The 288358-nt window shown below is 44.7% G+C and overlaps 1 protein-coding gene across 1 annotated transcript; it reads left to right on the forward strand.

The window, feature by feature from the left end:
* Positions 1-77900: 77900 nt before the first annotated feature.
* ADAMTS8 (ADAM metallopeptidase with thrombospondin type 1 motif 8) lies at positions 77901-237759 on the forward strand. Its single transcript, XM_069224463.1, has 9 exons — positions 77901-79321; positions 169228-169467; positions 171019-171151; positions 174282-174449; positions 176726-177024; positions 222682-222865; positions 229439-229611; positions 230528-230703; positions 234748-237759. Exons 1-9 carry the CDS (start codon positions 78563-78565, stop codon positions 235481-235483), a joined length of 2868 nt encoding a protein of 955 aa, XP_069080564.1. The 5' UTR covers positions 77901-78562; the 3' UTR covers positions 235484-237759.
* The last annotated feature ends 50599 nt before the right edge of the window (positions 237760-288358 follow it).

Genomic DNA, 288358 nt, shown 5'->3' on the forward strand with positions numbered 1-288358 from the left:
GGAGCTGTGCCCCCCCGCGCCCTGGGGACCACCACCTCCCCAGGGCATTGAATATGATGTAAGCGGGGAGACCGTGGTCCACTGACACCCTGGGAACCACCAACCTCCGGATAAAAAAGGAAACAAAAGAAAGGGGGGCCATTTTGGACCCCCTTAGCACCCGGGGCCACCACCTCCCCGGGCAATGTCCACGTTGGAGCTTGGAACCATAGATGGCCATGGGGACCGCCACGCCCCAGCGCCGGCTTCAGCTATGTCCCGGGTTGCCCACCCCCGGGATATAGATGCTAGCTGTGGCTTGGCCACAACGACACAGAAGTAGAAGAATAGTTAAACTTCTGTCTTCTGCCATCTCCTCAGTAACACGAGGATTCCGCGTACCGGTGCAGCCGGGGAAGGATGACTAATCAGATCGAGTGTGACACACATTTACTGAGTAAGTAGTGCAGATGGAACCTTTAATATAGGGATCCGATTTATCCCCAAATGATGTAAAGCTTCTATTGCTTTATAGGTATCTGCAGAACAGGACTGTTACGATTCAAAAACACGCTTTTTAAGCGAGATGGGATATAGATAAGTATCCCTGGTCTTTGGGGTGAGTACAGTATGAGATAAAAAAACCACCTCGTATACATCGGTATTGGTTTTACATATATGATATTAATAAATCCGCCAGTGGCCATGCACAATAGAGGGTGCACATACAATTTTTAGAACGTTGTGGGAACACATAGTTCTTTTTCAATCACCAATGAATTAAATGTCATAGAGCATTCATTTTTAGATAGTTGCACTGGTTAAGATTTTGTTTTTGTGCACTTGGTGACCATTTCGAGGTGAACTGTGCTTTTAGGTTCTGGACTAGGTATTTTTGAGTAATACTATTGTTTGTATTTTTTAGGTTTGGCTCTCTCCATTAGTCCTGAAGCGGCCCATATGTGAAAGGGGCCGAAACACGTCGACTGTTTATACACCGAGAGGTTGCAATGAAAATTGAATTTACCCTTTAAGGATTCTGCAGCACAGTTCTCTTTCTCTCCCTTTAAATAGGGATATAAGCAAATATGATTTAGGACTGGGACTAATTAGACAACCATCTCTGATATGCAGATTCTCGGTTTAGTTATAATTGAGTACCGCATGGTTCTATGAGTAAAGGAGAGGAATGTTGGACCATTCATTTATGAGGATTGTTGGACCGCTAATTCATGTGTAATGATGAACATGTTATGTTTGTATTGTTTAATGTTGATATAAATGTGTGAACCTCTTTGTTGTTAACAAATTGATTGTCTTAACTGTTGGGAATGACAAAAATGATTGAATTATTAGCAATTAAATTGCATCACCAATGATAGATTTATGGTCTCATTGAATGTGAATTAGATATATACATTTTTTCCTACTAATTGACCGTTGTTGTTGATAATGGTTTGTCTTTACCCAGGTCTAGTAGGGTGAATGGGTAGACCCCTCTTTTTCTAGTATCAAAGGGCCATGCACAGCATCGGGTTAGGTGGTTAGGGAGGTTGGTCGCAGGGGCTGGCTGCAGGCCAGCCTTTGCGGGCAACCCCTAATGCGCACAGGAGAAGTTCGTGCACAGTGCAAGGTTGGGTGTTTATAGGGGGTTGGCCTCAGTGCCTGGCCACCCTAAAGTAGCTATAACTTGAGCCTTCACCATGCACAGCTAATTAATTTACATATATCATTGATGACATATTCTATGCCATCTTTCATATACTCACTGCAACATTTGCAATAAAATTATTCATGAAACAACTGTGCATGGCGAGGTCGTCAGATACAGTTACCGTAGGGGGCAAGTTTTAATCAATTGAAAAAACTCTAACTATAACTGCTGAATTTCTGTGGTTTTGTGCCAGTAAATTCAGAAAACTAAATATCACATTCCTATAACCTTTGTTTTTTCGGTGAATATATAATATATATATACGTATATATATATATGTGTGTGTTTTCTGAGTAATTTAGTTATGTCTTGGACTCATCATTCTGTTAGGCTATGTGGATGTTTTTATGCCTCCTAAGACCTGCATAACGTTGTACTGTCCTGTTGATCATGACATGGACTGGATTTCACGTCATGCAGTGGTATTCCCAATGATCTTTATCCTGCATTTGGCACTGCTTGCTTTTGTTATGTTTTGTGAGAAACTCAATAAAACAAAGTTTACAAAAATATTATTCATATCTACTGCAAAAGACGTAATCATAGCACCCAACATGTCTAACATAATTTGCCCAAATCCACACTTTGCTCTCTTAAAACCTATGCCATCATTCATCTTATGTATATGGTGAACCCTTTGGAATAACAACTTCTCACCCGATTAAGAGGCAGCATACAAAAATCAAATTTACCACACACAAAATAAATTCCGCTAAATATTGATTCTTCTCCAGTGAAAAATTCTCAATTGACAACATAACTCCTTTTATGCTCAATCCAACAAACTCCATTGATCTAGTTCCCTTAGACTCTTGTCCCCACTATAAACATCTCTCCTCACCTTTTATCCTCCATTCTTAATCTAGGATACACATTTAAATGTTTTAATTTCTCTTCAACTTCAATTTGTTCTCTAATCTCACTCCACTTTTTTTCCAGTCTTTAAAAATTTCCACTCTCCAGTCATTACACTCCCTCACAAACTCTTGCTCTTCTTCACTCAAATTGCATACATGCCCATTTTTAGGTGTCATCTTTCAAATAATGTGTGCAGTCTTAAAATATTTAGAATAAATCATATGAATCACAGAATGTTCCGCAACAGTAAGTTCTTTGAGCAAAGAGTTGGTATCTGACGTACATGGTAACAAAAACTCTTGCTTATGAAAATTACTACAAAAAACATTGCATGAAAGCTGCATGACAATAGTAGCTGAAAAGAAGAATGAAACGGGTGCCACAAAGGGGAGTAGCAACAATACCTCCATTGGCCTGCTATTATTGGTTCTATAAAGTGGAATTCGTTATCCTGCTGTGTGGGCACACAGGAAAACCACACGAGCCACAAGCCTTTTTTCCAAGGGAGGGGGAGCAACAACACCTCCTTCTGCCTCCTGGCATTTTGGCTACGAAGTGCTAGTCTTTGTCCCTCTGCATAGATACAAAGGCCACAACAAGGACCACAAGCCTGATCTCCAAGGAGGAAGGAGCAACAACAACCCATCGGCCCCACTGGCTTTGATGCTACGAAATGCAAGACTTTGTCCTGCTGCACGGGTCACACCAGGGCAAAGTAAAAGCCAATGGCAGGCCTGTCTGTGCCCATCAGCGACAGGGAGAGGCAGGGCACCCCCACCCTCATGGCACTTATTTTCGAGAGGTGATCCTACAACTTGCAGGTTTTTATATCTGGGTTAATTTTAGCCTATAGACAGCGGTGGCCTATTATTTTACCTTTTGACTTTTGGATATGACTTGTTGGGCAATTGTCTTTGCTGTGTATTCTAATGCCATATTGTCTAAGCTAGTGTCTTGTGTTTAATCCATCCACCATGGGTAAAAGGAAAGCAGAAGGACACCCTCAGGGTAGAAATAGACCAAATAGAGCAGCTGCACATGCCGCCAAAAATGGCATCATACAAGAAATCAATGTACTAAGTGGGGAAGTTGAAACAAGAGCAAAACATGTGTCAGAAATTTATTTTATTCATTCCAGGTTTGCTTGGATGGTATTTTGCCAATCTAAAGCTGTAATACTGTGCCTGGAATGGTAAAGGGCTCTTGTCACTTTTCAGCTTGGCATTGATGTGACTAGCAAAGCCTGTGCTTAAAGACTTAGCTATAAAAATGGCAAAAGACTTTGAGGGTCATTCTGACCCTGGCGGCCGGTGGCCGCCAGGGCCACCGACCACGGGAGCACCGCCGACAGGCTGGCGGTGCTCCAATGAGCATTCTGACCGCGGCGGTTCAGCCGCGGTCAGAAGCGGAAAGTCAGCGGTCTCCCGCTGACTTTCCGCTGCTCATATGAATCCTCCATGGCTGCGGAGCGCGCTCCGCAGCCATGAGGATTCTGACCCCCCCTACCGCCATCCTGTTCATGGCGGGAAAGCCGCCATGAACAGGATGGCGGTAGGGGGGGTCGCGGGGCCCCTGGGGGCCCCTGCCGTGCCCATGCCAATGGCATGGGCACGGCAGGGGCCCCCGTAAGAGGGCCCCAAAATGTATTTCACTGTCTGCCTTGCAGACAGTGAAATACGCGACGGGTGCAGTAGCACCCGTCGCACCTTCCCACTCCGCCGGCTCGATTACGAGCCGGCATCCTCGTGGGAAGGTCGTTTTCCCGTGGGCTGGCGGGCGGTTTTACTGGAACCGCCCGCCAGCCCAGGGGAAAACTCGTAATACCCGCCGCGGTCTTTTGACCGCGGCGCGGTAATTTGGAGGGCGGGATCCTGGCGGGCGGCCTCCGCCGCCCGCCAGGGTCATAATGAGGCCCTTTGTCACTTTCTAGCTCAGAGTGGATAGCACTACTTTAATCCTATGACTAAGGCCCTCATTATGACATTGGCAGTAAATCCCACTTACTGCCAAGCCGACTGCCGCCAACATACCCCCGCCGCGGTGGATATCCGTCAACCATATTATGACAAACACATACCAATCCGTCACTATTCCACCACACACACAAGTCCACCAGCCCAAAAGTCAGTGATAAACTGGCGGTATCAAAAGCCACACCGTTACACCAACAGAACTATGCCCACAACATTATGCCCCACGAATCACTGCGGCGGACATTCAATGGAGGTAAATCATTGGCTGTACATACCGCCGCGCTCAAAATACACACACTCAAGCAAAACAACACCACATTGGACAATTCAAACTACACACGCCTGACACCTATACACACACCACACCCCCACACCCACACAACTATAAAACACACACCCACATTACCCACAACCCTTTACGACTACTAACCATTGCCAACAGAGAAAGAGACAGCAAGAGCACCCACACAACCAAAGCCACATACCACCATCACCTATACACCACCCACGCACCTCACAATACACACCCCAACACATCACCCTACACACCCTCACCCATACCACTCACACCATACTCATGGCACCACAACAACAGCCCAGGCTCTCGGAGGAGGAGCTAAGGGTCATGGTGGACGAAATCACCTGCAGAGAGCCACAGCTGTTTGGATCACAGGTGCAGCAGATACCCATTGCTAGGAAGATGGAGCTATGGCAGAGGATCGTGGACAGGATCAACGCCGTGGGACAGCACCCCAGAACAAGGGATGACATCAGGAAAAGGTGGAACGACCTACAGGGGGAAGGTACATTCCATTGTAACAAGACACCAGCGAGCTGTACAGAGGACTGGCGGTGGACCCACCCTCCTCCCACACAACTAACAACATGGGAGGAGCAAGTCTTGGCAATCATGCATCCTGAGGGCCTGGCAGGAGTAGCAGGAGGACTGGACTCTGGTAAGTCAACTTTCTATTACTACCACCCCCCTACCTGCATGCCACACATACTGCACCCTTACCCTCACCCTTACTCCCATCACTCCACCCCCCCACACAGCCCACCATCAGAACCCACTCATCCCAATACCAAGCCCTGCATGCAACACCAATACATGGACACACCTCACAGACCTGCATGGACACCTATCACCACAGCATGCACACTAGAGAGAATCACCTAGCCAACCACATAACAACTCACCCAAGGTAAAGCTGCCAGGGCAAATCCAACCAAAGGGGCCAACACACCCATGCACAATATGTCACACAGAAATAATAACAATTCATTTACATCCCCACAGGTAACCCGGCCAAATGTCACTGGCGAAGAGGTGCCAGCAACATCCAGTCCCCCCACAGAAGAGGCCCACAGTGATGACAGCAGCTCTGGTCGCCTGGATCTGGATGTCCAACCTGGCCCATCTGGGACCTCTGGACAGTCGGTTACCCAGGCACACTCTCACACCACCACAGACCCTCCCCCCTCAGGAAACACCACCACAGCACCCACCCAGTGGGCCCTACCTCTGTCCCCAGGACACGTAAACCAGCAGTGTGTCCACCACTACAGGGACCCCAGGCCACCCCACAAACACAGGACAGTCAGGGACCTGGGGTCAGTGGGGACACGGTTCAGGGGACAGAGGCACAGGGCAACAGGGAAGGTGGGAGGACAGCTGTGGGACAGGGGAAGGACAGGCCCAGGGAACCGACCCTCCAGGAGTCACTCACTGTGATCCTGGGAGCATACCAACATTCCCAGGATACGCTGGGCAAGATTCTGGACAGGTTGCAGGAGAACATGCAGCTGCAGGAGGGACAGTACCTGGGAATCAGGGAGGACTTAAAGGACATCAACACCATCCTGGTCTCCATTGCAGGATTGCTGGCAGACATGGCCAACAGTATGAGGGAGGCAGTGGCACACCACTGGGCCCCTGACGCTAGACAACCACTGAACAGCCCTCCACCTCCGCTGCCACTAGTGGACAGGAGGCCCCACCACAGCACCAACATGCCACCAGCACCCCTCCCCCTGCAGAAGGAGAACCACCCCGCAAACGTTCCCTGCAATCTAAGCAGGAGCCAGAGACTATTGCCAAGACCCCCGCCAGGAAATGAAACTCTCCTGATTGTCACCCTTGTGTCCCACTCTTTCCCCCTGTCCTCTTGAACTGCCATTGCTCCCCTTTCTATGCCCCCTTGGACAATGCACCTGTGATACAAATAGACTGGACTCTAACCTGGACTTTCCTCTATTATCACCCCAGCCCATTTCACTGCCCCCTCATCTTCAGAGCACTGCAATAAACACACTTTGATAAAATACAATTATGGTGTATGTCAAATGTTTTTAAAATGTATTCGTTTAACCAGGTTAAAACATTGCAATTTAACTGTACAGTAATGTTTACATTGAAAATACCTATAGTTGGCTGCACTGAACACACCAGGAGCAATAGTTGGGCACCAACATCTGCAAAAAGAGATGCCAAAGGGTACAGTGATTGGGCATAGAATTGGCAATACACAGCCTGACAGTGACAATGTCACACATCAAACTATCAATGAAATGTGTACTAACACTGTCTTACCTGTGTCTCATTGGAAGTATTGATGAATAATTGCACTTCTGTTGTCCTCATCCTCATCCTTTGCCTCCTCATCTTCACTGTCCACAGGATCCACTGCTGCCACACAGCCATCTCCAGCCTCCTCCGCCTGCAGAAAAGGCACCTGGCGACGCAAGGCAAGGTTGTGCAACATACAGCATGCCACGATGATCTGGCAGACCTTCTTGGGTGAGTAGCACAGAGATCCACCTGTTAGATGGAGGCAACGAAACCTGGCCTTCAGGAGGCCGAATGTCCTCTCTATAATCCTTCTTGTCCGCCAATGTGCCTCATTGAAATGTTCCTCTGCCCTTGTCCTGGCATTCCTCACAGCCATGAGAGGTTGGGGTAACCAGAGTCACCTGCAAATATTGAAGGACAACTGTTAGCCACACACTCACCCTTAGGGCCCACACCATACCCATACACCAACATCCACTGGGTGGGAACCAGAGCTCACCTATTAGCTACATCCTGTGCCTCTAGAGTTGGGCCATCACATTTGGGATGCTGCTATTCCTCAGGAGAAAGGCATCATGCACAGACCCAGAATACTTTGCATTGACGTGGGAGATGTACTGGTTCTCCAGGCACACCATCTGGACATTCATGGAGTGCAAACTCTTTTGATTTCTGAAGACCTGTTCATTTCGGGGGGGGAGCCCATGCAATATGTGTTCCATCTATTGCCCCAATGATGTTGGGGATATGTCCCATTGCATCAAAGTCAGCTTTCACTGTGGCCAAATCCTCCACTTGGGGGAAAACTATGTAGCTGCACATGTGTTTAATCAGGGCAGACAACACTCTGGTCAGCACTATTGAGAACATTGGCTGTGACATTCCTGCTGCCAAGCTCACTGTCACTTGGAAAGAGCCACTTGCCAGGAAATGAAGCACTGATAGGACTTGCACAAGAGGGGGGATCCTGGTGAGGTGACGGATAGCAGATAATATGTCAGGCTCCAATTGGGCACACAGCTCTGTGATTGTGGCCCTGTCAAGTCTATAGGTGAGGATAATGTGCCTGTCCACCATTGTTGCCAAGTCCACCAGGGGTCTGTACACGGGGGATGTCTCCATCTCCTATTCATCTGAAGCGGTTGCAATCTATGGGGCAAAAGAGTGAGCAGCTGGTCATTATCTCTACATTCCAAACACTACAGTTCAATGCATATTGTGATTGTAGCATTATTTTGTTGCAGATATCCAAATAGTGCATTTGTTTACTGTGACGCAGTTAGGATCCATGGCCTGCACCCCCCTCCTGAAATGGCGTCCACCTGTTCTGTATGGAGGGACAGGTGGAAATGAAGTAATTCCCTGACGTTGTGTGCCGTTGCGGGAGGCGGTCGAAAACCGCAGTGAAACTCCTCATTGGTTATCATTGGGCCCTATGGGGCCCAGTGGCCAATGGTGATATACGCCGGCGGTGAAGGTACGCACCACCACAGATGTGACCGCCATTTTCTAGCTGTGCACTCACTTGCTACCTGACCTTCAACAGGAGAGGACCTACACTGCAAGTGCTGCTGTGACCTGTGTCTGGAACCGACCATGGCTCTTGTTACTGGGGAAAGGGCCCCTGCCTTCACCTCGATTGAGTTGGAGCGACTGGTGGATGGGGTCCTCCCCCAGTACCAACTGCTGTATGGGCCTCCAGACCAACAGCTGAGTATACCGTGGGTACAATGCATGGGGCGTGAGTGCATGGACTGCTGTGCGTGAAGGTCTCTTGTAGGGGGGTTGGTTCGGTGGTTGGGCCCCGGGCAGCAAAGAGCATGTATGGTGGGCCATGTCTGTGCTAATGGGGATGGGAAGGGGCATGGTGGGCCATGAGTGTAACAGGCAGGACGGTCGGACAAATACCTTTCCCTGTGTCTATTTACCTGCAGGTCAGCACCCATTAAAAGAAGGGTATATGGCGTGTCATCGGCAAGGATGTGCGGACCCTGGAGGTCTACAGCAGGCGGAGCACCTACTGTCAGAAACAGTGGGAGGATCTGAGACGCTGGGCATGGAAGATGGCGGAAGCCCAGCTGGGGATGGCCTCCGAACAAGGAAGGGGTGCCTGTCGAACCCTGACCCCCCTGATGGCCCGCATACTGGGGGTGGCCTATCCGAAGCTAGATGGACACTTGGGGGCATCACAGCAGCCACAAGGGGGTGAGTACAGTGCCCTAATTTACAATTTACGCCCGGTGGGGTGGTATCCGGGGAGGAGTGGTATCCGGGGTGGGGTGAGCCCTGTGGGTGCCCCTAGGCCAGGCTTGGCATTGCAGAGTAGGTCCCATGTTGTGTAGGATTCTGATGTGAAAGTCCTCCAACCAAGGTAGTAGGCATCCACTACTGGGGAGGCGTCTGTGGGTCTCAGGTATGCTGCAATTTGCGGTAGATGTCCCTATCCATGGGCTGGTGACTAGCATTGTGACTAGTAGTGCATTGCCTAATGCGTAGGGCTGTTCCCTGTGTGTGAGTGTGTCGTGTACGCCAACGGTGGTGTTGGTGTCGCCACTGACCAAGTGTATCCTTTGTCTCTCACCCCCTATTTTGTTTTGTCACCCTGTCCTTATGTGCATTAGCATAATCTGGCAGAGGAGTAGAGGTACCGGCGACGGAGGGAGCTGCATCCCACAGGACCCAGGAGGCCGAATCCACAGATGGTGATGGCACCAGTGGGACAGAGGGTGAGGGGAGCACAACGGCGGAGACTGGAGGGGACAGTTCGAACACGGATTCCACCTCCGATAGAAGCTCCCTGGTGGTGGCAGACACGTCTGTGCACACCCTAGCTACAGGTACAGCCACCATCCCCTGTACCAGCACCGTCCTTCCAGCAGCACCTGAGCGAGTTTCCCGTGCCCGCTCACCCAGGAGGCTGGGCATCTCCTTTGCCCCAGGCACATCAGGCCCTGCCCAAGTTATCCCTGCTGCCCTGAGTGAGGACGCTATTGACCTCCTAAGATCCATCTCTGTTGGGCAGTCAACCATTGTGAATGCCATCCAGGGGCTGGCAGCCCAAATGCAACAGTCCCATGCATTTCTGGAGGGCATTCACAATGGCATGGTGGCCCAACAGAGATCAATCCAGGCTCGGGCCTCCTCTCTGATGGCAGCCACTGTCCCTGTTTCCACCCTCCAACTTCCTCCGCCCAATCCCATTCCCCTCAACCCCAACCTATCCCAAGCACACAGCAGGCACCCAGGACAACACACAAAAGTGGACATGGCAAACACAATAACCACACTTCATCCCACAGGCACACACACAAACAACATCCAGAATCAGACATACCAACATCTACTGTCTCCACTATGTCCCCCTCCTTTTCATCCTCCACCTCTCTCCCAGTTGCATCTACACTCACACCTGCATGCACCACATCCTCATCCATTACCACCATCACCAACACACCTATTAGTACACACCCCTCACTGGCAGTCACCACTCCCACATCCATGCACACGTCCCCTGTGTCCTCTCCCACTGTGTCTGTGCCCCCCTCACAAAGTACACAAATGCAAGGACTCAGACACCCAACAGCCATCCACCTCACAACAGCATCCAGCCCATGCACCTGCACCCAAACACAGCAGACTGACACCTCCTACCACCACTCCCTCTTCCTCCACTCCCAAACCATCTCCCTCTTCCCGCCCCAATGTCCCTAAAAAGCTTTTCCTCACCAACATTGTCCTCTTCTCTAGCCCCCCGTCCCTCACGTCAGGCCAGGGTGGTCAAAACCCAGACAAGCACCTCAGCCACCCAGTCCACGGGTACAGTAGTGTCCCCAGCTACTCCAGGTGGGAAAGGATCCTGGCCACCAGCCAGCCAGTCGGAAAGGGTGCCTGCCCCGAGTGCGTCAAGGAAGAGCAAGGAGTCAGCCCCAGCTGCAGGCAGTAGGGACAAGGAGCCTGATGCTGGGACTCAGTCGGAGCCCCCACCACCAACCATGGTGGTGAAGCTGTCCGAGGCTGCAGGGGATATGCTGGAGCCTCCCCCCACCATTGCCAGCACCGCCTCCAGCAGCAGCACCCCCAGTGGGCCCATGTCCGAGGCTGCAGGGGATGGGCTCGAGCCTCCCTCCACCACTGCCAGCACTGCCACCAGCACTGCCACCAGCACCGCCACCAGCAGCAGCAGCAACAGTGGGCAGCCGTCCGAGTCTGCAGGGGTTGGGCTGGAGCCTCCCCCCACCACTGCCAGCTCCACCACCAGCACTGCCACCAGCAGCCTCAGTGGGCAGCCATCTGAGGCTGCAGGGGATGGGCTGGACCCTCCCCCCACCACTGCCAGCTCCACCAGCAGCGCACCACTGCCACCACTCAGCAGCCGTCACCGCTGGCAGACAGTATGTAGTCCTGCGTCCATGGGCTGTTGTGCGGCCTGGCCCCTGCAAATCCTGTGGATATGACACTCAGGTGAGAGACTGTGACCTTGCACTCCCCAAGATCTGCATCACAGGGCACGATGACCCCTCCAGAACCAGTGGAGAAGCCATCCACTCACCCCATCCTCCCCACGATGAAGCTCACTGGGCACAACGCCCCCTCCAGAACAAGTGGAGAAGCCATCCACTCACCCCATCCTCCCTAGGAAGAAGCTCACAGGGCACAATGCCCCCTGCAGAACCAGTGGAGAAGCCATCCACTCACCCCATCCTCCCAAGGATGAAGCTCACAGGGCACAATGCCCCCTCCAGAACCAGTGGGCAAGTCACCCACTTGAGAGACTGTGGCCTTGCACTCCCTGGGACAAAGCACAGGACATGTTGCCCCCTCCAGAGGATGTGGGCAAGTCACCCACTTGAGAGACTGTGGCCTTGCACTCCCCTGGACCAAGCACAGGGCATGTTGCCCCCTACATTGCCAGTGGGCAAGTCACCCACTTGAGAGACTGTGGCCTTGCACTCCCCAGGACACAGCTATGGGCATGTTGCCCCCTCCAGATCATGCAGGCAAGTCACCCACTTGAAAGACTGTGGCCTTGCACTCCCCAGGACAGAGTGATGGGCATGTTGCCCCCTCCAGGACCTGTGGCGTTGTACCATTTTCTGGCTATAGTGCCCCACCATTCTCCGCCCCCCTGAGGTGCCTGGCTACTTTCGACCTGATTCCCCTGCAGTGGTCTCTCCAAGTTGTTGCAGGAGGGAGGTGGGGCCTTGGACTTTGTGGTGTGGCCCTGTGGCCCATGAACATTGAGGAATGGGCAGTGTCCCTGAATTTGTAAATACGTATATACGTTTTTATTTGGATGCACGTATTCCTACTATATTTATCTTATTACACTCACTTTAATCTATTGTTGTTGTCTTTGCATTATTCCTGAGCGGTACGGGGTGAATATGTAATGTTAGTTCATCTGCTTGTGTGTATGGTGTTGGGGGTGGGGGTGTCACTCTCCTTTTCCTCCCCCCTCCCCTGTGTGCTAGGCAGCAGTACTCACTGTGGTCGTCTTCACCAGCATTAGTGTTCGTAGTGGAGCAGAACGTAGAAAAGCATGGGGAACACATGTAACTCGGGCTCCATGGTGGCCTGGTTCTTCCTTGAGTCTCCAATGGTGAGTTGTTTCCCTTCTGTGCAGTGTTTACTCCAGGCTTTTGATGTTGTTGGTATCGCCCCAGAAAAGGTGGCGGATTGGTGTGTCATTATACAGTGGGTTGAACATTGTCTTCCACCTAGCTGTAGGTGGTTACTGCTATGGGGTCTGTTGATTTCGCCCTGGCGGTCGGTGTGTTAAAGTGGCTGTATGTCTGAGCGGTTTCCCCTGTGGTCATAATTTCATATTTATTACTGCCGGCATGTTGGTGGTGGTATTACCGCCACTATATCACCGACCGCCAGGGTTGTAATGAGGGCCTAAATACTTTGCTAGAAAAACAGATATTTCAGGTGAGCAGATTTAGAGTGTGGCTGATGCTGCAGGGTGCGCTATGAAAGAGCTGCTCTCTATTTAAACTTGGGATGTATCCAGAGGTGGTTGCTTCCTTTTTGATAGATAGATAGATAGATAGATAGATAGATAGATAGATAGATAGATAGATAGATAGATAGATAGATAGATAGATAGATAGAGGTGACGCCTCAATAAATAATTATGCCCCTACAGTGGCAATAAATACAGTACATCTGGATATGTGGTTTATGCCATGGTGTGTTTTTTAAATAGGTTATAGTTAAAAAAGAGATATTTAACAAAACACATTAAAAGTGGTTAAATATGTGAAAGAGATAAAACTAAATTGAATTTCTCTTGTCATTTTTTGGTAACATTTTTTGTTGAGCACTGCCTACTCCAATAAAATGGTTTCTTGGCACTGAGAGAAGCCAGATTATCTGTGTATGCCATGTCAAACTGATTGGCAAAACATCCGTCCATGCCTGATAGAATGTGAGTTTTCAAACAAGATTTGGACTTTGCTAGAGCTTCTGGATGTTTTAATTGCTGAAAGAGCACATCCACCTCATCTAGATGTCTTGACTTTTGGGAGCTGAAGACTGCTTTGGCTAAATAAGTACAGAGACCTTGATGGAAGATAACTTAAATAAGTTCTGGACAAAGTTACAGTCATATTTAGGCGAAGCTCTTTAACCCCTTCGCTGCCAGGCCTTTTCCCCCTCAGGGGCCAGGCCTTCTTTTGGCTGTTTACGGCAGGGCACGCTTAGACCCTCATACCTTTTTATTCCACATAAGCTACCCACGCCAAATTCGCGTCCTTTTTTCCCAACATCCTAGGGATTCTAGAGGTACCCAGACTTTGTGGGTTCCCCTGAGGGAGACCAAGAAATTAGCAAAATATAGTGAAAATGTTTTTTATTTTATTTTTTTAATGGAAAAAAGGGCTGCAGAAGAAGGCTTGTGTTTTTTTTTCCTGAAATTGGCATCAACAAAGGGTTTGCAGTGCTACAATCACCAGCTTCCCAGCTTTCAGGAACAGGCAGACTTGAATCAGAAAACCCAATTTTTCAACACAATTTTGGCGTTTTTCTAGGACATACCCCATTCTTGCAATTGGTTGTGCTTTCAGCCTCCTTGCACAGAAATGGGTGTGAAACCAATGCTGGGTCCCAGAAACCTAAACATTTCTGGAAAGTAGACAAAATTTAGAATTCAGCAATGGGTAATTTGTGTAGATCTTACAAGGGTTTCCTACAGAAAATAAGATGTGAAATAAAAAAATATTGAAATTGAGGTGAAAAAAACAGCCATTTTTCTCTACGTATTACTCTGTAACTTTTTCCTGGAATGTCAGATTTTTTAAAGCAATATACCGTTACGTCTGCTGGACTTTGCTGGTTGTGAGGATATATAGGGCTTGTAGGTTCATCGAGAACCCTAGGTACCCAGAGCCAATAAATGAGCTGCACCTTGCACTGGGTTTTCATTCTATACCGGGTATACAGCAATTCATTTACTGAAATATAAAGAGTCAAAAATAGGTATCAAGAAAACCTTTGTATTTCCAAAATGGGCACTGGATGAGGTGTTGAGGAGCAGTGGTTATTTGCACATCTCTGAATTCTGGGGTGCCCAAACTAGCATATGAATTACAGGGCATTACTCAAATAGACGTCTTTTTTACACAGTTTTATATTTGGAAGGAAAAAATGTAGAGAAAGCCAAGGGGCAATAAAACTTGTTTTGGTATTCTATGTTTCCCCAAGTCTCCCGATAAAAATGGTACCTCACTTGTGTGGGTAGGCCTAGTGCCCGCGGCAGGAAATGCTCCAAAACACAAAGTGGACACATCACATTTTCTCATAGAAAACAGGGGTGTTTTTTGCAAAGTGCCTCCCTGTGGATTTTGGCCTCTAGCTCAGCTGCTACCTAGTGAAACCTACCAAACCTGTGCATTTTTTAAAACTATAGACTTAGGGAATCCAAGATGGGGTGACTTGTGGGGCTCTTACCAGGTTCTGTTACCAAGAATCCTTTGCAAACCTCAAAATTTGGCCAAAAAAACCCTTTTTCCTCACATTTCGGTGACAGAAAGCTCTGGAATCTGAGAAGAGCCACAAATTTCCTTCCACCCAGCATTCCCCCAAGTCTCCCGATAAAAATTGTGCCTCACTTGTGTGGGTAGGCCTAGCGCCTGTGCCAGGAATTGCCCCAAAACACAATGTGGACACATCACATTTTCCCAAAGAAAACAAAAGTTTTTTGCAAAGTGCCAAGCTGTGGATTTTGGCCTCTAGCTCAGCCGGCACCTAGGGAAATCTACAAAACCTGCACATTTATGAAAACTAGACATCTAGGGGAATCCAAGATCGGGTGACTTGTGGGGCTCTCACCAGGTTCTGTTACGCAGAATCCTTTGCAAACCTCAAAATGTTGCTAAAAAAACACTTTTTTCTCCCATTTCGGTGACAGAAAGTTCTGGAATCTGAGAGGAGCCACAAATTTCCTTCCACCCAGCATTCCCCTATGTCTCCCGATAAAAATGGTACCTCACTTGTGTAGGTAGGCCTAGTGCCCGTGACAGGAAATGCCCCTAAACACAACGTGGACTCATCACATTTTCCCAAAGAAAACAGAGCTGTTTTTTGTAAAGTGCCTAGCTGTGGATTTTGGCCTCTAGCTCAGCCGGCACCTAGGGAAACCTACCAAAGCTGTGCATTTTTTAAAACTAGACACCTAGAGGAATCCAAGACGGGGTGACTTGTGGGGCTCTCACCAGGTTTTGTTACCCAGAATCCTTTAAAAACCTCAAAATGTGGCTAAAAAACCCTTTTTCCTCACATTTCGATGACAGAAAGTTCTGGAATCTGTGAGGAGCCTCAAATTTCCTTCCACCCAGCATTCCCCCAAGTCTCCCGATAAAAATGGTACCTCACTTGTGTGGGTGGGCCAAGTGTGTGTGACAGGGAAGAGCCAAAAACACGTCGCAATTGAGGGGGAACTAAAGTGGGTCCAAAAGGGCAGTTTGAAAGAAAACATTTTTAGGCTGACGAGAGCAGCAGAAATTTTATCGGTATAGATGAGACAATGCTGGGTGGCAGGAATTTTGTGGATTTCTCCAGATTCCGGAAGGTTCCATCACAAAAATGTGAGAAAAATGTGTGCTTTCCAGCAAAGTTGCAGGTTTGCTGGGCATTGTGGGTTAAGGAAATGGAGCGGGGTGCATGTGAAGCACACCACCCTGGAATCAACTAGATGTTTAGTTTTCAGATGTGTCTAGGTCTTGTGGATTTTTCTACATGGCAGCTTCCCAAAGTAAAAAAAAAAGTGCAGCCCTCACCATTCCAAGTGGGATGATTTTGAGAGTTACCAAGCTCTCATTGCCAAAATGTAAAACAAAAAACAAAAATAATCAAATGTCCTCTTGCTTGCCATGAGATAAGATGTTTTAGTGTGCGGGGGAGAGCTGAATGACTGTTAGCCCCTTCAGTTTGGTTGGGGGCATAACCAGGCCCATACTGGTTGGGCGCCGCCACCCCACTATTTTCTTCTATTGTTTTTATTCCCTTGTGTCTAATGGATTTCTGCCCCTCCTGGGGGCAGATCGGCCTAATAATATTAGGGCGATCTGCCCCAGGGGGGCAGAAATAGCCAAGAAATAAATTGTCCCCCAAGGAGCGGCCCTTGCCCAAGGGGCCGCTCCCCTTATTTCAAATAACAAAAAAAAAAAATCCCTGGTGTCTGGTGGCATTTCTGCTGCCCGGTCGCATCCCTGTTGTCTAGTGGTTTCTGCCATCGCAAGGCCGATCTGCGCCCAGGGGGGGCAGAAATGGCCTAATAATAATTTGCCCCCCGGGAGCGACCCTTGCCCGAGGGGTCGCTCCTCAAACATAAAAAAACCAAAAAAACAATAAATACAATTTTCCCTGGTGTCTAGTGGATTTCTGCCCCCGGGGGGGCAGAAATGGCCTAAAAGTCATTTGCTTACCTGGGGAGTGGCCCTTGCCCAAAGGGCCACTCCTCTTATGCGCAAGTAAAAAAAAAAATCCCTGGTGCCCTGGGGGCAAATCACAAGGCCGATCTGCACCCGCGGGGCAGAAATGACCTAATAATAATTTACCCCCCCAAGAACGACCCTTGCCCAAGGGGTCACTCCCCAAGCATTAAAAAAAAAGAAAAAATAAATAAATAAAATTTTCCCTGGTGTCTAATGGATTTCTGACCGTCCTGGGGGCAGTTCGGCCTAATAATATTAGGGGGGCAGAAATAGCCAAGAAATAAATTGCCCCCCAAGGAGCGGCTCTTGCCCAAGGGGCCGCTCCCCTTATTTCAAATAACAAAAAAAAAATCCCTAGTGTCTAGTGGCATTTCTGCTGCCCGATCGCTCGTGATCGGGCAGCAGAAATGCTCAGAGAGACATGAAAGGAGAGGAAAGGCCTTTCCTCTCCTTTCATGCCTCTCCGCCCCTCCATGTGATCGGAGGAGAAATGCTTTTGCTTTCATTATAGCAGAAGCTTGATTTTTCATTGAAAGCGTGCAGTTGCCGTCCCAACCTCTGAAGCAGGAGGGTTAATGGAGTATCTGAGGTGCCTCTCCTGAAGGTCTCAACAGTTAACCGGGCTGAAATCAGACATAAAAGACCCAGGTTTCACTGATTGGGATTTTGATATCATTGGCATTTTTCATTTGCATTTGTTTTCAAAACCGGTATTTAACTAAACCAAGGACTGAAAGAGTGCAGCGTCCTAAAAGCTGATGGTGACTTATAGATTTATGCTATGGTAGTGAAAATAAATGTGACCCAATAACATGTCATTTGGAACAGCTATACTAAATTCACATTCACATGTTTATTACTGCAGTGCACAGCTCAAATTCCATCTTGTTACCACAGCAAAACTGATAAAAGAAAAACACTGTTACTGCCTCACAGATTGCATTTAGAATAATGTTGCACAGGAAGCATCTCTGCTGATAGGCAAGCAGTCTCATGAATGTGCTCTTATTCAGTCCCATCCATCTTAATCTTGGTTAAATAATTTAGGTCTAGATATAGAGTTTGGTTAGGTATTCATAATAAGCCAAACAGGATATCCATCACACTTGTGACAAAGTACCCATCTACCAAATTGTGTCAGGCTCTTATTTTAAAATCAATACATAAGAAACATTTACATTGTATCAAAAATATGTTCAGAAGCTCAGATAGCAATATGCTATTTATTAACATTGTTGAGAGAGGGGAGAGAACATAATCCACGGAAGGCATCACTTTTCATGAGTCATTGCCCCTCCTCCCACTCAATGACTGTAATAAATAGAATATTACACTACATGTATCAACATACATAACATATATATAGGTGTGTGCATTTTGCAGGGTCTTGTATACAATGTGTATTGTTAATTTGTGATATGCTGCACTCAAGTGATTTGTGTTGTGGGTCATGGGATAACGTGCTGAGAAAATGTTTCCAACTTTTAGCAATACGTTTTTTTATATACTGCATTTGGTTAGTGTGGTTTTGTAGTATGTGTGTGGACTGCTATAGTACCTGGGGTGGTGGGTGGTTAGGCATGTTCCTTAGCATCACTAGATGCCATGTGTGTTAGTAGTAATCAGGGATACCTCTCCTCATTACTAAAAAAGTGACAGTTGTCGTGCCCCGGAAATGATGTCACATCTGTTACCAGGACTTCTGGTGACCCCTGGGAACCCACCCCGGACCTGACGTAGGTGTAGGTGAGTCAGGTGTATTGTGACGTGGTGTGATGACGTGTTAGTCACGTGCCCTGTTGCTGTCCCTAGTGTTTAGGTGTATGTGTTGTGTAAAATGGCAGCCGGGCAGGTGTGTGCCGTGTTTCTGCATGTAAGAGGAGAAGTCTGGGCATGTTCATGCTGTTAGGCTGGTTGGGCTGCAGTGTGGCTCCTCAGAGGGAGGTGCAGGGAAACTACAGAGCCCCCCACACACCCTCCCCAAGCCTTGCATAGCCTAGAGGGAATGTACGATGGTTGCCTTTTTTGAAAAAAATAATCTTGAAGCCGACAAGCAGAGAAAGGGCCAAGGATGATGTATATGAACATAGAGCATGACCTTTAAAAACACAAGTCATAGTTACCTAAGGAGGGTAGCTGTGTGTAAGGGGAAGATAAGTGAGGCCTTGCAGGCCATGTTCAGGCCATTACGTAGTTTCTAGAGGAGCTGGTGCCCACCACCCCTATTATCTTATCAGGCCTTCTTGTTGGTGCTTACGTAAAGTAATGAACTTTCAACCTATGTTTTTTGCAAGTCAGAGTGACCCGTACATGCTTAGCAGATGTCCACGTAGAAAGAGGAAGCCCCCAGGTGAAGTATTATGACATTCTAACATAACCATAAAACATCATATATTTCAGAGCCCACCCCTTCACAATGACTATGCATATTGGACTGGCGTAGGAAGTATAAAAGTCCCCTATAGGTATCATACACACAGGCATCTCACAAGACTGATTTTTCTGACCGGCGAATTGAAGCTTGTGGAAAGCAGGGCTATCCAAGACCATTTAGGAGAAAAATATGAAGGGCAGATCGCAAACTGGTAATGAAAACTGTTAGAAATGGGGTCTTTGGTTGGCAGTCAGGTTACCCCCTGTTCAAGCAAGGACCCTCACTCTAGTCACGGTAAAGGAGAATCACCCTCAGTTAACACCCGGTCACCCCCTTGGTAGCTTGGCACAAGCAGGCAGCCTTAACTTCAGAGTCTAGGTGTAAAGTATTTGTACCAACACACACACAGTAACTCAGTGAAAACACTACAAAATGACATGACACAGGTTTAGAAAAATAGGTAATATTTATCTAAACAAAACAAGACCAAAATGACAAAAATCTACCATACACAAGTCAAGTTATGAATTAAAAAGCAAAAAGAGTCTTAAATCCTTAGTAAGCAGTGCTAACACTGTTAGCATGAAAAAGTAGCTGGGTTGCGTCAAAATAACACTGCACAGGTGAGTGTGCGTCAGAAAAGGCCAGCGATGTGTCCATTTCTCACTCGTAAGTGAGACCATGCATCGTTCCTCCTCCGGTCAAGTTGGCGTGTGTCGTTTTACCTCTCCGCAGGAGAGCGATGCGCCAATCCAGACAGGCACCTCAGGTCTGGGCAGCGAGGTTTGCGTCAAAAATCCGGTTGCACGGTATCAGGAAAATGCTCTATGTGAGGTTGTGACATTAACAGCCTCCGTCAGCGGGTGTTCTGCGTCGTTTCTCCAGCCGCGATGCAGGTGGAGAATAGATTTCAGCCGAGAAGCTGTCGGCGCGGCGTTTCTCAGCTGCGTCTCAGAAGGTGCATCGAACAGTTCCCCGCACGGCGGTCTGTGCGTGGATTTTCAGTCTTGGTCTGCCAGCTTCACCTTTGAAGGCCCCAGGAACTGGTTAGGGCACCACTTGGCAGGGCAGGAGTCTCATCAGAGAGTTCAGGTGTTGGCAGGGGAAGTCTTTGATGGCCCTGAGACTTCAACAACAGGAGGCAAGCTCAGGACAAGCCCTTGGAGATTTCTTCACAAGCAGGAATGCACAATAATGTCCAGTCTTTGTCCCCTTTCACAGGCAGAAGCAGCAACTGCAGGATAGCTCCACAAAGCACAGTCACAGGCAGGGCAGCACTTCACCTCAGCTCTTCAGCTCTTCTCCTTGGCAGAGGATCCTCTTGATTTCCAGAAGCGATTTAATTTTCAGGGGTTTGGGTGCTCTTCTTATACCCATTTTGATCTTTAAAGTAGGCCTACTTCAAAGGAAAGTCTCTCTTGCTTGTGAGATCCTGCCCTGCCAGGCTACGTCCCAGACACACACCAGGGGGTTGAAGACTGCATTGTGTGAGGGCAGGCACAGCCCTTTCAGGTGTAAGTGACCACTCCTCCCCTCTCTCCAAGCACAGATGGCTCATCAGGATGTGCAGGCTACACCCCAGCTCCCTTAGTGTCACTGTCTAGAAAGAGGTGTAAACAACCCAACTGTCAAACTGACCCAGACAGGGAATCCACAAATAGGCAGAGTCGCAGAATGGTTTAAGCAAGAAAATGCCTACTTTCTCAAAACCAACATCACTAAAAGATGTATTTTTAAATTGTGAGTTCCGAGACCTCAAACTCCACATGTCTATCTGCTTCCAAAGGGAATCTACGCTTTAATCATATTTAGAGGCAGCCCCCATGTTAACTTATGAGAGAGATATGCCTTGCAACATAGAAAAGCGAATTTGGCAGTATTTCACTGTCAGGATATATAAAACACATTAGTATATATCCTACCTTAAACATACATTGCACCCTGCCCATGGGCCTACCTAGGGCCTACCTTAGGGGTATCTTAGATGTAGAAAAAGGGAAGGTTTAGGCCTGGCAAGTGGGTATGCTTGCCAAGTTGAACTGGCAGTTTAAAACTGCACACACAGACACTGTAGTGGGAGGCCTTAGACATGATTACAGGGCTACTAATGTGGGTGGCACAACCAGTGCTGAAGGCTCAATAGTAGCATTTGATTTACAGGCCATGGGCACCTCTAGTGCACTTTACTAGGGACTTACTAGTAAATCAAATATGCCAATCATGGATAAACCAATCAACAATCCAATTTACACAGAGAGCATATGCCCTTTAGCACTGCTTAGCAGTGGTAAAGTGCTCAGAGTTCAAAAGCCAACAACAACAGGTCAGAAAGAATAGGGGGCTGGAGGCAAAAAGATTGAAAATGACCCTGCGAAAGGAAAAAAAGTCCAACTCAAACCAGCTTCTACTGAAGGTAAACACCTATGACCTGTTTGTATATTTTTTATAATGTGATTCCAACTTGCTCTTGTCTCTATTTCCCTAAGACACACAGAGCATTTGTGCTGTGTACTTGGAATACTACTGTTTAAAGCCATGATTTCTTTTAGTTTATTATTTATTATATTATATTTATGTGGTACGCCAAATGTGTTTTAATTATTATAAAATGGGCTAGGAGTGCCCCTTATGAACCCTTGCACCCTCTGCAGCCCAAGGGGCTAGGCTCACGGAGGGTGGGCACACAGTACTATTTGTATGCACTTCAAGTGGTCATTATCTTAAAGCTTGTGGGACGTAGCTGTGGCTAGCATTTTGAGTGCTTTGGGGGACTCCCCAACTCCCAGCACGCCAAGGGACAAGGTCAGCCTATGGGGTGGTGCGAGGGGGTTAATCCAGGAAGCCTACTATTTAAAACACATGGTGAAAAGTTCCTTGTGCATGCAGCCTTTTGGAAAGAATAAAAATTGTCAAGATACCTCTTATAATTAATCTGCCTACTGAAGAACTGTAGTTTTGACTCTCCATAAAGTAGCGCAGAGGTTTAATAAGCGTGTTGCAAAGAACAGAACTATGGGGGTCATTACGACCCTTGCGGCCGGCGGAACACTGGCGGTAATACCACCAACAGGCTGGTGGTATTCTGCCAGTGTATTATGACCGTGACGCATTAGCCACGGCCATACCACTGGCAAATCCACTATACCGCCAGGCTTCCGCCAGGCGGTCATAATCCCCAGGACAGCGCTGCCCTGGGGATTATGAGTCCCCAACCGCCAGCCTGTCCATGGCGGTAAACACCGCCATGGACAGGCTGGCAATAAGGGGAACACGGGTTGCCCCTAGGGGCCCATGCACTGCCCATGCACTTGGCATGGGCAGTGCAGGGGCCCTCAGACACAGCCCCATTGCGCGAAATGCGCCAGTGTATTATGACTGTGACGCATTAGCCACCGCCATACCACCGGCCCCTCCACTATACCGCCAGGCTTCCGCCAGGCAGTCATAATCCCCAGGGCAGCGCTGCCCTGGGGATTATGGGTCCCCAACCACCACCCTGTCCATGGCGGTAAACACCGCCATGGACAGGCTAGCAATAAGGGGGACTCGGGGGGCCCCCAGACACAGCCCCGTCGCGCAAAATGCACGACGGGTGCTGTTGCACCCGCTGCACATCAACATTGTCGCTGGCTCTATTATGAGCCGGCTTCAATGTTGATGTGACCTTTCCGCTGGGCCAGTGGACGGAAACGCTGTTTCTGTCCGCTGGCCCAGCGGAAATGTCAAAATAGGGTGCCACCAATACCGCCAGCACTAGCGGTATTGTGGCGCCCGCGGCTTCGGCTGTCTTTTTTCAAGACCGCAGAAGTCGTAATGAGGGCCTATATGTGGACAGGTGTCCGGATAGGTAAATCCAGCATTTATAAACGCTTTTAAAGTGATATTAATGTATGTGAAAGAAGGACTGTGGCGAGTTGTGGTGGGTACAATGTTTTTATTGGTGGGTAGGGGGTGCCAAAAAAGCTGTTGCATGAGTCCTCAGGCTATGAGCCCTGGCCCCCCCTGAGAACACACATGTAAAGTATTGTGATGGCTGGTGGCACCAGTGCTTAATTTGTGTTTGTTGTTTTCAGTGCTGAGCACCTGCACGTATTTTTTTTGTTTTGAGGGTTAATGCTTATTCTTTTGCCTCAACCATTTGCTGTGCGCAAAAGACACATTAGGGGAAAGATGATGGTAGAGAAAAATGAAAAAAGCTCCACAATGGGAGAAAATAGCAAGCTGCAGAGTGAGTTGAAGGGTCACGGAGTGACTCTAAATGCAATAAAGAAACCCGAGATGGCTTCAGGAGTATGATACATCTGTATTCTGTGTTACCACATTTAAGTGAGGCAGCCGCAAGTTTAAGAGGGGGGCTTTGGGCACCAACACGTTTTTATTTATAAATTAAACACTGGGCGGTGAGCACATGAGCTCATCACCCTTCGTTATTAACTAACGATACCAGCTCTCAGGGGCCGAAGGCTGTGAGCCTTTGTCCTCCTGAGAGCAGGTATTGTTAGTTAATGGCGGGGGTCGCAGAGCATGTGTGGCTCTGCAGCCCCTGTTATTAATCTATCAAGCCGGCTCTCAGGGACCGTGCGGCCTCTGATAGCCGGTCTGCTAAATTAATAACAAGAGTCACAAAGCACTTTGCGGCTCGGTGACCTCTGTTATCAACATAACAAACCTGTTCACAGAGGCAGCGTGGCCTCTGAGAAAAAATCTGTTATGTTAATGACAGGGGTCACCTCGCCGCAACGCGCTCAGCGATCTCTGCCATTAACATAAAAGACCTGCTCTCAGAGGCCATAGGCTCATGCCGTGCAGCCTCTAAGAGCAAGTCTGTTAAATTAATGGCAGAGATCGTTGAGCATTTTGCAGCTCGGCGATCTCTGCCAATAACCTATCAGGCCTACTTTCAGGAACCGTGGTGTGGCGTGAGCCTGTGGCTTCTGACAGACGGTCTGTCACGTTAGAGGCAGGGGCCCTTGCACCACGCGTTAGACACCCTCTAGCCCTCCCCTTGGGGCTAGAGGGTGTCAAGCCCAAGGTGCGAGGGCCCCTGCCACCATGTGGTGGAGGACTTGCATGGCGGGAGACAGAGGCCTGAGGGCCCTACCCTTGCACGCTTGGGCCCTCAGGCCCTACATTATACTAAACTGTTGGGGCCCTTGAGCCCCAAGCATGAGGCTCAGGTCCCAGGGGCCCACGTGGCAGCATTTTATTTTTTTGTTAAAAAAAATTAATTAATTAAAATAAATAAATACGTAAAATAAAATTAAATAAAATAAAATAACCACAAAAAAAACAATCACTTGGGGGCAGAGGACACAGAGCATACTGTGTGTGTCCTCTGCCCGCACACTGTGTGTGTCCTCTGCCCTGTAGCCTCCCCAGCCCAACAGCACAACTTCTCAATGGTGGGGTTTCTGAGCAACAGGCTAGAGCTCCAAAAAAAACCTTATCCACTCACCTTAGGTTAGGGTCCTGTTGTCCTGGGGAGGTGATGAGAAAGACTCAGGGGCCCCCCATGCTGCCTCCACAGCCTGCAATTTTCAAAAAGACTATCTCTGTTGTGGCGGATCGTGCTCTGCCTGTCTGCTCCACCCTCTAGGATGGGGCTTAGAATGAGCTTCACCCCCCACACATGGTTCAGAGCATTGGAGAGCTAAGGTGAAAACACAGAAATGGATCCTAGGATCAGGCTGCCATTCTATCGTACATGTATATAGATAATGAACTCTGATGATTTAAATTGTTTTGTGTTTCATATTTTTAACAATTACTGGAATTATTTGACATTAGAAGGACTAGAGGCGGTATTGTAATATGAGTAAAATAAGACTGCGGAGCCCGTGGAACTATATAAATATTGCTTTATGGGCAGAATCCTAGATATTATATTGCGCAGCAGCGCCACCCTGTGTACTTTTTTAAATAGTGTATGGTTTTTGAGAAATGTGAACAAGAGGCTTTGTGTATTGTACCTTCAGAACAATGTAAGGGGATGATAGCGTACTTATTAGCTAGCAACCTTAGTGAGCTTGCTTAATTGTGTATGTCATTATTCGAGTAAATGCTTTTACAGGCTTATAGTATATTTATAAATGTGTCATGACGGCACCATAAAAATGAATGGCGGTATAAAATCAAGTGTGTCTCTTTTTGTACGTAGGATCCCCTAGAGCAAGCGTCGACACGTGAGGAAATGGATGTCTTGCAGCAAGGGACGACTACCTATAGTTTTATAGTTAAAGAACTGTGTCAACGACTTACTCTTATTACCTATTTTGCTTTATTTCTAACAATGTTTTCTGACACTTTTCTTTCTTTATACAGGATATGATGCTGAAGTACAGATGGCTGTCAAAGCTCAACAGCGGATCCTAAAGGCTCAACATGTAAAATCTTCAGTGCAACAAGATAGCTCTTACAGGTAAATAAAATTATCCAATGCCTCAGAGAAAGCTAATAGTCACAGGTTTATATTGTAAGTGTGACTTTTTTTTCCCTCTTCTGTACAGAACCCCTTGAGGCGCGCACGAGCGGTGCATCATCAGCGCAAAATGTAGAAGACAGCGTTAGAAAGGCAGGCAGGAAAAGGAAGTCTACAGCTCCTAAACATGGAACACCTATAGAGAAAGGCCCCAACCGCAGGAGCACATCAGGTTTGTTTTGAAAATGTAGAGCCTAAAGAATCCTAGCCTCTCTCTCTCTCTCTCTCTCTAACTAGTTTTTTTTCTCCCTCTAGGATATTGCGGTCCCAGCATTACCCAAATTTATTTTACTTTTTTATCTTTCACATCATAGAACCGTCACAAGAGATCTCAGAAGGTGTCCTCCGTAAGACCAAGCGGTCTGCGTCGCCTTTAAAGGACATCACAGGAGTCTTACAAAACACAAAGTCAACAACAGCCGCGGAGATCGGCGCAGGGTGTCAGGATGAACATCTACCAGGGTCTACAAATAATCGTCAGGGCAGACATTAGGGGACCTGTGGTCCTATTTACGTGGTGGAACACCATGGAATAAGCCCACAGGTGTCCGCCCCAGGGACACCCACACCAGAGGGACAGTGGAGGATGGGGGACCCCATCCCAGGTAAGTAGAGGTAAGTATTTTATTTTATTTTTTAAAGTGCCATAGGGGCCCCTGAAATGGGCCCCAATACATGGCACAGGGTGCAAAATGCCCATGCCCAGGGGACCCTGGTCCCCTGTGCTGGCAATTGGGGTGGTGGGCATGGTTCCTGTCTTTTCTAACAAAGGAGTCATGTGGTATGGATGGTTTTGCATCACAAAAGGATTCTAGACAGATTAGAGTCATTTTGGGCCTTATTTATACTTTTTGATGCAAAACTGCACTTACACAGTTTTGCACCAGAAAGTTTTGCACCAGCTTGCACCATTTTTTAGCACCAGCTGGGCACCATATTTATGGAATGGTGCAAGCCGGTGCACAGGGTAGGCTAGTGTAAAAAAAAAGGATGTTAGGCAGGTTAGAGTCAAAATAAATGACTCTAACCAGATTAGCGTAATTTTTTGATGCTAAGGGGCATATTTATACTCTGTTTGCACTGTATTAGCATCACTTTTTTTTATTCTAATTTGGTGCAAAACTAACTCCATATTTATACTTTGGTGCTAGACCCGTTTAGGGCCAAATTTATGGAGTTATAGTCATTTTTTGGAAGTGGAAACCTACCTTGCCTTAATGAGATGCAAGGTAGCCGTTCCAGTGCAAAAAATTACTCTATGGCCTTAACGCCATATTTATACTGCCATGCAAAAATAGTGCAAGGGAGGGAGGAGGGGTCAAAAAATGGGGCAAAGCTTGCTTTGCCCCATTTTTTTAAAGCCTGGGTCAGGGCAGGCGTGAGGGGACCTGTGGGCCTATTTCTATGGTGGAACACCATGGAATAAGCCCACAGGTGCCTTCCTCAGTCCCCAGGGGCACCCCCACCCACACCAGAGGGATTGCGGAGGATGGGGGACCCCATCCCAGGTAAGTACAGGTAAGATTGCATTTTATTTTTGAAAGTGCCATATGGGGCCCTGAAATGGGCCCCTATACATGGCACAGGGTGCAATGGCCATGCCCAGGGGACCCTTGTCCTCTATGCTGCCCATTGGGGTGGTGGGCGTGACTCCTACCTTTTCTAAAGCAGGAGTCATGTGGCATGGTAGATTTAGCACCATAAAATGACGCTAATCTGGTTAGAGTCATTTTTTTTTACTCTAACCTGCCTAAAGTCATTTGTTGGTGCTAAACCCTCTTCTTCTATACTGCCAGCCCCACCCAACTAAAGTCTTTTTTTTTTTACTCTAGCCTACCCTTTGCACCGCCTTGCACCATTCCATAAATATGGTGCCCGGCTGGTGCACAGAAATTGTGCAAGCCTGTGCTAAACTTTTTGGTGCAAAACTGAGTTAGTGCAGTTTTGCAGCAAAAAGTATAAATAAGAGCCAATATTTTGTAAGTTTGCGCCACTTTTGCATCAAAAAATGACGTTAATGCGGCGCAAAAAAAGTATAAATCAGGGCCTTGGTGCTAGACGGGTCTAGCACCAAAGTATAAATATGGAGTTAGTTTTGCACCGAATTAGAGTAAAAAAAAAAATGACACTAATTCGGTGCAAACAGAGTATAAATATGCTGCAAAGTATAAATATGCCCCTAAATTTGGCGTTAAGGCCATAGAGTCATTTTTTGCACGGGAACGCCTACCTTGCATCTCATTAAGGCAAGGTAGGTCTCCACTTCCAGAAAATGACTTTAACTCCATAAATTTGGTGCTAGACGGGTCTAGCACCAAAGTATAAATATGGAGTTAGTTTTGCACTGAATTAGAGTAAAAAAAAAATGACGCTAATTCGGAGCAAACAGAGTATAAATATGCCCCTTTGTCTTTTACTCTAACCTGCCTAACGTCATTTTTTGGTGCAAAACCCCCTTCCATACCTCCAGCCTCACCCAACTAACGTCATTTTTATTTACACTAGCCTACCCTTTGCACTGGCTTGCACCATTCCATAAATATGGTGCACGGCTGCTGCAAAGAAATGGTGCAAGCTGAAACTAAACTTTTTGGTACAAAACTGCGTTAGTGCAGTTTTGCACCAAAAAGTATAAATCAGGGCCTAGGGGGCATATTTATACTCTGTTTGCGACGAATGTACATCAAAAATTTTGACGCATATTCGGCGCAAACTCTGCCCCATATTTATACTTACACGCCCGACCCCACGGACGTCAAAATCCCACCATCTGCTAATTTTTTGGAAGGGGGAACCTGCCTTGCATTAATTATATGCAAGGCAGGTGTTCCCTTCCAAAAAATGACTTTAAGGCCTGTGTGCCTTATTTATACTCTGGCGTCATTTTGACGCACAAGAGGGGGCGGGCCTTAAAAAACGGCGCCCAGCCTGATGGGCGCTGTTTTTTAATGCCTGGGTCAGGGCAAGCGTTAAGGGACCTGTGGGCTCAGAAGGAGCCCAGAGGTGCCTTCCCATGCCCCCAGGGACACCCCCTGCCACCCTTGCCCACCCCAGGAGGACACACAAGGATGGAGGGACCCATCCCAGGGAAGGAAAGGTAAGTTCTGGTAAGTATATTTTTTTATTTTTTTTAAGTGGCATAGGGGGGCCTGATTTGGGTCCTCCTACATGCCACTATGCCTAATGACCATGCCCAGGGAACAGAAGTCCCCTCGGCATGGCCATTGGGCAAGGGGGCATGACTCCTGTCCTTGCTATGACAGGAGTCATGTCAATGGAGGTTGGGCGTCAAAACAAATGCTGCAAGACCGGTATGAGGCCTGATTTTTGCCTCAGACCTGACTTGCACCATTTTTTGACGCACAACCCCCATTTTCCCATATGGCGGCGCTGCCTGGTGTGGGTCATTATTTTTTACACGTACCAGTCCGCAGTGCCGGCTAACGTCATTCCATAAATAAGGCGCCTGCATGGTGCGTTGAAATGGCGTTAGCCGTCGGTAAAAGTTTTTACGCACAACTGCGTCGGCGCAGTTGTGCGTCAAAAAGTATAAATATGGCCCTAAGGGGCATATTTATACTCCGTCTACACCGAATGTGCGTAAAAAATGATGACGCACAATCAGCACAAACGTTGCCCCATATTTAAACTTTGACGCCCGAGCCCGTGGACGACAAAAGTCCGCTGTGTGCGTCATTTTCTGGATGCGGCAACCCGCCTTGCGTTAATGATCTGGAAAGTAGGCGTCCCCGTCCCAAAAATGACTTAAACGGCCGTGCATTGTATTTATGCTTTCGGGCAAAAATGACGCACGGCCGGGAGGCGGACCCGGAAAATGTCGCACAGCCCGATTTGCATCAAAATTTAACGTCTGGGTCAGGGCAGGCGTTAAAATGGGGCAAACACACCTGTATTTAATCAGAACACACAGAAGCAACAGCAGAGCAGCAAAAGGGAGACATGGAGGTGATTCTTATCCAGCGTGCACAAGGACACAGAACCCAGCAGCTACAACAGCAGCTACCACAACACCAGCCGTGACCCCAAATGCAGCGCAGAAGGCAGGAGAGGATATTCCGCCCCAGAACAACCCTTCATGGCCTCAGGGAACACAACATCATCCAGAGGTATAGGTTGAACTGGCAAGCCATTCAGCAGCTGCTGCGAAACATTGAGCCGCAGTTGGCACCCATTTTGCTGACACCCCGCACCATCCAAACAGAAACCAAGCTGCTTGCCGTACTTCACATGCTGGCAAGTGGCTCTTTTCAAACAACTGGTGCCCTGGTTGCCAGAATATCACAACCATCATTCTCTGCATTTTTGCCCAAAGTACTGGATGCCATCATTGGACTTACATCCCGCCACATGTGCTTCCCTAACACACTGCAGAAGCAGCAGGAAACAAAACAGGGGTTCTACCTCATTAGTGGCTTCCCACACGTCCTTGGTGCAATTGACTGCCAACATGTACGCCTTGTGCCACCTGCTGCAACTGAACACCTCTACCGCAACAGGAAGCACACACACTCTATCAATGTGCAGGCCATAGTCGATCACCAAGGATTGATCACCAATATCATGGCTAAATATCCTGGGAGTTTCCATGACTCCTTCATCTTCCTTCACTGTACCATCAATTAACTCTTCCAGGATGGACGGTATGGCAATGGACTACTTGTTGGTAAGTACAAAAACCTACTTATATACACACTGCACAGCAACCCTCTAGGACACACAACACATTCACCATAACAGCAACATGTGAACAGGAACACACTGAGGTCGTGACATCGCTAGCCATGTTTCTTAGGTCACCATTGAACCAGTCACACATCGGAAATTAGTGTACAGTCTAATGAATAGATGTCAAAGATCACAACGTGTGGAGTGCGTTGTCTAGATGTCACCTTGCAAATTGTAAGTGTCCCAATGACGTTTACTTTAATCCATTGCATAAGTCTAAAGGTATGGGATGTCCAGGGTACATTAATATGAACGTGTTAACAACACTGTCAATCTTAACCTGTGTATGGAATTATCATCTCACCCCCAGTGAAGACACACGGACACCTGTATCACAAGTCACAATGTTAGGGAGGGCACACTGTACTGCAAATCCCAAAACATCCTGCTGACAACCGGTTAGCAGCCAAACACTCGTTCAGTCAAGGAAACAACACAATGCAGATGGTACATCCTACAAGCTTAGGATGCGACACAATAACACAAAAGAGTCACAGACAACACAAGACAACTACTGCCATGAAAGGTGATTTCAATGGGGCTAGCTACATCAACATGATCCCCTTAATTTTCTCTTGCAGCTGATCAGGGGTATGGCATCCAGCCATGGATAATGACACCTATTGGCAACCCGAGTACTGCAGCAGAGCGTGCCTACAATGACGCACATAGGAGGACACGCACCATAGTCGAGAGGACCTTCAGCATCCTCAAGTCAAGGTTCCGGTGCCTCGACATCACTGGTGGTAGCCTCGTATATTCCCCAGAGATGGTCTGTAAGATCATCCTAACATGTGCTATTCTGCACAACATTTGCATCAAAAGGAACATTCCCCTCCTGGAACCAGAGTCACACATGCCTGAAGAGGAGGAAGAGGAGGATGGTGGCCTGCAACATGAGGGGGAACTACAGAACACGGCCGCTGGTATACGCAGGCGGCAACATATCATGAACAATTTTTTTAAAATATAATCACCACTTTAATGAACTAATTTAAATAAACACCTATAATAATCACCATATCATGGTCTGGCTAATAATTTTTGCACACCTTCATCTCTATCAGAATAAGCGGGTTGCCTCATGGAGCATTGCTGATATACCGATTAGGACACTGAAAATCCCAGAGCTAATGTGATGCGTAACATACAATGGTCACATACACACACACTGTAAATTACATATATCATGTACATTTCTCCTTTGAAGGCCAATAGCAGAGGACCACACCTATTTTACACATACATATTGAAATCAAGGTCCAACGCAGCATATGGCACACAACTAAGACACCATCACTCAATAAGGGGAAAACAAGCCTCATACATGAGGCAGTTGATGTGCTTTTGCATCAGTAACAGGAATGTCTGACCAGACCCTTGACAGCAATAAGTCCAACTACATCCAATATTTTCAAGGACTATCTGTGACCAGAGTTCCATAGAAGCAGTACATAGACATCACAAGTGCCACACATATGAGCAGCATTGCGCACATGACATTCCATGTACATGTCAGCCCATTTCCTAACTCCTAACACACCCGTGCACCTGGTCACAACCCACCTGGCTGAAGAGGTCCCTGGAATACTAAGATGTGTACCCTGATATTCCCTCCTCTACACACACAGCCTGTCAATAGCAATCCAGTGTGCTACACCCTTTCCTATGGTATGCCATTGTCATAGAACATCTGACTGCATGGACGTCGGGTCAATTAATACACTGGCTTCTAGTTTCCAAGCCCTGTTAGCACCTGTAGATTGCTTCCCGTGTGAAAATATCTGTTGGCCATTAGAATGCAAATCTCACCTACAGGACTTGTGAGAAAAAGATGCAGCCCACACATGTGATCACCTCCATGCACCCCACCCATTACAACAAGCACTGCCCCTGCTGATGTCTGGAACAGCATAGGAGTTGGCATTTTGTCAAATACACCGTTAAGCATTGATACTAATTAAGTCGTGTAACACAGCCCTTGGGTTCATTTGTCACCTTCAAAAACACAGGACATACACAGTTAGACATGTCAACTGTCTAGTTCATCCTACAAACAGTCTTAGTCAGACCACTGATTATGTAACTTGTCAAATTGCTGGATCCTGATTGACCCTGCATCCTGTCAACCTGACTGGCACCTGTCTATGCGTCACACTAAAGTATCCCTGTGTCTACATATGTACCACACTTGCGTTAGCAAACCTCTCATCCATTAGGGGGTATTTGGGCATGTGCTACTTCAGTGCATGCTATGTCATATGTGGTGTCTACGTTACCCTAAATCTTGGAAGTCCACATTACGGATGTTGCTACATGTATGACTAACACATGAGGAAGCATTATTCTGTCCAACACAGCATGATGGTGTATGGTTTCTCACTTCATCAGATATGTCCCTCAGGATGGGCAGAGTATGATGCAATCATGGGCACTGTGCAGATTTATCTGACTACATAATTTCAGGACAGTTGTATTGACAAGCTACGTAATTTGACAGGAGTCATATTTACAGTTATCTACTGCACAGTTGATATGTCACTTTACCCAGAGACAGATTTGTTGTGTAAGTGCTATTTATTGAAAAGTGCTGTAGTGCTATCTGTACATTGTCCATGATTGTGACATCTTACATTGTGATCCTACACAAGGGGTTAAGGAAATGCTTTTGACATGCTGGGGTGATGTTTCAGACAGTGCAGAGGGACAGGATTTGCCAATGAGTAGGAGAGAGACAATCACTGGGCAGGCTGACAAGTTATACAGTGGTAGGTAGAACAGTCATTAAGTAGAGTTGTTTCAAGACTGGCATGTTACTAAGCGCTGGACCTTGGTAATAGTTGGCCATGTGGCAGGGACTAGTGCTTCCTGGTACTTTTCCGTGTGAAGGTGATCTGTTCCATGTCTTCTTCTTCTGATGTGTGTGTTGTCTCCTCTGTCCTTGGTGGTGATGGTTGTGAAGGGGCAACACACACCTCAGTGTTAGAAGATGTGGAGTCAGACATCTCGGTCGCTGCTACCTGTGAAGGTCTTAAGGGCAGTACTGCAGCAAGGAGGGTCTGCTGGTTCTTGAGAATAGCAGCCACATCACAATGGTAGGCAGCCAGGTTGGCCCTGAGGGGTTCAATGTTGCATTTGTGCACGCGTTGACAGGATTGCTGTTGTAGGTGTTGGGTCAACTGTATTACAGCTGGGCTGATTTCCTTCTGGGTTTTTTGCTGTTCCTGCAAGATAGATGTTAGGACTTGCATAGCTGCTGCCTGATCTGCAGATGATATCATGCACAAACGCACCCCCTCAAGGCTGGCTGCCATAGTTTGCATCCCCACCCGCACCTCCTTGGCCAGCTCCCGCTGTACCCCTACTATAGTTCTCTCAAAGCTGGTGCCTGTGTCGTCTGAGTCCTCAGCTGTATTGGAGCTGGCAGGTCTTACAATTGGGGTGGTGGGTGGATCCTCTGCAATGGCTGCTTGTTCTGTGCTCCTCCTTGTGAATGAAGGTGGGGTCTGGAGGGTTTCAAGGACCTTTTGGATAGTCTCCTGGGGAATGTTTATCAGCTCGTCATCCATGTCATTAGGGTAATCTGGGACAGGCATATCCGCAGGAGATCCATCTTCCTCTGCAATGAAACAGGGTACAATTAGTGTTTCTGTGTTGTGGCATGAGTGATGTGACATGCCTGCCTTGTGATGAATTCACATTGTGATCTTGTTTCGTGTTTATTGCTCCAGTCTTTCAGATGGGCATTCTCCCAGGCCTATGGCCCACCTGCATGTCACATGTATATTATTTAGTTATTAGACTTGTCGGCATCATCTCTTCTAGGTGTTGGTTTTGGCCAAATAGTGATTTGCCACCTTCTTCTCCTACTCAACCCTCCGTCTACATCCATTCTCATGGTGAGACCTTTCACTGGCTGTGGGTGTTCTGATGGCACTGGCAGCACACTTGACAACCTGGACCTGCCCCTGTCTCTGATCTTTCACATCCACTTAAATGTATTTGACATGTAGCATATCCTATGCATAGCAATGTTATGACACGTTATGGATGTTGGCATTGGTAATGTGTACAGCTGATGTTGGGAATGTGTGGTACATTGGATTGCCCTGATAATCATAGCAGTGTCCTATTTCCTCCTCTGACTGTGCAGGTGTATTTCGGTGACCAATTACATGTGTCCTCCCCCTCAATGCTGTTGTCTGAGCTGTATGACATGTGGGATGTTACATTGTGACCCAGGCACAGGATGGACCCTGACATATGCAGCATAGGTTTGTCCATAGTGCAGTGTAGCTCCTATTGTTGTTGACATTGGCTGATGTTTGCAACAACTATGGGCATTGACATTTGAAAGTACTGGGGCCTTTGACTTTTTTAAGGGGATTGTTGAAGTTGTCATCCTCAACCCTCTAATTTAGGTGTGTATGATCCATGGGGAGGTTACTGCCATTGGCTACTTGAGCTGCACACAGAGCAGAGGTGGTAGTGGCAACTGTTGTCTCAGTTACATTCCAGTTGTCAGTATGGCTAGAAGTTGTTAAGAGGGCCCTAGTTAAAGTGCGGGGTATGGCGGCTGACGTGTGCCGGGATTTCAGTTTAACGTTGTGCCCTTCCCTCCTTGCGTGGCTTTCCCTTTGCTCCATCGTTGGTATGGCAGCATGCCCCCATGGGACTGTTGTTGGTGTAGTGTAATGGTGTGCCCCAGCTTCTGTCTGTGCAGGCCATGCCCCCATGCCGTGCCCCTTTACTCATGCCACTCCATGTATATGATGACTTACGTGCAATGTGTAGTAGGTATTCCCCCCCAGTTGCAGTTGACATTAGTGCATTTCAATTCCCAATGCGACTTACCCTGCATGTGTGTTGTCTCCTGGTAGTCTGCGCTGTCCTGTCCTTGAATCCCTGTGACGATCTCCTCAGGAATGACGGCCGCGACCATCTCCTCCATGTGGTCCAGGGCCTCCTGGTGTGCTGGACTCCTACCTCCAGTCTGCAGTGCTGCCTTCCTGTTCCTGGCCATCTTTTCCTTGGTCTTGCACTTGCAGTCATGCCAGCGTTTCTTGCACTCGATGACTGTTCTGCGTACTTCTGCCACACTGTTGATCTTGTCAACAATTTGTTGCCATATTGCCTCTCTCCTAGTGATTGGCAACTTTGAGGTGACAAACAGTTGGTGCTGGTGTTCCGTCACCTCTTTAACCAGAATTTCCTGCTCCTCTGCCCTGAAGCAACACTTTCTTTTCTTCTTAAAAGTATCCTGGTTCTTGTGTGGGTCCTCCTGGCTGGTTCCTGGTCTGTTGTCATCTTCCTGGGGTCTGTAGTGGCATCTGGGATCCATTTTGGCTCTCCTCTGGTGAAATGGCAGTGTTCGCAGGGATTTTTGACGCTATTGCGTCAAAAAACTGCGCATATCCGGTTTGTGGGGTCGTAAATCAACCAACAGTCATTTCCGCCACATTAACATCGTTTTGCTTTACGACTTGACGCTGCGGTGTGTGTCAAAATAAATGACTCCCACCTGTGGTTTGTGCCGCCGTGCGTCAAAGTATAAATTTGACGACCGCACGGCGCACCAAAATGGCGTTAGCCAGCGGTAATATTTTTGACGCAAAACTGCGCCGGCGCACCCTCAAAAAGTATAAATATGGGCCTAAGTGTTTTAAGGCTGAAAGGGGTAATGTAGAGACGGTTCCCAATGGACTGGTCCCAAAAACTCCTATAACTATTTTGGACTCTAGGGAGCATATTTATACTCTGTTTGCACCAAAATAGCGTAATTTTTTTTTACTCTAATTCGGTGCAAAATTAATCCATATTTATGCTTTAGTGCTAGACCTGTCTAGCGCCAAATTTATGGAGTTAAAGTCAGTTTTTGGAAGTGGAGACCTACATTGCCTGAATGAGATGCAAGGTAGGCGTTCCCGTGCAAAAAATGACTCTATGGTCTTAACGCCATATTTAGGGGCATATTTATACTCCGTTTGCACCGAATTAGCGTCATTTTTTTACTCTAGTTCGGTGCAAAACTAACTCCATATTTATACTTTGGTGCTAGACCCCTCTAGCACCAAGGCCCTGACTTATACTTTTTTTGCACCACATTAATGCCATTTTTTGACGCACAAGTGGCGCAAACTTACAAAATATTGGCCCTTATTTATACTTTTTGCTGCAAAACTGCACTAACTCAGTTTTGCACCAAAAAGTTTAGCACCGGCTTGCACCATTTCTATGCACCAGCCGGGTACCATATTTATGGAATGGTGCAAGAAGGTGCAAAGGGTAGGCTAGAGTACAAAATAAATGACTTTAGTCAGGTGGGGCTGGCGGTATAGAAGAAGAGGGTTTAGCACCAAAAAATGACTTTAGGCAGGTTAGAGTAAACATAAATTACTCTAACCAGATTAGCGTCATTTTATGGTGCTAAACCTACCATGCCATATGACTTCTGCCTTAGAAAAGGCAGGAGTCATGCCCACTACCCAATGACCAGCAGAGAGGACAAGGGTTTCCTGGGCATGGCCATTGCACCCTGTGCCATGTATGGGGGCCCATTTCACGGTCCCAATGGCACTTTCAAAAATAAAATGCAATCTTACCTGTACTTACCTGGGATGGAGTCCCCCATCCTCCGCAGTCCCTCTGGTGTGGGTGGGAGTGCCCCTGGCTCTTTCGGAGGGCACCTGTGGGCTTATTCCATGGTGTTCCACCATGGAAATAGGCCCACAGGTCCCCTAACGCCTGCCCTGACCCAGGCTTTAAAAAATGGGACAAAGCAAGCTTTGCACCATTTTTTGACCCCTCCTCCCTCCCTTGCACCATTTTTGCATGGGAGTATAAATATGGCGTTAAGGCCATAGAGTCATTTTTTGCACGAGAACGCCTACCTTGCATCTCATTAATGCAAGGTAGGTTTCCACTTCCAGAAAATGACTTTAACTCCATAAATTTGGAGCTAGACGGGTCTAGCACCAAAGCATAAATATGGAGTTAGTTTTGCACCAAATTAGAGTTAAAAAAATGAAGCTAATTCAGTTCAAACAGAGTATAAATATGCCTCTTAGTGTCAAGAAAAGACGCTAATCTGGTTAAAGTCATTTATTTTGACTCTAACCTGCCTAGCGTCATTTTTTTTACCATAGCCTACCCTTTGCACCATTCCATAAATATGGTGCCCAGCTGGTGCTAAAAAATGGTGCAAGCCGGTGCAAAACGTTTTGGTGAAAAACTGCATTAGTGCAATTTTGCACCAAAAAGTATAAATAAGGCCCTAGGTTTGAAAATGATCACCCTGTAGAGGACCCTTATGCCTCCTGCATAGGGCTTCTCAGGGCACTGGCTGGTGGGCATGAGGGTTCTGAAACAATAGCAGCCACTGAGCGCAACGGGGCTTCTAGCATTGACCCTGAGGCCCAGCCTTCTTCAGGTCAATAATCACCCGATCCTAGCCCCTGTGCGTTCCACACGTCTGCAGGGCTAAGCTATTACAATCACCATTTAAGTACCCCATATCTAATATCCCCAATCACACCTCCAGGAGCGTACAATCCCACCAGTACCCCAGCCAGTGTACATGTCCCCAGTCTTCTCCCTGTTCAACATACCCTGATAATAGTATGGGCGGTAGCCGGTCACAGAATCTAAGTTCTGAAACCCTGTCTAGCGAGGAATAGTCCTCCGAAACACCTGGGTGTTTGCATTGGGGCCCTGCTTTTTTGACCCGTCCTGGTCCGTCCATTCAGAAAGCGGGTATTGCTGTTAACAAATAAACTGCAGATGGTATGGCTCAGGGAAATATAAACCAGTCAACTAACGCCTCAAGTAATGACCCAGAACATGGTGCTTTGGAACGCACTAGAGTCCTGGACAGATTTATAAAAGAAATATACCAATCTGTTAGAAATTTAAAATTCAGACTGCGCCTGAAGACTTTAAAACTTGGGAAGGGGGGTTGTGATACTGCATCCTCCAGAGCCGGTCTGAGGGCTTTAACCCTGAGATTGGCTTTGTGTAGGAGGGAGGTGGTCCAATCGTGTGAATCAGCCGCTGCAGACGTAAGTAATATACAGGCGTGACTAGGCGTGCGGAGTCGCCTAAGGAGCGTTAGAACTGTATTTATTAATACTAGTGTCCATAGGTCTAAATATAAAAAGAAGACCCTGAATATACTCACTAAAGCTCTACAGTTTTTACGAGCGCTCAAAATAGAAAAAAGCAAAAGCCACACAATAACTGGATAAAACCCCAAAAATCAACACCTGTAACATATAAAACAACCCCTGCTAGAGCTCAAAACATAAATTTAGGAGAAAACATCACAAACATAAGAGTTTTTCTGACCTCAGGGGATAGAGTCCAGAGCATGGTTACCCCGGAACAACCTGCAAGACCCCAGCCCGTAGTCGGTGGAGTGGCAAGGACACAGCTTGTAAATATATTGACTATTGTTCATATAGGCTGCAGTTGGTTACCTAAAAACAGCTGAGCTTGTAAGAAACAGAAGTGGGCTAGTAGCGCTTGAAACTGTAAGCTCTAAGAAGGAAATTAAAGAAAGCCAGACTAAGGCCCTGATTTATACTTTTTGATGCGCAGGTTTGCGTCAAAAAATTTAACGCCAGTTACCGCCATTCCTAGATGCCAGCCAGGTGTCATATTTCAGGAATGGCGCTAGCCGGCACTAAGGCCTGGTTAGCGTCAAAATAAATTATGCTAACCGGGTAGGGGAGGCGTAGGGAAGAATGGTGGTTGTGCATCAAAAAATGGGGCAAGTCAGGTTACCTTCAAAAATATTGACTCTAACCTGACTAGCATAATTTTTTGATGCACAACCCCCATGGGCATGACTCCTGTCGTAGCATAGACAGAAGTCATGTCCCCTTGCCCAATGGCCATACCCAGGGGACTGTGGGGCTCATTCTGAGCCCGGCGGGCGGCGGGCGCCGCCCGCCTGGAGGGAGCCGCCAAATGACCGCACCGCGGTCATAAGACCGCGGCGGCCATTCAGACATTTCCTCTGGGCCGGCGGGCGCTCTCCAAAAGAGCGCCCGCCGGCCCAGAGGAAATGCCCCTGCAACGAGGACGCCGGCTCAGAATTGAGCCGGCGTAGTTGCAGGGGTGCGACGGGTGCAGTTTGCACCCGTCGCGTATTTCAGTGTCTGCATTGCCTCTTACGGGGGCCCCTGCAGTGCCCATGCCATTGGCATGGGCACTGCAGGGGCGCCCAGGGGCCCCGCGGCACCCCCTACCGCCATCCTGTTCCTGGCGGGAGACCCGCGGCTGCGGAGCGCGCTCCACAGCCATGGAGGATTCCCCCGAGCAGCGGGAAGTCGGCGGGAGACCGCCGACTTTCCGCTTCTGACCGCGGCTGAACCGCCGCGGTCAGAATGCTCGTGGGAGCACCGCCAGCCTGTTGGCGGTGCTCCCGTGGTCGGTGGCCCTGGCGGCCACCGGCCGCCAGGGTCAGAATGACCCCCTGTGTCCCCTGGGCATGGCCATTGGGCACAGTGACATGTAGGGGGGCCCAAGTTAGGCCCCCCTATGGCACTTAAAATTAAGAAAAACTTACCTGGACTTACCTTGGAAAGGTCCCCCCATCCATGGGGGTCCTCCAAGGATGGGAGAGGGTGGCAGGGGGTGTCCCTGGGTATAGGGAAGGGAACCTGCAGACTGCTCCCATGGTCTCCGAGCATGGAAGTGAGCCCACAGGTCCCCTAACGCCAGCCCTGTCCCAGGTGTTAAATAATGGCGCTAATCAGGCTTAGCGACATTATTTAAGGCCCTCCTCCTCCCGTGCATCTCATTGAAGCAAGGTAGGTTTAAACTGTAAAAAAATGATGCAAACTCCATAACTTTGATGCTAGACAGGTCTAGCACCAAAGTATAAATATGGAGTTAAGTGTGCGCCAGATTTGTGTAAAACAATTACGCAATCCAGTGCAAACAGAGTACAAATATGCCCCTAAGTGTTACAAGGAGGTAAACAATACGGCAGCACTGAGCTTTAGTCAGCTATCAGTGAATGATACATCTGTGAGCCCCCCCCCATCTTGCGACGATCCTTAACCTGAGGATTCAGAACAGGTGTTTTTGGAAAGTTCTAGAAGGTACAGTCGCACTGTAGAGAGGTTTACCACTACAGAGCATAATGAGGAATTCCGTTTTGTTACCCTGGATTGTACAAATTCCTCTGATCGCTGCATTATAGCTATCCATCAAGCCGTACAAATGCTCATAGAAAGGCTGTTACAAGATGTAGGTCCTAACGATTTCTTTCAACTAAGCTTCCAGGGGCACGGCATTGATTGTCCCTTTTTCACCCGTCGAACACCCCACAACGAGTTTGACTTTGTAGAATTTCTAGAAAACCTCTCTAGCCTGCTACAGACTAAGGCTGAAATAGTTGTATATGGCAACTTCAGAGTCATCTTCCTCGTTGCCAGTGGTCGCGAGGTGGTGTTTCCAGACCTTTCAAGAGCATCTTGTATAGAAAGAGCATTGGAACAAAAAAAAGATGGTTGCTCAACTTTAACACAGGGGCATCCAATACATGTCTGGCTGCTAGCATAGCGGGGCTACTGATGGATCGCTCTACACCCGATGCTCAATTCTGTCTAGAGCTGCTGAAGCCCATAGGGCGCTTGAAATAGCGCACAACCGGATGGTTGGTTTTGGGGACATAGGTCTTTTTGAGGACTACTTTGCCATTACGGTGAAAGTTCTTTAGCACAACGATTCCTGGAAGTACTTCACGACCAGGAAGCGGATGAAAAACAAGACCGTGTATGTTCTCCATCATGAAAATCACTTTTACATTATTTTTAACCTGGGGGTTTTCTAGGAGCCAAGTACGTAAGCACCCATTGCAACCATATCTACAACACACAGACAGCTCACCAATGTGAAATACACTGTAAAATGTGCCAGAGAGATTGAGTATTGTGTATTGAGATTGCAGGCAGAAGGTACGGTGCCAAACGTGTAATATGTTTTGTCGCTAGCAAAACTGCTTGAGCACACATAACAGACTTGTTCGCTGGGCCCCTAAAGTAGACTGCAGGAGATGTGGGCGCTACGTCGTTTATGTGCATACATGCTCCCAGATGTAAGGTACATTGACGCACGGGGACAGAACACAAGTGTTACATGGTTAAAGGGTTCCCACAGACTAAAACCGAAGACTACATAGTGTTCGATATGGAGTGTACACAGGAGACAGGTGTACATCAACCTAATTATATTTATGCTCATCATCTAACTTCCGATGATAGCTGGGAGTTTGAAATGCATTTGTGCGTGAACGATTTCCTCGCCACTTTCATGCAACCGAAATTCTACGGGCACACTATGCTGGCTCATAAATCAAAAGCATACGACTCCTTCTTTATGTTGCAGACCATGATTGGTGCAAAGATGGCTGTAGAACTCATCACCCAGGGTTCCAAACTGATCTTGTTAAAGGTGATGCCTTTTCAAATAAGGTTCATCAATACCCTAAATTTTCTACCCATGAAATTGAGCAAATTACCAAAAGCCTTTGGTTTCCCAGGGTGCAAAGGTTATTTCCCCTACCTTTCAACACCTGGGCAATCAGAATTATGAAGGGGCCATGCCACCAGCCGACAGCTACAGTGTTGAGTATATGATGCCGACTGAGAAAGAGAGCTTTCTACAGTGGTACGATGAATACTGTGAAAATCACTTTCATTTTCAAACAGAGTTGTAAGCGTACTGTTAGGCGGATGTAATGATATTACGAAAAGCCTGCAACCTTTTCAGAGACATGGTGATGGAAATGACCAAAACGGTTAAGGTTTTGAAGCGTAATAACGGAACGATGAAAAAGACTGTACACTACATAGACCCTTTCCAAAATATCACGTTGGCTTCCATGTGTATGTCTATCTACAAACACATGTTTCTGAAGCCCTGCACCATAGCTCTAGTACTATCCAACCTCTATAACAGCAAACAGAAGTGCTATTCTACCCCCTCCATCCAATGGCTCATGTACGTCTCTGACAAGGAAAACATCTTCATTCAACACGCATTACAAGGCGTTGAATACCGAGTAGGGCCTTAAAATCTAGACGGCTACTCTATAATTAACGGTGTGCCTACAGCTTTCGAGTACAACAGTTGTTTTTACCACGATTTTCCCCGCTGTTTCAAGGCCCACGGGTTTAACAGGCTGTTGGGCACCAAGTTTGAACACTTGCACCGCCGTACTCTGATGAAAGCTGAATATGTTAAAAGCTCTGCCTTTGTTCTGAGAACCCTATGGAAACAGGAGTGGTTAGACATGTTAGCTACGAATGCGGAACTCGCGTCATTTATTAAGAGGCAACAATTACCCAATCCTTTGGAACCCCGCAACACCTTTTTTGGCGGTCGTACAAATGCTATACAATTATACAGAGCTGCGGGTGAGGGTGAAAAAATACACTGTTATGAGCTTGTACCCGTTTGTGAACAAACAGAAGTTATACCCTATAGGCCACCCCACCATCATCTATAGGGACTTTCAGCCCCTAGGTGAATATTTTGGGCTCGTTAAGTGCCATATCTACCCACCACAGCAGCTTTACTTTCCGGTGCTACCATACAGAGTCGACGGCAAGCTCATGCTCCCGTTGTGTTGAAAGTAAAGAGACTAGCGAGTGTAGACACACCAACGAGCAGAGGATGCTCATCTGAACCTGGTGTAATATCGAGGTACAAACGGCCCTTGAGAAAGGCCACAGACTGAGTAAAATCGTTGAGGTCTGGCACTTTGAAAGAAGATCAACAGATCTCTTTTCTAAGCATATCAACTTGTTTCTCAGAGACAAACAGGAGGCTTCCGGCTTTCCTGAATGGTGTGTCGATGCAGCCTCTAAGCAAAAGTACATCAACGATTACCATGCTCACAAGGGCATAATATTAAGACCCGAGTTCATTGCAGTCAACCCCGCCAGGTGCCAGCTAGCCAATCTGTTCCTCAACTCCTTGTGGGGAAAATTTGCCCGACGTACAAACCTACCAAACACTACCGTAAAGACAGATCCTGATGAGTTGTTTAAGTACCTTTTTTCACCTAGTTATGACGTGTCCAGCTGCAAATTTATCGATGATGAAACCGCTGTTCTCTGCTGGAAATATACGCTAAAGAGTACCCCACATTATGTAACACTGTAAATATTTTCATAGCCTCTTTCACAACAGCTTATGCCATTTAGAGCTTTACAGGGTATTGGATAAACTTCAGGAGCGCTGCCTGTATCATGATACCAATTCAGTTATATTTGTGAGTAAGGATGGTGGTGAAGACCCGCCTCTAGGTGATTATCGAGGAGATTTGACCTGCGAATTAGATAAGGACGACTACATAGTATAATTTACCTCCTCTGGACCTAAAACCTATTCCTACAAAACAGCAAACAACGTTGTGTGTTTGAAAGTGAAAGGTATCACTTCAAAATGTTAATAACACAGTTACTGTTATTAAAGTTGCATTAGAATACCTAATCCCCACAACTATGGACACAAGATTGCAACACCCATTCTCCTGTGTTTTAGCAGGCCCCTCAAATTGCGGTAAAAGTTATTTTATAAAGAAGTTGTTAGAAAATGCCCCGGGGTTTTATTCCACACACCAAACAATATTGTATGGCTTTATTCATGCTGGTAAGATCTTTTTACAGAACTATCCGTAATGTTCACCCACATTAAATTTATAGAAGTCATACCCAACACTCTCAGTGACGATGCCTTGTTACCTAAACACCTAATAAACATGGTGATTGTAGATGATCTTATGTGCAAGGGCGGGGACCATGCCAAAATAGAAAAAGCTTTTACCCAATATTCACACCATTGAAATCTAAGCATATGTTACATTGTGCAGAACTTGTTTTACAAGGGTAAGAGCAGTCGTTCTATCGCTCTAAAGGCCTCATACCTTGTCCTATTTTTAAAAAAACTGTGACAAACAGCAGATATCTATCATCGCTAAACAGAGGTACCCCGGAAACACCCAGTTTTAATTGGAAGTCTTTAACGACGCTACCACTAAACCTCACGGCTACCTGCTGGTAGACTTGAAACTCAACACTCTAGAAAACTACAGACTGTGTGCTGATATTTTCCCATCTGACCTCCCCATCGCTTACATACCTAAAACCACACCTAAATTGGTAAAAAGAATTGTTAAAAAGACTTTTGCAACATTTACACTCCAAGCCTTATAATATAAGGTGGTGACCATCTCCGCGCATCTATGCCGCAATTTAACCCTCCTAAAAATGCTGGTCACAGCTAACACCCAACAAAGAAAGGCCATCCTTTGCACGGCTTCGGACGACTTAGGGGCTGCTATTTTAGAAATAGCCCTAAACACCTTAAAAGGCAATGTCCCTACATCAGAGGGTCAGCTCCGTATGCTGAAGAAGAGGTGTAACCTTATCAAAAAATTTGTAATAAAACGACTTCTGTTGTATCAAAGAAAAAACTTGTAAAACAGTTGGGCGCTTTGAAGGAGCACTTCTGGGCATAGCGATTCCTTTAATTACAAACCTCCTAGCCTTGAACTAATGGATTACGCCCAAAAGATGTGCTTGGTACCGCTCCAACAGATGGAACAGTTGGGCCCTTCTACGAACGATGCTTGGGATATACGAAAAAATTAAACACTATGCCTAGATGCCAAATTAAAAACATTTTAAACCGTACTGATTTAAAACTTTACGACAAAGCCGATCTTTACTCCAGAGTTCTTCAAAACTTTCTACATTATTACAAGCAGTGCCAGTCAGAAAAAAACACACTGACTCTATATACCCCTGACTCTGATCTGTCACCACCATCCCTCGCCCTGCCTCAGGTTCAACAGCCCCTACATCCGGCGGCCCCATCACCACCGCCCTCAGACGTCTTTGTTGAAGAACTTTAAAAAAATGTAAATCTGCGGTACAGAGGTGCTGCGCAAATGTTACTAAGTAAAATGGCTGCTTATAAAGATCTAAACTTGTGGAATGATCGGGGTGAATTCCTCCATAAAGGACAGCTGATTGTTGGGTCTCATATGTTTGACCTTGTCAAAGGTTTCACACACCCCAGAACACTATCACTCCAGAAAGTGCCTAGAAGCTGGGACAGTTTCTACAGGCTGCTGCAGAACTCAACGTTACTTCAACAATCACTAGTAATGCTTAACGCAGACAGCTGTTTGAAAGTTTGAAAGATCCTGCTTACAGCCCTCCAAGTACTCCAGCACCTGTTTTTTTTAAATCCAGACCTACAGCGCCCGCAGCCCCGCTTATCCCCCGGTTGTCCCCCTCATGGAGCACATCGCCTCTGCCTTTGGAGCCTAAAAAGCCATCGTCCAAAAGGAACACTTGGTTGAAAGTTTGATACTTCTACTTTTTGAACCTATCTACATGTTTTAAACTCTCTGTGTGTATAGTTTTACACTGATTAATGTATTTATTGGTTTCTTTCATCATTTATTTTCTTTAGTATGTTTGGTTGATTAATGCTTGTACTAAAATAAACTGTACTTGGACTGTATTAAACTGTAATAAACACTTTTTAACCGTATCACCACTATCCTGTCATCTTTTTTAATGTGTGGTCCCCGTCGTAATAATAAAATGTATAGTCTGATTTCAAGTTTACATTCTTTTATTGAAGACAATTATAGTTGCATGTATATAAGCATTACACAGCCTTACACTTTTGACACACATCATATTCTGTTTTAACAATGATGGCCAAAGACCACACATTTTCTTTTACATACTTCAAAACCATATGTTCGTCATTTACTAGATCGTACAAATATAGATTTAGAAAATTTCTAAACATCACACCCTCAGACATTTTACTAATAAAAATATATACAGTGTATCCCATATGTAACTGATAAAGAACAATGCACCCGCATCTTGTTATACTCGTCCCTACCAGCAGCTTTTTTAATGTACTTGAATATGGGTTTTGTACAGATGGTATGCTCGGGGAACGCCGCTGAACTGTCAAACACTGTAACATTGTCAATATCCAAAAACATTCCCACCCAGTGTGTTCCACCCTTGTAATGCGGGTCTGTGTTAAAGAGTAGCAATCGTGGTCTTTCTACACCAGCTTCCTGGGATAGACCGTCGCTCGGAAAAACATCTAAAAAGTATTTCCTTGCGTAGTTATGCCTCCTTAAGAACTCACATATCTGCACAGTGTCCATTCTACAATAATTTAAAGATAGGCAAACATGATTTGGCGGGCGTGGTTGACCTGGATGACGCTGTCGAACACCACAAATACAATCATGTTCACATTGGTAGCCAAGAGTTGACTAAAACGTATTTCAGCTTTTAGATTTCTGTTTTTTATCAGATTATAATGATTACCATCTTCCATGTCGGCCATCAGATCGAAAGCAAACAGCGTGTAGCCATGACCATATCCTTCTCTTGATACGACGACTCTCGAGTCCCTCAGATGCTTCCCTGTTATCGACACCAGTCCAAGATATTCCCTGATAAAATTTTATGTTCCAAACTGGATGTGTACGGCTCTGCCGGAATCACCGTCGCCTCATGTACCAGTGCCGCGTAGTTGATGTCGTAATGTTTGAAATTGAAAGGGCTTGAGGTATACTTACCACTAAAAGCTGTATTGTCCACAAACCCTATAATAATAAGTTTCGGTAACTGTCCAAGAAATACATTTTGCTGCTGTGTTAATCTGGTACCTGTTGGAATGCTATATATCTTCAGGGCTACTCTTTCCACTGCGTAATTGACATTCAATAGTTGTAAGGCCTCGCGTGAGCGAGTCTGACGCTTGGTGACATTTTCACTCTCTTTACAAACAAAGTGGCGGACAGTATAACTAGTTTATACTGTTCCGTAGCCCCACTGAGTCCTTGTTGCAGTTTGGTTTGGGCTTAAGATTGATACCATTGACGAGTAGTTTATCCTGGTAGAAAAGGTCCGAGTGTATGTGACCTAGGAAGTTGAACTGCCTACTGCCGGCGGCGAAGCTCACTCTTTTTACAAAACCCTAATTGCGGCCGTCCAGAGCAGTAGTTTCAAAATGACCGTAAGTATCTTTGTAGAAGAGCCCTGCTGAAAGCTGTGTGTCCAGGGCATCGCTGCTGTAATTAAGAATGCTCTCAATGTATGCCCTATACGCGTACATGTTATCACTTTGCGTTATAAGGCGATCACCGAGTGTAATGTCCACCTGATTAAACATGGTTGCTACAGGGTAAGCGATCGTTGCCACTCTAGCGGCGTTCGCTATATTGGAACCATCAGCTTTTACAATTTTACATATGAGGTGCAACAGCATGTTGGTAAGATCCAAATACATATCCGTGGACACTGACACATAAAACTCTATTGGCGCCAAAGGTGTTAAAGCAGTTAGCGGCTCCATGAAAAAACAGTTTTCGATGCTAGTCTGCGTCGGTTTTAGAGAAAAGAGGTCTAACTCTGATTTAGCGCATTCACCCAATGCGCAATGTACAAAGGCCATGTTTACAGATTGCTTTTTAAAAAATATTTACGTTAGCGACACTTCTTTTCTTCTTCGAAGCTCTCTTCTGACTTACGGATCTTCGTTTGTGAGCGCTTTTTGAAGATCGCCGGTCTTTTTTTATAGGGGGCCGGCGACCCCTGCGCTTTGAAACACTGTGCTTCCTTTTAACAGGTGTGCAAGACTTGTACACCAGCCCTGCTCCTTCTTGAGGTTGCTTATTCATACATTAACCAACCGTAGATGTCACGGAACCCACCACATCCTGCACAATGTTCATGGCAGCCGCTTTAACGTTCAGTTTTGCAATTTCATAGCCTGTTCTCAAGAACGGCATAGCTCTTCTAAACAAACTATGGAAGAAACCCCCATCCCTGCCCCATACATAACCCAGGGACCCTTGAAAGTATGGCGGAAGGGCTTCATATCTAGTCTGGTTTCTATAATAATCCCTATACATAGAGGGATCGCCGTATGTTTTCATAATCACTGTGATGACTTGTTAATAGCCGCGCTTGTGTTGCGGTATTAAATGAAGCTTAACAATAACTTTCCCTATTTAAAGGACACCGGCTCAGCCTGGTCATCGTAGATCATGATCGTAATTGTGTCAAAATGTTTTTTACAAATTGATACTTAGCCTGGTTTGTTGTGTTGTATATTAGCCATTGTGTTATTTTCACCCTTTACCTGGACCCATCTCAGCAACATTGAATAACTATCCCCTATCCTCTGCGACTCTACGATATCGCTATACACGTAGAGTGTATAGATGCTGCCATTAATATCGGGGCATAACTGGTCCAGTTCTACATGACTTCTGATATGCTGCACTGTTCCTAAAACCCTTTTTAATTTACCCGAACAGTTAAACTCTGCATCGCGATTTGGAGCTTCAAAAAACACCTTCCGTCTAACGTTATCTAACACTAAATGCATATTCACACACAACTCAATGTTGGCTATGGTTTTGTTGATGGCTCCGACCACCGAGGCCACAGATGGGTAATATCCATGAGGAAACTCGGTTTGGATGGTCATAGCATCCTGAGCATTTAAATACGGTGCTGTACATTGTAAACATATTCCATGTTCTGAGGTATTGGATTTCTGTTAGGGCTACCTCCCAATCCCCCTTTATGTCTACTGGTTTAGCCAATTTCACTGTATAATTAGAAATTCTATTGTCAAGGAACATGTTCTTTGAGGCATTGAATGACAGAATAATATAAAATGGCACTGTCTCCATCTTCGCGTCTACAATGATCCTCCCATCGTACTCACACAACCTGCAGGAACTGGCCGGTACCCAACTGTTACATTTCTCGGGCCACCCCCACCATTTGACAAAAACCTGTTGGTTAGCTTTGCTACCTTTCCTTTTCAGAATCTTTTCAACCCTGTGCACCCTCTGCGGATCATTAGGTATCTTCTGTAGCTTCTCCTCGTAAAAGACACCCAACACCTTTTCCCCATCATAGTCCTTTAGACTGTAAATATATACATCCTCTTTAAGCTCCACACTTTCCACTATGAATATCTTGTCACTAAAAGTCAGTTGGTAGCCCTTCGTAAAGACCCCTTTCAGTTTTGAAACCATAACCTTCTTTCAAAACAGGCTTCTTTACATCTACAGCGATCCGACTCCCATGCACAGTTCCCCACACCTTTAACGAATTATCAGCCATTACATCTACGGGGCCATTTTGATGGTTCTGTGGTAAGTGGCTTTATAAACATTCATAAAAGCCTGTAGAACATCCACATACCGGTAGGCGTATAAGCCGTGAAATATCTCCACATCTTAGACTTTAGGGTACTGTTAAAACGCTCTATTACAGATGCTTTTACCTCCGAGTGCGTTACAAAATGTTTAACATTATGCTGCTTTAACAATTTCGGAAACGTTTGTTTAAAAATTATTTTCCTGCGTCTATTTGTAGTTTATGAGGGGTTTGCCCTTCCTGAACATCGTTTTAAAGACTTCGGTTGCACCGGAACCACTTTTATCGCTTAGCCCTTCTGCATAGGTCTACTTGAACAATACATCCATAACCGTTAATATGTATCGAACACCGTTATTATGCTTTGCTAAATCTTGAAGACTGATTACAACCACCTGCCATTGATAATCTATTTGCGCATTAACAATGGTAGGTCTTCTCTTAAAACGGTTCATGGTGGGTTTATGGAGAGAATACGCCTCTTCCCCAGATAACCATGTCTTCACCAGTGCTCTGTTTACATGTTCATTTTCAACTAGATCCCTTTTAAATAGTGCTTCGGTGCCCTTGAAGCTAATAACCCTACGCGTATCATAATAAAGCTTCCTTAATCCAACACTTGACATGTTGTCATCTGTTAGAAACCATGAAATGAAAGACACCGGTTTTGTGTAATTCTGCTTTATTAAACATAAAAAACATTAACACTGAATAAAACGATATACATTAAATTTCTAGATACAGATCTTGTGGTGGGGTATTGTTGGACATTAGGCTGTCTTTTGACTACGTGTACATACTACTACACTCACTACATACGTTACTCGGTGCCATGCTGCTAATCAACCTCAGCGTCACTAGTTTTGCTATTTTTATAGATATACACTCGATAGCTCTAGACACGACTTCCCTCTCACCCCTCCTATAACTTTGTACACACAGAATAGTGACAGCTTTCATAAGTTCGTACAGTTCAATGCCCAACAATGCTAAACCCTTCTTTGTGAAATAATCATCTGTCAGAATCTCCAAGGCTGTGCATAATGCCATCGTCGGCAAAAGTCTTAACTCATGTGTATGCCTTTTGAACACGCTCCAATATTTCTCAGCTGTGGGAATCCACGCGTTGATACACCATTCGGTTATACATTCAAACTGTCGCACATCATCGTGGAGTGCGGCTCAGAAATGTTCAAATAATGCAGAGTTACAGGGTGCATTTCAGCTATTCTTTCTTTAATGAGCACATATACCATTCTGACAATGCATATGTATCCAGGGTGTAACTCATAGATGTTAGACCTGACAGCCTTAGGGTAGTCACCCCTAACTTTTTGCCTGCCTCCCTCCACTTTTTGGACACTGTTTTTGCTGGTTTATAGACTCTGCGCACTTTACCACTGCTAACCAGTGCTAAAGTGCATATGCTCTCTCCCTTAAAACATGGTAACCTTGAATCATACCTGATTGGACTATTAATTTACTTATAAGTCCCTAGTAAGGTGCACTTTATGTGCATAGGGCTGGTAAATTAAATGCTACTAGTGGGCCTGCAGCACTGGTTGTGCCACCCACTTAAGTAGCCCATTTCCCTTGTCTCAGGCCTGCCATTGCAAGGCCTGTGTGTGCAGTTTCACTGCCACCTCGACTTGGCATTTAAAAGTACTTGCCAAGCCTAGAACTCCCCTTTTTCTACATATAAGTCACCCTTAATGTGTGCCCTAGGTAACCCCTAGAGCAGGGTGCTGTGTAGGTAAAAGGCAGGACATGTACCTGTCTAGTTATATGTCCTGGTAGTGTAAAACTCCTAAATTCGTTTTCACACTACTGTGAGGCCTGCTCCCTTCATAGGCTAACATTGGGGCTGCCCTCATACACTGTTGAAGTGGCAGCTGCTGATCTGAAAGGAGCAGGAAGGTCATATTTAGTATGGCCAGAATGGTAATACAAAGTCCTACTGACTGGTGAAGTCGGATTTAATATTACTATTCTAGAAATGCCACTTTTAGAAAGTGAGCATTTCTTTGCACTTAAATCCTTCTATGCCTTACAATCCACGTCTGGCTGGGCTTGGTTGACAGCTCCTTGTGCATTCACTCAGACACACCCCAAACACAGGGTACTCAGCCTCACTTGCATACATCTGCATTTTGAATGGGTCTTCCTGGGCTGGGAGGGTGGAGGGCCTGCTCTCACACAAAGGACTGCCACACCCCCTACTGGGACCCTGGCAGACAGGATTGAACTGAAAGGGGACCTGGTGCACTTCTTAGCCACTCTTTGAAGTCTCCCCCACTTCAAAGGCACATTTGGGTATAAAACAGGGCCTCTGCCCTACCTCATCAGACACTTGCTGGAGAAGAAACCTGAACCAGAAACTACATCCTGCCAAGAAGAACTGCCTGGCTGCTCAAAGGACTCACCTGTCTGCTTTCTACAAAGGACTGCTGCCTTGCTGTTGCCCTGCTGCCTTGCTGAACTCTTGTCTGGCTGTGAAAGTGCTCTCCAAGGGCTTGGATAGAGCTTGCCTCCTGTTCCCTGAAGTCTCAGGACCAAAAAGACTTCTCTCTTTGACTTGGACGCTCCGTGCGCCGAAAATTTCGACGCACAGCTTGTTTCGCGGCGAGAAAAACGCCGCACACCGACGCTGATCGACGCGATGCTCTTGGGACGATCGAAGATCCGACGCACGGCCTCGCAAGGATAACGCCGCCCGACCTCTAGAGGAGAAATCGACGCAACACCTGCCGTAAGATCGTAATTTCAACGCGCAGCCCCGCAGATCGAAGTCTAGAGGAGAAATCGACGCGACGTCTGCCGTGGGATCGTAAATTCGACGCGCAGCCCTGCAGATCGACGCGCAGCCGGAGAACAAGCAGGAAAATCCACGCACAGACCCGGGACATCTGGTAATCCCCGCGATCCACAGAAAGAGACTGTCCACGCGCCGGAAAACGACGCCCGACTTCGCCGCGTGGAAAATAACGACGCAAGTCCGTGTGTGCTGAGGAGAAATCGACGCACACACCCTTTTTCCACGCACCTCTTCTCTTGTGGCCCTCTGAGGAGATTTTTCCACTCCCAACCAGGTACTTGTGCTTGAAAGAGACTTCGTTTATATTCTAAAGACTTAAGACACTTTATATCACTTTCCTGTGATAGTTCTACAATTTTCATTGCAACTTTATTCTTTTTGACCTACAATTATCCTGATAAATATTCTATATTTTTCTAAACACTGTGTGGTGTATTTTTGTGGTGCTATATGGTGGTATTGTATGATTTATTGCACAAATACTTTACACATTGCCTTCTAAGTTAAGCCTGACTGCTCGTGCCAAGCTACCAGAGGGTGGGCACAGGATAATCTTGGATTGTGTGTGACTTACCCTGACTAGAGTGAGGGCATTTGCTTGGACAGGGGGTAACCTGACTGCCAACCAAAAACCCAATTTCTAACATTGGTGATCAGCGGTGAGGATAGGACTTGTATTTGTGCAGTGACATACAGTAGCTAAGTATTTCACTACCTACCCACAGTTGAAGGTCAACTTGGTTTTTATCTCTTTTTGAAAATCCGTTTTTTCCTGACAATTTTCAAAAACTAAATCCTCACTCAACATGTCTCTGACTGGGTCTCAGACAGGGGACTTTGACCTAGTCCAGTTGGATACATACACGGTCAAACAACTAAGAGGATTCTGCAGGGCATTAAGGGTACCCACCCAAGGGGCCTCCAGAAAGGAGGACTTTCAAGTGGCGCTGAGGGCCTGGGCAGAAGCCCATTTAGAGGATGATGAGGAAGAGGAGCCAGAAAATGGCCCCTCAGAAGGATTTTCACTATCTGTGGATGGTGTTACCACTGCAATTGTGCACCCTTCCAGACCAGGGAGCAGTGTCTCCATGCAAAGCCTGACCGCAGAGGAAAGGAGAGAGGAAAGGGAGTTCCAATTGCAAATGGCAAAACTGAAAATTGAGGCTCAACAGGAAGAGAGGATGTGAGAAGGTAGCCTCTTTCTAGCCTTGTTACCCCCACTTTTGGCCTGTTTGTGAGTGTATGTCAGGGTGTTTGTCACTGTTTTCACTGTCTCACTGGGATCCTGATAGCCAGGCCTCAGTGCTCATAGTGAAAACACTATGTTTTCAGTATGTTTGTTATGTGTCACTGGGATCCTGCTTGTCAGGACCCCAGTGCTCATAGGTTTGTGGCCTATATGTATGTGTCACTGGGACCCTGTCACACAGGGCCCCAGTGCTCATAGGCGTGCATGTATATGTTCCCTGTGTGGTGCCTAACTGTCTCACTGAGGCTCTGCTAACCAGAACCTCAGTGGTTATGCTCTCTCATTACTTTCAAATTGTCACTAACAGGCTAGTGACCAATTTTACCAATTTACATTGGCTTACTGGAACACCCTTATAATTCCCTAGTATATGGTACTGAGGTACCCAGGGTATTGGGGTTCCAGGAGACCCCTATGGGCTGCAGCATTTCTTTTGCCACCCATAGGGAGCTCTGACAATTCTTACACAGGCCTGCCACTGCAGCCTGAGTGAAATAACGTCCACGTTATTTCACAGCCATTTTACACTGCACTTAAGTAACTTATAAGTCACCTATATGTCTAACCTTTACCTGGTAAAGGTTAGGTGCAAAGTTACTTAGTGTGAGGGCACCCTGGCACTAGCCAAGGTGCCCCCACATGGTTCAGAGCCAATTCACTGAACTTTGTGAGTGCGGGGACACCATTACACGCGTGCACTACATATAGGTCACTACCTATATGTAGCTTCACCATGGTAACTCCGAATATGGCCATGTAACATGTCTATGATCATGGAATTGCCCCCTCTATGCCATCCTGGCATTGTTGGTACAATTCCATGATCCCAGTGGTCTGTAGCACAGACCCTGGTACTGCCAGACTGCCCTTCCTGGGGTTTCTCTGCAGCTGCTGCTGCTGCCAACCCCTCAGACAGGCAGCTGCCCTCCTGGGGTCCAGCCAGGCCTGGCCCAGGATGGCAGAACAAAGAACTTCCTCTGAGAGAGGGTGTGACACCCTCTCCCTTTGGAAAATGGTGTGAAGGCAGGGGAGGAGTAGCCTCCCCCAGCCTCTGGAAATGCTTTGTTGGGCACAGATGTGCCCAATTCTGCATAAGCCAGTCTACACCGGTTCAGGGACCCCTTAGCCCCTGCTCTGGCGTGAAACTGGACAAAGGAAAGGGGAGTGACCACTCCCCTGACCTGCACCTCCCCTGGGAGGTGTCCAGAGCTCCTCCAGTGTGCTCCAGACCTCTGCCATCTTGGAAACAGAGGTGCTGCTGGCACACTGGACTGCTCTGAGTGGCCAGTGCCACCAGGTGACGTCAGAGACTCCTGCTGATAGGCTCCTTCAGGTGTTAGTAGCCTTTCCTCTCTCCTAGGTAGCCAAACCCTCTTTTCTGGCTATTTAGGGTCTCTGTCTCTGGGGAAACTTTAGATAACGAATGCATGAGCTCAGCCGAGTTCCTCTGCATCTCCCTCTTCACCTTCTGATAAGGAATCGACCGCTGACCGCGCTGGAAGCCTGCAAACCTGCAACATAGTAGCAAAGACGACTACTGCAACTCTGTAACGCTGATCCTGCCGCCTTCTCGACTGTTTTCCTGCTTGTGCATGCTGTGGGGGTAGCCTGCCTCCTCTCTGCACCAGAAGCTCCGAAGAAATCTCCCGTGGGTCGACGGAATCTTCCCCCTGTAACCGCAGGCACCAAAAAGCTGCATCTCCGGTCCCTTGGGTCTCCTCTCAGCACGACGAGCGAGGTCCCTCGAATCCAGCGACACCGTCCAAGTGACCCCTACAGTCCAGTGACTCTTCAGCCCAAGTTTGGTGGAGGTAAGTCCTTGCCTCACCTCGCTGGGCTGCATTGCTGGGAACCGCGACTTTGCAAGCTTCTCCGGCCCCTGTGCACTTCCGGCGGAAATCCTCTGTGCACAGCCAAGCCTGGGTCCACGGCACTCTAACCTGCATTGCACGACTTTCTAAGTTGGTCTCCGGCGACGTGGGACTCCTTTGTGCAACTTCGGCGAGCACCGTTTCACGCATCCTCGTAGTGCCTGTTTCTGGCACTTCTCCGGGTGCTACCTGCTTCAGTGAGAGCTCTTTGTCTTGCTCGACGTCCCTTCTCTCTGCAGGTCCAATTTGCGACCTCCTGGTCCCTCCTGGGCCCCAGCAGCGTCCAAAAACGCCAAACGCACGATTTGCGTGTAGCAAGGCTTGTTGGCGTCCATCCGGCGGGAAAACACTTCTGCACGACTCTCCAAGGCGTGGGGGATCCATCCTCCAAAGGGGAAGTCTCTAGCCCTTGTCGTTCCTGCAGTATTCACAGTTCTTCAGCCTAGTAAGAGCTTCTTTGCACCAACCGCTGGCATTTCTTGGGCATCTGCCCATCTCCGAGCTGCTTGTGACTTTTGGACTTGGTCCCCTTGTTCCACAGGTACCTTCAGACAGGAATCCATCGTTGTTGCATTGCTGATTTGTGTTTTCCTTGCATTCTCCCTCTAACACGACTATTTTGTCCTTAGGGGAACTTTGGTGCACTTTGCACTCACTTTTCAGGGTCTTGGGGTGGGTTATTTTGCTAACTCTCACTATTTTCTAATAGTCCCAGCGACCCTCTACAAGGTCACATAGGTTTGGGGTCCATTCGTGGTTCGCATTCCACTTCTGGAGTATATGGTTTGTGTTGCCCCTATCCCTATGTTTCCCCATTGCATCCTATTGTAACTATACATTGTTTGCACTGTTTTCTAAGACTATACTGCATATTTTTGCTATTGTGTATATATATCTTGTGTATATTTCCTATCCTCTCACTGAGGGTACACTCTAAGATACTTTGGCATATTGTCATAAAAATAAAGTACCTTTATTTTTAGTATAACTGTGTATTGTGTTTTCTTATGATATTGTGCATATGACACTAAGTGGTACTGTAGTAGCTTCACACGTCTCCTAGTTCAGCCTGAGCTGCTCTGCTAAGCTACCATTATCTATCAGCCTAAGCTGCTAGACACCCTATACACTAATAAGGGATAACTGGGCCTGGTGCAAGGTGCAAGTACCCCTTGGTACTCACTACAAGCCAGTCCAGCCTCCTACATTGGTTGTGCAGCGGTGGGATAAGTGCTTTGAGACTACTTACCACTCTTGTCATTGTACTTTTCATAAGAGAAAAATATACAAAACAAGGTCAGTGTATATACACATAGCCAAAAAGATTTGCATTTCCTCTTTTCACTCTTTTCTAAGTGCTGAAAAGTACTTCTAAACTTTCAAAAAGTTCTTAAAAGTTTAAAAAGTTTTTTTCTGTCTTTCCAAAAAAGTTCTGAAAACTTTTTTCTCTTTGTCCATCACTTTAACTCTCTCTAAAAATGTCTGGCACAGGAAAAAATGTTGAACTGTCCAAACTTGCATATGATCACCTTAGCTGGAAAGGAGCAAGGAGTCTCTGCATAGAGAGAGGTTTGAGTGTAGGGAAGAATCCTTCCTTAGAACTGTTAATTAATATGCTTAGAGTACAGGATAAGGCCATAAGTGCCCAATCTGTAGAAAAAGTAGCTAATGGTTCTCAATCTGATCCAGGGACTCCCCCAGGAAAAGGTTCAGGAAAGAAACTTCTCAGCCTGCCCATTACTAGACAGTCTAGCATAGTTGGTACAGAGGTTGAATCACATCATACTGATGATGTGCTCTCACATTATGCTGGTAGCCAAGCTGTTAGGGTGCCCTTGATAAGGGACAGGTCTCCTTCTGTTCATTCCCATCATACCTCTGTATCTAGAAATGTCCCTCCCACCCACCCTGATGACAGATTGTTAGAAAGGGAGCTCAATAGATTGAGAGTGGAACAAACCAGACTGAAGCTCAAGAAGCAACAGCTGGATTTGGATAGACAGTCTTTAGAAATAGAGAGGGAAAGACAGAAGTTGGGTTTAGATACCCATGGTGGCAGCAGCAGTATTCCCCATAGTCATCCTGCAAAAGAGCATGATTCCAGGAATCTGCATAAGATAGTTCCCCCTTACAAGGAGGGGGATGACATTAACAAGTGGTTTGCTGCACTTGAGAGGGCCTGTGCTGTACAGGATGTCCCTCAAAAGCAGTGGGCTGCTATCCTATGGCTATCATTTACTGGAAAAGGTAGGGATAGGCTCCTTACTGTAAAAGAAAATGATGCTAACAATTTCCAAGTTCTTAAGAATGCACTCCTGGATGGTTATGGCTTAACCACTGAACAGTACAGGATAAAGTTCAGAGATACCAAAAAGGAGTCTTCACAAGACTGGGTTGATTTCATTGACCAGGCAGTGAAGGCCTTGGAGGGGTGGTTACATGGCAGTAAAGTTACTGATTATGACAGCCTGTATAACACAATCCTGAGAGAGCATATACTTAATAATTGTGTGTCTGATTTGTTGCACCAGTACCTGGTAGACTCTGATCTGACCTCTCCCCAAGAATTGGGAAAGAAGGCAGACAAATGGGTCAGAACAAGGGTGAACAGAAAAGTTCATACAGGTGGTGACAAAGATGGCAATAAGAAGAAAGATGGTGAAAAATCTCAAGATAAGCATGGGGATAAGGGTAAAACCAAAGATCCCACTTCAAATCTTAAACACTCTTCAGAGGGTGGGGATAAAACAAATTCTTCCTCTTCTTCCCAACCTGCACACATTAAAAAGCCTTGGTGCTTTGTGTGTAAAAATAGAGGCCATAGGCCAGGGGATAAGTCCTGTCCAGGTAAACCCCCTGAGCCTACCACCACTAATACATCAAGCTCTAGTGCCCCTAGCAGTAGTGGTACTAGTGGTGGGACTGCTGGCAACAGTCAAGCAAAGGGTGTAGTTGGGTTCACTTATGGGTCCATAGTGGAAACTGATGTAATCAGTCCCAAGACAGTTTCTGTCACACCTAGTGGCACTGGCCTTGCCACACTGGCTGCTTGTCCCCTTACAATGGATAAGTACAGGCAGACAGTTGCAATAAATGGTGTTGAGGCCTTGGCCTACAGGGACACAGGTGCCAGTTTCACTTTGGTGACTGAAAACCTAGTGCCTCCTGAACAACACATCATTGGACAACAGTATAAGATTATTGATGTCCATAACTTCACTAAGTTTCTTCCCTTAGCTATAATTCAGTTTAGTTGGGGTGGAGTTACTGGCCCTAAGCAGGTGGTGGTATCACCTAGCTTACCTGTAGACTGTCTCTTAGGTAATGACCTAGAGGCCTCAGGTTGGGCTGATGTAGAGTTTTATGCCCATGCAGCCATGCTGGGCATCCCTGAGGAATTGTTCCCTCTCATTTCTACTGAAATGAAAAAGCAAAGGAGAGAAGGCCTGAAAACTCAGGATCCCTCTCCATCAACAGGTAAAAAGGGTATCACAGTATCCCCTAACCACCCTACCATTCAGGATACCATTCCTGTGGTGGGAGAAACCTCTCCTGGGGTGGCACCTGTTCCAAGGGAATCATCAGCTGGCATAGCTGGACTCCCTGAGGTAGAAGTACCTCTCTGTGGGATAACTAACATTGGTGACAAAAAGAGCACCATTTTAGTTAACATGGAGCATCCCTCCAACCCTCCCAGAGAAACTTTAGTGCAGAAACCCTGTACTGCCTCACAACACTTAGGACAGCATCCCTGCCCTAGTGTGGAGCTCATAGGACAGCATCCCTGCCCTGCTCCAACTCAAGAGAAACAGCATCCCTGTTCCCTCTTCCAGCCAAATGGACAAAGTTTTTGCCCAGCTATGGCTTTACTGAGACAGCATCCCTGTCTGGCATTTCCATCATTACAAATAGGTTCAGTGGATAATTCCCACTGCTCTAAACTAAAACTTACTGATAGAAACTCTGAAAATACATCTTCACATTGTTGGTTAGCTAAAAAACTTCAAACAGGGTGGTTTACATCCCCACAGGGAAGTAACCATATAGTGGATGATAAAGGGAGTAACCAGTCTATTGCAGAGCTACTCTCTACTTATCACCACTTAGACAATAAAGTCTCAACTGGCCAAGGTTAGCCTTATTGTCCTTCGTTTGGGGGGGGGTTGTGTGAGAAGGTAGCCTCTTTCTAGCCTTGTTACCCCCACTTTTGGCCTGTTTGTGAGTGTATGTCAGGGTGTTTGTCACTGTTTTCACTGTCTCACTGGGATCCTGATAGCCAGGCCTCAGTGCTCATAGTGAAAACACTATGTTTTCAGTATGTTTGTTATGTGTCACTGGGATCCTGCTTGTCAGGACCCCAGTGCTCATAGGTTTGTGGCCTATATGTATGTGTCACTGGGACCCTGTCACACAGGGCCCCAGTGCTCATAGGCGTGCATGTATATGTTCCCTGTGTGGTGCCTAACTGTCTCACTGAGGCTCTGCTAACCAGAACCTCAGTGGTTATGCTCTCTCATTACTTTCAAATTGTCACTAACAGGCTAGTGACCAATTTTACCAATTTACATTGGCTTACTGGAACACCCTTATAATTCCCTAGTATATGGTACTGAGGTACCCAGGGTATTGGGGTTCCAGGAGACCCCTATGGGCTGCAGCATTTCTTTTGCCACCCATAGGGAGCTCTGACAATTCTTACACAGGCCTGCCACTGCAGCCTGAGTGAAATAACGTCCACGTTATTTCACAGCCATTTTACACTGCACTTAAGTAACTTATAAGTCACCTATATGTCTAACCTTTACCTGGTAAAGGTTAGGTGCAAAGTTACTTAGTGTGAGGGCACCCTGGCACTAGCCAAGGTGCCCCCACATGGTTCAGAGCCAATTCACTGAACTTTGTGAGTGCGGGGACACCATTACACGCGTGCACTACATATAGGTCACTACCTATATGTAGCTTCACCATGGTAACTCCGAATATGGCCATGTAACATGTCTATGATCATGGAATTGCCCCCTCTATGCCATCCTGGCATTGTTGGTACAATTCCATGATCCCAGTGGTCTGTAGCACAGACCCTGGTACTGCCAGACTGCCCTTCCTGGGGTTTCTCTGCAGCTGCTGCTGCTGCCAACCCCTCAGACAGGCAGCTGCCCTCCTGGGGTCCAGCCAGGCCTGGCCCAGGATGGCAGAACAAAGAACTTCCTCTGAGAGAGGGTGTGACACCCTCTCCCTTTGGAAAATGGTGTGAAGGCAGGGGAGGAGTAGCCTCCCCCAGCCTCTGGAAATGCTTTGTTGGGCACAGATGTGCCCAATTCTGCATAAGCCAGTCTACACCGGTTCAGGGACCCCTTAGCCCCTGCTCTGGCGCGAAACTGGACAAAGGAAAGGGGAGTGACCACTCCCCTGACCTGCACCTCCCCTGGGAGGTGTCCAGAGCTCCTCCAGTGTGCTCCAGACCTCTGCCATCTTGGAAACAGAGGTGCTGCTGGCACACTGGACTGCTCTGAGTGGCCAGTGCCACCAGGTGACGTCAGAGACTCCTGCTGATAGGCTCCTTCAGGTGTTAGTAGCCTTTCCTCTCTCCTAGGTAGCCAAACCCTCTTTTCTGGCTATTTAGGGTCTCTGTCTCTGGGGAAACTTTAGATAACGAATGCATGAGCTCAGCCGAGTTCCTCTGCATCTCCCTCTTCACCTTCTGATAAGGAATCGACCGCTGACCGCGCTGGAAGCCTGCAAACCTGCAACATAGTAGCAAAGACGACTACTGCAACTCTGTAACGCTGATCCTGCCGCCTTCTCGACTGTTTTCCTGCTTGTGCATGCTGTGGGGGTAGCCTGCCTCCTCTCTGCACCAGAAGCTCCGAAGAAATCTCCCGTGGGTCGACGGAATCTTCCCCCTGCAACCGCAGGCACCAAAAAGCTGCATCTCCGGTCCCTTGGGTCTCCTCTCAGCACGACGAGCGAGGTCCCTCGAATCCAGCGACACCGTCCAAGTGACCCCTACAGTCCAGTGACTCTTCAGCCCAAGTTTGGTGGAGGTAAGTCCTTGCCTCACCTCGCTGGGCTGCATTGCTGGGAACCGCGACTTTGCAAGCTTCTCCGGCCCCTGTGCACTTCCGGCGGAAATCCTCTGTGCACAGCCAAGCCTGGGTCCACGGCACTCTAACCTGCATTGCACGACTTTCTAAGTTGGTCTCCGGCGACGTGGGACTCCTTTGTGCAACTTCGGCGAGCACCGTTTCACGCATCCTCGTAGTGCCTGTTTCTGGCACTTCTCCGGGTGCTACCTGCTTCAGTGAGGGCTCTTTGTCTTGCTCGACGTCCCCTCTCTCTGCAGGTCCAATTTGCGACCTCCTGGTCCCTCCTGGGCCCCAGCAGCGTCCAAAAACGCCAAACGCACGATTTGCGTGTAGCAAGGCTTGTTGGCGTCCATCCGGCGGGAAAACACTTCTGCACGACTCTCCAAGGCGTGGGGGATCCATCCTCCAAAGGGGAAGTCTCTAGCCCTTGTCGTTCCTGCAGTATTCACAGTTCTTCAGCCTAGTAAGAGCTTCTTTGCACCAACCGCTGGCATTTCTTGGGCATCTGCCCATCTCCGAGCTGCTTGTGACTTTTGGACTTGGTCCCCTTGTTCCACAGGTACCTTCAGACAGGAATCCATCGTTGTTGCATTGCTGATTTGTGTTTTCCTTGCATTCTCCCTCTAACACGACTATTTTGTCCTTAGGGGAACTTTGGTGCACTTTGCACTCACTTTTCAGGGTCTTGGGGTGGGTTATTTTGCTAACTCTCACTATTTTCTAATAGTCCCAGCGACCCTCTACAAGGTCACATAGGTTTGGGGTCCATTCGTGGTTCGCATTCCACTTCTGGAGTATATGGTTTGTGTTGCCCCTATCCCTATGTTTCCCCATTGCATCCTATTGTAACTATACATTGTTTGCACTGTTTTCTAAGACTATACTGCATATTTTTGCTATTGTGTATATATATCTTGTGTATATTTCCTATCCTCTCACTGAGGGTACACTCTAAGATACTTTGGCATATTGTCATAAAAATAAAGTACCTTTATTTTTAGTATAACTGTGTATTGTGTTTTCTTATGATATTGTGCATATGACACTAAGTGGTACTGTAGTAGCTTCACACGTCTCCTAGTTCAGCCTGAGCTGCTCTGCTAAGCTACCATTATCTATCAGCCTAAGCTGCTAGACACCCTATACACTAATAAGGGATAACTGGGCCTGGTGCAAGGTGCAAGTACCCGTTGGTACTCACTACAAGCCAGTCCAGCCTCCTACAGAGGAGGGCAGAGAGAGAAGCCAAACAAGCTGAGGCTGAAAGAGCAGCCAAACAAATTGAAGCTGAAAGAACAGCCAAACAAGCGGAAGCTGAAAGAGCAGCCAAACAAGTGGAAGCTGAAAGAGCTTTGGCTGAAAAGAAACTATTGTTGGCTCATGGACTGAGTCTCAAGGAGCTGGAGATCAAGGCAAGACAGTCTGAATCCAGCAATAATGGTGGCAGCATACAGACAGGACCTGCTGGAGAAAAGAAGGTTCGTATACCCAAAAATGTGGTGCCCAGTTTTGTGGTGGGAGATGACATAGATAAATGGTTAGCTGCTTATGAAGTTGCACTAAGGGCTCATGAGGTTCCTGAAGGGCAATGGGGGGTAGCTATGTGGGGTTATGTGCCGCCATTGGGGAGGGACACACTTCTCACATTGGATCCACCGGATCAAAACACATACCCACTTCAGAAAGCCACTTTACTTGCCAAGTTTGGGCTGACCCCTGAGGGATACCGTCAGAGGTTCAGGGACAGCACCAAACAAACCACACAAACATGGGTAGATTTCTTTGATTTCTCTAGTAAGGCACTGAATGGATGGGTGCGGGGCCACAAAGTAGCAGATTATAAGGGTTTATATGACTTGATTCTGAGAGAGCATATGCTTAATGTTACTTATACAGATTTGCGCCAGCACCTAGTGGATAGTAAGCTGACTGATCCCAGGAAGCTTGCTGAGGAGGCGGACCTCTGGGTTAGCACCAGAGTGTCCAAAAAGGTACCTGGGGGGGACTCCCACAAAGGTGGTCAGGGTTCCCAACAGAAGAAAGAGGGGGGAGATAAACTTACAGATAAGGAACTCTCTAAAGGCCCCCAAAAGAATTCCCAGGGAGGGGGTGGCAACCCTTCCTTTTCCAAATTTGGGAAAAAGCCAGGGACATTTGACAAGTCAGGGAAATCTAGCCCCAAATGCATGGAGTGTTACCAGTATGGTCACTACAAAGGCGATCCACAGTGCCCCAAGAGGGCACCGTCCACTACGGGACAGGCACCTGGGTTGACTAGTGTAGCACTCGGGGAGGAGATGGACCCAACTAGCTTTGGGGAGCAGGTAGAGATTTCCCTAGTGTCCCTGGGAGAAGGAGAAATGGCACCCAAGGCCCACATGCCCAGAAATACTTCTAAGTACCGGCAGTGGGTCACCATTGATGGGCAGAAGGTGGAGGCTCTGCGTGACACAGGAGCCAGTATGACTACTATCAAGAGTCAGCTGGTGTCAACAGAGCAGATAGTACCTAATACATTCCACCAGGTCAGAGTCGCTGACAATCGCGAGAGTCACCTACCGGTGGCTCTGGTTCCCTTTGAGTGGGGGGGATCTCTGGTACTCTGAAAGTAGCTGTGAGTCCTGCCATGCCTGTAGATTGTCTGTTAGGCAATCACCTTGAGCACACTGCTTGGAAAGAAGTGGAGCTCAGGTCTCACCTGGAGATGTTAGGGTTACCTGAGTGGGTCTGCATGACCACACGGTCCATGGCTGACCGAGAGGGAAGTCAAGGGCATCTGGAGCCTGGAACGATGGCCCAGAGAGCTGCCAGGAGGAGGGACCAGGGGTGCGGGAAACCAGCCCCAGCAGTTCCCACAGTGGCTGACGGGGCTCCTGAGGAGGAGGCTCCCGAGCCAACTGGGGAAGACATTGCCGCCCTAGGTGACTTACCTGAGGTTGCTGGCTGGCAAGTTGAGGGTGGACCCACCAGGGAGGAATTCTGCAAGGCGCAGAAAGAATGTCCCACTCTAGAAGGTTTGAGGAAACAAGCCTCAAACCAGGCAGCAGGCGACGCCTCTGGCGATCACCACCTATATTGGGAGAATGATCTCCTCTACAGTGAGCCTAAGGTTCCGGGCTTTGGGGCAGCACGTACGCTGGTGGTCCCCCAATGTTACCGAACCTTCCTACTGGGTCTGGCTCACGACATTCCCCTGGCAGGACATTTGGGGCAGGGCAAGACCTTTAACAGGCTTGTCACCCACTTTTATTGGCCCAAAATGAGGACACACTCAGACAAGTTCTGCAGATCCTGTCCTACCTGCCAGGCCAGTGGTAAAGCAGGAAAAAGGGTTAAAACCCCCCTGATTCCACTCCCTGTCGTTGGCACCCCCTTTGAAAGGGTGGGCATCGACATCGTTGGCCCCTTGGACCCCAAAACTGCCTTAGGCAACAGGTTCATCCTGGTTTTGGTGGGCCATGCCACCCGTTACCCAGAGGCAATCCCTCTGAGGACAGTAACTGCACAGGTGGTGGCCAGGACCCTGATGGGGATATTTACCCGTGTGGGATTCCCCAAGGAAATAGTGTCTGACAGAGGCACTAACTTCATGTCTGCCTACATGAAGTCTCTGTGGGATACGTGTGGTGTAACTTACAAGTTCACCACACCCTATCACCCCCAGTCGAATGGTCTTGTGGAGAGATTCAACAAGACCCTGAAAGGCATGATTGGTGGCCTCCCTGAGGCCATGAGGCGTAAGTGGGACGTCCTCTTACCATGCCTTCTCTTTGCTTACAGAGAGGTCCCCCAGAGAGGGGTAGGGTTCAGTCCCTTTGAACTTCTCTACGGGTACCCTGTCAGGGGACCCTTAAGCATTGTCCAGGAGGGATTGGAGAAAGCTCCAAAGACACCCCCTCAGGATGTGGTCAGCTATATGTTGGCCCTCCGCAACCAGATGACCCGCTTCTGGAAAGAGGCCCAAGATAACCTTGAGGCCAGTCAAGAGGTGATGAAACAATGGTATGACCAGAAGGCCACCCTGGTAGAGTTTCAACCGGGAGACAAAGTGTGGGTAATGGAGCCAGTAGAGCCCAGAGCTCTCCAGGACCGCTGGTCTGGCCCATTTGAAATAAAGGAGCGGAAAGGGGAGGCCACTTACCTAGTGGACCTCAAAACCCCTAGGAATCCCCTAAGGGTGCTCCATGTGAACCGACTAAAAGCTCATTTTGAGAGTTCGGAGATCAACATGCTTCTGGCCACAGATGAAGGAACGGAAGAGGAGAGTGAACCTCTCCCTGACCTCCTCTCTGCCCAAGAAGGTGATGGGTCAGTAAGTGGGGTCATTCTGTCTGACTCCCTGACTCTAAATCAGAAAGGAGACTGCTATGAGCTGTTGGAGCAGTTCTCCCCCCTGTTCTCCCTTACTCCTGGACTGACCCACCTCTGTGTTCATGATATTGACACTGGTGACAGTCTCCCTGTGAAAAACAAAATTTACAGGTTGTCGGATAAGGTGAAGGCCAGCATCAAGGAAGAGGTCTCTAAGATGTTGACTTTAGGGGTTATTGAGAAATCCAGTAGTCCCTGGGCCAGCCCAGTGGTGTTGGTCCCTAAGGCTACTGCCCCAGGTGCGAAGCCAGAACTCCGGTTCTGTGTGGACTACCGGGGTCTCAACTCAGTCACACGGACTGATGCTCACCCCATCCCCCGAGCTGATGAGCTTGTGGACAGGCTAGGCGCTGCCAAGTTCCTGAGTACGTTTGATCTTACTTCAGGGTACTGGCAGATCGCCCTAAGTGAGGGGGCCAAGGAAAGATCCGCATTTTCAACCCCGGATGGCCATTACCAGTTCCGGGTGATGCCGTTTGGATTGAAAAATGCCCCCGCTACCTTCCAACGGTTGGTTAACGGGGTCCTAGCTGGCAAGGATGCCTTCTGTGCAGCCTACCTGGATGACATAGCTGTCTACAGTTCCAGCTGGGAGGAACACCTGCTTCACCTCAAGGAGGTGCTTCAGGCCCTGCAGCAGGCAGGCCTAACCATCAAGGCCAGTAAGTGCCAGATTGGGCAGGGTTCCGTGGTGTACTTGGGACACCTAGTGGGTGGTGGCAAGGTGCAGCCACTCCAGGCCAAGATTGAAACTATCAAGGCCTGGCAACCACCCCGAACGCAGACTGAGGTGAGAGCCTTTCTAGGCCTCACAGGATACTACCGCCGATTTGTCAAGGGCTATGGTACCATTGTCACACCCTTGACAGAACTCACTTCCAAGAAACAACCTAGGTTGGTGAATTGGACAGAGGCTTGTCAGAAAGCCTTTGACGCCCTGAAGGAAGCCATGTGCACGGCCCCCGTACTCATGGCCCCTGACTACTCCCAGGAATTTATCGTGCAGACAGACGCTTCAGAGCATGGCATAGGGGCAGTCCTAGCACAGCTAAATGAGGAGGGCAGAGATCAACCGGTAGTCTTTATTAGCAGAAGGCTATTACCACGGGAACAGAGGTGGAGTGCTATTGAACGAGAAGCTTTTGCTGTGGTCTGGGCACTGAAGAAGCTAAGACCCTACCTGTTTGGGACTCACTTCCGGGTTCAGACAGACCACAGGCCCCTCAGATGGCTCATGCAGATGAGGGGTGAGAATCCAAAACTCTTGAGGTGGGCCATTTCCCTACAGGGGATGGACTTTACGGTGGAACATCGCCCAGGGGTTGACCACGCCAATGCTGATGGTCTCTCCAGGTACTTCCGCCTTAGCGATGAGAGCTCCCAGGAGGTCGGGTAGCTCTCCCCACTTTCAGCTGGGGGGGACACATGTTAGACCTGACAGCCTTAGGGTAGTCACCCCTAACTTTTTGCCTGCCTCCCTCCACTTTTTGGACACTGTTTTTGCTGGTTTATAGACTCTGCGCACTTTACCACTGCTAACCAGTGCTAAAGTGCATATGCTCTCTCCCTTAAAACATGGTAACCTTGAATCATACCTGATTGGACTATTAATTTACTTATAAGTCCCTAGTAAGGTGCACTTTATGTGCATAGGGCTGGTAAATTAAATGCTACTAGTGGGCCTGCAGCACTGGTTGTGCCACCCACTTAAGTAGCCCCTTTCCCTTGTCTCAGGCCTGCCATTGCAAGGCATGTGTGTGCAGTTTCACTGCCACCTCGACTTGGCATTTAAAAGTACTTGCCAAGCCTAGAACTCCCCTTTTTCTACATATAAGTCACCCTTAATGTGTGCCCTAGGTAATCCCTAGAGCAGGGTGCTGTGTAGGTAAAAGGCAGGACATGTACCTGTCTAGTTATATGTCCTGGTAGTGTAAAACTCCTAAATTCGTTTTCACACTACTGTGAGGCCTGCTCCCTTCATAGGCTAACATTGGGGCTGCCCTCATACACTGTTGAAGTGGCAGCTGCTGATCTGAAAGGAGCAGGAAGGTCATATTTAGTATGGCCAGAATGGTAATACAAAGTCCTACTGACTGGTGAAGTCGGATTTAATATTACTATTCTAGAAATGCCACTTTTAGAAAGTGAGCATTTCTTTGCACTTAAATCCTTCTGTGCCTTACAATCTACGTCTGGCTGGGCTTGGTTGACAGCTCCTTGTGCATTCACTCAGACATACCCCAAACACAGGGTACTCAGCCTCACTTGCATACATCTGCATTTTGAATGGGTCTTCCTGGGCTGGGAGGGTGGAGGGCCTGCTCTCACACAAAGGACTGCCACACCCCCTACTGGGACCCTGGCAGACAGGATTGAACTGAAAGGGGACCTGGTGCACTTCTTAGCCACTCTTTGAAGTCTCCCCCACTTCAAAGGCACATTTGGGTATAAAACAGGGCCTCTGCCCTACCTCATCAGACACTTGCTGGAGAAGAAACCTGAACCAGAAACTACATCCTGCCAAGAAGAACTGCCTGGCTGCTCAAAGGACTCACCTGTCTGCTTTCTACAAAGGACTGCTGCCTTGCTGTTGCCCTGCTGCCTTGCTGAACTCTTGTCTGGAACTCAGTGCTCTCCAAGGGCTTGGATAGAGCTTGCCTCCTGTTCCCTGAAGTCTCAGGACCAAAAAGACTTCTCTCTTTGACTTGGACGCTCCGTGCGCCGAAAATTTCGACGCACAGCTTGTTTCGCGGCGAGAAAAACGCCGCACACCGACGCTGATCGACGCGACGCTCTTGGGACGATCGAAGATCCGACGCACGGCCTCGCAAGGATAACGCCGCCCGACCTCTAGAGGAGAAATCGACGCGACGCCTGCCGTGAGATCGTAATTTCAACGCGCAGCCCCGCAGATCGAAGTCTAGAGGAGAAATCGACGCGACGCCTGCCGTGAGATCGTAAATTCGACGCGCAGCCCCGCAGATCGACGCGCAGCCGGAGAACAAGCAGGAAAATCCACGCACAGACCCGGGACATCTGGTAATCCCCGCGATCCACAGAAAGAGACTGTCCACGCGCCGGAAAACGACGCCCGACTTCGCCGCGTGGAAAATAACGACGCAAGTCCGTGTGTGCTGAGGAGAAATCGACGCACACACCCTTTTTCCACGCACCTCTTCTCTTGTGGCCCTCTGAGGAGATTTTTCCACTCCCAACCAGGTACTTGTGCTTGAAAGAGACTTTGTTTATATTCTAAAGACTTAAGACACTTTATATCACTTTCCTGTGATAGTTCTACAATTTTCCATTGCAACTTTATTCTTTTTGACCTACAATTATCCTGATAAATATTCTATATTTTTCTAAACACTGTGTGGTGTATTTTTGTGGTGCTATATGGTGGTATTGTATGATTTATTGCACAAATACTTTACACATTGCCTTCTAAGTTAAGCCTGACTGCTCGTGCCAAGCTACCAGAGGGTGGGCACAGGATAATCTTGGATTGTGTGTGACTTACCCTGACTAGAGTGAGGGCTTTTGCTTGGACAGGGGGTAACCTGACTGCCAACCAAAAACCCCATTTCTAACAATAGATATCTTGCACCTCGACATTCTGATACACGTCCTAAAAGTGAGTAAGTATGTACGTTAAATAACAGCGTGTTGACCTTCTACCCAGGACTCTACATTTTTTTAAACAGTCTTCACAGGACTAATGGACCTGTTCTTCTGTTTTTAAAATAAACATCACACAAATGTCTTCCTATAACTCTTTCTATCATCTTTCTATCAAAATATGTACACAACTCCTGCATACGCTCGAGTTTTGAACATGGTTCATTTGAGTATTGGATCTCTTTGAGCGCTGCTGCTACGATCTTAACCATATTGTGGTGTACATTTTTCTTTTTCTCGGACATCCTATACACAACTCTTAACATTTTAAATGCCTTGTACAGGTCTAGCCTGCTACATATATGTTGAATTTTTCTTGGTGTGTACGAGTCATATAGACACTCGTGAGCCTCTTTAGGAGACTGGCCTGGTTTGTAGTGGGTACCACAGGTACTTACACCTTATACCAGGTCCAGTTATCCCTTATTAGTGAAAGGTAGTCAGTGTCTAGAAGCCAGGCTGACTAAATGTAGCTGTAGGCAGAGCAGCCAAGGCTGAAATAGGAGACATGCAAAACTCTTGCAATACTACTGTAGACACACAGTACTCACACACATAAAATACAATACTCAGTGTTACAGACTGCAAGACACCAACAATGGATTCCTGGACCTGAAGACCTGTGGAAGAAGGGGACCAAGGCTTAAAAAGCACTGAAGAGTCCAGGGAGAACAGGAGCCCCTGCTAACCGGATGCAGGTGCAAATGAAGAACCACTGGTGAGAAGACAAAGTCAGTATTGCACCAAAGAAGATAGATGCGGGTTCCTGGTTGGTGCAGAAGATGTCCTATGCCGATGGATGAATGCAGTCTGGTTTACGTCGCTGTATTCCACCAACAAGCCTTGGCAAATGCAAAACTCATGTTTCATGAAAATGGCACTGCCCGGGCCCAGGAAGGACCAGGTCAACTCTACCCAGGACGGGGAGCAGAAGGGGCTCTCAGCAACTCAGAGAGCCCTCAGAAGACCAGACAGCATGCACAGGAGTCCCACAGCATGGGGACAAAGAAGTTGCAAATGGCAGTCATCGCAGCACTACACAAAGGGATCCCACGCCGCCGGAGAACAACTCAGGGAGCTGAGCATCACAGGATAGAGTGCTGGGGACTTGAGCTAGGCTGTGCACAAAGGAATTCTTGGAAAAGTGCACAGAAGCCCTAGGAGCTGCAAAAAAAACAGTGAACTGGGTACTGTCTGAAGGGGGAGGCAAGCTGTTACCTCCACCAAATTTGGACAGCTGGACCTTTGGACAGTTAGGGTCACTTTAGTCTACCACCTGTGTTCCAGGATCCATGCTCATCATTAGGCGAGGGAACTCAAAGTACTGGTTCTTGCTGCAGAGGGCTGCCTCCTGAAGCAGGGAAATGACTCAGTCACTCCACAGGAGATTCCTTCAGTGCTTCTGGTGCAGAATGAAGACAGGCAGTCCCCGGAGGGTGCACAACCCAGAAACTGTTGCAGTTGCTGGCAGGAGCTGAAGTTACAAGGTCGCAGAGGTCGTCTTTGCTTCTTTGTTGCAGTTTTGTAGAGTTCCTGGAGGAGTAAGCGGTTGATCGGTCTGTAGAAGATGAAGTAAAGGATGCAGAGGATTCCTGCTGAAGTCTTACCATCTGAATCTGATGAAACACCCAGAGGAGAGACCCTAAAAAGCACTCAGATAGGGATTGGCTACCTAACCAGGTATGGACCTATAAGGAAGGGTTTCTGACCTCACCTGCTGGCACTGGCCTCTCAGATGCTCCCAGAGTTTCCTGAACATCCTGAAAACAAGATGGCAGAACCCACGAACACTCTGAAGGAGCTCTGGGCACCACCCCTGGGGTGTTGATGGACAGGGGAGTGGTCACCCCCCCTTTCTTTTGTCCAGTTTCGTGCCAAAGCAGGGACTGTGGGTCACTGAACGGGTGTAGATTGGATTATGCAAGGGGGGCACCATCTGTGTCCTTCAAAGCATTTCCAGAGGCTCTGGGAAGATAACCCTCCCATACCTATTTCCAAAGGGAAAGGGTGTAACACCCCTCTCCTAAAGGAAATGCATTGTTCTGCTTTCCTGGGATTGAGCTGCTCAAGCCCCAGGAGTGCAGAAGCTTGTCTGTGAGGTGGCAGCAGCTGGGGCTGCAGTGAAAATTACAGAAGGCTGGTATGGCAGTACTAGGTGGCAATGGTGGAGCCCCCAGAGTGCATGGGATTGTGCAACCAAAACTGGAATCAGTATTGGGGTACACTTCCCAGTTGTTAGACACCTCACATGGCCATATTCGAAGTTACCACTGTGAAGCTATATACAGGTATTTATAGTGCACACTTATAATGACGTCCCCACACTCACAAAGTCTGGGAAAATGAGCCTGGACGACTTGGGACACCTCTGCTAGTGCAGGGTGCCCTCACACACAGGTACTATGCACCTAGCCTTCAGGGTCTGAAGGTTATACATATGGGTGACTTATCAGTGACCTGGTGCAGTAAAAATGGCTGTGAAATAGTGCTTACACTATTTCACTCAGGCTGCAATGGCAGTCCTGAAGAAGTGTTTGTATGAGCTCCTTATGGGTGGCAAAAGAAATGCTGCAGCCCATAAGGATCTCCTGGAACCCCAACGCCCTGGGTACGTAGGTACCATATACTAGGGACTTATAAGGGGGTACAATATGCCAATTTGGATTGGAATACTATGCTACTATTATGTAAGTACAAATTTGGAACCAGAGAGAGCATAAGTTCTGATTAGCAGGACTCCAATGACACAGTCAAGCATACTGACTAAAACAGTGAAACATATCGACATGTAGGGCACAAACTATAAGCACTGGGGTCCTGACTTGCAGGATCCCAGTGACACAGTCAAAACACACTGACAAACAGGCCAAAAATGGGGTTAACCATGCTAGAAAGAGGCTACTTTCTCACAGCCTCCTGTTGCTGTTCGTTAATTTTATGTCAATAACAAGGATTATAATAGTCATGTTTCACACATGTGTTCACAACAGTCACTGCAAAACCTTTAACAGGCCATACTGCATCTTGCTGGACGCCCTTATTTCCCTTTTTAAAAACTGCTGCCATTAAAGGGACAAACACAATTCTTCTGCGTCTCTTTGTTCTGGCTTGTGGAACTTTCAGACTGTTTTGAACACCATAAGCAGTAAAAATATACATCGTTAACTTTTGATGATGACCCTTCTCCAGCTGGGCTTTTTGTTGATGTTTTCTATGGCTCAATCAGAAACAAAAACATATTATTAGTTAAAGGTAACAAAATATACACATATATGTGTTAAGTGTCTATATCATACTTTTTACTAACATCTTCATTTTCTTGACACTCGGCTGCGCCTCTGAAATCTTGAGAATCGCACAGATCCATTGATGCGTAACCGTTGTCAGTTTTTAGACATGTTGCTGCACGATAACTGCGTCCGTTGCCTTTTCCTCCAGAAACCCCATATCTTCTTAGACAGGGGTGTTGGGAGGCGCTATAGATTCTTCTACATCGTCAACATCGGTGAAAATGTTTCTAACATTTAACTCTTCACTCTATGCATTGCCGCCACTGCTACTGCACTTAATAGGGGATATCAGCTGTGGTAAATCCTTGAGGCTGAGCTTTTCAAGCCTATGGCAAAGATCTGCTTGAAAGCCCGTAACATCGCACACCCTTAACTTTAGGAGTACCCTGCAAAGCGTTCTCATCCAATACCGACGGTTTTAGGGTTCAATAATATTTGTCAATAGTGTTCAAGTCACCCTCTGAGGCCGCCTTTTTGATGAGGGGGTTGTATCTCTTCATAATGACAGAATAATCTCTTCTAGCTTGATGCTCCGGGTTTAGCGCAGGTCGCTTAGACGGCCTCCTATATGCATTCTAAGGGTCAGAAAGGGCGTATTACTCTCCAACGTGACGCATGATCTCCAAAGGGACTCTTATTCATTGGGGGAATGTTGCATAAACCTACCCCCCGTATTATGACCAGCCACATGCCTAACACGTGTTCAGGCTATGTCACAATCACACTACCCCTCCTACACCTACGTCAGTTCCAGGTTTGCTATGCAAGGCTCTGAGGAGGGTGGGTCTACGCTCTGTGGATCTACCGCACCTCCCTCTGAGGAGCCACACTGCAGCCCAACCAGCCTGGGGAGATGAACATGCCCAGGCTTGTCCTCTTAGGCACAGAAACACGGCGTACACCTGCACGGCCGCCATTTTACACAACACATACACCTAAACACTAGGGACGGCAATAGGGCACGTGACTAACATATCATCACACCATGTCACAACACACGTGACTCACCTACACCTACGTCAGTTCCGGGTCAGGCTCCCAGGGGTTAACGGAAGGCCCAGTAACGGATGTGACATAATTTCCAGGGCGGGACAACTGTCACTTTTTGAATGATGAGGAAAGGTATCCCTGATTACTACTTGTGTTGTATAAGGTAAGAACTGCCGCACCCATAAGTGTGCAAAACGTGGCTGCTTGGTGTATTTTTTAGATTAAGTAAATTCTACAAAACAAAGAAATGTTCACCCCCTTCATTTCAGGTGGAGTAAGTCAGCATTCCACTTACCACCACTGATGCACATTTTTTTTATAAAAGGGTGAATGGCGGGTAAGTTAATGACCACTAATTAGAATAACAAAGTATAAGCCAGAAGTTCTAAGCCATTTAGCAGTCACAAAACCTGCAATTTGATAAACCACAGAGTTTGTAACCTCTAAATGGCTTTTTTGAATATATTAAACCCATTTTGTGATTCAGAAACAGGTTATGGTATCACAAAATGCATTTAGAAGGACATAACAAATTGATATTGGAAAGGGGTTTGGTCAGGCCATTCCTTGCAAATAGGAATTTGTTATGGTATGGTACAAAATACTGGTGCAAACACTGAAATTGTACTGACTCCCTACATATGATGGTGAGGCAATTAAAAGAGAAATGGGGCCGGTTGGGATCACCTCACCTCTCTAAAAGTAAATGAAAATGGTTGGAGGGTAGGCAATTGACCAGGGGACTAGACAGAGGTGAAATTTAAAATATGCAAGTGAAAGTTTCATAATTTTGGGAATTTCACACTAAGCTTGTTACATAAAATTCACGAAATTACTCCATTATGCCATGTTGCGTAATTACGTCACAGCTGGCAGCAAGTGTATAGCTCAGGAGCAATTTGAAAGACCAGAAAGCGAGAGCTGTTTTTTCTGGTAATTATGCTTTTGGAGATTTTTGGGGGTGAAATGCGCCCTTGAATCCATTTTGGACAAAAGAAAACTTGTTGCACCTATGTAGAGTGCTAAGTGCCAGATTTGCATTTCACATAATTATGTTTAATTTTACAGAATTTGCCCTAATTTTTGCTTAATTAAATGAATTTAACACACCCCTTCAAGTGACCACTGTCTACACTCAAAGCAATGTTTAAGAAGCTTAAAACGTTTCTTTTAAGTGCAGCCCCATTTCCTTTATAAAAAATGGTCGGAACTTTAAAAAAAATGAAACATTTATCACAGACATTGTGCTCTGTTTGTTCCAGTAGACTACCATCCCTTTCTTAGCCATTAATGGTAGTGAGTATCAAATTGAGACCGACGTCATGAAAATTGATGAGGCAAGTCAGATTGCGACTCGCTATGAGCCAGGATTTATGAATCAATCTATGAGAACACGTGCTATTTAGTCAAATTAAGCACAGGTTGAAAAAGTACTAGTCGCAGTTTGCAACCAGTATTTTGCGATCACTGTTTATAAAGTGTTCGAACCAGAATTTCCACCAAACAGCGAGCACTAGACACTGCTTCTGAGTGACACTTCCCAAGACACTCGACAAGCAACTACACACAGCACACAACAAACCACCTCGTTCCAGATGCTGGTCTGCGTGGAACCCCTGGGACCTGCCGAAATGCCCTTGAAAACTGTATATTGCTATGAGACCGCAGCAAAGGGAGATCCAGGTTATACTGGTACAAGTATCATAACCTAGAAGAAAAACATATAAATGTATTAATGCGTCTGCTCCAAAGCGTTGTGTTTAATCCGAGGGTCTCAGATTCTAATAACAGGGACGCAGCCTTTCATTCTCTGATGTCGTTACAAAGAGCACCAGATCTTTGAAGCTAAAGTAGTTTTATTGCAAACTTGTTCAAGCACAAAGGTTTCAAAACGAGTACTTCCCACAGCATAAGAAAACCAAGTGTTATTAGTACCCATAATGTCCTTGGATTACATAAAAGAATATTGGAGGTCTTAAATACATTATCAATGGAAAAAATCGTATCAAATCGAATATAGCTTGTAATGTACATTTGTCTACATATAATCAGTGTTAATTAATAAAACATGAAGAATGTAGCAGCTACATTGCTAATCTGAAACCAGAACTATCACCTAGTCCTGTCTTCCCTTGTGCCAACTGGTGTGATCCTGTGCAGACCCTTCCTTATGTTACTCACTGCATCATTCCCTCATGGGCCAGACGCTTGGATGCCTCACAAAGAGTCTCAGAGCACCGACATTAAGGGCCATATGTACGAACACATTTTCCCATTGACACAGAATGGGGAAAACCCTTTGCTACATCTGGCCCAAAGTGCTTTAGAGAAACACTTAGGGCCAGATGTAGCAAAGGTTTTTACCCATTCTGTGTCTATGGGAAAAAGTGTTCGTACATATGGCCATTAGTGTGTAGCTGTTCTTGCGCAATCCCGGGGACGGACAGTCCCTCTCTAGCACGAGAAGGGGGATCCAGAGTTCGTGGACCCTGGCCGTGTTTGACACATTCCGTCGGGTTCATATCTTTCACTAAGGCAACACGTAATCCTGCCCGAAACGTGCGCAGGATCTTAAACTCGCTTCTGAGAGAGGCAAAAGGGAGAACAGAGCAGCTCGCCAAGTCTGCACGAAAAAATATGTGTGGCTCTTGCTTGGATGTGCTATGGAGGAAAGGGCTTTTAAATGGATGTTTTTTACATTTCAGACTGACATCTGAAGATGGATGCGGAGCTGGGAGTACAGCCCTCCGAGTAATCACTCGTCAACAATTTATCATTTCCCCCTTGCCAAAAAAGAAAGAGCTACTTGCCTATTAACACTTCGGTGGTAGATAATAGAAGCCACAGGGTGCACCGGGGGCTGTGGGAAATGTGGGCTCGGTTACAGACGCCTTGGATCCCGTCCAGACCACAGGCTGCTGCTGTGCAATCGTTATGTTGTGTTATCGTAGAGAATACTGTGTCATTTTCAGCAAAATTGTGTTATAGTGTGGCATGGCATGTTATCTTACACTTTTTTATGATATGTATCGGTGCGTTATGATTTACTAGATTGCTACATTGCGTTATGTTATGTGGTATTCCTGAAGCGCCAAGACCTGGCTTCCTGGCGCTACTGCATTCCTAAATGACGCTATGAACTCACTTGGTCACGTACGCTTGTGAGTAGGTATTTCCAAACTATGTTAGGGTGGGTGGTTGCGTTGTTTAGAGAAATGGCGAACCGTGGGCCTGGCTCCTGAGGCTTGCGTCGGTTAAGCCAAGTTATCTAGTAGCAGAGGTCGGGAGGGGCATATGCGCGTGCTGCCCGTTGAATCCAATGGACAGAAGGGGTTATTAAGTGAAAATGGAGTGAGCACATATTTAATAAGGAGTCTGTTTACAGGTCCCGAAGCATGAGTTGCATCGCCAAACTATAGACTGTCGAGTGGGGTGAAGCAAGTCAGCCTAACCCGAGCTCATTTTGGGTGTGAGACCTGCGAGGGGGCGAAGGGGTTAATATTAAAAGGGAGGGAGTGAAAAAGGAGAATAGGGAACAAAACTTGGAGTTGACAACTTAAAAGGAGGGTCTTTGATCCCATGCAGTCTCATTGGCTTTAAACATTTCCTCCGAAACGTTTTTTTTTTTTTTTTTTTTTTTTTTTCTCTCGCTCTTTTCCCTTCCTTACCTCCCACCCAGCCAGCCTCCTCCCGGGAGCCGAGGAGGGAGGGGAGCGAGGGGGCCCTGGGAGCCGCGCAGAGAATAGCGATCAAAAATAAACCTCTTATGTGAAAGGGAAAGAGGGGGGAAGAACCTGTGTATATATACGGAGGCCGGCAGTGTGCGGGGACCGGGCACAGGCGAGGGGCAGGGCCGGGAGGCAGGCAAGGCACCCACGACGACGGGCTCACTCGGCTCCAGTTATAATAGTTTACTTTTTAATATAATTTATTAACGGGCTTTCCCGCTTCTTTTTCCTGATCCCGCTTTTGCTTGGATTTTGGAAACGCGCAGCCTCTGGAGACAAACAACGTGTTTTTTGAGAGGCAAAGAGGGGCCGGTGTTTGTCCCACTTTTAATATATTAATGTATTTATGGAGAAAACGGTCGGGTTAAGCGTACGACGTTCGTCTTTGAGCAAGCTCTATGTATTCACAACTTGGGCTGGAATAAATCAGCCTGCACCGTAGTTTTCTGTCCGTCCTATCACTTTCGACATCTAGTTCAAAGGTGGCTATATATGTATCTGTATTAGTATTTGTTTATTATTTGGCACGACCACACTTTGCGCACTGTCCCCTCACCGTTCTACAGTGTGGTGAGGTAGGCGAGGGTGTTTGCACTTTTTCCGGCGGCGCAGCTATGGCACCCTGTGCCCCTCTGCACCGGTCCCTGGCGCGCGGCTGCTGCTCGGTGTTGGCTTTTTTGCTGCTTCTGGCGGCCGGCGCTCAGGCAGTGCCCCCTGGGCACCGGAAGGTGGAAGGTACAGCCCGGGGCGCCCCCAAGCAGCAGCAGGACACGGTACACATAAGGGTGCAGGGGGGGCCGGGGCAGGTGTCCGTCCACCTCTCGGCCTTCGGGAGGGTCTTCGGGCTGCACCTGGTACCTGATGCCAGCTTCTTGTCCCCGGGTCTGCGGGTCGAGCACCTGCGGCACGGGAGGGGGAGTGGCATGGCTGGCGGTGGTGAGGTCGGCGGGGGGCTCAGGGGGTGCTTCTATTCGGGCTCAGTCAACGGGCGCAGAGGGTCACTGGCAGCGGTCAGCCTGTGCCAAGGTGTCCGCGGCTCCTTCATCGTGGACGGTGAAGAGTATCTCATCCAACCTGCTGCCCATAGGGGAGGCAGTCTGACAGGGGGGCGGCGGGGGAGGCGCCCTGGGCAGGGAGAGAGCGCGCGAGTGCCAGGGAGAATGGGGAGCCACCTGACGCCTCACCTTATCCGGCGGCGAGGGCGCCCCGGCCCTGGGGGGCACACAGACTCAGAGAGCGGCAGCGCCCCGGATGAGGACTGGACTCACCCAGAGCCGGCCCGCCGTCGGAGGTTCGTGTCCGAAGCCCGCTTCGTGGAGACCCTGCTGGTGGCCGACGCCTCCATGGCCCGCTTCTACGGGGAGGAGCTGCAGGTAAGGAGACCCTTCTGGCGTCTGGGGTGAAGAGTCTTAAGGAGCGCGAGTTCATGTTTTTATACACATATGTTGTGCAAACAGTGGGTACAAGCTGAAACCAAAAGTATACAGGTTAGTGTCTGTCTCTATGCTAGGGGTGTCCAATAAAGACCCAGGAACTTCGGATCTAGGCCAGAATTTCAGGAAAAGCAGTTACAATAAATGTGTAATCTAAATTGAAAATAGTGTCGTATTTACATAATCCACAGTACTGCTCAATGCAATGTATTGGTCTGCTGCTTCCCTGCAGGGCACCCAGCCTCTTAAAGCACAGCTCTCATTGTGCCTGTAACGAGCGCGGCATGTTAAAATAGGTTCTCTGTCCACTCTCTCATAAGGACAAATATAATTCAGGCTTGTTGGTAACCCTGCATCGAGGCTGACATTATTTGATAAACTCGGTGTGCCTCGAAGAAAAAAGAGTAGGCGCCCGTATGCTGAATTGTCGGGAGCCTGTAATCCTGATTCCAGTCGGTTCGTTTGTAGGTGTTTTTTTTGCAGGCAAGGATGTAAAGGCACAGGGAGTTAAGGAAGTTTGCCGAGGATCACACCTGCTGGTTGAAGGGTGTAGGCGAGTCAGAACTCAGATCGCCCGTGATTCTGTTTCCAGCATTTACGCCTTTCTTCTAGTGAGCTGCAGTTTAGAAGTGCATGTCAGTGCAGCTCATCGACCCGTTCTCACCAGTGCTGTCACGAAAGATGCAAAACTAGGAGGCACAGAAGTCATTCATCGGCCATGGAAGCCACTGATTGCGGAAGATCTCATCCCTTTCCATGCCCAGTAATGAAAGACTCACAAGGATGCAGGAACTTCCGCTATAACAAACCTCTTTTGATCGCCGTGTGCCCGGCCCTCCCCATTCCGCCCCCTGGGAAGCCCAGGAGAAGATGCTATCTTCCAGTTATGCCGCTTACTTCCAGTGTGGCACGCTGTCCCTTTGGAACGCCGTTCCCCTGATGCCACATGAACACATGCCCAGCTCCAGCCCCGCATGCCCCCTACGCACTCTCGTCTCTGTGGAATCTGCCCTGCTCCAACCCTGCTTTGGTCGAACGGCTTTTACACAGCAAACTAGCCTGTGTAGTTTCCGACCACCCACAGCGGACTGAGTAAAACACCGGCATTCCACAGTTTAGGGCATAGATTTTAGGCGTCTCGAAGAGACTGGGCACGGGTTTTTATTTGGTGTACACTGGGGTATAGATGCGATTTAGTGGTTAAATCGTTGATTGTAGAACTCGACGATGGGAGGTGTAATCCTGGATTCAAATAATGTGATTATGGGAAATGCACCCCTCTTCAAAAAAAGCCCAGACCCTTGCTGTGCCAGTTTGGGGGCGCTCGATGATACCTGCACATCATGACAACCACTTTGACTTCTAGGGGGTCAGTGAGCCGCCGACTTTGTACAGCACACTTTACCGATACAAGAGGTCTCAAGGCGCTGCTTATTCCCCAGCTTTCCCCAGTCCTTTTAGGATGTGATTCCTGTTACTGGATGTATTTACTACTGTTTCACATTACATGGGTGTGGTGGGCCTTTGGACGGTCACAGCTGTGCATCCGTTTCAGACTCCGCATCAAGTTTCTCAGGATGGGGAGGAGGGTATAGAAAAGGGTGCTATTATGGGGCAGAAAACTGGCTATAGCCTGCAGAAAGGCGGGTGCATCCCAGTGGGGTCAACTCAGCCTTTCATGGTTTCAATGTCGATAAGAAATAATACCACTGAGGTTACTATTACAGACACCTTCTGTGGATAGCAAGGCAGAGCTTGAAAACTGTGTCAGAGAGCGCGATATAAATGAATTTATTATTTATCTATCAACCAGTCTACCAGCGGTACGTAGTGTTTAACGAACTGCCAATAAAAAGATGTAAAATAATGCTGGATAAGGAGTAAGGGTTTGAATGATATATATATATATATATATATATATATATATATATATATATATATATATATATATATATAAACAACCTATTTTAAATGTATCTTGAAGCAACATCTTGTGCTCCCGCTATATTGTGCTATCGTAGCCCAGTGTAACGCTGATAAATTCAGAGAATGGAAGGATTGGGAAAGATGGGAGACTGAATTACCCTCACTCGGCACTAAACACGATCTGCGGGTCACAGCAGGTATCACCCGTGAGCCTTGAAGTTATGCGTTCATAACCATTAAGCATATAACTTTTAACTGCCACATACGGGAGGAATAAACAGCTCGGTGACTCATTATGAGTCATATATAGTGCACGCTCGCTGAATGATTTGACTCTTACCGCTTTAATGATTATTCCACTCGCCAGGTAGACTTTTTATCCACTTAATTTGTTTAAAAGGGAGTTGAGTAGAAAGCGCCTAGACCACTGCAGGGTGTTATGTTCATGTGAGAGGATAGGGGGGCTCGTGGGTAGAGTCCAGTCGGAAGCGAGGTTTTGACAGAATGTTGTGACATCATTCACCCCATGCCCCACTTCAAGGCGCGTTAAGTGATCAGTTGGAAGATGCCTGAACCTAATTCCTGGCTGAAGAATGAAAGGCAGAACCAGCCCTGCCAGGACTCAGATCCTTGATTTATAACACACAGCTCTCTACAGTGGGCTCTGAGCTCACTGACCACCCAGCAGACAAGGCTTGTGTTTTTCCATGCTGTACCAACCCATGCACTTTTGTTTCAAATGTTGGTATTTGCAGGGCTTAGTTAGTGCTGGTGGTTGCAGGTGATTTGCAGCAATACGAGTTTGGGACAGATGCTCAGCTTTCATCATCAGGGTTTCAGGCACAGGGAGACTACAGGACAGAGAGGAGGAGAAGGAAAATAAGGATAAGAGAACAGTGCCTAGAAGGGCAGCAGTGCCGGAGAAGCGTGAGATAAATATAGTGGAGGGTGACGGTAAAAAGAGGCCCGAAATGCAATCAGGACTTCACTTTCAGTTCCCCTGGTAATCGGTAGCACCATCGATGGGCTCCGAATTACATTTCTGGCCACTGCATTTCCTCTTTTGTTCCGAATTCTGCACTACGTGTATATTTATCACTGGCAGCGCTGCATGCGTTGAAGCTGGCTTCGGAGCACGTGTGCAAGAAGAAGCAAGGACGCAGCGGAGGAGGCCTCAGAACGAGTTAGGAGGACGAGGAGAGAGTTTTGGGCCGTCGATGGATTTTCATCGAGATTTCAAACGTATCCCAAGATTTGGCGCGTGGAGAGAAACGCCTTACTGTTTGTGGGGGTCCCCTGTTCCAGGAGGGCACTGCTGTCTGTGTGGGTCCCCTGTACAGAGCCTTCGCTTCATTGACTGGACTCAAACTCCCTAATTCTTTTACATCGCACATAGTCTAGCTACAAAGCGCCCCGAAGTGACAGAAAGGATGCTACCATTTTTTTTGTTTAAAGAAGTATTGGCGGCTAGGCACTTTCAATGTTGTTATCTCCATCCTACGAATTAGGTGGATATGTATTGGCTTTTGTGTAACAGATGCCATAATGTGCCAGCTCAGTCCTGCTAAGCGTGCCGACATCGAAGGATGAGAGGCTGAGCAGTCTCCATCCACGGTATATACCTGCTACCTGCAGGATGCGCTTCAGTCGTGGTGTCACTTGCTCGGCCCGATGCTTTCTCCCCTGACTGAGCTTCCTTAGCAGTTCAGTTTCATTCCGAGTTGGGCATGTCAGTAGCGGCAAACTGCAAAAATGAGAGCTTAAACCCAAATAGAAACCATGCACTGATATTTCTGTAGCCTGAATTGCCAGCAGGGTGATTTCTATTTCAATCGGGTCTCAGAATCTCGACTATCAGCTCCCGCTAAGTCACCGGGGACGCTATCTTTCATAATCGAGCGTTTAGTCCACAATATAGTGCATTCTGGGCGTTGTAGTTTTATTTAAACTAAAATTAGCCGCTCGGTCTAAATACCGCGCGACAATGGGATGTACAAGGAAATGTAGGGAAAGAACCATGATGTCTCTGCGACACGGAGGATTCTCTTAACCGACCCTCAGGTCAAAAATGGATGTAAACAGTGTAAATACAGTTCAGGGTCAAGGAGGAGTTTCAACCCTAGTGTATCCTTTTACTGTGCATTATAACCCGTTCACTTGATTCAGTCGAGTTAAAAGAAGGCTACAATTCACAGACTGCAGTGGTTTGTAAAATGAAAACTTAAAACTGGAACAGATCCCATCTAACCGCATTAATCTCAAGTGATTTGCAAGCATAACTGGCCAATAATCCCCACGAAAACAACCTGCAGTACATTCCATTTGTATGTGCATAGCGCTATCCTCACCCTGTCAGGGTCCAAAGCACTTTCGGGTGGCGGAGTAAGAAGTTAATCTTGTTCTTGTTTATGTTTCGTAGAGTGGATTTTTACTGTGTGTAACCTGCTATGATTAATTCTTGAAAAGGATATTACTGAATAGGGAATCAAGTTCCAGTAAGATGTATTATTTATAAATTTATCTTGTGTGTGCCTTGACAGTCTTGAGTGGCACTAACTACATTCATCCAGGCCATTGCTGACACTGGTTCCAGTCCTTGACTTTTGTGTGATAGACTAATACATTCTGGGGCAGATTTTAGATAAGTGCAGCACTTTCCTTGCTCCTCTTAGCGCACCGCTACCGCTTCCATGTGTGCGTACGGCGTACTATGGCGCAGGGTAGGGGGCAATAGCGTCAACATTTTTTATGCTATTGATGTACTGTTTAGGTTTAGCACCAACATTTTGGTTCTAACCCTGAACAGTATTTAGGGGGCCAATGTGTCCCCTTTAATGCCTGCTCTGAGCAGGCATTGAAAGTGCTGAAAAAAATGACTCAAAGAAATCTCTTAGATTTCTTCGCACCATTTTTCCAGCTCCACTAACGGGGGAATGCCCCCTTTGCAAACATAATGCCTGGCGCAGGCATAATGTAGCGCAAAGGGTTAAAAAGTGGCGCAATGCATGAATTGCGCCACTTTGTAAATATGGCGCAGGGAAAAGGCCATTTTAGCATCGGCTTAGATTAAAAAGCACCAGACACTAGTGGATAAATTGGTGCACTCTGAGCAAATTACTGATTCAGAATCTAAACACACCTTCAAAGGGAGATATCCGGGACTAAGGCTCTGGTATCACCGTCTTTGCTGGGGTGAAAAACATAAGAAAGAATTTCTACCTATTGCTGCAGTGATATTTTGAATACATTTGCCAGATGACATCATACAATCAGGGACATTCACTCCAGATCTTTGCTAAAGGGTCGAGTCGAACGCTGGCCACAATTCTGTCCCAGTCCTCCAGAGTGCATCAGGGTAAACGTAGTTAAAGGCCGCCCATAATTTTTAATTTTTCTTGTGGTTGCTAGCTCTTGACACCAGTATTCCGTTGTTCTGAAATCTTTAGAAGGGCAAAGAAGTCTTTGTGGTGACTATTCCCTACTGCTTGGCACCTATGGATAAGTGTCAATCAGTACCCAGGTGCAGACTTCTGGCTCCAACCTTTCCTTCAACAATCAGGGCCAGGTTTAGTGTTGGTGGCACCTAGTGCATCACTCTTTTTTTATGTCCCCTTCCCCCAAGACCTCCTTCTCCGCGATTGCCTCACTACCACTTGGCAAAAGTGCCCCTCATCTCTCCATACCGTTCCCTCCCATACATTTAATTTGTTTTAAATCTCTGGTAAAGACTGGCTTTACTAATCCACCCTGCTCCCTACATAAAATACAGATCTGTTCCTTGCAGCAAGCATTTCAACCCTCTGCGCTACTTTGTGGTGAGTCAAAATTGCCACTGGACAAAACGCCATCTCTTTCTCCAGCCGCAACCATAATCACAAGAGTTATCTTGACATTTTATTTTTGCTTGAAAGCTGGAAACACAATGAATTCTGCTGCAGGTGCTTTTAATTCGTAGGTTAATGCTAAATACTGCCCCCCACTGAGATCTCTATCCCCCCCCCCAGGTGAGCGCCCAGTGCACTGCCCTTAAGCTGGCTGTGTTAAGAATCCAGTGCATTCCTAGAGTTGTCACCCACGATCATCTCAATTAGACCAGCCTTTTAAAAGAGGCTGCCCTAGTATGGTGGCCTTGATGGCATGGCCTCATCTAGTAATCTTGATTTTCAAGGGTTGCATGTTGACTAGCACATTCTGTACTCCTAAAGTAGATGCATGACGGCCAGATGGTATCCTACAAAGTGAGCAGTTATTTTAAGCTGAACCTTTGAGAAGATCTCATATCTGCGGCTCAGCACGAACGTGTCTGTGGTGAAACTTCTAGCTTCACCGCTGTAGGTACGCAATGTTGTCCAGAGCTGTGTTGTGAGGCCACAGTGGCCATTCCATGCAGGGGCGTAGGAGACAATAAATTTCCTAGGGAGGACAGGGACAGTCTTGGGGACTTTTCAATCGACCCTATACAAATCGCTTCTTGTTTACGAACTGCAGGCTCTGATAAATTTACACAATCATATATATTGGAAGTGAAATAGAGAGAAAGGAACGCATGTTGTCACAGTCTGAAAGTATCTTTTATTGTTATTTACATTCACAAAGTAATTAGCTCAAATGTGAAAATAACATGTTCATTAACCTTTCATCTTTGTGAACCAAGCAAATAAAGGTAGGAGGGTAAATAGGAGGAACATACCTTTTGCGCCCACACCCATCATGCCCCTCGCTTCATGCCAATTGGAACCGCACTGAAGATATCAAAAGCAATTAGGTACAACAGATGTAAACTGTGCTCAGAAACCATAGTTCTAATAACACTTCTACTCCTGTGTCTGATCTTGGGCAGCACAGCTCCACATCAGTCATAACTGGAAGTATTTCAACTGTAGAAGCTCTTGGAGTTACATGCTACATAAACATAGATCCTTTAATCCCTGTATAAACTGCAGTCACTAATTTCTTTACAATCGGCTATTTGTGATGCACCAAGTCAAAGAGTATAAAGAAAAGACATTCACTGATTATAAAGAAAAGACATCAGAAAATAACTATGATAAGGTTATTGCATTCGAGTTCTGACATTACAATGCCTTCTGCCAGAGCCAGCAGCCAATGTGAAAGGCAGATCAAGTCAAATACCATAATTAACGCAGCTGTTTAAAGCAACAAATGGAACGCTGCTTTTCCTTCTTCTGCTCTATTTTAATAGCTTGCAATGACACACGCTATGCACTAAGGTTTTAAGTGGTTGGTGGGAAAGCTGGTGGTGTGACCATGTATTATATGGTGTAAAATACCCCCTGCGTACATAAGGCTATTGCAAGTCACCTCAAAGTTCATATCTTATAAACAAGCATTGGCAAAGCCAATATGTCTCACATATGCAAGATCTATTACCTTTGCCAATGTGTTTTAGCCATGCTGTACACTAGTAAGACTACTATTCAGCATGACTAAAAGTTAATGGTGTGAAGGAGAATGATGTGTCATTGACTGCTGTGGCGTACTGTCATGCAGTAAGTAGAGTATCAAAGAACGGAGAAGTAAACTAACTCTAAAGGAACAGTGGTCACTTGAGTAAAATGCAACACCACTCCAACAAACAATGATATTAAATAAGTATCCAAATGAAGGTTTTGTGCATTTATTCAATAAAAATATAAAAGATTAAATGTAGTGGGAAAACATCAACAGGGGAAATCGAGAAAGACTTTGGTATTCGGGCATTACACAAGTTATCTGGATGACCGAATGTCACCAATTGCAAGAAAAATGTAGAAAGTAGCCAGTATAGCACAGTGGTTAGCATCTACAATAATGATTTACAAGCTTTTATACACAGACTTTTACATGAATTACTCAAATAGTGAATCAAGAAGTCATTAGCTCATAGTACCAATGCTTATGCCAACTTATATACAATATCAAAATTCAAGTCAAGGTACTTTGGCCGACGATGTTTGATCCCCTAGACAAGTATCAGGATCATCTTAAGCATTAGTTAAGCTTGAGATAAAAGGGTTGCCAAGTGCTTGTAACCAAAAAGGCCAAGATAAATCTGACTCACGTCTCACATGCGTGAGAAGGAAATCAATGGAGATCTGAATCTCTAATCAACAACCTATGCCATAAAGTAGTAGTAGAGTTAAGTTGTGTCAGAGCATAGTAGAGTGTCGTAGTGTGGAGTGGCAGAGTGTCATACAGTGGAAAGGCATTAAGAAGTGTGAAGTGGCATAGAATGAAGTAAAGTAACGTGAAATGGCCTAGAGTGAGTTGGCTAGAGTGTTGTTGAGCAGTACATTGTTGCATAGTGGAGTTGCATAGAGGGTTGTGCGGTGGAGTACACTATCGTGAATTGAAGTGGCATAGAGTGGGGTGGAGTGGCATAGAGTAGAGTAAAGTGGGATGGAGTGGCGTATAGGGAGTTGTGTAGAGAGTTACAGATTGGAGAAAGTGTTAGTTTAATGGAATAGAGTGTCAGAGTCTAATATCATGGAGTGTAATGTCAGAGTGAAGTGTCAGAGAGGAGTTGAGTGGTGTACATGGAAGCGGCACAGAGTACAGTGGTGCAAAGGAAATTGATGTAGAGTGAAGAGTTGTAGAGTGCATTGGTTTTGAGTAAAGTGGTGTAGAATGCACTGGTTTAGGGTAGAGTGCAGTAGCGTAGAGTGGTGAAGAGTAGGGGGCACAGAGTGGAGAGGCACAGCATAGATTGCAGTGGTGCAGAGTGCAGTGTGCTGTGTCAGAGTGATGTGGTGCATGGTAGAGTGGAGTGGTGCAAGGTAGAGTAGACTGGTGTAGAGTGCAGTGGTGGAGTGCAGTGATGCAGAGTAGAGTGGAGTAGAGTGTAGTGACATAGAGAACAGTGGTGTAGAGTGCAGTAGAGTGGCATAAAGTTGAGCTGTGCAGAGTAGAGTGCTGTGGTGCGGAGCACACAGGAGTATAGTTCAGTGGCAGAATGCAGTGTTGCAGAGTACAGTGTCATAAAAGGCAGTGGTGTAAGTAGAGTGGCATAGAATGCATTGGTGTGAAGTGCAGTGATGTAGAGTGATGCAAAGTAGAGAAGAGTGGTGTAGAGTACAATGGTGCAGAGTAGAGTAGAGTGGCATAGAGTAGATTGCTGCAGAGTGAAGTATAGTGGTGAAGAGTAGAGTGTTGCAAAGCAGAGCATTGTGGTGTAGAGTGCAGTAGCATAGAGTGGTGCAAAGCAGACTGGAGTAGCGCAGGGTACATTGGCGTGGTGCAGGGTAGATTGGACTAGCATGACATAGAGTGAAGTTGCGTAGATTGCAGTGGCATAGAGTAGATGGTTTCAAAGTAGAGTGAAGTGCCCTAGAGTGGAGTAGTGTATAGTAAATTAGAGTGCAGTGGTGCAGAAAAAGAGTGCAGTGGGGCAGAGTACAGTGCAGTGTCGAGTGGTGTGTTCAGTGGCAGAGTGCAATGTTGCAGATTAGAGGGTTGTAGAGTACAGTGGTGTATTGGAGAGTGGCGTAGAGTGCATTGACAGAGTGTTGTGGTGCAGAGTAGATTGGCATAGAGTGCATTGGTTTTGAGTAAAGTGGTTAAGAGTGCACTGGCATAGAGGGCAGGGGTATAGTGTACATTGGTTGGAGTAGAATAGCATAGATGGCAGTGGAGTAGTGTAAAGTGCTGCAGAGTAGAGTGGAGTGGTACAGCATAGATTGCAGTGGCGTAGTGTAGCACAGAGTGGACAAAAGTGGTGTAGGGTGCAGTGGCATAGGGTAGATTGTTTCAGAGAAGCGTTTAGAAAAGATAGAGAAAAGATAAATATACTTCAATATGCATAAGTATCTAACAATAACAACAACATAAATAATAATGCTAGGCATAACGGTCCATAATGAAATATGGCTTCTCCCTGTTATCCATGCTGTATTTAAGCCCTTCATTACTTGGATAAAAAAAAACATTAAGCGTGAATATCAGAAAAAGATACCCTTCTAATAAATTGAAAAGGTAAAATCTGGGCTCAATCTCGACTTCCCTGTTTCACCAACTGGTTTGATCTTAGACAAATACAAATATTGTGTTTCACAGAGTCTCTTTTCTAGTCTGCAGGCATCAGGGTGAGTGGGACTCTGTTTCCTCTTTAGATCTTCCTCATTGTCTTGCAGCTCCTCTTGAAGGCGTCCTGCAGTGCTCCTCTTCAAGGCGGCAGGTGATGCAGACAGCAATCATCAAAAACTCTTTTCTCCTCCTTGCTCCCTTTGTTTTCATGTGCGCCCTTAATGCCCACAGCTCTAAACAGGACAACCAAACAGGCAGAGGGAATAGGGGACCTCCTGAGACATCTTCATTCTGTTACCATCAGATTGTAGGCAGGTCAGTGCAGAGCTATTATAAGTAGCGCATTTGCGCCCCAATGGCCCTTTGAATAATAGAAGTGAGAGGGGAAATTATTTTGTCCCCTTGTCCCCCCACCCTCGTCCCCCATACCCCCCAACCCCCAAAATCTGGGGGTGATACATCCCCCGCCTCCCCCACACTTCCTACACCCATGATTCCAAGCCATTGTTTCATGAAGACCGCTAGCCATGTGAGATATTTGTATATTGCTAGGGTATATGTAATATATCTGGTGGATATCCTAACTACTTGGTGTGGGTCCAGCCCTACTGGACTTATATTGGAAACCAATGGTCTGTGCCCACCTCTCGCCCTCGTTTGAAGGGCAACAATTTAAGATTTACTGTAAGCATTGCACGTACTGGCTTTGCTGCAATATAGTATAAAGATTCGAAGCTGTGTGTGATCGTGTCCTTCGATAAGGCCATTTTTTGCCCGGAGGCTGTTAACAGCTCCACTCGTATAGTCATCGCAGGACTGCAAAAGGCTTGGGGCAAACACAAAGTTCCTGGCCCCTTCAGTGGCCCCAGCCAAAGCTATAGTGCATCTTCTCCTAAGATGGCGCTGTAGCCGTTCTAAGTGCTCGCGCTCCATGCCACCATTTTGTACTATAGTCAGTGCTTTAAATGGACGGGCACTGTCCGGAACTGAGTACCTGAATTTCTTTTGTTTGAAAGGGAGAGAACCTGAACTTCTCAGCACTTGTGCGATACTTTGAATGGGACAGTACCGGCACTTCTCAGGACCAAACAGGTACTCAAGATGGTATCTGCACTTCTATATTTCCATTTAAAGCCCTGTCTTTAGTACGACTGTGCTGTGGAAGCCGTCGATGAGTATGTGTCCTTGTGCTCTGTCCACTCCCAATCTGTTACTGGTGACTGAAAGTAACTGCTGGAGCTCTTTGCTAATGTGATCCCTCAGAGATATTTCACCCTATGTCCTGTCCTACCTCTGCTAGTCACTGAGAGCCGCTGGGTCACCTCTGAGCATGCGCTCCTTCAGAAGGCTGTAAGCAGTACCTTCTCAAGACTACTCACTGAGCCTCACTTCTGCACTAGGAGACCATGCGCCATCCCCCCACCAGAGAGTCACTCCGTGCTCTACTGTGACTCCCAAATGGATGTCACTGTCTCATCTTTGCCCATATGGCGCCTCACAAAGGTGTCCCCGGTGCCACACTCTTAACTGTTCACTAGACATCACTGCATCACCCCCTGTCCACGTGTTTCATAGCCAGGTGTCACCGATGTCACGCTGCTACCAGTCACAAGGTGTAACTACTTTAGCTCAGTTTATGTCCTCACTCACTTACTGAGTGTCACTGCTGCAGGAGTGGCAATGTGCACCTCACTCCACCGTAGTGTCACCGAATGACATACTATACTAATGCTACTCACACAGTGTCACTGATCAACCTCTGTCCGCATGTTTCCTCCCTGAGGTGCCACCTGGTTTAATACTTGTAATGCTCACTGCATGTTGGTTCTGTACCAGTGATGCCACGAGTGCCATACTGCAACCAGCCCTAAGGTGTAGCTGTTGCACTATGCGCTGTAATGTCATTTACTGCCCTAGTGCCCTTATTCACTGGGTGCTTCTGCTACACTAGGCCCCAGGTGTTACATCCTAAGAAATGCACACATGCCATGCTGCAACTGTTTACCAGGTGCCAAAGACACACCAGTGACGCTCCCCCCCAAGGTCACGGTGCAGTTATTTTGAGTGCCACTGCTGTACCTGTGCCCAGGCCACTGACACGTTTATATTTTAGCTTGTGATAAAAGGTCGCATATTTTGCTTTATCAACACAAAAGGTAAGGGTCATTAATTGAAGCAGTTTATGGATTAGGATGAGATTAGAGGGAATGGTGAAAATGAGTTAAAGTTTAAAGGAAGTGTATTAAATGTCAGCCCGTGGTGGGCAAGCCAGGGGATTCCTGGTGGAGTTCGGATTGGCTCAAAGAGCAAATAAGCAAGCGGAGCCACACACGATCATCTCTTTGTTTAAGTGACAGAAACAACACAGATTCTGCTAAATAGCATTTCATTTTGCAGCCTCCTCCTCTCCAGTCTCTACTTGTTTCATTTCATCATTTCTGTTTCTGAATCCCTCACTTTCCCGTTTTGTGTCACTTTCCTACACTAAGAGCAGGTATGCCCCCTTAAACAAACTCGCCTTTTTTCAAAACCGCCCTCTGTCCAAAGTGCTGATGAGCATAGTTAGCTCAATGCGGTGCGACTTGTGCACCCGCACCTGGCGTTGGCCTGGCGGGAGGTGGAGCTCTGGGTTTATAAATAATTTATGGGCTTAAAAGTACCCAGAACAGAGTTCCTTTGTGTCCAACAGTTTTCGAGGCAGCAATAAAAAATGCCATGATAACTCTGGTGGTTAATGTTCCTGCTGGAGAGAGATCGGAGTTTTGTTCACTGGCAGTTGTGACTCATTGCAAAGTCGTACAGAGGGTTAATATGCCTGATGCAAAGAATGTGTACAGTGCAGTTCACAGAACAGTATTTTATGTTGTTAGCTCAGTGGATTACTCATTTTGTCACAGAGACCCTTTAGTTACTTGTCATTCATAAGTTCCAATCCCAATATAGCACAGTGACCTATGAAGTGTCATTAAAACTCTGCACTTTACCATGAATCTTTTCTGTCTTGCTTTTCGCTATTCCTGCTCACTGTTTAAAACGCAGGATAGGCTATAATTACTAATCTGATCAGTTGATATTTTAGTGGATCATAAGTGATACCACTTTCGAGGCACATTGTATTATTTATTTCTGGTTTTTCATATGTGATATGCAATAAATTGTTGCCGTCATAAGTTGATATTTTAGTAGATTGTATTTTAAATCACTTTTAAGATGAACATTATTATGTTTTTCCTTTTTAATTTTTAACTTTGTGTAGTGATAGTAATGTATATTTTGCCTAATCTGCATAATATCAAATAAAAGAAGAAACTTGAAACTGCATGAATCTGTACCACCTTGCCTGCACCCGATATATTATTCAAGTGTAGGGAAAGGTCCCCCACCTGCGCTACAGTTGCCAGCAGTACCTTCACCAACTATTGGTACCAGCAGAATACTGATTCTGGTGAAACTAGAGTTTGCACCTAGAAAGGGATCACAGGTTGTGCAGGAAAAACACATTGGGTAATATTTCCTATTCATACTTCGCCAGAAAAATCTGTTGAAATGCTCAAAAGACAAGCTGGCTGTAGATATACCTATTAAATGGCAACTGCTTTATGCCCCCTGAGCGTTGGATTGTCCAAGAAATAATTTAGAGGGCATTGATTCTGTCTAACAGCTGTTCACAGATCAATATGATGTTCCACCTATATTGCCACCATGAAAGGCAAACATATATATCACAAAATCAGCGTATATTTGGTAAAGACTTGCATGGGAGGTTGCATCCACCTCACACTCTCCACAACACCTACATTAATGCAGTTGACACCCCATGCAGCACGTCTATCTTGCTTCCAAATCTCATGCATGCCTACTTTTCTCCAACACAGGACAACCTGCAACCAACACATTTTGAATTATGCACCCGAAGACAAGGACACTGACAGGTGGGGGACCGTATCGATACCTCCAACCAAATAGCCAAATAGTTCACTCTTGTTCCCATCTATGATCCTCTCCTTCTAGGAGTGTACTTAATGTTTACAGTAAACAAAGCAGACTAAAACCTTCCTGCGATAGAGAATATAGCAATTCTCTGGCCGTATTTATTCACAACCACATAAACACGACATAAAAACATCATCATCATATTTACTGCATTTTCTTTCATCCTTAAATTTCAATATTTATTAACAATATGCATCTCAAGTCATAGTTTAGGTTCTTTAAAAGGAGTCATGGTTGTCCACCCACTAGGGACCTGTGGCATCAACTGTAGACTGGGGGCTGTGTTCCCCCCAAAACCAATTACGCTTCACAAGGCGAGACTCACCTGCCCTCTCAAGATAGAGGGGGCGTGGGCCAGCATGAAAACTGTCCCCAATCCAACCATGCCAGAGCCAACCCTAAGCAAAGGATACCCTCTGGCACCCGATGGGGATGGTCCTGGGCAACCGGGCCATACCTTGGTCCGCTGGCACAGTCTCTATCCCCCCAAATTTAACAATTCCAGGGCAATGAATGGAGTACCGTGGGGGGAGCTATGGACATTCGCGGTAGTAGTCATCCCGAGCCCCTTCCCTACACCCACAGCACCTCCACCCTGGTTTGAGCCAAAAAGCTTCTGATACCGTCTTGAGTTCGCCTGCACTAGTATTCTTGATGCCAAGGTTATCCACCTGCTTTATGCCCAAACATGACTCCTTCCCTCCTAAGGTCTTCCTACACCTGCTATTCTTTGGGGATGGCTGGGCGGGAAAGAATTCCTCCAGTCCTCTAGAGGTGTGCACCGATCGTCAGGGGCAGACAGGGTCAAGTAAACAACCTGACCATCGAGGGACTTGAGTCCCCTTTTAAGCCAATTCTGGTTGCCCCTGCCAGTCACCTAGAAGCCCCCACCACACCCCCTTCAACCAATCAGCTCACCTCTCGGGGTGAGTGCGATTTTCACATTTTTTGCGGCGGCCACCGCTAGGCCACTGCCCGGAACCGGCCCGATTCGGCCTGCACCTGTCCTGAGGGCGCGTTAAGCCTTGGTGCGCACCCCCAGATCAGAAGTCAGAGTGCTCCGCACCAGGACTACAAACTGCTACATAAATAAGATCCACAGAGTAGCTACTTACTCAACAATTTAAAATACGCTTTGCGCCCAGTGGCATAATAAAATTTGAGGGGGCCCCCATGCAAAGTAAATAGAGGGGGCCCTCCTTCCCAGCCCACCATCTACCACTTTTGCTGAGGGGTCCCCCTGATGCTTGTGGGCCCCCGCACTGCAGGGGCAGCGGGGGCTTATGTTACACCACTTACGCCTCACAGGGAGTATGGCAACTGCTATGTCAATACCAGTGCCATATACAAGCCCTCTGTATTCTTCTGTGTTGGCTTCTATTCTGTTGCTATTTATATTGCTTTTCTGCCCTCTCGGCCTAGTTTTATAACTATTCCTAATAATAATGTAAAAATCCTAGACACCATAATCCTGTCTAGGTTTCCCCCTTACAAAGCACCCTACAGAGCTTCCAGCTCACACTGTGCTACCTTGTGTCTTGCAATGTTCGCTCTCTTGACAAGGTCTCTGGTGAAGACCCCCTATCACACAGTTTACGACAGTAAGAGCTGGAAACCCCTGCACAGACTGTGGGGCATATTTATAAGAGGCTTGTGCTGCTTGAACGTAAAAAAAATTGAACCTCCGACAGCCCAAGCCTCTAAACCATATCTATGAGACCACGGAAAGTCTCTTTGCGTGTCTTTCACGACCTCATAGACATGGAGTAAAACAAAGCAGTGGATTCGCTTTGGCATTGCAGTGGGTTTTTTCATGCAGCACTAATGGATTTTGATGCTGCCTGAGATTTACTTAATCACATAAACCTGGGTCAGTCCCAAAACCTTATACCTCCCAGAACAGACACACCAAGGAGAAACATTTTCATCTCTCCTAGTTTTTTCCTAGAAGGAGGAAAACGCCTCTCTGGATTGTTTGTGTGCAAAAATGTGCCCCTTTCTGCACATAAACAATCCTGCATGCAACGCAGGCACCCCTGCACCATGATGCAAGGGTGCCTGTGTCAGCTCTAGCCTTCACAAATACAGTACATTCCTGCCGTTTCACATTGGCCGAGGACAGCGAAGCAGGAAGACTTGCGGCGCTTCCCTAAGGCAGTTCCCCCTAAACATGGGCCTGTTCATGCATGGAGGCTCTGCGCTGCACGTCGGGAGCTTTGGGACCTCCCTGGGAGAGGGTAGGAGGGTCTGGTCAAGCTGTCCCGGACCTTACGTCCCACCTAATCACTTTGCACGAATGGCAATGATGGACTCGGAGCACCCCCGCCTCCCCATAACTCCACCATCAGGCCCCAAGCCCTCCTCCTCTTCTCACATGGTGAATCCATCTTCAAGGTTGGATTGTCAGACCGTAATCCAGAAATGTAGCCGACGGGTTGCAGTGAAGCGGGCCAGGAGTACAGCTCAACTTCCGCAACGCCCGAGGTTGTTAAAAGAAGGTAAAGGACGGGAACGCGGTGTCCCCGATGACACCGAGTCATCTGGAAAGCGCATCACGCTACAGCAGGGGGTAACAGGAAGGGGTGTAAAACGACCGAGGCTTTAATTCTTTTTCTGAATGGAGAAGCATTGGCTCCGGGCTCTGCTGGGAGAACTTTCAGACACGCGCACATATACAGTGGGCGGTGGATCGCAGTACACAGCACAAATGTATAGGGGTGTACAGTGCTTGAAATGGAAAAACAAAAGTGCAGGTACGCTGCGCTAGAGTACCTGCTTATTTCTGAGAAGTGCCGGTAGTCTCCAATTAAAAGTATCACGGTTTTCTTGCGAAGTGCAGGTACTCGCCCTCTTGAAATAAAAAAGTGCCGGTACTCCGTACCGGACAGTACCTACCCGTGTAAAGCACTGGGGGTGTACCTATCAATGGGGACTGACGCACTTCTCTGAAGGGTATTTAGTAAATAATGGATTGTCGGAAAAGGTGATAGGTGTTAATATTACCGACCTAATAGCACTAAATTCATCACCCAGGGGTCGAGTTAACACCCCCGCGATCAGGACCCACAACTTGCAGGTAACACAACATCTCTGAAGTGGGTGCATTGTTCTGCTCAACTATCTTCCTGGTGACAATTTATCATGCTACAGGCCAATCAATACAGGCTCCTTCGATTTGGGTTCATTTTTTAAATTTCCAGTGCTGTTTGCATTTGAGTCTTTTTTTTAAAGTGCTTTTAAGGTACCTTTCCATCATAAAATGCAGGATTGTGATCCTCTGGGCACGAACGTGGTCAGTTACCTCGGCGGTGTGAGGGAAACGATCTCACGTTCATCGCACCTTCATCTCCATCTCACTCTCTGCCTCCGCTCACATCTTCTCTTCATATGAACTTTCCACTTAGGTCACTCCTTTTACCTCACCGTTCACCCTCTTCCCGCGGCCCTCGCTTCTGCTCACTCGCCGCTTCCCTCTTTTCCTCTCACTTCCCTCTCTTGTTCTCCCTCCTTACTCCTTTCCCTCCTCACGCTCTCTGCTCCCCTTTTCATCTCTCGCTCCTGTCACTCTGCCTCCCCATCACCTCCCTCCTCGTCGGCTTCTCTCCCTCGCTCACTTCTCCTTGCCTGTCCTTTCATCCCTCTTCCCCAGCTTTCGACTTATTTCTCATGCAGTTTCCACTTTCTTCTGTCTGCGAGTGGCACCTCCTTGGGTTGTCTCTGCTGCAGCTCACCCCTGCTGCTCTTTCCCATCACAGCGCATCCCCGGCGACGCCATCAGAAGCCTGAGCCCAGACCCGCCATTGAAACCTTCCATCACCTTGATACCCAAGGCACAAAAGAAGGTCCTGACTCCACTGGGACGTGATTGGTGGATGCCCACTCTCTCATCAGATACCAGTTACAAGCCACACACATTGTTGGCCTGCAGCCAACAAGCCTTCAGCAGCCTGGCTGTGAAATGGAAGCATGGCTCCCAGGCCAGCCCGTCTTCCCCCGTGTGACATGTCCTCCGCCTCCCATCACCTAATACGTCGTGTCCCTCCCCGGATTGTCAGGCAGTGCTCAAACAAGCAATGTTTAACGAGCAAACAACGAGGGCTATGGGAATGGAGGTCAGAGATGGCGTCACGTGTAGCCTCCGCGCACCCTTTCCCCGCTTCCTCCTCCTCAGCTTCTAAATGGGCATTTCTGGGCTTGATTTTCTCCCAAGAGTGCCGGCTCCCTTCGGTTTGTGTGCGATATCCGTTTGCTTTTTTAAAACACCCATGTCAAGATTTACAGACAAAATCCAGGGTTTTTTACTTCACATTCCACCAAATACTTTGTAATTGTATTGTATTATGTGTCTTTTTGTATAGGATAATGTATCCTGTTATATATGGGATAAAGTACCCCCTGCCATTTATTATAAACATATTGCAAGTCATCCAGCAGTTATGTGATAGTATAGTAACCGATGCCAAGTCCTTTAAGAAGATTATGGCACTACGAGGTTGCTTGCATTATTCTTATGTTGTACAGCAGGGGGTACTTTGTTCCCTATATAATACATGGATTTCTGTAATCCGTGTTAAACGGCAGATACTAATTTCTTTATAAATCAATTATACAGAAAAGACGTCAGAACTTGACTATTATAAAGATGATATACTTGAGTTCTGACATCACAATGCCTGCTGCCAGCAGCTGGGGTGAAAGGCTGGCCAGGTCACAGAGCATAATTAAACCAGCTGTTTAAAGAAACAAACAGAACACTGCTTTTCTTTCTTCTGCTCTATTTTAATAGCTTGCCACAAACGGAGAAAATGTATTTATTTTTTGCACTCCTTAGATAGAGAAAAGCTAGAATCTTTCTGCATGTTTCTACATGTTCCAAACTACTAGATCTTTTTTTAGCTGACTTGTATTGAACTGTTTCTAATATCTGTTTGTAACAAAGATCTAATAGGTTTTTGATGTGTTTAATTTTGTATTAGAGATTTTATTTTTAATCTTCACGTTGGCTGTTTCATACGTAAGAGCTATGCACCAAGAGTTTAAGTGGTTTGTGGGAAACGTGATGGTGTGACAATGTATTTAGTGGGATCAAGTACCCCCTGGTGTACACAATAAGGATATTGCAAGCCACCTCAAAATTCCATAATCTTATAAAGGAACTCTGCTTTTGTTCCTCTATATGGTTTTGGAATTCCCTGGTGACTTTCATTATCCCTGTAATGTTCGGCAGGGGGTACTTTATCCCCCATAAAACATGCTCACACCATAATCCTTCCCACAAACCATTTAAATAATTGGTGTGGTGCTCTTTTGTATGAAAGAGTTAGGGTATTTATAAACATGAAGAATACAATTAGAATCTTAAGCACACTATTAAACATAAAAAGTTACATTTTTGTTGCAAAAAGATAATAAAATCCTTTTAGCACAAGTCAGATTTTAAAACAAAAGTTGTAGCTCAGAATAGTAGAACCATGAATAGTTCTTCTGTGTTTTCCTATAACTACCCAAAGCTTAGAAAAACTATATGTTGTCATAAATATTTCCATTATACTAGTCACGGTTCTCAAAAAATAAACCAACAGAAGAAAAAGCCTTTTTAAAAAAAAAAAAAAAATTAGGTGCAGCTTTAATTATGCTCTGCACCCAGTCGTTCCCCTCTGCTGCTTGTTCTGGCAGCAGGCACTGTGATGTCAGAACTCAACTTTAATAAGTTAATACAGTTGAGTAGCTGTGTCATTTCTTTATTACAGGTGACTAAGGACACCCCCAAATCCCCTGTAATAAGGACATTAGAAACAAGCTTTTACACATGGATTGCAGGCTCCCATGTATTAAATAAATATAAAGATGCAGTCCAAGTCTGAAAAATGCCAGCTCCTTTCTGTGGCACCTCCTGTTAAGCAGGCAAGTAACAAGGCAGTAAGATGTTCCACTTACACCTTAAAGGCTCAGAGTGGCCCATGATCATACCTTGCAGGGTCTTGTTAATCCTTTCAACAAGCCCACTGGTCTGTGGATGTTATGATGTATGTAGAGAACTTGTAGGTAAATCCACACTCATCCCACATGGGCTTCATGTTGATTGACGTGAAATTGGTCCTTCCAGTAGACACTATCTCCTTGGGAAAACCTACTCTGGTAGGTATTCCCATCAGTGCCCTGGCCAACACAGGTGCAGTCACAATCCTCTGGGGTATGGCCTCAGGGTACTGGGTTACATGGTTCACCAACATCAGGCTGTACCTGTTCTCTAGGGCTGTCTTAGGGTGAGGGGAGCAGCAATGTCCAACTCTCCTCTCTCAAAGGGAGCTCCCACAATAAGGAAATCCTGGAGGGGAACCCTATGCTTCCCTCCTGACTTTCTACTCACTGGACAAGTTATACATGACTGGCAGAATGCATTTACATTGAGCCTCCTCTGGGGTCAATGGAAGTGGGCAACTAGGTGGTCAAGTATTTTTGACCTGCTAAGGAACATCATAAGGCAGCTCCAGTCAGAAGATAGCACCCGAGGGACTACCAACACTCTGGTTGACCCATGCTCATGTATCTTAGGCTCACAATGAAAGAGTCCATTCTCCCAGTAAAAGATGTGGTTACAAGAGGTCTGTATCCTTCTGGGCCTCAACCTGTCACTGAAGATCCTCAATAATAGAGCATTCTCTCTTCACCTTGCAGAACTCTGCCTGAAACGGTACTCCTGCAGCTTGCCAGTAGGCAAGCTCAAGCAGGTCTCCCAGGCTAGATGTCTCCTCCCCTTTAGGTACCGGATCGTCCCTGTGCACATGCTGTTTCAGATAGCATAACTCACCGATTGTAATGCAGACTGGGCATTACCTGAAACAGGCACACTCTTCAGTAGCAACTGTCTCATTTAGCAATATTTATATTCTGATGAAATTGAAGTGGAGTCCACAAAGATGGCCTGGCATCGTCTCACTCTCTAAAGGAAGTCAACCTGTGTCTTCCAGAAAGAAACTTCATTAGTGCTGTTCATGCTCTTGCACTCTTGTATATGCATGATGGTAACACCCTACTCCATGGCTTTCCAGATTTCAGACTGGCAACTCTTGATGGCATCCTACATGCTGCAGCATGTCTCATACAGGGCCAGAAGAAATATGATCATATTACTTTCATCCTGGTAGAACTTCATTATGTCCACTTGTAGCCCACAAACCATCTGCATCATTTACAAAGCCATCACAATCAGTACCCTTGCCTGTTCCTCACTTATCTTGCAGACAAGCTTGCTATATTTGATGGTTCACGGCACAACCGGAGTTAGGACACCACCCGACTGCAGACTAACTATAAAATATAAAATACAGAATAACAGGCCTTTTCTATTTATGCACCCAGAATCTGAAACAACATTTCTGTATCCATCAGAACTGCCCCAACACTGCTCCAGTTTAGGAAAGACCTGAAGACTCACGACTTTAAAGAACACTATATCACAATACATTAGCCTTCCACAACTCAGCTTCATCTCCTATTACTCGTTGGGTTTAAGCTTGCTTTTGACCATGTACAGCACTCCTCTGCCTTTTAGCTAGGTTCACGCTATAGACATACCATATACATACATTCAGGACGGCTTAGGTTTTCTTCTTTTCCACCAGCGTGTTCACCAGTGAATATTGGTGAGGTGTAAAAAATGTGCTGCAGTTGAATCACTCATTACCAAAATTCTGTACTGTTCAGACTTCACACATGTAGGTCCAGAAGTGGTTTAATTACAGCAACCCTAGCATGGCACATCTCTCTAGTTCCACTGTTCTACACCAACTGCCTGTAAGTCACTAGCCATGCAGTGGCATTCTGCACCAACTGGAGCTTTATGAAAGATTACTTTGGTAATTCAAGGTAATTGAAGATACTAGACTAAAGCTGTGACTAAAGAGATATGATTCACTGGTGTAATATAGGAGATATGTTGCAAACATTTAATTTGCCAAAGACAAGAGCTGCCTACATTGGGTGCTTGAAATTCCCAAAAAAGGTCATAATCATGCCAAGATTACAGACAGCTTTGCTGAAAGAGTGGGGAGGCATAAATTCTGCCCAACTAAGCCGGTTCCTATTTCCAATTTTTGATGGGTTATATTTAAAAATGTTTAAATCCATCCTCTGACATACAATGACATCCAGTGTTTAAAACCTCAGTCTGCCCACCCAGGGTGATGTGATGGATCATGAAGTTGTTTAGGGAGATGTTAATTTAAACAGTAGCTGGGTATCATCAGCATCCATGCAGAACTGTATTCCCTTCTCATGTAGAGAGGAGGCTCATGGTAGCATAAAGATTAAAACAAAAGTTGTGGTAAGTGTACCAATCCCTGATGGGCAATGAATTTGACCTGTCTGGACACCATCTTGAAGGATGGAAGGAAAGGTCTCAGAGCGGTCAGTAAGGATCCTTACCTTTTTTTTTATTTAAAGCCACCTCTCAGTGTGCATGACTGCTATTCACTCTGTTTGCCTTTGATTGTGTCAAAGTAGTGCTCAACATTAGCACAACCACCTATAGATCACTTTAGACAAAACTACATACAAACAAACAACACAACTGGGGCATGTCTTACAACAGGTTGTCAACATATTTGCAAGTGTGCTTACCACTAAATAACAACACACCGACCTCACATTAGACATAACACCTTACCAACACATCTAACACTGTACAGCTCAACCATCTAAGTGCATATCAGAGTGCCGGCAACATCATTCATGTATTCCATCTCCTTTCACCATCATATGAAAGTACACATCTGAACAGTACTCATAATAACCACCCAACACATTCTACACAAGCCTACAGATGTGTATCAATGTTCTGCGGTATTACCCAATACCACCTGTTATTTCGCATACAAATGCAAAACTGCTAAGAAATACACAATGCAAGTAACCCAGTTAGCACTGACACACACCATGAGAAGACCTCTGGAAACACCCAACAAACTTATAGCACACCAATTCATTGAGAAAATGACATTTCCACACCATACAAGCACCTGACTCAAGTCTGCGATGGAATCCACAAAACCAGGGAGAGAATTTAGTGAATAAGTAAGAAATACACTGTTCCAATGAGGCTGCCAAACTAGGAGACCAGTAGTCTCAGGAGCAAGAGCCCTCAAGCATCACAATGGATGACTAGCATCATCATCGGGAATTGCTCCTCACCAGGCCGGCACTGCAATGCCTGGCGGGCACCCTGGTAGGGGGGCTCTGAACCGTACTACTCTGATAGTGACTGGTAGGTTCAACTATACAGACCAAGATGCTTATAATTCAGCACCAGTACACAAAAGAGAGGGAAAAAAGATTAAAATTGGTTATTCATCACACAAGCACCATCATGATTTTAATCATTTAAACGGGGATGAAGACCAAGGTTAAAAACAAAAATGGAAAGTCACAAATTGAGATGTAATGCTCAATAACTTTAACAAATGAATGAATTTCAGAGGACTCTAGATATTATAGGACCTCTGGGCTTGAGTCGATATGTTTCGCGTCTAGCGGTCCAATCAGATCCATTGACGCTTCATCAGGACCAAAAATAAACAAAAAATTTTAAGTCACCTCTTCATCAAAAAAGAAAACCTCAAATTACGGTAAATAACACCGGTCACTTACATTAAAGTAAACTGGTTAGAACAGGTCACCCTAGAAGACAGAAGCATAAAAAACATACCAACAGTGCCCAAAGTGTAAATTATAAAGGTAGTTAAATACATCAAAAAGTAGTTAAATACATAAATCAGTGATAGGTCATAGAAAAGAATGAGACAAATCATGCTTACCATCCCCAAGTAGAGAACGGGTTCCTTGAGAAGCACGTTTCAAGGACTCAAAATGACACTGTGCACGATAAATAATGACAAGATCAGTCTCTTATGTAACATTATATATATGAGACAAAGAGGAGTATGTCCTTTGACATATGGGGTTTATTGGAACAATTTATAAAAAATTCCGGTAGTAAGGGGGAATATAGATATGGTTTAAAATTATTATACCCAATGTTGTGCTTTCCTTATCAAGGACAAAGATTTTATGCTAAGAATAGCATGGGAACAGAATGCAACCCATCGAGTTACGGGTCAAAAGGGTACAATTAATCCCTTTTGAAAAACGGGAGTGACCACCTGTAGTCCTCGCACCAAAAACCAAAATGTATAATTACAGAGCCAAGTCATACTCACGTATTAGTCACTGGTCCATTGTGGAGGACCTACTCTCTGAAACGAGCGTCCCGAGCCAACGGGGTCGGGCGCCGTCAGAGTTTTTAAATAGACGCCGCGAAACTGGAAGAAACTGGCTCTCCAGATTCGCGCGCATCTGTAGATGTAAAAATAAACGAAGGACTACAGAGTAGCCCTTCAGTGTAGGAAGAGAGGAAGGACTACCTTCCTATTCAGCCAGGTAGCATGGTCATAGAAAAAGGCCTGAAACCATATTGCTGGTAACAAGGTAAACAGGACAAAACAATTTAGCAAAAAAAACGTGATATCGATCCTCAAAAAAGGAGGAAAGGAGACAATTTGTAATCTGTTTGTCTCCAAGTAGAAATACCATAGTGTGGTAAAAAATGTATGGACTTCCAAGGTGAAGTAAAGAATACTCAGGCCAAAGTAACTTCACAAAAATAATAATATGGGCCAGAGGATAAATTTACATGTGTTTTCTGGTATGGTAAAAATTACTCAGAAAAAAATATATACATGGAACAATCTCGCATGAATTGTAAATAGCAGGTGAGTAGATTAAAGAGTGGATCCTCCGCTTTAAGATGAAAGGGAAATCCAGGGGATGTCATAGTTCAACCCCCGTAAGTTGGTCCCCAATTTAAACACCCATCTTTGTTCATTCCTGAACAGTGCCCCAGGGTCATCGGGTCGAATTATTGGTGCTTCTATTACCACCCACCAAAGATCATTAGGGGAGTGTGAGGCCTCAAGAAAATGTGCACTAAGTTTAGTTATGATCTTGTTACATCTGATGTTGCTTCTATGTTTGTTAATGCGTGTCTTAACGGGTCTGGATGTCATACCAATGTAACGTAAATCACAAGGACATGATATCATGTAAATACAATTCCTAGTGTTACAATTGGTATGTTTTTTAAGACGCCAGGTACCCACAGGATCTAGATTCAGTGTCGTGAGGTGCCTAGTAAGACAACACACGTTACAATTACCACAAGGATGGTGACCTTCCACTGGGGGGAGACCCCATAGAGTCTTTTGAGTGGAAGATTCATATGAGATTCGTGGACGTGTGTGGACAACTATGTCTTTGATGTTCGCAGTACGTTTGAAAGCAAAAAGAGGCCTGGGTATATCACAGCCACCGCTAGTAAGGATGGACCACCTTTTACTAATCAGTTTCTTAAATGAATTAGATAGAGGAGTGTACGTGGACATGCATGTCAATCTAGACTGGGGCCCCTTTTCCATAGTGGTCAACAAAGCTTCCCTGTTATTGTTCCTGGCTCTCTTCCGTGCTTGATTCACAATTCTTGGGGGGTAATGCCGGTCAAAGAGTTTAGTTTGAAGTGAGTCAGCCTGATGTTCAAATTCTCTGTGTGAGCTACAGTTACGTCTCAAGTGTAAAAACTGGCCAAAGGGTAAATTATCCCGCAGAGATTTCGGATGGTGACTCTCATAAAGCAGAAGCGAATTACGATCTGTGGGTTTGTGGTAGACACTGGTAAGCAATTTGCCAATGTTGATAGTAATCATCAGATCTAAAAAGGGTAGCTGTGAATCAGATACAATTTCAAAAAGGGGTCAAGGGTGTTAATCCATGCTGTGAAATCATCAGCCAGAGTCAAAGGGCCTTGCCATATGATCAAAATATCGTCTATGTAACGTCGCCATAATTTGATATACTCATGGTACGGATTGATTGGCGGTAAGATATGTTTTTTTTCAAAGTCATACATATAGAAGCAGGCCAGACTTGGAGCAAAAGTACTGCCCATTGATGTTCCTCGAATCTGATGATAAAATTGATCCTCAAAGAGGAAGAAGTTTTCTGTCAAAGCCAGCCTAGCACATTGTATAATGAAAGAAACTGGGGAAGACAGAGGAGCTGATACTTCTTGAAAAGCAGTCTCAATCACTTGTAGAGTCGCTTCCTGAGGAATGTTAGTATATAGTGCCTCCACATCCAAAGTGATTATACCCTGTACGATACCAGAGTCATTAATGGCTTCGATTAGATTCAAGATGTCTTTAGTGTCTTTCAGATAGGTGGAGGAACACCTCACTAAAGGCTGTAAAAAATGGTCGCAGAAAATTTATAATGGTTCCAATAGAGTACCCAGACCAGATACAATAGGACGACCGGGAGGAGGTCTCCTTCCTTTGTGAATTTTGGGTAAACAATAAAAATATGGAACGCGGGGATGGGATGTATCCAAAAATTCCGCCTCCTTGGGTGAGATCCACAAGTTGTTCCTAGCTTCTTCAATGAGGTATCTAATCTGCGTTTGTATTCTTCCAGTGGGATCACACATGATTTTAGCATAATAGGTGGAATCACTCAAAAGACGTAAACATTCACATCTATAGTCAGTGGAATTCATAATCACAATTGCTCCGCCCTTATCAGCCTGTTTAATAGTTATGTCAGGATCAGAAGCTAAAGATAGTAGGGCTCTCTTCTCTCTAGTGGGTGTGTTGATGTACGTCTGTTTAGGATGCAATTTGTTTAAATCAGCTAACACTGCTATTTCAAAGGTCAGTACTTCACTTGGTATGGTTACCGGTGGTGGAACGAAAACTGAAGATTTTTTTAAACCTGAATCAGACGTGTAGGGTTCCGAGGATCTATCCTTAAAGAAGAAATGTAAGCGGATTTTATGTAAACATTTGGCAAGTTCAATGTGCAAGCGGAAGGAATCTTCCTTGGGGGTAGGGACAAACCCTAAATCCCTGTTAAGCACATTGGTTTCTTCTTCCGTGAGTTGTCTAGTCAATAGATTAACAACTAAGATCTCGTCAGAGGGTTTTTATCTGACTCCTGGTAACCATCTGGGGTTCTTCTCTGGACCACTGAACATGTCTGCCTCTTCCTCTCCTTCTGCCTCTGCCCCGGCCTAAAAAAGGAGCAAATGGCATCATTGGACGTGGTTGAAAGAAACAATAAGGTGATTGCCAGGGCATTGGTTGGTGTATAGGATATGGAGGGTAGTTATAAAAAGGTTTAGATGGATTATCGTCTGTGCTCCACCCATCAGACGATGATACACTGCTGTAATTACGTTTTTTTTTTTAAGATGTGGTGGACTCATCTGATGAGCGGGAGTGATTATCCACGTCATAATCCTCTTTTACATAGAGATAGACTTTCTCCCGGCTGAACTTGACAATATCTTTCTGAAGTTTGGTAATCTTCTGTTGAGTCAAAAACTCCTTAGTCTCATTCAGCTCTGCAGTGATTTCAGAAAGACGGCTTTTGAAAGCTGTCAAGGTAACCGTGGTTTTTAAAGTGTTTTCTATGGCGTTGATCTGAATGGTGATGGTGTCAGCCAAACGCTTGGAAGTGTTGATGATTAACACCAGCCAATCTCTGGTGCACTTCCAAGCTATCTGGGCCCAGTCCTTTCTGAAGGCTAAGTCCTGTAAAAATATACATGGTATATTGGACACAAGAAGACCATTAGGAGCAATGTTTGCACGAAGATATTCAGTCATAATCGTGCCGTGCATAACAGTTTTTATAAGTTCTCATTTCAAGGTAGATAGTTTATCCCACTCGGTCTTGAGACTACCTGAGGGGGCAGACCCATCTCTGTTTAAGATGGAAGGTGTCTGTAAGATAGCTGATACCATCTCGTCATAACTCAGACCCTGAAAATCGTCCATTGCAAGGGTCTCAGCCAATACTTAGGGAAAACTTTAAAGGTTAGGAAAAAAGGTCCCACAGCAAACCTGCTGTACATAAGACTAAGTCAAAAAGGGGGGAGGGACCGGGAGATTATATGGTCCAGTGTACAGTCTCCCAATAATTATGAATAAGTAAGAAATACACTGTTCCAATGAGGACCAGTGACTAATACGTGAGTATGACTTGGCTCTGTAATTATACATTTTGTTTTTTGGTGCGAGGACTACAGGTGGTCACTCCCGTTTTTCAAAAGGGATTAATTGTACCCTTTTGACCCGTAACTCAATGGGTTGCATTCTGTTCCCATGCTATTCTTAGCATAAAATCTTTGTCCTTGATATGGATAGCACAACATTGGGTATAATAATTTTAAACCATATCTATATTCCCCCTTACTACCGGATTTTTTTATAAATTGTTCCAATAAACCCCATATGTCAAAGGACATACTCCTCCTTTTCTCATATATATATAATGTGACATAAGAGACTGATCATGTCATTATTTATTGTGCACAGTGTCATTTTGAGTCCTTGAAACGTGCTTCTCAAGGAACCCGTTCTCTACTTGGGGATGGTAAGCATGATTTGTCTCATTCTTTTCTATGACCTATCACTGATTTATTTATTTAACTACTTTTTGATGTATTTAACTACCTTTATAATTTACACTTTGGGCACTGTTGGTATGTTTTTAATGCTTCTGTCTTCTAGGGTGACCTGTTCTAACCAGTTTACTTTAATGTAAGTGACCGATGTTATTTACCCTAATGTGAGGTTTTCTTTTTCGATGAAGAAGTGACTTAAAATTTTTTGTTTATTTTTGGTCCTAATGAAGCGTCAATGGATCCGGTTGGGCCGCTAGATGTGAAACATGTCGACCTAAGCCCAGAGGTCCTATAATATCTAGAGTCCTCTGAAATTCATTCATTTTTTAAAGTTATTGAGCATTACATCTCAATTTGTGACTTTCCATTTTTGTTTTTAACCTTGGTCTTCATCCCCGTTTAACTGATTAAAATCATGATGGTGCTTGTGTTATGAATAACCAATTTTAATCTTTTTTCCCTCTCTTTTGTGTACTGGTGCTGAATTATAAGCATCTTGGTCTGTATAGTTGAACCTACCAGTCACTATCAGAGTAGTACGGTTCAGAGCCCCCCTACCGGGGTGCCCGCCAGGCATTTCAGTGCCAGCCTGGTGAGGAGCAATTCCCGATGATAATGCTAGTCATCCATTGTGATGCTTGAGGGCTCTTGCTCCTGAGACTACTGGTCTCCTAGTTTGGCAACCTCATTGGAACAGTGTATTTCTTACTTATTCATAATTATTGGGAGACTGTACACTGGGCCATATAATCTCCCGGTCCCTCCCCCCTTTTTGACTTAGAGAATTTAGTGAACCTGATCGGCTCTCCCAGGCCATACCAATGGCAGAATGCATGCCTTATTAATATATTCAAAGGGTAAGAAAATATATCTCTTGTAAGGACCAGCTTGAGTACTCTGCTGGACCCATCTCTAAATCCTTGTAGACTGAGCACATCAGTTCTGCAGGACCCTACTTTTCAGGCACCAGGAATTTTATCCAGGTTGCTTCTGTGAGGCTGTTCCTCTCTCAGCTGCTAGCTTCTCTCAGGGGCAGGCCATTCGAACAAATCACTCTTGTGTTCTGAGTTGTTCTCTGGCTTCTCACAAGCAATTCACACTTTTACTGTATCTTTTTCTAATCCATGAAGGTTCAAACACTAAGGTATTGCAGCAAAAATCATATTTCATGGTCTTGCACCCACCCCTTGTACATATGTACACTAGTACACTATCTTAACCCCCTTTGCTTCCGAAAACCCCAAATTAGTTCTTAACTGTTCACATAGAGTTTGGGCCACCCTTCTTACTGACAACTTTCTGAGTTGAAAGCTCTTATAAAATAGTTTGTTAAAAAAATTCCTGCTAAACCCAACAGTGAATGCACCATACTTGCCTTTTCAAGGGCCTTCTACAGTGACTCTTTCTGGTCCTTGCGACTGGATGGCTTATTGTTTCGATTGTTTCTTCACCTCTCCTATTACGTGTGTTCAAACCCACCATCCCTCAACTCACTCCTACCCCACTTGGTGGATGTCCTTTCATTTGTTATTTTCTTCAACTTTGCTACTATCTACTGTTGCTGCCCTGTGATTGCACATTCGCCCACTCCCACCCATCCATCCACCCATCAATTGACTGATTCTTAAATTCTCTAGAGTCTGTCTCATCCATCCATCCACCCACCACGAGACCACCCAATCCAATATATCCACCCATCCACCTCATACCATTCATGTCTTCCCTTCTTCTCAACCCACCCATTTCACCTTCCTCGTCCTACCATTCATTAGGGAGTTATATTTGTGCATTCTTGGTTCACTGCGTGTGGAGAGCCCGTAATCGTCCTCGTTAGGGGCCGCCATATAAATGCTTAACTAAACAGATAAGCTAATTACACATCACTGTTATTTGCCATTATGCTTTTCCAGAGCTTCGCTCTTACACTTTTTACTTGAGATTGTCACTCATCATATATTATCTAAGATTACGGTGATGAACGGGTGACTCAGGACTGACACGCGTTGCTTCTTGTCCTCACCCTCGGGGCTCTAAACACTGGACCACATGTGCTACTGGATGTATTGATGGACTGAAGCCACAGAGTTTAGCGAGTTGGCACTAAGAAGTACGCTGTGTGTGGGGGTTGGACGATGTCCCAGCGAGGTGCTCTGAGCACTGCGCGCCTTTCCTTTTGATGCTGTTCTCCAGAAAAATACCTGTCAAGAGGTCAGATACAGAAAAGAAGTGACAAGAGTTCGCATGTAATTGCTGAAAGGCAAGCGAGAACAGCTTCCGGCTCCCGTTCAGAGCAGCTGGAGAGCATCAAGGGACAGACCGACTCCGTGTGCAGAGGGCCCGGCCGTGAACTCTGTCTGAATGCCGCAGCAGCCGGGGAGCCACATCAGCCAGCTCTTGCGAAAGGGAAATGTCAGCGCAGTCCTCGGTCAGTTCAGCTGGAGGGCTGCATAGCTGGCCGGTGATATCAGAGGGGCCATCTGGCTGGGTCCACGGTTCTCTGGGGACCAGCAGGTCTTGCCTCGTTGATACAGAGGGATTACAGTTCTTGGGTCCATTCTGCTCACAGCCCTGGCAGGCGCTCTTTGGACTCACAGGTCCACACCCTAGTCGATGCTGGCTGCAACGGGGAATTATTGGGAGTGGGATGTGGTGGTGTGTGTGTGTGTCTGCGTGTGTAGTAAGGGACGGAGAGACTGCCAGCTGCTGCTGCCTTCTCTTCTGTTCTAGTAACGCTAGCCATCCTCCACTGCGCCACTAACGTGCTCTGAACGTGGTCCAGCACCCTGGTCTTATGTCGGCAATAGCGCCTCACCACACAGACAGCCTAGCATCCTAGGGTCAGGCTCAGAGTGCGGACGGTGCTATCCTGGCACCTGCTTCCAAGACACATTAGGGAGGCACCTCCCTCGAACACGACACCATCTTCCAGCCACAAGCCCCCTGCCCCTGACCCTTACAGTAATGGGGGAATGTGGAAGGGGAGGCCTCTCGCTCCTCTCCCTGGGTCCCCAACACTCGCTTTCGGGCTTATGTCCCAAAATCGACACGTGCGCTGCCTTCCTTAAATTAGCTCTAATTCTTCCCACATTACACAGTTTCACGTGAGTACTAATGTACCAAGTACCAAATCTTGTGATTTAAAACAAGAAATTATAAGGCACCGAGCCCTCAGGGCTGTCAAAACTTCAACATCTCCTCTGAGGTCTTCTTCCTCCGGTTGTAGGCGGGTTAGGGATCTGGGACTGAGATCTGAGGGCTCAGCGTCAGTGTGAGTGTTCTCTGGCTTCTGAACAGGAGGGGAAACAAAAGGAAGATTACTGAGACCACCAGTAATAGGGAACAGAGCACAACAAGCCAGGACACAACACTGTCAGTGTTTTTTTTTGTTTTCTACAGAGTTAAGTAAGGAATGACCATTTGTATTTTGTATTCATATTGAGTGGAGAATGTAAATACCCGTAGGCTGCTGAGTTAGACATCCCACCAGTTGTTAGTAATACCACAAACAAATGTACTCATTTGTGGCCTTAAACAGTCACTTCCTGAGCTGGTCCTGCAAGCATTCAAAACTGTGATCTGCTGTTTACACGCTGATCCAGATATGGTCAGCTCTTTTACTGGAATTAGACTTTGCAGCCGAGTAGCACATTCCACTGCTTCCCACTCACCTGTCGTTCACTTACCACATGCAGGTAAAGTACATCTGGCTGGCAGCAAATGAATAATTCGAGCTATCGTAATATAATCAAATCATGTGACCTGCAAGGAGGACTGACATGTATATACACCCCCTCCCCCTCTTTCTGTACAGCTTCTGCACTAAAATTCTTACCTTTCTCTGTTTGGGAAGTTAAACCTGCATGCTGCACACAGTTACTCGATGCATGGCATACTGCATTGCCACGTGAACAGTCTGTTGCCCTCAGTGAGCGCACACACACACCTCTGAAGCAAGCGGCTTAGGCCTGCAGGGAGTTGTACACGTCTGTGGGTCACTAACATCTAGGTTACACACAGACCTCTGTGACAGATGCTCACAACTCTTGCCACTTTTTCTGGGATTTAGTCCAGAGCCTGCAGAATGCACAGCTATTTGCAACATTAGTTCTGCTAACTGAGCTTTTACCAATTTATTTTAGACTGTCAGTACTGTGTGCAGTTTAAAGAAGTGCATTGCACGCTGAATCATGCCATGTTAGTTTTATATGTTTCCTGAAAGTTTTCATTGTGTGATTTCCGGTCATTTCGGTCATGGGTGACTGGTTTCCATAGAAAATGTTTCAAAGTAGAAGCCTTTTCTGCTCAAACCAGTGCCTCCTATGACATTTTAGGTGTGGCCTAGAGACAACTTTAACTGTCTGCCGAGCATCTTGATTTACAGAAAAAAACATACACATAAATAGACGCATATTGCAGGGGCTTTTGATCAACCCAGGTGAGAGTGACAGCTTTTTCCCGGTCACATGTGAAGTGCACTTCAGTGCCAGAGATGGTGCGCTTGGGGTGCTGGGCCTCTCCTTTATTTTTAAACATTTCATATTTTCGTAAATTTTTGCCAATATAGTTTTGCATACGTTTAGAAAAAAATAAAGAATAGCATGCTTGACAAGAGTAAACATATTGGCTTTCCCATTGATTGCCTACAGGAGGTATTCCCTCAGGTGAAACAAACCATATTTTGCATAAGTTTCCTAAAATGTTGCAAGGTTTTGCACAACATAAGCAGTTTTGCACACTCCCACTGCATTGCACTGTGCCAACTATTCATGTTTCTGTAGTGGGATATTTCTGCATGTTGCATGGCAGAACGTATTTGTATTATGAGAGGTTACTGGACATCACTGTGAGAGCTCTCTGCATGTCTAAGTTTTAGAATAGCAGTACACATTTCAAACAAGCTCTGCATATGTCTCAGTACTAGGGTATTAGTGTAGGGGTTCGGTTTGAATAAAGGGCCATTGTGTGCATTCTGAAAGTTTCTCAAATCCGAGGTTTCAGTGCATCATGCAAGCCAAAACAGCAATGGCTGAGAGCTGCATTTAGGTTCTAAACAATGATGTTACAAAAAAGTGTTTACTTTTATGTATAGCACCCTTCACATTCATATACCACTACTTTTTTGGCCCTGATTCCTTACACCTTGAAACTTGCCCCACCATTCTCTTTATTTGGGAAATGTGAGACTGAGGCCATATTAGCCACCCTAGATGATAGGTCCAGAGCTACTAACTTTGAAAATAGTTTTGCTGTGTGAGAGGTGGGGGGACAGGTCCTTGAAGGAGTGGGCTCTAGAGTGAGGGCCAGGGATTTGAGCTCATCACCACCTGGCCAACTATTAAGTAGGCCAAGGACAGGTGGTAGAGCCCCGGCAAGGAGACCCTCCCCCCTCTCCCTCAAAAACAAATTACAAAAGCTTCTGTGGCTGCTGCCAATGTTATGGGGACATTGGGAAATCCTTGATGGACATTGGCCATGCAGAGTCTACACACACCACATGGAAGCCCGCTCTGCAAGGATTTCCATCTCACCTTGCGCACACCGTGTGTTACTGGCTGTTCACTGTCAGACAATCGTAAGGCTGGCAATATTATTTGGCACACAGTGGCGCCCTGCGAGTTGACAGGTCTTTAAGACCTTGCTCAGAAGCTGCTAGAAGTCTTTTTGGATTAGCATATCATAAACCTTTGGCTGGATATTTTGTGCCAATGCAACCCAGGTTCAGCAACATCTCGCACTGCACATGTGCGCATCTGACTTCGAATCTTTTCACCAAAATCCGAACCAGTAAAGGAAGTAATATCAAATGTCCCTTGATCTCCTGCCCTGAAAGCGTAAACTGCATCAGATGACATTTGACGCAATGATATTCTGCTGTACATCTTCATATAACAATCAGATTACTACAGTATAAACGATGCAAGGCATCAATAAATCTTCACCTAAACCCAAAGCAGCAGCATTTTAATGAGTGGGACTGATTAACAACAATTAAGTTGTGCTTCTTACCCAAATTTATCAGATGGGTTAAAACACTGCGTTGCAGAGAAGCAACAGATAACTCTATACAGTGCCCATTGTGCAACTGTAATATGCACCTCTTGATCTGGACTGACGGATATTTTGACTTCTTGACTAACAATGTAACACTATTGCTAGACCAGGTGTGTTTTTTTATGCAACTTTTCCTCACTTGGAGCAATAGCAGGGATCCAATCATGTAGTGAACCCAATCACACCAGACATACAAGTCCTTTACTGGTTCAGTGTGGATCAGAGAGTACCACTGAACAATGGCGACTACAGCCAGGAATGGTCAGAGGGCGTGCAAGGCGGGGGATAATAATAATAAAGAAAAAACCCACATACCTGCCACTGCTTGTCACTGCCTCAGTGTTCCCCGCCACCTTGATTCTTCTTCTGTTGCTCCCCTCTCCACTCAAACCAGACGCTTTTCTCATGCTGTTACCCAGAATGAGCAAATTGCCAGGATTGGCCTGAGCGGGCTGAAATGCTGCTCAGTTTGGGGGTGGGGACCTGCACTTGGTCTCCACCTGGCTGTGAAACACAGCTTGGTGGAGAGTTCTAAGTGCGCATGTCAGTTTGGCCAAACTGACATGCGCACTTAGAGTGCACATGTGACGCAGATGATGCTGCCCCCTCCCACCCTACAGTCCGAGGAAAAATAATTTGATTATAATTTTATTTTTCGCTGTCTTTCAGCAGTAGGGCAACGCTCCTTTGCCACAGCGGAGGGGCCGTCCCTGCCACTGAGCAGTAGTGCAACTACAGCTGCAAACGTTTTGCCAAGAAACAAAGCTTAAGTTGTCTGACACAGATGTATTTGGCTTTTTCAGTTTCATGAACCGGTGAAAAATCTAGCAAAAAGTAAGTTTTGCTGAGAAAGGCCTAGCAAAATCCGAATTTCGTGGAAAATGATGAAAAACTCCCATCTAAAAACTCATTTATAGGAAATTTCACCAGCAGATGATGTTTGTGAAACTTGCAAATTCTGTAATTTTGTGCAAAAGTTCGCCAGCAAAATTTTGCTTTTCCACATCACTAATCAAAACTGTTAGCTGCTCTTATAAACAAAACAACAGCAAGCAAATGCAACCTGAAGGCACGGTCTTTTTGGACAAAGATGTAAAGCCCAGGGCCGTAGTTTGTTGATATATACACCGCAAAAACATATTTTACAGAAACATAGACTCCGAAGCATAGACTACCAAAACCTTGACCTTTCGCAACAACCTCACTCCAAACATTTTCACTTGCATCTAAATTACCTCCTAATGTTGCTAGGCCTCGAGTTAGTATAGTAAATAAACTCAGTTCTTAAATATGAGAACAGGGAATATGGCTGAATGTACCAACAAATACTGTTCTTCAGAGAGAAGCTGGTGAACTTTGAAAGTGAAGGGGCGTAAATAACTATCCTGGCTTGGCTTCTAACTTTCTTTTTTTTTTTTTTTAGAAAATTGGTGTTAAAAGTGTGCTTTTTACAGCCCCCTTCTCCGGTAAAAACATTGTTTGCTTTTCCTTTAACATACGTTATTGCAAATGTTAAAAAAAAGTGTTTCGCACTCTCCTCTACCAACAAGCTCCCATTAGATCAGTCATTCAAAACGCCTGGCCACATTGCTAACATTCACATTTGTATACTTGCGTTTCACTCTGACACCCATGTATTTATACAAACGTTCACTCCACACATTTAGAACACAGACTACTTACCTCTCACGATGTGCAGGCAGTGATTTTGGAATCGCAGTTTATGTCTCAAGGATGTCTCGAGCGGCTTCCAGCTGAAGGTCTAGCGCTGGCCAAGGGGCCACACAGCGCTAGGCCTCACCTAGCTAGCTACCATTACAAATAAGACCAGGACTGGGTAGGGGGGTTGTGAGATAGGAGCGGATAAGGGTACCAAAGGGAACTGTTACGGGCTGAAGGGGGCAAAGCAGTGCTTAACTTGTGCTTGTTCTTTCCGGTGCGGAGCACCGGCACTTATTTCTGAGGGCCGGCACTTAGTTTTCTGTCTCATGCATTTACTGCCAGCGAAAGACACGTGGGAAGGATGGAGAAAGAGAAAAACGAAAAAGCGTCAGAAAGGGTAAAAGCAGGAAGCTGCAAGAGTGATCTGAAGGGACAGGGATTGGCTGTAAATGGACTGAAGAGGGCCGAGATGGCTTTAGTATTATGCTGCCTCAGTATTATGTGCTCTCATATTTAATTGCAGCAACAGTGGGTTTAAGAGGAGAGCTTTGAGCACCGCACCTTTTTATTTACAAATTAAGCACTGGGCATAAGGAGCTGATGGACCGGCCTGAGAGAGAAGACGGAGGGCTGCAGAGGACAGAGAGCCCAGGCTTGAGCAACGTTACGAAGGGACATGTGAAATACTTTGGACCATCAAAATCCTGTTTTCTATTTTCACAGGCCGACAGTATTAAGGGTCAGCCAGTCAGAAGAGGAGGCGGGATTCTGGAAGGATATTCTTGTAACAGGTCCGATCAGCCGATTTCTCCATCAAAGCCCTGGAAAAACTACTGCTTCAGGCAGCGCCTGGTTGCCCTCACCTCTGCCTCACTGACGCACACTCCGCATGCAGGATTTGGGCGATACTGAAGTCCTCCATCCCGCATGCGCAGCATGTTTGTACTCTGCCGTGCTGCTCTGCCAATTCCAGGATGGGAAGTTTGTGACACACACCAGTCATTCAATCTCCTTCTCCTTCCCCTAAGACTAGTGAGGCTCCGCCCACAACGCTCTCATGCCGAAACAGCCCCTGGTCTCAGTACTTCAAGACCAGTGAGGTATGATGCCTTTGAGGCTGGATGAATTATGGAAGCTCTATCCCTATTCTGTAAGATAAAACTGAGGTGCATTGTGTGAACTCTGTTGACGTCCCAGTCTCAGCGGATCTGTGCTTGTTGCATGACAGAGCAGAGGTGGATTATTAATGTCTTTCTACTGGAATGTCAGTGCAGGATGAAAGTCAAACTAAAGGGATAGCCCAAGATGTATTTGGGTGTCTCCGTAGCTGAAGACAGGGTTGTGGTGCTGGTCAGTGTAGACTCTGCACCCTGGCTGGCCTGATCACATTGAGGGTAAACAATGGAAGGACGCAGATAAGATATCACTGACACCTTCATCAAACGAGGAAGCTGAGAGGTCAGTGGTCATGTGATGTCATTCAATGTTAGACCATCGTCAATCTAGTAAATGTTATTCAAACATTAAATATACTAAAAAGTGATTCCTACTGTAGTTTGCTGTTTTGTAGAACCAGAAACACCTGCTGTTTAACTAGGAGAATATTTCACCAGGGGTGGTCGAGATGCAGTTTACGGTTAATGAGAAGATGAATGAAGCTGGGCTGAATCGCTGGGTAAATGGATAGGGTCATTTTTTGGTGAGGTTGGTAGTTGCACACTATCACAAACTTATTCAGGGATGTAGTATAAATATTTGTGCTACTTCCTGTTAGGATTGTGTCGAGCACACTATTTTATAATGGGCACACCAAATAATTGAAACTCTAGATGCCTAACAGTGCACACGTAACTGAATATACACTCACCATGAGACGACTGTTCCTGCACCAGTAAACTTTCTTTCAAACCAAAGATGATCCACTGAGCATCGTAAGAGGCCCCACCCCGCATACAGAAGGCCCCCAAAGCATAAAGCAAAGAGATGACACCCTGGTTGAGCGAGCCAAAGGCAACAACATACTTTGCCTGTGTAAAGAAGCGGCCCTTGTTCTGAGCACTACACTATATGCACACAATGTTCCAGCTAAACTAAAGTTGCTAAGTATGACAACTTTCAATAGGAAGCCATTCTATGGAACACATGTGTTGAGGCCCTGTTACATCCTTCTGTGATGTCCATGATTTAGCAGTGGTGGTCCTCCACTTCTCCTGGATACTTATAGACCAGGGGAGAAGCGAGGGAAGGTAGCTTGTGCTCGAGCACCACCAACTGCCATCTCCCTTGCCAGCCGTGGGTCTCTGCAGACCTGCATTGACAGGAAAAGGTACATTGCACTGACAAGCAGTTCTCACACAACCGTGTTAAGCGTAGCACCAGCTTTCCACTATTAACGTGAGAGCAGAGAGTATGGTCTGAGGTTGGGCGGGGAGAAAATATGCAGAGAGTGCTGTGAGAGGGTGTCAGGATGTCAGGTAGGTCGTTGTATGAGGGTACATTGAGGGGGGATCTGTGCAGTTGCTCGAGTGGGGAGTGGCAGGAACTCAGGTGGGATTCTTCGTAAGGAGGGGGAAAGAGAAAGGGGAGGAAATGTGCATGTGGTGTGATAGGGCGGGAGCAGGAATGCATGCTAGGGGCTTTTTGTATTGAAGGTGTGGAAGGGTGAGGGGAAAGCTTTTGCTGTGGGTTGGTAATGCCAGGGCCGGTGACCATAGGTCTCAGGACACCAGATATTTTTTATACTTGAACAGGAGAGATGAGTCTTCTGTCAAGGGTGGTATACTTAGGTGACATTATTCACGGCTTCCTCAAGACTCACATATCTTCTGCTCTGCTCATCTGAACAGAGTAAGAAGGAGGAGGGCATACATAACACAAAACTGCACATAGGTACCAGTAATTAAAGCTAATGTTTATATCCCTGTGGGTTTGCGGTGACATCAGAAAGAACTCGAGCTTCTCTCATTCAGTCTATTTAATGTCACTCAAAACCTCCTCAGAGAAAAACATCCGTTATTCACCAGTACCCATATTTAACTCTATAGGTTCTCAGTAAAGAGTTTTGCTTCTCCTTCGACACAGACCTGAACTTTATCAACTGTCTCACAAAAGTGGGTCAACAGCCTCCTCACCTCGTATTTAGAGGTACCATTTCCACAGTGGTCCAATAATCCAAAGCACCAGCCAGTCTTTAGTCACCCTCGGCCATTGTACTACCATAGTCTTGAGGAACACGTGTGTGAAGGCAGGCAGAGGTTGGAATGCATTCCCACTCCCCCTGTGAGTGTGAGCCCCTCTTGCCGCTCTCTTGCCCTAATCACAGGAAGGCTTGTGTGACCGTGGACAGAGTTTGCGTGCCTGCCCCAGCCCACCCTGTAGCCCTTCTTGGCTCCGCACTGCCATAACCATGAGCAGTGCTTGTGAGAAGGTGGGCTGAGTTTGGGAAACGACCACAGCCTACTCCACACTTCCCATGGGGGTGACACATCAATGCGGCATCCTTGAATTAATTTATATGAATGGGGATCCTTCACAAACCATTGAACAGATGGTTCTGAGTCACCCAGGGAGTTTCTTGCATCCTGCGTCAGAAGAGTTTTCGCTGCTTTCTCTGCAGCGTTTTAACGCTGCCAGTGCTGTGCTCCACCAAGCGAATACGTAGTCCTTGAATATTTAACCCCAAATAAAACGTATTTTTTAAACCATACAAAAGATCTGACTGTGTTAATGTATGTGAACCTGGTAAAGGCCTGGACCTCCTGAATGTCTGACTCTTGTCTGTGACTGTTTTCATTTCCCTCCCTCGACATATTTGTTGCGCACATGAGCCCCTTAAGGCTACTCCATCCCCTCCCCACACCTACTTGAGCCCACTGCCCTTCTTTGCCTCCTTCCTTGAAGCTTCCAAGCTGACTCAAGAGGCATCCACCAGTCCAGCCTCACTGAGCAATGACTTGGCCATTTCTCTTACAATACCCGTTACCTTCCTACCCATCCACTTATACTACTAAATCTCAAGTCCACCCCATGTACTACCTTGGTTTCCCTCCTTGACAATCACATTTATCAGTCACTGTACCGTGTGTGCTCAACCCCCCACCATCCTCTAACACCATCTCCTACACACCAATAGTAGCATCTTCCTCACTTTGAAAATGGTACTTAGTGGATTCCACACACCGAGTTAAACTTTGGCAAACTGAACACACCTAAATCATTGAATGTGAGGAAAGTCTTATGTTTCTTCCAGGGTCACTCAAAAGGATTTAAAGACTTCTTCACAATAGTTCTGTGGTGTGTATATGCCCTTAACGACTCCCAGCCATCACCACCAGCTACAACCAAGCATGGAAATAAACAGGATATATCTAACACCCCTCTTCTGATATCCCGGCATCCTTTCATATTACCCAATAATGTTTCTAAACTAGAGATTGGCCAGCCACAGAAAACTCGAGCCACGCTTGAATTAGATGCCTGTCGCTGGTTCGACTTGAGGTCGCTCAAGTTCAAAATGAGCCAAGCTTTCCTATGACCTCTAGCACCCGCTGTCTAAGCTCATGCTCCCAGAATGAAAGAAAACATGAACCGTACATATAAAACAGGACAAAAAGATACAGATGTAGTGGTTGAATTGCACAAGGTGACATCAGAAATCCTACGATCAATGCTGGCTTCCTGCTTGACCAAATTGTGTGTTCCTAGACAAATATTTTATTTCACTGCTCCTCCTTATTCTTCGTTATCACATATGACATTACTTCAAAAAACGCAAGTTCAGGAAGTTACCTATATATAAACCTCTTATGTTTGAATTAATAAGCTTTTCTTTATAATAGGTAAATTCTGATGCACTAAGTCACCTATTATGAAGAAATTATGTCAGACCTCATCATACATATTATTTTTTGCAACAAATATCGAACAGCTTTCTTGATGTGTTTTATTTTGCGCTAGAGATTCTATTTTTATTCTTCATATTTGTAAACATGCACTAATTTTTATATGAAAGATCTGGGCTTCAAGGATTTAAGGTGGTTTGTGGGAAAGACTGTGACCGTGTATTATATGGGATACAGTAACCCTTGCTGTACTTGATAAGGATATTGCAAGTCATCTCAGAGTTCCATAGTCTTATAAAGGAACTTGGCCTTCAGCTGTGTTCCTTATATGGTCATGAAGCTCTTTGGTGACTTGCAATACCCTTGTAATGTACAACAGGGGGTACTTTGTGCCATATATAAGATTTATCCGTGAATAGTAAGTATCTAGTCCACATATTTGGTACATATGAGAATTATTTTGCTTCTTATTTCACTTTTGGCATCATTAGGAAATGACTCCCAAAGCAGTGGCATAGTCTAATGTACTAAGGTGAAGCATTTAAACGTATGTTAAAGACATACACCTTTTGCATTTTGAAGAGGCTTTACATAATTTTACCTGTTGTTTCTTGCACGATTCACATTCCAGGTATGTTTGTGGCTCTGTTTGTGCGCGGCCTCTTCGAGCCAAGCCAGGCCCTTGGCTCACCTCGGGTTTGGCTCTCCCTGTTCGTTGGCTCACTCACCTCCAGCTCCTCTAAAGTACTCATGAAATCTCAGGATCATCTCTATGTGTTAAATGGTGAAACAGATCCAGCCGTTCGGTCCCCCGTGTGCAGTCCGTTCGCTTGGCCAGGAATCACCAATGCAAGGGGAAAAGGAAGCGACAGCAAAAGCCCTTAAACCACAAAGACGTCACAAATTTGACTTGTTTGCTCAGAAAAAGCGCTTTTCAGCATTTTACAAATATCGAACATGAAAATTATGCAAAGTATTAAACTGAAATCCAAACGTTCTTCTTTAGAGCTGCAGTTCCATGTCTGGTCACTTTCCTTCCTTTTCCTTCGCAGACTTCTTTTATTATTTTATTTTATAATTTTGTTGTTGGTGAGTAAACAAAAAAGCAAACTTTGCGCTGTACTGACCAAATACAAGCTGTTGAATTATAGTTTTTTTTTTCAAACAGAAAACATGCCAACGCCAGATTTCAATTTATGGCTGGGAAATCTAAAAACTAATCAGTCAAAGTAGACTATCAAACAATTTTGGAACTTCGTCCATTTAGAAACTGGGGTTGTGACACCTCATCTGCGATGTCGCAGGCTGTCTGCTGGAAAAAATGTTATGTCCCTGTATTCTGTCAGGAATGGCTCAAACATGTCTGCTAGCCCCTCGACAGCTCTTCCCAGGATTTCAAAGCCGTAGACAATAGAATACGCTTAATCTGAGCACAATGGGGGCGCTGACCCTTCCAGGTCTGATTTCAGAGTCAGGTCGCCTGGGGACAAAGCTTGAGACCACCCTAAGGGTTCATTTAACTTCGGCCTGGTCCCGCCCCTTTAAGTGGCTGCCCTGGATGAAATGTAAGAGCCGCTCCCTGTGTGGCACGAAAGATGAAGGAAAAGGCGAGTCATTTCCCAGGGAGATTTCCGGGGAGAAAGAGGAAGCGTACTAACAATGGACAAAAAATGAACCAGGACCTGTAATTGATTTGGGGTTCGTTCAACTAACCTTGGTGTAGTTTACGAGAGGAGGGGTTGAGGAGGAGAGAATGTATGACGCGCGCGCGCGCGTGCGTAAGAGAACCTTACACAGCTCTCCGGGCTGTAGCTGCATCTGTTCTGTTCTTGCAAGCAAAGCTGGCACTTTTTTGCCACTTGTACTGCCACTGTTCTTTGTATGAGAAGATATTATTCTGGAATTACCTTGGGTTTATTGAACTATAAAATTGTGATGAGGTGTTGGCATGAGTTCATAGGATGTGTCAATGTGTGTTCCGCCCAAGCCATTGTTGGTCCGAAGGCCACCCCCGCCGTTACCCCTCCCGGTTTCTGGGAAGAAGCTCTTAAAAGCCTGTGTACAGGTACATTTCAACATGTGACTTGCCCGAATGAGCTCCATCGAAGGCTGAGTTCCTCCGGTCCCCGCCCCCATCTGTCAGCGAAGCTTCACAGACCTTGACTTGCTGCTCCTCCCAGGACCAGTCTCTAGGATTGTTTGCAGGTACAAAGCCACCACTGGCATGCAGCTTTGCTGCCTGAAGGCAGGCTTACATGCAAACAGTGGATGCCAGCAGTGCCTACTTCTCAATACCCGGCAAAATGCTAAAACTGGAAAGTGTGTGAATTTGAAAACAAGCGGGGAATGTATTGTCCCTATCGACTTATACTGAAGCAGAGGCAATTCTAGACAGGAAGCACAAGGCTCCCACATATATGGTGAGTTTCGCTGGGCTGGGGGCTTGGAGGAGCGAAGGCACAAAGCGCCGTCAACCCCTCAGTAAGGGGCTTTGTCTTTGGTGACTTCTTTTGTCAACCAAGGCCCTCCAAGGGGTGCTGGCAGGGAATAGAATTGAACATCCATGGGAGCGGGGGTTCAAGCGATCACTGATATATGGTCCTTATGAGCAACCACCCATGCATGAGCAGTAGGCACGAAGCTAGCACGGGTCCTTGGGGGGGGAGGACTGAGGGATGAAGGGGGTGCCCAATGTAGGTACACTAGCAGGCAGGCGGTCCCCCTACACAAAGTGTGCCCCAGGAGAGGGTTGGGGGAGAAGGACCCACCCTGGATCACATAGACGGCAGGGGTGAATCCGGGACCAGGTGACACCATTGGGACCAGTCATGATCTCCTTCGCAGCCACTGAATTGTGATACACAGGCACATGCTTAGGTAACCCGATGTATTAATATCTCTGTCAAGGCTAGGCATTGGCACATAACTAAATCTGTAAATACTAAGTGTTACTGAGTATAATATTTGAATGATCTGTGGTTTGTAGGAAATGTCTTTGACTGAAATAAAATACGGCCAGGGGTTTCCGACCCCTAACTCAAAGATGTGTGTATTAGTGCCTCTTGCGAAAATAGGAGATTGTTCAGGGAGGGCTGATTGTGGGATTGGGAGGGAGGCCTCAGCGGTCTGGGACATATAAAAGATATCCATTTTGGCTTCCAAAATCAGGAGGCTCTCTCTGAAATCAGGTGTATTGGTATGTATGTCTCTGGTACTAAATGAATATTAACATGTAGGGGCCGAAAGAAGGCCTATCTTGCTCGTTAATTATGCCTTCTAGTGCCCTTCCTTTTCCAAATTAATTTTCTTTCCCAATCAGTGTATGAGCCCACACAACAGGCATTTCTACATGTATGGGATTAAATACACAAAATCTGGGCATTTACGACCCCTCTATATTTAGAGACAAAAGTCATCTATAAAGGGAAGAATAAGGGGCAGCAGATTACAAGCTCTTATAACAGAATATCGTAAAAATAACAGACACGTGGTCACCCAGCAAATGCATTGAGCACCAGAGTTAACTTACCTCTGTTGCACCCGGACACCTGCTTGAAATTATAGATTTGTGCAGCAGGTGCCTTAACTGTACCCTTTTTTTAAGGTATGTAATTATTTAATTAGCAACAATAGCCTAATGCAATGTTTTTCGTTTTTTTGTGGGGGTAAACAGAGAAAATTACACTTCATACAACAATGATTCAGGATCCACTTTCACAAACCGGTTAATTCATATAAATTGTCAACTCCCTAAATCTTTGCAACAATCACATATCGTGGCACCTAAAAGTAAAATTTGTATTAGTTATTTGAAATCAGCTCAACCCATTAATGCAAGAGCTTCAGTGGCCCCCAAAAGCTTCTATAAGGCTTCATATTTGTTCATTCTTTGCTACTAGCTGTAGCTGCTTCAGTCTCGTAATGATAACTTTGTAGACTCCACAACTGGTCACCATTATGAGGCTGAGGATTAATTCATTCTTTCCCAAAACATAAAGTGGTACAGTAGTTTAAATATTCATTGCCTGCTTAAGAAAATTTGGTACCAGGGCCAGCTCTGGGATGGTGCGACCGGTGGCACCGCATCCAGACTTGACTTCCAGTGGGGGCGCCATGTTTAGAAGAATATTACAAAGCCTCCAGCAATTTCCAGGCAACAAAAGTAATGTCAAGATGACTCTGGTGATAAATGCTCTTCCTGAGAGAAATTAGTTTGTCTAGTGGAAGTTTTGACTCAACGTAAGGTAGCACAGAGGGATAATATGCCTGCTGCAAAGAACATGTATCATACAAATCACAAAGTGCATATATTGTAAATAGGTCAGTGGCTTATTGCTTTTGTCAGAGAGATCTTTTTATGACTTGCAGTTTCTAAGTTAGAATTCTACTATAGAACAGCAAACTATTAACTGTCAAGAGCCCCATGCAAACTACAAGGTAAAGATTGGAGCATTATGATTTTCCCCCCATTATTTCATTATCCTAATGTTGCAAAAAGGGTTAATTTGGGTAGAAATCAGTTCTTATTAAAGAGAAACCCAACCCATGATGTTACATTTTAAATTTGAGTTTGTACTTCTCGAGACCAAGTACTCTTAAATTATCCTGACTACCGGCATGCATGACATCTGACTCCTGCACCTTTTAGTCCTCTCTCTTATGTAACATTTCCTATACACTGATTTATATATGATTGATTGTCTCATAGTGATGTGACTGTGGTGTAAAGTGCTCTGCACTCTATACTGGTATGAGTGGTGCTATAAAACGAATTAAATGCATCTGAGAGTGCTTATGGAGACTCAAGGGGCGCTGTTGAAGGGCGATAGCAAGGGAATCTGTGGCAGAAATGGTCATTGGGGGACGCCAACAAACACTGTTGCACTGGGTGCCATCGGCGCTAAAGTCGGCCTTGTTTGGTACATTGTTATCTGTACCAAGTCTGTACCGTCAATATATCCATTTTAATTATATTACTATTCTTTCAATTATATTAATGAAGAATTCACTGAGTTGAGGACTGCTCTCAAACATATGCATATCACCAGCATTAGACCACCTACATTGAGCGCAATTTGAATCCGACCTTTTTGCCAACTTAAATAATGTTCATAGTTTATAGTATAGACAATTAATAACCTTATAGGGCTTCAGTTTTAAACTAGCAAATGCCTCATGATATAATGAATAGGGAAAGACAATTTCTTCTGTGGTTATTTTGGACCCACGTTTCTCTGATTATTTATCTGCAGTAGTCTTCATTACCTCCTTCTAATTTTAATAAGAATATCATATATTTCCCTGGTAGATATTTTAAATCGGTCACCAATAAGTAGCTCAAAAATATCAATCGGCTATAAACTTGCATCTTGTGAAGAAATGTTCATGAAGTAATCACAAATCTGTATATACTTAAAGAAACTATTTCAAGTAGGTTATGTAAGTCCTCCTGCCTAAAACATTCCAATCACCTACAGGTGTCCCACATATTGGATGACACAATTATCCCATACTCTGCTCATTGCATCTTCGAAGATTTCGAATGAAGCTTGCTGTCCCCATAGTGAAGTGCAACTGGTGATGCGCGAAATCCCAGATACTATACAAATCTGTAAACATACATTTGGAGCTTATTTAATGACCTTGAGACATACCTTCTTAAAGCAATTCGGGTCTTTGATAATGAGCAACCATCCCCCCCCCCCCAGCTTTGTGTCTCAGCCCAAATTGATACACTTGCGGATACTTTCTATTTTTTTAACAGTTAGCAAGCCCAAAATGCGCTGACAGGTCACAGCAAGACAGTAAAGTTTAAGGTTTGGACGAACTCCTACACCTTTCCATAAAGAAAGTATAATATATTGTACAGCCCACCTTGGCTTAAGATAGCCCCAAATAAAACTTTTAATCGCTGAGTTGATGCAAGAAAAAAAGTATTTGGGTGATAAAGAGGAATTGATCAAAACAAGTGCAAACATTTTTAAAGGATATTCATTTTAATAAAGTCACATCGTTCTACCAATTGCCAGTCTATGCCAATGTTTCACATTAATGGTACATGGCTTTAGCATGACTTCTTAATTAAGTTATATAATACACTCAGTATCTGCACATAAAGTAAATACCAGATATGTTGCCAAGGTAACGACCAGATAGTTACCTTCTGCATAATTATAATTAAAGAAAATTTGTGTTTTAGTTTCATTTAATCTGTATCGTGATCAGTCAACAACCTTTTTGGCTTCTGATTCTGTTATACTAATTCCATTCATAGCATTACTTAAGAAAAATACTATCTCATCTGCATAATTGGACAGCTTAGCTTCAGAATCGTTCATTGAGACTTGGTTGCTTAACGGATGGAGGTATGGTGCGTATAAAAGGTTTGAGCTATAAAAACAAATAATAATGGGAAAATGGGACATCCCTGGCAGGTACTTCTGCTTATAGAAACATATTCCGAGATTTGTCTCATAACAACAATCTGGTTTAATGGTCTTTCATGTAACATTTTAATATGTCAAATGATCTTATCACTAAATCCCATTTTAGCCATTACCATCCATAAAAAGCACCACAGAAACATGATTGAATGCCTTCTCTACATTTACTAGTATCATAGTAAGCTGTATGGATGGCATCAAATAAGGCTATAGCATCATTTATATGACTGAGTGTATTCCAATTTGTTATGAACCCATGTTGCACTATACTACCTAGCTGATCTATGACCTTTGCAAATCGTAGTCTCTGCTTTTTAATATATTTTAGCATCAACATTGATCTGCTCATTTTCTTTTGTAAGCACCAAAATATGAAAATGATTCCAAGATCTTGGATTCCCAATGTTAACCTTAATACTCTGAATGATTGTTGAGAATGCAGCAGTTGTTTGCTTCGAAAAGCGCTAATAAAATTCAATAAAGATAGCATCCTTGCCTGTAGCCTTCCCGCTGCATAGATGTTCAGTAGCCCGGATAACGTCCTTTAAGGTAATATTTGCTTCAGTATTATTTTTGTGATCATCATTAGGATGAGATAAATGTATCTGCGACCAGTACTGCTACCTGTTTATCAGAGCTAATTAAATCTTCAGTATATATTTATTTGTAGAAGTGATAAAGTTGATGCAAAATATTCTTCCTCTGTGTGTATATACCCCCTTGCCTGTTTATGAGGCTTTTAATGGGCACTTCATGACTTCTTTCCTTACTTTTATAGGCAAGTATTTTCCATTGAGCTTTCCATAATTTGATTCATTTGCCTTTAAGCGCCAGGTATGTAATGGACTACACCAGATCTATGCATGCATGTCTCCATTTGTAGATATAAATCCTTCTAATCCTGTCTTTGATATCTGATTGCTACTCAATGTGCAATTTTGAGTTTCCTAAGGGCATTGTTTGCAGTGTGGCTATCCGCTTATGATTTTTTCCTTAAATATGCAGAATAATTGATCACAAAGCCCCTCTCACTGGCATTGAATGTATCCAAAATCACACATATTTCTCCTGAAAAAATCATCTATATGTTTTTGGACTGGTTCCAAAAAAACACATCAATAAGTAATGACCAATCAAAAGTACATCTTTTGTTAGCTACATCATCAGTATTACATGTTAGAAGGACGATCAGTTGATTATGATCCGATATGATCTTGAACCATTTTCCTTTTGGGCTCCAGATAGCCATCAGTTCATTATTTCTCCATGAATGTAGCTGATGCACAGAAGAACAATAAGTGTACTCGGGCTCTAGTCTCTTTAAATCGCTCCATAGATATATTAGTCCATGCACCTGAATCAATTTAAGTAAGGCGGTGCAGACCTTTAGCATTCTAGGTGCTAACATTTGATTTAAGGAATAGATTTTATGGCCTAAAACACAATTAAAATCCCTAGATCCCTCCAGATTTGTTAACTCCCAGGCCAGAAAATCATAATTACCCGGGTCAACTAAATTTGGGCCGTATATATTACAGATTACCACAGGCATCCCATCAATTAAAACCTGGGCCAAAGCTCAATGTCCTTTCCTGTCTAGGGCTGCTCTAGCTGTTGTGACTCTATTTAGAATGGTTCGGTAGGTGATTATTGCAACACCTCTTGCATGAGTGTGCTATGTGCTGCATACTATTAACTTGTGTCCTAGTCCTCAAGAATAGGCATTGCTTATAGGCAATATGTGTTCGAATAAACACACCATATTTATCTTAAAACAGGTCATATTTGATCAATAGCCTCTATTTAGGATTGTATAATCTGTGCACATTCCAACAAATGATACTTAAGGTCATAATCTTGCACTTACAAACTCAGACATGAGTTTGTACTATTAGGGTACACCTCATTTTTAATGCCTAAAATTTCTCATGGAAAGTAAATTAGTGAGATATTGCTGTCTTCTACCTATTATCTGATTGCCCCTTTATCTAAAAGTATCCCTTTTAAAAAAATGCTCCAGTCAACGTATCCCACACACATCTTGCCCATGCGATTTCAACCACAACCCTGTTCCCCCACCCTTCCCCCGTTTCCCTGCCCACTCTCTACCACGGACCAACATCCATGAATATGCCATTAGATGTATTGACAGCATAGCAAAATAACCTCTGGATCACATACACCCCCAACACATGCTTAAAGATAATAAAAGAGGAGAAAAAATAGGTTATTGCAAACAAAGCTTAGTCTAGATACCAAAAAATCAAATCACCTCTGTCACTTATGCCTCAAAAATTGCTTCTGTATATCCTCATGTTTACCTGCTAGAAGATCATGAAATTAAGGCATCTAATCCCATATAACTCCATATCACTAAGACCAGAAGCCTGGCTGCTGCTGCCTTCTCTCTGATTTTCTTCAAAACATCTCTAGCAGCTGTTACAGTGCCACACATTTAGGACTGACTATTAGAGATTATTTGCAAATATGCCGGCTCTTGTATATAGCTGTGCAGTAACTTCCTGAAAAGCTGATATAAACAGTTGTATTTATCAATATTTTTCCACTGTCAAATAACGGAAATCAGAACGTGCAAAGAAAGTACTATTCCCAGCTGACACTGGTGAAGATAGATGAGCCTTGGAGAATATTGCCTGTTGTATTTGAAAATTATCTATATAGTCTGTATGAAATTGGACTATTAATTGAGGGGATTGAGAACCCACCTCAAATAATAATCAGAATTATTGTCAAGGTGTACCACAAAAGTCACTAAATAAATCTGTCCTTAACCCTCTTGTAGTTTGGCACAAAAGGATTCAGACGTAACTTAGGCAATAGTTAAAGTATTTATATAGTACTCAAATAGTAATGAGGTGAGAACACAACACAAGAAAAATCTCCAACCAAATTAGAAAAACAGAGTAAATTTTAGTCGCTAAAGTTACACAAAAAAATACAATAAGTAGAAAAGGAACTGTACATTTTTAAAGTTTAAAATAGCACTAAAAGGCCTTAAGCACCAATTGCGTGTAACTGATGATGCTAGACTGGGTCAAACTCAGAAGTTAAGGTTGACTACAACAGAGTGTGAGGCAGTTACAGAGACCAGGTGTGTCCCAGTGAAAAGATTTAGCTTCTGACTCGGTCTGTTAGATGGAAGTCAAAAATCCTTAGCAGGGCAAAGCAGCAGACTATGACCCAAGAGGGCTCCATGTGGTCGGATAGCCACTGGACGAGGTCTTGGTGATGCTGTTGACGTTTGACGGGAAAGCTTTGAGCGGGAGGAATTTGAATTTCATGCCCAGCTTCACCCGGTGAAGATTTCAACCTTCGTTCCTGGTCACGTTTTTGGAGCTTGGATTCTTCCTGAGGGTCAAGTCAGAAGAGAATTCCATGAAGCTGGGCACCTTCTCCATAAAGTCCCACTGGATCGGATTTGCTGCTGTTGAGAAGAATGTAGCAGTAGCAACCTGAATCTTTAGCCCAGTGGAGAAGCACCTACGTCAGCTCATCTTGACAGGTTGGTCTTGGTCCCCCGTCGATATTCAAAGCAAAAGCTGTTAAAACGTTGCAAGTTTCAAGAAACTTTAAGAGCACACTTTGCCACCAGGCAGTGGTCCAAGACCTTGGGGACAGCACTGGAAGTTCAAGACTCATTTCAGCAAAGCCCAGCAGCTGACTCCAGGCCAGGTCCATTTGGAACTGGTTAGTTGGGCAGGTCCAGGAAAGGCTCTGTAAGCTTGTTGTGTTCCTATGGCTCAAAGATGAGGTCACACAGCTGACCCTTGGAGTCACTTCTGGGGTCCTGGGTTTGAGGCAAACAGGTCCAATCTTCCTCCAGGTTCTTCAGTTTTGCAGCACTGACTGTGTGTTTTACTGTAAACTATCTCATGGTGCCCTTCTCCACCTAAAACAAACAGAGCAGACCACTTCTTCCCCTCGTGAGGTGTGGCTATGGCAATGGGCAAATCCTCCCTTGTAGTCACTCAAGAACAGTTCTGGGGCAGCTCCAAACTGCCATGAAGTTTGGGGCGAAGCTGGCTAGCAGAAATAGGGAGACAGGTCCCAGTGTTAGCTACAACATCATAGGCACCTTTTGAAACTCCAAAGTATATTGGGCACTACAACCCAGGCGGTCCTGCTCAATGAAGAAAATACCTCTCCACGGGCAGGCACTTTGGTGACATTGGATACTGCCAGAAAGGAACATTTTGATCAGGCTGGAAAATGACAACTTTCTAATAGTGACATTTTCAAAATAGTAATATAAAATCTGACATTATCAGTAAGCTGGATTTTAAATTGCTATTAAAATAAGTCCATAAATTATTTTTTTTGCTGCTCTGAAACTGTAATTAGGCATTGTATGTTACTATAATGAACACCTGACTTTCCCTATGAAAGAGCCAGTCTTGCTTGAACAACAATTTTGGAGGTTTTTCACTGCCAGGACAAGTAAAACTTTAAATATTTGTGTCCTACTTTTTAAATACCATGCCTCCTGCACTATGGGCATTTGGGGCCTACATTAGGGTTGACTTATAAGTATTAACAAAGGAGGTTTAGTCCTGGCAAAAGGTTCATCATGCAAGGTCGAGATGGCAGTTTAAATGTGGCCACCCAGGCTCTAATGACAGATCTTAGGAAATGTTTTACAGTGCTACTTTAGGGATGGCACAATGAGTGCTGCAGCCCACTAGCAGGCTTTGGGTAAATGTTGTACCACATACTAGGGATTTACAAGTAAATTAAATGTGCCAGTTAGGGATATGTCAATTTTAGCATGTTTAAGGGAGAGAGCAAGAACTTTACCACAGGTTAACAGGGGTAAAGTACGCAGAGTCCTATGGTCAACAAAAATGGGTTCATTTACATAAGGCAAAACTCTGAGGGAATATCCTATGAAAAATGGTAATTTCCAACATAGACCAATATTGATCTCGGAAGTGATCCACTAGTTAATTTTTCCAAAATGTGTGCTTATGTGCATACTGCAATTGTGAGCTAATATCTCAGTTCACCAAATTAGCAAAGACTTTCTAAAGTACATCCACACCCCTCAATGTAAAGCGCTGTTCTTGACTACCTTACGGGTCAGGCTTTTTCCTCCATTTTGTTTTCATAAGAGTTCACCACTCAGTAATTGCTCCCTTCGAAGCCAAGTTGGCACTGGCTTTTGGTCTACCATCACTAGTCTTACCACCATCTGTGCTAGCAGTGGTTGGGCTCAGTCCAGACATCAATGCTCTCTCTAAGATCGATTTGCCACTGTCCGACATCCTTCGAGCTCCTTCCTATCTCCCAACTGCTGTCACTAGTATTCATCTAATTCACAAGTGTCACACATATTCTTATCTTCACCCAATCCTCTACTCATCTCAGGCACTTACTCATCTCTTTCTGAATGTGATCATCCTCTGTAGCAGCTGCCAATTGCCAGATTTGTGCCACTGTCCCTAAAATGGCATACACCTGTTCTATCAGGCATGAGTGAATTTCAATAGCTGTCCTCTTGCTACTTCATGGTTGATTGTAATCTTGCTACTGCTTGTGCTGACACTGCCAGAGGCAGCTATTGTTTGACCCCTATGTTCAGTGGGTGAGTGGAGCTCAGGAGGATGTCTCTTATTGACGTTGCTGTTGCCATAGGCAGAAGAGTTATTGGGGGCACCTCTGATTCCTCTGTTACTGCCACCAACTTCCACCTCTCGTGGAGTCCTGCATACGTTCCGTTTGAGGGGGCATGAGGCCCACATCACATTCTGGTGTATTTCCTGTCATTGTAGAGTCACTGGACTGTGCAGCAAGATTTTCTTTCAGTTAGGCTTTTTGTGTCATTATTTTGGAAAATTCAGCATGGGAAGTTTAGGCAGCAGTTTTTGGAGATTGACACATCATCTCATTTATTGGTTTAACCTTTGTGCTTGGTGCTGTCCCTCCAAATGAGGAGTGCTTCTGCCCGACAAGGCCAAATGAAAGATCCCGGGGCTTTACCATGGCTGCTCGCCATACGCCCTGTTCTGCAGCTCGAGAAGGTACCTTCATTTGCCAACATTCACTGTATGCATGTTAGGCCGAAATCTTATTAGCAGTAATCTACACTGAGAGCCAGTATCTTGATTTCCTCCTACAACGATTTAACTAAATAGTCAGGAGCTTGATGAAAGTAGTCTGTGAAGTCCAGCAGCCTTCAGAGACCAAATGCCGTTGTACCCTTCCAACACTGATGTTTTCATTGGTTGGCTCTTGTGGAGCACAGCTCTGGCCTATGTCCTTACTGGATGAAAACATCTTGGCAAACAATAAAGATAAAAAACAGAATGGCAGGTTTAGAGGCAATACATTACTTACAGATGGGTGGGGAAGGAATGCCAGTAGGGCCAGGACCAGCTGGGGCACCGAGGACTGGGAAGAAGAGAATCAAGGGATCAAGCAGCATCAGAAGGATCAAAACCAGTAAGATCAACAGTACCTAAAACAAAAGCACCAGGGCCAGAATGACCAAGACCAGGATGACCAGTACAAGGGAGGTCAGGACCGGGATGTCCATGTGAACCAGTGCTAAGTGGATCAGTGTCAGGATGAACAGGACCAGGGGGGCCTACGGAGACCAGCACTACGAGGACTGGTACCAGAAGGGCAAGGACTAAAAGGATCAGCAGGAGCAAGCAAGTGCAGGCCCAGAACTAGGAAAAATAATCAAACCAGGATCTGAAGGAGAAGTGTGGCCTGGATAATAAAGAACCAGGAGGATCAGGAGCATCTGGAGGAGAAGAACTAAGAGGACTGGGATGGCAAGGACATGGGGACCACATCCAGAAAGACAAAGACATGAGAACCAGGAGCATCAGGGGATTCAGTGGGAAACTGAACAAAAGGGTCAAGAAAATGGGGGTCACATGTAAAAGGACCTGAAGGACCAGGACTGACGGATGACCAAGATCAGAGGAACTAAAACTAAGAAGACTATGAGGACCATCACAAAGAAGACCAGGATAGCTAGGGCCTGGAGGCTCAGAAGCAGGAGATGCAAGAGTCCCTGGAGAAGTGACTGGAGCAGGAGTACCAGTTTAGGACCAGAAAGTGCAGAACGATAACCAGAAGAAGAGACGGCAAGAAGGCAAAATAGGAGGATGAGGAAAAGGACTTGGACCAGGAAGAGCAGGAGGCTAGTGTGATTCTAGGCCACATGTTTGAAGATATGCCTGTAGTTGGATGACAGTTACTGTGTTAGAACACAGTCGCTTTGGAACCTCCAAATATTTTTCCATAAACATAAACCACTGCTTTATAGCCTACTTGAGAATGCACTCTGTGTTCAATTAAGCAAACCAATGCAGCTTTATACATATTTTCTTCTTGCCAATTTTCTTTGAAGACAGAGTTTGCCAAAAATATCTCAGAGCCTGAAGGTCTTGGGCTCCAGCCCTCATGGCCAAGCCCCATTACTATTGCTCACAAGTTTTGGGATTCTAGAGTAAATGTTTTCAATTTCCAGCACTGTTTTCAGAGCAGACACTCAACACCATAGCTTAGTCAGTGCACATCAATCCAGTCCTGCAATGCACTCAAAATACAGATTCACCACCTACTTCTTTCCTGCTGATACTCCAGAAACACAGTAAAAAATATAGCCACGCATGCAGCGATCTCAATTACAATCTCTCTCACCCCACCCACCCAGCAGACATCCTCCCCCGCAAAAGTGCGGTAGAGAGCCTACATAAAAACAAGTTCAATCAATCAGTCAATCAATCATTTGTTAAGTGCGCTACACACCCACTAGGGTCTCAACGCGCTGGAGGGGGGGTGCTACTGCCCGAAAAGCCAGGTCTTGAGACGCTTCCTGAAGGTGCTGGGTCAGACGTAGGTTGACGGGGAGGGAGTTCCAGATCTTGGCGACAAGGTGGGAGAAGGATCTGCCACCGGTTGTGGTACGATGGATGTGTGGGACGGTGGCGAGGGTGAGGTTGGCGGAGCTGGCGTGTCGGGAAGTGGAAGTTGATACGCTCGTTGAGGTAGGTAGGGTCGGCGTCGTGGAGGGCCTTGTGAGTGTGGATCAGGAGTTTGAAGATGATCCTTTTGTTGACAGGGAGCCAGCAGAGGTCTCTGAGGTGGGATGAGATGTGTTTGTGGTGAGGGAGGTTAAGGATGAGTCGTCCTGAGGCATTCTGAATGCGCTGAAGTTTTCTCTGGAGCTTGGCCGTTGTTATTGAAAGTTATTTGAAAGTAACAATTTGCACTGCATGCAAATACCCTAAGCTATCTTGAACAGAAATTGATTTGTGTAAATCCCAAGTTACAAATTTAAGAGAATACATAGACCTGCTATATTCTATATTACACATACACTCATCACAGACATAAGTTTGCTTAGTTATGTGACGTACTACTGAAAGTTGCACAAGTTCCCTCTTAAACTAGAGGTGAGCCAGCAGGAGAGTTCTTGGGAAGAACCGGGCCATAGCCATGTCTGTCTATATTTTATTTTATTTGGGCCTTCCTTGTGCTCTTACATTCTCATCTTCTTTCTCTAATTCTCTCTAATGTCTGCATTCCTGAAAAGGCGTGGGTGGGTAGCAGATGAGCAGACACTTCCATGTTAACTCTTGGTCTGCTCTGAGTGCATTCACAATATTTTGTGTTGCCACACGAGTGCTTGTACTCCCATTTCTAACATGGTGGCTGCAATATGGTACCAACAATGTTGGAGAAAAATGTCAGTAAAGTCAATTGGGGAAAATCTGATTTTATCTTTGGTTCGTGGGCAGAGCAAACCTACTCCAAAAATTTGCCCAAATCTGCTCTATGTTCAAACTAGAGAAATGTGTGAATTTCTAGCATTAGGGCCCGTATTTATACTTTTTGACGCTAAACTGCGCTAACGCAGTTTAGCGTCAAAAAGTTTTGCGCCGGCTAACGCCATTCTGAAGCACCATGCGGGCGCCGTATTTATTGAATGGCGTTAGCCGGCGCTAACAGACCGGCGCTGCCTGGTGTGCGTGGAAAAAAACCACGTACACCAGGCAGCGCCGGCGTTTGGGAAAATGGCGTTAGGGCGTCTTAAAATGGTGCAAGTCAGGTTGACGCCAAAAAATCGCCTCCACCCGATTTGCGCCATTTTTAACGACGCCCAGACGCCATTTACATGACTCCTGTCTTAGTAAAGACAGGAGTCATGCCCCCTTGCCCAATGGCCATGCCCAGGGGACTTATGTCCCCTGGGCATGGTCATTGGGCATTGAGGCATGTAGGGGGGCACAAATCAGGCCCCCCTATGCCAAAAAAAAATATAAAAAAAATAAAAAATTATACTTACCTGAACTTACCTGAATGTCCCTGGGATGGGTCCCTCCATCCTTGGGTGTCCTCCTGGGGTGGGCAAGGGTGGCAGGGGGTGTCCCTGGGGGCTTGGGAGGGCACCTCTGGGCTCATTCTGAGCCCACAGGTCCCTTAACGCCTGCCCTGACCCAGGCGCTAAAATACGGCGCAAATGCGGGTTTTTTAGTCCCGCCCACTCCCGGGCGTCATTTTTGCCCGGGAGTATAAATACGACGCATATGCATCGCAGTCATTTTTTAAGACGGGAACGCCTACCTTGCATATCATTAACGCAAGGAAGGTGTTCACGCAAAAAAATGACGCTAACTCCATGAACTTTGGCGCTAGACGCGTCTAACGGCAAAGTATAAATATGGAGTTAGTTTTGCGTCGAATTTGCGTCGAAAAAACGACGCAAATTCGGCGCAAACGGAGTATAAATATGCCCCTAAATGTGCAGTACAAATACAGAATCAGTAAAAATGATTGATTCGTACAGTGATTCAAACCTGCGTGGAACAGCAGGTATACTTTTTTTGCTGTTCACCATCATCCGAGCATCAAGCATCTTTTTGGTGGAGGCTTTCATTGTGCAAGGAAATGCAGCCTGCAATTTTGTGCCTGACCTTGCCATCTCCGTGAAGCATTTCAAACTATTTTCAGCGCACTTGCTATTTGAACTGATGCTGAGAGATCAAAGTTTATAAGAGTGGGTAGGTCTGCAAAGTAATCGTGCACACAGCCCGAGAATGATCCACATTCACCGGATAAGGTGATCTCAGCTCAAAATATGAGTGCAAAATGGGGCTGTTGCACCTGGATCTTAAATATAGACTTCATGTGTCTGTGTACTTCCAACTATTTATGTATACCACTTCCACTTGGTGCTAATGCGGTTGAACAAAGGTCATCATGCAGAGGTGTACTTTAGTGCAAATTGAGGAGCAATGACTTTTGTTGCTCTTTTGCTCTAGGACAAAATAAAAGCAGAGAGGTGTCGTACGTGAGTTAACGCACGAGGCCGGAGGGACAGAGCTAGTCTGTCTTCTATGTTTAGGCGCCTCATGATGCCACGACCAATCTGTTACGAGGACGGTCGTGACGTCAGGGGGCGGCGCGGCGGAAAGGCAGAGGCGCGAACAAAGCGCGGTGTTGCGGCCGGCCGGCTGCTCGTGGGCCTTATTTCTTGTGGAAAGAATAAAAGATATTAGCATGAAATCCGTCTCCCTCGCATCCTTCATATCTGCCACTACAAATGGCGACGAGGGTCACAGCTTCTACCAAGGCCCACGAGTGTAGCCCACCTTACCTGGTGCTTCGGGAGGCCAGTGGAAAGCGCTGATATTTCTTCACTGGGGACTACATGCAACCCCTAAGGCGCTGATGCTGCGGTCTCCACACGAGTGACTTTGACGACTCCTACCGTTCTGCGCAGCCCAGTAGCCTCCCGCTTTCCGGCCATGTCGCAGACAGGTCATATCTGCGTGCCTCCTCTCTTCCTGGACTCTCCTGGTAAGCCATGCATGAAGTGGAAAGGATGGCTGCGCGCATTTGAGAACTATATTATCTCAATTGATGGTCAGGGGTATAGCCCCGAACGGAAAAAGTATTTGTTATTCGGACTGTTGGGGAAGGCTGGACAAGAGGTTTTCGATAGCCTGCCGGTCTATGCGACTCCCCATGGAGCCACAGCTCCGCTGAATGAGTACCAGGAGGCTGTACGGCGGCTTGAGTTGCAGTATGCAGAGGAGTGCAACATCATGGTGGGGCGCCATAAATTCGCACTGCGGAAACAAGAGGAAGGAGAGACTATCGAAGAGTATATTGCATGTCTACGTGTTCTAGCTCAAGATTGCGAATTTGCAGTGATGACTGATACGTACATTAGAGACCAGGTGGTGTTCTACTGCCATTCAAAGAAAGTGCAGGAACGTTTGCTTGCATGCAGGAATCCTTCGCTGAAGGACGTAATTGCCATTGCAAAGGCAGTGGAACGCTCCATGGTATCTTCCAAGGAACTAGCGAACACTAGTCAGGCTTCAAATGTGTTCTATGTACAGGACAGCCGTAAACATGTGCCCGGAAATTCAGAAAGGGCAGCGAGTGATAGAGGGGGAGGCAGGAGGCAGCTCGTCTGTTATAGATGTGGGTCAAAAGATCACTTAGCGGATAGCAGGGCCTGCCCTGCCCTGCACAAAAGCTGTTCTAAATGCAGGAAGTTGGGCCACTTTGCGGCAGTATGCAAAGCAAAAAAATATAATACGGGCATGAAAGTGAGCTCGGTAAGCGAGAATGATAATGATGCGGATGCGGACATGGTGTTGTCCATTGATGGTGAGGACGGTAGAGTGAAGGGTCCCATTGGCTCCGTCATGATTGGTGTGATAAAATTGCCATTTACGGCTGATTCTGGTTCCCCCCTTACCCTGATCTCTGATAGGACATTTGATTCGAAGTGGCAAGATGTACGACTGCACGAGACGGATGTGAGTCCAAAGGCCTTCGGGGAACACGACATAGTGATGAAAGGTTACTTCTGGGACTCCCTCACCTTTCGAGGGCGCACTGTGAGAACAAAGATATATGTGGCTGAAAATGGGAGGAGTCTTGTGGGATGGAAGGACCTGGCGAAGCTAGGTGTGATGCTAGTCCCTGGGGCAGAAGATCCCATAGTTCTGAGAGATGACTGGGTCAATTATGTGCAGCCTGATGATTTACATGATGGATTAGCTGAGGTCCTCGAAATGTTTGACTCCGTTTTTGAAAACAAGGTAGGGTGTGTAAGAGGATTTGTGCATGCTATACGGTTAAAAAAGGGTGCCCTACCAATAAAACACAAAGTCAGAACGATTCCTCTTTCAGTAAGGGGGGAGCTTAAGGCTGTTCTTGATAAGCTGAAAAGGGAAGGAGTAATAGAGGAAGCAGGTGCATCAGAATGGGTGTCCGCAATCGTGGTGTCCAAGAAGAAGAGGACAGGGGACATTCGGTTGTGTGTAGACCTGCGATCACTGAACAGAAATATCCTGGTGAACTGCCATCCACTGCCCAACATTCAGGAGATATTGTCGGCCACAGCAGGATCGAAGTTCTTCACCCTGATAGACCTGAAGTCTGCATACCACCAGGTGTGTCTCACGGAAGAATCCAAGGAACTTACCACCTTTATTACCCCGTTTGGAGCATACAGGTACATCCGTCTTCCATTCGGCCTTGCATCGGCCTCGGGCGTCTTTCAAAAGCTAATGGACCTCCTCTTCTGCGATATGAAGGGGGTTGAAGCATTTCAAAACGACATTCTGATACACACGGAAGACGAGAAGGGGCACTTAGAACTGCTGCGCAGAGTGTTGGAGGTGCTACAAAAAAGGGGGATGACAGTCTCCAAAGACAAGTGCAAATTCATGAAAGACAAGATAGAATACTTAGGGCACGTGCTTACCCCAAATGGCAATGCGCCGAAAGATGATTTAGTGAGGGCCATACGAGATGCCCCTTGCCCGGGAGACAAAGACGCCTTACGATCGTTCCTGGGACTCAGCGAATACTATTCCACGTTCATGCAAGGATACGCAACCACTGTGGAGCCTCTAAGGAAACTGCTACGGAAGAACGAAAAGTATACGTGGACACAGGAACAAAGCGCTGCCTTCGAATCCGTCAAACAGGCAATCGCCGCGGCCCCAGTATTACGACCGTACAACAAGGACCTCCGGAATGTAATCACGGTTGACGCTAGTGCCAAGGGAATCGGTGCAGTATTTTGCCAATTCCAAGGGAAGAAGGAGAACACTGTTGCATTCATATCGCGGTCATTGAGCGAAGCAGAGAAGCACTACAGCACCATCGAGCGGGAGACGCTCGCGTGCGCCTGGGCCGTGGAGAAACTGAGAAATTATTTGTGGGGCAGGGAGTTCGAATTAGTCACCAACCACAAACCCTTGATATACATGATGGACGTGGCAATGGCAAAGCCAGCTCTAGGCTCCTACGTCTACTGTCTAAGTTGCAAGAATATCACTTCACCGTCAGACACATCAAAGGGGGCCTCAACTGCAGGGCGGATTGCCTATCTCGCATACCGATCCCGGATGAGGAGAATGATTCCCTGGACGACACGGAGTGCGTTGTGGCAATGGTTGACGCAACAGCCATGTGCGAGGGATCCATATCAGAGGAAGAATGGTTGACGGCTCAGGAGAAGGACGTGACTATGCGGAGGGTGATGGACCACATGAAGGCTCATTGGCCCCCTATCCGGAACTTGCACGGGGCGCTCAGAAGTTTCCAACAGATTAGTCCCGAACTCACTATCGAAGGCGGCTTTGTGAAGAGACACGAGCTGTTTGTACCTCCGGAAAGTTTAAGAGACAAGCTAATCAGGATTGCCCATAAAGGCCACCCGGGCAATACCGCTACAAAGAATCTCCTCAAGCAGTACTACTGGTGGCCAGGGATGTGCAGCGATGTCAGCAGATTCATTGATCGGTGTGGACCGTGCTTAAGGGCCGATAAGCACTGGAAGACGACAAAAGGAGAGCTGCAGCTGGTGGACATACCTGCCGGCCCGTGGAACAAGATTGCCATTGATTTTGCGGGCCCATTTTCAAGGCTACCTGACGAGTGTAGACATCTCATTGTCCTTACGGATTACTTCTCCAAATGGATTCACTACAAGTTCGTCAGGGAAGTTACCACTGAACGAGTGATCAAGGCATTGACGAAAATTTTCGCGATTGAGGGACAGCCGAAGATCATAGTGTCGGACAACGGCACCCAGCTAGTGTCCAGGCGGATGACGGATTTTCTGTCCAGGTTGGGGATTAAGCAGGAGAAAACTCCGCTGTACAGCCCGAAGAGCAATGGGCAGGTTGAGCGTATGAATAGATTCCTCAAAGAGGGCGTGCAACAGGCGATCGCTTCCAACATGAATGTGAAAGCGTTTCTGGCGGACAAGGTGAACACTTTCCATAACACGCCCAGTGAGGTTACTGGACACACTCCGTTTTATTTGATGAGAGGGAGAAGATGCATGAGTGAGCTTACCCCCAAATTCAATAAGTGGTATGACATGAATCGGGAAATTGAGGCAGAATCTGATGAGAGATTGAGAGTCAAAGCAAGAATAGTGGCCAAACAGGAAAACAATAAGAGGTACGCTGACATGGTGAATAGAGCCAAAACTAAAAATATAGCGCAAGGGGATTGGTTATTGGTGAAGAAACCCAACAGGGTGATGAAGGGGGAGTCTGTGTTTCAAACCCCGGTGCGTGTGCAAGGAGTGACAAGAGGGGCAGTCTGTCTGGAAGGAGCGGGGTGGCGGAGCAAGGACGACATAGTTAGGCTCAAGGCTGGGCAAGAGAAAATCATCATGAAAGATGTCCGTGTGGATGGGGCCGAAGGCACGGATGATGTTGACGAGTGGCAGACTCACGAAGCCAGGGATGTAGTCATTGATGAGGAGGAATGTGTGAATACGCCTTCCAGTCCAGGAATGAGTGGACAGGGGAGTGCGGAGCGACGCGAGAAGGCATGGCGTGGCTTGACGGCTGCCTCAGGACAGAATGGTTGCAGGCCCGAATCTGTGGAGAGCGACAGTCACAATGTAATGGGGTCAAGCCTAGAGGATGCGTGCGCCGTCAAGGCGAATTCACTTCAGCATGTTACTCCGAGCAGGCCAATTAGGCGTATCCAAGCACCCAAGAGGTTCGAAGATTTTGTTATGAGGTGAAGTTCCTTAAGTTTCTTGTTCTGTTGAAAAGGGAGATGTCGTACGTGAGTTAACGCACGAGGCCGGAGGGACAGAACTAGTCTGTCTTCTATGTTTAGGCGCCTCATGACGCCACGACCAATCTGTTACGAGGACGGTCGTGACGTCAGGGGGCGGCGCGGCGGAAAGGCAGAGGCGCGAACAAAGCGCGGTGTTGCGGCCGGCCGGCTGCTCGTGGGCCTTATTTCTTGTGGCAAGAATAAAAGATATTAGCATGAAATCCGTCTCCCTCGCATCCTTCATATCTGCCACTACAAGAGGTAGTTGTGCTAAGTCAATTGAGCTCAATGCTCTGCCAATTGCCGAACGGTCGAGAAAAGCTGTAAAACTAGTGCAGTACGGCGACTAAGACTGTTTGTTTCCGCTAGTTCCATTCTTTCTAAAAAAAAAATAAAAAAATGGTGCAAAAACGTGTTATGTTACCTCTGTAAGTCTTTACCTTCAAATTTGTTTCGTGGGGTTTACATATGCTTCTTTTGCACGGCATAAGTTTGAAATCTTGCATGTTTTGATGCAACCTCTTGTTATTCTAAGGATGGCAAATAGTTACCATTGCGTGGGACTAAAAACGTATTGATATATACTAAAACATCAAACGATACCGTATAAAGGGCCAGTATGGGTGTACTTATACATAACCAAGTGTACCTCACTCAATTAGCTTGCGAAAATCTCAAATAATATTTTCAGATCTCACCTTATTTCTTGCCAAATTATGAAGCGATAAATAAGTGCATGTTACTTCCCCCAATGTGAATCTGTCATGGAAGGAAATCGAGGTCACACTATTAGGCCTACCACGAGATAGCACTAAGTGACATGCAGAGAATCACATGTTCATGAAAATATAGCTGCTAGGAGCCTCTGTCAGCACTAGCAGACAGGTATGCAAGGGCAGTTTGTTATCACACAATGGCACTATCAAAGAACAATGTGGCTTCACGGAGAGGGCACTTTGAGGGCAAATACTCCCCAGATTTAGCTCAGAACATTGCTAGACTAAATGTGGCACTGTGTATCCGAGACATTGGTGTGGGTGTCGTGTGTCCCCGAGGCCGTTTAAACACCGGAGACAGCCCCTAAAGGCCTCTTTCTGGGTGTGGGGGTCACACTGGCTTTCCGCCAGCCATCTACAGATTGATCCCACCTGCTACTAGGCATAAATAGCCAGATGGATGCGGAAATGCACTGGTCAGCCCTTCTACACAACTACATGGGTCATTAACCCCCTTAGCCTGTGTACTTCAGGCCGTATTTATAGGCCCCTAGCACATTTAGTGACGCTCCTGTGGCGCTAAGCACAGCACCGTATTCACAAGGTGGCATTAAGCTACTTTTTGTGGCTTAACGCCGCCTTGTGAATACGGACCCTTCACACACAGCACTGTGCAATGGGTATTGCTATGGGTGTGCCACAGCAACACCCATTGCATTTTGACGCTGCTGCAGATTTATAAAATCTTGTAAACCTGAGGCAGCGCCAAAATCTAACGCCAACCCCAGGGGTGGCGTTAGAAGGGCGCAACAAGGAGGAATACTATTATTCCTCCTCGTTTTTTTATTTTTCTATGCGTGCTGCATTCTGCCGCACGCATTGTAAAAGCAAAATGCCAGAAATAATTGTTTTTGTGCAGGAAGGTGTCCCTTCCTGCACATGAACAATCATTTGAAAATGACGCTTTGGCACTTCTGTGTGTGCTGCATTGTGCAGCACACACAGAAGTGTCAAAGCGCCATTAGTGATTGTTTATGTGCAGGAAGGGACACCTTCCCGCACATAAACAATCACACCCCTCAACACAGACATCCTTGCATGATGGTGCAAGGATGCCTGTGTTGGCGCTGGCAGCTAAATTTAGCACCAGCACAGGGTGAAACGCAACGGTGCGTCGTATACCCTTTAATAAGGCGCATCACTGTGTTTCTAAAGTGATGCAGCGCGGCTCTGCCAAATTTGCCATGGTACCGCGCAACTTTTCTTTAAATCTGGCCCTTCGTACTGTAGAAGAACGCATACTACCTTTTAGCAGGCGGTTTATTTTATGTACTGTCTTCTTCTATTGAATCCTGATCCAGGCTTGTTTCTTTCAGTCAGAAATGTAACTACAAATTGGGAAGAACATGGAGAAATTCCTTAGGTAGAGAGAAGGAGCAGGGCACCACAGTCCAAGATTCTTGGCAGGACACCAAAGACTCGCTCCTCTGCTCTCCAAGTACATGATGCGCTGGCCACCTGGCTCTGTGGGAAGACATTCTTGGCATTTGTGGACAAGAGCGAAATGAGGTAACAAGCAACAGCCTTGAGTCAGCAGGCTGGAGATGTAAAGTAGTCAGGGAGACATTGGACAACCATTCCCACAGGTTTATCTTATTTATTAAGTTCTCAATTTACTGTTTTCTAATCTGCAGTTCTTTTGCTCTTGTTCATCTGTGCCAACTGACTGTCAAAAAGAGGTTGGCAAGTGTCAACAATGCAGGATTGTCAACTGAAGCCCAGAGAATTTGTGTCACTTTGTGTTTCTGAGCCGCAACAGGTGAACCCAGATACATGCTCTTCAGCTAGCAGCCATTTTTCCCTGGTGTAATAAAGACCACTTTTAATTTTGGTGCCAAGAGCAAACCTTCATAGGATATTCCACTCTTTGTTATCCTAATAAGGCTGTCAAAAGAGAAGTCAGTGACCACCTCACGTAAGCACCACTTATCCATAGAGGGATACATTGTGTCGCCACTATAAAGAAGACAGTTTTCAAGTTACATGGAAAAATCAACAGGTAACGAAGATCGGATGTACCAGCGTTCACTGTTCTCCAACTCTCTTCCATGAAACTTGCCAGATCCAGAGCATCTGCCAAGAGGATAGCAAAGATAAACGGAAAATGAAAATGAGAAGAAGCACGAGGGCAGCTGTGTCAGATTAACAAACAAATACACAAGGTGCCACACAGTTTCACCTTTCACACAAAGACAGACAGCACCCAGAGACACCCCAAATACACTATGAAGGGCTCCCAACATGAGTGCTACCCTTATTTACGAAATATACATTTAAGACCAAACTGGTATCTCTTTCATGTGTCAATCATATAGGTGTGGGATACTCTGGAATTGTAGACACCCCAAAATGTTACCTCATGAGAATGCCGACATTTACTGGATTGTAGATGGTATTAAACCTCAATTTCATCAAGCATTGTGTGCCTACATTCAGGCTTCTCCCAATACATCAAAGTATCAGAATGCAATCTATTAAGTAACCCGGCTGACTCAATGATGGGGTGTAGATCAATAGAAAGTAAATCAGAGCATAATAAATTGAAACGTCATACTGCCTTAACACCTAAGTACTCTCCCAACGCATGAATAATTATTCTGTCCCCTCTATGCTAAAGTCATCTGGAGAAGCTAGAACAAACTTAGAACCACAAACAACAGAGTGTTATTTGAATAAATAAATAAATAAATAAATAAATAAATAAAGGACAGTGAAACAACAGAAGGGCCCGGAAGATATCAGTTGCAGTTTCTTAACTGAGCTTAGGAAGTTCATTGAGGGCAGGATAAAGCATGACAGAGAAAATACGCGTGTGCATATCAGCTTAACTGTGTGCTGCAGAAACTGCAAGTAGAGATATGTGCAAAGGGGGGAAAGAGATAAGTCACAAGGGTGACTTCCATCTTTGACAAGATGGTCTATTTATACATTGTTCAGAGGAGCTAAATCATCATGAACAAATCCCTTTCCATAGGGAAAAAGAATCCCGCTCTTTTTCGTACACGTCTACCTGCTCGCACAGAACCTGTGCCAGCCACAGCTCATGTCATCCCACTCCCGTAGCATCTTTCAAGCATCCTCAGTTAACATGGCATTGGCCCTGCTCAATTTACCACCCTCAGTGTGTTCAGGGTTTTAGATTCTGGCATCTGTTCGCTTCGCTCCTAAAAGTGATTGGTTACAGTCAAAAGTACCTCGTGACTCACACTTTAGTTTACATACTGTTAGTAACATGGCCAGTCTGCATGTGAATGCGCAGAGCGTGATGTTTATTACTGTTATTGAGGGTGGGGAGGGTCCCTGGCTCACAACATGGTAATGGCTCAAATGTATCTTGATGTCCCTCCCTCAGCAACAGTAAAAAAATAGCATACTGTCCTCTATGGTTAATACCCTGGTACTTTTCATGTGTGTTTTTTTAATCAAAATATATTTAACCAAAACCCTCATGTTAGGTGTTAAAATGTGTTCCCTAAGGTAAAATCATATTGCAGAGAGGTGATACTTAGGAGAGTTGTTTCCCATGTGAAGTATTTTTTATACAATCGGTGAGGCAGTAATTTTTTTTCTCCAGTCAATTTTGCTGTATTATATCAATAAACTCGAGTGTTGCACTGTAGTAGTAAATGCGTGAAAGAGAGTTTATTAGTACAGTTCTTCTAAATAAAGCCTTATTGGGTCATATTTAATTTTCAATGCTACATCATAAACACAACTTCAAGTCAAATGAATCTGTACTTCCCGTACAATGTGCAGATGTGTAGCTGATGCTGACACATATGCTGTTTTAAGAGGATTGCAAGGAGCGTGAGATAGACAGTATGTTAGTTATTCAAACTGAATGTACAGTATAGTTGTAGAATGAAGCGTGTGAAATCAGCCTTGACATGACGTGTATATATTTTTAGTAAGAAGAGAAACTCTTGCACTGTCCTGTCTTTGGTTTACTACTTAAGCTTTAAATTGTAGGTGGCGTGCATTGTCCGCTAGACCATTGGGGCATTAATGCCGGTTACTGCGTGGGACCATCAAACTTGCTTCTGTGCTGTGCCATTAATGTTTGTTACTTTGTGGGTTCATTAATTTGAGACAATTAATTTTAGGTACTAAGTGGGATATTAAAGCAGATTACATTGTTGCACCATTAATGCTCGTTATTATGTGAAGCTGTTAATGCCTGGTACTGTATAGGGCCACTTATACTCCTTACGAAGTGGTAATATTAATGATCAAAATTCTGTAGGGACATTCATGCACAACCATTAAAGCTTGTTACTGTGTGAAACCATTAATACTCATGACTGTGCTGAGAAGCAAATGTGCATTACTGTAGGGGGGCATCCATGTAGGACCTTTACTGAATGGGGCCATTAATGCCGGTTGCTGTCTTGGCTAATGAATGCACTTTACTGAGTGGAGACATTAATGCCCCTGCCATGTGAGGATATTACTGCTTGTTACTGTGAAATGTCAGGAACGTGGGGACATTAATGTTCTTTTGAGAGAAGGGTCATTAATGTTAATTATCGAGTGAAATCATTAATGGCTCTGACTAAGTGAGGTCATACATTCTCAGGATTGTGTGCTGGGATAAATGCCCCTTTTTATTTACGATCGCTGCTGTGTCAGGCCATTAATAATTGAAATGGAGTGGGGCTGTTGCTGTAGGGCACTAATGCATGTTAGTGACTGGTGCTATTAATATTTGTTACTGTATGTGCCCACTAATGCTTCTTACTGAATAGGGCTGTCAATGCTGTGTAGGCGTGGTCATTAAAGCTGGTTACTTTGTGTGGCCATTATTGCCTGTCAGTGCATGGGTTATTTATGATGCTACTCTGTGGGGTTCTTTTTTTCATACATTGTGTGGCCCTTGGATGTTACTGTGTGTGGACAGTAATTCCGGTTACTGCATTGCGCCAGTAGTGCTATTTTTTTAGAGTGACCATTGATGATCGAGCCATGGGCCCCCGAGAGTTATAATGCCCGAGGCAACATCGCTGTATACCTGCCAGGACACTAATGCAAGTGGCGTAAAGCAGAATGTTGTAAGCAGTGGTTAGTTTGTGAATAAAAACTTACTAGTGACCAAAACTCTTCTCTGAAACACGCAGCTGCTGCACTGAAATGTGCGAGCACAGAATACTGAGGCAGCGTAATCCTAAAGCCATCTAGAACTCTTTAATCTATTTACAGTTACTCCCTGCCCCTTCAGCTCACTCTTGAAGCTTTCTGCTTTCTCCCTTTGTGACGTTAATCTGTCTTTCTGTCCTCCGTCTTTCCCATATATGTCTAGTTGCCCTCAAAAATAAGTGCTGGTGCCCCCCACCAGCAATCACCAGCTCAAATTAAGCACTGGTTTGGGAGTACCATGCGCCACAGAGGTTGCAGGGGAGTGATTTACACCCCTGCCTAATGCAAGTACTGTCTGGGACCCTAGGTGCATCTTCTTACCTGGGCCTTTAAATTATGTCATTTCCAGGGGGGTCTGACACACTTTCTGTCTGGGAAAATCTATATTCATTAATGTGTGGGTTCTTGGACACACTCCGTCTGTGCAGCAGATCCCCTCTTTCATTTTACAACTCAAAGGAGGCCTCATAGGTCATTGAGAAGAGGGAGTAGTACAAGTGATCATATGTAACTTGTAAGGTAGTGTACGTGCTTAGATAACCCTATCTCCAACCATCTTTAAGATACAGGCCAACATGTCTTTGAGAATGTAGAACTTTTGGAAGGTGGGTGGAGCAAGGTGAAACGCAGTGTATTCATAAATCGTTACCTAATATTTCTTACCTGCAACTCCTTATATCTACTAAATACTTATAATAGTTATGGTTTCTAAGGCCTTCGCTACAGGAAGACCAGACCAATTGATTGCAGAGCATAGCAGGAAAAGCTGTGTTCACATCTGGTCATTGCCTTTTCCTTTCTATGGCACAATGCTATTATCCCTTCGGCTTTACACTCTAACCAAAGAAAGGCTGTGGGTAGAAAGGAAGTAGGGAATAAAGTAAGACCTAGCAAGAGCAGCACAAGATATGTTATATACCTCTTCATTTTTACTGAGGGTTTCAGTTAATTTACTGTAAAAAATTAAGGGCCTGATTTAGATATTGTCAGAGGGGTTATTCCATCACAATGGTAATGGATATCCCGTCCACCGAAATCTAAATCCCTTTATACCCTATGGGATTTAGATTTCAGTGGACGGAATATTTGTTTCCGTTGTGACAGAGAAACCCGTCCGCGAATATATAAATCAGGCTTTATGTAACTGTCTCTTGGTGCATAAATATTTGGTGATTTCTTTGTTTTCTGTTATGAAAATGCACAGCTTTTGTCAGTGGTTGCTTAGTTCACTGAGCTATCTTCCATCAATCAATCAATCAATCAACATGCATCCTGTCTTATCCCCACTTTATATTCCAAGGAAATAGTAGGTGGCAAAGATTGCGTAGGAGGGAAGTATGGGGAGCCAAGTGTACGAGGAGACAGTGAAAGAAGGAGAGGGGGAGGGGCTTTGGCCTACCACTGCTCTCCCATGCACAATGTCCCTGTCTACTGTGGTCTCTACAATCTTACACCACTGCTTCGGTGAAGCAGGTAGAGGACGAGGAGGCACAAAGCGGCAGAAGGTGTGAGAGAGGATATGACAGGGACAGGGAGGGACCCGGGACAATTACTTTCATAAGAACCCTTCCTAGGTCACACTGACTGTTAATGAAATATTCAGAAACTTTTCAAGACTCAACCTTTCTTTGATGTACTGGGAGGTCAAAGTGTTGAGCCCTCGGGCACACCGGTTAGAGAGTCTTGGTGTTATACTTGTGCAACACTAGACAAAATAGAAAGGAAATTAATTCGTAAGTCATATTAAAAGAACGCAGATGGAACATTATATATACAAAACAATACATACATATTGCAAATTAGTCCACAAAGTTCCAATTTAGCAGCATGTCTCAGCCTCCACCCCAAACTATGGTACTCTCAGTCTGCAGCATTCCCAGAAACAGCGTGTGGACCAGTATGTCTCAGCCACTAAAGCAGGACCTTTCCAGCCTCTACTCTACACATGTAAGCAAATTACAAACTACCACCTTCCTTTGCCCAGCGTCTTCCTCTTGCTGGCTTTACAATTGTCTCTAAGGTGGAACTGACCAGTCCTTCTGTACTTGTTCACCGGATGCCTCTTTCCACTCTACTTTCAGCTACTCAACCCCTGAAGTTCTGCAATATTATTTGTGAATTTGTTTGTCATTGATTGTCCTCGTTCCACAAATCGTACAACATAGTCTCTAAATTCACTCATTCTGTTCACAAAGATTTAGCTTAAAACTGGTCCCAGAGACAAATAGGGTTTTCCAATGGTAGCATCTATTAGCCATGTTGAACCGATGGCACACAGATACCCCTGGTCTCGGGGTTATGAAGGCAGTGCAAGAACAGAAGTAAACAGAACTAAGAGCTTTGTTCACTGTCTGTAGGTAACTCTCATTGCTCCCTTTCTAAACTAATTGCATAAATAAGAGGCTGTTGATGAGCTAACAAAGGAGCAAGCAGTCAAATCTGTTAAGACATCAGGGATCATTTACCTAATCCAAACACGTTAGTGAATTGGTGCCCAGGACGTTTCTGCTTTCAAAATGAAAACAAGCCTATATTTTTCTGGGGAAAACATTTTAGGGGGATAGCAGGACAGAATAAAAAAAATGATATGTGACATGAAGGAACTGCGGGCATATTTAAAATGCCCTAGCACCACCTTGTGCCACATTAGCGTCATTATTTTGTACGTTAATGTGGCCCAATGAGGCCGAAATCCCCACGCCGTACTTACAGAGTGGCGCAATGCATTGCGCCACTCTGTAACCCTTTGCACTCCATTATGCCTGCAGATTTCCTTGCGCCACTTTTTACTGCACTTTTAACACCTGCTCAAGAGCAGGCGTTAAAAGGGGGCTTCCATTCTTTAGAATGGGGACCTATGCACTGTGCAGGAGTAGCTCCAATATTTTGGTGCTACTCCTGCAGATTACATCAATAACGTCATGAGAAATGACGCTATTGCCTCCTACCCTGCGCCACAGACATAGAAAACAGAGGAAAAGTAGACAGAATGTTCTCCTTCCCAGCGTCCCTAAGCAGGTGGATGCCTGGGCAACTGCCTATTTTGCCCATGCCATAAAACATCTTTGACACAAGTGCTGCTTGTGACACTGTTGTGATCCAGTGGCTTTGTGGTTGCAGTGACATCAACGATAGAATTGGGAAGTCATCAAATGATATGCTCCAGCTTAATGGAGGGAAAGGCCCACTACCTTTCAAAGAAGGTATGGAACTATGTATTTGCTTTGTTTAAAATAGGAATATATACCGTGTGGAGGGGCCGGTCGCATACACATTTCTGTATTCAATTAGCAAACGAGAATTATTTTGCTCCAACCGTATTTCAAGGAGCGATTACACAGAGTAGATTCGATAGCTACCCCAACAGAAGACACTATCACTATCCTCAACAGATGCTGATTTTGAGATTGAAATTTCGTTTTTCATCCTATACAGCCCTCTGACACTCCCATGTCTGCTACCTTTGACCAAAAACCGCAAATAAATTATGAGAATGGATGGCAATTAATAACAGTTTTTTGAGAAAACTTTTGTAGAAAAAATAATTGCAAATGTCTACAGATTACAAGAACTTCAGACAGATACTGTCTAGAATATATCTGGCACGGTCCTAAATCAATAACTGTAGAATGAGTAGTTGCTGTCACAGGGCCCATTTACAACAATCTAATACAAATAAAACCCCTGAAATGTGTTTCAATGGCGTTACTGCAATATATGGAACAAATCTAGCTTAGAACTCCAAAAAAGTGAAGACAATCTGCAATAGTCCAATTTTTCTTGAGTACTCTTATGAAGAACTGTGACAATTTCTGTAAACATAAATAGAAAGTAAGTGAAAATGTTCAAGTCAAACTTTTTTTTATAACCAAAATATTTTTCTCCTTAGAGAGTTTCCTGCCCTCGAAATTCTCTTGGTTGTGCCCTTGCATGGAGGCAACATGAATGCATTTACAGTGCGGAAAATGACTTGCAAATAATTTCTAAACCTTCAAAGTTACACGTTTGTAGATGTTCACAAACCTTTCCCTGTAGACCCAATAGAGATTCTCACAATCCATCTCTAACCCAGATTTGCAAATACAGAAATTCCACCTAACACAATGTCCTTTCTCGCATAGTTTGTTCAAGGATAAATATATTCCATACCTGATTCTTTGAATCAGGAATGTGTCTTTAATCCCCCAAACTTTTGTTTTGCACACCTAAATTGAACTTCACTGTGCAAAAACCTTGAATACATGAATCAAGAAGAGCGTGTCTCATCGAATGTTCACAGTTGACAGGCTCACTTATGAGAACAAGCATTTGGAATGCAATAGGTCTCGCGTTTGCCGAGTTAGAGCTATTAGCATTGTAAATTCCTAACTGGTCTTTTCTTGCCATTTAAATTGAAAATGAAAAGTAAAAAAGTTGACATAAGCGAGCCGATTCAAAATGCCACGGCCGCCATGAGCATGAGCACGAAGGAGACACACAAAAGGAAAAAGAAGTGCGCTCGCAGTTAAATGATTCTGCAATCGTGCAATTATGCATGTAACAGGGTTGATGGCCAAGGCGGTAACAAAACATCCCCAAGGAGGGACAAACAAAAAGCATTTATCAATAATAACAAAGGATATTTGAAAGGCAAGACCATGAACGAGTGATAGTGATGGGCGTGCAGTGGCGTGGTTAGAAGCCCACAGATAGATTACAACATGTCAGAGCGCTTGCGAGCTCATCCTAAGAAATCCCCCTTTTCTGCAACAAAAAAGGGATGTCTTTCTTTGTCCATCACATCCAGTCTGCACCGATATTTCAAGTAGGATTTGAAGATTTTCTCTTTTCATTAAAGAATGCCGCCCCATGAACTTAGATCTACATCCATTTTAGAAACCCAGAGGACATGTCCTGTGTGAGAAATCAGTTTTACTCCAAATGTACAGTTCACTCTCTGCCCTCACTATTATCAGGGGGGAGCTTGGTCATTAGAATCGGGAGGGTGTGAGTGTCAGATCTTCCAACAATCACGTTGGCATATCATATTAAAATACTCTACACGGCAAGCAGTGCGAGATAGAGAGGCTTAAGGGACACTGGAAAGGGAAAGAACACTGAATGGTAGGGGTACAAAGTGAGAGAAAACACAGTATTTTATCAAATAATCAACATCTTTGAAGGCTTTCAAAAGAGAGAGAGAGGGAGAGTGTGTGTATGTATGTGTGTACTTTTGTGTCTGTGTGTATGTAGATATTCCTGATGAATTTCAACAAACACCTCACCATACCGACAAAGTACTTGCACCCAAGTATTTACCAGAAAATACATTTATTAGGGGGATGCAACACCACAAAACCCCCCTTGGTGCTACTCCAATGCCATTATAAAATAATATTTTGTGGATTTGCAGAGCTATAAGTAGCAGAGGATTTATTTACCTTAACTAAACTCATTTGGATAACCCCAAATGAAAAAAGGTGGCCCCTCCCACTATTGACTATATCACACACTTTTCTTTTTTTCAAACTCTTTATGATTTTAAATAAAGCAAAAAAATATTTAATGTTTTTTTTAAACAGGGGTTGGACATCCATGGCCTATGCTTCCCAGAATTACAGGCTCAAACTTACATTGTAGTAATATTCCTTTGCAAAGCCCACCCAAGTTTCTCCTAATTGTCCTCAGGTGTGCATGGAAGCCATATTATCCCACAGCAAGGCCCACTCATCTCCATTCGAAGCTTCCCCTCCATGGTACCTGAGGGCCTGCTCCACCGGTCAGTGCATTCCCCCCGATTTTATCACACACCTCTTTGACAATCAAATTCACTCTGTACCTAGCACATATATGGCTCACAAAATACACAAGCAACGTCGCCGTTGCTACCTACTATAGAAACCATAAAAATGAATATTTGCCATAATTACTTTACGAGGACCTGTCATGTCAGGGTCTGCCACGTTCCCCTTAATCGAAATTGCCATATTGATCTTTCCCTTTGAAATATCTCACCCCTCCTCGTCCATACAGGAATCGATGCCTTTTACGGTGGAAACACAATTCGTTTTGGACGTGTTTGTCATAATAAATGACGTCACTGCTACTCGAGGCGATTTTTATACAAAATCCAGGAAACAGTTGGGTTCAGAAGAAGATGAAAAACAGATGTTACTGTTATACACATCCAAACTTCCATTGCGCAAGACTTTCAAAAGAAGAGGCTGGATTCTGTCAGGCTCCAAAGCAAAAAAAAAGAAACAGCCCCCCTCCCCACCATTCTGGGAAGGCGCTACTTCTGTGATGTACTCAGGGCCCACCATATGTATCCAGGCCCTATGTTTTGTACTTTTTTCTTTTAATGCATGAATCTTTAGTCTAGATCACTCAAAACAAGGAGCCTGAAAAGTTGTGAAGTTCTTAAAATCAGAACTTGACAAACTGTTTAAACATTGTGAGCACGAACCTAAAAAAAAGTCTGCTTCTGCAGCCAGAAACCATTCCTTTTGCTGCAAGTGACTGCTAGGCTGCTGTAAAGCTGCCTCTCTAGGGCCCTCATGCCCCTGTGCATCCCATGACACATACCCTTCGCCCTCCTATGGGGCTTTACGTGGGCCAGGTCCTCGTGGGTCTCAGACCCAGTAGTTATTAAAAATAGACTTTGAAAATGGTCCCTATCAGATCCTATATTCATGTCCTTAACTTTACAGGCAAAAACACAATTTCTGAAGAATCAAAGTTAAAAATGTAAAGCTAATCCATGTCAGCAATTTAATTCCTGTAAATCTCTCACCTATTTTATTTAATATTGTATTCCCTGAGAGTGTTAGCTATTTCCAGGATGTTGTGTTTCTGTATTTTTTCGTGTAGCATGTTACTCTTGTATAGTGCACAGTTTGAATACAGAGTGAAGCTAACAGGAGTGATTGAAACCCTCTGAAGACCTTTGCCCCTTCCACCTGCCTCGTTAATATTTAATTCACATTCTTAAATTTTCAAAATTGAAAACATTTCAATGTTATTCACAACAAAATCATGGATGCTAATCATTTATTGTTACCAGCTAACAACTACTGACAAAGTCAATAGTCATGGCCAGTTTTAGGTGAGTTTCAGTTGTGGTGTTATAAGTCTGGATGCAATAACAGAAAGTGCAGAGAGGCACCAAAAAACAGATGAGTGCCACACTGTGGGAGTCACAAAAATTCAGTGCATAACCGATGCCCTTATGTATGTAGGGCACTCCCCTTTTAGATCCTTAGCACCACTTTTCCATCCTACTTAAAGGTCTTCCCTTCTCACACTGGTCGGTGTGGGTGTTAACCTGTCTTTTACTTGGTGGCCAAACCCAGCCCCTGCCTTGGCCCCTGTGCTGTACAACTTCCTGGGCATGAGACCGTTTTACAATGCGAGGATGTCCCGGCTCTCATAAGCAGGACATCCAAAAGCTGGTTAATAGCCCAGTTCTGCAGGCCATGCTGGGGAGTTGGAAGAAAGCTTCAGCAATGTTGTCAAAACCATTAAACCCCTCTAGCTTCGTCGCAGCCAAATTCCTCTGAAGTCACCTGTCTTGGCAGACGAAGATAACATCTTCAAAGCACTCCTACGACTACTGGAGTTTGAGTACTAGAAAAAAAGATTGAAATGAAACGTGAAAACAATTAAGCACTCCTCTTTCAGCGGCCTCTACGTCTAGCTGTGTGTTATCCCACTGCAGACGCTCCTGGTCCTGCGCTTTGTGCACTGGGCAGCTCTGCCGTCTGTTAAAAGACCCCTTATCTGATTGGGACTGCATGTGCCCCCCCAGGCCTGAGAGATTTCACATGGGTGACATGAATAGCAATGCAGCCTCCCCCTCAGCCCACCTCACTGCTTACGCTCTTGCATCAAGATTGCATTCTTTGGCCGTGACTATAATTCCGTAAACAGCTGCCAAGAGATGACTGCATTTCATAGCAGGACAGTGTGGTACTGTATGTGTCCTACCCCCCTTTAGGAGCAGTCGTTAGGAGCTGTTGGAGTTCCTGAGAGGAACCAATAAACAATCCGCTGGAATGCACTCTGCACTGGTGGTTATTTAATACGCATCAGTATGCACTCTCTTTCCGCATATGGAGCTGATTGTTCACTGGGCAGCCTTTGTGCAGGATTGCAGGTCGTGGCCAAAGGAGTTGGCTCCTGCCAGGTGATCAGGTGATTGTACGTATAAGTATGTCCCCCCTCGGTATAGAAAGAATCACTTGTGTGCCTGGCTGTGTGTAAGGGTGCAGCAGCTTAGTAACAGCTTTAGTTATCTATTTAGTCCCCTACTTAGGAAAACAATGCATTTTAAGTAAACATAAAGCCATATAGATAAATCTCCTCCTCTATAAAATTGCTTGACACATTACGACAACAGAACATTCCCAATCCTGCTAAATATTTAAAAAAATAATTTTTAAAATTATAGAATACAATAGTGTAGCCTTTCATTTATCAGGGTTGAAAATATAGACAAAGGCCCTCATTAGCAAGTGCGATGACCTTCCCACGGCTCCTCTTACAAGTTACCTGCTGGGTCAGCGCAAAACAGCCCACAACGTTGACACTGGCTCGTAATCGAGTGACCAGCAATGTTGCGGTTTGTGGGATGCTACAGCTTTTCACTGTCTGTCATGCGCTGTCAATGAACATAGGTGCGCTGGAAGTAGGGGAGAGGCAAGTCGTGCAGGACTCCATAACAACCTCTCAGTGGTTTAGAATGTGAATGAGGCTTTTAAATATGGTTTTTAATTTGTTGTATTTTGCTTAGTTTAAAAACACAGGTCAAATGTCGGCCAATGTCTCCTAACAAATTTCTGGTTTTAATTTTAAAATAGAAGTTGGTGTTAACTTGTCATTTCTTTGACTGCAATGTAAGGGATCTTTGTAAGAAACAAACAAAAATAAGTCTTGCTGGGGTGCAGGGAGTGCGATAGGACTGGCTTCAGAATACTGAATGTTTTATAACACACAACTAAATTTAAATAGTTGTAAGTGAACTATATAAAAAAATAGAAAAAGCAGCAGCAAGAAAAGTACAAAACGTGACACATTTTTTTCTAATTATGAAGTGTGATGCAAACAAACATTTTAATAGGAGCAAAACAAACCAAGGCACTTTAATTGTGTGGGCCATATGGAGTTAACAGTAAAACTGCATGTCTGATGTTAATTTAGGGGTCATTTCAAGCAGGCATTTCAATGAATATTGTACTCGCTCAGTCTCAGTATCCTAACACACCATGGTTTACCACACTGTGCTGTATGAGTTTGTGCACTCCAAAATGCACCCCTGAAGACATACTACTCTGTTGCTTAAGAATGGGTGGGCCAAATTTGCTGCTCTTGTTCTTTGTGTAACGCCTGGATTTTTCACAAGCCCTCTGACTTTAGTGATGTCACATTGATGGAAGCACACCCACTCTGAAAATTGCTCCATCACCATTGCTGAACATTTGCAGTTATTTCCTGCACATGGCTGCTACATGTTTGTAGAAAACAATGAATGCCATGCTGCATTTAGGGCCATATGTACGAAAGCTTTTTCCCATAGACACAAAATGGGTAAAATCCTTTGGTACATCTGGCCCCTGGTTCCCACACTCCTAGGAAAAACCAAATCACACTCCTGTCGTCCATGAAAATGGTTGGAATCCTCCCTTGATTACTGAAAGGCACTGTGGTGCAATACTAATTGCAGATTGTGCGTTATATAAGGGTCAATTAGCAGTAACACTATGGTTCTACCTTATAGCAGAATATTTCAGCTCTTAAAGGGCACCCATTTAGAAGTCTTACGCGTTGCATGCCTGTGCAACTAATGGAACTCCTTGACAATACATAATTAATTGATAATTAGTAAAGGAACTGACAAACCAGAGGAATAACCAAAATGGACAATTGCCCAGGCTCCACCCCTCCAAAAGACCCTTGTAAATTTGAACTCTTCCTCTACCTCACTTCTATTTCGGTATCACACTCTTTAACATATAAGTCAAAATTCTCTGCTATCAAGAGGACTTTAATTAATAGAAAATAAGTAATACAATTCAGTTTTTCGGTTCAAGGACATCAAAATATTTCTTTGCTCGAGGACCCAAAAAATCTTAAGATGACGCTATGCCAAACTGTGTAAAACACAATTCGTGGCTGCCCAGTTACCTTGGATCGCTACCTGTGAGTTCTCCATCCATGTTACACAGTGATGAGCATCTAATGTAACCGGCAAAGCACATCACACAACATTTGACTCTAGCGGCTGACCAAAGTACAATTTTCTATACAATACTTAATTGAAAAATAGCTGGTTGTAGCCCTTCTTTGCAGAAGGAGATTCGTTTATGTAATTATTTTTCAATTGGGAGTACCTTGGCTGTCAGATTGTTTTAATTACTGAGACAATAGGCAGCCGCGACAAAAAGGCATACTTACATCTGTCCTGCAAAGGATGCAGCTCCAGTTAAAAAACCCTGGTGCAAACATGGAGAATGCTTTTTCCCACTGAATTTTGTGCTAGTGCAAAAATCGAGAAAAATAAATGTGCTGAATTTTTGTTGAGTTCACATAATAGGAAAAGAAAGGACCTTTGAGATGTGAAGGGTGACACAAAATTTAAGGCACGACCAGCTTACTTAAACCTATTATGAGCACGACATAAATAGTGGAAAATCAATTTACAAACACTTATCTCAATAAAGTATTTCATTGAAGCACCTGTTCTGTTTGTGAACGTTGCATTGTAGGAGACGATCATTTATAGATAATTGAGGTTTCATGCATTTTTGCAATGGTTTCTCATTTGTTCAGTTTTTTGTTTGTTACAAAAATCTCCCAGAATTAGTATGCATGTACAGTATAAAAACGACATATTTTGTAATAGCGCATTTTTAACTCTTCTTGAATTACTATGCAGCACAAAATCAATTAAAAAAAAGCAGTATACATTGTAACAGTGCAAATTTTACATAATCTAGATTAAGGTGCATTTTTTGAATTAATATTGATTTAACATTTCTCACTGCTGCACAAAGACCTCTGTAGAACATCGAAGCGTCTTTAAAAAACTGAGGGGCAAATTTACAAGAAAGTCCCGATGTGGCACTTTTCTTGCGTCTCCCCGCCCCTCCTAACGACACCATGGTTGCACCGTTTTTGCAATATGGTGCATCATGGTGGTAGTTAGGACAATAGCATTAGCATTTTGAGTGCTACTGGGACGGTTTGCTGCACTAGAGTAATTTTTTTTGCTCCTAGTGCAGCAAAGCACAGGGAGGCCCATCAATTAAAATGGGTGCGTCATTCTAACGTCTGCTCTGAGCAGACGTTAAAAATGATGGCAAAAATGGTGCAGTGGAATGTTGTCAATTTCACTGCGCCATTTTTTCAGGCCTCCCTCCGTCAGTATGCCCCCTTGCATACATTATGCCTGATAGAGGCGTAATGTGGTACAAGGGTTTACAAAGTGGAACAATGCAAGCATTGTACCACTTTGTAAATACAACACAAGAGAAAGGCCTCCTTAATGCCTCCTTAGTGTAAAAAGAAATGTCGCTAGGGTGGCGCAAAGTGGTGCTAGGGCCTTGTAGATATGCCCCTAAAAGTATTTTATATGCGTTAACAGCGAATTCACTACTAGCTTAAGAAAACAGGCCTATTTTTTTCCAAATACTAATAACATTAGCAGCTCATGTGCTAAATTCCGTGTAAAATACAATTCATTTAGGCCGAATATTGCTCCAAATATTGCCTGTTTTTTCTAAAAAGAGACCCAAGCAAGATTATTTGCCTCCATCCGATCCTAGTTTTGGAGAGATGCATGATATTTCTTCTGTTGATTGATTTTGTTCCACAGGCCCCCTCTAATACAAAGCTCCCAAAAATCATGACATCTTTGATAAAACTAGGGCATATAAATATCTTTAATGTGATACTTGGATCTTGGCTGATTTTATTTCGAAGATATATGATGAGAACTGGGAATAATTTGGTAATTCAACTGACATTTGTTTATTCCATGAAACTTAGGCTCCAGCGTTTACGCAGGGTTATGAGCATTTCAGTAAAAATGCATGTAAAGTGCCCCAAGGAAGCCCCTTGGGTGGTTTAACTATCAGCTTTAAAAGTTCACTCAAGTGTAAAAGTGATGCTATAATAATTAGGGATAGTGACATCCAACATTTGATTTTACAGTTTGGGGAGGGAAATCCAGACGTTAAACTTACATAATAGAGTGGCATTTAGAGCCTCTATTTTGAGCACCATTTACACTATTGAATCTGACTTGACCAAGACCAGCCTTCCAGGTAGAGACCCAGGGGATCCAATATTGATAGCTGTGGACATTAACCCTCACTTTGAACCCCTAGAGGACTATGTGGGTTTGCTCCACATCAGTGCTTAATTTGTGCCGCTAATTTCCGGTACCGGGCACCAGCACCTATTTTTGAGGGCCGGCGCTTATTCTTCTGCCTCAAGGGTTTACTGTAAGCAAAAGACACGTATGGGAAAGACGGAGGAAGAGAAAAATGAAAACACGACACAAAGGGAGAAAGCAAAAAGCTGCAAGAGTGAGCTGAAGGGGCAGGGAGTGACTGTAAATGGATTAAAGAGGTCCGAGATGGCTTTAGGATTAAGCTGCCTCAGTATTCAGTGCTCCCACATCTAATTGCAGCTGCGGCGTGTTTCTGTGGAGAGCTCTGCACACCAGCACCTTTTTATTTACAAATTAAGCACTGCTCCACAAGGAATATTTTAATTGGGGTGTTCCAGAACTATAAATGATGAAAAATGCAGTACAACTGTACAAGCATAGCAGAAACATTTCCTGTCACTATAACTAAGCCTTAGCCATGCAATGGGAGAACTCCTACAGATACCCTTTCTTGCCTTCCATACAGAGCGTGAAATGTCAGCAGTCATATTGTTCATATCTTTGTTAATGTCAGTTACTGGAACTTATTGAAAGATAAGAATGTTGAGCCAAGGATCAAAAGTGACCATGTTCCCGCCAGCCCACTCTAGTAACTTCCTTTTTTGCTTTCTCTATGTGAGAATGGGAATAAGAATGATAATTTAGTGATTCCTTCTCTTCTCCTTTTTACTGATACTAATAGTAAGCATATGCAATTAATATTGAATGAGGGCCTGATTTAGAACTCAGTGGACGTGTTACTCCATCACAACTGTGACAGATGTCCCGTCCGCTGAAATTCAAATCTCATAGGAAATAATGGGATTTAGATTTCAGCAGATGGGATATCCCTCACCGTTGTAACAGAGTAACCTGTACGCCGAGCTCTAAATCAGGCCCTAAGACTTTTTTCCTGACAAAAATCTCTAATCTCATAGTATCCAGTTTAGAAGAATTATTCTCTGAAGATGTATGCATAGTCTCCTTTATAACCTATATTTTTAGACTGATAATTATAATAATTGACCACTTCTTCTGTGTTCTTCACTGATAAAGAGCTCTCTAGAGTAGTGTGGTTCAGCAAAGAAAGCAGACATCAAAAAAGGCGAACTTAAATCATTAACGAAAAATGCAGACAATCTATGCTTCTATCATTATAGGAAACTAGAAAGATTTATAAGGGTCTGCTTAAACAGAAGAATTTAGACTGGGAGAAAGCCAATTGGGCCATTGATGAAAAAGAGCTCGATTCTAGAGATCCTCAAGCCTTTGGGAAGATTGTGGCCAATTGTACGAATTATGCACTTGACAAAACTGAGACGCACACCCCAGAGAGGAGCTAGAATCTCCATTTTCCAAACATATTTTTGATCACTGTGATAGGCAAGTGATCAATGCGGCTTGAGATGTTCAGTCTCCATTTGAAAGAATGGTTCTGCCTCTGGCCAGCTTGAATCAATTTGACCCTTCTTCATTTTAGATAAGTTTACTATAGTCATAGTTCCCAAATGAGTGGTAAAGCCCAAGGCCTCAATATGGAACCCATAGATCTTTATAATGAGATTTAGGGATCATACATATTTAAAATGTCTAACTCAATTGCATCTCCAGCTTCTCCTCTACTCACTTGGCATAGAGCTGTGATCATCCCAACTTTTAAAACTGGTTCTAAGGATAACTGAATAATTTATTTTTTAAACAGCCGGATAGATTATACACAACACATATTGGGGAGATTACTATTAGGCCTATTGAAAGACTAGATCAACACAAATGATAATATCACCAATTTCAAAGCTCGTGTTCATCACAAACTGAGTGCTGTAGACCAGGTTTTCATAATGCATTTGTTCATAGAGACATACGTCAGATTGAGAGGCGAAACTCTATATTTTGCATTTGTTGATCCGAAATGTGTGTTAAACAGGGTCCCTACAATAAAGTTCCTGACTGTCGAGTAAGATATTGGCGCACCCTCTAAATTATTAAAGGCAATTAAGTCCTTCTACACAAACATCTATGTCATGTTTAGTGGGCGCACAACAGAGAAACAGCTACCACTTTTCAAGTTTCCAATAGGGAAAGGCAAAGTTGCATACAAGCCTCGGTTGTTTTATATCTGCATTAATGATTTGCCTTCTGTCATGGATTTTGATTTATCTGAGAATCCAAATTGTTCAGGAGGTCGGATTACAGCACTAATGTTTGCAGATTAGTCTGCTATTATTTACAGGGCTCATACAAGCCTAACCCACCTTTCAGCAGGTATACAATCTGTTGTAAAGAAAGTAGGCCGATGATCAATACAACCAACATTTAAATATATGTCTCTATGATCCTCAGAAGTACTTTAAGACAACATCTCTCCAGACTCAACAATCTCATAGATGGTAACTTGGGGGCAGATTTATACTTTTTCCCGCAAAACTGTGTTAGCGCAGTTTTGCGTGAAAAAGTATAGCACCATTCCAAGACGCCGGCCGGGCACCATATTTATGGAATGGCGCTAGCCGGCGATAATGCCCTGTCAGCGTCCTTGGAGAGGATGCTAATAGGGCTGGGGATGCGTAGCGGAAGCCCAGGCTTGTGCGCCGAATTATGGTGCTACACTGCTCAGAGGCAGAAAACTGCCACTAAGCAGGTTAGCTCCATTTTCTGGCGCACAACCCCCATGGGGTAGGGCACCTATGGGCAATTTCCATGCCTACAGGTTCTCTTATGCATGCCCACGTGGTTCTTATGGTTACCAAAGTCCACCCCTTCACTTCCCCACCTATCGATCTTGGTAGTGATTTTGTAATATATAAAATTAGATTCTAGTCCCTGGTTTGTTGTGGGAGGTTTTAAAGTTCCCCTGCTCACAAACTTTACAGCCATGATTTATCTGCTCGAAGATCCGAGAAGTCTTTCATTGCTTTGCTGTGTTTATACCTAGTATGTTGTTCAACCTAGGCACATCTAAAATGTGGCCTCTGTGTGAGTGAAATACATGATATCTGTTTTGAGGTTTACATTGAAAGGGGGTAAAGTGAACAGCCATTCCGATTCCATGACCGTAAACTGATGGTTAGCTAATATCTGTTATTCAAACATGATTTGGCGATTGAACCATTCATTATTTGGGAGGGACCTGAACACTGCATAAAACTCCTTTGTTATGAAATTTCATCAGACAATATTACCTGATTCCTATGTGTGTTTTATTTGCAAGGACACGTTTGAAACTGTCATCCCTTTTTTCTTTTCTGTTCGGCTTATGTGAGTTATCCTAAGAGAAGCCTTATGCCCATTATTTGCTCTGTGCAGATAATTTAAAATGTGCATGCCCCTTAAAGATTTATAAGCAATCTGTACATTTGTAAACATTAATGGTGATTGCGTAGAAAATACGTCATTGCCGCCGTTAAAATGAGGCCCTTTTGCATCGTGGTATGTGCTGTATCACTAACAAGGTGTTATTTCTTTTTCATTTAGTTATCAATCCAAATGGAATTTGACTCACAAGGCACTTAATGAAAAGCACACACTTGTTCTTTAGTCATGTTTTTGAGACTGAATTAAGACAATTAAATTAATCTCTAACTTTAAGGCTAGAGTGTAAGTGATTTCTGAAATGTACCACAACGTGATCTTGAATCATCATGCAATGAATATTGAGCATGATGTATTAGCTGACATCAGATTTTTGTATGTAAAAGATTGCAATGTTTTCTTTGTTTATCATGTTTAACCAAAAAGAACGTATTTGATGGTGAGTGAATTTCAAAGCGATAGGTGAACAAAGTTGTGAAAAGTCTCCTCCTGCTTTAGAAATGTAAAAACATGTTGCAGGAATTTGCAAATTTTGCTAAGCTTGCAAAGACTAGGAAAACTTGTAGACTACACCGTTAAAGGATGTCTTTTGCAGAAGAAAAACAGTGACCCACTTTAGAACGATCATTTTCATGTCAAAAAAAGTTGCTGTCATTCATGGTTGGCCCATATACTCAAACATAACTCTACTAGGTCTTCTGCACCAAAGCTCAACAGCAAAATTATAATATTTCACCAACCTGTTCAAGACACACTTTCAGTTCAGCTCTGATTTAAGGAAATATTTAACTGTGTATTTAACTGGTGATAACAGGGTTATTCCACTTTTTTGTGAACAATATATTTAAATAATTGCCAATTTTTTAATAACATGAAATGTCTAAAATATGACAATTAGGCAAGAAAGCAACCCCTGTCAAGCTAATATTTAAGACATTCAGGACCCAGTTCACACATTACATCTTTCAGTACGTAAAATAATACTACAGTAACACTACAACATGCAATTCACAAACCTATGAGTGGAAATATTCACCTCCACCTCACCTGTGTATGGGAAGAACTCCACACATGTACGTTTACTGCTTAGAAGTAAATGTGGAAGGGACTAGGGCTCTGTGGCATGTAGGGCAATGTCTACTACAATGACATAACACATTTCGGCCCACCAGCCTTGATCATTCTTACATGATCAAGACCGGTGGCCCGAAATGTGTTGCATGAGTTGGTGTCAGTTTCGGTAATAAGAGAATTCAATGCAGAGCCCTGAGATTAAGGAAGAGTTTATATATATGTATATATATACATATATATATACATATATATACATAGATATAGATAGATATAGATATAGATAGATATATGTATATATCTGTATATATAATTATATATGTATATATAATATATATGTGTACATATATATATAAATATATATATATATATATATATTTCTACAAACATTTGTTAAAAAAGAAAAAATAATTAAAATTATTTCAATACATAATGTGTAACAAAATTTAATATGGATTAAGTAAAAATAAAATGTTTACAGTGATTGAGCATTTGTTTTAAATTATCATTTAAAAATATTATTTAAAAATCAATATATTTACATTAAATTATTAAATGATACTCATTACTTTTCATGAACTAATTTTCTTTAATAGTGTACTTTATTAAATCTGTTAATCATATATATTTTTAATTATTTCTCATGTATATTTTATATTAACATATTTTTTATAAATTTGAGCAACTAATAGAAGTTCAAAATGTTTCCTATACTTTGCCCCACGAGATCTCAGCCGCAGTGATGGAGGTCTCTACAAATAGGTGAAAAGCTAATAATAGTAGCTTTACACTCGTGAATCTGGATCCACCCCCTGTTTCAGGAGGAGAAAACATGTCAGCAAATTTGCACTTTGAAATGGTTAATAGCTAAGAGTGCACAATTTACCATCAAGTGTAAGAGAATTGTAAAAGTGTATACTTACCCATATGTAAATTTGTCTTTTTGGATAGGTTCCATTGCGCTTAAGCACCTAGTAAAACGCAAATGGGTTTTGGTTTATCACATGGTCGATATTCTCAGTTAAATACAAAAGGCATTTTGCTTAAAATCCAGTGTAACCTGTTTTCCAATAAATGTATGTGGTTTCTCGAGCTTTCTATGTTGTCTCTCAAGTTGGGTTCTGTTCGGACTTCCACCATTTATTTCTCACATGCCATCAGCCATTCATTCAGACCAGTATACCATAGATCACATACCCAGTCTTTATCCTGCCTTCAGTGTATTTCAATTTGTCATGTATATAAAAGTAGGCCTTCTTATGCTGTACAGTTTTGCATGTGTTTTCTCTCAGGCAATTGGTGTCGCCCCAACAAAATGCTTATTTTTCTGGCCCAGTCATGTTCCACTGCACAGTGTAACATGTTTACCACCCTTTCCCAGAACATTTGGACAGTTCCACATGATCAGGACACCTGAAGCAGGTTGGATCCGTCAGGTTGGCACCACGAGCACCCTGTGCATTGAGAGGGATGTACATGTTTTCTTAATGCCACAGGTGTGTAGTATGTCCTATGCAGATATTTAAAATGAATGAAACAGATTCTGGTATCCTTTCCATCTATTTAATTTTTTTCACTCGTCATTTACGAATGTGTTGTGGAATCCCTGTCCCATTTAGTACTGATCTATTATCTCTGCCTCCGGGGTCTTCACAAAGTTCTTTCTATAAGGAGGACAAAGGGCAGGTTGCGTGAGACAATGCTAGAGGTTCTAGAAGCTTGCTAGATTCCTGTGACCCTGTATCTTCAGATGTATGCAAGGTTTCCATTCAAATATACCTCTCATCTGTGAATAGCCATTATCATTTCATTCAGCTCCGAAACTCTTACAGTCCCCTTTTTTTATAACCAATTGACATGCCCAACCCCAAGCACTTGACACAAGTGAAACAAGGTAGGAGCCTCCGGGTCCTACTGCCACCAGGGCAAGAACATACATTTAAGGTCCATATCACCATTTTAGAAAAAGAAAGGCCTATCTTTTAAGCCCTTTGTCTCAGATAACCATTCGTGAAGGTTCTCTAAGTGGGATCCTGGTACTAGCACTCTGGTCACTCCCAGCCTGCCTCTGCTGCATGGAAGTTTTAAAGTGCTTACATTAACTATTGAACAGGCACCGCACAAGACAATGTAAACTAATAGACTGTCAAGTTTTTGTAGGATCTCTCTCGGTATCAAACAAAACAATCATTGAAACATATACAAGCATCTGAAAAGGACCACATCTTCACCGGGGCCACTTACCTGCCACAGAAAGGCATAATTTCACACTTTTTTGCACACTTAATTCACATTTTAGCACTTAAAATCATGGAAGTCAATTCACCAAAATGCCAGGGGTAACATCTCATACCCTTTGGCCTTAATAACATCACAGGAACTGACATTATATGACCCTTGGCCCAGATGTTTTCCATGAAGGCACGTCACATGGCCCTAACATCACAGTCATGGTCTCTTACACTCATTCTGACTCACTCACTTACATTCGCTCTTAATCTCACTCATACCTACTAACACTCGGGCCAATAATTTACTAATGCTTTGCACCATATTTGCATGACTTTTGTGATGCCAACTTAGTGCTAAGTGTTAGGGTGGGATTTAATAGCCAACACAAATCCTGATTTGCTTTGGATGTTATTTCAAACGCAAAATTGGGCAATGTACTGCTTAGTGTTAATTAGCGTCAACTGGACGTTCCATAGGTGGTGCATGGGCATTCCTATGCAAATGTCCATGGGTATTATACACAAATCCCTATTTCCAAACAGTGGTAGAGAGGAATTTGCATGTAAATCTTACAACACCTGGATGCAGGCATAACAAGAAGAAAAGTCTCCTCATTTTCCAACTTTGGATGTGTGCATCATACAGCAAAAAGTGGGAAAAGCCTTAACACATAGCAGTGCACAGAAAGTTATCCCCTCCAGGACAAAACCTATGCTTTAGAGAATGCATATACTCTTGCACTGTGTCGCAAGGGTGTGTGCATTGGCGCATATCTGCCAAAAGTACACAAGCGCACAGGGAGAGAAAAAATGCACCATATCTTAGAAGATATGGTGCAGTTTTCTCTCCCTTTGATACAAGACAGCACACCATCTTTGGTACAGCACTGTCTTGTGTCAAACAATAGTAAGTTTGGGCCTCAATCACACTCAGGCCCTCATTTTGCCTGCCAAAGTCCCGAATGGGATGACGGCATAAGCATCCGTCCCTCCGCTGTACCTATTATGAGTTTCCTTCTGGGCTGTTGGGCGTAAACAGCGTTTCTGCCCGCCAGCCCAGCGGGAAACATTCCGCAACATTGAATTCAGCTCGTACTGGAGCCGGTGGCAATGGTGAGGTGCTTGAGGTGCATCAGGTGTGACAGTCCGTAAATCGGGCAGTGAAAAGTGCGACGGGGCTGTCCACAGGGGCCCCTCCACTGCCCATGCACCGGCACCCCATTGCATGGCGGTGGGACCGCCAAGCAAAGGCTGGGGGAAAGGGGGCTAGTAATCTGGAGGGCAGTGATGCCCTGATGGATTAAGACCGGACTGCTGCTTTGGCTTTGGTCTCATGACCGCCATGGTTGTAATGAGGACCTGAGTCTACCCTCACTACCTGTGACTGATTCTCACTCACTTTCACTCACAGACACGTACTTATGCATACAGATGCTCACACATGCAGGTTCTTATCTCACATAAACGCCCTTTCACCTGAAAACACGCACACAATATACATATAAAAATATGTTTACTTACCACAGCTGCCACCATAGGTTCTGTACCAGCTAAGTGTACTCCATTATTATATTAACAGTGAATAAAAGGGTATTATTCACTAATAATATAAAGAAAAACGTGCTGAAAATAAGGAATGCGGAGCCGCCCCGTGCCCTTGGCACTGAATTTGCCACCTCTGAGGCCAGGGGTCGCAAAGGCAGTGCCATGAGTGGCAAGGGGCAAGCCAGGGATCCCCTTTGAGACCCTTGAGGACCTTCAAATGACGTGCATACTAAAAAATATCAAGAGTTCTGACATCAAATTTCGGTGACATTGTTCACAAGGCACAGATTTTGATGAAAAAATACTAATATGCATTTCAATTATTTATGTACATTTGCTCCAAAGGTCTGATTCCATCACCCTATATCTAAATGCGGGTGATGTTAAGGGGAAGATGAGGGGCGGGGTCGGCCAGAGAGCTGAGGGGCAGAACTTTTTTGCGTGTGTGTTAGGAAAAACTAGCTGCTTTATTTCTGAACATTATGGCACCAAAATACATTCTACAGAGTTGATCAAGAGAAAATGACTCATAAGGAGTAAGGGATAGGAAGTTCACAGCGGCAGAGAAGACATTTTACAAAGTAAGCGATGGTAACTGTGGTCCTCACCAGATTTTCAGCAAAACCAGCGGCTAAGTAAATTATTCCCTCTAAAGTCCATAGTATGTAATTTGACCTTGTGTGGATATTCTGGAATTTGTACATGAATTCGGCCAATAATAACTGAGTTGGAAACACCTGAAAGTAATGTTCAATTAGCTGTACACCTTCCTGTTTTCTGGGACAAAGTTAGTTACCTGTTTGTGGACGTCCATTTCTTTTTGCAGAATCACATCTTAACAATGATGTCTGTGGCTGCTCGGATCTACAAACACCCAAGCCTGAAGAACTCGGTGAGCCTGGTGGTGGTGAAGGTGTTGGTGGTGGATGATGAAGAGCAGGGACCTGAGGTATCGGATAATGGTGATCTCACACTGCGTAACTTCTGTAGCTGGCAGCAGCGCTTTAACAGTCCTAGTGACCGCCATCCAGAGCACTACGATACAGCCATCCTCCTGACCAGACAGGTAAGGGAACCGGCCCTGTCTTACCTTGCCCTAAACTTGTTTTTTGCCATTGCATTTTAGAAAGTGATTTACAAAATCAAATTAAATGCTGTGATAAAGTGAAAAACCAGTACAGAATGAAAAGTAAAATAAGGTTGCAATGTACACTTCCCTATGGAAGGAAGCAGCTACGATGTTCCAGAATAAGTAAAAAGATGAACTATTTCCTTGTGAAATAGAAATCTACAAAATGTCTAGCTTGTGATCCCTCTTAAAAATGAGCAGTGGTGGGTGAGTCAAGGTCAAAGACATTGACATTCGGTTGCCATAAACCGAAAGAATGGTAGAAAATGTTAGATGGTACAGGTGTCATTTCCCACTAGGAGTAAATACAGAAAAATGTATTCAATGGAGCGTAAACTTTCAACAATTCTGTGCCTGTGCAGGCAGGGAGATAAAGCTGAATAAGTGGGAATTTTCCAGGAAATTGCAGTTATTGATATAAAAGGTGCATCAGGGCTTTGGGGCACAGCACAACACCCTGTCAACTCGTATAATCAGTGACAAGGTGCATCTACAGATTCATGCTATACGATCGTGGGAACTGTGTGGCTCCGTGATGGATGAAACCTTGCCTTTGAAACACAAGGCATGGCATGGCCACCTGTGTAATGGCTAGCCAGAGAGACACCATGTACCTAAGTGGCAGGAGAATCTTGAAAACATGCTCTTCAGGATAGACTACAACCGAGTGCATTCTTAGTGCACCCACAGCGGCTCTGCTTTCTCATTGTGGCAGTCCCAAGTGTACAGCCCTGGCCAAAACTACATTTGAGGGGAGAGAAGAAAAGCACTGCTCCATCCTCACCTTCCCCTCCTCGCAGTGTTGCTGCTTCTGACAAGGTTCTCTCCTTCTGCGTCCTAATGTCACCCAAATGCTTCTTCAAAAAACCCAACTCATTTCATTGACATACTTAAACAATTTGCCAGTAAATGTCAGTTTCGCTCTAGTGCGTAAAGGTAGCTGTTGATGATCAATATGCCTGTGATCATCTTGATCCGCATGAGTAACTTTCCCATGCGCACCTGGCTCAGTGGCATTTCATCCTTGCCATCTTGCAGAGGTTGACCTTGATCAATAGCATATTGCTCACGTGTAACATATTCAGTGGCGCACTAACCCTGAGCAACTTGCTCAAGGGCATCCTGCTATGTATGTTTTGCACACAAAACCTTTGAACTGTGCACCTTAATTCTACAAACATAGCAAAGGTACACGTGGCAGATTCTGCTTGAATTTGATTTTGTTTATTGCTAAAGAATAAGATACAATGTATGTTTCATATTTTCGATTCATTCAAAAGCGAAAAACCCTTATTGGGTTGATGAAGCGTTGTTTATTTTCTTCACTGGTGGGCATGTGACTGATGCTCCACAATTCTGCAAAAGTTCAATGGCTGCGGCAACTCACAACCTGGTAACACTTTGGAAAAGTATCCTAGCTCTCCTCATTAAAGCCTATTTATTTTTATGTGCGCTAATTGTTCATAGAACACTCATCTTGCCTTGTAGGACATCTGTGGGCATACAACTTGTGACACCCTTGGAGTGGCAGACATTGGTACAATGTGTGATCCCGGCCGAAGCTGCTCCGTTATTGAAGATGACGGGCTTCAGGCTTCATTCACCTTAGCTCATGAGTTGGGTAAGTCATCTATAGTCCAGTCCTGTCCCTGAACATTGGCTACCAATGCAATTTCTATTACGTGTTTGTCTTGTTGCAATCTTTCTAGACGTTACAACGCTCCCAGTGCTTCAGGCCTTTAACTTGCAAATCTCCAGTAAGACATTATTGAACAAAATACATATTTTGTCTCTTTAACCACAACTACCTTCAGAGCATGCCATACACACTAAAGAATCAGGACGTGGTATTTACATTCAACTCTGTAATGTGCTTCAAACATAAGGGGCTGTGCATTTACAATCACGCACATCTTGAACAAAATACTACAATCTTCATATGCTCTTAGCAAAGCCATGGTCTCAGTAGTGTAAAACCGCTTGAATGTACCTCAAACCTAACCTGAAGTACCCCTCATTCCATTACCAACCTGTTATTCCGGCATCATTTCGATCTCCACTGATGCTCAATTCGTTTTCATTCTGATCATTTTGGCCCTTAAAATCAGCTTTGTCAGTGCACCTCACTCCGTTCTGAGGGAGATTTCCCAGGGTTCATTAAATTCACTAGTGTGACCACAACTAGAGAAAGTAAGTTTGGATGTTGATTTACTGTCCAGATGTCACTCTGCCTCCTAAATACTCCGTTAGAGTTTAAAGAAAGTCATGACATTGCAGCTTTTGAGTTGTTTTATTTCCATCTTTGATGTACTCAGTCAGGTTGTGATGTACCATCTAATTCTAATTGTTGACTTCTTAGCGGGGTATGTTGGAACTCTTGACTCAGTAATATTCCACTGCCTTTGTATACGAAGATTAAGACGTGTATACTGAGATTGAGACGTGTATATTGAGATTGAGATGATTACACCGAGACTGAGACGTGTACACTGGGATTAAGCCAGATTCAAAATATGTCTTTTCAGTTGCCCGAGGCACACATTGATGGTGCAAGTTTCAGTCGCGGTCTGTTGCTCAGTATAGAAGTGACAATGCAAGGAAACATCATCCAACATCATTAACATAGACATTATCAAAAGGCGGACTCACCTATTTATGACCAGGATCTCACTTCCCTGTCAACAATACTCACCACTCTTCTCATAAGGACGAAATACATCTTAATACTGAATAGTTGGCTATTATTTCCAGGACTGAGAGCTATTTGAGGCTAGGCAAGACTGAGATTGCATACGCATTAATCAAATCTGCTCAGATTGTCTTCGTGTGTTAAAGAAGGGAATCCTTAGAGGATCTATTGAATGAAGTTTAAATATATGTATGAAGCTGGTTTGTTTAAATGTCATTTAAATATATGTATGAAGCTGGTTTGTTGTAGTCAATTCAAACTATTAACACTCTTGGATATTCATAAAACCATGCTTATTTTTAATGGATTATAACTGCATGAGCACACTGTAGGACTAGCTGGGGAATTTCATGCAGGCTCATTTGGAAGTCCTAGTTAGTGAAAAACAGAATTTCTAAAATGCCGAGACTTGATTCTTCCTTCGAATGTTAGATGTGTCTCTCAGTGCTCTGTGTTTCTTATAGCATTTCATATGCACTTGGGACAGACACCAATGGCCTATAAATCTAAAAGGGACCTAGGTCTGGACATTTGTGCACCAGGTTGGCCCCTCATGCTTATCTCCATTACAGATCCCAAATCTATGGGTAATGACTGCGTACCATTCAAAGAACTCACCATCCATAAAGCAGCTGCCTGGTGGCATGTGCAGTAAGACATGCAACATTTAATAGGCAAGGCTTCACTTCTTCAGTAGCAAGTGTCCAGAACTCATTTTGTATACACACAAGCAATCCCTTTACCTGATTTATTTCACAAAATAGGCCAAGACTCATGCCTTTCCTTTAGGATTTATTTAGATTTTCATATAAAATAGTATTTCCTGATTTTCATATAAAATAGTATTTTTAAAAGTATGCTCACTGTGTCGTTTTTATTGTAAAGTACTTGAATTTGCATAAGCATGTTCAAGTCAGACAGGAAAAGCCTCCTTTAATGGAAACTCCCTATTTGTAAATCAATCCCACGTGCAGTTCAATGCAAACACAGGAGCGGAGGTGGAAGGATGTACCTAAACACCTACTAGCATTAGGAGAGACGTGAACACTTCACTGGGCTGAGCTAAGACTAAAAGTGGCAAGCCTGCACCTGAAAGAGGCTGGTCGAAGAAAGCCAGTGGTGGAAACGGCCAAACCCAAAGCCATCTATTGCAAGTTAAGGGCTAAATTCCGATCTCTTTGCAAAGAATGGTTTTCACAGGGATTGGAATTACAAGTTGTGTCATAATGAACACTCCCTTGCAGTTTTCCCCTTATAAATCCTGGCAGACCAAACCTCAGAAATCCTATCAAGAGAAAAGGCCTTTAAAAAAAGCAAAACATGCGGAATTGAGTTTCTTAAATGCAGAGTCCACATGTTATGCCTCATTTTAAAGAGTAGACCAGGTGATATTTACCACATGTGCAAACACCTCACTCTGGGGTAACACTATGTACCACCTGTTGTAAACACTAAACCTCACTCTCACAAACTTGTAATGAGGGCCTATCGAAATTGTAAGCAACCGGGTAGCTTGACAGATGATTTGTCAATACCCAGACCTGTTGACTGCACTGTCTTCTTGATCCTATGTTATTCCAATACTGAATTTAGACATCTGGTACCACAGCTTAAAATCAGATAGGAGCCAGAAAAACAAGCAGGGTTACCAAAGTGCTCATTTCTAACTCAAAGCATCTTAGAAGAGATGTGTGCCAAACACAAATCTCAAATACAATAAAACCACAGTCATCTGGCTCTAATCCAGATCTGTATCACTCAGAACAATTCCAGTGCAGACAGAGGAAGGCACGTTCAAATAGTTCTATGTACCTCAACCTAAGTACTCTCTGTTGTGCTGTCGCACCAAGTGAAACTATTAGATGCAAGAATATGTAATATTGAGTATATGTACATCAAATGTATTATTTCTTTATATTATTCTATGAGAGTACCGTGGCCAGAAAAGTATTGGGGAAGAATGAGAAATGTATTGTGTCATGGAATTCTAAATGAATGACGTGGGTTATTCGTTCCCCATCATCGTCAACCCAAATCTCATTCTTGCATCCATGTGTGTTAGGACATGTTATGAGCATGCCCCATGATGACTCCAAGACCTGCGAAAGACTCTATGGCGATCTGGGGAAGCATCACATGATGGCACCAACGTTTATCCGCCTGAACAAGACCTTGCCATGGTCCCGCTGCAGTACCATGTACCTCACTGACTTCCTGGACAGCGGGCACGGTAAGAGGAGCCAAGAAGGTCTCTGAGTTTTATAAATAAATGTCGGCACAGGGCAGATGGTTGTGTGAAGTACATACCTGTCAGCTCCAAAAAGTATTGAATTAAAAAAACTGCTAGCATATCTGTAAATTAGAAAGTACAAAATAAGCACTACAGGTTATCTGTCCATGCTGAATCTATGCGCTTTACTTGATGCCGCAAAAGGCGATGGATCTCTCCGTCTCCAAAAGTAAAGCACTGGGATGCACTCCCAGCATTCATTTCTACAATAACTGGGATTTATATATTTTTTGAATTAGCATCACATCTAACCACAATAAAAATTGCTTGATATGGCCGCTCCCTCTTCATCCAATAAAGCAAAGCAAAACCTCTGCAGCCACAAGGTGTAGGCACATGGGGGCATATTTACAAGCCCCTAGCGCCTTCTTGTGCTGCCCTTGAGTGAATTTTTTTTATGCTAAGGCGGCATCAAGGAGCCCTTTTTTCCGTGCCAGATTTACAAAGTGGTGCAATCAAGCATTGAGCCACTTTGTAACCCCTTGCGCCACATTATGCCTGTACCAAGCATAATGTATGCAACAGGGGTATTCCCCGTTAGGAGGCCCAGAAAGATGCTTCAGTGAAATGTACGAGATTTCAGTGCACCATTTTTTCCAATGAGCATCCCCACGCATTGCTGAACTAGCGCCGTCATTTTTGGTGCTAGTCGACCAATGCGCCACAATAGCGTCAAAAATATTGACGCTATTATGCTAACGTGCATCAATGTGCCCCGTATTATAAATACGGTGCTACCATGGTGAGGTTAGGGGGACTGAGGAGGGCGTAAGATAATTGGCACATCATAGCTGATGCGCCACTTTCTTGTAAATATGCCCCATTGTTTTACTACAAGTCGAGCTCCTGATTCAACCATTGATGAATGCTCTTAATATTAACAGAACACATTTCTCAGGTTCAAGTACATAAAGTAACGTTTCCAAGCCAACATATGTTGATAAAGCAGTGAAGCCGCAGGATGCAAACCTGAGCCTTCTCATTCACTGGCCTGATACAAATTGTTTCAAGTAAATATTTCGCTCAGACTCCATTTATTTCACCTCTAAGCATCCATAGTATAGGTCTGCCAGCAGGTTCTATGGAACCAGATGCCATTAGTTCCAAGTCACCAAGCACTCCAATTTCAATCCAAAGAGTATACACCGAGCTACGAAGGATATTTTTCTGTTTCATCATAATTTCCATTTTCATTCCTACCCATGACCGATAAAATGGTTTCGCCATGGTATTGAAACAATAAGTAATACAACAACTGCCATTTCCCTCACTGAATATTAAATTACTGCCCGTGTACAGAATGCAGTTTCAGGTGTCCCCACCTGGACGAAAACCAGATGCCATGGGTCATGTGTTCTAGGCACATGGCAAGTGGTGATAAGTGCTTTCACTGCCATCTTTAAGAGCAACGTTACCAAACAGCATATTGCTCTCAGCGGATCAGAGTGTATGGTTTGCTATATTTCATGTGTAGAAATAATAAACAAAGGCATTTAACCAGCTATAACCAGAACATAAGTGCCTAGATCTGCGGAGCAAGATACAAGTTCATTTAAGAGTCTTTCACTTGGCCCAAGTAAGACTGGGCCATGTCATTAGGGTTAGCGCTACTGTGCTGTGTAGTTGAGGGGAAGACTCTTGAGGCTTTCCATCCAAAGGAAAGTGGATCAGTGTTATGACCTGGGTTACCTCTACAGGTTGTTCTGCAGGAGTGATGGGAAAAAGGGTAACGCAGCCCTCCACCTAACTAACCTTCGTAAATTATGGCACTTTTGTCCTCTAAGTAGGAATGAGTCTCGAAAAGTTGGTACACTCTAAACTACTAGTAGACTGCAATAAGGAAAACTAACGTTTTTATGACTCTTAGGAAAGCAGTCTTTCTTTTTTTAATACCAAAATTCACCAAAAGCGTGATATATAACACGCCTGTTTCGTTGACTTTCCCCATCACTTTATAAAGAACTCAAGCTTTTCCCTTTGATGACCACTTTTATTTTTCTTACTGATCTTGATCTTTTCATCTGCCCCTTAACTGGTTAATTTTCAGCTAATTTATAAAGCCAGTTCCTTTAACCAATTTCTTTCTAACCAATCTCTTGGCTGTGTAATTTTGCATATCTTGGTCTAGCTTTGTCCCTAAGCTTTGTCCCTAATAGCCCTACAGTCTGCTCTGCCATGTGCCACTGAAGAATAACACCATTGTTTCCTCTCCACAGGAGATTGCCTTCTGGACTCTCCAGCCAGCCCCATCCTACTTCCAGCAGATCTACCTGGTCGGGACTCCTTGTATGGACTGGACAGCCAATGTCAGCAGGTCTTTGGCAAAGAGTTCCGTCACTGTCCCAACACAACTGATGAGGACATTTGCTCCCAGCTGTGGTGCCGTGTGGGCGACGAACCTATGTGTCACACTAAAAATGCCAGTCTACCCTGGGCAGATGGAACTACCTGTGGTGACAGAAAACTCTGCTTGGATGGGAAATGCTTGGAAGAAGAAGATGTGGTGAAGCCAAAGGTGAGACAGTAGGAATGCTCACCGCATGTTTCTGTTTCTCTGTGCCTGTGTCACCCCAGCTCTCACTTAATGTAGGTAAAATAGTTTGCTTTATCCCAGGGGTCTTCAAACTTTGGTGGGGGGTGCCAGGCTCTGGCCAAAAGAAGCATTATGCTGATAACAGGGCTTTGTTTTAAGCTGAAAAAAATGAGCAGGAATAAACTGGCCTGTAATGGGCCATCACTAACATGTTTTGTCATTTATATCCAATCTCAGAGCATGTGTCAAAAGGGAAGGGACTCTAATTACTCTTCAAATCCCCCACCGACATACGCCTAATAATGACACTGTGGATACTTTTACACATTAGTAAGGCCTGCTTCCCCAGAATGCTTTGTTTGGCATCACGCATTTGATTGCATTTTTAAAACAGTAACATAACTTAACTACAATGTTGAAATAAGTCTATTCATATTTACACATTGCCAATTTAATAGAACAACTGTGAAAACTCTGGAGGGAGGAACAGTGTTATTTTTTTTTCCACTGGGGGGGGGCTGCGTTAAAATGTTTGAAGACCACTACTTCATCCTGATCTTCAATCTTGGTCACATTATCACGTAAAAGAAAATAGCTAGGAAGTCCTCATGATTATAAAGGTTAAGCATCATTCTGTGTCCAGATGTGTTCTATTTGGTGTGCCAAGCTAACGGAAGACAGTACAAGAAAGCAAAATTGATAATTTTGAAACCAAAAAAATTGATCATTTTGAAACCAAAACATAAACCTGTCAAAAAGTCTTAATATTGGAAAGACTCTGCAAAGGTTGCAGTAGGCTTTAAATATCAACAATGTTGTGTTCCTAAACATACTGTAGTGTTATCGTATGCACAAGGCGAACACGTCTAATGCATATTTTTGTGTACAAATGTTTCTTTGTATCTGTATCTTATCTATGGGGTTTGGCAAATAATCGACAGACAAAAATCAACAGATTGCAGAAGTGGTATATACATGCAGTGTACAAAATTAGAAATTGAATGAAATGTTATTGGTTAAAGAACACTACTTTGGTCCAAAACGTAATGTGCTTCATACTGTTTCTAAAACTGTTTCTAAAACAGTGCGATCCGGTATTTCAGGGTGAATCAGTCTTCCTTTTCTTCGTAGAAAGGAACCTCTGGTGGTGTTGTCAAGCGTAAGGCATGTTAAGCCATTGAAGTTGAAAAACACCTTGGTCCAAGTACGCTCAAAGCAGGACATAAACGAGATGATAGTAATAGATGAGCTGAAGGATTGCCATTCTACAAAGAAATTGCAGCAGTATGGAGGTGGGATGGTAGAAAAGGGAGAATAGAAAACTGAATGTAACCGCCCCACACCACAGGAAAAGATAGACCTCAACTGGCTGTCCAGCAGGCTAAAATAGACCAATACACACCCTTGGAGCACTTGGGAAGGGGACCCCTGTGGGAAGACAGCTGTGAACCTGGACACTCCCTGTGAGCCCTCCAGATCGCAGGTTCTGGCTGCGATTAAGGCATCCAGTGCTGCTTTGCAGGCCAAGATTGAAGCCATCTCCCTTGATGTCGGGCTGTTGAGGGCAGATCTCCGGGTGGTGGCGAAGAGATCCATAGCCACAGAGCAATGTGTCAGCACGCTACAGGATGAGGTGGCATCCCTCAAGACGGCTCTCCATCCCTTAACAACCAAAACGGATACTCTGAAATGCAGAGCCGAAGAGGTGGAGGCTCAATCTCAGAGATGTAACCTCTGCTTTGTTGGCTTCCCAGAAGATGTTGAGGTTCAGTCACTGGAATTGTTTCTTGAACAATGGCCTAGGGAGGCCTGCCTGACCACAACGCTGTCCTTTGTGTTCGTGGTCAAAAGAGCACATTGTGCACTCACCCCAAAACCACCAGTGGGAAGTCCACCACATACTCTCATTGCAAGAATTCTGAACTACAGAGACCGGGACACTATCCTTCCAACAGTAAGGCAGATGGGCAACCCCAAGTTTGAAAAGCATGTGATACAGATTTTTCCGGATTACACTCGCCTAGTTCAGCATCTTCAGACACATTTTGGAGGTGTGAAGCAAAAACTCAGAGTCATGGGACTCCAGAACATGGTACTGTACCCAGCCTAGCTGAAGGTTCTTTATGCACACCACACCTACTTCCTCACTACTCCAGAGGCGGCTTGGGACTGGCTCAAGATATGTGGGGATGGCTGTGTCCCCTTGCTGCGGATGTTCGGGCCCCCCTGCTCGGAGACCCGCACACCAAGACCAATGCAGGGGAAGAGGCAGAGAGGGAGTTGAGTGCCACACACCTCTCAATGTGTAGTAGTACAGCAGGATCGTGCATTGGCACTAGAAGACCTATGGCAAAGGCAAGAAGAGTCCAGGAGACACATCACAGATCCCCAGCAACAGAGATCTGAGAGAGAGGAAGCGACAGCACTGGTTGAAGAGGTGACGCCCTCCAGCTCAGATGACTGCAGCAATGGTCTCATGTATGAGAAACTGCCCACCAACGGATCCTGAGGCACTTCACAACCATGAAGGGGTCCCGGCAGAGATCTACAGTGGGGTAGGGCATGGGTCCTGTGCCTTGAGCGTAAGACTATGACTGTTCACAAACCCAAACTGAATTGGGCTGTCCCAAGAAGGAGGCAAAGTGTCATTAGCCATGGGAAAGAGTTGGATGCAAATTGCTGGGAGAACCACATATGGTCCCCCACTATCTAGCTGAAAGTCAGGAGTGGCTGAGGTGAGAATAGCATGTCTGAAATACTGCCACGGACAGAGGCGATATTGGTGTGCTTGGGGTGCTGGTAGTGACCTTCTGCAGTGTATCCCTGGCTGGGGTGAGTGAGTGAGTGAGTGAGTGGGACGGCGACTAGAGTAAGGGCATTGGCTTAGCCCCTTAACATAGCGGGCCGACTTGTGACCCCCCCATTCAGAGCTAGGCATGTGTAACGTTGTGAGTGTGGGAATAAATGGGATGCAATGGTAGTGTGTGAGAAATGGTATTGACTGGAAGAGAGTGTTTTGAGTTTGCTTTAGTTAGAGCACTGATATTGCTGTTTTTTGTTAAATATGGGGTGAGATGGGGATTTGGTGATGTTTGGGGAAACACAAGTTGTTTTGTGTCTACCCGGTGGGTGGGCGGGTTATCTGTAGTTACATTAAGCGTGTGGCAGCAATGAAAGTAGTGACACTGCTTGACAGAGAGGTGCAGGTCGGAGGGGGTGATGCTAAAAGGATACATAATAACTATACGTTTCTGACATGGAATGTCTGTGGGCTGAACTCCCATGTAAAACGATACAAGGTGCACACCTACTTCCGCAGACATGGAGTGCAGTTGGCTCTGTTCTAGGAGGCGAACCTATCAAAAGATGAGGTGCACAAATTACTTAAAAAATGGACAGGCAAACTGTACTCCTCCACATATTCCACATACGCCCAAGGGGTTATTATCTAGGTTGACCCGCAAGTTCCATTCCAGGTTTGGGGATGTCAGGCAGATTTAAATGGCTGATACCTACTGGTGCATGGACTTTTACATGGCATGGAGATGTGCCTGTTGAATGTCTATGTTCCGAAATGTGAAAAGTTTTCTTTGAGCAGGAGAAAGAGTTCATTCCCTATGTAGGAGTACCCCTGCTGTGGGCCAGTGATTTTAATTGCATTCTAGATAATGAACTCAACAGGCACCCCCCCAGGCCCGAGCCAAACCACACCACATATGACTGATATCCTTAGTGCAGTATTGAATTGTCTGCACAGCATAGATGTATGCAGGGCCGCACACTACTGCTATACTACTGCCTGCAAGACCTATACCTGCCTTCATAGGTACCTCATTTCAGACGACATGGTGCCGGCAGTGCCATGTGTCTGGGCATGGGCAGGCTCTTCTCAGACCATGCCCCAATGCTACTGGAGTAGAGGGTAGGAGGAGATTTCCTCGGTCCCCCTGTGGCATCTGCAACCTGAGACACTGAATGATGCACTGTTCAGAGGGGAGCTATGAGACATGACAGTGGGGTGCTCCATCACAAACTGGCTATCTACTGGGAGAGAGGGTTGTAGTGGGACTCACTAAAACTGGTGACTCGTGGGGAATGTCTTTCCAGAATTGGTGGCACGAGAACTTGACTAGAAAAAGAACTCCTCAAAGCAAAGAGGTCCCTAGGAGACCTTCAATGCCTACACCCTGACACAGGGAAGAAAAATGCAACTATGCTGCAAGCATAGCGCTGTATTGACAAGGTGTGTAATGGACTGGACTGGCTGACTCGACTCGAATACCGGTAGTTGTTACACCAATAGGGGGTTAAATCAGGAAGGTTGCTGGTGTGGCTGTTGCGTCAGGAACAACCCCCTCTCATCCTTTCCTTGCGATGACCGAACGGATGGAGAGTGACAACTCAAGATGGTATTAATGCGTTGCTTAGAGACCACTTAGGGGAAGTCTATAATGGGGGACCACACAAGACCCAACCGGTACTTCAGGATTATCTGACAGACCTTGACCTCCTGTACCTCGTGAAGGCACAAAGAAAAGTCCTCAACAAGGACCTCCAGCAGGAGGAACTAAAAGAGGCGATCGGACCATGATACAATGTAAGGCCCCTGGCCCAGAGAGTCTGCCACAGGAGTATTATCAGACCAACATGGACCTCCTGCTACCTTGCCTGCTGGAGACATTCCAGGAGTCCAGGTGACTGGGCTCCTTGCCGCAGTCCATGTGAGAGGCCAGATTGTAATACTTCTGAAACAGGGCAGAGACCCGGAGGATCCTGGCTCATAGAGACCCCTCTCCATGCTGTGTGTAGGTGCCAAAATACTGATCAATGTTCTTTTTGTTAGGCTGGGGAACATCATGACCAACCTTGTTCACGAAGACCAATGTGGCTTCATGCCAGGCAGGGGGACCCACAAGAAATTACTGATAATCTCTCACGTACTCCACTCCACACCGGGCACCAAGACACAAGCAGCGGTCACTGCACTTTACATTGAAAAAGCTTTTGATACTATGGAGTGGGAGTATTTGTGGGTCATGCTGAAAATGATGGGTCTGGGACCTGAATTCCTTGCCTGGTCCATCTCCTATACACCCACCTGATGGCACAGGTCCATACGGGCACTTTGATCTCTGGCCGTACACCCACAGCAAGGGGGACTCAGCAGGGTTGCCCGCTGTCGCCGCTCCTCTTTGCCTTGTCAATAGAGCCTCTTGCACAGTGACTGAGATGAGATATATGGCCAGATGGGATGTTGTGGTGGGGGGCCGCACCCATGTTTCCTTCCTTTATGCAAATGACGCGCTGCTCTACATTAGTAACCTAGTGCACTCGCTGTGCCAGCATTATTAGAAAACATGATGACTTTTGAGAAAGTATCTGGCTTGCGCATTAATCAGGGAAAGTCAATTCTCTTTCTGTTTTCAAGCCTGACCAGCTTAGATGGTGCAGCATTACCTCAAATAGCGATTGACTGGTATTGTAGTCATTTTTGGTATCTAGGAATGAAGGTGACCCACTTGGATGCAGCCAATTATGATCTCAAATGGGAGCAACAGTTGCCCCCCTGGAGGAATCCATCCGATTCTGAAACCATCTCCCAGTCTTAATTATGTGACGGGCAACACTAAGCAGAATGGTGCTGCTGCCCCATTACCGTCAGGTTCTACAGACCTTGATGTGCTTTATCCCCCAGGCCATGTTTACTAAACTCAACAGCCTCTTAATTTCTTTAAAATGAGCAGGTGGACGAAGCAGGGTAAAACTGGAGGTGCTGAAGCTGGACTCTGAGCTTGGGGACATAGGGGTCCACGACCTGTAGCTGCATTAGTTTTCAGTACTCTTACAATTTGCTGCACAGCAGCGTGCAACGCGACCAACAGATGACAGGGCCCTTCTGGCAGGTTGGGAGGGGGTGACGGATCTCCCGGGATACTTAATGATGGGATGGGGGGCCCAGCGGAGACCCCATACATAGTCCGGCAGGTGGCTGAGGCGTGGGAGTGGGTGGTTCAGTTGTACTCCTTAGGGCCCCATATGCATGGCTACTGCCTTTGAAATGGCTGCCGAGTTTTAGGCAGATACAGGCAGTGATGGTTATTACACAATGGTATGACGGGGGCTGTGACACCAAAGGAGACTTGTATCAAAATGGGGTATTCCTTACAAGAAACGAGACCTGGGAGTGCTACCAACTACCCTACAGCAATACGCCAAGATGTCTCATATGGTGAGGGTGCTGTGCCCTTCTTTCCCCATGGAGTCGGAGGAGTCCGACACACTACAGCTCCTCCTGGACCCAGGCACCACTAAAGGCATGATATCTCGCATATACAAAGCCTTGAAAGCAGATCCCGCAGAGTGAACGTGTCTGTGATTCAGGACAGGTGGCCCTTAGATCTGGCAGTCCCCCTCATGGATGCAGAGTGGCGGGCATTTGACAGGTACGAGAGGTGAACAGCAACACCCGGTTTAAGCTCACACAGTTCCACTACTTGCACTGTACCTATCTTACTCTCCAACGGCTACAAAAAGTTTATGCGGCACAGTCGTCTGGATGACCCCACTGTGGGTATGAGCCAGCGTTGTTCATCCAAAAGACCTGGAGCTCTCCCAGACTACAGGGTTACTGGGCCACTGTACTTGATGAGCTGAAAGAAATCACAGGGATACAATTCAAGCCCTCGGCCAAACACTGCCTGTTTGGTGTTCTCCCTGCATAGGTTTGGCCTGCGGGGCCTGGTACTATCTAAGCATTGCATTGCAATACATAGGACCCGGGCTCGTCCTCCTACCCTGGACAAATGGAGGACTGACTTGCACGAATGGGGATTAGCCCAAGAGAGGAGGCTAAAGCTGGTCCGTATGGACAAGTACGCGGAAAGGAATCTAGGAAAGCGGAGTGACATGTTAGAGGACCTGAAGACACAGGAGGCATGACTGACCACACAAGCTGGACACATGCAAGACACAAACACTGAGGGGCCCAAAGTGCAGGAGAACGGCCCGATGGGATAAGATAGACATAAGCTTCCGAGAGCCCGAGACTATAGAATACTGAGCTCTCCCCATGTGGGGCAGTCAGTTGATGCCATAACTGAGGACTGGCTTTCCCGAACCTACACACCCCTATTTCTACAAAGGACAACAATAGATACAACACTGACCCGCTGCTGTCACATATTGTTGATCTTTTTGTTTAGTTTATTTTCACATTATAGTAATTGTTGTCAATCGCATAAAAACTTGCAAAGTCCAGATCCTCAGGAAAGACGAGGAAGATTTTCACTGTGCTTCAGCCGAGCAACAGCACGTTAATGCTCATTGCTCCATTACCGGAGAGACGGGCGGTTTTAACTGATCTGAGATGCTCCACGAGAGTCCCCATACATACAATACCTGTTCTGCTGCACACTTCCTGGGATATTAAGGTAGAAATGCTCTGTATCCTTGACATGTACGTATGCAAAGTACACCCATTGTGTGCTGATGTAAACGCAGTGTGTAATAGGGTGACCACCTGGCATTAAGGCAAATTCTGGACAGGACTGTAAAAAATTCAGGACAAAGGGTCAAAATTCAGGACAAAAATTCAGGACAAAGGGTCAAAATTCAGGACAAAAATTCAAGAACAATCGTCAGTTTTACAGACACGCACAAGAGAGGCCATGCCTCACTATGTTGTCAGTGCATTTATTTACTCTTTTTTAACATAGCACTATTTATTCACTGTGGTCTTTTGTGATTGCCTCCTGGTATGCTACATTCAGGTGTCACATTACGTCCTTGTTCAGTAGTAAATTAATGCCCTTCAGTACTGCGGCAAGGCCATCACCCCTACCCAAATCTACCCGATCTTTCCTGAAGAGAAAGTAACAGCAACATTTTGATTATGTTTCTGAACATTTTAAAACCCCTGGCAAACAGTTTGGGAAACATTAAGGTAATTAGCCTTATTCTAGTTAACACAAATTGAACAAAAACATCTGGCTTACCCCAACCGCCCATGGACTTTCAACTTAACAAGGCAGGGCAGATGGTGTGGGCGACAGTCTCACACCTAATGTCAGGATGTGATGTACCCATAACTTGTCTGTGGTCTCACAGCACTAGAGTGTATGTCCGGGACTCTACATTTATCTCAGAAATGGGAGTCCGGACTACCAATCAAAGATAATAAAAGAGGAGGATGAAATCGAGAGCAAATGGGAGATCCACGGCAAGTAATTCAAAGGGTTGTTGCCAAGAACTGGGTAAATAAGGAAGAGAAGTACAAGGTGGGACAATTCCTAAAATCAGACAAGATGGGTCCACCAAGACTATTCAAAGGTATTGGGAACCTGGGGAGTTGTCTCTGCACACAGGAGCGAAACAGAAGGGGCACTGTCAAGTGGTTGAGCAAGCAACACCCATCCACCTTGGCAAACTCTTCTGGTGCAATGGTCCGCTGTTAGTGCTTTTGAAGGCTGAGCAGGGGCCAGACCCCTTGCAAGGTTGTGCAAGGCAATTGCCCACTTTGTCCATGTCTTTATATGGTTTTGAAATTGAGCAAAAGCCAAACTAGAGATCTGGGGTATCCCTAAGTGTCAAGTACACATAGAATCTTCAAAATATTTGGGATGTAAATTGCACAAACACAATTTACAAATTGTAAAATTTAATTAGTGTTTCTTTGACATATGACACTGTTTTTGCCTTTATATACATTTAGATTTCAACCTTTTGATACCTAATGATTAATATCTACCATTCTTACACTGATTTCCAGGAAAAAAATCTCGGCAGAGCGAACGGTCCCTCCAAGCCCAGTTTGCTTTTTGGTCTTCTCTTCTGCTTTCTGTAGAGGCCATGTGGCACTAGTGAAGATGGTGTGCTACCCCAATGATAGTATTATTTTGCAAACCTTCCTCTGCTCGTCCTTCATTGCTTCTTCAGACAGGCCACACATCTGATTTGGTCACTGCAGCGCCATCAGGAACTCTTTCCACTCTAAAACTAACTGTGACTGCGGGTGGATTAGGTCTTCTGGACCTAGAATGCTATTATTCAGCTGCACAGGTCCAATGGATGGCTCACTGGCTTTCTGCCCACCTCCCTGCATGAGATGGGGTTTACCAGTAAAGACTTTTAAGAAAGGCTTAATGCACTACTCATCGTTTCCTACTGACCATTCTACGGATCACCATTCAGGGTTATCATGCACAGCTTTCTCTTACCTTGCCAGAACCTGTACACCACTGCACTGACACTCTACTCTGCAACTCTGCACTCTACACCACTCTACTCTATGCCACTGCACTCTAGGCACTATACTCTACTCTACACCACTCTACAATACTCCACTCTGCACCACCCTACACCACTGCACTCTATGCCACATGAGTCTACTCTGCACTCTGAGACTTCACCACTCTGCATTACTGCACTCTCTGCTACTCTATTGTATGCCACACTACTCCACTGCACTCTATGTAACTCTACCCCATGCCACTGCACTCTGCGCCAATGCACTCTAAACAACTGCACTGTACGCCACTGCCCTCTACTCTGTACCACTGTACTCTACGCCACTGCGTTCTGTGCCACTTTACTCCACTCTACATCACTGCACTCACACTCTACTCTGCAGCGTTCCACTCTCCACCACTGTACTATACACCAATGTACTATGTACTACTGCATTCTATACCACTGCACTCTATGCCACTCTACATCACTCCACTCTACAGCACTTTTTCTCTACTCTGCACCACTCTACACTACGCCACTGCACTCCCTGCAACGTCAGTCTACTCTGCAATCTTTGCCACTGCACCACTCTACACTACTGCTCTCTCTGCTACTCCATTGTATGCCACTCTACTCCACTGCACTCTATGCCACTCTAGTCTGTCCCACGCCACTCCATGCCACTGCACTCTAAACCACTGCACTCTACACTAACGCACTCTAAACAACTGCACTGTACCCCACTGCACTGTACTTTGCACCACGGGGCTCTACACCACTGCTCCTATGCCACTCTACTCCACTCCACACAACTATGCCACTAACTTTAAGCCATGCTGAACAGCAGCTGCTCTGGTGTACAACATTGCTTATGGCTAAAACACATTAGCAAGGCCAATAACTCTTTCGTAGATGAGACCTATTGGCTTTACCAATGTTTGTTAGCACTATGAGGTACCGAGGTACCTGAAAGAACTGTGAAAAATACAATTACATCATAATAAAGGCTGCTACAAAATGCACAAATACATTTCGCTTAAATAAAAAAAAAGTGCTTCTCAAATACAGATTTGAATAATATACAGTTTATACCTAGTACTAAAAAATGTTATAACACTCCATTAAAACCACACACCCCACAGCTCACTTTGGAACACCATTACAATACCTCTCTAAAAGAAATATCTTTGCCACCAGAAAACTTCAAGTGACTCCTTTTAGTAAAGTCAATGCAGGTTTTGAAGCCCCTTTGCATTTGCAGATTTACCAGTTGGGCACATTTGCATGTCTTTAGGGAAGGAGAGCCCCTGGCAAGAAGGTCTGATTCTTATCTGTCTGCCCCTCCCTCAGAGCGCACGAGACTCCCAGCCTTCCAGTCCAGCTGGGGAGACTGATCTGCCCGTAATTTCGCCCTGCCTCCGTTGTCCTTAAGGTGAAAGGCTAAAATTACGGACAAATGCTGTCCGTGAAGACTTTCATCACGGACAACGGACGGCAGGGCGAAATTACGGACAGTCCGTGAAATTTACGGACGGGTGGTCACCCTAGCCTGTGTAACAAGATGTATGAATATTCGATAAAGAAATGTTTAAGAAAAAAGAAAATTTAATGTACTGTGCGTTTCTGCCCAAAAATGGATAGCATGGTAATCTCCCATTCCAAGATCACATCCGCATCTGCTTATGCCTTAAAAACTCGTTGACATGCTCTTCTTTATGACTAACGGGGTAGAAATGTGCGAAACATTAATGCCAGACAGGTTTAGTACCACACAATCTAAATGCATCTCGCCAGCATTTTACATGTCCCTAGTTCTTAGATTAACCATCACTCTCGTCAATGAAATTAGACAAGTGTTAACAAAACAAACTCCTCACTGGTAGCCAGGGACAGGGAAGTGGATGTGAGGAGTTTGAAGAGACAAATAAAAGGAAATAACATGAGGGGTGAAATGACTTCTAAAAATTGAGAGGAAATTGCTAAACAAGCATCAGAGTTGTTTGGCAAATGTAACTTTGGAAATTGTGACTTCGTTGGCTCTAATCCACCATCTAAAACCACCTTCCTGCGAAAGTGAGAACATTGACCTAAAAATACTCGAACCTTTGAAAGCAAGAGCAGGATTTGTGTTTGGACGTGGCATGACATCATGGTTCAATTAATTGCACACTTTCAATTAGTGCTTTCATCTTTGTTTTTGTAGGACCGCATATTCAGAAAGTTTCTCTAAATGTCTTGTAGTAGGTATCTTATGGTTTACTTTTAGTTTTCTTTGCAGTTTCACACTTTAAATTTTAATGAATGTAGAAGTGGTAGGCAAGAGGACCCCCTAGACTAATTATGTGGATACACCCTCTTAATGAAGAGAAAGTCTCTTTCCCAATGCAGGATTTCTCATTAAATAAAAGCATTAAACCAGTGGTGGCAGGAATCAGAAACCATGGCCATCATTAATGGACACTACCACAGTGGCTACTGGAAACCTTGTCGCTGAAACTTTGCAGCCACTGGGGCTAACAAGAGCTTGGGCTGTTGTACTCACACTCACAGTCATTTCATAATCTACAATGAACAAAGCTCCAGTTCCAGGGTGATTGATGGTAAGGTTGCATGAATCACCCAAATCAATTCCTGTTGCTGCATAGCTGCATTTTATGTAATTGTGTAATGTGAAGAGCCCAGATCCTACTTGACTACTTTACCCAATACATCGATCTACTTCTTTGGTCCAGTCATAAAAAGGAAAGCTATTATATGGGAATATTAAGACCTCAGATACTGTTTTGCTACGCCATGAGAGGTATGTCCTCATTATTGCCATTGGCTACCACCTAAACCTAGTTTACCAATGTGTTTAGAAAAATCTGTCGGTGTTGGTCTTTGAAGTGCTGAAGACTGTCTGGAAAGAATTGTCTAAAATATACAAAACACACATAATGATGCTTCAGAAACTGGGGACACTAATGGTCTTTCCAAGGAAATCGGTAAGAGGGTTAAATAAGTATAAGGTCACTCGCCCTAATAATACAGGCCACCTACCCACTTGTATAGTAAAATAAAACCTATACACACAAAGCTAGGAACTAATAATAGAGAAATTACACACTTGTTCACGGGCAAAATGGGATTTATGCAGCAACAACAGCCATCTGTGATTGGGGATATCGTGCTAGATACCTTTGCAACCAAAGCAGAGACGTTTGTTATAGATGAATCTGCAGCAGAGGAGTGTAAAACGGATGGTATACAAGAGGCCAGCTGTGTGGCAAAGATGGACCTGGCATTGTGTCTGAATATGCAAAGGACAAGAATCCAGAGAATCCCTCTATATCACCCTCGTACCTGGCAAGTTCATGGGTCATAAAATACTACACTCTCCATGATCTACTGGTCCTGCTTAAAGATATGACACATGCTGAAGGCGTGTTATGAGAGCCATCCAATAGGTACAGGGGTGCAACCAACAACGGTGCTGCCAGTTTGAAGCCCGGCACACAGTCCAGTGACTGCAAACCATATTTTCTGGACTTCCCGTTATTGAAAGGAGCATCTCCACCCCATTTAGAGGATCGGGATATTGTTATGTTTGTAGTTCTGAAGGATCTGCAAAGAGTACTTGCTTCTTTTTTATCTCCACAATCCTAATCATGGTACTGCAATAATTCATTACACCTAGGCCTAAGAGTGATGTTGACGAAAAATCAGGGATATGTCAAAGAGCCAATTAGTAAGTTACCTGGGTCATCAAGTCACTAAAATGCCAAACAAAACTCAGTACAACATCATTCCGTTCACTCAAGCAAGAAAGAAGAAGCCAAGCCAATAAAAGTATTACATCACGTTCCAAATATTGAAATTACTAGAAGAAGAGCTGCGCAGTGGTACACAAGGCTGGCGAGGCCAAGAAAAAGAGAAAGGAAACTGATGCTTGAGTAAATTATTCAATGTACAAAATGTTTCATAATCGGATATTGTCAAATCGAACAAAATTCCAGTAGTAAAGTCAGCTGTATAAAGAACAGATGATGAATGGAATGCTGAACAATGTCAAACATTCACCCCAGTCACAGATCTGCACCTCAATCCATTGGTGTTTTTTGCTCACTTCGCCATTCCAGTTTGGACACAGTCACATGCAGTTCCGTCTTGACGCTGCTCTTCTTGGGAACAGTCCAGCCCGAACTGCCAGGCCAGGTCCTTCCCGTACTCGAACACAAGCTTTCTGGGAGCGCTTTTAGGGTATTGTTAACGCGTCCCTCTATGATAATTTATTACAGGACTCGTTTTAGGCCAATTAATCTTTTGACCCAGTTGAGAGACACCTTAGGACGAGATAACTAATCAACATGTCAATCAATACATCAATAATGTCATCAATATTTATCACAACAATACATTTCACTCTAGTCAATGACATTTAATTAATTCAAAACAACACCATGACCTTTCCGTCATGAATAACCACACCAGTTTAGTATAATTTTAGTAATATTTATTCCCTATTAGTTACATCACTACTAGCATGTTTATTAATCTCAAAACCAGTAAGCACAATAGCATAGTCACGACATGGCAACTCTGATAAGACTTTATCAAAGCAAGAATCACAAAAATCAGAACATAGCACGGCGTGGACATAAACTATCTTTAGCAGAGTATCGTCAACAGAGCATTGGTTCAGTTAGCATTGGCATGTTGGGCTTCATGCAAAACAATTTAGTAACACCAATTTGGAAAACATCTAGCTATGGTCTCTGTCAAAAACTTAGCAGTTGGTACCTATAAAGGAAAAGCAAACAGACAATCACAATTTCATGTCATATAGTTACCCTCCAAGGGTTGGGTCAGCACTCAGTTTCAGTCTTCGTCTTCAGGACATCAGTTGATTTGCCATCAGTCAGGAATTCAGCTCAGGAAGGAAAGGCAAAGGGGCACTTCCCTCATAAGGAGGTAAAGTGTAAATGGGCAATCTAAGGACAACTTTTATTCTGAGTAAAATCAGCAATTCACCAAACAGAGTGACAAAGTTTCTGTATCATATCACCAGCATTTTCCTAACCATTCTAACCACTTCTGTGAGTCATAGGTTTTTATCCCTTTTTCGTTGTACATTCCCCTAAAATCTGGTTGGACAAAGGTTGCACCCTACTATCTTTAACCAATTAAAAAACATATTATGTCATTAAGTCTTTCACCCCGCATTAGTTCTCAGGCAGCTTATTGGTCCATATGATTGACGTCTTCAGAGGTAGAATGTCCGGTATGATTTCATCCTTTTGTAATTCTTTGCGCATCTTTGGTCAGTAGCTCAATTGTCTGTACCGGTTTGGTCGACCTTGTATTCAACATTAGTCTACACTGTTGCATTTAGCTAGTACATTTCTACAAGCAAATATTAATTTTCATGAGAACAGATCTACTATAGTTACATTCAGCTTCTAGTTTGAAGAAAACAAGAGTTCATGTTCCTTAGCAAGTCAGCACATTGCACGTTAGGAAAAATACATTTAATATGAGAGCCAGGCAGCTAGGCTTCGGGTCACGCTACCTAAGGCCTACAAGATTTATTAACAAAACTTTAATCACATAATCATTAATAATTAGTATAAAACTATTTAAATGCAATAATTCATAAACATTAGTCATTTTCATTAGTCCACGTATACATTGGCGGCCACTTTCCGTGGTCACCTTTCAAACGTACGTTTTGGTAAAACATGTTAATATAGTTTCTATGCAGCATTATTGTACATGAATTCATAAACATTTCATGTTAATATAGATTATATAAGCTACGCTCTCTCAGTCCCTCCTCTGATGACCCTAGTCATCACACAAACCTTTCCCTTTCAACCTTTCACTTTCAGTTTTTCACTTTGCGCATAATGCGCATTTCAACATCTTGTCCCTTGTGTGAACTTTCCCAAATTCCATTAAACATTTTCTCCCTTTCATTTTCTTCATTTCTTTTGCTTCGTTTTGTCCAATTTCTTTTGATTCTTTCATTGATTTTGCATGCTCCCCATAAACCCAATAAACAGATCAAGACAATTAATAGACCCCCTAGTATTTTTGCAAGAACCCCATTCCAAATATTGCTAAACCAGCTCCCTACTCTGGCAATTCCTTTTCCAACTTTCTCCCAAACTCCAGGATCCTTCAGTTCCTTCAAATCTGCACTATCTCTCGTTAGGTTAGTAAGCATACCTCTAATCTTTTTGCTATTGTCAGGAATGAACGAGCAACAATGACGCTCTTTAAGCATCTTACAGACTCCGCCGCTCTTTGCTAAAAGAATGTCTAAAGCAAGCCGATTTTGAAGAGTCATAGCTCTTTCTGCAGCAAGTTCAGTATCCATCAGAAGTATAGCCCCTGTGAAGTTTGTCACCATGTTATCCACAATAGTAGACAACTTTCGAATCTTTATGGAGTTTAAAATAACCCCTACTGAAGGAATTATGGCTCCAAATATGTCACCAACGACAGCAGCCGCTGTCTCTCGTTTTTGTCTAGCATGTTGTAATTCAGACATTTTAGGTATTTGTTTTAAGTCATCAATCTGGTAAATCTTTAGGAAAACTATCCCCAAATAACATGTCCAGTAGCATCCCTTAGGGAGACAGTATTAAGCATTAAGCCCACAGATATAATAGATCCCAGGGATCGCTGGATCCTGTCCATTTAACATGAATGTCCATTTACTCTGAAACAAAAACACATTCACTCGTTCCCACAAATAAAGTGTCATGCTCAGATTTCAGCCTATATGTACAAAACCTTCCTACATGTAATGCATCTATAGCTAATTTGCCTTGCGTCTTTATTGCGGCGTAACATAATCATTTGCATATGTGCGTTTCTCTAGCCCCTTTTCTAACTTCTACTTCAGTGCCTTGCGTTTATCATCAGTGTGATCTAAAAAGTTTTCTCTGCAGGCGTTAATAAGCAAGTCAGATTGTTGCGGTGCGCATAAGCTGTCCCAAATTTTAGTGTTGGTTCAAAGAAACCTCTAACTAATTTTATACTATGCTCCTTAGCTAATTTGTTCGGAAACTCAATCACAGGCACAAAGGAAAACACTACATCTAAATTAGAATAAAAATATTGCACATGTTCCTTGTCATAGAATCTTGTTAGCAGCAAACTACAACTTATCCCGTAAATTAGTGGCAGGCTATGGTAGGTGACCCCTTCTTGTACTGATGAAGGAATCTTTGTGCACACATAACAGTTTCTCGCATCCATTGTATCAACATACTCATTCAGAAAACGATAGAAGACATTAGTGGAAAGTTCCCCTTTTGAATTAGTTCCCTCATGCAAGTGTTTTGTATCTTGCTCATATTTTTCCCACGGTGTTAACGTAGCAGTCTCAGGTTTTGAAGCATTGTTAGTCGCTTTCTTATCCAACCATGGCATTTCCACAATCACACCTACAATTATTCTTGCACATACAATACCTAAAATAACACTTAACCAACCACACATCTTACCCCTTTTGCCACTACCTCTAGTGTAAGCCATGGTCTGTAAAGAATCTGATAGCAGAATAACTCAAAACAAACAGTCAACTTGAGGACGATTTAAAAGATCTCTTTTTTTTTTTTCTTAATGCAATGTCTCTCTTTCTGTCTGCGTGTATTTACAGCGTTTCACTCACCCAAGGACCCTTTTGTCAAATCAGGTTTAGCAGCTTGTCATGATCGGTTTCTCAAAGTCAAATCAGGTTATCAGTGTCACATCCGGTAATTTATAAGTCTCTTTTCTCAGCTTTTCAGCTTTCAATTTCAATTTCAATTTTAACACAGTCTCTTTCTCAGGTTGATTACAGGTGCCGTAGTATTGACCTGGTACCTCTCGATCAAAACAGAATGCAAAAAATTCTTGCTGCCATTCAGATGTTGCTCCATATGCCCATTCAGGACCTGCGTACCTTTTATTTGTGACTCTCTTTCTTTTCAGTCTGCATTCATTCTGCAACTCTCCTTCACTGAGATCCTCTTTTCTAGTGGTGTCAATTTCTTCCGCTATTGTGTCACCAGGAACCACTTTCCCTATTGCAGCTTGTTTCTTTAGCCAGTTATCACCTTTATGCGTTTTCTTTCTGCCTGGTCTTTCAGCACCCTCCTCTTGAGCTATGGTGTTTTCTCTTGATGGACCTGCAATTGGCTCAGGAGTCGGTATACTTTGACCTCCCTCTGCTCTTTTCCCCTCGTCTTCAGGGTAAGTCACTGGCTCAAGTTCTAATCCGTATCCGTCTTCTTCTGGGAGACCCTCTCCTTGGCTTAGTTCTCCTGCTGCCTCTACTGAGATAGGCTCACCGTCACCCCTCTCGAACTCGTTTACTGTTTAAGGGACTAAGCCGCCCTCAGTGGGCTCTCCTTCAGTCTCAGTTCCCCTTTGACTGTTTTCCGGCCCTGAGACTTCCTTCTCTGGAATTGCTGAGTCGGAAACTTCAAGTTCCTCATCAGTCGGACATGTCACCTTCTTTGTGTGACTGGCATGTATCCAGTTTGGAACGCCTGCACATTTCACAGCAGTGGTTGTTGTCAGTATTACTTGATATGGCCCCTTCCAGCGCGGCTCCAAACACGACTTCCTCATGTGCTTCTTGACAATCACCCAGACACCGGCTTGCAGGGTGTGACCTGGATCACTGATCGGTGGCAATGTGTTAGCCTCCACCTGGTGAAAAAAAGAGCGGACCACATCAGCCAGACCCTTGCAGTAGTCCAACACCATATCATCCGTGATATTCACAAGAGCATTTGCAGGTACTGCGGGCAACCTCATAGCTCTGCCCATGAGTATCTCATGGGATGATAGTCCTGTCTTCTTATCAGGTGTGTTTCTCATTGACATCAGCACTAAGGGCAATGCATCTGGCCATTTCATATTGGTAGCTGCGCACATTTTTGCCATTCTCGACTTCAAGGTACCATTCATCTGTTCCACTAGTCCTGATGCTTCAGGGCGGTAGCTACAATGCAGCTTCTGTTCAATGTCTAATGCACCACACAAGAGCTTAATCACATCATTGTCGAAGTGTCTGCCCCTATCTGATTCTAAAGAGACCGGAAATCTGAACCGTGGTATTAATTCTCCAAGTAACAGCTTCGCTACTGTTAGACTATCATTCCTACGTGTAGGCTATGCTTCAATCCAATGACTGAAAACACACACAATCACCAACACGTACCTCAAGCCTCCACACACAGGCATTTCAATGAAATCCATTTGCATCTTGCTAAACTGACCTCCAGCTCTCCCTATATGGCTCAAATCACTACAGTCCCTTTTCCTGCATTCATCTGTTGACAGATGATGCACCTGTGACAGGTGACCTCTGCGGCTTGTCTGAATTTCGGGTTGAACCAGTAAATTTTTAATAATCTGATCATGGGGTCTCTCCCAAGATGTGCTTGCCCATGGTAAAGCCTTGCAAACTGAGACAAAAGACTGTTTTGCAAAACCAACTTCCCCTCCTCTGAAACCCACAAGTCGTCAGCTCTTTGTACACATTGCATTCTCTGCCAGGAGCGCTTTTTCTCTCGGCTATCATGGCCCTGCAGTGATTTTACCTCATCTAAAGTATCAACCACTCTTAATGCAAAGTTCAAACATGTTTCATTTTCAGTTTGCGGTAACAATTCCCACTGATCCTTGAACGATATACAGTTCAATGCGCAAAATCTTGCGACTTGATCTGCATAGCCGTTTCCCGTTGACACAAAGTCTTGTGACTTGACATGAGCATTGCATTTCACCACGGCAATTTCAAGAGGTGACTGAATCGCATGCAACAAATCCTTAATTTGTTCACCATTTTTCACTGGTGAGCCAGAGGAGGTCATGAAACCCCTCTGTGACCATAATTGGCCAAAATCATGCACAATTCCAAATCCGTACCTGCGGTCAGTATAGATAGTAACCTTCAGGTTTGCAGCTGCGTGGCATGCCTTAGTAAGGGCGATTAATTCAGCCACTTGTGCAGAGTATACTCTTTCGAGCCAGGAAGCTTCTAAAATACCAGTGATTGTACACACAGCATAACCAGCTCTCAGTATTCCGACTGAGTCTCTCAAATATGATCCATCAACAAACATAATGTAGTAATTTTCTTCTAACTGTGTATCTTTAATGTCAGGTCTGGGTTTGGTGCATAGTTCTGTTTCCTCAAGACAGTCATGCTCCACTTCCTCTGTGTTGCTAATCTCAGCATTTTCAATAGAAAGTAGAGTTGCCGGATTCAATATTGTACACCTCTTCAAAGAAACATTTGGAGACCCCAGTATAATGGTCTCATATCTTGTTAACCTAGCATTTGTCATATGCTGAGTCTTAGTTCGGGTTGACAGAATCTCAACTGAGTGGGGAACCATTACTGTTAGGGATTGTCCCATCACTATGCCTTCACACTGTGTGAGGCTCTGACCAACTGCTGCAACTGCACGCAAACAACCCGGTAAGGCTGCTGCGACTGGATCCAAAGTAGCTGAAAAATATGCTATAGGACGGTTTGCACCTCCATGGACCTGTGTTAAAACAGACAAAGAACAACCATTGTGTTCATGACAAAACAGTAGAAAACGTTTCGTGTAATCAGGCATACCCAGAGCTGGTGCTCTGCACATGCACTCTGTTAACTCCATGAATGCCTTAAGTCCTTCTTCAGACAGAATTATGGTACGCGGGTCATCCTTAACTTCCTTGCCTGTCAGTTTTATCAATGGCTGAGAGATAATCGAAAAGTTGGGAATCCACTGACGACAGTAGCCCACCATTCCCAAAAACATCGGGACATCTCTCTTTGTTGTCGGGGGTTCATCTGCAGTATGGCCGTCACCCTTTCCTTTGATATTCTCCTAGACCCTTTCTCAATCAAGTGCCTTAAGTATTTTACCTCTTTCTGACAATACTGCAGCTTCTTTGGGGACACTTTATGTCTGTTCTTTCCCAAATGATTCAATAAGGCAATTGTGTCATACCTACAGTCGTCTTTTGTTCTGGACGCAATCAGCAAGTCATCAATGTACTGTACCAGATCGAACTGAAAGGCAGTTCTAATGACTCCAAATCCTTCTTCAATATCTGATTGAAGATGGATGGTGATTCAGAAAACCCTTGTGGAATTCTGCACCAACTGTACACCTTGTCCAGGAATTTGAAACTGAAGAGAAATTGGCTGTCCTCATGAAGAGGCACCGAAAAGAATGCTTGTGACAGGTCCACAACCGTGAACCATTCTGCATCACACGGAACCTGAAACATGATTACTGCTGGGTTCGGCACTATAGGGCAACATTTTACCACAATTTCATTTATTTTCCTCAAGTCCTGCACAATTCGAACCTTCCCACAAGGCTTCTTCAGACCCATCATTGGTGAATTACATGGGCTGCTCATCACTTCTTTCAGAACTCCTTGCTTTACAAAGTCTGCAACTATCTGTGATACCTGGATGAGGACATCTTGTGCCATGTGGTACTGCGGCACCTGGGGAAACACTGCGTTCGGCTTAACCTGTACTTTAACTGGTTCTACTCCTTTTATCAGTCCCACTTCCGTTCCTGTCAGGTCCCACACTTTCTCTGTCACTGTTCCCTGTAACTCAGCTGTTAAGTCAGTCACTGTAAGCATCGGGAATAAGGTTATCAAAGGGTAGTCTTTGTTTGTGCTTTCTGACTCTAGATCTGTAAATTGTCCTTCGTCCCCTTCATCATCACTGTTTGTCTGTACCTCAATCCCTTCATTAGAACAGGTAATCAAACACTTCGTCTTGCACAGTAAATCTCTTCCCAGTAGGGATACAGGACTAGAATCACAGACTACAAATTTATGTACTCCCTGAAAGTTTCCAATCTCAACCTGAACCGGGTCTGTAATCAGGTTTGTCAAATACTGGTTTACTACTCCTACCACTCTTATGGTACGCCCTGAAAGTGGCAGTTTCGGAACCTCTGCACTTCTGACTGTAGAGCGTGTAGCTCCTGTATCAACCAGGAAAGAAACCTTGTGACCCATCAGCTTTCCCTTTACATAGGTTCCCCTCTGATCTACTTCTAGGGACGCTGTTACCCTGCAATCCTCACTATCTGAACTATCATCCGACCGTTCATCGTTTATTCCATCCTCACCACGCAATGGGAACTGCTGTACTGTGTTATTTTGACTCATCATTTGGCCTGTGACCTGCTGAGGAAGCATCACCTGTTGCTGTCCCATTGGAGCTAATGGTAATTGTATTTGCTGTCTAGGTACCATGGGAACTTGCTGTTGTACTTGCTGCATTTGTGCTGGTTGAACCCGGTGTAGGAAAGTACCATCTTGCCTGGCATGTTACCCCCATATTTCACTGTATATATGTTGTTTTAGTCTATGTGTCACTGGGACCCTGCCAGGCAGGGCCCCAGTGCTCATAAGTATGTGCCCTGTATGTGTTCCCTGTGTGATGCCTAACTGTCTCACTGAGGCTCTGCTAACCAGAACCTCAGTGGTTATGCTCTCTCTGCTTTCCAAATTTGTCACTAACAGGCTAGTGACTAAATTTACCAATTTACATTGGCATACTGGTACACCCATATAATTCCCTAGTATATGGTACTGAGGTACCAAGGGTATTGGGGTTCCAGGAGATCCCTATGGGCTGCAGCATTTCTTTTGCCACCCATAGGGAGCTCTGACAATTCTTACACAGGCCTGCCAGTGCAGCCTGAGTGAAATAACGTCCACGTTATTTCACAGCCATTTACCACTGCACTTAAGTAACTTATAAGTCACCTATATGTCTAACCTTCACCTGGTGAAGGTTGGGTGCAAAGTTACTTAGTGTGTGGGCACCCTGGCACTAGCCAAGGTGCCACCACATCGTTCAGAGCAAATTCCCCGGACTTTGTGAGTGCGGGGACACCATTACACGCGTGCACTGTACATAGGTCACTACCTATGTACAGCGTCACAATGGTAACTCTGAACATGGCCATGTAACATGTCTAAGATCATGGAATTGTCACCCCAATGCCATTCTGGCATTGGGAGGACAATTCCATGATCCCCCGGGTCTCTAGCACAGAACCCGGGTACTGCCAAACTGCCTTTCCGGGGTCTCCACTGAAGCTGCTGCTGCCGCCAACCCCTCAGACAGGTTTCTGCCCTCCTGGGGTCCAGGCAGCCCTGGCCCAGGAAGGCAGAACAGAGGAATTCCTCTGAGAGAGGGTGTAACACCCTCTCCCTTTGGAAATAGGTGTGAGGGCTTGGGAGGAGTAGCCTCCCCCAGCCGCGGGAAATGCTTTGATGGGCACAGATGGTGCCCATCTCTGCATAAGCCAGTCTACACCGGTTTAGGGATCCCCCAGCCCTGCTCTGGCACGAAACTGGACAAAGGAAAGGGGAGTGACCACTCCCCTGACCTGCACCTCCCAGGGGAGGTGCCCAGAGCTCCTTCAGTGTGTCCCAGACCTCTGCCATCTTGGAAACAGAGGTGTCTGTAGCACACTGGACTGCTCTGAGTGGCCAGTGCCAGCAGGTGATGTCAGAGGCTCCTTCTGATAGGCTCTTACCTCTCTTGGTAGCCAATCCTCCTTCCTAGGTAGCCAAACCTCCTTTTCTGGCTATTTAGGGTCTCTGCTTTGGGGATCTCACCAGATAATGAATGCAAGAGCTCATCAGAGTTCCTCTGCATCTCCCTCTTCACCTTCTGCCAAAGGATCGACCGCTGACTGCTCAGGACGCCTGCAAAACCGCAACAAAGTAGCAAGACGACTACTAGCAACCTTGTATCGCTTCATCCTGCCAGCTTTCTCAACTGTTTCCAGGTGGTGCATGCTCTGGGGGTAGCCTGCCTCCTCTCTGCACCATGAGCTCTGAAGAAATCTCCCGTGGGTCGACGGAATCTTCCCCCTGCAACCGCAGGCACCAAAAGACTGCATCACTGGTCCTCTGGGTCCCCTCTCAGCACGACGAGAGTGGTCTTTGGAACTCAGCAACTCTGTCCAAGTGACTCCCACAGTCCAGTGACTCTTCAGTCCAAGTTTGGTGGAGGTAAGTCCTTGCCTCCCCACGCTAGACTGCATTCCTGGGTACCGTGTGATTTGTAGCTGCTCCGGCTCCTGTGCACTCTTTCAGGATTTCCTTCATGTACAGCCAAGCCTGGGTCCCCGACACTCTAACCTGCAGTGCACAACCTTCTGAGTTGTCCTCCGTCGTCGTGGGACTCCCTTTTGTGACTTCACGTGGACTCTGGTTCACTCTTCTTCCAAGTGCCTATTCAGGTACTTCTGCAGGTGCTGCCTGCTTCTGTGAGGGCTCCCTGAGTTGCTGGGCGCCCCCTCTGTCTCCTCCTCCAAGTGACGATATCCTGGTCCCTCCTGGGCCACAGCAGCACCCAAAAATCTCTACTGCAACCCTTGCAGCTAGCAAGGCTTGTTTGTGGTCTTTCTGCTTGGGAATACACCTGCAAGCTTCATCGCGACGTGGGACATCCATCCTCCAAAGGAGAAGTTCCTAGCTCTCTTCTTTCTTGCAGAACTCCAAGCTTCTTCCAACAGGTGGCAGCTTCCTTGCACCCTCAGCTGGCATTTCCTGGGCTCCTGCCCACTCTCGACACTGTCGCAACTATTGGACTTGGTCCCCTTATCTTACAGGTACTCAGGTCCAGAAATCCACTGTTGTTGCATTGCTGGTGTTTGTTCTTCCTGCAGAATCCCCCTATCACAACTTCTGTGCTCTCTGGGGGTAGTAGGTGCACTTTACACCTACCTTTCAGGGTCTTGGGGTGGGCTATTTTTCTAACCCTCACTGTTTTCTTACAGTCCCCGCGACCCTCTACAAGCTCACATAGGTTTGGGGTCCATTTGTGGTTCGCATTCCCCTTTTGGAGTATATGGTTTGTGTTGCCCCTCTACCTATGTGCTCCTATTGCAATCTACTGTAACTTTACATTGCTTGCCTTACTTTTCTTGCTATTACCTGCATAATTTTGGTTTGTGTACATATATCTTGTGTATATAACTTATCCTCATACTGAGGGTACTCACTGAGATACTTTTGGCATATTGTCATAAAAATAAAGTACCTTTATTTTTAGTACTTCTGTGTATTGTGTTTTCTTATGATATTGTGCATATGACACCAGTGGTATAGTAGGAGCTTTACATGTCTCCTAGTTCAGCCTAAGCTGCTTTGCCATAGCTACCTTCTATCAGCCTAAGCTGCTAGAAACACCTCTTCTACACCAATAAGGGATAACTGGACCTGGCACAAGGTGTAAGTACCTCTGGTACTCACTACATGCCAGGCCAGCCTCCTACACCCGGGGCATTTGTATTTGCTGCATGGGCTGTACCCCCTGCATCTGAACCATGTTATTCTGGAAGTTCTGATTTTGACCTCTCGATTTTGGACCCCTCGTATTTTAAAATGTACCTCCATCAATGTTTGTTGAACGACACCATCCTGCACCATATTTGGGCATTCCCGCTTCCAATACCCCATGCGTGACATGGTGACATCTTTTTCATCCCCTGTGCATCACCTTGAACCACAACTGTATTCAAGTCCAGACCGCGATTCACAAATCCCCGACCTCGGCCTCTCGGCTGTGCCTGAAACATGCCATTCCTTTGCGGTTGCTGCTGTACCATCTGTTGGATTCCATTCGCCTGCATACCTGCCTGTGCTGCCTTAATCTGCATCACCATCACTTTCTCCTTCAACTTTCTCTGTTTCAGCTCAATCTCGTCACTGCAGTATTTCGCATATTGTAACACCTCATCAATCGGCTTTGCTTGCCAACAGATCAAATGATTCTTAATCATCTGGCTAACCTCTGGTCTCAGCCCTTCAACAAATCTGAACACAAGATGGTTCATGTCTTTCGGCTCAATAGTCTCAGTGCCACTGTAATGTTTGAACGCTTTCAACAATCTCTCATAGTAAGCATGAATAGACTCTTTAACCTCCTGTGAGGTTCGATCGATTTTCTGCCAATCAGTCACTTTCGGCGACACTTTCTGCTTTAAAAACTCAATCACTTTATGATAGTACTTCATCACCTCCTCAGATGGTGCTCCAGTTACCTTATCCCTTGCTGGCTCCTGTGTCGGCCAGTACACACCCCTCTTGCACTCAAGCCATAAATCAGGTGGAAGGATAATCTCAAACAGGGTATTCAAGTCTTCCCAGAGACATTTTGCAAGCTTCATGAACCCATCTGTCTGCTGGTACCATTCTATTGGCTTTTCCCTCAACCTGGGATAATCATTTGTGAATGACAGAATGTCTCCTCTAGACCACGGTACATGGACTAGAACACCTCCAGCTGTTTCCCTCATTGGTAATATCTTTACTGTCCCAATGTCCGGCGAAGCTTTAGTCTGATTTGATCCCGGACTGTCACTTTTCTCCTTATCTCTTTTCTTTGCCCAATTGCCTTCCCACTTTTCTAAAGATCCCCAGATCTGCGCACTTTGCAGTATCTCTTTAAGATGCGCTTTCATTCCGGCAGACCCCATGTGCTCAAAGTCCTTAGAGTCAAAGTCTAATCTGTAGCTTCTTTTCAGATGTTTAGTATTCTCAATATCTATATTGTATTTATCTGCCAGGTTCGCTAATCTCTGATGTACCTTTCCCACTTCTTTAGTGATTTTGGGACACAGATACCTCAATTCTGCCTCTGTGTATAACTCTAATCTGTTTACCCCCATTGTCCCTTCCACTAGTTCTGCAGTTTATACTCCCAGTCTCACAAAATTCAGGTATTCGTCCCTTTCTGGCTTCTCTGCAGTTACCACAGTATTTTGTGAAGCATAGGTCTTTTCTAACCACTCATTCAACTGCTGTACAGTGAAACCTTGCAGTGAAATGTTCCCTGCATGCATCAATGGTGACTGCGACGAGTTTGTATTTATTGTCTGTGGGGTCAACACACCCAACCCTGCTTGCCTCATCGCCTCCAAAGGTGTTTCAGTTAGACTAAGGTCTAACAAAGACCTGGGTCCTTCGGCTGATTGCTCTCTTGGTGCCATTAATTGGGGAGTTCCTATGGACCCTCCTCTTATTGCCTCTTGGGTCATCACTCCCTGATCACACATACCAGGCTTACCCTGCACATACAGTGGTACTGGTGGACCAACAGTAATTGGTAATGATATGGCAGCTGGTGTCTGACCTGGTCCCAAACTCCGTGGAACGGTAACTCCCAGACCTTGACTCACTGTGGCTGGTGCTGGTACAAACGGAGTTCCTGCTGCTGAACTCTAACCCGGAATCAGCTGTTGCTGCAGCTGGGGCAGCAATTGTGGAGTTGGCTCAATCTGCACTAACCTCGATTTTGTATATATCGGATCAGGCGGCAACATCAGACTCGTAGTAGTCTCCAATATTGGGACGTCTGGATAGATTCTCTGTATCTGTGGCGGAGGTTGCAACTGTATCTGCATGTCTGGCGCAGTGGGTACACTGACACCATTCTGTATCAAACCCGTATCACTTGTCTGCACTGCATTTGTAACTTCCTTATTCTGTGTCTGGCTCCCAGGACACGCACTACTGCTCAGGGCATTGTCATCTATCGCATAAGGAGGCGGGCGATCATGCAATAATCGATTAAGAAACTCTTCATCATCTGAATCATCTTCATCTACCCAAGACCTCTTAGACTCTTTAGACTTCTTAGAGTCTTTGTCTGTCTTGCAGGTGGCTTTCTTTCCCTGTGTTTCGTCTCCCTGTGTTATTGCTGGAAACAATTTGAGTCTGTCAACTATTCCCCTTCTCCAAATTTTACTCTCATTGTCCCATCTAGCCTCGGCTAAAGTCTATTCTGCCCTCTTCATTCACCTCTCAAATTTCTGCTGTCTTTGTCGTAGTGACATTAAATCCAAGACTGCTAATGCCTCATACTGAGCTGGCTTCGGAGGTGGCTTTTGTACACTCAACATCCACCTCAAGTTCTCTAAGATTCTTGTATTGAAAGTTCCGTGCTCCGGAAACGCTAAACATCCCTCCTTCTCTGTTAATTTGTGCCATTGCTTCATCCAAAGACAAGGCGCGACTCCCTTCTCCTCCATTACTATATAAGCTGGAGTACCCTCAGGCGGTGTAGGCTCCCCTTCACTCACCATAATGTATGCGTCTCCTTTCAGAGTGCTCCTAAAAGCTTTAAGAAAATTCATCATTTTTGCATCTTTACTTTTTTTTTAATCTAATCAGAAAGTTACTTTAATTCCCAGGACACTCTTCACCCACCTTTCTCAACCTATTGCCTCTCACGGATGGCTGCCAATTCATGCGCGACCCCTCTCGGCGACTGACCTATCCCAGCACGGCACTACTGACGTCACACTCACACACTGCGACTGACAAAGCCTTGTGGCTTGTCCTCCTCACACTGGATTCACACCAAACTAATGCAATATATTGCGAGCACCTTTAACAATAACAACTCAAATTTGTCGGTTTACTACAGGAAGGGTAACCCATTAGCTTCAGAACTTTACAGAGATTTCACATGAAGCCTCGGCCGCCACTCTCTCCTTCTCAGCTCCCGCAAGCAGAATTCAACCCGCAAATCCTACTCTCGACTTGTCAATGTTTTGTTCTAGTACACTATAGAACTTGCCAAATCTTCATTGAAGGATTCACTCACGCCCGATTGACCTATTAAACCGCACAAATTACAACATAAACCGAAGTGTCTCCTACACTTATCAATATACTCCGGAGTCTTAGACCGCGACGGTCCGTACATTACCAACCAACCACGTGGATAATTTTTTTGAGCACAAAGAGCCACACTCATATGAAGTACGCAAACTTCCCTACTCTCATACTGCGGAGTACTCCCACTCCTCCTAAAACAACATTACCTGGCCTAAACATACACAAACTTCACAAATCTCCTGCAAAAATGCATAAGCTGAGCAAGTGCAAATTCTACACCACACATGCTAAAACGCCGAGAACATTCCCAACTCACTTCGGCAGGCTCCGAGATCCTGGGAAAGTCATGGTGAATTTAGAAACACATCCTACCTCCAATTTGCATTATCTCAGAAAAACAATCTAAACAATAATTCTCTGTCCTAGGGCCCCAAAGGGCCTCACCGTCGCTCCGCTACCAGAACTGTTAACGCGTCCCTCTATGATAATTTATTACACATCAGGACTCATTTTAGGCCAATGAACCTTTTGACCCAGTTGAGAGACACCTTAGGACGAGATAACTAATCAGCATGTCAATCAATACGTCAATAATGTCATCAATATTTATCACAAAAATACATTTCACTTTAGTCAATGACATTTAATTAATTCAAAACAACACCATGACCTTTCCGTTATGAATAACCACACCAGTTTAGTATAATTTTAGTAATATTTATTCCCTATAAGTTACATCACTACTAGCATGTTTATTAATCTCAAAACCAATAAGCACAATAGCATAGTCACAATATGGCAACTCTGATAAGACTTTATCAAAGCAAGAATCACAAACATCAGAACATAGCACGGCGTGGACATAAACTATCTTTAGCAGAGTATCGTCAACAGAGCATTGGTTCAGTCATTTGTCTATTTGCGTCAGTCTGGTGAACTCCTCACCTAACCTCAAATTAGCATTGGCATGTTGGGCTTCATGCAAAACAATTTAGTAACACCAATTTGGAAAACATCTATCTATGGTCTCTGTCAAAAGGAAGCAGTTGGTACCTAGAAAGGAAAAGCAAACAGACAATCACAATTTCATGTCATATAGTTACCCTCCAAGGGTTGGGTCAGCACTCAGGTTCAGTCTTCATCTTCAGGACATCAGTTGATTCGCCATCAGTCAGGAATTCAGCTCAGACAGGAAAGGCAAAGGGGCACTTCCCTCATAAGGAGGTAAAGTGTAAATGGGCAATCTAAGGACAAAGTTTATTCTGAGTAAAATCAGCAAGTCACCAAACAGAGTGACAAAGTTTCTGGATCATATCACCAGCATTTCCCTAACCATTCTAACCACTTCCGTGTGTCATAGTTTTTTATCCCTTTTTCGTTGTAAATTCCCCTAAAATCTGGTTGGACAAAGGTTGCACCCCACTATCTTTAACCAATTAAAAAACATATTATGTCATTAAGTCTTTCCCACCGCATTAGTTCTCAGGCAGCTTATTGGTCCATATGATTGACGTCTTCAGAGGTAGAATGTCCGGTATGATTTCATCCTTTTGTAATTCTTTGCGCATCTTTGGTCAGTAGCTCCATGGTCTGTACCGGTTTGGTCGACCTTGTATTCAACATTAGTCTACACTGTTGCATTTAGCTAGTACATTTCTACAAGCAAATATGAATTTTCATGAGAACGGATCTACTATAGTTACATTCAGCTTCTAGTTTGAAGAAAACAAGAGTTCACGTCCTTTAGCCAGTCAGCACATTGCACGTTAGGAAAAATACATTTAATATGAGAGCCAGGCAGCTAGGCTTCAGCTCACGCTAACTAAGGCCTACAAGATTTATTAACAAAACTTTAATAACATAATCATTAATAATTAGTATAAAACTATTTAAATGCAATAATTCATAAACATTAGTCATTTTCATTAGTCCACGTATACATTGGGGCCACTCTCCGTGGTCACATTTCAAACTCACGTTTTGGCAAAACATGTTAATATAGTTTCTATGCGGCATTATTATACATTAGTTCATAAACATTTCATGTTAATATAGATTATATAAGCTACACTCTCTCAGTATCACCCCTCATCAAGCCAGTCTAGCTTAAATCTGGTGGCATAGCAAGCACAGGACCCTCATTTGGGCATACCCTTACCAGTTAGAACGACAAATGCAAAAAAGAACAAATTATGTCCGGAGTGCTGAACAATGTCAAACATCCATCCTCAGTCACAGATCTGGGCATATGTCCATCATCTTTTTGCTCACCATGCATTCCAGTTTGGACACAGACGTATGCAAATCAGTCTTGACCCTGTTCCCCAGGGGAACAGTCTAGCCTGAACTGCCAGGCCAGCCCTCCCTGAACCGGAAAACAAGCATCCTGGGACTGGTTTCAGGGTATCACCCCTTATCAGCCAGGCTAACTTGAATCTTGTGGCATAGCGAGCATTGTGAGTTCCTTGCTTACTATGCCAATGTTATTCCATGTTGCTCCCCCACCCATAGTTGCTGCACTGCAGTCCAACAGACCAATCCCATTGACACCCAGAAGGATGTCTGCACGCAAGCAGATCTGTTTCAAACATAAGCCATTAGGGTTTTACATGCACAACAACTCTGTAAAGGAAGAAGGAAAGAATACTGTCTTTCTAATGAACAAATTCAATGGCTGATCAAAGGGCACTGTGGATTTACCACTGTTGATAACCATGTTGACGCATTGTGGTCATTGCTACCATCATCCTGGAGCTCAAATTTTCCTACCAGTCTATTGGTAGGTGTTTATCAATTTTTTCTCATCATATCTCTTAAACATGGGAATAAAGCACCTCATACAAGAAAGCTGCATGTAGCAGAGCCTATTGTTTGTTATCTTGGAACATCTAACTGCTAAGCTGTAAAAATCGAGAACAAGGTTGATAGGACATCATCAAGATATTTGTTGTTTCAAGGGAAATAGTTTATGGATCAACTTATATTGCATAGCTTTAGTAAACGCCCTATTCCAACAGTAAAGTCCAGATAGGGTAGGCCCAAGGGGGTCTATTAATCTGCATAGCACCCAGAAACTCCCAGTGAGTGCGGATTTTAACAACATACAACATGTGAGATTGACTAATACAAGCGTGACAGAGAACGTTTTGGAAACTTTGGGCATTTTCAATATCGATGTTCCACCACAGAATGATACAATATGCATATTTTAAAATAATTTTGAAGAAACGATGTTAAGAATTAGATGTACTATTGTGCCTTTGGTGAATCATAAAATATTGGTTTGTTGTTATTTTAATGCTACTCAGCTAATGAGATAACTGAAAATGCAATCAAAGAGCAGGACAATGTTTGGAGCATCCTAGACCCCATGTTATCATGAGGCGGAAACTCTAAACGTTGGAGATATTTTTCCAGACTAATATTGAATTCCGGCCTGTGATTGTTGAATAGCTGCACTTGTTCAGACAACCAGGCTAATAAAACCCACAGATCTAGGATTGGGACACTTTAATTGACAATATATTGATTCATGTGGAGACTTCTTCATCAAATCCTTGCTCAACTGACTAAAACATCTGCATCGTACCTTAGAACATGGGCCAACTAAGGATGACACTTGGTGCTGTTGCTTTGCTCAATCCCCACGTTTATGAGAATTCTGTGTACTCTGGCATGCCATCTCCTAAATCATTGAGATCCTACAAACCACCACATAGTAAGTTGGCACAAATAAGTCTCTTCTTGAAAATCCTTCCAATGGCTTCAGGTCCCTGTGTTCATAGTACTATGCCTAGCCTACACGTTCATTCACAGACTAAACCCAATTGATCTCTGTGAGACTTGGCACCATTGTTGTGGTCTCCCCTAACTTTTTGCATCTACTTCCGAGGTTGCTTCTGTGTGCTGGGCTCTGTAGGAAGCTGGCCTGGCTTATAGTGGGTACCTTGTGGTACTTAAACCCTGTGCCAGGTCCAGTTATCCCTTATTAGTAGAATAGAGGTGTTTCTAGCAGCTTAGGCTGATAGGAGGTAGCTATGGCAAAGCAGCTTAGGCTGAACTAGGAGACATGCAAAGCTCCTACCATACCACTTATATCATATAGCACAATATCATAAGAAAACACAATACACAGAGTTACTAAAAATAAAGGTACTTTATTTTTATGGCAATATGCCACAAGTATCTCAGTGAGTACCCTCAGTTAGAAGGTAAGTAATATGCACAAGTTATATGTACACAAACCCAAAACAGGTAAGTAATAGTAAGAAAAGTAATGCAAACAGTGTAGAATTACAATAGGATGCAATAGGTGAACATAGGTCTAGGGGCAACACAAACCATATACTCCCAAAGTGGAATGTGAATCACGAATGGACCCCAGACGTATGGGAGCTTGTAGAGGGTCATTGGGACTGTAAGAAAACAGTCAGGGGGTCTAAGATACCCCTCCCCAAAACCCTGAAAAGTAGGAGTAAAGTACCCCTACTATCCCCAATAGGACACAATAGTCGTGATAGGGGGATTCTGCAAGAACCACAAACACCAGCAAAGCACTGAAGACGGATTCCTGGACCTGAGGACCTGCAAGGCAAGGGGACCAAGTCCAAGAGTCGCGATGGTGTCCGGGGGGGCAGGATCCCAGGAAACCCCGGATGAAGGTGCAAGAAGGCTGCCTCCGGATGGAAGAAACCTAGGATTCTGCAACAACGAAGAGAGCTAGGAACTTCTCCTTTGGATGGAAGATGTCCCACGGCGTTCTGAAGGTTGCAAAAGTGTTTCCACGCAGAAATACCGCAAACAAGCCTTGCTAGCTGCAAGGGTTGCAGTAGAGGTTTTTGGGTGCTGCTGGGGGGGACGGACCAGGAAGGACCATGATGTCGCCCCTTGGAGGAGGAGACAGAGGGGGCACTCAGCAACTCAGAGAGCCCCCACAGAAGCAGGCAGCACCCGCAGAAGTACCGGAGCAGGCAGTTAGAAGATTTGTGAACCAGAGCTGGCTCAGAGTCACAAAGGAGGGTCCCACGATGTCGGAGTCCAACTCAGAGGGTTGAGCACTGCAGGACAGAGTGCCGGGGACCCAGGCTAGGCTGTGCACAAAGGAATCCTTGGAGAAGTGCACAGTAGCCAGAGCAGCTGCAAATCATGCAGTACACAGGTTTGCAGTCTAGCGTGGGGAGTCAAGGACTTACCTCCACCAAACATGGACTGAAGGATCACTGGACTGTGGGAGTCACTTGGATAGAGTTCCTGTGTTCAAGGGACCACACTCATCAGGATGAGAGGGGACCCAGAGGACCGGTGATGCAGTCTTTTGGTGCCTGCGTTAGCAGGGGGAAGATTCAGTCGACCCACAGGAGATTTCTTCTTGGCTTCAGTGCAGGGTGAAGGCAGACAGCCCTCAGAGCATGCACCACCAGGAAACAGTCGAGAAAGCCGTCAGGAAGAGGCGCTACAATGTTGCTGGTAGTCGTCTTGCTACTTTGTTGCGGTTTTGCAGGTGTCCTGGAGCAGTCAGTGGTTGATCCTTGGCAGAAGTCGAAGAGGGAAGTGCAGAGGAACTCTGGTGAGCTCTTGCATTCGTTATCTGACGAGTACCCCAGAGGAGAGACCCTAAATAGTCAGAAAAGGAGGATTGGCTACCAAGAAAGGAGGATTGGCTACCAAGAAAGGTAAGAGCCTATCAGAGGGGGTTTCTGACATCACCTGCTGGCACTGGCCACTCAGAGCAGTCCAGTGTGCCCCCAACACCTCTGTTTCCAAGATGGCAGAGGTCTGGGACACACTGGAGGAGCTCTGGGCACCTCCCCTGGGAGGTACTGGTCAGGGGAGTGGTCACTCCCCTTTCCTTTGTCCAGTTTCGTGCCAGAGCAGGGCCGGGGGATCCCTGAACCAGTGTAGACTGGCTGATATAGAGATGGGCACCATCTGTGCCCATCAAAGCATTTCCAGAGGCTGGGGGAGGCTACTCCTCCCCAGCCCCTCACACCTATTTCCAAAGGGAGAGGGTGTAACACCCTCTCTCAGAGGAAATCCTTTGTTCTGCCTTCCTGGGCCAGGGATGCCCAGACCCCAGGAGGGCAGAATCCTGTCTGAGGGGTTGGCAGCAGCTGCAGTGGAAACCCCAGAAAGGTAGTTTGGCAGTTCCCCAGTTCTGTGCTAGAGACCCGGGAATCTGGAATTGTCCCCCAATACCACAATGGTATTGGGGGGACAATTCCATGATCTTAGACATGTTACATAGCCATGTTCGGAGTTACCATTGTGACACTATACATAGGCAGTGACCTATGTATAGTGCATGCGTGTAATGGTGTCCCGGCACTCACAAAGTCCGGGGAAATTGCGCTGAACGATGTGGGGGCATCTTGGCTAGTGCCAGGGTGCCCGCACACTAAGTAACTTGGCACCCAACCTTCACCAAGTGAGGGTTAGACATATAGGTGACTTATAAGTTACTTATGTGCAGTGAAAAATGGCTGTGAAGTAACATGGACGTTATTTCACTCAGGTTGCAGTGGCAGGCTTATGTAAGAATTGCCTGAGCTCCCTATGGGTGGCTAAAGAAATGCTGCAGCCCATAGGGATCTCCTGGAACCCCAATACCCTGGGTACCTCGGTACCATATACAAGGGAATTATATGGTGTACCAGTGTGCCAATGAGAATTGGTAAATTTAGTCACTAGCCTGCAGTGACAAATTTAGAAAGCAGAGAGAGCATAAACACTGAGGTTCTGGTTAGCAGATCCTCAGTGATACAGTTAGGCACCACACAGGGAACACATACACAGCACATATTATGAGCACTGGGGTCCTGCCTAGCAGGATCCCAGTGACACAAGGGCTAAAACAACATACTTACAGTGAAAAATGGGGGTAACATGCCAGGCAAGATGGTACTTTCCTACAGACTCTATTTTTGCTTTTTTTGTTTGCTCTGGTCACTTTACCACTGCTGACCAGTTCTAAAGTGTAACCGTTCCATCTATAAATTATATGTGTACATTGGCTTATCAATGATTGACATATTTGATTTACTAGTAAGTCCCTAGTAAAGTGCCCTAGAGGCGCTCGGGCCTGTAAATCACATTCTACTAGTGGGCCTGTAGCATTGGTTGTGCCACCCACATTAGTAGCCTTGTAACCATGGCTCAGACCTGCCACTGCAGTGTATGTGTGTGCAGTTTTAAACTGCCAATTCCACTTGGCAAGTGTACCCATTTGCCAGGCCTAAACCTTCCCTTTTTATACATGTAAGGTGCCCCTAACGTAGGCCCTAGGTAGCCCCATGTGCAGGGTGCAGTATATGTTAAAATGCTAAAATCATCGCTCCACCTGCATCGCAGCTGGGAGATCGACGCAACGCAGCTTCAGAAATGATAACACTACAGCCGCAGTGGCTGCTGTTAACGACGCAAGCCCCCACACAGCGCGGTTTCTTGACACTGTGCAACTGGATTTCAACGCAACAACTCTGGGTGTGGAAAATCAACGCAAAGCCTGCCCAGACCCAAGGTGCCCGTCCGGGATCGAAGCATCGCTCTCTTGCAGGAGAGAAGAAATTATGCACGCCGACCCAACCGGAGGAGGAACGACGCACGGTCTTGCTCTTGCGAGTGAGAAATCAACGCATCACTGACCTATGTCGACGCATACTCACCTGTGAGATTTTTTATTTTGACGCTACCCAGGTACTTTTGTGAAATAATAGCATTCTCACTGTTATCTAAATATTAAGACTCTTATTCTTTTTAAAAATTCATAACTTGACTTGTGTATGTCGGATCTTTATTGTTTTGGTCTTGTTTTGTTTAGATAAATATTACCTACTTTTCTAAACCTGTGTTGTGTCATTTTGTAGTGTTTTCACTGTATTACTGTGCCAAGCTACCAAGGGGGTGAGCTGGGGTTAACTGAGTGAACTACTCCTTCACCCTGACTAGAGTGAAGGTCCTTGCCTGAGCAGGGGGTAACCTGACTGCCTAACAAAGACCCCATTTCTAACACTGGTGATCAGCAGTTGGGATTGGACTTGTATTTGTACTTGACATACAGTGTAAGTGTACACTACTGTTTTCAGTGCAGACCATCACATGACCACATACTACTTGCCTTTGTGATTTTTGCTTTTTCTCCTTTTGGACTCTTTTTGTTTTACTTCTATATTTTTGCTGATCCCTTGATTGACTTTTAAACTTCTTTGGGAACTCGTTTTTTCTGCCTTTGGGACTTTGCACTTTAACTCTTCATCATGTCTCAATCTGGAGATGGATCAGCTTGAGCTGCTTTTGATTTTGGGAAACTGGAGCGCTATACAGTTGCCCAGTTGAGGCAGTTCTGCAAAAACCTTGCTTGTCCCATTAAGGGCTCCACCAGGAAGGAGGAGCTGCAGAAGGCATTGAGGGCCTGGGTAACAGCCAAGGAAGCTGAGGGGCACACAGAGGAGGATGAGGAGGAGGAAGAGAAATCCATTTACAATAGCATAGTGGGTGGGCCTGTTATGTCCAGGGAGCGGGTCTCCAGAGCAGGTAGCAGTGTGTCATCCAAGGGTCTGACTCCTGAAGAGTTACAGGACAGACAGGCAGAGAGGACGCACAAGTTGGAGTTAGAAAAAGTTAGGATACAAAGGGAGATGGAAGAGAGGAGGATGGACATAAAGGAGAAGCATATACTGCTGGCTCATGAGCTCAGCTTGAGGGAGCTGGATCAGAAGAGCCAGTCTAGTAGACATGGTGGCAGCAATAGCACAGTGCAGCCTGAGAAGAAGGTGCACATTCATAAGGACCTTGTGAAGGACTGCAAGAGGGAGGATGACATGCTGTTGTAGTTTAAGGGGTATGAGTCTGCTCTCCATATGAATCAATCAATCAATCAATCAATCAATTAATCAATCAATCAAACAATTTATAGAGCGCTCTACTCACCCGTGAGGGTCTCAAGGCACTGGGAGAAGAGGGGGGTAGGGAGGAAGGGTCACTGTTCGAATAGCCAGGTCGTTAGTTTTGTTCTGAAGAGCCGGAGGTCCTAGGTCTTGCAGAGGTTGGTGGGGAGGGAGTTCAAGGCCTTGGGGGCGAGGTAGGAGAAGGATCTGCCTCCTATGGTGGTGTGTTTGATGCGGGGGATTGTGGCGAGTGCAAGGTCGGCAGATCAGAGGTGGCGGATGGGAGTGTGGAAGTTCACTCTTTGGTTGAGGTAGGCTGGGCCGACGTTGTGGAGGGATTTGTGCGCGTGGATGAGGATTTTGAAGGTGATCCTCTTGTTGATGGGGAGCCAGTGAAGGAATTTGAGGTATGGTGAGATGTGTTCATGGTGCAGGAGATCTAGGATGAGGCATGCAGCTGTGTTTTGGATTCTCTGGAGTTTGCATTTGAGTTTGAGTGTGATGCCGGTGTAGAGGGCGTTACCGTAGTCTAGCCTGCTGATGATGAGTGCGTGTGTGACGGTCTTTCTGGTCTCTATGGGAATCCATTTGAAAGTTTTCTTCAGCGGGCGGAGTGTGTTGAAACAGGAGGAGGTGACAGCGTTGATTTGTTGGGTCATGGAGAAGGAGGGATCCAGGATGATGCCGAGGTTGAGTGTGTGGTTTGCGGGGGTAGGGGCAGGGCCTAGGGCGGTGGGCCACCAGGAGTCGTCCCATATGGTTTTGTTGGGACCAAAAATGATTATTTCGGTTTTGTAGGAGTTGAGCTTGAGGTGGTTGGCGGTTATCCAGGTGGCGGTGTAGTGGAGTGCAGCGTGGAGGTTGGTTTTGGCGGTAGTAGGGTTGCGTGTGAGGGAGATGATGAGTTGGGTGTCGTCTGCATAGGAGAGGATGGTGATTCCGTGTGGTTGGAGGATGTTGGATAGTGCGGTCATGTAAATGTTGAAGAGGGTGGGGCTGAGGGGGGATCCCATTGGGTACACCGCAGATGATTTTGGTGGCAGTGGATTGGAAAGGAGGGAGGAGGACTTTTTGGGTTCTATCGGTGAGGAAGGAGATGAGCCAGTCTAGGGGTTTGTGTCGAATCCCTGCATTGTGGAGGCGTGTGCGGAGTGTGTGATGGCAGACTGTGTCAAAGGCCGCGGAGAGGTCTAGGAGGATGAGTGCGATGGTCTCACCCTTATCGACTCTGGTTCTGATGTCGTCAGTGCATGCGATGAGGGCGGTTTCTGTGCTGTGGTTCTTGCGGAAACCGGACTGGGAGGGTTTGAGTGTGTTGTTTTCCTCTAGGAAGTGGGATAGGCGTGTGTTTACTAGTTTTTCCGTGACCTTGGCGGGGAAAGGGAGGAGAGAGATGGGATGGTAGTTGGAGAGGTCATCTGGGTCAGCTTTGGGCTTTTTTAGGAGTGCAGTGATTTCTGCGTGCTTCCAGGGGTCTGGGAAGGTGGCGGTGTCGAATGATGTGTTGATTATGTTGCGATGCATGGGGGCGATGGTTGGGCTGGCTTTGTTGTAGATGTGGGGGCAGGGGTCGGAGGGGGATCCAGAGTGGATAGAGTTCATAGTTGTTTCAGTTTCTTCAACGGTGGTTGGGGCCCAGGTGATAAGTAGGTTGGGGGGGCGTGAGGGGGGTCTATGTCGGGCGGGTGGGGGTGTGTGCGGTGGGGGAGTGTGGTGTGAAACTATTGTGTATGTCTAGGACTTTGCGGTAGAAGTGGTTTGAGAGGGAGTTGCAGAGGAGTTGTGTGTGCGTGGGGTCTATGTTGCTGGCTTTGGGCTTGGAGAGCTCTTTGATGATGGTAAAGAGTTCTTTGCTGTTGTGGGAGTTGTTGTCTATGCGTTTCTTGTAGTATGCTCTTTTTGTGGTGCGTATGAGTTGGTGGTGAGTGCGGATGGTGGATTTTTGGGTGGATAAGTTAGTGGTTGACTGTTCTTGTCGCCAGGCTTTCTCAGCTTTACGGCATTTGCGTTTGGAGTCTCGGAGTTCAGTGGTGAACCATGAGGCGTTCTTGATGTTGCGGTTGGTGATGTTTTTTCTGAGGGGGGCGAGTGTGTCTGCGCAGGTGGTGATCCAGTTTGTGAGGTTGAGGGCAGCAGTGTTGGGGTCGTTGGTGTGAGCGTGGGGGTTCTGTGCTAGTTGGGAGTTCAGGTGTTCTGTGGGGATCTTGTCCCACAAGCGGTAGGGCATGGTGTGACGTTGGTGGTGTGTGGGGGGTTTGGCAAAGGAGAAATGGAAGCAGTGGTGGTCGGACCAGTGGAGTTCGGTATTGTGGGTGTAGGTTATGTGTTGGCTTGAAGTGAAGATTGCATCTAGTGTGTGTCCTGCTGAGTGGGTGGGTGGTGTGACCAGTTTTTTGAGTCCGAGGTTGTTGAGGGTGACAAGGAGGGAAGAGGAGTTGTGGTCTTGGGGGTTCTCCAGGTGAAAGTTAAAATCACCAAGGAGGATGTAGTCTGTGGAGATGAGTGTGTGAGGGCTGATGGTGTTGGCGATGGTGTAGCAGAAGGGGGTGCCTGGCCCTGGGGGTCTGTATATGAGTGTCCATCTTAGGGTGGTGTTATTGTTTATGTGGATTAGGAAGTGCATGTGTTCTGCACTGTTGAGGACGTTGTGTGTGTTGGTGGTGACCTTAACGGTGTCTTTGTGCAGGATGGCCATGCCACCTCCTGGTTTGTTTAGGCGGTCTCTGCGTTGGACTTTGTATCCGTCAGGGGTGGCTGTGGCTATGTCGGGCTCAAATGAGTGGTTAGTCCAGGTTTCTGTGAGGAAGACAATGTCGGGTGAGTGTGATGTGATGAGGTCCCAGAGTTCTATGGCGTGCTTGGGTAGAGATCGGGTGTTGAGGAGTAGGCAGTTGAGATGGTGTGGGTGCCTGTGGTGTTGTTGTGGGTTGTGGGGGTGTTGTAGTGGTGTGTGTTGTTTATTTTTTTGCAGTGGGGGCTGTTGGGGTGTGTGGGGGTTGTGCGTGATTCTGTTGTGTTGAGGTTGTGTTGTTTGGCGTGGGGGGTGCCGGGGGTGGTGTGGGGCGTATTGGTGTCAGAGGTGTGAGAGATGGAGCATGAAAAACTGCAGGCATAGCAGGTGAAGGGTCCTTGTGTGTGTGTGGGGGGGGTTGGTTAGGGTGCATGCGGGGCGTGGTCCTGGGTTAAGGGAGTGGAGAGTGTTTGAGCAGTAGTGTTGTCTGGGGTGGTCTAGGCTGGGGGGACCAGGTGGACTGGCGCTGGGCGCGGGCCAGGCGCGGATGGGCGCAGACAGGCTTGCCTCTGGCGCGCCAGCGGCGTGTCCGTGCAGAGGCCGCCATTAAGAGGGTGGGGTGGGAGGTTGGAGCAGCTGGGAAGAGGGAGGGGGCCAATGGGTGTGCGCGGGGGTGGGGCCACAGGGGAGGCAGCGGCAGGGGACAGAGACTGGCCGCAGCTGGGCAGGAGAGCTCAGAACAGGGGGGAAGAGGGGCAGAAAAAGCACAACTGCAGAGGATAACAGAGGAAAACAGGAGGAATTAGAGCGTTTGGAAGAAAAAGCGGCATAAACAGAATACGGAGTACACAAGGGCAAATACGGCAAACAAAAAATACAGACACACAAAATGTACACTTACCCGGTAACCGGAGTAGCCTACCACTCGGCACCAGGGATGAGGCGCAGGCGGATGCCTGATGGTGGAGGAGGGTCTCGAACTGCTGTCCAGGCGGCAGTCGGAAGGTTCAGGGGCACAGGGGCAGGCTGGTGGAACAAAGTGGACTCCTGGCCAGAATCAGGTCAGGGAGTCACACTATGAATCTGGTCCCTGAAGCTCATCGGGGGGGCTGGTCTGTGGAAGCACTTCGAGGTAGAGGGAAGGGATACTCTGACATCCTTCGGGGATCCCCAGGGGCTCACTTACCCTATCATGAAGGATGCCATGATCACTAGGCATGGTCTCACCCCTGATCAGTATAAGGACAAGTTTAGGTCCTATAAGAAGAAGGAATACCAAACACAGTTGGAATGTGTTGATTCTTTTTGCAAGTCACTGGATGGTTGGGTGAAGGGCAGTAAGGTAACAACGTATGAGGGGCTTTACAATCTGACTGCTTGGGAGTACAGTTTATGTTTTCCAGAGCTGCACCAGCACCTAATCGACAGCAAGCTGACTGACCCCAGGACCGTTGGGAGAGCACCAGGGTCCAAAAGAGGTATGGGGGATACCATGCCAAGAGTGGGCAGGGTGCCCATCAGAAGAAGTGGAGGGTAAGGGTAAACAGGGGGAGTTCTCTAAAGGGCCCTAACCTGGTTCCCATGGTAAAGAATCCCAGCCCCCAATAGAAAAGAAACCATGGGTCTCTACAGGGAAACCTGCAGAGAAGGGGTCCCGCAAGTGCTTTGCATGTAATCAGGAGGGTCACATGAGGGGGTCCCAAGTGGACACCGGCAATCACTGGTGCACAGTCACAGGGATTGGCCAGTGTAGCGCTTGGAGAGGAGTTGGATCCAGGTGGGTGGGAGCCACCTGAGATGAACCTTGTCTCACGAGGGTGCAGTAAGATGGTCCAGAGGATCCTCATGCCTGATAACACTAAGAAATACAGGCGGAGGGTGACCATCAATGGACAGAGGGTGGAGGCTCTGAGAGACACAGGAGCCAAGGTGACTACAGTAAGGAGTCACCTGGTGTCTGAGGAGCAGATAGATCCCTGTGTGCTTCACCAAGTAGTTGTTGTGGACAACTCAGAGCACCTGTGCAGAGTGGCACAGGTTTCCTTTGCATGGGGGGGTCTCAGGTTCCTTGAAGGTAGCTGTGAGTCCAACCACGCCTCTAGATTGTTTTCTTGGCAATGACCTGGAGGATCCCCCTTGGCAGGAAGTGGAACGCAGGTCACACTTGGAGATGTTGGGTCTGCCTGGGTGGGTATGTGTGTCTACTCGGTCTATGGCAACCCGTCAGGGTGATCAGGAGACCCTGGAGCCTGAAAGAGTGGCCCAAGTGTCTGCCAGAAGGAGTAAGGGCAAGGGGTGCAGGAAACCGTCCCCAGAAGTTCCCACGGTCCAGGAGGAGGCTGAACCTGAGGGGGAGGCCCTGGAGCCTACAGGGGAACAGGTGGCTTACCTGGGCGAGTTCCCTGAGCTGTCACAGTGGCAGCAGCAAGGGGGGCCCGCCAGGGAAGCATTCTGTGAGGCACAGAAATCATGCCCTACTCTGGAGGGTTTGTGGCAGCAGGCTGCAGACCAGGCGTCTGGCAGGGAGCCTGGATCGCATTTGATTTACTGGGAGGATGGCCTCCTATACAGTGAGCCGAAGGTTCCTGAGCCTGGGTCAGCCCATGTGCTGGTGGTACCCCAGTGCTTCAGAGCCTTCCTACTGGGTCTGGCTCATGATGTGCCTTTAGCTGGTTATTTGGGGCAGGACAAGACCTTTGAACGGCTTGTCACCCACTTCTATTAGCACCAAATGGCCAGGCCTTCTTAGGTCTCACTGGATACTATAGGAGGCTTGTCAAGGGGTATGGCACAATTGTTGCTCCCTTGACTGAGTTAACTTCCAAAAAGCAGCACATACATGTGAACTGGACTGAGTCTTGCCAGGCATCTTTTGATGCCCTGAAGGCTGCCATGTGCACTGCTGCTGTGCTGAAGGCACCTGACTATTCCAAGGAATTTGTTGTGCAAACAGATGCCTCAGAGCATGGTATTGGAGCAGTACTCTCACAGCTTAATGAAGAGGGCCTAGATCAACCTGTAGCCTTTATTAGCAGGAGGTTACTTCCCAAGGAACGTAGGTGGTGTGCTATTGAGCGTGAAGCTTTTGCTGTGGTCTAGGCACTGAAGAAGTTAAGACCCTACTTGTTTGGGACTCACATCCAAGTTCAGACAGACCACAGGCCCCTCAGATGGTTAATGCAGATGAGGGGTGAAAATCCCAAATTGTGGAGGTGGTCCATTTCTCTACCGGGAATGGACTTTATGGTGGCACAGCGCCAAGGCACTGACCATGCCAATGCTGATGGTCTGTCCAGATTATTCTGCCTTAGTGATGAGAACTCCCATGAGGTTGGGTAGTTGCTCCCCACTTTCAGGTGGGGGGAAACGTGTTAGACTTGATATCATTGGCATGGCCTCCCCTAACTTTTTGCATCTACTTCCCAGGTTGCTTCTGCATGCTGGACTCTGTTTTTGATGTTTTTGTTTGCTCTGGGCACTTTATTACTGCTGACCAGTGCCAAAGTGTTCCCTGTATAAATTATATGTGTACATTGGCTTATCCATGATTGGCATATTTGATTTACTAGTAAGTCCCTAGTAAAGTGCACTATAGGTGCTCAGGGCCTTTAAATCAAATGCTACTAGTGGGTCTGCAACGCTGGTTGTGCCACACACATTAGTAGCCCTGTAAACATGGCTCATGTTTACAGGGCTACTACAGTTTCTGGGAGCGCAGTTTTAAATCTCCAATTTGACTTGGCAAGTGCACCCACTTGCCAGGCCTAAACCTTCCCTTTTTATACATGTAAGGCACCCCTAAGGTAGGCCCTAGGTAGCCATGTGGGCAGTGTGCAGTATATGATAAAGGTGGGACATGTACTTATGTGTTTCACATGTCCTAACAGTGAAATCTTGCCAAATTCGGTTTTCACTATTGCAAGGCCTATCTCTACTCATAGGTTAACATGGGGACTGCCTTTAAATGTTATTAAAGCTTCGGTTCCCTTTGAGAGCAGATAGACAAGTGGAGTTTGGGGTCCCTGAACTCACAATTTAAAAATACATCTTTTAGTGAAGTTGGTTTCTAGATTGTATGTTTGAAAATGCCACTTTTAGAAAGTAGGCATTTTCTTGCTTAAATCATTCTGTGACTCTGCTTGTTTGTGGATTCCCTGTCTGGGACAGTTTGACAGTTGGGCTCTTTGCACCTCTCCTCTAGACAGTGACACAAAAGGAGCTGGGGTGTAGCCGGCATATCATGATGGGCAATCTGGGCTGAGGGGAGAGGAGGAGTGGTCACTTACACCTGAAAGGGCTGTACATGCCCACACACAAAGCAGTCTCCAACCCCCTGGTGTGTGTGTGGGGCCTGGGCAAGGCAGGATCTTGAAAACAACAGAGACTTTTCTTTGAAGTAGGCCTACTTCAAATGCAGAAAGGGGTGTAATAAGAGCACCCAAAACCCCTGAAAATCAGATTACTTCTGGAACCATGAGGAACCTCTGTCAAGGAGAACCGCTGGAGAAGCTGAAGGATGGGTACTGCCCCTTTGCCTGTGACTGTGCTTTGCTGGGTTGACCTGCAGTAGCTACTTCTACCTAAGAGAGGACAAAGACTGACTTTTGTGTGTCCCACTGATGAAGAATCTCCAAGGGCTTGAACTTAGCTTGACTCCTGTTGAAGACTTAGGGACAACAAAGGCTTCCCTCTGTCAGCACTTGGGCTTTCTGCTGAGAGTCCTTCCTGCCAAGTGGTGCCCTAACCTGTCCCTGGGCCCCTGAGAGGTGCATCTGGTGGAAAAGGACAGAAATCCACGCAAAGACTGTGGGGCGGGGAAATGCACCACCTGCTTTGTGGCTGCTAAATGACACGTCACTGGCTTCGCGGCTAAAATCGATGCTCCATCTGCATAACGGTTAGGAGATTGATGCAACGCTACTGGAGAAACGACGCACAACAGCCACAGTGGCTGCTGTTAACGACGCAAGCCCCCACACAGCGCAGTTTCTTCACACCGTGCAACCGGATTTCAACGGAACAATGCTGGGTGTGGAAAATAAATGCAAAGCCTGCCCGGACCCAAGGTGCCCGTCCGGGATCAAAGCATCGCTCTCTTGCAGGAGAGAAGAAATGACGCACGCCAACCCGACCGGAGGAGGAACGATGCACGGTCTCGCGTGTGAGTGAGAAATCGAAGCATCGGTGATCTTTGTCGATGCACACTCACCTGTGCGGTTTTATTTTGCTGCTACCTAGGTACTTTTCTGAAATAACAGCATTCTCACTGTTTTCTAAGGATTAAGACTCTTATTCCTTTTAACAATTCATAACTTGACTTGTGTATGTCGGATTTTTATCTTTTTGGTCTTGTTTTGTTTAGATAAATATTACCTATTTTTCTAAACCTGTGTTGTGTCATTTTGTAGTGTTTGTACTGTATTACAGTGTGTGTTGCTGCAAATACTTTACACATTGCTTCTGGAGTTAATCCTGCCTGCTCGTGCCAAGCTACCAAGGTGGTTGTGGGGGTTAACTGAGTAAGATTCTCCTTTACCCTGACTAGAGTGAGGGTCCTTGCTTGGACAGGGGTAACCTGACTGCCAACCAAAGACCCAATTTCTAACAATCTCGAAGAGAAGTGCTGCTGCATTTGTCTAAGCCACAATCTTTGCTTACCATATCCAAAGGTCTTGGTGTGGTGATGGCTCAAAAATTATTTTTCTCAACAGTATCAAGGCTATAGAACATATTGTCTCGCATATTGGTAGGTCTTTCCATTCCTACTGAAGACTTTCCTTTCTATGGGCCTGATTATGACCTTGGCAGAGGGGATTACTCTGTCACAAATTTGACGGATACTCCATCCGCCGTATTACAAGTTCAATAGGATATAATGGAACTTGTAATACGGTAGGCAGTATATCTGTCACGTTTATGACAGAGTAATCCCATCCTCTAAGGTCGTAATCAGGCCCTAAATGACATTGTTTTTGACCTGCCCTTTGAAGTCTATTGTTGAGCCAAATGCTGTATTGCTTGAAAAAACACAGCTTTTTTGTGTAGCATTTTCTTTTTAAAATAACACAACAGAAGTTACTAAAACAAACGGCTTCATGCGTAGGTGTTTGACACATGATTTCGCCATTCTATATGTTGCAGCCAGCTGTGGACGGCAACTGGGGGCCCTGGAGTGCCTGGGGTGAGTGTTCTCGCACTTGTGGAGGTGGTGTCCACTTTTCCTTCAGAGATTGCAATGACCCTGAACCACAGAATGGAGGAAAATACTGCCAAGGCCAGCGAGCCAAGTACCAGTCCTGCAACATCGAGGAGTGCCCACTCGACGGTAAGAACCTCGTCACATTTCAAATGTGTTTGGCATGTAATCCAAGAATTCCCACCTACATTATGATCTTGTTAGAATTCCGCAACATGGTCCTTGGCTTTTAGTAATCTCTATTGACTTACTACCCTTTCAGACTAAACAATATAAACTCATTGAGTTCCTAATCGTGTTTACCAATACACACAACCTGACCTTACATAGAAAACGAAGGAAAATAGTAGGGCATTGAGGAAGCCAGCATTTTCAGAGTGAGTAGTACTCCACAATCCCAATGATGGTGTCTGCACCTCTCACTTAGGATACCAAGTCATATATGTAATAAAAAAAAGTCTGCTGTCAGCATTAGAAGTTGGAATTCAAGAGATGTGAATTTTGGGGTTGGATACCCTGAAGCTACCCTGAAGAAGTTTGTGAAGATTTTTTAATAAATCTCTGCTGGTTCACAGTGACGTCACAAATTCGAAGGTTTTGTAACTTGCAAAGTGCCTGGGTCTTACTGAGACTGACTGCACACTAATGCAATTTTTACAATGAGAGACATTGGTGCGGCAACGCATAACGCCAATATTCTTGGTAAAAAGATAGTGGTTCACTACTCGGCATTCATTTTCTGGCTTGGCATAACTCTACACGACTGCTGCAGTTCTGTACGAGTGGAACAAGCAACTAGATACCTAGATATTTTGCTAGACAGCTCCAAATAAATGGCATTAATTTTATTGCCACTTGATCGACTCATATTCAAATGGCAAGTTCTTTCCTGCACTAAAACTGATTGTTTACTTTAAAATGTGAGAATGTTTGTTCCTCTTATTAGTTACGTACAACCGAATTACAATAAATATATTGTAGCTTTTGCCAAGAGGTATTATTGTTTACTGCTTATGACCAATTCACCTGTATCGAACGATTATTTAAACATAGCAGTTTATATTGTGTAATATCATGTGGCCCAATTCACAAGGCTATTTGCACACCTAAGTTAAATTTGCACCCAGGAAAAGTCCATATGCGATTCTAAGATCAGGAATGATGGGATTTGGAACCCAGTGAATACTGTTTGCTCCTAAGGAGATTCTATAAAAAAATGAATGTCTTTGTAATTATTTTCTCAAAGGGGAGAGGGTTGTGGGTGTTACTGGGTTGGATCACAAGCAAAGATTGGCAAACACCCACAGATGTGCATGTTTGTGCATATTCCTCAGCCTTGGCAGATAGTTTCTTACCATGAACACATATGCAGATTTACTCCTGTCAAGGACAGGAGTACAAGCATATCTGAATTGGAATGGGAGGGAACAGTACCAAAACTCGGGTTTCAAAGTGCGAACAGAGTGTTAATGTAGACTGCAACATTTCCATATTCATAAATAAGAAAGTGAATATCTCTGGTAGCAGTGACATTCACAAATTCCCTGGATTATAATCCTGGAATTCTTTCTGAATTCCATAAAGGTCGTACATTTTCTCTAAATGTAGGCATTTTTTGACAGGAATATATTTCTGACTATTCTCCAGTAAATTGTATTAATCTTCCCAGTGTTTGATAATTGTGGATTATGGGCAAGGTTTGTTGATATAATGGTACACCTCTGCAATAGGTCGGATGTAACCATGCGACCTTTCTGATTTAAAATGAAAAGGAAAACAGATTTATAGATTGTTTTAAGACAGCAGATGGGAAGATGGCAATAGGGACAATTAAAGCTTAGTAAGAATGTAGTTTGGAGGATGGGTCATCAAAAATAGGTACTTCTTTGTCAGTCCTCTACTGGTGAAAATATTAGTTCTTCTTCTTGCTAAGGTGTCCTTTGTTGATGTCCTATAGAATAAAACAATCAAGTTATTAATGTAGTTGGTGTTGAATTTCTATTAATAGAGCCATATGGGTTTGTTGATTTTAACAGGCATTGTAAAGACTTTTTGTATTGGCCTCCAGGTGTTTGAAAAGCGGAAGTCAGATCTTGAGAGGCTTCATCTACAACTGTTTCAGCATGTAGGATTAACAGTGGTTGTAACTCAGTTGATCATAGTTTTTCCTTGAAATCATATTTTCCATTAGTTTGAATGCATTTGCTGTGCAGGCCTCTTACAGTACCTATAATAATAAGTGTAAGGAATTACAAAATGTCATCATTTTTGTTGTGATCTCCCATTTTTATTGTGTAATTCTGCTGGCTTTAGACCTCTGTGTGCCTTACCACTGCTAAACAATAATAAAGTTGCCATGCTTAATCTAAAACGTGCTGTTCAATCCCATCTCACTTTTTTGTCTCAATAACTTCCCTATAAGTCCATTGTATATGGTGGTTAAAATACACTAATAGCAAAGAAGGTTAAATGTCATAGGTTGGCTGCAGTGTGCATTTACATAACTTACTGTCATATTTTAAGAAATGGCACCTAAAGTGTACTTTGTAAAGGCACACTCCATATGTAGGCCAGTTATATTTTAATTAGGGCAGGCCTAGTTGTGACCAACATAATTAATTTCATCTATCCACCTGAGAAAATGACAGCAAAGTAATTCAGAGTTAATTTTTTCTTCCTGTTCATAAACTGATTTAATAGTGACATTATATTTTGATAACTGAAGTAGAAAGTTCACTTTATGAACATGTACTTTAGACTGCCAGGGCAAAACTGGCATAAGACCAATTCTGCCACTCATCACATCTTGTGAGATGGAGTAGGCATCCTGAGCTAGTAGAGTTAATTACCCTGGCTTAGAAGACAGTGGACTGTCTCTGACCCGATGATGGTCAGAGGGTGTTAACTGCTGACGGGTTGAGCCATGATTACCATTTAGAGGTAAAATGACACAGGCTTTTAGCATTACTCTGCAGTGAATCCACCCTAGTAGTGTCCAATTACGAGTTAAATCAAGTGAAAAGTTGAATTACCATGTCAGACCAATTTTTTATATTTATATTGATAAATTCATACAGCACAACCAATGCCCGGAGGTGTCTTGGCACTGTGGTCTGAAAGACTAAAGAGCAGATGTACTACACTGTGATGGAATAAAGCCAGGTCTTTAACTGCTTCCTAAAGATACTCAATTTTGACTGTCCTCTAAGGTGCCTAGGCAGCCTGTTCCAAGTAAGACAAGAAGAGTAGACAAAGCTTCTGCCTCCCCAAGAAACTTTCTACATTTTAGGACTAGACACATTTTTGGCTGTTTCGGAATGCAAGTATCTGCTTGGAATGTACCAACAACATTTGTTCCTTAGTTACTTAGGACCTGTGTCATGGAGAGCTTTACGAGCCTGTACAAAGTGCTTTAAAAGCAACTTTCTTTCTCACTTGAACCCAATGAAGCTCCTCCAAAGCCTTGGAGACAGATTGGAAATTCTGAATCTTCATAGGAAGCCTTGCTGCTGCATTTTGCAGCCTCTGCAATTTATTTAAGTGGCCTTGTTGGAAGCCCATACATAAACTGTTACAGTAGTCGGGTCTAGCTAACACTAGATAAATCATGACCGACTTCTGTAACTCAAATGTAGTAAACAGTAAGATTGTCTTGAGGCTTCTTAACAGGAAAAAACAAGATGAAAGAAATGGATTGAGCTGATCAGTAAATGAAAGTTGTGAATCAAAGATTGCCCCTAGATTCTTTACTTTGGGAGCAGGTGTAGGGAGGGAACCAAAAGAAGGTGTCCTTCCCAAATAGTGAAAACTCTGTTTTTTCAGAGTTTAACTTCAGATAGTAGTTATTCATCTAACTGACTATTGCGCTCATACAGTTGTTGAAAGGTTATGCCACCTCTTCGACATTACTTGTGATCGACACTACAATCTTAGTGTCATCAGCATAAGAAATGGTGAGAAGTCATATGTCCTGATCAGCTTAGCCAGGGGAGCCCCATAGATAATGAAAACCGTAGGAGTTAACGATAACCCTTGCAGAACACCGCATGGCAAAGAAAAAGACTAGGAATTAAAATACCCAAAGATAACCAATTGCTCTCTGTCTGAAAGAAATGAGCAAAGGAGGTCATAGGCCGGGCCAGGTAGCCTTGTTTCAACCAGGCGTTCTTTCAGGACCACAATGCTCACTGTGTCAAATCCCTTAGATAAATCCAAAAAGATCAATGTGGCCCCTCCCTCCACTGTCTATGACAAAACATTTCCTCCTTGGCAACCACCAAGGCAGAATAAGTCCTATGGCCCTTTCTAAGCCCATACGGGCTCCATCCAGGATCCCATGTTGATCTAGATACTTAGATACTCATACTGTCCAGGTGCCTCTCGATAATCCTGGCTGGAATTGGGAGATGCAAGATGGGGTGATCATTTTGCATCTCACCAGGGTTTAAAGAGGGTTTTTAAGCAAGGGGAGAATGTGTGTTTTTTTACAGTCAGATAGAAAAATTCCCACCTCAATGATAGTATTCAGTAGGGGAGTGAGCTGGATAGCTACCACCTCAGCTACCTAAAGAAGAATCTTTGTGGGGGCAAAGGTCAGACGGGCTCCTGATTTAGTGGCTCTGATCATTTTGACCACGCGATCTATACTTAATGAAGCAAACTTGCAGTACTTCGAGATGCATTGTCCTTATGTGTTATGCCCATTTGTAGAAGAGCAATGAGTCCAAGTAGCAACGAAAACCCCATAGACAGACTCTACTTGCTTCTTCAAAAATACAGTTACATTGTTACTTAATGATTAGCTAGAGGTCATTATGTTTGCAGAGGGAGGACAAGAAAGCACCCGTATTGTTTTAAAGAGCTCTTTGAAGGAATTATTCGCTGAATTAATTTTATCAGTGAAATACATGGTTTTCTCCTCTAAAATGGTCCCTAAGTAGTGATTTATACCTGACTTTTTCATCCAAACAATATTTTCTCCTCCATATTTTTCCTAGCAACAACATTGTTGTCTCATTACTCTGATTGTGGGACAAAACGAAGTGCTGTGGGCTGTCTCCTATGATTTTAAAGAGATTTGAGTGAAGCTATAGTATCCATTGCCCCCTTTATCTAATCGGAATATTTTGCTGCATCAGAATTGGGATTACCAGAGAGGAAAGGTTCGGTGGGTTACCTCTAACATCCTTGTTGGTTCTGCCTTGTCGATCTTAATCCAGCTTCTGATCATTTTATCTGGATCCGTTTTACCATCCAACTGCATTCATTGGGTGTATAGACTGAAGCTAATTACCAAGTGGTGTGACCAAGTTACAGGAAAGCCGGCATCCACCACTAGATCAAAGAAATTCGAGAAGATCCCATCCAAGGTGTGCCCAGTCCTGTGTGTGGCTGAATTCACCAGTTGTTTTTGATTAAAACAATTCATATTATCAATAGGTATAGCTGCCCCTTTATTGTCAGGATCCTCCACATGAAAATAAAAAAAACCTAAAATGGTATGAATATCATGTGCAGAGGGGTTCAACATAGGTCAAGGGATCCTGGATGCATGCCAGATTTTCAAAACAACCACTGGCTATGCCAATCAGCTCCTTTCAGAATCATTGCATGTACGGTATCTTTTGTGGAATTCTTGAAATTCTGACATTGATCCCACCCACTGAACTTCATTCTGCCCGCTGGATTAGCGTCTTGAGACAATTAACTTTGTAACAATGTTTCATTGGCTTTACACTGTATGTAACTAAAAGCCATGCTTGTCTTTTGCATTGGTGCCATGGAATAAGACAGATATTTACTGAGCCAATCTCATCTCATATCACGCTCCATGAGGACCCCACACAAAGTAGGGGACAGAGGTATAGAGTGAGAACGAGCTCCATGATCCTGTCAGTCACTGGCTACTGCCATATTGCACTGAGTTCAGTATGCTGACACTGAATAACATCCTTGAAGTATACAGGGAACACGTACAGTGCACCAAAGCAGCGTTGCTTGGTGATTCTTCTTCAACTAGCACATTCTGGGATGTTTCCTGTGCATTTTAGAGAATGCCAAATCTGAAAAATCTTTCTGAAAGATTATTCATGACGTTTAAAGGGGGTCATTCGTGAAAAATGTCACAATAGGTCTCAAAACCCAAGCAGGCATCATTAAAAAAAGAACATTCTTTATTGCTTATTTTTTGTGAGTGTTAGTGAAGTAAGACTGGACGGCTCCTTTAAATGTTTGGGTTTAGCTCACAACATAAACCCCTCGTCGTATGTATGAACCGACACACCACTTCCAAGGACAGAGAGAACAATAATTACCACCCAGAATGAGGTCGGACAATTAAAGGAATGAAGGGATAATACGAGCATAGGCATTGCAAACTTCCATGCCCAGGAGGCTTCCAGCCATGAACAACAGGTCACCTTGCTTACAAGCCGACTCAAATTTGATTTCAATCCGTTCATAAAATCTGACAGTCCATAATTGTACTCATTCAAAATTGTATTCCTCCTCTCAAAGGCTAACTGTTCCTGTGTAATATTCCCCCATCTGAGATTTCATCGACATAGAACAGGACTCTGAATATCTCTTGGCAGGTGTTTTGGGTTTCTATTCAAGAAACGCTATCCTGGTTCACATTGGTTGTTCTTTTCCTGTTCTAAACTTGACTGACATTCTGACTCTTTGCTTTTCTCACTTTCTCAGGTCAAAGCTTCCGGCAGCAGCAGTGTCAGCACTACGACAGCTACAACTTTACTGCCATAGATGGTAGCCTCTTGCAGTGGGTTCCCAAATACGCAGGTGTTTCCCCACGGGATCGGTGTAAGCTCGTCTGTCGGGCCGTGGGTCGGAGTGAATTCAAGGTCTTTGATTCTAAAGTAAGATTTGTTTTTTAAAGTGTTAAAAGCTCTGATTTGACATGCAGTTGTAATGATCGGCCATGCACTAGAACAGACTGAGGGCCTGATTTAGAGCTTGCGGATGGGTTACTCTGTCACAAACGAGACAGATAACCCATCCACTGTATTATGATTTCCATAGAATAAAATGGAATTGTAATACAGAAGATAGGGCATCTGTCATGTTTGTCATGGAGTAACCCCATCCACCAAACCAGGCCCGGCTTTAGCGTTGGGGGCCCCCTGTGCGACAGTCTTTTTTTGGCACCCCCCCACATCGTGACTACTTCCTCAGATCCCTCACTACCACCCGGCAAATGTGCCACTCATCTCTCCATATATCCCCTTTCACATAAAGTCATTTGTTTTAAAGCGCTTATAAAGGCTAGCTTTACTAATCCACTCAGCTATATACACAAAATATCATTCTGTTCTTTGCAGCACGCATATTAACCCTCTACGCTACTTATGGCGAGTCAAAACTGCCGCTAGACAAATCTACATCTCTCTCTCTAGCAAGAACATTAATAACAAGAGGTATCGTGACATTTTAATTGCTTTCTGAAGGCTGGACGCACACAAAACTTTTCAGCAGGTGCTTTTAAAGCGCAGGTTCGTAAGTTATTGCTAAACACAGCGCCCCCTTGAGGTCAGCACCCGGTGCGGCCACACTTCTTACACCACCCTAAAGCCTGCCCTGCACCAAACTCTAAATAAGGCCCTGAGTTTTGAATTATTTTGTCTAGTTAATGATTCAAGAAAAACATTGAAATTTGAGTGAACATAATTACTACATAATGCGTTGTGATGGATTTAGAACATGGTAGATACCATCTTGCAAAGAACTTTAGAGATCTTGCATTCATTGCAAACCCATCCTCTTATCTTTGTCTAGGTAGTGGATGGTACCCTCTGTGGGCCGGAAAGCTTGTCTATATGTGTACAAGGCCAGTGTGTGAAAGCTGGTTGCGACCACATCATTGGATCCTCCAAGAAGCTGGACAAGTGTGGCGTGTGTGGAGGAAACAGCTCCACCTGCCGAAAAATCTCAGGTTCGCTCAACCGATCCAAGTAAGTAAGAGGCAGTGGTGGGAATGGTTGACTTTCCTCTCAAAGTTTTGGTCTAACTGGTGATTTGGTAGATTGGGGACTTGTGTTACTTGCCTTCTTGGAAATCCATATGACAATTGACCATATTTCAGATATTTTACTAATGTCAATATCAGGGAGTTCCCCTTATGACACACCGAAACCAAAATATTCCTATACCGCAAAGCAAAATCCTGGTCCTTCTCTCAGGGTTCAAACCAGAGATGAATCAATAAAGAATAAATTGGGTTTTCTTTATATATGACCTTCACCCATTCTAGTAGTGGCATGCTTCATCATCGGGTCCACCCCAGCTCCTAAAAGCCAGGGTAAGCTCTACTGACATTCCAAGAGCACTTATATAAATCCTACCAGGGAGCTCAAGATTAAAAATATCCCACTGTCACAAAGGTATCCAATTATTAGTAGTGACAGTAGGTATAAATTAAAGGAAATTGGGGGTACACTAGGATATTATGGTCTTAAGACCCTCACTTAAGCTATTGACACATCAATTGGGATCAGCACCACAAGCCTGGTGTAAGTGGGTCTGATCAGGTGCACATGGAGCGTGTTTCCCTTTCACGACTGTGTAAGTAAAGGGGCGCTTCCCCCAGAGAAGCTCAGTGGTTACCCAAAACGGGTGCCACATATGTGCTCCATACTTTATTAAGACAAGTGATTATATTCTCAGCATGGTTTTGACTAGCACTTCATGGTTAGTTATTCACTGAGTATGTATTCACATTGACACCAGGTATATGTTCTGATGAAAACCCGGAGCCTTATAGGCCAGTTGTAGGGGCTGAAACATGTTGGAGGCTTAAGTGAGGGTCTTAGGACCCTAATATCCTAGCGTGTTTAATATATCTAATGTCAGGCTTTGTCTCTTTTGAAGGGAGGTTGATGTTTACTTTTCTTTCACTGACCGTAAAGTGAGAGGATTTTGTAAAGTGAGGTATGTGACATTCCTCGTGGGTAGAGAATTGATGTAACATTAATGGCAGCATCCCTTTCCCAATATTTGTTTCAGTACCACTGGTACATGCCAATTGTGAAATGTCATCACGCATGAGCCATTGTCAGTACACTTTTTTTCAACTGCCCAGTTTCTAAGCAGGTTTTGAAGGAAGCAGTGTACTGTAATTTAAGCAGCATTTGCTTATATATCTGCTGTGCCCTTCTCAGCTTTTACTTCAGTATTGAGGGGTAACAACCAAGAGCTGAAAAAGACTAGACTTTACCACTGAAAAATATATACAGATTAGTGTATTGTTGTCTGTAAATCACATAACAGCAAAACATGATAACAGATGTTGATAAAATCCTCCGAAAATAATGCAGAGAGGCATTCACTGGACTCTTCTAAAAAAAAATCTAGAATTTTGCAGTGAAATCATTAAAAACGGTAAAGGAAATGTGTACACAGATATTACAAATGACAATTAGAAGAATGAACCAATAAGTTCCTCTTACCAGAAACACTTACAGTGCAAGTTGTGACAAAATGGGGGGTCTTTGTCAAAGCGTTTTTATAGCACTACTACCTTAACTGAGCCTGCTTCTAAGCATTCCTAATATGTACAGATAGGAAGTTAAACGAATATGGAGATTGTAAGGCGTAAGATTCTATTTCTTTCCAATTCAATAATCGAGTTACTCCCTTTGCACACTCGACTCGCTAAAGGTAACAATAGCAAACAGAGAAGGCTTAACCCAGATGTGTGGTGTAGGAACAGTGACTAAAATACTGTATAGCACAGTGTTGTCAATTTGTGTCTCTTCTAGAGGCTGGGGCATAATTTAGAGGGCAGTAATGAATGAGCCGCTCTATATAACTACATTTTTCAACGTCCACACTATGTACTTGCTTCCCTCCACCTATGCCCACAGTACATCTACCTGTCCCCTGCCCCTCCCCCCCTTTATTGGAATCAATGCAGCCCTTGCTTGCACCACAGACCATACTTTTGACCCCTGGGAACATGTTTGCAAGCCCCACAGTGTAAAGGATAGAACTAATGACTCAGCCAATGCTTTTTCATTTAAGCAATTTGGATGCACTTAATGACAGAAAGGGCCTAAGTAGACTATTAAAGTTTAAACTAGGAAGCAAAATACTACATCAACTATATTGATCGATATGTGTTTAAAAGATCAAATCGAGCAATAGAAGCTCAGTACTGTATATACACAGTGCCAAAAATCAATCCCGTGCTACAGAAGACACGAGAGGAAAAGACAATGGAAGACTCACTCCAACAAAAGGTATTCTATTCAATTAATCACCAGCTCGGTAGCGACATCGGGATAATTCGGCAGCAAGTGAACCATGACCCTTATCATCAAACAAGACCTTCCTGTTGTTTGGCAGACTCTCACACACCCTATTTGCGGCATGCCTCCTCATCGGGTCTAATCCCTGTCCCTAAAATCCTGGATGGCTTCGACCATATTCAAGGGAGCTCTTGGGATATTTTCCTCAAAACACCTTTGTATCCCTTTATTAATGGTGTTCCTGGTATGATTAATAATTATAACAGAGTGATGGGAGTGTCTATGGAGATAATGATCCTTTACCCTGTATATAAGTTGACTATTTCAGCCCTAAACTGAGGAGGCCAGAGGGTCCAGGACTTTTATCAGCACTAAGTTACTTTGCCCTAGAATAATGTCAGTAATGCCAAAACAACCGAACTACATTCAGTTAGGACAGCACACATCGTGCAACATTTATAAGGCATGTAAAAGGACACAGTTGTCCTTGTTCCATTGGGTTCCCCTTGTGAGTCCCTACACTATTATATTGTCAAGCCATTAGTTTGGTCCATGACATGTTACCCTTGATGAATGTGTGGCTATAGGGTCATGTCCTGCACCCCTCCAATGTAGCCTATCACACCAGGATCACCAATAATAAATGGATATCTAGGTGTTCTGAGGTATCTTTATCTTAAGACCCCAGAATGAAAATATCCCAAGTGTTCCTTTGAATATATTCGAGCACATCTTTTCAGGGAGCAGAATGATACTTGATGTTGAATCATGACACCAAAATGGTGTCTGAAAGTCTGCCAAACAACACTAAAGTCTTGTTTGATGATAAGGGTCATGATTCACTTGGGGTGTGAGTTATCCAAGTGTGGCTACTGGGCTAGTTATTGACTACAGGATACGTTTTGTTGGAATGAAGCTCGGTATTATTCTTGAATTACATTTTACCCAAATGTCTGCTAGGTCACTCCCCGCCTCCTGCAGCCAACTTGAGAGGTTTTACAAATCCCTTTGATTTCCAAAAAGAAACTGAAATTGTTAGGCGTGCAATTTGATGACTTTCTCCTCCACAAAAATATATTTGACACAATGTGTTCTATTAATTATGTACCTACCATGACCACCTCAAAGTCATCCTTTGCTCATGGGAGGTTTTAACACGTTTACTGAATGCTGAATATGTCTTCCTTGTTTAAGAGCTAGTTAAAAAATGAACTAAAACAAATTAGCCATAACGTAAACAGTTATGGCCTCCTTGAGTAGGTGCTTCGAACCTTAAAGTCTGAATTCACCCCTGGTTATGATCTACTGACATAGACCAATGAAACAACCAAAGTCGCCTAAGAACGCTGTTTTCTTTTTGGACAATTTCGTAGAGCCACACTTTTTCATTACTGCACGACAGAACAAGTAGCAAGCAGGGCTCTTCCCAGTAATATTTGGAGACAGATGGGCATATCATTACAGTGATGGGAAAGCTGAGTGAAGAGGTGGAAATTAACATGAAGACAGCTCCAAGGGGAATTTAAAAATGGTGGATGTGAAGGAGAAAATTACTTTGGAATAATAACTAACCTCACTATAGCTTTCAAACAGGCTGTGTAACATCCATATGTCAGACGCACAGTTACGTTCCAAAGTATGACTGGAGCTGTGTAGAACTCATTAGCAATCCACCAGCAATGCCATTTAAAGTCATGTTTAGAAATATTTGCTCTGCCTTGACTTTACAATGTCCTTTTGCGCCTGCAGGTACGGCTACAACGACATTATCACAATTCCAGCTGGAGCCACTAACATTGACATCAAACGACGAAGCAGCAGAGGAGTAAAACGTGATGGTAACTACCTGGCGCTGAAGAAAATGGATGGCAGCTACCTGCTGAACGGCAACCTGGCTATCTCCGCCATGGAGCAGGATATTTTGGTAAAGGGCACCATATTGAAATACAGTGGTTCTTTGACAACACTGGAACGGATCCAGAGTTTCCAGCGCCTTCCTGAACCTCTCATAGTCCAGCTCTTGAGTATGTCCAGTGACATCTACCCACCAAAAGTAAAGTACACATTCTTCATTCCCAAAGATGTGCCATTTGCCAAGTCAAAGGGCAAAGAGAAAAAAGCTGCCAACATCATCAAGCCCAGGGTGACATCCCAGTGGGTGATGGGTGACTGGTCTCAATGCAGCAAGAGCTGTGGTTCTGGGTGGCAGAGGAGAACTGTAGAGTGCTTGGACATGGAGGAGAAGACCTCAACTGACTGCAATGAGGCTCTTAAACCTGAAGACATAAAACCGTGCAGTGATTTGCCCTGCCCTGTATGGCAAATGGGTTCCTGGTCACCATGTTCACGAACTTGTGGGGAAGGGATGCAAACACAAAGTGCTCTCTGTACTGACTATTTGGGCAAGGCAATGGACGCTGACAAATGCAATGCTTCAAAGAAGCCACTACATGTCACAAGAGTATGCGTTCTCAAAGAATGTTGAGACCTGCCCCTTACTGAAGCACTGAACACATAACATAGGGAACCACTCACAACACCTGACCTTGTTTGAAAGTCCAAGCAGGGATTGTTAAGTGTGACTGACATTTCAAATTCTAAGCAGAAATTGCTTCCCAGACTTCAACTTGCGTAAGAGACAAGGAAAGGATCGTGAGCACCACCTGTTCTTGCCCATGAAAACTGGGCTTGCTCAAAAGATTAAGCAGGAAGTTGAAAAGAAACCTGCCGTTGACTATAATATGAAGCAGGACTGATAACGAGCTGTGACCTTGCGGGAAAGGTGGAGAGGGAAATCCTGACACAAGCTGACCTTGCAAGAAAGAAGAAGGAGCGACGGCTTTGCGTGAAAGATGAAGCAAGGACACCTAATATAATGTGACCTTGCTCTGAAGACGAAGCTAAGACTTTTAACACAATGTGACCCTGCCTGAGAAGCAGGGACTACTGACAAAATGTGACCTTGCTTGAAAGATGAAGCGGGAACTACTAACAGAACGGGACCTTGTTTGAAAGATGAAGCAGGAACTACTAACAGAACGTGACCTTTCCTGAAAGACGAAGCGGTAACTACTAACAGAAGTATCCTTGCTTGAAAGACGAAGCAGGAACTACTAACAGAACGTGACCTTTCTTGAAAGATAAAGCAGGAACTACTAACAGAACGTATCCTTGCTTGAAAGAAGGAGCGGGAACTACTAATAGAACGTGACCTTGCTTGAAAGATGAAGCAGGAACTACTAATAGAACATGACCTTGCTTGAAAGATGAAGCAGGAAGTACTAATAGAACGTGACCTTGCTTGAAAGATGAAGCAGTGCCTATTAACACAATTTGACCTTGCATGAAAGATGAAGAAGCGGCTACTAACATAATGTGACCTTGATCAAAGTGCCAAGCTGTAATTTCGAAAGAGACCTATCCTTGCTCTGGAAAAGATCTAAGAACCGGTAGCAAAAGGTAGCCCTGTTTGAAATGTGAATATGAAATGTGCATGAATGACAAATATGAAAGCTCTAGTACAACCTGACTTTCCTTGGAAGTTGAAGCAGGAACTAGTAACAGAACAAGGACATGCTTCGAAGATGGTGTAGAGACTGCTAACACAATAAGAAGTTGCTTGAATGACGAAGAAGGAACTATTAACATAACAAGACCTTGTTTGAAAGATCATGCACGAATTAATAACAGGATATGATCTTGCTTGAAAGATGAAGCATGGCCTACTAATGGAACCAGACCTTGCTTGAAAGAAGACATGGGGACTGCTAACCCATTCTGACCGTGATGAAGCAGGAACTTTTAACGGAGCACGACATTCATAGATATATAATACAGGGACGCTTAGTCTCCGGCCACCTTGCTTGAAATTCAAAACAAAAATTGCAAAGAAACGAGAAATGGCTTGAAAGATGAAGCATAGACTGCTAGTACAAAGTGGCCTTAATTGAGAGATGAACTAAGGGTTGCTAACACACTCAGACCTGACTTAACGAACCAATAACAGACTGCTAACAAACGTAGACTGGGCCATCAACAGGCCAGCAGGCATCACTTACCACGTCATTTATGTTCTCAGGCATGGACAACATAAAGGGTTAAACGAAAGAGTGCACTAGCTGACCTAAAAAGGTTAAGAAGTGATAGACTGCCAAAATATATATAGTTTATATGTTTGATATGTTGTTTCTAACTGGAAATCTACCTCAATTAAGAAAAAAATCGGAAGTCGGCTAGAGTTTTTGGCACATTTTCTAATTTTATATCTACAAAAAAAACGATCGGCGTTTCGCTGAGAAATAAACGAGGTGAAGAAGATAAATCGGAAACATCTTCTTCGTCGCCCCACATTTCTGACCATTGTTTGCCTTGTCACATCAACCTTGCACTTGGCTTTTGAAGACAATACAGGAAACGAGGGCGGCACTACAACACATCTGCTGAAAGGGGCGATCAATGTTCAATAAGAACAAACGCCCAACAGACTGACCAGTGTTCGGGGAGACATTGAGGTCGGTGGGTGTTAGCAGAAAAAATATATTTCTCATGCTTTGACTCGTGTCAATTTGAGACAGAAGGGACCTCATCAAAACTTTTCTGAATAGATAAGCAGATGTTATAACCTCTCAAAGGGAAAATGAGGGTACTTAATTGTTGTCAAAATAATCCAAGTCCATACATGCGGCAATGGTTCTGTAGAAATAATTTTATATCCATAAAAGTTTATTAAGCTTAAATAAAATTTTACAGTTTGTATAATAATGGTGTTTCCAGGGTCCAGAACGTGCTGCATGCACATCACTTTATACCAATCTGCTGCTGAGTTGTCTTATAGCCATGCACTATGATGTCAGTAGAGGTTCTGTAGGGGTGATGGGTTGATAAGAAGGGTGGATAGCTAGAAGTAAAATTAAAGAGACATATGTGAACTAATCTAATTGACCATGCAAACTGAGGCTGTCTTGCTATGCATCTTTGCCAATTCACTCATGTGGAAGTTGATATGTTTCAGGCTTCAGAGCTATTACTGGACGTGAGCATTCACCAGAGCAAGCAAGCTAAACAATGCAAATTAAATGTAACAGAGCAGCGATACTCATAGCATTAATGAGTGTGAGGTCTGTTTTTGAATTACCACATGCTCACAATAAACGAAGCAGTGTTAAAAAGCAGCTTTACTTGATATCTACCGATGTATTAAATAAACGCGGCAGCAGTTTGTTGGTACAAAAGGCAGAGCGAGGGTGGTCCCATTACAAAGTGACTAGGGCAGCACTTCCAAAGGCCCGTGACTTTGTTTGATGAAGTTCAGTGCCTGTGAAAACTAGGACACATGAGATCCAGGTGGTAATTCATTTCCAGCAGGAAAAAAATCAGATTCCAGAGGGTGAGATCTAGTATACACTATTGATTGATAACAACGGTCAGAGATATTATACAACCAGACAGACGAAATTAATGAAGGGCCCTTGGGTTGTCAGACTTTTCTAACAGCAGCTTTCATTTGAGTTTAGGTGCAACATATAAAGTGGCTGTGCCTAGCATTGCAACTGGTCACTCTGGGGATCCCTGCCCAAACTGAACTTGGCCCTCATTTGTGTATATGGCAGCACCCCCTCACCCGCCGGTTTCCTGTACTCTTCCTCTCTGACTTGCCTAACAAGACACCTATGATATTCTTTCAGCACTCATTTTGAAACGGCCCTAGTGGAAAAACACCACTGGGTCGCAAACCCTGGGCTGTTTACTTTCTCAGTGTGTCTGACCTGCTCGGGATGAGCTGCTTAACTGCGAAAAAACAAATACAAGAGTTGGCAGTCATTAAACAAAGTGCTGCCCAATAAGTCAGTCTTTACCTTGATGGAGAAGACTGCCTTCAAATGAGCGAGGTGTCTACCATGACAGTGAGAATAATTCCTGAAAAGTGAGACTGGTCAAATCTAATGAGTGCTGCTAATCTCTGGTTATAGGAATCCCAGGACTAAGTGACACAGGATGCCAGTGATAGAGATGTATGGCAGATGTCTAAGAATCTCTTCCAGTGAGTGAAACTGCGACTGAATTAGTGATAATTCTGACACATTCATTATAAATCGGACCGCCGTTCACTCACTTAAGAGTGAGGATCTTGTGCTGTATAGTGAGGTTGATTTTTTCAGAGATTGAGACACCTTTTAGTGAGAGAAAATATCCTATAGGCGGAAAAACATGCATGCTTAGAAGTAGGCCTTTCGCTATCAAAAAAACTGCACATATATTAACTCCCTTTGAGGTGGTAAAGGCATAGACAAAAAACGTTTGTCAAAAGGGTCCCTGGGTATTGTCATAGTGTTCCTCTGCTGCACCTTTTATTAATCAATCACTTTCACCGTAACTATTTTTGTCAACAAATAGCAGCATTCATCTGTATTGCGATCACAACAATGCTTTGCTGTAGCCACCTAGGAGGTGTCCACTAGCACCGCTGTAAATTCAATCTGCACTAGCACAAGCGGTCTTTTTCTCCGCAAGTTCGATATAGCAGGTAGATCATTACAAAGCTCCGGGTTTAGACTCACTTTCACTGATTGTCCAGTTCTAGAAAAATAGGGTTGTCACCTTGCTCCATGCAAGCAAGATACGCCATGCTTCCAGTGTTAGACCTTTATGCTCCCAATCATTGTTTTCAGTTGCGTCAGTCCAGATGACCCAAAGTAAGCAACATGAGTAGAACTCCTAGAACACATTAGCTTGGCAAATCAAAGCCCAGAACTAGAATATGGTTTTGAAAAAAATGGAGATAGGTGGAAACCATTTCTGACACTCATCCGATGCAGATAGTCTTATGCAGAAATGGGTGATTCTAACGCCTGAGAACTTAGGGCCATATGTACTAAAGCATTTTCCAATAGACACAGAATGGGTGAAATCCTTTGGTACATCTGGCCATTAGTCCATTCCCTCCCCCAATGAAAAAGATCCTTCACACTTTAAGATTTCCCTGAAGTGAATAGAACTCATTACTAAGAAGTGTAAGCACTTTCTAATGAATAGGAATAATTTCCCAGTGAGATTGCACTGAAATGAGCAGGACCTCTGAGACCACCTTCCAATGAAGGAGACTCTTTATCCAATGGAATTGCCATGGAATGAATTTCACATTCCTAACTGATCAGTTTACTGCCCAATAGGTGGAGGATTTTTTTCCAAGGCCACTGTCTTGGAACGAGTACGGCACAGTAATGAGGATTAAAGCCACCTTCCAATGAATGACACTCTTCACTCAGAGAAGCTGCCCTGAAATTAGTGCAACTCATCCCAAAGGAGGTGGTCTATCTTTAATAGCTGAGATCCTTCATTCAGATGGCATTAGATAACCTTCCAATAAATGAGCTCTTTCACTCAATGATTATTTTCGTGATAAGAGTGGGACACACCCCCTGATGATTCAGATCAACTTCTATTGAATGAGAAGGATCTCTTGAAAATATTGCAATAGTAATATGATATCTTCTAAGAACTGACACTGCTATGCAATGAGGCACGCTCTTTCTTAGTGGCTGAAATGCTGCATGAATAGATTCACTCTGAATGAGGCTCCCCCAGCTCTTGTAGGTAATTAAAAGTCTGATTTTAATGACCCTTCGCTTGTACTTTGAATATCAAACTCCTTTAAAAATTGTGTATATTGCACACTTCTGAACTTGACACAATTCCCTCTGTGTTCAGACTTTACTTCCATAAATAGGATCCATGTTTCCTACCCATTTTTACCTTGCCTCTTGACAAAGCACAGTAGGAGTAGGAAATAAGCAGTGAGTCAGTATTTCAAATGTCCCTAAGACATACTCCTTGAAAGTGCAAAATATAGTGAGCGGAGAACACAAGCCTATGTCAGACTGACCAAAGTAATCGAGATTGAGAGGAGGAAACCAAACATCAGTGCAGAAGTCATGCCAGGGGAGCAGCTTGTGATCAAGTGCTGTCTAAGTGTATGATCTATGAGTGGTCTTTTGGAACAACAAAATCTATTGGCGGCTACATATGATGTACACCATGGTGAAGTGGAAGTCGGAAAATGTCTTCCAGCCTTCACACATAAAAATATATATATATATATATATATTACACACTTCTCTTCCGTGGATATAGGAAAAAGGCAGCACTCCACAGCCACAACGAATTCAATCATGTTTATTCACCTACAGGGACGCGTTTCGGCGTTACCGCCTTCATCGACCTGTGAGCCGCCATTTTAGCTCGGTTTTTATACTCCAATTACAATGACCTCAATTAACATATATCATGCGAAAAACTGTTTTAGTCACAAATTTTCACCATACATTTCAATTAAACAGCAATTAAATACAATTAGAAAATATACAATGTAAAAATGCATTAGCTTGTCGAGTGTCAATTCTTCAGTGTTTATAAAATGTGTTAAACTAACCCTCGCCTATAATCCATGAATACAACTATCTCTATTCAGTCAATGATCCTTTTCAAATTCATTACCATTATGATTCAATAATAATATGCGTGCTGAATGATGATCTACATGAAATTCATTCCTTTATATACCCTTATTTTCTTAGTGTATATATGTATACATATATAGTGACAAAATATTCTCTTCAATCCTTGTGAGTATGGATCTCTCTAAAATTACTTCATTATATATATACTAAAATGCAGAGAATACTAAGAATTTTGCAACATTTGAGGGCAATTTCAAATCGAGATGAGACTTACCCGGTAGCTAGACACATACATGAGGTACACGGAGGTAAAGTAGAGGAAATAATGTATAGCGTGATAGATGGAGTGAAAAAAGATGTTCGGGGAGGTGACAGAGAAAAACATTTAAGGAAATTAGAATCCAAATACATATTGGCATTTGATACCAAAGAGCCAAATGGATTGAATAGTAGTGAGGAGATGCACTTTCACTTATATTAATGAAGTAATTTTAGAGAGATCCATACTCACAAGGATTGAAGAGAATATTTTGTCACTATATATGTATACATATATACACTAAGAAAATAAGGGTATATAAAGGAATGAATTTCATGTAGATCATCATTCAGCACGCATATTATTATTGAATCATAATGGTAATGAATTTGAAAAGGATCATTGACTGAATAGAGATAGTTGTATTCATGGATTATAGGCGAGGGTTAGTTTAACACATTTTATAAACACTGAAGAATTGACACTCGACAAGCTAATGCATTTTTACATTGTATATTTTCTAATTGTATTTAATTGCTGTTTAATTGAAATGTATGGTGAAAATTTGTGACTAAAACAGTTTTTCGCATGATATATGTTAATTGAGGTCATTGTAATTGGAGTATAAAAACCGAGCTAAAATGGCGGCTCACAGGTCGATGAAGGCGGTAACGCCGAAACGCGTCCCTGTAGGTGAATAAACATGATTGAATTCGTTGTGGCTGTGGAGTGCTGCCTTTTTCCTATATCCACGGAAGAGAAGTGTGTAATATAATACGCGATGGCGTGCGTATGAGGAATAGCACCGTTGACGTTCAGGTGCCGAAAGGGAACGCCACAAGTGGAGTGTTTTATATATATATATATATATATATATATATATATATATATATATATATATATATATTGCTATGATTTATAAAACAATGGAGTTGATGGCAGCAAGGATGGAAGCCATCAGAAAAGGGGCCGTATTTAAAAAAAAAAAATCTGAAGATTCGTGGAGCTGAAAGAACATAGTTCAGTTTTTTCTCAGTGAAGAATCTAAATTTGCTAAAAAATATCCTTAATAAACGTCGACCTGGAGAATTTTAACATATAGTATTCTAAGGGCACTGAGTGAGCTAAGCAGACGAGCCTAACCCTCATAAAAATGTGTGCATGTTTAATTATATATCACGATTTTCCAAAAATGTTAGCTGACATTTACAGGCAGTCTTGAAAATCATTGAATATTTCAGTACTTCTGTTACATTACCAAAGAGAATTATTTTCCACAAGAACAGATCACACATGTGTTTCTTAGACAAGATTTAACCAAATGACAAAGGTGACATTAAAACTGTGGAGGGAGCATCTTTTAGAAAGTGACAGAATATGTGTTTTCTTAGGGCGGTTCAGAAACGGATTGAGGGGCGTCATGGTATAGTATCACAGAAAAAAAGAAGTGTGCTATGAGAAAAGAAGGAAATGTCTGAAATTACAATGTAGAATTAGGACAAAGACTGGATCCTCTTCTAGCTTCTGATATGGGGTCAACAATGGCTGTTTCCCTTAATAAGCAACATGGCTTCTCCTCTTCTGATTGAAAAGTTATCAGCGTGGCACTGAAATAACGTGTTATGTATCTTCCATATCTGGAGGTGGATTAGGTTCACGCAAGCCTCAGGTTAGAGAGGCAGTCTACAGACCCAATGCTGCCCTGCACCTGGACATATCCCCCCCATGTACACGTGAACTGTGATGCAGTCAGACTGAAGGAGTAAGAGCATTTGACAGAACAAATAGCTGGAAAAAGACTGAATAAGAACCCAGTGCCAAAATCAGAAAATAGAGGCCCACAAATAAAAAGTTTGTTCATGAACTTCAAGGACTTTTTACAATATGTCTTGGGATCCAAGAAAATAAAGGCCCGTATTTATACTTTTTTTGCCCCGCATTTGCGTCGTTTTTTGACGCAAAAACGGCGCAAACTTGCAAAATACCATTGTATTTTGTAGGTTTGCGCCGTTTTGCGTCAAAAAGCGTCGCAAATGCGGCGCAAAAAAAAGTATAAATACGGCCCAAAATGTTCCAAGTGCTAATATTGTCAATGCAAGTGTCTCAAAACTGATGGTAATCCTGGGAAGTCCCAAAACACTTGTGGGCCAATACCGTATGTTATCATGGACTAGATCTGCATATCGACTTTTAAAAAATACCCCCTAGTGAAAGAGTTTAGAAGGAAAAAGTGTATTGTTTTCCTCATTCATTGACATCAACTGTATGATATGGTTTTATAATAATCATGTTTTATTTACGTTTTAGTCAGTGTTGTTCAGATTCCCTATCTGTTTAGGAGTGGGCGATAAATTCCATTCTGCCAGCGGAGTTAAAAGAACAGATGATGGACAGAATGCCGGACAAATCAAACATTCACAGATATGGGGTTAACCCATCGTTTTTTTGCTCACCACTCAACCCCAGTTTGGACCTAGCCATATGCAAATCAGTCTTGGCCCTGCTCCCCATGGGAAGAATCCAGCCCAAACTACCAGGCCAGTCCTCCTTGGACCAGAAACAAGCACACTGGGCCAGTTTTGTGGTATCACCTCTCATCAGCCAGGCTAGCTTGAATCCAGTAGCACAGTGAGCACAGGACCCACGTCTTGGCATACCTTTCTCACTTAGGGTAACAAAAGCAAAAAGGACAGATGATGGATGGAATGCTGAACAAATCAAACATTCACCCCCAGTCACAAATCTGGGTTTAATCCATCATTTCACTCCCCCAATTTGGACCCAGCCATAAGCAAATCTGTCTTGACCCAACTCCCCATGGGAACAGTTAGCCCAAACTGCCAGGCAAGGTCCTCCCTTGACCACAAACAAGCAACCTGGAACAGGTTTCAGGGTATCACTCCTCATCACCGAGGATAGCTTGAATCCAGTGGCACAGTGAGTGCAGGACCTACATCTGGGCATACCCTTCCCACTTAGGGTAACAAAATCAAACTCTGTTACACTTGTAACATGGAGTTCTGGCCAAATTCTGCCAACCACCGTGTGACTGAGTTTTTTCTCGCATGAGGTTTGTCAACGGTAAGCGAGTGTGAGCAGAATTAGTGTCTCCTAGCATGATTTTCAAGAGCTAGGGTGTCACCTAGCAAGATTTTCAGGGAGAGAAAGCTGCCTCTCAAGTAAAAACTCTATTAGCGCAACAGCAAAGTCAACTTGAGCAGCAGTGCCCTCTATTGCACCGCATGGTGCTGTTCGCACTTATTTTTCAGCACAAAATGAGCTTGCGTCACTAAAAATCAGGCAGAGCAGCATGACATGCTGATTTCCTTCCATTTGCGGAACTCATTAGAATCTCAAAAAGCTTTCATGTAAATCCACAAAGTTCCGCAGAGTGAAACTCTGCAAGTTCCGCTCAACCCTATTAGAGTGAGATCTGCCATCAGGGATAAACCAAAATGTCACTGATATCCATTCACTGATGGAAAATATGGATTAGGGCATGTTGAGTCTTGGGGATGGAAATCTGACAATAATGGGTATTGCTGGTCTGACGATGTTGTGAATCATCTTAGAAGGGTCACGCCCGAGGGATGAGGCAGTGTGAACCAATCAGACCATACAGTATAGAAAAAGATCATCACAAACTCAGTCCATCTCAGGAATACAGATGTCAAGTGTGAGGCAAGGTCACGGTCCTTCTTCGTCTGTACTTTGGCACCTTACTTTGTTAGACACATTAATATGTTGTCTCGACATTGAGGAGGAATGAAAGCCACACTGTGTGCTTAGCTGCACCCTGACAGTACTAGGGTATGCATGGTGGGGTGGTGGATGACAGGGGCTTGGGAATAGGTCCAAGCCTAGATTTCCTTGAACTAATGTCCATGTCTCCGACCACTCTGAAAGGGAAGTCATGTTTCAGTTCTGCTGCTGCAGGGGCCTAGAATGTGTCCAAATGCAAGCTCCTCTTGGCGACCTTGCCTGTTAAACTTGTATTGGGAGAAAAAGCATTGGCGAGTAGCCATTCTCACGGGCAACACGCTGCATCACAATAAAAGTGAGCATTGCTTGTCAATCTTTAACATCCTTTTGTGAGGGTGGATCTCTTTGGTCCCCGCCTACCATTTTAAAAATGTATTTAGAGGATCACAGTGGCCTCACAAAGTAGCTCTCAACACATGAGCTGTCAGTCACTCCAAACAAACCTGCCATTCTCACTTTGTTGCTGAAGGAAGCCATTGACCTGTTTGTAGTTGTAACCCAGTGTTAACTTCCTCTCAAACAAAGGTGTTCAAACAATTCGTGGACGGGGGCACAGCGATAGCTGTGGTGTGTTCTTTCAGATTGTAGTTCAACTTCTGCTACTCACGAGACGGGGAATCATTAGTGAACCAGGACAGGGGTTTTATTCCTGATAAAACAAAAATAAATGACAGAGACAGAACACTTTTGCTATCCTCAGCTTATGGGTACTGAAAGTAAATTTCATGCTGAGTATTTTCTTGTAGTAGACCATATGTAACAGCATTAACCTCCTCCACAGATATCAACATAGCTTGCCTCCTCTGTCCCTATTCTCTTGTGCCTGCTTCTGAAATAAACTTAGGGGCATATTTACAAGGCCTCTGCGGCACAATAAGTCTTTTGGAGCATCACTTTTGTGTGCCAGTACATATTTACAAGGCCATGTAAAGACAACTTGTGTGACTTTTCATGGACTTGTAAATATGGCCCCCTTTCACGCGTAGCACTGCATGGAAGGGGTGTTCCATGGGTGTTGCTGTGGATGTTACTTTGCAGCATCCATGGAATCTGACTCATTCCCAGATTTACAAGATTTCATAAACCTGGGAATGGGTCAGATTCTTATGCTACCCCAGGGGGGCATAAAAATGGCACAATGAGGAGAAATACCTTTAATTCTCATTGTTTGCTCTTTCTATGTGTGTTGCATTCTGAAGCACACATAGAAAGAGGAAAATGCCATTAATGATTGTTTATGTGTAGAAACGTGGCCCTTCCTCCACATAAACAATCATCCGTGCAATGCAGGAACCTTTGCACTGGTGCAAGGGTACCTTCGTTGGCGCTAGGCAGTCAATTGTGCACCAATGCAGAAGAAAGTACAGAGATGCTTCACATTGCTGTAAATATTCCACATCCCGGCACTTTCTTAATGGTGCTGCACGTCGGAACAACTTGACTGCTGGTGCCACACTGCATCATTTTCTTGTAAATATGGGTCTTAGTTTATGGATGAACCTCACAGAGGACAACAGAAAATTGGGCTATATACTGGCATCTAAGGCGCTCTGGCACAAGCCAGGTGTCATAAATTTCCACGATTATAAAATCTGATTCAGTCTTGGCCCTGGCAATCTCGGGCAAGGCTTAATGCATAAATCAACTGTGGTGAGACTTGGTGGGAAGCATAAGCAATGGTTCTGTGCTGGCATGCCCGCCACTTCTCTTGCTACAGATCTAAGGGCATATTTAAGAGCCCCTAGTGCAATTCCAGCGCCATATTAGCTTCATTTTGTGATGCTAATGTGGCATTAGAAGGCCAAAAACACTGTGCCATACTTACAAAATTTGGCCCAAGTGAGCACTGCCAACCCCAAGTTAACCTCCAGTTTCTTCCAAAGTTTTGAGCTGTCTGGCTTGTTAAGTAGCAGCAGGTAAATTGTTGCTTGTCACAAGAACGTTCAAGGCATATGTTGCTTTTGGCTGGAAATATGGCAGCATTTGTTGACATTCCTAAAACAAACAACAGAACATAACTCAATTGCCTACACAAAGCAGCATGCCAACATAACCAAAACATGGCACACTACAACAAAATACAACAGTAGTACAACACAAGGAACAATAATGCTGTACAAATTCATCAGCATATAAACAACAGGACACAACACCACTGAAACATAGTGCTACACATAAAAAATGCACAAACATTTTTGTCATAATAACCATTTCTAGAATCCTGTTTTCATACAATGGCAGTAAAAGGTGTTTGGGGTAAGCACCGACTTAACTACTACCAAGGACATTAAACAACACCAGTGAAAATGTTTTCTTGGCTCCATTACTGGGCCTAGAGTTCAGTAGGTTGAATAAGTAATTTAACCAACACAATAATACAGACAATCATTCATTTCAAAGCACCCATTTTCACAACGAAAGAAAGTTGTGATCATGTCACAGACATATAGGATTCTTTATATTTTTATACAAAACAGTTGCCCAGCTTTCTCACACCCTGTTTCCTATTGCTGCAAAAACTCGACCCCCTTCACTGCCACAAATTTTCCCCTTTGTATCTATAGTCCTTGTACCAAAGACTTTCCTAATATCTCCCTCCCATCTGTGGGTGGGATGTCTATTATTGGCTGCTCACTGCACCAGGCCTCTGTTCTGTATAATGTTAGTGTACTGCGAAAGATCATGACTTTAAAAATAAAATTATTTAGTTTACTAAAAATATTAAAGAACAATATTTTGTGATTGTATTATTATTTGGTGTGGGTCACTAGACACCTCAAGGAATAATCACAACACTTATCATGGTGATCCATCAAAGTCAATACATTAACCAGAGCTCAACCTCCTGCTAACCATGGGACAAAGCAGAAAGGCTTATCTTAGGGCAATGGGTACAGCATTCGTGCAGTACTAAAACAGTAATAAAATCAAAATGTAAAGCAATAAAAATCCCAACCCAAATTAGGAAAATATAATTTAATAAACAAAATGACATAAAAATTGCAAAAATCCAATATGGGGAACCAGAGACCTAATATTTTAAAGTTTTAAGTAGATATAGTGACAACAAGCACATATTGTCAATGATAGTCTATGATTGCCATAGACCGGGATTTAAGTGCAATTTGAGGCTGACTGCGAGGGATCATAGTTCGGATACACCAACTATGTTCATTCTGGTCAATGACTGTACCCTTGGGCATTGTCTTTTAAGTTCTAATCCCCCACAGAAGTACACTTCTAAAGCCCTCAGGACCTTAGGGGTGACACTTATAGACTCGATGTGCGTCACGTAGAGGCCAACAGCAGAGAACAGACAAGATCCAATTGCCAGTGGTGAGCTGAGCAGTTGCTGCTTGTTTTATCCCTGTAGCTTTAACAGCAAGTTATCCCTATGACCTTTGGAGAAATCATTATCCTGGGTACAAGAGGGAGTAAATTCAGTCCTTCTGGTTTCCTCTCAGGTCACAGACAGTAGGTCTAGTCCTCTTCTGATCTTCCTCAGGTCAAGCAGTGTTCAGAAGTGGGTGCCTGGAGATGCAACATTTATGCCTGGATGAGCTAATGGGTGGGAATGAGCACTGGGAAAGCCTTAAAACTAGGATAAAAGCTTCCAGGGCCAACTGTACCCACTTTGGGCATTTTCAAAATGGTGAAAGTCTTTGAACTCACTAAAGTTGGGGTCTGAGGGCTGGGTGTGTATGTGGGGATGGTGATATGGTAAGCCTAGTGTCCTCCCACATCTAACACCAAAAATCCAGTTTGAAGCAGTCACTGTACCCCCAATAAACCTAGAAACAGAAGTCTGGTAGAAAGAAAGCAATATTTCCAGGAATCAGACAGTGGCTACAGAAGAATTGTCTTGGCATCCTGGTCCATCCTTTCGCGTGTGCCCTGCTTTATCCGTAAACCTAGCAGAGAGGTCAAGCAGAATTTAACACTCCAGCAGGATTTGACACTGCAGTGTTAAAAAGGATGCCCACAGTCCCCAGCGTGCATATTCTTTGAGGTCCAGAGGAATCATCTCTGGCTATTTAGATTAGCATATAGTTTGATCCTGGGAGGCACTTCACACCCTTTTCACACCTATCCCAAATTGGCTAGGAGGAGTTGGAGAACAAATACAATTTAGCCTGCAGGAACAGCAGTAGGTGAAAAGGAAACTTTCTAAACATTATTTTTTCTTAATATTTATTAAAAATAAGATTTCATAATTTAATTGGGTTTTTAAAAACTAATAATAAAATAGTTGTTTAATTATTTTTCTAGCTTGTCCCATTCCCGAGATACAATATTAAGACTTTAATCTGTACTCTGGATTTCTACATGAGACAGCTAGACCTGCCACTGCGAAAAATAGCTTTTAGGTGATAGTGACTGTAAGGACATGGTAACATTACATTTCTACATGTCCTACTTTTAAATACCATGTACTGTGGTTTGTGGGCTACTAGACCTACATAGTGTGACATTGGTATTTACAAGAGATGTCTTAACACATCAAAAAGCTTTTTTTTTAGATGTTGCATTGAAGTTTCACATTGCTACCGTCAGGCTACACTGGTAGTCCTGAATCCATTTATTACACTGTCACTTTAGCGGATGACACAATAGGTGCTGCAGTCCACTAGTGTAATTTAAATTAAAGGCCTTGGGCCATATCCTAGGGACTAACGAGTAAGTTAAATACTCAAATTGGAATCTGCCAATTCAAACATGTTTAAGGGAGGATACTGGCACTTTACCATTGGTTAGCAGGTTTTAAGTGTGCAGAGGTCCAAAGGCACAAAAAAAAGGGTCCAGCAAACGTTTTAAAAAAGGTGGATTTCTCATAAACAATTATTTATTTTTTAGACAATCTTATTAAATACAAATAAGAAAAAAAGGTTTGGCCCACATCTAGTTCAAAGAGCATTTGGAAAAAATATACATTAAGCCAACTACAACAAAAAAATAACATAGGCCTGCATTCAAATTAAAGGAAGAGTAAGGTCTTAAAGCCCACTTTATATTTGCATACTGTACTATGCAAAATATAAACTCCACATTTCTCAGAACCCTCCCCACCGACTTATCAAACTTGCTATCACATACTCCAATGCTGTTGTGTGTCTGCACCTCGTGGACACAAGTGTCTGGCATAAATAGCGTGACCTAAATATTGTTTACAACAATACCATTCCATTGGGTGTAGATTTTGTAATATTTACTTCGATAGGGCTATATTTTCCTGCACGAAAATTAGGACAAGATTAAATCACATATACTGCCGACAATATTTCAGTACCATACCATCAATCGTGAACATTTCTCACCTTCACCCTACTTTTTCTAGCTTGCTAATGGCGGCCAATCCTTACACGCTACAAAAGACTTCCAGTGAACAGACACCTTGCCTAGTGAAGAACCGAAGTCGTCAGGACAAAGGCATAAAAGGCAACCAGAAATGTAAATCTAATCTAGGAAGATAATAGCACTAATCACTTTTATTATATCTACAATGAACAAACTCTCTGAAAACCGTGGAGGACTTTGAACTACCAATGATTTTGAAGACCACGGTGAAGCGGCGTTACTTGCTGAGTAAGCCTCGGAGACAGACAGTGAAAGAGTTGCAGAGAGTATATGAAAGAGAGACTTCTGCTTGCAGTTAAGGTAGGTATTAGGTGTCCAGTCTTGTGCAGCTAACTGCACGCACCGTTCCCGTTAAAACTGTCTCGCCACTTTTACACAAAAGGAAATCCACGAAAAGCTATTTTCCATAAATGGCCATAGAGCTGTGAATCCGATAGATGTCACATTTTCAGTGGGAGCTGGATCAGTGTATAAGTATGTGGGAGCTGCCAAGCCACAACGTTAAATCACACTAATTACTAGCATGGACCTTCTCTGTGTATTCTTGGGGATACATCTGTGGAGTGTGAATTCCCCATTCACTGTGGATTAGTGGGACATAGTTAACTTCCGGATCCTGACCTCCTTGTCTCTCAAGATGCCTTGGTACTTGTGTAGTACCCCTTTAGCGAAAAGGGATCCCACATTCAAGGCCAAGCCCAGTCCACCAGCCATTCCCCGACAATGGCTAGGTGATTCATGGTGTAAACATATATGCTGCACCAGCATCTTAACATTAAGTGCAGGCAAGAACCCTGGGGTGACCCAGCATCGTGGGCATACTCACTGCATCAGTGAAAATCGAAATCCGCTCGACATGGCAGCTGCTGAGAGAGTTTGTGACCTCGCTCTTTGTACAATAATAACTACCCCAGGCCACCATGTCAACCCACACTTACTCCAGCTAAGGTGGCACAGTGCCGGGACCCATGGCCACCACTTGTATGCCTCATGTGTGTGAGAAGGTACAATACACCTCTTTCCTAGATGTCCCCTTTGCACTAGAACAAGATGGGCATTGATGTGGCATACCCCAATGTCCCCAGCAACCCTACAGGCATTGAGCAAGTTCACGATGCTGCTGATGCAAGAGGCAACGGGTAGGAAGACAAAATGGTCTATGAGTAGCTAAAGCAAAGATAACATTCCTTGGGGCGCTAAAGGCTCAGGGCACACTGGAGATCCAAAAAATCTCGAAAACAGCACATTTAGAGAAATTGGATAGTTTTGCGGCCACGCACATCTAGCCCCAACCAGGATGTGATGGTAGCAAAAATCACACCTTGAAGCACTACCCGCTGTTTCTTAAACCTGAAGCCGTTCCAGTGGGCCTGTGCCTCAAACCGTCACCACAAGGCAAGAAGGCTCCAGGACCTGCATCTCATTGGAAAACCTCATTGAAACCTTCAAAGAAGAAAAATCACTAAGTGCTATATTCAAGAGAACTCTGCATGACATGGAGCTACATTTATTGGCGCTTAATTACATTCTGTGTTTCGTTTAAAACAACTTTGTAAAAGCCAATGCAAAATATAAATTAACATTGGGCCGCTGATAACAATAAAAACCTCGGGACGTCCACTCATAGGGTAATAATGTTGTGTTGGTTCTGTTAACCCATGCCTTTGTGCAACAGCTTTTTTTTTTATTGGAGTCATTAGCTACATTGAGATGTATAAACTAAAGCAGAGGTACCCAGTGTAGGTAAGGGGGGGGGCAGATCAATGTACATTTTCATCAAAACCACTGTTAGAAATGAGGTTTCTGGTTTCCTAGGGTATGCACCTCAGCCAGGCAGAAACCACCACTCTAGTCAGGGTGAGTAAGTTACTCACTAAAATAACCTGTGCTCACCCCAGGTAGCGAGGTAGCTTGGCACAGAACAGTCAGGCTTATCCCCAGAGGTCATGTGTAAAGCGTTTGTGTAACATACACACACCAGTGACACAATAAGTACACCACAAAATAAGCTCCACATCAAGATGTATAAAAATATGTATAGTATATGATATATACCTTTGCACTCCAAAGCGACATGAATCATACAAAGTGTACATATAAACCACTACTAAATCATGGTATCTGTAGTCCTGAGTCATACAGCAATCACCAGTGACATGACTTTGCAGGTATCAGAACGATACTTTTTTATGACATCTGGGCATGAAATGTAACAGTTAGGCTACAGAAGGAAACATGTGAACCGTCAAATATGATTCGTACTGTGCATACCCTGCTGACAGTACTTGTTATTCTGATCAGTATGGGATAAAAAAATGACATACATCATATATTATAGCATGAATCGCAACAGGTACTTTAGAAGTAAAACACATACATCATAAGAAAATCATAGGACACAGCACTCTTGTGCTCCTGCTAAACATTAGATGGTAATTGACCCCGAATGTAGGTTAGTGAAACACCTGCACAACAACTGCAGGAGTTACAGTAATGCCGGCAGTACTCGGGATGGGGTAAGTTTCTCATTGGGAGGAGGGAGGCCTCCGTCGAGGACTCCCGCTCGTAATGGCCCCAAAACGAGTAGATAGACCCAGATATAACTCAAAAGAGAGGTGGGGGCGCACACATGGCCATACTCTGCAGACACCTCACTGGGTCCCCCCCCCATGTAAAAGAATGAAGGGCAGCTGAATGGGAGCTAAACCAATGCACCCAGCGGTGCTAAGCCCGGGGCCCTCCACGGCTTCCTGGGTCGTTTTCTGCTGTGGAGAAAGAGAGCCATACATCATGCCGCCTGCGAGGGTTGCCGGCACAGTAATGTCACAAGGATTGGTTCTCCCCCCTTACCTGGGTTGCCAACGCAGGAGCTCTCCTCAATCCCCATAACTCCCCATCCTCAGCCAGAGCGGAGCGCTGGGGGTTTGTCATGCCGTCCCCTCGCCCCGGTTCCATGCTCAGGCCTGTTGGGCTGGGGCAAGGAGGCGGCTTCGGCTCCACTGTTATCCTTCAGCTGGCTGGCTTGTGGGGGAAAGGGGATCCTCGATGTGTGGGTCTGCCTCCCACATGTTTGTCCAGCTGAAGGGGCCCCATCTGAAGGGCGTTCTCATGGTGAGGCAGTCCTGGGCCTGGTAAGGCTCTCCCTGCAACAGCATGGCAGCCTCTTTAAACGTGAAGACCGGTTGATGGGGAATCTGCCCCCGACCACCATTTTGAGTCAGAGGAGCTCTTCTGCTTCACATGGGCTCCTGCTTGGGGGGAATCCCCTCATGCCTGCGATGCTCTCTCACTGGAGGGGCTGCCTGGGAGGCAAAGAAACTCGGTGAAGTCCAGGCAGGGCGTCTTCTCTGCTATGCCAAAGATGAAGGGAAATTATGAAGCGCTTCTCCTGCACTAAGGCAATAATTAGGAGGGAACTTTTCACACGCTGACATCAGGCAGAAACACAAAAGTGTAGCACTCCCCAGTTACTATATATATATACACATATATATATATATATAATATGTATATATATATATATATATATATATATATATATATATATATATATATATACTTGCAGGAACAGGAGCAGCAAAGGCATATTAGTAATCTCACACCGGCCACTGGGAGACCACTTTTTGGGGTATGGGGGACACAAGGCAAAAAGGCAGGCCAGCATACATCACAATGCGATATTCAAGTGGTGGTTCCTCCTGGTGGGGCCACAGTGTCGTTGTAGGACACAAATCAGGGAGCAGCTGGCAGCAGGGCCACAAGCAGAAAAGCCAACCAATGAGTCCTTCGGCCACTCAGCATCTGCAGGTAGTAAGGCAGCAGCAGAGAGCAGTCAAGGGAATCCCTTGTGCAGTCCAGCAGTCCTTCTGACAGATGTTCAATCCCAGTCCCTAAAGTGCTCCAAAAACATGGGGTTACAGCCCCTCTACTTATACTCAAAATAAACAGAATCTAATATGTGGGAGAAGATTCCAGCCAGATCTGACCAGATCCAAGGATTTCCCTTCTGCTCCATCCTGGCTGCAGACATCAGTAGGTGGTAAAAGAGCCCTTCGTGTCAGAGCAGGACACAGCCTTTACAAGTGTAAAGTGCGCCCCACCTCTCTATCTTCCCCAAGGAAGGCCATCAGTATGCAGATGTAACCCTGTCACACTTAACCCTCCCTGATGGATGGCTGTCGGGGGACTATACACAAAGTGGACCTGTCATGCTGCAAAGCACCAGAGTTACAAGCACAGAGAAATGCCCATTTTCTAAAAGTGGCATTTCTAAAATAGTAATGTAAAATCTACCTACACCAGTAAGCAGGATTTTTCACTACCATTCTAAACATACCAAACATGCACAGGCTACTCCTTACAGATCAGAAATGACCACTTAGACATATATAAGGGAATTCCCAATGCCAATCTATGAGGGGATCAGCACTCACAGCAGTGAAAAACAAAATAGGCTGTTTGTCACTACTCGGACATGTACTACATAAAAATATATGTCTTACCTTTTACATACGCAGCGCCCTGCCCATAGGGCTATCTTGGGCCTACCATAGGTGTGGCTTAAATTAAGTAAAAAGGGAGTTCAGTAGCAGCGCCCCCCCGCGCCATGAGACCCTCACAGGTGAGTAGTGCGCTCTACAAATTCCTTGATTGATGGATTGATTGATTGGCAAGTAGCTTGACTTGCCAAGCCAAAGTGACAGTAAACTGCGCATGCAGGCCCTGCAATGGCAGGCCTGGGACAGATTGGAGGCTACTTCTGTGGGTGGCGCAATCTGCGCTGCAGGCCCACTTGCAGCATTGAATTCACAGGCTGTGGGTATATGGTATACCACTTTACAAATGACTTACAGGTAAATTAAATAAGCCAAATAGGTGCAATCCAATTATACCAAGTTTTAGAGCACATGCACTTTAGCACTGATTAGCAGTGGTAAAGTGCCCAGAGTCATAAAACCAACAAAAAGAGTGTCAGAAAAATAGGAGGAGAAAGGCAAAAAGTTTGGTTCTGCCATATCTATAATACATATATTATGTAATGTTACATAAAATATTGAGGATTACAAGATGTAGGAATCACATGTTATCATACTAAAAGATAGCATATTTTAACAGTGTTAGGTCTGGAGAAGCACAAACTCAGGATTTAAAACATACCACAATGGTTGGTGTTGACTTAACTAATAAGAATGTATTTCTGGGGGCGTGGCCAAGCAAGATCGCTCGCGGGACATGCTTCGCATGAGCTCCTGCGCCCCCAGCCTGATCCTGAAGGAATCCTGGGGTGCCTAAGTTGTGGGGTGCCTCCCCCCTTGGCTTGGGGCAGTGCTCTGACCTACATGGTAGGCCCACATCCCGATTCGGGACTTTGTTGAGCTCTACTTCAGTGGTGCAGGAGGGCAGGGTCTGAACCGTGTGGAGAGCTGCTGGGCAGAGTACGAAGGAGGCTTGGATCAGCCATCTTGGCTGGACTTTTTTCCCGGTACGGACCCTGGGCAGATTCTAGGGCCCGTTGGCCCCTCTGGCGTGAGCGGCCCTGTGACTGAGGGTGGTGGGGCCTGGTGTGCCCCGCTGCGCTGTTTTTGGAGGGGGGGCAGAGTTGCTTATCCCTGCACTTGTGATCAGCCCGAGATGAGGGCCTGGGGCGGCATCGGAGAACGGTGAATGAATGGTCGGCTCTGGAATGCTGTGGAGTGGCTGGGCTCAGCCCAGTGGACTGCAGCACTTGCTGGAGGTGAGTCGACAAAGGTCCAGCACTGGTGTAGAGTTTTCTGCAGCCCTGGTGCGGTGCAATTGTGTGGAGGAATCTGGAACCTGCAACGCAGCATATATCTAGCACACCTGAGACTCGTGAGGTTTGGGCTGATGGCACGGATACATGGACATCATAGTGGCCTGTTGTTGTGGTTATTTGGGGCCAGGTGATTGACTTGTACTACTGCTCCTCTTCGTCAGGTACGGTGGTCATACATCCTATTATTTCTAAGTTGAAGGTGAAATGGGGCTGCATCGGCAACCTGCTGCGTCGCAGGGGAATACTATGGAGCAATACACTATGCCTATCCCATTGCCACAGCACCAGTCTCATTTGGGAGGGTCTGGAGAGGTCCCGGGCACACCAGCTACTGCAGAGGAACCCTTGCGCGCTGAACCTTTGGCTGCTATATAGGCCTCTAGGGTAGCTCTTGAGGATTAGATAGAAATGGTAGAAAAGATTGGCAGCGGGTTACAAAGAAATGCACCTAACTTCTATCACCTATTATATATTAAACAGATACAACGTCACAAATGTAATTTCTGTAATGATATGTGCACACATCACAACACCTCCTACCAAGATGCCATCATGAAAAGGAAATATATACTGAAGTCTGATTTCAGTGACGGCTCTCACTGTCTTCGCGAGAGATATATTGTTGATGCGCCACCTGAGACAATTTGCCTAATGTAGATAAAACAATTTGGACAAATAAAATCCATGATGCAAACTGGAAAGACGAGAATTGAAATATATATATAAAATTGAACCTCAAAAAAGCCCTGAAGAAGTCCTGTGTTGAGGACGAAACACATTGGCTGACGTTGTTATGATATGCTTTTAAAAGAGAACAAAAGAAGAATAAAGAGAAGATAATATATGAAACAGTATTGAATCATTGGACTTGGTTGGATATACTTAAGTGTTGCACAATCAAAATATATACAGTAAGATAGAAATGGTGGCTGTGGAGGTGAACCTTCTTCGAGCGGACCTCCGCAAAGTATCTGACAAGGTCAAAGTGTCAAAGGAGTCTATAGTGGACTTGCAGATGGAGGTTGGTGCTTTACGCAAACAGGTGGCACAGGTCACTTCCACGGTTCGGATGTTGGAGGCCAGATTGGAGGACTCCGAGGGCAGATCCTGACAGAATAACATGCACCTCCTTGGGTTTCCGGAGAGTGTGGAGGGTTCCGTGGCAGAGGGGTTAGTGGAGCACTGGATCAAAGATGTATTGCAGCCTGAGAGGCTATCTAAGGTATTTGTGGTGGAGCATGGGCACAGGGCTCTGGTTGCACCGCCCAGGCTCGGCGCTCCTCCACGGGCCATCATTGCACGCCTTTTGAACTATAAAGATAGGGACTGTATTCTTCGAACTGCTCGTGAAACTGACAAGTCTGTGTTTGAGAATTGCAAAATCTTCATTTATCTGGACTATACGAACAAGGTCCAGACCACTAGAAAGGGTTTTTTGGAGGTTAAGACCAAGCATCGTGCCATGAAAATCAGGTATCTGTTATTGTATCCGGCAAGCTTGAAGGTGCTGTCCGGGGACAAATCACACTTTTTTTAACATCCTGAGGGGGTCTGGAGATGGCTAGAGTTGTGGGATACGGTTGGCCCGGGCTGTTCTGGGCAGTCTGGCCTGGGGGCTGCTTCTGCTTCTGGTGTGGATGGCACAGACTGGAGGAAGCGTGGGGGGGAGCCAGATGCAGTTTTTTGCTCAAAGGAGCATCGATTCTGAAAGTAGAAATGAAATTCAGCAGAATGGTAATATGGCTGTGGTGGTTCCTGAGCTGGCTGCCAAACTTACTGTTGCGTCTGATCAGGGAGTGGAAATGCTCTGTGTTGACACTTGATGTTATTGGTCGTCAGTGGATGCTGCTCTCGGAGATGCCGCTCGGGGGTCTGTGCTCGGGTCTGAGGTGCATGCCTTGCACAGTAAGGGGTATTGAGATCACAATCTATATGGCTCCGAATGGGCACTTCATGAATCTCTATTATATGATGGTGGGGAGGCAGTGCTCTTCTTAGGCTATGAATGGTTAGGTTTACAGGCACAGCATATTTTGTATCCGGGGTGGGTAGTGGTTACTTCCACAGTGGTGGTAGGGTTCTGGGATATTGGGGTGTAGGCTGTTGTCCTGGCAGCATTTAGACATATGGATCTACAGTATGTTTTGATTTGTCAGTTTTACTGTTTATCCGGGGTGAGCATAGGCGTTTGGGGTTACCAAGTTCATGCAGTTTTGCATGTGTTTGATGTTTACGGCAGTAGTGCATGGTTGTGTGTGGGATATGCAGTAAGGTCTTGTCTTGTCTGCTCCTTATGAGAGGGAGGTATGGGGAGGAGGTGCAAAGGGGACGGAAGTTATGAAGCCTTAACATGGGTCGACAGATCAATACACAGACTTGGAATGTCAGGAGGCTGAAGAGCTACACTGTGCGCTATAGGGTGCATTAATTCCTATGGAGACATAAGGTTCATATAGCTTGTCTCCAGGAAACTCACATGACCGAGGAGGAATCGCACAAAATGGCTAAGAAGTGGTGGGGTCAGGTGTTCTCCTCGTCCTTTTCCTCGTATGCAAGGGGTGTGATGATATGGATTGCCCCTGGAGTCCCATTTACACACGTCTATAGTGAAGTGGATGTGTAGAGGAGATATGTACTTCTACAGGGCATGTTGGATGAGGTGCCCCTTACCATTCTTAACACATATGCACCTAACATAGATGATCACTCTTTCTATGATACCATACCTGAGGTGCTGGAAGAGGGGGTTGATGCTCCTATAATGTGGGCTGGAGGTTACAATTGCATATTGTATGGTGAGAGGGACCGTTATCAATCTAAATTGGGCACTAAACCATTGATGTTGAGATCTCTCACAGAGGTTATGCACAATTTGGGTCTTTGGGATGGGTGGAGGGAACTGCACCCGGAGAGTAAGGAGTATATGTGTTATTCTAAGACGCATGATAAATATAGTCAGCTGTACCATTTCCTCCTGGGTAGATTGGCTTGTTCACAGGTGTTGGATGTTAACCATCAGGGGAGGTTTTTGTCTGATCATGCACCGGTATTGATGCAAGTGCTTTGGGGATCTGACGCCAGGGTAACACGCAGCTGGCGCATGCCTACGAATTTCCTGACAGATGCAGGCTGTCATGATAAAATGGCGATTGCCCTTAAGGACTACATGGACTTGAATTGGGGCATGACCAACTCTAGGGGAATGGAGTGGGAAGCCATGAACGCTGTATTGAGAGGAGTTTGCATAGGCACTGTCTGTAGGGTACGCAGACATCTTGAACAAGAACTTACTGATTGGGAGGGTAAGCTGGAAGTGTTGCAGCACCAAACGCTACTGACGAAGGATGTAGAACAAGAGCAGCTCCGATTGTATAAGAAGGTTGGTGGCTGCTAGGAAACGCTAGACAAGGTCACACTCAGATCGTATCGCCAGCGCCTTCACAGGGAGAGAGATAGGTCTGGTAAATTACTGGCATGGATCCTCAAGCGGGAAGTGGAATCTCCTCCCATTTTACGTATTAGGAATGCAGATGGTGTGCAGACCACCAATCTCCGGGATATCTTTCGGTTCTTAGTGGAGCATTTGCAGGCCGTGTCCAGTGCTGGCGCCCTTGTCCTAGATGTTGACTCAGGAGAGTTTCTGGACTGAATGTGACTTCCGTGGCTGGAGCTGGAGAGTATGGGGAATCTAGAGGCTGAAATAACGGTGGAGGAGGTGAGTGCAGCTGTGGAGTCTTTGTCGAAATCGCCGGGCGGGGATGGATTCCCAGTTGAGCTATATCAAACATTTTCTCTTCATTTACTAGAAAGGATGTTGGCAGTGTTTGAGGAGGCCCAGGGGCGGAGTATCTTGCCAGAGACCATGCGTCAGTGTGTTGTCTGCTTAATGATTAAGCCTGGGGAGACTCTTGTGACCCCTCCTCTTATCGCCTGCTCACCATGCAGAATAGTGATGTCAAGATTCTATGTAAAATATTAGCTACTCGGTTACGTGGAGTGATCCGGGGCTTGGTGCATGACGATCAATGTGGTTTTATACCTGGTCGTAGTACGACTTATAACTTACGTTGTTTGGCACATGTATTGCATGAAACCAGGAGGGCAAGGATGAATTGATGCTAGTATCGTTGGACCTAGAGAAGGCATTTGATATGGTGGAGTGGGGCTACTTGATGGCGGTGCTGCGAGGAATGGGATTTGGCCCCTATTTTTGTGCCTGGGTTTGTTTGCTGTATACTGCTCCCTCCGCGCCCGTCCGGATGGGCGGAGAACTTTCTGAATACTGGGTGACTGGCAGGGGAACCAAGAAGGGGTGTCCACTGTCACCGCTTCTTTTCGCCTTAGCAGTGGAGCCACTGGCGGGTTGGCTTCGTGAGGAGTTGGTGTTCTGATGCGTTCGGGTGGAACAGGTTACTCATATTGTCTCTCTATACACTGAAGATGCATTGATATACCTCCGAGAGCCACGTGTTTCGGAGCCCTTGTTGTTGCGGTTGCTAGGGGACTTTGGGGCCTATCTGGTCTTCAGGTTAATAGGAAGAAGTCGCTTTTGTTTCCTTTGGGGTCATTATGTGGTGCCCCGTTGACGGATTTGCCGGTGGTGGGGCTCAGATGGGAGCTCGTAAGATTTAGATGCCTGGGTATCTGGGTCACTCATACTGCAGAGGCGCATGTGACTCATAATGTAGAATGGGTGGTGACTGGTCTGGAGCATTCGGTTTTGTTTTGGAATTAGCTACCTCCCTCAGTGATGAGGAGGGCGGATGTGGCCAAAATGGTGTTCTTGCCGCAGTGTCTTTAACTTGTACAGAATTAATTGTTTCCAATAGCCGCTCAGCTCTTTGATCGTCTGAACAGCTTATTGATCTTGTTGGTATGGGCTGGGCGTCGTAGTAGGGTGGCATCCTCGCTACAGAAAGACATGGTAGACAGAGGATTGGCTATCCCTAATATCAGGCACTATTATTATGCAGCACACTTACAACATGATGCAAAGTCTATGACTCAGTCGGACAACTGGGAGAAGCGACTACTTGCAGGCATGCTGGAAGGTGAGGCGTTGGTGAATGTATTGATGAAGGGTGGTCGGTTGGAGATTGCTGTTCCCTATATGGTCCAAACTACTGCATGGATTTGGGTGCAAGCTGTTAAGAAAGTGATTCGATGCGCCCTATTTGATAGGGAATTGAAGATTTGGGACATAGTCCCCTTTAGAAATATGGATACTTTAATGTCAATGGATGCTTGGAGAGTGGGAGTCTGTTTAGTGGCAGGCGATTTATATCCCAATGGAGAGTTTATCTCCTTTCTGGAGGCGCGGAATATGTTTGGATATGCCAAGATGGAGAGTGTGGTTCGAGAAGTCTGGTCTGGATTCCCCGTGGCCCCACCAACATCTAAGGTGTTGAGTGGGCTGATAAATTTGGGCAATAAGCCTCACTTGATTACCCTGTTTTATAATGCACTTCGGGGGGATCAACCAGGCATGGTGTGTGCAGCGTGCAGGGTTTAGGATCAAGAACTGGAGGATCCCTTAGAAGACGTGGCCTGGGATATGGCACTGTTGCTGGTCCGCACGGTCTCTTGCAACAACAGGTTTAAGCTACTGCATTTTAATTTTGTGCACCGTGTGTATCTTACACCTGCTCATCTTAATAAGAGTGACCCGACTAGAGAGGTTGGGGAGATGTGGGGAGGTAGGTGCTTCCTTTCTCCATTTGGCTTGATCCTGTAGACAGGTGCAGCGATATTGGTGGGAGGTGATTCAAAGGGTTGAAAGGATCACTGGGTTCGGGCTCATAGCGACACCTCTGACCTGCCTTTTAGGTGTAGTGCAAACACCACGGGTAGGTGTATCCCATGTAGATTTGCACAACTCGCTCTGGTACTGGCTAAGCTTAGGGTGGCTATGGGCTGGGTGAGTGCTCAGAGCCCATCCATTCCTTACTGTATCCGGGATGTACTGGAATGCCGAGCTGCTGAAGAGCAACACATGAGGATGACACGCAAGGAGGAGGGGACGCTGGTGGACTTACTTGTCTGGGGAACCCTATCGGAACGATTCACAGGCGTGGAGGGGTCTAGTTCTGATGGGAGCCCTGATGATGAAGGTGACTAATGGAATGTTATGTTGGTCGTGTAAGGTGACAACCAACTGTGGGGATGTTGCAATGCTGGTAACTATTGTATATAAACAAATTGGTTACATAAGGATGTACTTGGGTAGGTGAGCTGGGGGTATCTACTAATGTAATGCTTGGTTTTGCTTCATAATTCTGTCTGTATATGTTCTTTGTCCTCCACTCACGGGATAAACAAATACTGTGATGTTCCCCAATGATATGCACTACACTGTTTTTTGTTGTTATGTATATTAAACTCAATAAAATAGTGTTATAAAAAAGAATGTATTTCTGCCCAAACAAACCCTTTTTGTTTAGCAATATTAAGATAATAAAGACTGGAGGAAAAGCTTTATATTCTAATCTATAATATGTAGTTTGCATGCAGCATTTTGATGACATTTCATAGGTCACTATGCTATATTAGGATTGTAACTCATGAACTGCAAGTAACAGAAAGAGCTCTGTGACAAATGCAGTAACTCAATGAGCTAGCCACAAAAAATACAGCTGTGTGATGTACTAGGTACACTTTCTTTACAGAAGGCATGTTAACCCTTGTGCTTCTTAATGATGAGTCAAAACTCTCCTTAGAAAAAATTCCAATCTTTCTTAAGTCCTGAACATTAATCAACAGAGTCATCTTGATATTTTTATTGTTGCCTAAAAACTGCCAGACACATCTGGAACTTTGCAGCAGGTGGTTTTAAACTTAAAAGTTATTCCCAAAGACAGCCACTATCCAGATCGTTGTCAGGTGCAGATGCACTGGTCACACAACCCTAATGCTGGCTCTGCGCACAATCAATACTTTCTGTGCCTCTGCACCCACAACAGTAGGACTGCATGGGCACATAATAATTGCTTTGGGCGATGCTCACTTGCAAACGATGGTACTCCCCCTTAAAATCACAATGGTGCACATTCAGCATTGGTGAAATCTGTGTTGCAGAACAAGCGACACAGTCATCTGCATTCTCTTGTGGAATACCAAAGTGCCTCAGGCACAAAAAGTGGACATGCGAGCTCATTGTGATCTTGGGGTGCTTTCCATTTTATGGCTTCTGTTGCCCAGTACTGAGTTCCTTCTCCTTTCCCAGCTGCAGATTTTACTGCTCCCAAAGGTGTCAACAATATCCTGGCACTCCAGTTCAGCACTAACCGTTCACCATTCTGCTACAAAAGAATTTAAGCGGGTACCAACATCTTCTGGGCTATGTTACATGGCACCATTGAAACCCCCACTATACTCATCTGCTGCTTGACAACTTTGGCCCCTCAACTCTTAGAATTCAATATGTGGCACTACCTACAGACAGAAACACCACAATTACCATTTCCTAATGATGCATTGGTGTTGTGGTTGCAGGCAACGGGCCCAGCACTTACTTTTCGGTGACTGGGACTTATTTTTCATCATCATACTTTTACCTAGAGCATAAGAAATGAGATGAAGGAAAAACAAGTAGGAAGAGAAAGATTATAAAACAGTGACAGAAAGAGGATACAGATACAAAAAACCTGCAAGAATAACTTAAAGAGATGGAGTGGGTGAAATATTCTGTACCACCTATCGGCTCCAGAATATGTGAGTAGGTGAGCAAGATTTGGCATCCCATAGTGTGCTTTTCTAACACAGATTACTGCCAGCGTTCATTAGCTGTCGGGGTCAGAGGGCTGCCGTTCGAGGAGATTTGTTGCCGCTCCAGTAGATTTCCCACTCGAGCGGCAGCAAAATCAACTCGGATGGTCGAGCGCTGTTACACAACACATTGGTGCAGTTTGTGCTGATTTTCAGCGCTGCTCACGCTACCAGTGCTATTTTGCAGCACGAGCTGAATATTTTCTTCCCATTGGTAGAATGCCATGGAATCTTGCAGAGTATTTCTGTAACTCCTCCGAATCCAACAGAATGAAACTCTGTGAGTTTTGTCCGCCCCTAATAATGAGACAGGAGTTTAAGGGTTGATGAAAAAGCAGGCACAGGGTAGTTTAAAAAATAAAAAGCCTTGGTATTTGACAACCCCGAAGAGCAAACTTGGGTAGCTACATTAACCGCACAGTTTACTGTATCACCACTTATCACTGAGGGTCACACCAACACATGCCCTGACTAACACCATTATGGGAATGCCTCGCTCTGTCACGCAAAGATGGAAAAGCAAACTTGGGTAGCTACATTAACCGCACAGTTTACAGTATCACCACTTATCACTGAGGGTCACACCAACACCTACAGGCGACAATGCCACAAACCCAATATACTGAGGTAACAATGCCTACAAAACACCCACTCACTGTAGAGTAAGCAATTATATGTTTACATGAGAATCGATGTTGTGTCTGTGCATGCCACCTCGGAACCCATAGCAAAGAGAAGCACAAGAGACAAGTGCATGCCATATGATCTGGCCAGCCTGGATGCCTCATGCGCATCGGGGCTCTATGACAACATGTTAACAAGTTTGAGTGCCTAATCAGAGCGCAAAATACCATACAAGGCTGACAGAGAAATAGTGCGTGCACCTGCACGTCAGTTTTGAAGGCATGAGCTAATCGCAAACACCTGAAGAATGACCTCAGAGGAGAATTATTTGAATCTTTATGCTTAACAGTCACAATAAAAACGGTTGACTTTTCTCCACAAATATGTAAACATTTAAATCATGAAACAGTGTTTGACAAAAAAGCTCTCTGGTTATCATCAAAGACAGCCAAAATAGAACCAAGAAATATACAGCCACAATTAAAAAAAATAAGTAGACAACACGACTGTAATTCCTTTTTAGCCAATAAAATGAGCTTCAAATTCAAGATATATACAAAATTGGTGTATTGCCTCTCTTCAATGATTAATAAATTATGTGTTTATAAACACTGTTATAATTCAGATTATCACAATTTGTTTTTCTTTCTAGCACGTTCTTTCTCTTTGTGTTCTCTGTGCCTGTTTTCAACATCTAGTACCCCTTCTAGCCTTCCCATCGCAGTCTTCCTTTATAGGTCTCGACTAAAGATGGCTATTGTCGTTTACAATTAACCATGTGCCCCCTATAGAAGTGGGTTGAGAGAACAAGAGGAATAAATGTGCTGTCTATGTTTGCATCCTCCCAGACCACAATCTAAATCATAAAGAAAAGCAAATGAGACAGAAGCAACTGGGTTCACGCCTTGAGGTTACTCTTGTTCTGGGCAGCGCTGGAGTCCGTGTATCACAGAAGATATGGATAGGACCAGAGAAATACATACACTTTGTAAGGAATGGCCTCAGACACTACCTTGGGTGTCTAGCTTCATCATTAACCCCTTCGTTGCTAGGCCTTTCCCCCTCAGGTGCCAAGCATTTTATTGGCTGTTTGGGGCAGTTCGCGCTTAGGTCCTCATAACGTTTTGTCCACATAAGCTAACCACTACAAATTTGCGTCCTTTTTTCCAACCTTCCAGGGATTCTAGAGGTACCCAGACTTTGTGGGTTCCTCTGAAGGAGACCAAGAAATTAGCCAAAATATGCAAAATTTTCGTTTTTTCCAAAACAATGGGAAAAAAGGGCTGCAGAAGTCGGCTTGTGGTTTTTTTTCCATGAAAATGGCATCAACAAAGGGTTTGCGGTGCTAAAATCACCATCTTCCCAGCTTTCAGGAACAGGCAGACTTGAATCAAAAAACCACATTATTCAACACAATTTTGGCATTTTACTGGGACATACCCAATTTTTACAATTTTTTGTGCTTTCAGCCTCCTTCCAGTTATTGACAGAAATGGGTGTGAACCAATGCTGGATCCCACATAACTAAACATTTTTGAAAAGTAGACACAATTTTGAATTCAGCAAGGGGTAATTTGTGTAGATCCTACAAGAGTTTCCTACAGAAAATAACAGCTGAAATAAAAAAAGACTGAAATTGAGGTGAACAAAACAGCCATTTTTCTCCACATTTTACTCTGTAACTTTTACCTGCGATGTCAGATTTTTTAAAGCAATATACCGTTACGTCTGCTGGACTCTTCTAGTTGTGGGGCTATATAGGACTTGTAGTTCATCAAGAACCCTAGATACCCAGAGCCAATAAATGAGCTGCACCTTGCAATGGGTTTTCATTCTGTATCGGGTATACAGCCATTCATTTGCTGAAACATAAAGAGTGAAAAATAGGTATCAAGAAAACCTTTGTATTTCCAAAATGGGCAAAAGATAAGGTGTTGAGAAGTAGTGGTTATTTGCACATCTGTGAATTCCGGGGTGCCCATATTAGCATGTGAATAACAGGTCATTTCTCAAATAGACGTCTTTTTTCCACACTGTCTCACATTTGGAAGTTAAAAATGTAGAGAAAGACAAGGGGCAATAACATTTGTTCTGCTATTCTGTAATCCCCCAAGACATCCAATAAAAATGGCACCTCATTTACGTGGGTAGGCCTAATGCCTGCGACAGGGAACGCAACATGGATACATCACATTTTTACATTAAAAACTGATGTGTTTTTTGGAAAGTGCCTAGCTGTGGATTTTGATCTCTAGCTCAGACGGCAACTAGGAAAACCTACCAAACATGTGCAAAGTTCTGAAATCGGACAGGAGCCACAAATTTCCTTCCACTCAGCGTTCCCCCAAGTCTCATGATAAAAATGGTACTTCACTTGTGTGGGTAGGTCTAGTGCCCATGACCGGATATGACCCAAAACACAACGTGGACACATCACATTTTCCTAAAGAAAACAGAGCTGTTTTTTTAAAAGTGCCTAGCTGTCGATTTTGGCCTCTAGCTCAGCCAGCACCTAGCGAAACTTACCAAACCTGTGCCTTTTTTAAAACTAGACACCTAGGGGAAATCAAGACGGGGTGACTTGTGGGGCTCTCACCAGGTTCTGTTACCCAGAATCCTTTGCAAACCTCAAAAATTGGCTAAAAAACACTTTTTACTCACATTTCGGTGACAGAAAGTTCTGGAATCTGAGAGGGGCCACAAATTATCTTCCACCCAGCGTTCTCTGAAGTCTCCCGATAAAAATGATACCTCACTTGTGTGGGTAGGCCTAGTGCCCGCGACAGAAAATGGCCCAAACACAACGTGGACACATCACATTTTCCCAAAGAAAACAGAGCTGTTTTTTGCAAAGTGCCTAGCTGTGGATTGTGGCCTCTAGCTCAGCCGGCCCCTAGGGAGACCTACCAAAGCTGTGCATTTTTGAAAACTAGACACCTAGAGGAATCCAGGGTGGGGTGACTTATGGGGCTCCCACCAGGTTCTGTTACCCAGAATCCTTTGCAAACCTCAACATTTAGCTAAAAAAACACTTTTTCATCATATTTCATTGACAGAAAGATCTGGAATCTGAAAGGAACCACGCATTCCCTTCCACCCAGCGTTCCCCCAAGTCTCCAGATAAACACTCACTTGTGTGGGTAGGCCTAGTGCCCGCTACAGGAAATGCCCCAAAACACAACGTGGACGCATCATATTTTCCCAAAGAAAACAGAGCTGTTTTTTGCAAAGTGCCTAGCTGTGGATTTTGGCCTCTAGCTCAGCCGGCACCTAGGGAAACCTGCCAAACCTGTGCATTTTTTAAAACTAGACACCTAGGGGAATCCAAGATGGGGTAACTTGTGGGGCTCTGACCAGGTTCTGTTACCCAGAATCCTTTGTAAACCTCTTTATGGCTAAAAAAAACACTTGTTCCTCACATTTCGGTGACAGAAAGTTCTGGAATCTGAGAGGAGCCACAAATTTCCTTCCACCCAGCGTTCCCCCAAGTCTCCCGATAAAAATGATACCTCACCTGTCATTCATGCATTGCAAAAATACCCCTTTGGAGTAAATTTATTTACGTACCTAAAACATGCAACTACACAAACCGCAGGACAACCACTGCCAAAACCGCAACAAGCCACAGCAAGGGAAGCAAAAGCTTTGAACTTGAACAAAAAAGAGAAATAAACTGTTAGAATCACAAATGCAAATACTTCGCCAGTTGACAAACACCTCGCCACAAATCATTTATAGATTTCCCCTGGTGTCTAATGTTCCCTGCTTGGGGACAAACGGGCCTAAAAAAATAGGCCAATCTGCCTCCAAGGGGGGCAGAAATGGCATAGAATATATTGCCCCCTTTCAGGGGGCGACCCTAGCCCAAGGCACCACCCCCCACACAAAGCACACACACACATGATCCCTGGCGCTAAGTGGATTCTGCTTCCCTTGGGGGCAGATGGGCCTAAAGAAAATAGGCCGATCTGCCTTCAAGGGGGCAGAACTGCCCCATAGTGCTTTTTGCCCCTTGGGGACGACCCGTGCCCAAGGGGGCCCCTCCAACATAAAAAAACAGGCACAAAACAATCCCTGGTTCCTAATAGCTTCTGCCCCCGTGGCGGCAGATCGGCCTACAAATGAAAGGCCGATCTGCCCCCAAGTAAGGCATAAAAGGCGATAAATATATTGGCCCCCCCAAGGGGAGCGACCCTTGCCCAAGGGGTCGCTCCCTCACACTGTAAAAGCACACACACATACGCACATTAATTCCCTGGTGTCTAATGGGCATTCCTGCTGCCCAAGCGCATTGCGATCGGGCAGCAGGAATGCTGAAAGAGACAGTGAGGGAAAGGAAAACCCTTCCCTTTCCCCAATGCCTCCTTTTTTGCAAACCTCCCCAGCCCAGAGGAAAAACTTACCTTCTTGTTCTTCAACGCGCTGATAGCAAATGTCTTCCAGCGAGTCTGGAATCCTCTGATGATGTCAGCGTGCGATCGCACGCTGAAATCATTGGGGGATGGGGGGATCGGGGTGGAAGGGGAAGCGATTCCCCTTCCAACTCTGACCTGGGGTGGGTGGGCCTCGGGGGGAGCGCCCGTGGCATCTGAGCGCTGCAGCCACGGACGTAACTATTACGTCCGTGGCGCGGAAGGAGTTAAACATCATTGCCCACCAAAGAATCCTCTAATGGTGGACAGGCCTTTTGTGTTGGCAGGAAGCACTGCATTCTACCCGACTCCACCCCACCCCAGTACATCCCACTCCACCCCAATCAACCCTATTCCACTCCAATCTACCCCACTTTCACCTCAATCTACACCAATCTACACAAGCTACTCCAATCTACCCCACTTCACTCCACTCTACACCAATCTACCTCACTCCACTCCAGCCCAATCTACCCCACTCCACTCCGATCTACCCAACTCTTCTCCAATCTACAATAATCCACTCCAATCTACCCCACTCCACTTCACTTCAATTTACCCCGCCCCACTTCACTTCAATCTACCCCACTCCACTTTAATCTCCCCCACTAGACCAAACTCCATTGCAACCTACTCCATTCTACCTCTCTCCACTCTCTGATCCACCCCACTCCAGTCTACTCCACTCTATGCCATTCTACTTCAGTCTAGCCTCCTTCAATCTACCCCAATCTACCCACTCAACTCTAATCTACCCATATCTACCACACTGTACCCCAATCTACCCAGCTCCACTACAATCATCCCAAATTCACTCCACCCCAATCTATCCAACTCTATTGCACTCCACTCCAATCTACTCCAATCTACCCCACTCCACTTCAATCTACCTCTATACACTCCACTGCACTCCAATATATCCCACTCCACTCTAATCTAGCCCAAACAACTCCAATTTACTCCACTGCACTCAATCTACCCCACCCCACCCCACTCTAATCTATCCCACTTCTGTCCATTCTAATGCACACCAATCTACCCCACTCCACTAAACTCCAATTTACCCCTCCACTCCAAGCTACCTCAATCCAACCCACACCACCCAGCTTCACTCCACTGCAAATGTATCTCAATCTACCCCATTCCACTTCAGTCTACCCCTTTCCACTTCAATCTTCCCCACTCCACTACAATCTACCCCACTTCACCCCAGTCTCTCACTCCGCTCTATTCACCTCACTCCACTCCACCCCACTCCAATCTATCTCACTACCCCAATCTACCCCCACTCCACTCCATTCTACCCTAAGATGACATCAGTCTACCCTAATCTGCCCCAATTTACACCTGTCTACCCCTCTCCACTATAATCTACCACACCACACTACAATCTACCCCACTCCACTCCTCTCCAATCTACACCACTCAATTCTAACCTACCCCACTTCACCCCTTCAATCTACCCACTACACTACACTCTAGTCTACCCCACTGCCTCCACTCTAATCTGCTTGCTCCAGTCCAATCTGCTTCACTCCACCAAATCTACCCCAACCCACACATTGTTTCCCAATCCACACCACTCTATCCGACTCCACCCCACCTCAGTCTACCCTACTCCAATCTACCCTATCCCAAGCTATTTCTATTCAACCTATCCTAATCCAACTCACTCCATCCTACCCCAATCTACCCCACTCCAGTCTATCCCAAACTACCCCACTCAATGCCAATGTACCCTAATATACCCCACTTCTCTCCCCTCTAACCCAATCTACACCACTTCAGTCTAATCTACCTCCTCCACATCAGTCCAATCTATCACTATCTTCTTCACTCCAATCTCCTCATTCCACTCCACTCTACCTCACTCCACTCCTATCTAACCTAATCTGTGCCAATCCACCCTATCCACCACACTCCAACCGAATCCACCCCACTCTACCCTGCTCCAATCTACCACAATCCCCTCTCTACCCCACTCCAATCTATCCAACTCTACTATAATCTACCTCACTCCACACCAATCTACCCCACTCCACTCCAGTCTACCCCGATCCACCCCAATCCACCCCAATCTACTGCACTCCTCTCTGCTCCAATCTACACCACTCCACCAAAGTGTACTACACTCAGCTCCAACCTACTCCACTCCACTCCAATCTATCATACACGGCCACACCCCAATCTGCCCCACTCTCCTGCTGTCTATTCTAATCTTCCTCACACTACTGTATCCCAATCTACCCCACTCCAATCTATCCCACTTGCTACCCCAATCTATCCCACTTGCTACCCCACTATATCCCACTCCACTCTAACCCACTCGACTTTACCCCAATCACCCACCTCCTCTCTACCCTAATCTTCTTCAGTCTAATTTAACCCAATCCCGCCTTAATCTACTCCAATCTAACAAATCCAAGCTACCCTGATCAACCCATCTCCAGCCCATCCCATCTTACCCCACCACACCACACTCCACTCCATGCCACTAACCTTTTTCCATGCTGAACAGCAGACACGTTGGTGTACACCAAGGCTAAAACACATTTCCAAGGCCAATAGCTCTTGCATAGGTGAGACATTTGGCTTTGCCAATGCTTGTTTCTATTCCTCTTTTCCTCTAGTTCTTCCAGCTTTTGGCATATTTTCATCTACCTCTTTTTCTTTGCTTCATCACCATGTCACCAGCTATCCCTTTGTTTCACTTTTTAAATCTCCTAATCCTCTTTCTCATTTTATGTCTCAACCCTTCCCTGCCTGTTTCTAACATCTTTCTCCCATTCTGGAACACAAAGGAGCAACTCCAGCTGATGGACAAAGGTCAACAGAAAGCAGCCAGGCCACTCAGGTACCCATCCCTGCCAGCCGCTGGGCCCAAGACTCCCTATCTCCCTGTGTAACTTGGTTATCTCTGTTTTCATCTCTCCTGCCCACTGTGGACAAGCTGTGGGGACTTCAGCTCCTCTGCCATCTCAAGGAATGTACAGATCTGGTTTACGGTTCTCTCAGCTTATCTGTGGTTGGTGCTCAGATGTGTGCTTTCGGACCGAAGAAATTAATTGTCTCGGGTCAAGGGTGTAGGAGACACTAAATTTCTGAGGGAGAGGGCTAAAAGATAATCTCAAGGACATTTCATTGACCCTATAGAAAGTTTCTGTTTTCTGAGAGCTGCAGGCTTCGATAAATGTATCCAGTCTCATAGCTTTGAAGTGTAATAGCAAGAAAGGAGGGCATGTTGCCACAGTCTGCAACTATGCTTTACTGCTAATTACATTCTGGAAAGTAATTAAAAAATATGCTCAAAAACATGGAATCTTCATTCACAAAGTAAAGGGTGCACAAAAAGCTCTCTGTTGCAAGCATTTTGTAGCATGTCTGCAAGTTCTGCCCCTGAAGATTTCTCAAACATACTTGATAATACAGTTAACTGAGGTGAGCTTAGCAAAGGGTAATTTTCTTGGTATTGCGCAACAGTGTTGTGTGTTTCTCTGTGTCCATTTTTGGCGTTTCTGTTTATACCGCCATTCTCTACCATAAGCCCTCAGTATTTTTTAAAGATAAAGCTGTAATTACTCATTGAATTTTAATGGGTGTAATTAGTGTATCATGCTGTAAGGAAGTCACCATCCCTCTATTACCTCGACTAAACCTTAACTGCCCACTGTTGCTACTCCAGGAGGTTTAGTTGTATAAGGCTGATTCAATTGGAATTTCAGAGTGTCTTAGGCTAAAAGACATCAATAAGAGTACCATAGGCAACAGGGCAACAAAAATATAATCACTATCTGTTCAAATAAGCCCTCTATGCAGGATCACCCCCAAACTTTTTGCTTTGTTCCCCCCTCTGTTTTCCGAACCCATTTGTTTTGCCTTCTAGGGCTCTGTACACTTTACCATTCCTAGACAGTGGAAAAGTGATTGTGCTCTCTCCTTTACAAATGGTGAAACTGCCTTACATCCAATTGGCATATTTTATCGTCATACAAAATCCCTAGTAAAGCGGTACTACATGTCCTCAGGGCCTGTAAATTAAATGGAACCACAGGGCCTGCAGCATGTATTGCGCCACCAACCTAAATAGCCCTTTAAAACATCTCCCAGGCCTGTAGTGCAATTTTAAACTGCCATTTCGGCCTGGCAAAATAAATCTTTTGCCAGGGCAAAGTCTTCTTTTTTAATTAATATGTCACCCCTAGGGGAGGCCCTAAACAGCCAATAGGGCAAGGTACAGTGTGTATTTAAAAAGTAGGTCATGTGCTTTTACATTTTACATGTCCCGGTGGGTAAATTTATTTGTCAGTAGTGCAAGGCCTGTCTCTCCCATTTGATAACATTGGTTTGCCTTTTTACATCTAATAACTGCTAACTTTCAATTAGGAAAAAGTAGGAACTTTGAGTCTGGTGTCTAAAGAATAGTAGTTTAAAACCCACCATAGTGGAAAAGTTGGATTTTAATTCACAATATTGAAAATTATACGTTTAGATATCATTTCGTGCCTGAAGCCTATGTCATGGGTCGCATGACTCAATGTAGTTGGCAGTTGGCCTTTGTGTATTCATGTCAGACAGTGAGACAAAGGGGGTTAAGTCTTGGCAGGATGGGAGGAGCAGGGTTGTTCACTAGCCAAATTACTTTTCAAAGGGGCTGCCACAGCACACTCACAAATAACTTGACACCAGTCTATTGTAACGTGAGGCCACTTGGTGCCTGCGCAGGGGAAGGAAGGAAATTCTAGAACTAGATGTGGGGAAAGTCTAGAAGTTTCTTCCATTTCAAAGGCTGACACAAGGTATAAATATTGGACCCTAAAACCAACTCTTCTGTACACCCGTGGATCTGTGGAAGAATACTGAAGGATTGCCTTGTACTCCGGAGGCCTGGCCTGCCTGCTTGAGGTCTACCTTGTTATTCAGAAGACTGCCTTACTGCTACCAGAAGACTGCCCTGCTGCTGATGCCTGCCTTGTCCTTCAGAGTCTGCCCTGCTTGAGGTCTGCTCTGTTGCTTGAAAGAGAGAGGATCATCTACTTTAACTGAGGACCACCACAGTAACTCTAAGGGTCAGGTGGCTGACCTCCAGTCCTGAGCTACAGGGACACAACAAGCTCCAGGAGACTACCTGCAACTTCCCAGGTGACCTGCTGCAAATGGCTCTGCCTAGACCTGCAACTGGACCTGCCTGGACCTGCAACTGGACCAGCCTAGCCCCTGCTGACCTCTGCTGGAGTAAGTTATTGATCCCCAAGAGGTGCCTTCCCAGGTCCTGGTCCCTTGGCTGACATTACTTGAGCTCTTTCTGTGAAATCCTGACGTTTCAAACTCTGCGTGTAGGACTTTAAGAAGGTAAACTTTTTCAGCGGGTTAACGTTTGTCCCTGTATCTAGCCCCGTCTAGTGACTAGATACAAACGGTTAGAGCTTTCTGCTTCTTGGCACTATTTTTACTTTAACCTTTAAAATAGCATGTCTCCAATTCTATAGATTGTTTTTTGTCATTTTGACCTCATCTCATTTATTACAGTTTACTTTGTTTTCTAAATTGGTGTGTGTTATTTCTTATGTTGTGTCTTCTCCTTATTACTGTTTGTGTGCTGCTTGAATTCTTAACATGGTGCCTCTACGGTAAGCCAAGCTATCAGAGATTTAAGTACAGGTTTATCTAGTGACTTTTGTGGTTCACACTGGCCATGTCTCCAATTCTACTGATTGTTTTTTGTCATTTCGATCTAATCTTATTTATTACATTTTACTTTATTCTAAATTAGTGTGTGTTTTTTATGTTGTGTCTTCTCTTTACAACTGTTTGTGTGCTGCTTGAATTCCTAACTCAGTGCCTCTAAGTTAAGCCTGATTGGTTTTGTGCCAAACTACCAGAGAGTTAAGTACATGTTTCGTTAGTGACTTTTGTGGTTCACACTTGCCATAACTGTGGTTGTTGCTTGAGAAAGGTTTTCACCCAACTCAACCAAAAACCCAATTTCTTACAACATCCATCATTCAGTAATCTATTACCTCAGGCCTCTAGAAGAGGCTTAACAATCTGCTTGTCAAAGAATGAAAGTGCTTAGAACCAATGCTATTAAAAACCCTGATATACCTCCAGTTGGCAATTCACTGGCTTTAGCAGACAGCACTACTCCACTAAATGTGGCTCTGTGTGTAGCTTTAATCAAAGAACTCTAAGATTTCTAATTCTAGCTTCTCCTTTTTTAAGAAAAGTGTATTATAGATAGTGTATTAAGCGCTGCATTAAAATCTACACAGGGCCCCCAACAGCAGATTTGTCCATAATGGCAATCTCTGGCATTTTCAGCAGAACCTACTCCACCAAAACTTGCAGTGCTGTGGGCAATCTGACACCAGGAACAATGATTTTTGTTCCCATCGTTCCTGTTGAAACATTGGGTTCTCATGGTCAATCGAACTTTCAAAATATAACAATGCTGCCATTTGTTTTAGCAGTGCTTTGGAGGGGGAATGGGAGTGAGGACACTACCACAGACAGTTGAAGCATTTTGCTTGCTCTCCTGAGGTGGAAGGTGGAGATTGAGGCACTGTATACACTCAAGGCAGCGCAAAATATGAAACACAATTAAAAACTTTCAAACTTTTGCTGTTTAATCTGCTTGGATGCCATGAGTGTAAAGTGCTCACAGACTGAAATGCTAAAGACGCGGACAAACAAGACATAAAATATGCCTTGAGTATGAGATGCTCGTATAATGAGATGCACCATGTGTGTGTATTGAAGATACATGCTTTACAAATGTGAAAAAACTAATGTGAAAGAAACACATACATAAAGCCTAGCATGTGATATGCCTTCAAAAATGATATGTAGTTTGTGTGTGTGTAACACATTCGCAAAAACAGGATACAATGTGGCAGGTCATACCGGCACTAAAAGCTTGGTGTGTGAGACCCAGAATACCCTATGTGGTGAGATGCTTGGAACAATGAGAAATGTGGCACCAGCTTGTGAGTAGGCCTGGGCAGAGTTCACAGAGTACCACTCCATGGATTGGAGTTGCTAAAAAACTCACTGGAATTCCATGGAGGTGGGGTTCTGTGTGCCGCAGAGTGGCATTGTGGCACCCTCTCCAGAATGAGCCCGATTTCGGAAGCATTAGGCAGAGTCAGGCTTGGTTAGCCAGACCCGACCCTGCTTAGTGCTTCCAAGATCAGGCACATTCAGGAGAGGGCTGTAGGCAGTGAAAGCTGCCATTTCAGGCCTCTTTTGCACTGTCTTGTTCTGTGTGCACTGCACGCAGGGCAGGCCAGCGCACAAGAGGCCTGGGCTGGCCGGTGCACAAGAGGCCTGAAACTGCAGCTTTTGCTGCCTACGGCCCTGGCCTGAATTCAGGCTAGGGCCGTAGGCAGTGAAAACTGCCATTTCAGGCCTCTTGTGCACCAGTGTGCACAACAAAGAAAAAAAGGAGCACTTACCTGGGTTCCCCCAGGAGGTCCTCATTGCCAGCGGCCTGGCTCTCTGCCCCCCCCTCTGTCACCACCAGAGCCTCGGAGGGAGGCCTGGAAGCAGCTTCACCAGTCTCTGCACTGCAGCGCAGTTATGGGTCACCCAGCGAAAGTGCAGACTGTGCTTGTGCTGTGTGTTCCATGCATGTGAGCCTGTACAATGTAACTGGTGCTCATACAAAGCGCTCTAATACCTTTGGGTCGAGTTTGCTCTATATTTCAAAAGCTAAGAGGTAAAAATAAAGTCTTAACTTAAGAAAAGACAAAAATATATCAATTTACTGTCTGATTTGAACAAAGTAAAACCAAAAAATCAGAATAAATGGCAACTTTCCAGCTTAAATTGTTTAATCTTGGGCAAATCTGTTTCCTTCATTATCACCTATGAAAGCAGGTTCAAATATGTGAGTTCGGTCTACCAGTTGTAGAAAACTATCACTATTACCAAGTACTTCTTGGTGGAGTGCTATTATCCGTCATTTTAATGTCAAAGAAAGCTTTCACATCCTAAAGAAATGCACATTTTTGAATTTATGTGAGACATTATCATGTTTTATGTGATGTTTGTTGTATGAGTTGCATAGCATATATTTTCAGGGCTCAACACGTGCACAGGCTCTAAGATCTGAACTAGACCTTTAGCTTTGCTTTGGCTTGGCTCTCCCTGTTAATTTGTTGGCTCACCCGCCTCTAATGGAAATGCATGTGTACAACCCATGGAACGTACCTTTGCAGCAAAGTAGTGCTTAGTTCTACTTTGCTTTATGTTAGGTAACTTTCCAACGTAAATCAGGATGTGTGTTGGAAAGTAAATTCCAGCACAATACTTGTCCTGTTTGTGCCACTTTTTTTGTGACGCAAACCTGGCGAAAAAACGTAGTAAATTTCCCCTTGATTCTTTACGGACATTTTCTGACAGTCCGTCATATACTGTGTGCAGCCTGTAATACATTTTTAAATTTTCCAACATATTACCAGTGCTTCCAATCCCAGGCTGGAACCTCATAGGTCTATAAACACACAAGTCACTAGCCCCAAGTGCATCCAACCGGTTATACATACAGATTTCTGAAGTAATCATATTAACCTAGAGGTGCGTGAGCCATTGAAAGCTCAAGCAAGTGTGACCCTGAAGCCTGGCCCTGGCTTAGATCAGTGTTCTGTTTGAACCTGGAGCCCATAATAAGCCAAGCTTTCAAGTTGCTTCTGCCTGCCACCCTCACTCTACCCTCATGCACAAAAAGGTAAAACCAAAACTTTAACACTTGACGTAAAAAGGAGAGACAAATAAATACCAATTTAGTGGCTGATGTTTACAAAGTGAAATAAGACAGTCTGGATTAATCCTGGTCTCCCTGCTAAACCCAATTGCATGATCTTAGGCAAATATTTTATTTTACCCATCTTTTTTCTTGTCTACTGCATATGAAAGCCCCTTCAAGTGCATGAGTTTAGAGTACAAGCTGTACAAATCCTATTCTGTTTCGTACAATAGCCTATATATCCTTCTTCTATTTATCAGTATGTGGGATCCATAAAGGATTCACATGACAAGTGTCAGGGCAGGGATGGTTCTAAGTTTATGTTTAAAAACTATCACTTTTAATAATTACTACTCAGTGCAGTGCTATAATGTGACATATAAATGTCAAAACTTCCACACGTTAAAGCAATATACGTTTTTGATTCTTGAAAATACTTTATCATATTTTAATGATGTTTGGTGTATGATTTTCATGGCAAATATTTTCAGGGCTCAGCGCGTGCATGGGTTCTAACAGCCAAGCCAGACATTTGGCTCAGCTTGGACTCGGCTCGCCCTGTTAATTTGTTGGCTCTCCCATCTACTTATTAACCAACTGAGCTTTACTCTCAGAACAATGGATTGCCCATAAACCAGAGAGGTCCAAATTATGTGACATCATTGACTATCTTATGCAGCAGTAAAAAGCACATAGTGCTGCATAATGTGACAATATTTGTGATGGTATTACTTCACTATATTGCAATTTTTACAAATCCTAACACAGTATGGGCAAATGTTTCACCTCATTAGTACCAGTTTAACGCCCAAAGGTAACATATATGTTGTAGATGGTGCTAAGAGTTATGCTCCTACCATGTGGTTTCACTGCTCTTATGCATGAATTTGAGGTGAAAAAGAGTGGGAGATAGGTTGCTCTTGACTAATTACGATGTATGGATCAATAGAAGTGTGTCAGTGCCTTGTGGCCTATGTTTGGATTATTTTGGTATGAGATGAAGGGTACTACCCATCAAAAGGGCAAACCCAGTGTTTCACACAGTTTCCCCTAATGGACCTGAGTGATGAGGAAATTTCAGAAATTCTTCAAGCGGATAGCTCTGATGATGATGATTGCATGATAGGTGAATCTTTAGAAGTAGATCAGCATGGTCCCTCTGTAAATGCCAATGTTATGGACCAGGATGTGTCATTGTTAGTTGACACTGGAGCTACGATTTCTGCTATTAGAACAGCTGAAGTGCCAAACTTGCCCCTTTCAGGGAAGAGGATTAAGGTGTAGGAGTCACAAGTAAGGAATTGACCAACTCTGAAACAGAGTATGTCCCATAAAAATAGGTTCATTTGAAGATGAGCACCAATATGTGGTCTGTAATTCAAGCCCTGTAAGTTTGGTTGGAGGTGACCTGCTGTGCAAGCTAACTGTTCTATTAATTGCACACCCGAGGAATAGCAATTCAGACAAATGAGGAAGATGTGCCCTGTAAGATTGTAGACCAGCACCAGAGTGTCACATTGTACCCAATGCTGACATGTAATGAATTGCCAGATGATATAAAAGGCACAGTGATACATGAGGATTGAGATGGTTCCAGAAAAGAATTAGGATTCATCAAAGGAGTTGAGTCTATTAAAATAACAGTGAAGCCAAATGCTGTGTAACCAAAAATACCCATCTATAATATGTCACCAGAGACAATTGCTGGAATAACCACTTTGATAAACTGTTTGATTGAACAAAGAATTCTGAAAGCGATAATGGGAAGTTCATGTAACCCATCCAATTTAGGTTTATGGAAGTCCAGTGAAAGGTACTGCATAGTTCAAGACCTGAGAAAAGTGCACAAGATTGCCTTTCCATGTTGTCCCACGGTAGCAAATCCTGCAGTGATTTTATTCCCAAATTCCCTGTGAAACAGAATGGTTTAAAGTAATTGATCTGTGTCAGGCGTTCTTTTCCATACCATTGCATAAGGAAAATCAATTCCTCCTTGTGTTCAAATGCAGCAGTTGTGTTTTGGAATTGTGTTGAGTTCCACAAGGGTATACTGAGTCACCACCTATTTTCAACCAAATCCTGAAGAAGTATATGGAGACCTTTAAAATGTCCTACCTCTCAGTCTTGGTTCAACATATAGATGCCTTGCTCATTGCATCAAACACCCAAGAAGCATGCAGGAGAGACACCATTGCTCTCTTGAATTAGTTAGGAGAAAATGGACATAAGGTTTCCCCAGCAATATTACAGTATTGCAAGAAATAATTTCTGTACTTAAGTCACCACATTGAGAGAGGTGTGAAGAAAGTGTCACAAGAGAATCACAATTATGAAAATGAATCCCCTTGCCACACAGGAAGAAGTGTGAATGTTTCTCCGAATGGTTGTCTTCTGTCGTCACTGAATTCTGAACTTTTTCCTTTTGACCAAGCCTTTACATAGTCTAAAATATAAGGATGTGTCTGATCCCATACCACTGGATTCCAAATGCATGTGCGCCTTCACAGAGCTGAGAGAAACCTTATGCTGAGCCCTCGCCTTGAGAATGCCTGATGATAACAAATGTTTTTCTTTGTTTTGTTATGAGAGGGATGGTTGTGCTCTCTCAGTTTGGACACAGTTGCATGGAAATGCGAACAAGCCTGTGGCTTTTTGTTCTGCTTCTCTTGACCCTGCCTGGTTGTTTGAAGGCGGTTGCTGCACTGAGCATCAGCATAAAACAGTGCAAAGGCATTGTTCTGGGTCATTCCTTGAATATGTTTGGTTCCCACTCAGTGGAAATTATGTTAACTGGACAAAAATACAGTGCCTGACCAGTGCACATTTGACCCATTATGAGCAAGTCATCCTTGCATCTTCTAACATTAATATCATGAGATGTAATGTTTTAGGCCCTGCTACTTTAAATCCTGTTGAAAATGCAAGTGACCATGAGGATGAGGTTGAGCATCACTGTCTCTATGTGACTGAATTGTGCACCAAACCAAGACCTGATATTCAAGATGTCCCCTTACCTGAAAATGACTAAGTCATGTTTGTTGATGGCTCCTGTTTGAGAGATAAAGATGGTACCCTGAGAGCTGGTTATGTGGTTTGCACGGTCTCAGGTGTGATAGAAGCCTCCTGGCTTCAAGAAGTCTTTTCTGCCCAAATAGCCGAATTAGTTGATCTTACCAGAGCACACCGTGTTTCTGAACAGCTTAAAGTGACAATTTGTACTGATGGTCAGTATGAGTTTGGTGTTGTTCATGATTTCGGACAGTTGCAGTTCCAGAGAGGGTTTATGACACCCTCCAGATCCCCCATCCAGAACAGTGATAAGATTTACAATTGGTTGAATACATTACAGCTGCCTGCAAAAAATAGCTGTCGTTAAGGTCACAGCACTTAAAAAGTCTACTGAATATGTAACTTTAGGCAATATGTATGCAGATGAAGTGGCCAGATACTATGCTCCTAGTTGTACCACCTTTAACGGAGTTTAGAATAACAAAACAAATTGATGAGACAAGTCAAAATTTCCTGTTCACTGCTATTGATACGCAGGAGGAAGTTAAGAAGGTGCAGGAAGAAGTGACAGAAGAAGAGCAGCAAAGTTGGGTCAGAGTAGCATGTGTTAAGAGAGATGAAAATTATATTTGGTTTTCAAGTGATGGAAGAGCAGTGTTGCCAAATAGCTTGTTGTCCCCTATGGGTAGATACTATCAAGGACAGACACATTTAGAAATAGATGCAAAGATCAGAACATTTAGACACACTTGGTTTAACCACATTCAGAGTGATTGTAGAAACCGGATGCCACACATGCCACATGCAAACAGATGAATGTAGGAAAATACACAGCTGTTACCCTGAGTCATATAGGTAAATAAAGATGACCTTTTACCAGGATGCAGCAAGACTTTATTGAATTAACTGGGTGCAATGAATTGAGATATGTCTTAGTCATAGTATGCATTTCTTCACACTGGGTTGAAGCATACCCGACTTGGAGAAATAATAGTCTCAGAGTAGCAAAGCTGTTACTTCAATCTGTGATTCAGATGCCAGACTTCTCTAGAGTCAAACCGAGGGACTCATTTCAACAGTAAGGTGCTGAAAATATTGAGTGCAGCATTACAAGTTGAGCAAAGATTACACTGCAGCTACAGACATAAGGCTTCACGACTTATACAACTCTCTGAAGTACAAACTGGTGAAAGTATGTGCTCCCACAACCTTGAAATGGCCAGATGCTTTGTCTCTTGTCTTGATGAGTATGCACAGTACGCCTGACCGAAAGACTGGGTTGCACCCTCATGAAATCATCATGTGTAGGACCATGCAAATGCACTTGTGAATATTACAGATGACGTTGTACTGGATTGTTGCAAAGGACTGGCTGACATGGTTTGTTCTTTGTCTCATCAGGTTGCAGAAGCAACAAAACCTCCACAGCAGGAGCTTTGTCATGACCTATGTCCAGGCGACTGGGTCATGGTCAAGAAGCACATAAGGAATACAAGTTTGGAACTGTGATGGATAAGCCCTCATCAGGTGGTTTTGGTAACCTCTACAGTTGTGAAGTGTGCTGGCCTCCCTAACTGGGTACGCTGAGCCACACTCAAAAAGTTCCAGGTACCCTAGATGATACGGCACCTATTCCAGGATGGTTGGTTACAGTGAGCGAAAGGGATCAGGTTACTCAAGCTGTTGGGGCTGGACAAGTGGCTGCTACAGCACGGTCTGATGGGCCTCTGAGTGAGTCAACAATATTGGATGGGTCAGAAGGGCCAAGGCAGAATTAGTTGACTTGTGAGCTCAATGCTGATGAAGGATCAGTTGCTGTAGATTAAGAAGCAGTGCCAGGAGACAATTGGCCTAAAGAGCAAAGTGTGCCAGCTGCACAAGTGCCCTTACTATTGCTGAAGAAACTGAAGAATCAAGTCAAAGTGATAGTGATGCTGAGGGTCGACTAAACACAAGATCAAAGAGAAAGAAAGCACCAAGCCAAAACTACTCAGCATCTGAGTGGATATATTTTTCTGCTAATGACTGGATGAACGAGTTTTCACCCATTTGCTTTAACAATTCAAATCCAGTTTAATACTCTTGAGTTTGAAATTGCTTTGGAGTTGAGCTTTGAAATTGCACTGCTGCTTGATGAACAAAGACATAATGAAGGTCATTATGACCCTGGCAGTCTTCTGACCACCAGGATAAAGGTGGCAGTCCGACCACCAACAGGCTGGCAGTAAAAACACATTATGAGTGTGGCGGTTGGCCTCTGCCAACCCGCCACATCTCCGCACATACCACCAGGGCGGTCATTTCCTGCCCGGTGATCTACAGAAGATAGCCGGTGGTATTAGGAGCTGCTTTTCCACCAGGGTTTCTGCGGCGGTAGCAATGCCACGAAAACCCTGGCAGAAAGACTATAGGTGATAGGAAATTTCTTTCCTGTCACCAGTAGACGACTCCCCCACCCCCCCAGCAAGCACTAAACCCCCACTGCCCCCAACCATACACATCACCCCCCTTCACAACCCCTTCCCCTCTTCAGACTCAGCACCCCCACCCTCTTGAGATACAGCGCTCCCGCCCACTCCAAACACCGCACCCCCACCCCTCCAGACACAGCACCCCCACTCCACTCCCTGCATAAATGCACATGCACTCCGACACCCACACACACACACCACGCATACACTCATTCACCTACACTTATAAACACGCATTCACACACATGCACCCATACACGAATTCACTTCAACATTCATACACGCATTCACTAACATGCATCCATACTCGCATTCGCCTCAGCACTCATACAAGCATTCAACCATGCATACTCACAACCATCCAAACATGCATACTCACATGCAGACAAACATGCATACTCACATGCAGACAAACATGCATTCACCCCAAAACTCACACTTGCATACACACATGCATACACACTTACATGCATATACCCACTCACTTCTACATTCAGACACGCATACAACCACGCAGACACCACACACACACACACACACAACACCCCCCTCCAAGCCTCTCTCTCCTGTCAGACGATCAACTAACTTGGTCCGGGGAGGAGGTTGTCCAGCAGAGAACAGGAAGGGCCGCTTCTACCGCTGGCAGCGCCCCACCAGGCAATATTATTGCATATAATACAGCTGGTGGAGTCATACTGGCGGGGGGGGCAGTGATGGAACCTCCACAGCGCCTCAGACTGCCAGCACGACTACTGCAGGATTTCCACCCAAAATGTGGCGGAAATCCTGCAGTACTCGCAATATGGTGGTCAGAAGACTTCCAGCACAAAGTCATAATGAGGGCCTATGTTTTAGAAGTGATCACCAGTGACTATGAACTGTGCCTTTCTTAGAGACATTTGAATTTTGAGTAGAAGCTTTGAGCATTTACCAGTATAGAGAACTCTTGATGAACTTTTTTGGACAATAAAAGAAGGTTTGCGAATATTTTGCACTTTTAAAAAGACTATTTTTGATGTTTACTGCGATATATAAAAGCCACTTTGCAGTTTTGATTTATCATTTTTGAATTAAAATTTTTGGTCTGAAAAAAGAGATCTCATGGAGCTGAGTGCAAATAGAGGTAGTAAATGGAGATACATATGCAAAGGTTTAACAATAGTGACGATTATCATGATTAATTAAATGCTCATTGGATTAAGTTAGCCCATAACAAATGATTCAGAGAAGGTTACGTCCACAAGTGCCCCAGATTTGGCAAATTTCATTGCAGATAAGAATTCACTTTATAATGATAAGAAATATTCACACACTGATGGTTCTAGAGGTGAGTTATCAGCAAATGTATACTACGGACAACTATATGAGTATATAGACACCATGGAAACTACAGATTGTTACATTTGCACACAGTTGCCTTTATCAGTAAGCGGGGAAACACATGTCATAGTTTACCCTTAATCTATGAACTTTCCTGTAGCCTTTTATTAACACTGTTGTATCAGCAGGAGTATTATCAATACTTCCATTCAAATTATGACTTAGTATTTTCAATTGTCCTTATCATGAAACCTTTGCACAGCGATGCAAAGATGAAGAACATTGACTCAGTGGGAGGTTTCTTTGAGCCTACATTGACATTTGGTACAGTTTATGCCCACAAGAACAATTTGACCTGCATTCTTAGCCCAGTAGAGATGGAACTCATTGGACAACTTTAGGAGAGAAGAAGAGCTATGAAAGCTAAAATAGAAAAAGGAGTAGTTTTACAGGACTGGGAAAAAGCTGAAGCTCACACAATTGCTAGACATCAAGGATTCTTGTCTATAGATTAACAACATGTAGGGAAGTTATGAATATATAGACCTAAAAGAAAGACTAACACACATTTTTCTCGGAACTAGTGAATGTAGACTTGTGCTTCTGTTTCAGTGTTTGAGCTTTCATACTGAACGTACAAGACATGGCCATACCAGGTGTTTATTACATATGTGGGAAAAATGTGTATTACAATTTGCCAAAAGCTGTTATGGGATATGTTGCCTGGGAGTAGTTTTTCTAAAGATTGATCATGTGGACCGTTTTAATGATCCAGTCTGGAGTGAGAAATTAAATGCCAGAGTCAAAAGAGCTAGTGCTTTAGAGATTCTAGGAAACATTTTGGTGCCATAATTCCATCAGTAGGTGTTATCTTGAATGATCTCAAGGTCAATCAATCAGGCTGTATTTATAAAGAGTTGCTTGTCACCCGAGCGAGTATCCAGGTGCTGTGCTCCTGCGTCAGTTTAAGAGCCAGGTTTTGATCCCCGTCCTGAAGTGTGTCAGCAAGGGTGACATGCGTAGGTGGAGTGGGAGGGTGTTCTAGGACTTAAAGGAGAGGTAGAAGGAGCAACCTCTAGTGCGGCACCTTCTTATGCATGGTAACTGGGCAAGGGCTAGGTGAGCAGAGCGGAAGTTCCTAGGAGGTAGATGGCAGCTCAGGCGGTGGTTCATGCAGGTGGGTCCTTGGTTGTGGTGGGATTTGTAGACATGGGTTAGGAGCTTGAATTGACATCTTTTCTGCATAGCTAGCCAGTGGAGGTTTTTCAGGTGCTGGGTGATGTGGGTCCATTTAGGCAGGTTGAGAATCAGCCTGGCTGCTGAGTTCTGGGTAGTCTGGAGTCTTCTCATGAGTTTGGTGTTGCACGACTGTTTTCTTAGTGTTGATAGGGAGCCACTTAAAGACTTTGCGGAGCTGGCGGAGGGTGAGGAAGCAGGATGCAGCAACTGCATTGACCTGGTGTTTCATGGAAAGTTTATTTTTCACAATGATGCCGATGTTTGCGGGTGTGGTCTTTTAGAGCGAGGGTAGGTCTGAGTTCTGGTGGCTACCAGGAGTCTTTCCAGAGGGAGGTCTTTGCCAAAAATCAGTACTTCAGCTTTGTCTGTGTTGAGCTTCAGCAGTAGTTCTTCATCCAGGCTGAGATGCTTTTCATGCAGTTATTGTAGTTGATCTTCATTATGGTGGGGTCTGCTGAGAGCGAGAGGATGAGCTTTTTGTCATCTGATATGTTGATGTCATGGGTTCTGATGATGTCCGTGAGGGGAGGCATGTAGATATAAAAGAAAGTGCCATTGAAAGAGGTGCCTTGGGAGATGCACAGATGGTGTGTTTGGGTTGCGAAGTGAAGGGTGGGAGCTAGATTCTCTGGGTGCACCCCAAGAGAAAGCATGCTATCCATTTGTGCGTGTTGTCTGTGATTTCAATCTGTCTCAAACAGTGGATGAGTGTGCAGTGGGAGATAGATCAAGGTGGCTGATTCTCCTCTGTCGAGCAGGGTGCAAATGTCATCAGTAGTGGTGATGAGGGCTGTCTCTGTGCTGTGGTCATCTCTGAATCCTGATTGTGAGGGGACCAGTAGGTCATTTCTTTCTAGATGTTCTGTGAGTTGGAGGTTGATGGCCTTCTCCAGGACTTTAGCAGGAAACGGGGTCAGAATGATGGGACAGCGGTTTTGGAGTTTGTTGGGGTCGGCCAATGGTTTCTTGAGGAGGGGTCTTACATCTGCATGTTTCCAGGCATTGTGGAAGGTGGCTGTGGCAATGGAGGTGTTGAGGATGGTGTTAAGTATGATGGTAAGCTGGGAGCTGATCTTGTCTCTTGCAAGGTTGAAGAGTCGTGGGGGCATGGGCTGGTGGGTGCTCCAGACTGGAGAAAGTTGTCAACGATAGCAGATAATTTATACACAGACACTGCAGGTGCCTTAATTTAATGGACACATAAATGGCTGCTGTAAGCTTAATGGTTTTTACAAAATCTTCTTGCGCTAGACTTTCTTCTCGCTAAGGAAGACAAAGTTTACAAGATGTTGCATGCTCAACAGTGTTGCACTTACATACCTGATAATAGTAAAGAGATTAGAAAGTACATTGCAAAAATGACAGACTTGAAACAGGACCTGAAAGAGTTAACAGCAACAGGTGCATGGGAAGAAATAAGTAGGGTTTTGTCAACCATCAGAAAGTGGTTTGAAAAAATAGGAAAAGGAATTGTGCGAACCATTCTGAGACCCCCTATTGATTATGGTTTTGTGTGCTCTAGTTGCACAAATTATTCAAAAAGCTGAAAGAGAAAAGAGCCAAGAATAGACAGAGAAAAGAGGAGAATGAAATGGAGACAAAGAGAAGCATGTATTATAGAAACATCAAGCAGTTAGAAGAATTCAGAAGACCTTACCTGAATAAGCCTCTGAAACCCTCTGAAATTTTGAGCTGCCTCATTGACAATGGGAGTTGTAGTATTTTGTGATAGCTTGATTCGCTATCAGAGGGCGGACTGGTGTAGCTGAAACTTTAGTGCTGTCCCTCATATCACATAAGTCTTTTATATGTGAGAGTTTAGGCATTGTGTTATCCTAAGTACTAATGGTTTGAATGTAGAAAGATGCATTGAGAAGTAGTTCGAGGTGTGGAATTGTTCAGACTAATGTGAAAAACCCTGTTGGTATTAAGGCAAAATTAAATGTTTGAAGGATTAAACTGATATTATTAAGTAATTCAGACTTTAGACTAATCGTATGTATTGAAACAATATTTAATTTCTAATGATTAAAATACGTATGCAAAAATAGAGAAATGCAGTTCCACGTTATACTGACTGAAATGCATTAATAGTGTTATTTTGTTAAAATTATTGAAATCTAAATGATAATGAAGAATTATTATTGAAGAA

This window comes from Pleurodeles waltl, chromosome 3_1 (genome assembly GCF_031143425.1).
Source record: "Pleurodeles waltl isolate 20211129_DDA chromosome 3_1, aPleWal1.hap1.20221129, whole genome shotgun sequence".
In the NCBI taxonomy this organism is placed as follows: domain Eukaryota; kingdom Metazoa; phylum Chordata; class Amphibia; order Caudata; family Salamandridae; genus Pleurodeles; species Pleurodeles waltl.

Bases quoted from the DNA above. Each gene is read 5' to 3' on its own strand.
- ADAMTS8 (XM_069224463.1), top strand. From the start codon at position 78,563: ATGGCACCCTGTGCCCCTCTGCACCGGTCCCTGGCGCGCGGCTGCTGC. The intron at 177,025-222,681 runs GTGAGACAGTAG...TATATGTTGCAG, and splicing joins AAGATGTGGTGAAGCCAAAG to CCAGCTGTGGACGGCAACTG. The intron at 222,866-229,438 runs GTAAGAACCTCG...TCACTTTCTCAG, and splicing joins CGAGGAGTGCCCACTCGACG to GTCAAAGCTTCCGGCAGCAG.